This window comes from Chaetodon trifascialis, chromosome 23 (genome assembly GCF_039877785.1).
Source record: "Chaetodon trifascialis isolate fChaTrf1 chromosome 23, fChaTrf1.hap1, whole genome shotgun sequence".
Lineage (NCBI taxonomy): Eukaryota > Metazoa > Chordata > Actinopteri > Chaetodontiformes > Chaetodontidae > Chaetodon > Chaetodon trifascialis.
The window spans coordinates 9148823-9437180 of record NC_092078.1 but is presented as its reverse complement, the minus strand read 5'-3'; the positions used below and the strand labels follow the sequence as shown (position 1 = coordinate 9437180).

The 288358-nt window shown below is 41.5% G+C and overlaps 7 protein-coding genes across 12 annotated transcripts; 3 read left to right on the top strand and 4 right to left on the bottom strand.

Moving 5' to 3' along the window:
* The first annotated feature begins 23313 nt into the window (after positions 1-23313).
* On the top strand, positions 23314-56634 carry elavl2 (ELAV like neuron-specific RNA binding protein 2). Of its 3 annotated transcripts, none has more exons than XM_070992728.1 (8): positions 23314-23816; positions 38232-38322; positions 39841-40084; positions 45303-45406; positions 48588-48741; positions 51187-51412; positions 52033-52071; positions 54011-56634. In XM_070992728.1, exons 2-8 carry the CDS (start codon positions 38251-38253, stop codon positions 54339-54341), a joined length of 1170 nt encoding a protein of 389 aa, XP_070848829.1. In that variant the 5' UTR covers positions 23314-23816; positions 38232-38250; the 3' UTR covers positions 54342-56634. The 3 variants fall into 3 exon arrangements, with proteins under 3 accessions (XP_070848829.1, XP_070848830.1, XP_070848831.1); XM_070992729.1 differs by having other exon boundaries at positions 23374-23816; positions 39844-40084; XM_070992730.1 differs by lacking the exon at positions 38232-38322 and having other exon boundaries at positions 23466-23816.
* A 30852-nt stretch (positions 56635-87486) lies between these two features.
* LOC139351063 (glucosidase 2 subunit beta-like) lies at positions 87487-206210 on the bottom strand. Its single transcript, XM_070992721.1, has 15 exons — positions 205997-206210; positions 205485-205601; positions 204214-204309; positions 201975-202032; positions 200889-201006; positions 196188-196317; positions 189080-189146; positions 184791-184869; positions 169656-169742; positions 158274-158343; positions 127958-128027; positions 126167-126256; positions 109010-109081; positions 94359-94458; positions 87487-89764 (listed from the first exon to the last, which is right to left on the bottom strand). Exons 1-15 carry the CDS (start codon positions 206076-206078, stop codon positions 89627-89629), a joined length of 1374 nt encoding a protein of 457 aa, XP_070848822.1. The 5' UTR covers positions 206079-206210; the 3' UTR covers positions 87487-89626.
* A 945-nt stretch (positions 206211-207155) lies between these two features.
* On the bottom strand, positions 207156-270384 carry LOC139351065 (doublesex- and mab-3-related transcription factor A1-like). 2 transcript variants are annotated; one of them, XM_070992723.1, is made up of 3 exons: positions 270381-270384; positions 208221-208746; positions 207156-208010 (listed from the first exon to the last, which is right to left on the bottom strand). In XM_070992723.1, exons 2-3 carry the CDS (start codon positions 208696-208698, stop codon positions 207232-207234), a joined length of 1257 nt encoding a protein of 418 aa, XP_070848824.1. In that variant the 5' UTR covers positions 208699-208746; positions 270381-270384; the 3' UTR covers positions 207156-207231. The 2 variants fall into 2 exon arrangements, with proteins under 2 accessions (XP_070848824.1, XP_070848823.1); XM_070992722.1 differs by lacking the exon at positions 270381-270384 and having other exon boundaries at positions 208221-208754.
* On the top strand, positions 231754-237774 carry LOC139351211 (fatty acid-binding protein, intestinal-like). 2 transcript variants are annotated; one of them, XM_070992994.1, is made up of 5 exons: positions 231754-232030; positions 232266-232438; positions 232792-232899; positions 233004-233067; positions 237726-237774. In XM_070992994.1, the coding sequence occupies exons 1-4, from the start codon at positions 231964-231966 to the stop codon at positions 233049-233051; spliced, it is 396 nt and encodes a 131-aa protein (XP_070849095.1). In that variant the 5' UTR covers positions 231754-231963; the 3' UTR covers positions 233052-233067; positions 237726-237774. The 2 variants fall into 2 exon arrangements, with proteins under 2 accessions (XP_070849095.1, XP_070849094.1); XM_070992993.1 differs by lacking the exon at positions 237726-237774 and having other exon boundaries at positions 233004-233178.
* On the top strand, positions 236501-237828 carry LOC139351210 (fatty acid-binding protein, intestinal-like). Its single transcript, XM_070992991.1, has 4 exons — positions 236501-236602; positions 236950-237122; positions 237454-237561; positions 237668-237828. Exons 1-4 carry the CDS (start codon positions 236536-236538, stop codon positions 237716-237718), a joined length of 399 nt encoding a protein of 132 aa, XP_070849092.1. The 5' UTR covers positions 236501-236535; the 3' UTR covers positions 237719-237828.
* On the bottom strand, positions 242860-276132 carry LOC139351066 (RNA-binding protein with multiple splicing-like). 2 transcript variants are annotated; one of them, XM_070992724.1, is made up of 9 exons: positions 275668-276132; positions 263457-263534; positions 262772-262810; positions 260112-260174; positions 257157-257307; positions 254993-255120; positions 252457-252526; positions 245600-245719; positions 242860-245039 (listed from the first exon to the last, which is right to left on the bottom strand). In XM_070992724.1, exons 1-7 carry the CDS (start codon positions 275728-275730, stop codon positions 252464-252466), a joined length of 585 nt encoding a protein of 194 aa, XP_070848825.1. In that variant the 5' UTR covers positions 275731-276132; the 3' UTR covers positions 242860-245039; positions 245600-245719; positions 252457-252463. The 2 variants fall into 2 exon arrangements, with proteins under 2 accessions (XP_070848825.1, XP_070848826.1); XM_070992725.1 differs by having other exon boundaries at positions 244589-245039; positions 252463-252526; positions 275668-276117.
* An 8471-nt stretch (positions 276133-284603) lies between these two features.
* LOC139351399 (dynactin subunit 6-like) lies at positions 284604-286788 on the bottom strand. Its single transcript, XM_070993275.1, has 7 exons — positions 286670-286788; positions 286352-286416; positions 286132-286237; positions 285973-286061; positions 285602-285649; positions 285171-285313; positions 284604-285054 (listed from the first exon to the last, which is right to left on the bottom strand). Exons 1-7 carry the CDS (start codon positions 286702-286704, stop codon positions 284956-284958), a joined length of 585 nt encoding a protein of 194 aa, XP_070849376.1. The 5' UTR covers positions 286705-286788; the 3' UTR covers positions 284604-284955.
* Positions 286789-288358: the final 1570 nt, after the last annotated feature.

Here is a 288358-nt window from a genome sequence, read left to right as displayed (position 1 = left end):
TGAAACTGTCACAGTTTGCTTGGGTTTACGCGATGTAACTGTTTGATTAGGCATAGCAAAAGGTTAAAATAAGTATGTGACTGTTATGTAAGTACTTTACACAACTTAAAATGGGTCAACATTGACTTAAGCTTCCACACAGGACACAAACAGCGGCCTCTTGTGTGAGCTTCTTGTGTTTGCACCAAGCACCAACCTCCGGGGCTGCAAAATGAAGCCAACATGGAAGTGCCAAAAACTGCATTTCCTCAAATGGCCACTTGATGCTGGCAGCTAAAAGCAAGTCAGTCCTGACAAACGCTCATTTTAAAACAGCCTGAGTCACTGTCACAGAGCTTCATAATGGTTCTCTGAACAATAAACGTAAATTTGGGTCGTGATAACCTGCCTGCGCAGTTGACCTGTGCAGCCATTTTCCTGGCGAGGACAGGTTGGCTTTGAAGGTCACATGGTACGCTTGTCCTTTCTTTTCACTCTCTTGCATTGCACCTGCAAAAGGTCACATGAAGCCTTCCAAGATTGTAATTAACAGGTTGTTTTTTTTTTTCATTATATTAAAAAGCAGTGTGTTTGGAGAAAGCAGCCGTGAGTTGACTCAGTTTTTCAGAAGCATTAGAGGTGGATATAGTGGTGCTGGTGGAGTCACTTCCCTCCTAATGTCTAAAGTGTCAAACCAGAAAACAACATTTCACTGCCAATTAAACAACAATTACTGGACATGGCGCACTTTGATGGCTGACTTGGAATTGTTCACAACACTGCTAATGTGCCTCCCTCCTTCTCCCACACACACAGGCCACACTGGTCTCCAAGCAGAACCTTGAAAATAGACCAAAACTCAGCTCAAACATCACAAAAAGCAATAAGAAGAGGCAAACAAATGGGGATTGGGCATTTCTCTTGTCCTCCTCTGCAGACAAACTGAAAACTAAATAACACCCTGAGGATTTGAAATTCTCTGTCTCCTTCACATTTTATTTTTGTGACCCGCTTTGTACAAAGAGCAACCCCGCCATCTGTTGTGTGTAAATGCAGTAAATATGTGAAATTGCGGGTCAAGAAAGGACAAATAGGGGAAGTTAGCGGCTCATGTCGAGCTGAATCAAAGCTCCCATCAGTGTCCCACAATCCCCCAGTTTTGTTCCAGTTGACCATAACCAGCAGCAGGTATTTATCATGCCATGACAGGAGGTCAGAGGCAAGTCGCACAACTATTGTGAGTCTCCTCTATGTGGACTGTCAAAACTTCTGGATTCAGGCCATAGTTGTTTCTTCACTGCTTTTTTGATTAATGCACCCTGTCAGACTAAAACAGAGAGCTGAGTGGAAATTGCTTTGAAGTTGGACAAAACTTCTTGAACGCAACTATGAATGAAAGTCCAGGCCGATCGTACAACTGTTCTTCATTCACCAAATGTTTTCAACTTTCATCGGGGTCATTTCCTTATTTACAGTTCAGCCATCAAGCTGTGTAACCTATGAATCAGCAGAGATACAGAGTGTACAAAAGGTAACCATAATAGTTAACATAATAGAAATATAAATTATCCTAAATACAAAATATATAACAACCCATTAATGGGCGCAAAGGTTGAATCTCCATTTTCCAGCACAGAACAGCTGACACACGCCTCATTTAACCCGTGTTGATTTTGTTCTCAGTGGTAATCGAGTGTCTTCTGCAAAAAGGCTTTCAAGTCTAGTTGATTCACATCCTTGAGATGTGCAGCAAATAGATAAATCTCTGTTTGCCTCTCGCCTTCTCCTTTATTTTGTTTGGATTACCTTGTTTTGTCCAGCTTGTCCTTTTCCACGCGGGCGTATGAGCAGATAAATCACACCATTTGTGTTTCAGGAAATCTCTCCTCTCCCTTGAATTCTCTTCGCCGCCTGCAGGTGGCTGCTACGCCTCGTGGGTTTCTTGAGCTCGAGTGGTTAGCGAAGTTAGCGATTTAAAGCCAGCGACTGAAAACATTCAAGTCGATCATTCAGTCAAAGTGACATTTCTTTTCATGGCATTTTCCATTTCATTTCACATTAAAATGGGAATGGGGGCAATCTGGCCATTATTCAAATGAAAAGACGAACTGCTACATGTAATTTCATTTCATTTTTATGTGACAGGAAATTACATAATTCAAATTCAAATGCAAAAGCATAGCTCCTCTGTCGGGTAACACATTTCTGCAAATTTGAAAGTTAAAATCTAATGTCTGCTCCACGTTCAGTTTCATTAAAAGAACGGCAGGGTGAGATTTTTGGAGCATTGTTGGAATTTCGTCACACAGCCTGCAAGCTGCAAGTTAGATTGAATGCTGTCAGTTTCGTATTGGCAGTGTTGGACTTTTGTAACATTTGAAGTCCCACAATTCTTAAAAATGGATGTTTAATGGGAGAGGCAGCAGCCAACCAAGATGTTTCAATCCAAGTACGATCAGGTGCGAAGGTTTTTCTTGATATCTTGTTTCAAAACGTTGTCTCTTAATTACGCTTTTTTGTCACTGCTGTGGAAGTTCCAGTGCTTTCTAAACCCTGTGAGGCCTCTGACAAAATATCCAGTCACCGTCACTCATTTCCACCACTGGTAGCTGCCTCACTGAGTCACACTCTTACTTTCGCTCTCATCAGCATAAAGCCATATGGTGGAGAGCTGAATGTCTCCACCTATTAAAACGTGTCAGAAATAGTTCATAGCTATTACGCATGTAAAATAAAAAAGTTATCTTCTGAACCAAGTTTAACTACGCGCCGCGCGCCGCCTCGACTTTGTCAGATCTACAATGTAGCAGCATGTAGGAGCAAAGGAAAGCGTATGAATGTGTGTGTGTGTGTTTTTCCTTTATGGTTCTTGTCTGATGATGATCGTGGCTGACCCCGGGGGCGTTAAGCGTGCCGAACCTTCACTCCATTACTCCACTTCAATGCAGCCCACACATCGGAGCGCAGAATTGAATGGAGAGGGGCTCTCTAAGCACTAAACCCTCCACTGAGCTGGCTGACCTGTGGCAGATTTCTCTCATCTCCCAAGACCCTCCTGGAATACACACTGGGCCTGACTAATTACTCTTAAAAACAAGTGGTATGTGGGTGGTTTGTAATTGGCAAGTGTCAGCATCCAGTGAAAGATCACTCGTCTTGAGGGCATGTGTGTCTGAGCCTCCCATTCATGTAGTCTCTCCTCAGCCAGCTGATTTCTATGCTGCTGCGCTTCCCCACTGTTTCATTCTGCATGCTGTGAATTTGTTTAAATCCATGATTTTTGGAAAAAAAAATAATGCGGGTTCTGTGGAAAAAGGTTTTTGCAGCACGCGAGCGTGGAAAAAAAATTAATTACAATGCCAACCTGATACAATCATTTATTCAGATGATACACAGAGAGAGGAGGAAGAGGAAACGCATGGGCAGCCGTTTGAACTAGCTGCAAATTGGCCAGCCAGCGTGCCCGAGCGATGTGGAAAACAAGCTCAGCACTGAGCCGTGGTGTGATCTCAGAGTGAGTGGGTGGGATTCTATACATGACAAGTGTCACATCCACTGACAGGAGGCAGCCAGAATGGGACCACTCTGTTTCCAGTTCAGATCCAGCAGTAGCCACATAGCAGCATGTTAGGGCAAAGTGGACTTTTCTCTTTCTGTTATGCAAAAAATTCCTGCTCAGTAACTCAACAGCACAGCTCCTCTGGGAGCTTCTTTGTTTGCTCTACGTATGAGTGGAAGTTGTTGTACTTGGTATGACAAGCACTCGTATCGACGTTCACTGAAACCTGCTGCCTGAGAATGTGGGCCGCCATCCGTAGAAAATGGGAAATCCGTTTCCCCCGCCGCGCAGCCGAGGACGGCTGTTTAAGTCAGCGCTCATCGGTTCATCTTTCTCAATAAAGCCGTGCGTCCAATACCCTTTTCAGGGGAGGTGTAATTACAGCTCATTCAGGGTGATTATGCAGGGGCACAAGATGGCAGGCGAATAATAAAGGAGATTTCACTTTAGCTGTCACATGTCATCCCGCTGAATGACAAAGGAAAACAGAAAGGGGGAGAAGTAGGTTTCAAAAGACGTATATGAAATACGCCAAGTGCATCAAGAGCGACCTTAAACTTTTAAAGGCAAAGATATTGGAAATGGAATTATGAACTGTCACAGGCAAAAGTAGTAAGTCATTTCCTTTCCCCCCATGGCCATTCATGGCCTTTGCGCTGCCTCTAATATTAGAAAATATTACTGCAAGAATTATTTTCTGACATTCAAATGTTATTGCTTCCACCAGAATGTGTGTGTTGCTGCTCCTTTGTTCATTTGGATACTTGGCAAGTATGACAGATAGGAAAAGAGAGGCGTTGTTGGGAGGGGGCTTGTTGTTGTTTTTAGCCGGTCACCCCACGCTGTCCTACTGGCCCAACTCTGTGCAGCTTCTTGGACAGACCATAAATGCATCAATAATTGAGTGTCTCACTAAAAAGGCTGGGGTGTGGGGGCATTAAAAATTTTATGGCTTGTCATTATGTGCCCCCCCTCCCCAATACCACAACTCACCTCCCACTTTTTCCCCCTCAGCGGTGTCTCTCTTCCTCTCCAGCAGGAAGCGCCGTGATATGGAGACGGCTCTCAGGGGCCGAGTATTCCCACCACGCCTCAGCCAATGCCCTCAGCTTCACAGGAAGTATCAGCCGCTGAAGAGCCACGAGGAAGCAGTGCGCCCGAAACAGTCTGACTTTAGAATATTTTGATTAGACGCTGGAGATCAATATCTTTGCAGGAGTTTAATTTGCTGTTGGTTTGTATTGGTAAAATGCATCAGCCTGAGAAGTTACATGAATGTGAACATGTAAATAGGTTCTCATCTCATTTCAACTGCCTGTTGTAAAAAATAATGCAGCGTTACTTCACTTGGATGTTTGAGCTTCATTGTGCAGTTTGACACTAAAAGGTTGTTTGCAGATGACATCACATCGCTCTTTTGTTGTCACGTGAACTGCAGATGGAGGGTCAGAAGTGATTTTCTGCATAGGAAGCACTATAACACACACTGAAAATGCAGATGTTTTGCATGGTTTACTGTTGCTCATATCGATCAAACGGAGGAATATTGAGTACCAAATGAACAACATTTGGCGTCGTTCACATCCGGCCTTGAGACAATCTCCTTCCATAGTTGCAGCACTTGATGTTTGAAGGTGAAAAATGCAAGAAGTTGACCGAAAGGCGATCCACATCTTTAGTGGTGTCTGAATTTAACGTTACGTGACTGCAAACAAACGAGTTTGGAAGCAAGTCATGGTCCAACATGCAGCTTAAAGACACGTGTACAGTAAGAAAGGAGAATGAAGTAACAGCAGTTTGTTGAACTTTTTTAGAGTCCAAAGAAAATAATGTCATACAAATGTCTTAAAACATGTCTGGAGGGGACTATTATAAATGTGGTGCAGCCCTGCGGTACCTTTAAGGCAGTCAAAGTGATTAACTTTAAAAATCTTTATGACCGAATTCATTGCAAGGCTCTGAGGATGTTCTATTGAAATGTGAAGGTGTTCAAAGGTTTAAATTCACATTATCTTCTATGACCAAAGGTAATGAGCGACAGTGGCTCAGGATGTAGAGCAGGTCGTCCTCTAATCACAGGGTTAGAAGGTCAATCCCTCCAACTGGCTCACATGGCGAGCTGCAATGCACTTTGTTATTCAAAAGTGGGATATAAGTGTAGTCCATGTACTATTTAAAGTAGTTTGAAAAGAAAAAAAAAAACACCAAATCAGCACTACAAAGTCCTATCTAACTACAACTACTAACTAAGAAAATGGGAAAAACAGAAAAAGTATGTTATATTTATGTTTCCAAAAGCTTACTTTACCTAAAAGTCTAGAAAACTACAGAAAAATGGAGCCTGCTACTTCAATCGGTGTTCATGTAGCTGAACTAATTATGTAAATACTTGAGTGCTGGTGCATCACCAAGTCAGGCGTCAGTAATACAATGTTGTGTCTAGACACAGCATTTTGGCTTTTTCCCCTTTATTTTTTCGGGGGGTTTGGTTGGTCAGACGTTCAATAATTTATGGCTGTTTTTCTAGCTCTCCTTCTCGTATGTGCTTGGCTTCAGCTGGCAAACAAGAAGCACCAGAAGTCATGTGTTATCTTCAGGTTTTATTGTGCGAGCGAGCTGTGCCGAAACACCTTGCTGCTGAAAACACACAGCCATGACTCACTGTCATGTTGTCCACACTGCTGAATTTAGCTTGTGAAGCTGTCATAATTTGCCAATTGCACAACTGCTCCACCAATGACTTTCTCTCTTCTTTTGAGCTGTTTCGTGGCCAGCCTCTTCCCGCTGACCTGATCTTGACAGGAGGCCATTTTGTTTTTCTTGCTATGTGTCAGGCTCTTCTATTTTTTGCACTTGGCGGTGTCTCTGTGTGCACGCTGTCACACGGTGGTCCTTGCATGTTCACTGGAGCATAAAATCCTGTCGTTACAGACAGCATGACTCTGGTACAGTACCTGGTGTTTGACAGCCTCTCGCACTGTCTCTGCATTTGATGGCAGTGCTTTCATGCCAGCCGCTGGTTTTTGGTATTTCACCTCGCATACAGATTGTGACTGTGTGCCTCTTAGCAAGACCCCACCCCCACCCCCCAACCCCCCAACCCCAGGAAAACTGTCAAATGTGGAGTTCTGTAAGGTGAGACTTGCAACCTCCCACCATCCCCTGCACTGTGTGTATATGTTGGTATTGGCTCTATACATATTTGCAGGAGGATTCCTGTGTATTCATTCTCTCAACACCCACAGAGACTTTTGTTTTCTAACTGCGGGGGCGGCGCCTCCCTGAGCTCACACTGCAGTTCCACTTACCTCCAGAAAACAGCCCCTGCTAGTGAGTCAGTGGGTCAGGGGGATTCACCCAACAGCCTGTCATGCCACAGCTCCCAATTACTCGTCCTTCACCCACCCAGCGTTCCTCTCGTGAAGCTTTGTTTTACCGGCGCCATTCCCTGAAAGGCGTCTCGGCTACACCAAACCCGTCAGCGGAAGGGTTTTTAGGAGCCCACTTTGCCCTTCCTCTTCCTCTCTGGTTTCTGTCCTCCCCCTCTGCCTCATTCCCAGAATCCTCCCCACTTCCTGCACTGTCTGTGTGTCATCCTTCTGTTCTAATGAGAGGCAGGGATCAGCAAGGCAGACCCCTGGTGTTTGACAGAGCAACCTGTTGTGCCTCCACATTTCTTCCGCCATCGCTCGCTCCTCTCACTCTCTCTCTCGCTCTCCCTAAACACCAGAGCTGTCGACTCCTGGCAGTTTGATTTTAAACTGTTCCCCCGTGTCGGGAGTAGCTGCCATGACAGAGAATAAAACGAGTGAAATGTAGAGTTTGTAGTGAACAATGTGAGGATTGGCTTCCTCTCTACATGGTGTGTGGAAAGGCCAGAACATTCTTTTTTTATTCCGTCTAGGAGGGATATCTTTGTGTTTTGTTGATTTCTGTGAAAGATATAGTTCAACTTTTTGGGAAATACACTTATTTGGTTTCCTTCCAAGAGTAAGTTGAGAAGATTTGTATCAGTCTCATGTCTGTAGACTCAACCACAGAGCCAGAGCTGGGACCGGTTTAACCGAGCGTAGCGGAAAGAGTGGAAGCAGGGAGTCAGCTAGCATAGTTCAAAACACCTACTAACACCTCGAAAGCTCTTATTTACATGATGTATCTCATTTATATAACACATACATACATTGAAATGTTAGAATGACGATTTGTCATTTTAAGGGGAGCTGCATATTAGAGGTGTTTGTCGGCATAGTACGGCACGTTAAAGAAAGAATTTCCAAATATTACCTCAGCACCGGCGCTGCAGAGGAAACCACTGAGTTCTCTTCGAATCTGTGCATTGTGATATTGCCTCGTCTGAGGCACTACTTGAAGTCCATTAGTTTGGAGTGCAGGAGCACGATTATAGCTTCCTCTCTGGCCTCTTTTTGAGTTTCAGATGTTTTAATTCTCTCTTCAGCCTCTGCACTTCTTCTGTTAGATTTGATGATTTTGTCCCGAAACCCTTTCAGCTGCAGGCTGTTGTCCTTGCTCAACAGTTATGCTCACGCTGCTAACCAGGGAACCCTACTTGTCTCCATCTTCTTCGTTCTTGTACTTACTGCTTCTTCCTCCTTTAGACATTTCCAAGGCACATGTACAATACTGAGTCAACTGCAGTACTTTTTGCATGTCAGGATTGTAGAGTCCAATTTTACATTCACTTTGCTGTGAGCACATTTCTTGACGCCACCACCTCCTAGCTAGCTGGTCATTCGGTAAGTCCGGGGGCCATTTCTTGACAAACAGTAGTTTTGTTCTGTACAGCATCTCAGATCATGGCACAGGTTGCAGTAGGTAAGCACAGGTTCTGGTTCTGGACTGGCAGATGGAGCCAGCCAGGAAGACAGACACAGAAACAACATAAAGATTCTGGTAAATTTTCAAAATAAGGGTAAAATAACGCCAAATCGGGCAACCTCACTGTGACAAAAACACTTTTGGGTGCTGCCCAGCTGTCACCATGAAATAAACGCTCCAACAGGTACACAAATTATCAGTATGACACTTCTGTCATACTACATGTTGGGCTTTAGAGGCGTTGATAGGCGCCAGGCTAGCTGTTGCTAATGCTAAGGTAGGCTAAAAATGTTCAGACTCCATCTCTGTATTCTAGTTACATTGTTGAGCTTAAAAGATAACTAAGAGGCAAACTAGCTGCAAAGAAAACTCTGCTGTTGTGTAAAATGATCCTGTTGGATCCAATGCGTGTGAAATTCAGAAATGCCTAACGACGAGAGTGAGAAGTCCTAAAGTAGCATGAAACGCAAGCAAACTGCAGGATTCAACTCCCACCTCCACTGCCTCGCCGCTCATTGAGTCACACATCACGGAGATCAAGAAATCACTCCGCAGACTGTGTCACACGTGTGCTTCAATTCATCCAGGTAGAGCGGAGAAAGAAGGAAAGGAGCAAACTTTTTTTTCCTCACATGTTCAGCTGAAATGCTATTTAATGGGGTTTTAAGCCTTACCAACAGTTACCATGGCAGTCACGTGATGAGTGACAGCAAGAGCTTATGAGCAGCCGTCTGTGCGGTGCACTATTTCTGTCTGGATATTTCCAGTATTAATGTAGATCTACTTGAGGTCAGGTCAGGTTTATTACATGAATTGTGACATGTGTCCCATTATTTGGTGTACAGTATGATAAACACACGTTGTGCACTTACTGTAAGAAGATGGCAGAGGTGTAGAAAGGTTGTGCAGCTGCACAGTGTCATGTTTTACCAGCTTGCTTTCAGTAGTGCCCTTGGCAACTTTTTTTTTCCTTCCCGGCAGTGAAATATTGTCTCATAGAGTTGCCTTCTTTCAACCTAAATGCTTCTAATTTGATTCCTAAATGAACAAAATAAGAGCTGTGATATTTAATTAGACTCATGGAATTGATTTCGTATTCAAAGCGAAATGCCACTTTGTCCTTTAAGCTAATGGATTTATTTCATCCGTGCTTTTCTGTTGCTTTAGTACATGTTGTGATTTACAAACTGCAGCAAGACACAAAATGGAGAAAGCGAGAAAAGAGGGAGACAGTGAGAAAGAAAAAGACAGGCACTGACTTCTCAAGCTCTCACTGCTCAGCTCACACAACCACTGTCAAGTAGGTCAATGCGACAGGCTTGACTGATTTCTCTTCTGTAGTGTTTTTGTTCAGGCTCTCGCTGAGTAGGTGCCATGGTGGATTCACCTGTTTGATAAAGCTTACACAAATGCAGAGTGAACTGTGTGTCTGATCATGTGTGGTAAAGGCCTCCTCGGCCTTGCTCTGGCTGAAGCCATCAATCATTCATTTCCCGAAACAGAAGAATCGCCAAATCAACAAAAACTTAAACCATAATGAAGTTCATTTAAAGTTCATCAGATGCCATGGGACATGTGATGATCTTTAAGCTGGTGTGCTTTTCTTTTCTTTTTTTTCCAGGGACAAATAATCTCCATGGGGACCAGCTGAGCCATTCTTATTGATGTCGTCTTTCCTCGCAATTGTACATTTTGGAAAATGCTGAGCGTAATGGCTTGTACACTTCACTTCACGGGCCCTCTTCCTGCACACTCGGCTGCCTCAAAAAAGACCACATTTGACTCATAATAGACCTCATTAGACTTGCATTGAATAAGCTCTGAGCTGGTGTAACGTAGCCTCACTGTTAGCTTCTTTTTTCCTCGGTGTATACGTTCCATTAGAGAATTAAAGATTAATTGCCAAATTTCTCCAGTTTAAAGCATCGATTAATTACAGGGAGAATCACTGGTGGATCCAGAAGATTAATGTCGTTAGATTCGCCCCCTTTAGATAGCTATTGATTTTGATTTGCTCAAAAATGCCTGTCTTCTCTTTCCAGGAGGGCAGAGGCTGCATGGAGTGTAAGCCACGTGCCAGCCAGCTCCATATTACACTTTGTGAGGCACAGCTTAAAATATTAACGTTGTGAATTAAGATTCACTTAATTGGGCAGCGAGAGGCTTGCAAGTGACAAAAAAGGATCAAATACTGTAATACATACAAAATATTTATTCAAATCAGGCATTAGCAAGGCACAGAAAGATTAACTGAAGCGTTTGTTAGGCACTCTTCCTGGTTTTAAAATCAAGATTTCTATTTCTGTGTCCTTTTTAGCTTCAGTTTATGTTGTCTCCTGCTGCCCACGAATAACGCACAGTGTACAGTAGCAGAGGCAGAGAAGAAGACAATTGTCTTTTTGTGGTTGTCACATTTTTACTGTTCAATCTCGTTCTCAGTCACAACAAATCAGAGCGACTGAAGCATTTCGTCTGTTGGAGACAGAGGGTTCTTTATTATTTGTGCGCCACTGGGAGGTAGTCTTCCAAACACGGGATTATGCCCATTGTGATCTGCCTAAGCACACCGTATTAGCCATATTCTCATGAAATCGCATGAAAGCCACTTTGAAACGTAGGATGGCGTCTGATATGCCTGTGTCAAGGGAACAGGCGCCATATCTGGGAGCGCGTGATCTCAGATTCAATTATGGTTCCATATTAAATGAGATATCTTTGCTGTAAAAATCCCAGATTGTAGCGCTTTGAAATGGAAAGGGAGGAATTCACGAGACCTACGTATGTGTGATCTGCAAAAAAGACTTGTATCAAACGGATTTGTGATGCCAGTCTCTGTAGAATATTCATCCTTTTTTTTCTCTTCCGCTGCAAGCGCGGGTATATTTAACTTTGCATGAGAATGGAGGATAGATACGAGCATATGAGACTGTGTCGATGGAAAATTGCAAACACACAGCTGCTCCAAGTGTAAAATCAGAGCAAAAGCTTGTATTTGGAGGCCTCGGCACTGGGCTCAACATGACTGAGGTGGTTAAGACGCTCACAGATATCTTCTTTCTTGTCTGTCCTCCTTTCATTCGCTCCTTTTCTTATTGCAGTGCTTGAATATAACACTCCAATGACAACAACTGCACAGGAATACCCCGTCTTTCTTTCCAGGTTCTCACTTATTTGTAAGTTTCAAGTAGATGTCTGCAAGGCCCACCATCTCAAACCTGTTGAACTCAATCAATGGAGCTAAGATGGACCATTGGTTGCAGGTCACGTAAGCTATGTTGGGGGAATGTTTGTCTCTGTGATTGAACCGTCCCCTGGGTCTACATTAATTGAGCTCCCTGTAATCACACACAGGCCCATATGATCGGTGTCTGCAGTCCTGGAAAAGGTGGTTGAGATTATCCCCTCTCCTGGATGTTCCATTTTGAGACTGTAATCGAAATGGATTTTTGTCTTCTTCTGTCACATTCTGACAGACTCCGAAAGATCTCTGACTCAGCGAGCTCCGAGGTTTCAGGACAAGTGTTTCAGTGGCATTTATGAATGGTGGTCGGGAGCGACACCACTTTGGTCTTGACTGAAATATCTCAATGAATGCACTGTGGGGTGGATGACAGGAAATTTTGTGCAGGTGTTTGTGGTCCCCATAGGATGAATCCTAATGACTCTGGTGATCGCCTGACTTTATCTTGCGCCACCTACAAGTCAAAGTTTTCCCTTATCTAGTCACACAATACCCACACTATGTGCTAACTGATTAGCATGCTAAACACCAAACTAAAACAGTGACAAACATCACAACAGCTCAGCATCAGCGTGTTTGCATTGTCATTGTGAGCATGTTAGCTTATTAACGTTAGCCTTTAACTCTACTGTGGCTCTTAGCCTGTTTGATGGTTCCTGGGTGAAGCAGCTGGGAACACAAAGATTTGCTATTTTGGAGCAGCTTTCTGTTTTTAAATGCTGCAAGTTTGGCACCAAACATCGATCACTGCTCTATACGACTGACTGTGCATGAAGTCATATAAACATAAAGGGTATTCTCTCCAAGGTCTTGAACCAAAGTAGTTCTAAATGAGTGAGCGAGTCCTCTTTGTCCTCTATGAATGCTTTCCAATCACATCACAATAAATCCCTTTGCAATAATGAATGAGATACATGCTCAATTCATCTTCCCAGTAAAGCTGGGCTGTCTAATTTGTACAAATATTTCTTTGGGTGAAAGCAATTAACTATAGTGATGCACTAATGTGACACTGCAGAGCTGAATCGTACCTCAGACGGTGAAGCAAAATAGGATCCAACGTGTTTCTCTTTAGTTAAATTCATTAGGGCGGAGAAGCCATTATCTCAGCAAACTGCCATGGCTGAATAATTAATCATCCCATCACTTGTTTGTTTGACCCGAATGTATAACATTTATCCCTCACTCTTCGCCTTCTAATGAAATCCCTTCTTTAATTTGTGAAAAGTGTTGGCTCTTCATGTTTAGTCCTGCAAAGTCCTGGCTGACTCTTGATTTGTCTGTTATGCATAATAGATTGCTATTATGTGCCACGTTTGAAATGCAAGGTCAGCGACACCTTGAGATATAACAAGAGCCTTTTGGATTTCAAAAATATGGCCGCATAGCTCTTGTCTCAGACAAATAAGCTGCGAGTCTGGCATGTTTCTGCTTAGTCTGTCTTCACCCTGTGTCACACAATACCCAGAAATGTTGTCATGTTGATTAGCGGCTTGCTTGTTGTAAAAATAAATATTCAGTATTCATGTCAGACCTGATGTGTCAGAGCCCAGAGCCGGCTGTTTGAGGCTCCACTGTAGGATGCCAACATGAAGTGTGTCACACTGTTATTTTGCTTAAACATGAGCATCATATCCTCATCATCAGGTGAGTACTTTGTAATTTAATACCCAGGGAGAAATACATGTATTCATGAAACAGTTGTGCTGCTGTGATGTGGACCTTTCATTGGAGGAAAGAGCATTCAGATCCTCTACTTGAAGCAGCTGTGGTCAATGTTTTTATCGTAGCAATTTATCAATTACAATGTGGCATTATGAAAGACCTCAGTCATAGTTATGAACCGACAAGAATTATCACTTGAATCTGAGCAGATAAAGAGCCAGAGGTTTCCCTCAGGAGTCGAGAGAGATGGAAAACAGAAACATGACTCCAGGCTGGTCATAATGTTCCTCCATAACTGCTGCATTCACTAACAAGAACTCTTAACAGGTAGCTTGAGGTGACAAATTGTTTTCACTGCCCCCAAGTGGCCAAAAAAATAGTATTACTATTATTGAGGTTGAAATAAAAATAGCAAAACCACACTGCAAAAAAACCCTTCTAAAGTTCTAAAGAAAAGTCCTGAACTGAAGGTATATAAGGAACAACATGTGCTTAAAGTATGAAAAGTATTCAGAAGAATGACTTATATGTACATGACATCATTAGATTATTCTTATTGATGTATACATGTATAAACAACATTTGACTTGTAGTTGGTTGAAACAAAGCTGCAGTCTGTTGATTATTTTCTTGTGTTGTTTAATGTTAAATGTTTAGATGAAAAACCCTCAGAGACTTGTGAGAAGTCCATCAAAATTTAGTCCAAATTGCTTATTTTGTCCAACCAACAGTTCAAACTCCAAAATTATATAAGTATACTGTAATTTAAAGATCCCCTCCATATTTGTGAAGGCAAAAAATCACATTAAAACCCTTAAAATGGTGCGTGCTCCTTCCTTGTCATTAAAAAAAATCAGGAATAAATGAATACGCAAGCTTTTCACAAGCTGAACCTCCTTCACTGTAAAGTTCAGTCCCCATCACATTTGTGTTGACTGAATACTGGATCACGATTGGCTTCCAAACAATTTGTGATGCCACAAATCATGCCCGGAGGCCCGCCTCTTGAAACCAGATGTTCAATTAGCAGAGAGAAAATTTACAATGAATGTGAAAACAGTCCTTTCATTTAGGAAACTAATTATTACATTTATTGTAATAGTTGCCAGTATTTTCTGTTGATTTCCAGAATTCCAGTTTGACATATTGCATCATATTTTATAAGATCATTACATGTTTAGTATATGATATATATGAATATACAAATTACTTTTGTAGTGGGGTGAAAACTACAATACCTTCTTTTAAAATGTAAGTATAAAAAATGGCATGAAAAGTAAGAGGACAGGACTTGAGATATGCGCTTAATTACTCTCCACTGCTGGGTCCTTTCAGAACTACATGCCGGAATGTGTGGCTTTTGTATTAAAAGGACAAAATTCTGTTTTTTTGTTTGGTTTTGAAAAGCTGACATTTTGGAGCTGCCGTTTTACATGGCAACGACCAAAACACCACAACAATAGCAGGCAAAGGTGGAAATAGATTTTGGCTGACAATAACCACAGCTGATCATGCATGTGCCTGCACTACAATGGGGTTTTCATGTTTTTAGGCCCCCAATGAAATCAAAGTACAACACCCTCTGCGCTCTGACGTGTCCCTCATTTTCCTGGATTGATTTTTTACTGTAATTGATTAGTGGGTGAAATGATACGAGGACGGGCTGTGCAGTGTGTGGCTGGTAAACATGAGGTTTTTAAAAGCGCCGATTGTGAGTAGACCTGTGTTTTGTTAGCCGGCTGCAAATAAACAGCCTTTTAGAGGATTGTGCTTTATTGGAAAAGACAGCTTAAAGAAATGCAGAATGTGAGATGAATTAGCTTGTGAAGAACTTTGCGCTGGTCACAGTTTGACCTGTATCTTCAGTGTTGACTGCACTATGATGCTCTCGATGAAGCAGCGCAAGCCTGTGTCATCAATTAAGACACAATGTGCGAAAGCGTTACTGCCCTTATGGCGTTATAATGAGCACGCGCAACAGAAAACAAAATAAATACTGTCGACACTGAGAAGAAACTGCTGCTAATCAAAGAGCTTATTTTCCAGTCAGTGTATTTCTTGTGTAAAGACTTGTGCCAGAGGCTGAAGGCAGAGACAATTGGCTTTCAATCAGACGAGGGCTCAGAAACTCCCTCTTCTTCTCAGACGTTTGGTTTTAAAAGGGAGCCAAAGATCAAATTGCACTTAAGAGACAAAGTGTGAGCAGTCTAGAGCCTTTGTTTAATGATGCCCTTTGTTTGTTTTCTGGGAACTTCACTTTCTAATCTCCTGGACTCTGTGAAGGCTTGCCAGGGAGTGGCGCCACATAAAACCCCCTGATTTCTTATTTTATCTGTGGACAACCAAATCGATCCTTGTCTCCCCTGCACCTGCTCCCGCCTCCCCTCCCCTGCACCCCCAAAATGCTGTCCATCCCGCTGTCCAATCAGAGCAGTTAGACCAGGCTATTTCAGGGAGAGAATGAGGCATCGGGTGGTCAAGCGCTCCTCAGTGTCTCCCAGAGACAAGTGTGTGTAAAAAAAAAAAAAGAGAGAAAAGCATTGAAATTTCCCAGGATCTTGACACATCTAATTGAGATTTCATGCCCTATTTTCTCAGAGATTCGAAAAACCTGGCTCTGTTCTACCGCAAGCAGTATTTCCCCAAGGATCGAGATGAAAGAAAATGTTTTCAGGTTTTATTTGGTTTTTGTTGCTTTAAGGGCTTTTTATTTTTTTTATCACGGTAGAGCAGCTTTTCAATAAAAGTGCCCTTTTTTTTTTGCTCGCTATAGACAAAGTAACTGCGGTTGATTCGGTTTGCCTGAAAGGTAGTGAAAAAGTGAATTCCAATAAACTTTCTGTTTCTTTCATCAGAAGAATTCATTTTGACTGCTTGCATAGATTTGTCGTGATTGTTGCGGAAAAAAAGGGCAAAAATGCAATATTATTCATAGCTGCTCTTGTCCTTGTTCGTTTTCATTTATCTGGCCGTTACAGAGTGGCTTCAGCTGTTCTTTGCTGTCAATCAAAACATTTGAAAGGGGGTTTTAAAAGTGGTCAGGCTTCTTTTAGCCTTCTTGACCTTGAATATGTGATCTAAGGACATGTACTCTCCATCTAATTCTTCACCTGACTGGATGAGCAGCTGCCACACTCACTGTTATATAAAATTCTTGTAGCTTTTCCTACTACTTCTCCAAAAATCATCCTACTTTTGGCCTACATTTTGGCACAGGACCATGTGAAACACACAAAATAATTCAATTTCCATAAAGCCCATTTGTGCCATATTACATATCCCATATTAATTTGTCTAGCTGTATTATGTGCCACTGTGTCTCACTGTCATTTTTGTCTCTGTGGTCCCTGTGCTCTTGCAGTGACATCACCCAGTCTTGCATTACATAGCCCTGACAGTCTCAGCGGGAGCTCTGGCTTCCCAGCAGGACCCATATTGGATGGTCTGCAATCAATGACATCAACCTCTAATACCATGGAGAAATATACCAGAAGAGGTAGTGAGCTCAGTGCCCCCGAAGGTTTTTTTTCCCCTCCCTCTGGTTTAAAGCAGATTACATGACAGCAAGACATTAGCATCATAAGAGCAAAGACATGAAGTGATCCTGCTCTTTTTTTTAATGGACTTGAATGCTCACATAAAAATAATAATGTTACTTTAAACATTTTTGTATCCATTTTATGTTGTTAGTACATTGCAGAATACAAGTGCTTATGCTACTCAGTGCATCAGTGTTTGGTGTATGTGCTTTGACTGTCAGGACGGAGGAGGTTTATGGAGTGACTGTTGTGTTACTGGTGTTTCTTCTTGTTACGGCTGCTTCCCATTAGGGGTCACCACAGCCAATGATCTGTCACCCTCTGGCAGGCAAACCGGGCCCCACCCAAAAGCATGGAAATCTGAATGCAGTCACATTTTTTCCAATCTGAGGGGCCAGTGTCTTGCCCAAGGACTGGAGTGGCTGGTGGGGGGTCAAACCAGCAACCGTGTGATCAGAACACAACCTGAGCCACAGCCGCCCGGTTGATTGTTCTTTATTTGAAGGTACTTATTAAAATGAAAAAAATAGCCACATTTGCTTTTAAAGTCCTTCAAGGTCAAGAGGAGGCTGTTAGCGTGGCCTCGTTTCATGCTGGTGTATGTTGGCTGCACAGCATTACGTGTAATCACAGGAACAGGATTAACACTTAACACACCCCCAGAATGGTACGATGCGATACGATGTTCCTGAGATGATTTTTAGATGATTTCTAAGGTCTTGATTCATATGTATCATATTGACTTCCTGTCCTACTAGTCTAGTTTTAGGTGCATCAGTAACAGTAGGCCTAATCACACTAATGTGTTGTTTAGGGGCTTGGCAGTCCTGCGCTACACTGATCTATTCATTTGTGTGTCAACGTTGCTGTTTTCATGGCTTTATGTCACTCTTGTTGTCTGCTATGATCTGTCTGACTTGTGTGTATGTTGTGTTGTTTGTCACTGTGCATGGGTTTCAGAAAGTTACCCATCTCTCCAGTTCACTAATTCACTTCCAAAAATTCTCAGTTCAGTTCAGTCAACATTTGTGAATTTGCTCTGCGCTCCCTCACAGAGATAAGATTTGTCATTTCGCTGGAATGCAACATCAAAAGCCGCTCCCCAGACATTACACTGTGTAGTTAGATACAAGTTTAGCTGCCACACTAAAATAGAGTGTGTGTTTAAGCATTGCCAACAGGTATGTAGCAGAATTTGAGGCTCATTTGGGTACGAGAACTCAGATTTTACATCCTAGTGACTTCTGAAAATGTGGAATAAGTTGGTTCTTAGTGCGTTAAACGAAATGTGCTAAAGCCAGGAGTGCAACATGTGAGTTCTTAAAAAGGGCTGCATGGATAGAGCTGTTCCCACAAAATGGTTGTTATACAAAGACATAATTGAGCAAAGTCCCCAAAGAGAACCCCTGTCTCCTCACTTCTTTCTGATTATAGCAATCTTTGGGCTAAAAGAGCAAAAAGGCACATTCAAAGAGATCGTTTACAGCAGTGCTCCTTATTACCCTCTTTTGCAGCCTTTCAGTGGAGCTCATCTCGACATATTTTTGCCTGGTCCCAGCAGGGAGCATTAATAATCACCTCCATGCAACACTGAGACCATTGTCACACAAGAGGCTCCAGCACAGGGAACGTTAATGTCTCAAAGGAACCACTATTGACATCTTAGTCCCTTTGCTAGAATCTATTGGAGAGCTGAGAACGCCCGCGTCTGATAAAATGCTGGCCTGTCAGCCCTGCAGGTTGCCAGTAAGTGTGCAGGGAGGGTGCAGAGGTCAAGAGCACTCACCCTTGACATTTAATAGCAGGGGGTGGGACCCACCAGATCAGTCATACAGATTATCAATGAGCAGAGATGAGGGGATCCAAACGGTGAGGGGATTGAGGTCAGAATATTTTACCACTTGTACCAGGTGTCAGTACCTTTTTTTGCCTCATCAGTGTGGTGGCCTGCCAAAGAAAGCATCCATTTTTATTAATAAAATACATTTTTCACCTCGTGAGCGGGGTTTAGCGGTAGTCATTAATTTTCGTTTGCAGCAGGCTGCCATTTGGATTAATTACGTGCACTTTCTGTTAAAGAGAGCAGTGCTGGATAAATACCCTGATCTTTCAGTGAAATAAAGGTAACAGGAGCATGGTTTGACAGTGCTCCACCACAAGCAAGAGTCCAACATAAAACACTGTGGAACGAAAGTGGCTGCATGAAGGTTGAAGTTCTTACTGTGCAGAGTAAGTGGAGCTAATGTTAAATACTCACAAGTAATTCTATTTTATCAAGCATATTTGTGTGCTGATCTTACGTTTTGTTTGTGAAATTTCAATGTCAAGTATAGCTGAGATAAATGTAATGACATTAAGATTCCTTCTGAACTCAGTACAGATATAAAGTCGCACAGAAAGGAAATACTCATAACCAGAAATGTACTTAAATACAGTGCTTGAATAAATACACTTTCCATAACTGAAAGTGACTTTTTGTTCTGCGTCTTGCTTTGTTTCAGCCGTTTCTCCCAACCCCGGACCCAAGAGGCACATGTCTGGGCTATTTAGTGATTTATTGCATGAGTCACTCAGGCAGGAAAGAGCGCCCCCTACTGTGTGGAGTCAGTGCCTAATTATTGACCAGCAGCAAAAAAAAAAAAAAGCCCCCTATCCATCCTGTCCAAATGAGACCTTGGTGCTCCACATTATAGAGATGGATTAGGTTAATGACCCTGGCATTGACCTACATTCCCCTCCAAGGGGGGTGTACATATCACACATTCACACATTTGTTCATATTTGTGGCCCTAAAATATAGATGGATGCGTGATCTGCAGTCAGGTTTGGATGCCGGTGCTTTCCATTAGACCTATACTGCTTTACAATAAAGAGTCCCCGATGAACCTGTTTGCCACTTTTCAGCCCACAGCCAGTAAGCTCTGTCCAGCGACAGTGACTGTCTTTTCTTATGTCTGCGTCAATTCTTCCTTTGAGTTTAATTCTTCATTTCTCTCTCCTTTCTAAAGCATCATACAGGAAGTGAATGTCACAGTAATCTGGATTTATTCTCTCTTTTTTCAAGGTACTCCTTTAAGGCCACACCCCTGGCACGGCCCACCATGGGTGTGGTCAGGAAGCAGTCTGCCACACCAACAGGTTTCATTGTGAGTATTCAAACAGGAAGTCCAACTGATGTGAGTATTAAACTTACAAAACAAGATACGAACACCTCTGCTCATCTTGGTTAGGCAGTGTGGCGCATGCAAGCTGAAGCTTACCAAGCCACAAATGCAAGTCATACTTTATTTGAGCACTCAGTGGGTTAAATATGTCTCTTCTCCCACACTGCACTGTGCTTCTTTGTCTCCTTGGTGGAATCAAGATGGTTGCTTCCTGAATGCTCTGTGGGTGCGGTGTAGCAGGCCAGAAGCATGCTGTGAGGGCCTGACAGGAAGATGGTGCTGGACCAAAGCTACAGGAGTCTGGTAAGATTTTCTAATGATTGTTGCCTTGGTTGCCATGCAGGGAAAGTTCCTGAGTAGCATGATGTTCAGTGAGGTTTTTTTGTGTTAATTCAACCCCAAACCACAAGTATTGACGGCTAGCTTGTGATACTGTCTGTGGATTTGGCTTCACAGAAGTCAGACTTTCAGAAGAAGCCTGGCAGCACCTGAAGTGAAGGAGATGATTTGTCAGTTTGTTCAGTTGGCAAGAAAAATTAGCTTAGCAGCATCTTTATTAGGTCTTAATTTGCTGCCTCCATATTTTTCCTGTCTAGGTCTATTCCAGGAAACAAGTCACAGAGAAGTACTGGTGCCCCCACAGTTCCCTGATTTGTCCTGATGTATTGACCCTTCCTTGTGTCTGATCTTTTAAATATAATCTACCTCCCCAGTAAGTCTTCCTGACATTCTTTTGAGACACACTTTCACAAATCACCATTAAAAATAGGGGCGAAAGGTCCATGTTCTCTTTCATTTTAAGAATTCTTATGGTATGCTATCTAAATGCTAATGATCTAATTGATATTTGTGGGCATGGATAACTTCCCCAAAGCCAGAAACCAGAGCAGCAAGACTTCAACATGTGCTGTCATCAAGATGTAAAGCCTGGAAATACCTTTTAGTAGATTGATTTAGATTTTTTTTCTTTAACCTTAAAAATGTTTCATGCAAATTCATATCGCCTGAGCCAGAAAATTGAACCTATATCGAGCTAACTGAACTGATTTTTGATGGGGCTGATCTTCCAGACATTCCAGATTAGAGCAGGAGAGTCTTGTACTTTGTTTCTGATGATGTGCATTATGATGGGGAGCACATGCTCCATGTCCTACACTCATGTTAATCGTGCCCTATTTTGGCAAGTCCTGCACTTTTTCATGTTGTTAACAGGAAATGATGCACGGCACGCGCCAGCAGACATCCCTCATGCTGTGACTTCAGAGTGATTACACCAGTTTCCATTTGAAAACAGTATTTATTCATCTTTGTTTTCCATTTACCAGCTCGTAGCAAAGCGGTCAGACCACTTTCATTTTCCAGCTTTGAGTCGCATTTTAAGTCAAAGGCAAATCCAGCTGTTTTTGACTTTACTTCTAGGTATTCTGTCACCTGGACGTACTGAGCATCTTTGCAGATGAGTGCATGTTTGCATTTTTAAACACAGCCTGCTTTGTCTTTCTCTATGTGAATTTTCTAAATACACTGAGAATAATATACTGTATAGCATAGTATAGTAGCCTTTGTAAGATGTCAGACCTTGAAAGCTGAGCATACCATAGACGACATCAAGCCTTTTCTCGTTATTCATGAAAACTACAAAAGCTGGAAAATGCAGTAACTTTGTGTTAATGGACATGCTCACCCCAAAGAGTCACCGCCACTCACACATTAATATATCTTCAAATTTGCACATTGATATCTTCTGTAGATTTGTTTTTAGGCTATTTGGTGCACAACTAAGTTGTGCAGCATTCTGAGTACAGCGCTGCAAAAAGCACTGGCTGCTTTATAATGACACTTATCATAAAAGAGCAACGTGTGATGCTTTCCACGCCTCTCACTGCTCCCTGTTTGCTGTGGCTGGGCCAAAGGTTAACATGGCCTCTTCCAAAACATTCTCCAGCACACTTCCTACTTCACATGAGGCATTTACATAAGAATGTGTCGCATATTCATGTGAGGAGCTTTTCTATTTCTGCTTTCACATGCAACACGTTTCTTCAGCCTGTATCTCTGAATTGAGACTAGCAGCCCTTGAGGTTTTCCATTACTTATACATCATTGAAAATACTAATAGCATGTTACAACATGGATGATTTGATTTGCATGCAGAACTTTTCAGACCCTTCATTTGATACTAGCTGTGCTTTTAATAGCACTTTCCAAAAAGTGAAGTGTGTTTAAAAGACTAGACTTGTGTGTGCATGTGGAGGGATTGAAGGATAGCATGTCGCCATCCTGTCAATTACCTAAAGTATTGAGAAAATCATCTGAACATGCATGAAAACATGGATTTATAGGACAATATACAGGGTGTCACTGCGTGGCTGGATTTCCTCTGATACAGGTCCTATTGTGTTGAAGGCTTTCTGCAGTGAGCTTAACAGCTTACAGCCTTTTGCCGCTGCTGCTGTATCGGCTTATATGTCTGAAACAGTATTTTGCTCCTGAGAGCATCGATCTCCCTTTTCACATGTGTCCATGCGAGCCTAACTGTTGCTCCACCCTCTGAAAGTCGACAGAGAGATGCACTCGGGATAAGCCTGCGACCGCTCCTGCTGCAAAGCCCGCATCGTGCTCACGCTGATGTGACGCCGCTGCAAGGGAAGCTTAAAGAGAGCGTTTTCTGCTGTTTGTAATGTGCCGGGGGAGCCCGAATGAACGCCCACCTTTGTTTCTGGCCGATAGGTTGAGTGTTGAGGGCTGATCATTGACTGTGGAGTCTCTGAGGCAGACAGTGGGAAGCGTGTAGGCTGCTCCACGACGACTGTGCCGGAGAGCTGCGCTGTCCGTGGTGCTGAATGCGCCGCCACAAACACAGGCGCTCATTTCAGATGGTGTGAGAGCAAAGACGGTGATGCGGGGGGAAAAGCAAACAAACAATAAAAGCCCACGGGTGGTGGTTTTATTGTCTCCAGTGAAATAAACCCTCCAGTTGAGAGCAAAACAGTGATCCCTAACGGCACACACAGCTAAAATGACTCTCTTGCGTGATGGTGATCGTGTGGTGATGCGGTGTAAAACACATTTGTGGGGGGAAAAAAATAAAAAAAAATACTCTGAAGCCGCGGTGTTATTCCCGCCTGCTGCACCGTGCGTGTCTCGGCGAGGCGATGTTTGACTTCAAATGCCATATTTAGGAGAAAAAAAAAAAGATTAAAAAAAAAAAAACTCTTGATCGCTGTGAGTGATTGGGGCGACGACGAATGGCGTCTCGTGATTTGGGAGAGACGCTCGAGCCCCAGCGAGGAGCGCGCTGGAGCCAATGGCATCGAAGAGCTCCTGTGTGCATAAGCGGTGGATGGGAGCGACTCTGGGTATACTTCCGCGTCCAGTGCGTGTTCATGTGTAGGTTGAATGGATGAAACGGAGAGAGCGGAGAGGTATAGGCATGCTGTGATACGGCCCTATATATTCGCCGGCAGGACTATCTTCCTTTTAAAGGCAACCTCCTCCTCACATTGGTTTCCACTCAGTGATGTCGCGTATTTGTGTGGCGCACCTGTAAAGAGCGAGACAGGCAGAAGCCGGCTTTTTTAATTATTTGATTCCTTTTATTTCTTCTGTTCTTTTTTTCCTTTTGTTTCATGCATTTGCTGAAAGGAACTCATTTCTGTGTTTTGATTTAATAAATATTTCATTTCCTCATTTTATCTTGTTTGTGTTGGCTTTTATGTTTCCAAGTTTGAACTAAGAGAGCGGAATTCATCATTTGACAAGCTATTGGCCAGGTGTTTTCATTCAGAGATTGTTTGCCCTAAGGACGTCCATAACTTTCATTTATAGAAACGGTAAGATATTTTTACACATTTGCTCATTCACCTGAAACATTTTGAATCGATATTTTACCCTGTGTCAAGTCTTTGAGGACAGTGTGTAGAGCAGATCACGCGTTCACTGTAGTCTCAGGCTGTCTTCTTGCATGCAAACGCGATAGGAAAGTCACCGTGGTGCATTCATGTCTCCATTGACGGCTGATTTTCAACTCTGAATTGCGGTGCCTTGGCATATCATAGACTTACACCGCAGGGTAAGAAGGCTGTCTCCGCACATGTGCTCGTTTCAGAATCTTCCCAAGGTTTCAGACATGGACGGACGCGTTTATTGCTCTGGTGTGTAGAAATATAGGCCTTTGGCAGAGTGCTGAAACGTGTGATCCGCATAGTAGTCGGTTATTTTACCGCATCTAAAGTAAAAACGTTGTCGTGTTGGAAATATTAGACTCACGGCGCTGGTTTTATATGCAGAGTCTCACATTACGAGTTGAATTGATGGCTGCAGTAAACAAACCAACCTTACTTGATTTTGAATTTGAGCTGTTTCATCTATAGGAAAACTTGCATTTTTACCAAGGATGTACATTTAAAATACATGGCCAAATACAAATGTGATTTAAACTAAGTGGTGGGCTATGGTAGGGGCGACCTCTTGGATTTAAATGTAAAATAGCCCATAGGGCTGAAGACTCGGTGGAACTCTCTAAAAGCAGCGATGCCATATAGGTTAAGTGCAGCCTGTGTGTTCTGCTACTTGGAGTTGCTGGATGATATTTTGTTAAGTTCTGCCATCACAGGCATGTTTCTATGGGATTTCGGAATTTCCGTGCAGGTGTTAATTGTGACGTGGAGACAATTTTACAATTCCTGCACACACACAGAAACTGGATTTGGATCCTAAGCTTTTCATGCGAAAGGCCCCTTATCAGCATTCCCATTTAATTAGGTTTTGCCTTTTATTCTTAAACTAATGCCAAATATGTCTGTTCTGTACGCGTTTGATCTAAAAATAGACACAGCAATGCTTAAATTCCTAATTGTCGTTGGTAAATTATACCCAAATCAATAATTCTGTTGAATTGTCCAGGGACCCTGGTGGCAGCCTGACGCAGTCACTGCTTCAGTAATGTCATCTTTGTGTGTCTTTCCTTTGCGTTGATATTTTGCTCGAAAAGGCATTCAGGCTAGGTAGCATGAAGCAAAAGTAGACCTACACCTGCAGCGAATCAATTATTTAATCGTGTATTTCCGGGCTAGGGACCGAGTCTTCGCTGATTGGCCGACGGTCTGATTAGTTTACTTACGTTGGCCGTGTTCCCGCCACCGCCCCCTTTTCTACTGCGCAAAGACTGCGACCAAAAGTTTGATGTCTGCAGACTTTACATCAATAAATTCCCGCGACGCCGACTCAACACCTCAAGGTAAGACACCGCAGAGGAGTAGTGTAAAAGTATTTACTGCCAAAATTAACTGTACAGAAAATGCACCCCGAAAAAAGACATTAAACAAGGGACTGTAGCTATCAACGTCCAACAGACGCCGGCGTAGCGAGCGACTCAAGTCGGACATGTTGCTAGCAGATCTCCATAAGAAATATTTGTGTTTTAACGCGACCTAATGTTGGACAACGTTACGTAACGTCAAGCTAGCTAAAATAATGTTTGCTACAGTAGCAAGCGCCGACGCAAATCTCGGCGCTAGCCTCACGAACTGAATTTCACAAACACACATAAAACTGCTGTGTTGGTTAAAATCTTGCTTTTTGTCCGCCGTCAAATTGCGTCCGGCTACACGACCACGTCGCAAAACAAAACTAGCATCGGGTTGCAGTTTCATAAAGTTTAAATTAGACGCAAAACATAAAAAAAATAAATAAAAAATTGGCCATTGCTGAGTGGTCATTGTCTGAGATAATTGACTCAATCCTCATTTGGACTTCGCATGAACCGACATTCAATCGCAGGTTGGTGTTGCGCACAGCGCGGCGGCACAGGTGTCTCAGTTTAATCAATTAAACAAGGCTGCTCTCAGCCCTCAGCCACCCCCCCATCCCCCCTCCATCCGCTCACGTTGTAGTTCACCTAATTAGACAGGTTACCTTTAAACTGAGCTCAACCTTTTACCTTTTTAACACAGGCCGGTTGATGGAGCAGCTGTACTTTATTTGGTCCTGTTTTATAATATTTATTGGTCATTATTTCCAATACTTGTAGAAATCTCGTTGTCAGCTCCTGAATGAAAACTCCAAAATTAGCAGAATTATTTATTTAGCCGATGAATGCATTGTTTACATGCAGTGGTCCCTCTTTAAACAGAGGGTATTTTTTCCATCCACTGCATGAAATTATATTTTCCTATATGTGATCATTGACATAAGAGAGTCTTAATTTCCATCCTCGTGTGATGTTGTTACTCATAAATGGGCATTTCACAGTTTTTGGGTATTACGCAACTCCAGGTAAAGGAACAGGTTAATTGTCGTTCTTGTTCTTAAAGGCTTTAAGGATAATTATCAGACTGTAACCTGTCATATAAACAAAGGCATGTTCTTTTGTATTTTTTCGTGCTCATGCTTGTAGCGTCTGGCCTTGAATATTAAGCATGGATATGTTGGAGCCACGGGCATGTTGAGTTATAGCTGGCAGTCTGCGGTGAGTAATCTTCAGTTGGTGGGTCATGAAAAGATTACGTATCTTTTATCTGAGAGCCTGAACAGTTAATTTACCAGGAAGTTGCCAACACACAGGACATCTGTGGTCCTGTGGGTATCGCGGGACAGCCCAGCTCACTGGGTGTTTTTAAAGGTGTTTCATACACTCTTCAACATCTTGTGAGTTGACATCCCTGTCACATTGAATGTGAATTAACAGACATTTACACATTTAGTCTCATTATACCTGGGTTCTTCATTATTTATTTATTTATTTTCAAAATCCTCAATTGATTTGACGCGATGTGACAAGGGAGTAATGTGTAGGACGGATGAAATATGATTAACAGAATAGAAATGGAGTATTTGTTGATGACAAAGTAGTTGGCTGTGCCGTTATTTATCCGATCACCTGATTAAATATAGCACTTGCAGCCATAACACATTACAATTCTGTGTGTGCAGAGACGAAATATGTTAAAAATAATAATTAAAAAAAAAAAAAAATGGCTGAATCAGATTGTTGTAGTTTGGGTCTTGGTGTTTATGGTTTTAAGAGCACTATTACTAAAGAATTGATATTAATACTAAGAGCACCAGAAGATCTTAATTCAAATTTGCAGATCTCATCACAAGTTCAGCTTTAGGAAAGATGGAAGATGCCCACATGTTCCTATTTCTGTATATATATCTGCTGTTTTTAGGCATTTTTCCCTCCTCAGTGTTCATGTAACTTCCACTATTTCAGCAGCCTCTGTGCTCCTGAGAGGGACAAGAGATGAGAGCGGTTGTCTTTATGTATTATTGAGCCCCCACGTTTGCCTTTCTAAATAAAGGCTGCTGACAGAGTGACTAAAATGCAGGACAGTGAGTGAACTTCCAAAGGCCACGTCGCTGTGCTCTGCACAGCAATGTGTGCTGCTGTCAGAACTGGGTTAGCATACAGTGGGTGGCTCCAGGAAAAAAAAGGAAGCAATTTTGCCCCCTTTGTCCTTCTTAAATGTCCGTCCTATCCCCCTTTCTTCTCCTCGCGGCGTCCCCCTGCACCCCCCTTGCATTTGATCTTGTCTGGGCTGTGTGAATGGTGCACATAGCTGTTTCCAATTTGGTCCTTATTGTCTGTTGGCCACAGGGTGGCCCTCCCTCTGCATGTGTGGGTCATTGCTGGAAGCCAGCATTGCAGTGTTCTTGACCCTGTCACTGCATCACAGCCGCTTTTATAGATCACCACATCTCATGCTCTGTATAGGTGTTATGTGGTGAGTGTTGATTTGTGTACTTTAATGTTTGGCTGTGTTAGTGTGTAGGCCTATGGTGGTGAGAAGCAGAGGGAGTGTGAATATACCTCGTGTCTAAACATTGCAGATATTTCTGTTGAATGTGAAATTATTGGATTGGAGCTCATAGCAAATGTAACGTATCGACCGAGATTCAGTGTTTGAGCTTGACTACGAAATTGACAAAAATCAGAGTCACTAGTTGTTGAGGTTAATAGTCTTAAGACCTCCTGTCAAAAACAGTCAAAACAGCTGTGGCACTTAAGAGACTGGGTTGTCAGAACCTCACTGATGACCCCAGTGCTAAATGAACAGTCACTATTTTCATTTTCAGTTTTAAACTCTCTGACTTGAGGTTTTAAAAGTTGTCATCTCATCTCATCTCAAGGCTGTCAACCTTTTTTTTTCGTTAGTGTCCTGCACACCTTTTTATATGATAGCAGACAGGCTAGTGTCTGACAAAATGACTGCTATGTTACAGTAGGTTGCTCTATCCATTATTTGGTGATGCTGCTTTTAGACTTTCTTTATTAATTAGTAAATTGTCAGAATCCACACATTTGATGTTGATTATTCAGTCTTAAGTCCTAATCAGAGCACTTGTGAGTTAACATTTAATCATAACTAATAGTGTTACAGCAGACAATTAATTTCTTAAGAGACCTTTTTGATGATGTAAAATAAAATTGTGATTTTTTTTTTTTTTTTTTTTTTTAACAAGAAATGACACATTGATATTTTTACATTGGTTCTCTAAAGCATCAAGCCTGGAAGAAGAAAAAATGCCTCTGGCCAAAATTTCAGAACAAGTCAGTATTGATGAACATGTGTTGCTGTCTCTGGAGCAATGCAAACTACCCAACTGAATTTTATTTCAGGCAGACTATGAAGTGAATTTTATGCATTTTCTCCTACTAACAGTAGCTGTATTATTCCCTTCTCCATAAGTGTTGGTGAGAAATCTTACACTTCTGCTTTGGAGGCAGACTGCCAATTATAACTCAGCATTGCATCACTTTTCAGTATTATTCTGACTGGTTCTGGGATGACGGAGCTGCTGCGTAACTACCCTGCTCTCAACCCCCTCCCCACTGTCGCCTTGCACCTTCAGAACAAGCTTTATCAAATTATTAACCGTGTGTTTATGCTGATAAATATTTGCTCTTCCTTAAATGTTAATCTGCAAACAAAGCGGATCGATGCACTGAAACACTGAGCAGAGGTTTGAGAGACAGAAGTAGCATGTGATGGAAATTACCTGCCCAGCAGTTTTCCCTTGTTTGCAAAATTAAGATGGCGTCAGAGTCAAAGTAGTAAAATCTTTAAAGTTTAAAGTTTGTGCAACTGTATTAAAATCCTATTCATTTTTTATGAAGGATAAATCAGTCAATAGGTATGTTTGGATGATGCTTAGACCCCAAAGCACTGCTCCTCAGCGCTGCCATCACATTACACCTTTTTCTCATCAAGGTACAAATATCACCATATTACAGCGTCGCATTTGTCTTGGTGCACGTCAGTGTGTGGGAAGACGAGTCACATCTGTGTTTTCAGCAGGGATATTCTGAACTGTTACTTGTGGGCTTTTAGTTTTCAAGGACAGGCCGTGCATGTCAGTGTGTGCACTCTGGAGTTCTTCACTCTGCAGCTTGTCACGCATACTTGGTCAATTTAATCCTCTGAGGAGCGAGTAGCAGAGATTCGTGCCTCCTCACTTTAAGTGCTCAGTGTCACATCAGTACATGCTGATCTTACTGTTGGCTTCAGGTTCACCTTAAAGAAGTTCTGCACTTAGTCACATCTGTAAATGTTTTTTTTTTTTAGCCCACTTTCTGTGTAACAAAATCTGAAAACTTTATTGTCCTTATCGATCTAGTGTTTGTTGGAAAAGGATAGTCGTTATAGTGTTTTTGTTTTGATCCTTTAAAAGGTCTACTGTACTGTATATTGTTTTATATAATCCCTGAAATTGACAGATTGGCTGAAGAAAGCGGATACCAAAGGCCTTGTCAGCCAATGTGTAATCAAATCAAACCATTTTGTGCAATATTACTGTCTGTCTTCAAAAGTATGAATCGTGTGCTCATGCTGTAAAGGGGGGATTGAAAACCTCTGCCAATGTGCAGACTCACAGATTCATATTGTGCGTTAGTGCCAACAGAATTTAGTGTATTTAACTTTGTTGCTGCCTGCCCTTGATTTGAACCTTTCAAAGGAAATCAGGCTATTTTTTTAAAAGAAATCAATACTTTGTGAGTGCAGCAGTCATGTAATGTTTCTTAACTGGACTAGATTTCTTTATGGCCTTTGCTGACGCTGCCGTTCATTAAAACTGAAATGACAGTCTGGCTGTCCTCGAGTGGCAGCAGTGGCTGAAACAAATCATTTGGATTGATTTGATTTCGAGCTGAAGCAGCTTTGGTTTTGTTTGTAGGGTGCATTTATCATCAGGTCGCAGGGCGCCAGGAGTTTCACAAGTGAACAGAATTCGTGCTCCAACTAACATTTTTTATTTGATATTTTTTTCAATTACTCATTAGTGAGTTTTGAGATCGCAATGTGACATCTTGATTTTGCTTTATATGTCTGAGTCTCAGTCCAAATCCCAAAGATATTCCTTTTATGATCTTAAACAGAAGAGCAGCTGCAGCTGGAAAAATTTCTCTTTAAATCTATGAATTGACTAATTGGTTTAGCTCAGAGCAGGATGGAGATATGAAATGCTATCAGGTTGTGATTGATTTCATATTAGCTGATTTACAGCTGTACTTCAGTCAAGAGTTTGATCAACTGTGAAATCTTGCCTCCAAACAGCCACTCAAAGTCACTTTTCCATGTAATTAATTAGCACAGTCAGTGAGCTGCTAGAACAGAGCCAGCACCATCAGCTTCAGAGGTTGAAGGATGACACATGGCTGAAGCACAGAAGCAAAAGCTTTGTCATTACTTTGGATGTTCCTCATGCCTTTTGTGTAACATCAGTGTGACAATGTAGATGATTTTCACTGTGTTTGAATTGGTAATATCTGCATTGTCTGTATAGTAACACTGCGTGCAGAGGATTTTCTCCCCCTCGTGAGAAGGCTTTGGGATCTGAGAGCACCAATAACTAAACACACTGCACTTTAATGAGTCCTAAAAGGCAGCCTGCTCAGTGGGGTAAAATTGTGGAGGTGGATGGGTTTATCTTAGCAATGATGGGAAAACAAAAAAAGAACCTCGTGGTCTTTATCTGGGTCTGGTTTCAAGACGCTGTGCACTCAGATGCCTGCACTAAGAGGAGGCTGCTGGCTGGCTGGCTGCACACAGTGAAAGCCTTGACTGAAATTTTTGGGGAGCGGCGTTGTGCCAAGCCTTCTCTTCCAAGTGTTTATCTAATGAAATATTTCTGCCTTGTGGCACTCTCTCAAGTGGGACAATAGCCAATGTTTGTGCTTTGTACTTAGAATAAAAGGTGAAGCATATGAAATGGAGATTGAAGTAAGTCATTTTCCTCAACAACAATATGTTCTCTTGTGGCCTGCTTTTCTCTGTTACTATGCACGTGGGAGAGGCTGCTTGTGGAGCGGATAAGTGCTTAGGATTGCAATTTTTTTTTTGGCATATGAGAAACATTTGCTGAATATCCATTCGGTTTTAGAAATTTCTGCCTTTGTGCCCTTTTTGTTAACAAAACCGCAAAAAGGTAAACGCAGGGCTTCTATTGCGCTGGTTTTGTACTTTTGAGACAAATAACAGATGGAAAGAGCAGCAGGAGGGTTCAGTTGACCTGTTCAGGCCTCCTTCCTTGCATGACTGGGATGATGGCTGTGTGTTTGGTGACTGTACTTGGTTAAATAAGTGTTGCTTTAACCAGCTCAAATCAGCGAACTTTGATTTGACATGGAGGATGATTGGTATTGTTTTATTTGCCTAAATCAAATATCGTGACTAACGCCTTCAGGGAAAACCTTCGAGCGCTAACGAGAATCCTTCAGTCAGATTTCGGGTCTGTCACTAAATCTGTGTTGCACAACGCAACTTTGAACTGCAGAACCATATTTAGATATTCATGTTTGTCAGATTGCTGCTGTCTGGAGTAGAGTAAGTCTGGTTATTTACAAATATGCTGTTTATGATGCCCAGATATGATGAGTGAGCTCGTTGTGGTGTATTATGGCCTGCAGCCTTCTGGCCTTTACCTGCAGTGAGAGGAGTATATGCAGCTGTGAACAGCATGACATGCAAGTCTCTACGTTACATTACTGCTATCAGCATTCTGCAGCATGTGTGAAGCAAGTTTTCCTCATTTTCAGCAACTTAGGATTTTAATGAATCTTGATGATTAATTGAAGATTGATTTCCCGCGCAGGTCCTCAGGGTTGTGGGTTCCCATACAAGAAAACAGTAAGGGGCAATATGGATAAAGTCCTTTTACTGTCTCTTTGCATGCTGGAAAATATTTATAACACAGGTGACAATAACAGAGTGTACATAACATGATGCCCTGGGAGATTGATTTTAATAGTATGAACGTCATACATGCATAGCAAGCCCCTCACGTTAAGCTCCTTGCTAGCAGGCATAAAAACAGTGGCTAGCAATGCTATCTATATCAAAAAGAAATGGCTATTCCTATATATGCAGACAAAGTTTTGATGCTGACCATTATTCATAATTTCTTTTAATGCTTTTGAAAAGATGAGCTGCATAGTGCTTCATGGGAGATCAGACAAAACCCAAGGAAGGTAAAAAGCAATATAAAGACACAGGAAGCTGTGTTTTTATCTCTGAAGCTTGGTCTTGCTTAAGAAGATTTGAGTAATGTTTGCTAGCACACAGATATATAAGGGGACAACTTGGACAATCAGCTGTCCTTGTTGAGACTTTGAGTGTTGCCATAGTGTTTAGTCCATCTGGGGTTGTTATTTCTTTCTAATGAATGAATGAAATGTATTTGTGGTCATGGGTCATGTGGGTTGAAGCTCATCGCTGTATGGTTTCTATTTTTGCTCGGGTTATGTAGTCAGTGGGTTTTGACCTTGGTTTCGGGACATGCTAGTGAATCAAATGAGTCACGTATTTGCACTTGTGCACTGCAACGTTGGCGATGCAGTTTATCTACAGTACATTCAAAAGCCTGAAAACAGTCATAAGCATTGAGTCAGGATGCCATGGCGAGGAAACTCTCACACCGGCTAATAATGTCGTGACACCGTTGTTACTGATTACACGGGACATTTACAAGAGATATTTGTTGATGACGCTCAATATGTGTCGAGTGCTTACTTTAATCCGGATGTCTGTGTGTCGCCTCTCCGGGTGAGCTTTCACTGCAGGGCCCATTTTGGCGGCATCACTCTCGTGGTGCACTAGAGCCTCATTGACATCACCAGTTTCCCTGTTAGCATTGGCTTTAAATCCAAAACATTATCAAATAGTTGCTTTTCACATTGACACCAAATCCTCCATCACTGTCTTGCCAGTCAACTCTCCTCATGTGATGAGTGAAATCTGACTGCTGCTACTCTGTGTTGCAACGCTTTCCTCTCAGAATTGTAGCATCCATTGTCAAACTAAATGTTAACAGAATTAATATTTCAAAAATTCTCTTATTATTGTTCAAATGTGAGGCTTTATTTGTACAAAAAAAAGTCATCTCTATGTGCCAGCACTTTTGCAACAAGGAGGATTAAAATGTCCCAAAGTTTCCTGATCAACTGATTTAAACATTAACAATAAGATACAAAATGCAGGACTTTGTCTCAGTTGAAACAATTGTAGCGGCGCATTAATGAGTTATTGTCTCATCATGTCACCATGTTGGACTGTGTTTTCTCCTCTTCATCTCACCTCTCCTCTTCTCACTGACCGCAGCCTCTTTTGTTGCACCAGTAGTTTTTCTGAGCTGTGAAGTTGAAGTTTGACCTCTTGTGGTATACGTTAATATATGTGAGCTCTGGAGGAATGGTACACAAAACATACATTGGTAGTGAATGTTTTTAATCAGTTAAATTCTTTACTGCAGTTAATCAATTAAAGATAAACTGCTGATGGACGTATTTCAGCAGAAGTAAAACGAGCAAAACTCCATATATAAACACAAAAGTCTCCCCAACCTGCACGTAATGTTAGTCTAAATGTTCAGCTTCCACTGTACAAATTGATTGGACATTTTGAGTCGTCCTCATATTTTTTTCATTTGATTAGGGGAGTAAAACTGTTCCTGTAGGGTGCCACGTTTATCATTTTCATTATTGTCAGTTGTTGCCGCTCCAGTAATCATTTTCGATGTTTGCACGATGATGCAAGTTGCACCAAACTGATGTCTTAAAATTGTTTGTCGGACCATGAAACGCAAGGGCAGCAAATCTTATCGTTGTCAAGTTTAGTTATATCACTGCCCTCGACACGGAACAAGTCAGTCAGTCAGCACAGTTTCTACAAAGCAGCAAGCTGTTCAGAGATGCAGCTTTAGTGTGTTATTGTGTACTGAGGATGCTGTGCGTTAGGCCATTTTACACATGGCCTCTGATCCTGGAATGAACATATCGTCAGTGACATCGGGTGTTATGTTACTCATGTGACGACTGCTGTGAGGAGGTTCTCACTTCATGAACACAACTGACTCAACCGGAGTATCGGCCGGAGTTCACAGCAGCGGACACAACAACAAATAATGGCGAAATCAAAGAAGTTTTTTTGTTTTCGCATTCTTGATACTGGCTCGATATGGCAGCGTGTCATCCAGTAATCGACACATGCTTTCAGGTTGGATTAAGGGGGAAAAAAAAGTGCTTTAAACATATTTACTGTTGTCTAAAACTGTAACACAAGTTACCATGGCTAGATGAAGTGCCAAGTGGATGTTTTGCATCAGTCCTCCAGTCTCAAAAATATTATGAGAATGTTGTGCTCCAAGTCAGGATGGACAGAAATGAGATTTAACATATCATCAGTAAATATCTGGAATCAAAGTTTTAAGTGCCATATCTGTGAATATACTGTATTACCATTTATTTTACAATTATTGGCCCTTTGGTGAGACTGTAAAATTAAAAAGCTATTGGCAAACGAGCTGATCGACACAAAACATTCTGTTCTTTACAGTCCTGAGCGGTCTATATGCTGTGGCACACACACATTCTCCCTATTGACAAGCTTTGTTCTGTGCAGAGATGTGCACTGATGATGCTTTCAGAGCAGAAAGATCTAACTATCTGGATAAATAACACTGTTAAGTACATTGTCATTTTTAGTCAAGCTATCACAGTAGACTCTAATCACACACACTCACAGTACACCTCCAGTTTTTCACACTTGAATAAGCTGAGGTCGTAATTATTTTCCAATGCAATAGGAATCCAGAGCGCATCTACAGCTGTTTGATCTGACTGACACAGAGCTGTTTGCTGCAATTTGTCAGCTCACGTGCCTTTATGTATATCATGATACGTGGCACAGCCAATCGCCGCATTTGACGGTGACAGCTGAGCTGTGACAGTGTTGTAACACAATTAACAGACAGAGAAAAGCAGCAAATGGACCTCAAAACTCAAAAGGTGACCCGCTTCAATCACGCCAGCTACACTGACTTTATTAGTTAAGACTGAAAACACTATTAGGGCAAAATAATGTATAAATATATGAAATGACCGACGGAGGATGTGTGACAGCTCAGTCACGTTTATTGACATGTGCATATACTCCAGTTTGAAAGCACATATCAGTATATTTTAGATAGCAGAGAAATGTAGACAAAAAGCAGGGCAATCAAGACAGCATAAAAAATTCAATCTCTGCTTCTGGCTTTGTAAAATAATAAAGAAATTTAAGATTTAACGTTTCGATTCATGCATTATCCATCACGGTGATGCACTGGAAATGGCACATTGGCACGGTGGTTTGAGATGCTCTCCTCCACTAAGAAATATGGATCAGGTTTATTGGGTTATGCCCGTCCATCTGACAGTTGCAATGCTGCTTTCATCACTTGAGTAGAGAAAATCAATTTGCATTTGAGTTACAGCAAGTCGACGTTTTCACTAGGCGCAGCCAACGAGGTGAAACAAATTCATTAATAGGACACTAGAGGCTCAGTTGTCTGTGCTGTGTTTTTGGGCTGTTTTGAAGCCTGCAGCCTCAAAATCTATCACAGCAAATGTAATTTTATATCACAGTAACGGATATCACGGTATAGTAATTGTCATGCAAAATCAATTAAGAAATGGCTTAAAAAAAATATACTTCATCACATTTGATTATTTTCTGTTTGAAAATTCCATACAAACAAAAACAGCCGCCTCACATGAGACAGCACATAAAAACAACCTCAAAACAGTAAAACTAACTACAACAGAGATGCAATGGAGGCTCATTATCGCCACCAACTGCTGCTCTTACCTGAGAACGTGGTAAATCATTTGACCTCATGAGGCAGCTGGATTGCTTCATGGTGCTGCTGCCCCAAATATATAACACAGACAATACAGCTGTTTTCTCATCTAAACTACAGACAAATGTCCCCAGAATCAGGTCTGGACAGTGTCCAGAGTTTCACACATGTAGCACATTAGTCCACGTCAGACGCGTTCTCACCTACTGGAAATACTCTTGTTTGGTTTAGGCGAGGGTTGGCACCTGGGTAGAGCGTGCAGGAGGTGGAGGAGGAGGACTCATCCATAATGACTGTTTTTGTATACGGAGTGGAAAACGGTGTACAGTCATGCAGAAAAGAGTATGAAGCCGCAAAAGTCAGTCACGTCATCAACACGCCTGAACACTGTAGCAGGTTCATACGGCTTAGTTAAAAGTTAAACAACCGAGGGATCAGTGATGCAGTTTTTTTTATTTTGCTTGTCTTGTGATGAATTTTGTATATTTCTAGTTTTAAGCAGCAATTAATGAATTCTTCAGTGGTAATATAAACATAGTGCAGTGCTTGTTTTAATTGTATTTTAAGTGAGATTTTCCTCACAAATTGCTTCATTTTGCTTTGGAGAATATTGATATAATCTGATACATATTGAGCCTCTGTGGCTTTTTATTTGAACTACTTTTCTTTCATGGAAAGTTGAATGTGTCAATATGTAAGATTGTGAAGTGTTTGTAATGCCAGTGTGTGAATGGATATTACTTAAGAAATTAGACCATTTTCCAGTTGCCTATAAACAGCCTGTGGACTGGTTTCCATATAAAGGACTGTCCAGCAAACTGTCCAGAGTCAAAGCTAACATGACTGTGAAGCATGTGGACTATGATATTTTGGTTTTAGCTGCTTAATGTTAGCTAACATTAGCTAGCTTGTACTGTCTTGAGTGGACGTCATCTGTGAATTCATCCTGACTTCTATTCTTGATCCGGCTGCTAAACTGACTAGCTGCCCTGTGCAAGTTTATCAGCTAACATTACAAACCAGCAACCCCAGATCCATGCGACGTACAGCTAGTGGGCTAATCTTAGCTTATTTGCCTGCTAACCTTATTACTAGCAAAATACTATCTGGAGGGGAATTGGTAGTTGGGCTGCTTGCCAACTTAATTCACCAGCTAACGTGAACCATGATACTAACTTATGTATTATTACAAATGGCATTTGTTTTAGCCAACAATAAATGATGGAACAGTACAAAACCGAGGAACTGTTTGCGTTCTACTAGCAGAACGTGATGCAAGGCAGGGATGACAGTAGCTAACTGTAACCTAAGCTGAGCAGCTTTGGTTGTGTCTTGCTGTGGGTTGATGAAGTGATTTGCAAAGCAGCAAACTAGGCGGTATCATGGAGCCAATGGTCCAAATGAAATACAGTGACGTTATAGATTGTAACGTTATTCGATACCTGATGAAGCTTGCTTGCACCTGCTTCAGTTTACTTAACAGCCATGGTCATTCATAACAAGGGTGTTCTGAAAGTTACACATGGGACCTTTAAGTAAGCTGAAAGGCTTAGTTTTGATGGAATTGTCTGTTTGTTGGTGATCTTTGCTGCCGAAGTTGTCAGTGGTTTGTTTTCATAGTTTGAGCACGTTAAAGCTTCTGGGAAACTTGGAGATTGTTGCACTGTGGATGTTTGCAGTTCTAATGCTTTGTGTGCTAAAGACTGAATAACAAATGTCGGCTGTGTCAGCGTAACTTGAGCATCAGCTCTGCTGCTGGATGTGAGCAATCTGAGCGGACCAATTGATCTGTGCTTGTGCAGTTTCAGTGATCATCCTTTTGCAGTGCTCCCATCCATTAAGCTATTTGCCATTCCTCATGCTTATTGTCAGTGCTGTGGCCAGGTTTCTCTTGACTGAACACTCTCCACTTTTTGGTTCTGCTGTTTGCTCCTTACTCAAGATGTATTGTGACTAAGTGAAACATTGCCTTTGCTTCTCCCTGGTTTAAGCCAATCTGCATGGACAGCCAGTTCAAAAAAATATGGCCTCCTTTTCCTCCCCCCCAGTAATGACATGTGATCACATCTGACTGTTGCTTTGTTCTTTGCTGATCTAACGTGAAGTACTTTTTGTGTCCACATTTTCAGACGGCAACTCCAAACTAACATGGCAGTCAGACTGTGCGATGTGGCTTCTCTGCTTAGAAGTGGTTCGTGGGCGCCTGAGCCTTGGACTGGGGTCTGTGGCTCTTCTTTTTTGAAATCATTTGGCCAGAAGGCCTTGCTTTTCGTCTCAGTGCTCAGGCCATACCAATGACGTTAGCTCTCTGTCACATTTTGATGCTCAAATCAAATTCATCACATGTTCAATTTGGAATTCAGGCACTTTTCTGGTTTTGTTCATGAAAAGCTCCCATGTTGTCAATGCTTGACTGTATTGGTATGGTCTAACCCTGTCTGCTACTGTGATGTGTTTATCTAATTACTTTGTAGAATTACAGCTTTATGGCCTCCGTGCACAAATTAGTGTAAGTGTGACTGAATAATATGCATCGTGGTGTGATTACACTGATCTGCACATGGTGAATCTGTTAATAAAGGATGACTCTTCATACATGAACTTGTTGCTGTTTGCCTTAACTGATCACCATATCGTTTAAGGCTTGTTGTGCAATGCTAGCGTACTGATGGCTGCAGATTTGGCTGCTTACGTGCTTTGCATATGTAGTGAATGAAATGTTTCACTTTGGTCGCCACATTTAACTTTGAAAGATATGCTTAAACATGCCACTTACCAACTTTAATATTGCTTTATCAGTTGTTGAGCTTCTGACAGATTAATAGACCATCACATTGCTTTCTCAGTAAAAAGTCTATTTGCCCAGAAGCAAAAGCAGCAATCATGCATAGCAGAGAGGGAATTATTTTGCTGCCCCCACCCCCACCCCCACCCGCCCAAACACACACGCTTGCACACACACACACACACACACACACACACACACACACACACACACACACACACACACACACACACACTATTTTCAACTTTATTTTTTTCCACCTGTGGTGCTACTGTAAGATTTAACATCTCACATTGCCAGATATGAATGGTGAAGGCACAAATTTCCATTATTGAGAAGCCTACCCCAACCTGCTGAGGGGACAAAGTATCGACATTCACAGCATCACAACTTCTACCTTTTTAAACGCCCTCTAACGACCAGTCTTATGCTCTAAGTTCTACTCTGCTACACTAAATTATGCTAATTCGTGATAAAAGAACAACTGCAAAGTCTTTTGACACAGCACTGTATGCTCCCTGCAACTTGGTTGCCTTAATGATGTTTTGTTTTGAGATTCAAAAATAACCATAATAATTAAAATTACAATTAGTCATTTGACAGACGCTTTTTTCCAAAGCAGCGTTCATATGAATTCGCACACCGAAGCCGCAGCATGGCCAGTTTTGGGGTTCAGTACCTTGCCCAAGGATGCTTTGGCATGTGGACTGCTGAGGCCAGGGATTGAACTACCGATGTCCTGATCTGTGGACGACCGCTCTACCACCTGAGCCACAGCTGCCCCATTATAATAATTTAATAATAATAATACTATAATTTAAATGAAATCAGTAATCCAACAAAACAATGTTTCAGTGTGTGAAGAGTGTCCTTTTTAACTGTTTTTATTATTTATTTTTGATGTGCATGTGGTTGTGACTTGATTTTTTTTTTTTTTCTTTCTGTCTCTTTAGCAGGTGATTGCTGCCATGGAAACACAGCTGTCCAATGGGCCAACTTGCAACAACACAAGCAACGGTCCTTCAACAATTTCAAACAACTGCTCCTCGCCTGTAGAGTCAGGGAGCATAGAGGACAGTAAAACTAACTTGATAGTCAACTATCTGCCTCAGAACATGACCCAAGAGGAGCTGAAGAGTTTGTTTGGGAGCATCGGAGAAATTGAGTCCTGTAAACTAGTTCGAGACAAAATAACAGGTAACGCATCTGTTTGCATTACTATGGCTGGGTAATGGCTCGGGCCCAACAGATACTTTGTGCTCTCAATTCATTGGCTTCAAGTATGTGCGTTGATTTAGGGTAGGGAAATATTTCAACAACAATTATTAACCTTGATGTGAACCCAAATAATGTATCAGTGGGGCCCTGCTAGCAGCATTGTCCATGTCATAGCCTTGTCTGTTTCTGCATGCACAGTATGTCGTTTCCTCGTTGTATATTTGACATGGTGCATCATGAATTATGGACCTTTTTACCCCCAGTAAATGCAGAGGCCTTTGTCTTGAAAGTCAGCCAATCCTTCTGCATCTCATTTGGGAGAATAGCAGGCACTGTCTTTACATAGTAGCCAGTGTGGAAATGCCGAGCAGCAGCATAAGGACTGATTTTAATTGCTGTATGATGCTTTAATATGCAGGATAATATTAGTTTCCTCGGGGAAATTGAAATGGATCCTATGGAATACAGAGTTTTCTGCTCAGAGGGTTCTTTGCTGCTTTACTGTGGGGATTTGAAGAGACTCAAATTTAATTTCATTCTTTATATTTAAGCAGGTAGAAGACTTGCAAATCATTTCAGGTTTTATTGGGAAGAATTTGGCTCACATCAACTTTGTGACATGAGCATAGGCTGCTGGGTTCTTACCACTTGCTGTTCTTGCGGTTCTTCCTCCATCTGCTTTTTATAATGTGGCCCGATGGTCAGACACGTGAGTGTCTCTGGCCTTTGAGGATGTGTGCATACATCTGTTTGTTTTGCATTTGGTCCTGAAACATCAGCAGCCTCAGGTGAGCAAACAGATCTTTCCATTGAGGTGGAGGCCAGGGGGACTTTTTATTGAGAAGCACTGTTGAACTAACTAATAATTATAGATCATCTGTATTCTGAAAGTCCAAGGCAGTCACCTTCATTAAATTAACATGGAAGATGTGCGCTCAACCACATCTGGCTTTGAATTATTAATAATGTTTAATATTTCACACTGCTTTTGTATAGCTGACCAGTATTCACAAGTCTGTCTTCGCATGGTTGCTACTGTTCCCTACAGCTACTAACAGCTTCAGCTCTGAAAATGTTGCCAGGTGCTCCAAGTATGTTTGCCTAAATGATTTCTCTCCCTGCTATTCTATAATGTGACTCTGCTGTCTTCTTTTAGGCTCTCTGTAAAAAGTGTTTCTATTATTGGTGCATTTATAGCAAAGAAGTGCACTATATGCAGAACCCGAGCTTTCATATTTCATCTCACTGGAAACAATAGTAGCGAGAGGGAGACCGCGAGTTAAGTGTCTGAGCTCTCATTATGTATTTACTGAGTTTATACTTTTGGCATGCAGCGATGATGAAACTTGTCGAGTGTGTAGTCTTGCATGGAATAAATGCCCTCGTCTAGCCATGCATACAGGAAAGGCCTTTGATTGGTAATGTGTGAAATGGGTTGAGCAGAATTGACCAGTGATCCTCGTTTAGAACCTGTCTTGCACACGGTCTGCTTGTGTGATTGAACATAAACATGCTTGGCAGGTTGCATATTCAGAGGAGCAAGTGTGATCGTAGCACTCCCAAGTAATTTAAGTGCAAGGCTCTATAGGAGTAAGCTGAAATCAGCCTGCCCCTGCGGCGGTACTGCATGCCCCCATAAAGTGGGGCAGGAGAAACGTAGCTACACATTTAGCAAGTAACATAACTAAACCTTTTTTGACCAGGACAACAATTTGCTGCAGGCCCTCTGATGACACAAATTTTTAGAGACTAGTACTTGAAAATCAGGTTTTGATCTTTTGGGTGACCTGTAAACAAAATGGATAAAAACATTAATGAGTAAACAAAATTTTTTAGCGAAGCGTGGGTTCCCTCTCCGCTGCTGTGTGCGCGCCTGCTTGTTACTTCATAGCCACAGGTGATTTTAAAATGTGCATTAAGAGCAGAAAATAATTATGTCGATCCAACCGAAAACTTGACCTTGTGGACTTGCTCTCCTTTAATGTTGATTTAGATTTTCGGTCAGTTGTTTACATGGCTTTGAAACATTTTGAGGTTTTTTTTATGTGATAGAAATATAGATGTTCTCAGCCTCTAAAGTTGCTTTAATCACCTCAGTTTTTTTTTGTTTTTTGGACAGCATGACAAAAGTTTAATATATGTGGAAATCTAATGCATGTCTAATGAGACAATATTTTGTCTGCATACAGAGTCACTGTGGCAAATGATGTATAGCTGGAATAACTTGGCAGGCCAACTCTGGCCCACACAGCTCAGCCTCAAAAGGAGAAAAAAACACTTGGAGGAAGACCGTTTGCAATGATGGAAAATCAGTAAAAGGTCTCATTCATGCATAGCAAAGTAGAAATTTGTCGTATTATGGGCGCTAAAGCAAACCAGGTCTTATTTTTCTAACTGTGACATTTTCATTGTCCAGAGCCACATCACATTGTCTCTTTTCTAGACCAAACCTGATCTCAAATGTATTTTAATACAGATATATTTGCTACCGGGGGCCTTACAATGAGTTTTTCATTTTGAAGTCAACAATCCTTTCTAAGAGTAACCTTTAAAAGCAGCAGTATCATTGTTTGTGATCATGTGTTCCTCTCAGGGATGTGCCCGTGCTGCCTTTGATGCCGTAGTAATTGTATGTCAGTTGTTTATCTGGCTTGTCCTCCGCCTTATGCAGCTCTCCTGTTCTAGAAAATCTCAGCTGTTGAGTTGAATAAAACTGGCTGCCCGATCTCTGTTTACGTCCACGCGTTAGCATCGCAGTCATGTTCGTCTCCGATCCGAGCGTTGGAGAGCAGTACACGTGTGAAAATGTGTCATGTTGATTTCTAGCGTGCACTTTTCCCAGAATGTAATGCAGAGTATAGAATTACACAAATTTCATTTTGTTTTCCGAATGGGAGCCTTTGTTAGATTGGATTGAGGATGACAGTTGCAGCAGCATCTTTAGTGAAACGCACTGTGTGGATGGGCTCTGTTTACAGCACCATTCCAAAGACTCAGAGCATCAGTGGTGATCAGATTAGGAGTAATTAGACATGCAAAAACAAATTGCCTTTTTATTAAAGAAATACAAATTCAGCCAGATGGAAAGGGTGAGTCCTTAGCTCCACGGCTGCCAGTGATACTTGTCAAACAGGAATGCAAATTTCTTCTAAGGTAAATGTATAAACAACCCCGACATAAACAAATTCAAACTTGTGTCTGTTTGGCGAAAGCAAATCTGAGCAGGACCGTTGTTCCAAGACTTGCTGAAGGAGCTGGTAAAGTTATTGCTTTATGTGCGAGTGTCAAATTTATTATGTGCCAAGATTTCAGTTTCAGTCGTTTTTGGTCACATTTGCAAATTAAGGGTTTGGAAACCTGCTTTTAAATTCCAGGCCTGAGTCAGAAAAGGGTATCGGTCTCTGCTGTTGAGCAGCCGTTCTCGCAGGCATTTTATAAGGCGTCCATTTGATGATAGAAGTTGCAGTATGGATTGATCAGGGACCAGCTTTGCCCATCAAGAGGATCTAAGCAGCTATTGTAAGTTAAGCAGTTAAAGTGGCAATTTAAATTATTTTTAACTGATACAAGCTTGAATTGGGGTGGGAAAAGACTGACTTCAAAAAAGGCCCTTAATGTTATTCAAAGCCTCTAAGTCATTTCTCAGGAATGATGCTCTGATTTCAGCTTCAGCTCTACATAAAACCTATCCCCTCCAGACTGTGTTGCTTTTGTCTCTCCCTTGGCCCTGTGGCAATGGATTTAAGCCAGCCTACATCTGTGTACTGGTGCTACATCAGATGTTAAGTAATCACCAGAGAGATGCATGCTTCCTCTTTGCTTTAAATGTTCTCGCCTTGGCTGCTGCAGCTGCAGCAGCAGCAGCAGCAGCTTAGTCTTTGTGTCGTTTTCCTCCCACTATGGGCAGCATTAGTCTTCTACTGGAAGCTGGGTGCAGTTCTCTGTTTGAAAGTGCATCCTAGCAAATCTACTCTACTCCTTAATGACAGCTGAAAGTGAACAAGTTGTTCGTTATAGGAGCATGTTTACAGTGGATCTAGCGAATGCTACACTTTCCATAGGAAGACACTATAAGGGGCGTAGTGTGCCCACATACAGCGTGTACAGTCGAGCACAGCGAGGCAGGCCATTTACCCTGCAGGCTTAAGTAAAAGTGTCATTTCACCAGCTCATTTCAAAGGCTCAGCATGTTTCTCCTGGCTATAACAGTCCCTGAGATGCAAGGTGAAATTAAGTTTATGAACTTTACTTGATCACAGCTGAACAACCCATGAGAGCAGTGACTCATGGTGGTAAGACCGATAAAGCAAGTGTGGATACGTTCAGAGTGTTGAGATGTGCACTAAAGTGAAGTGAACACGAGTGCTGCAGGCGGTTCCTGACAGTTGGGTGTCTGTTTATTTACTTACTGATACGCCAATGTGTGTATTTTTGGAATTTATATCAAATTTGTCACAATACCACAATACCTTAGTGTTAACGGTCTACAGCGATAAGAGCTGATGTAGCTAATGTGACAATTTTTAATGAGAAAAAATATGCAAGCGTGGACCCTTTGTGGTTTCCCCCTCACTGAACACATCCATTTTCAATCCTCTCTCTGGGCATGTTTTGAGCTTAAATTTGATGTCAGGATATGAACTCCAAATCTAATCTCACCTAAAGTTTACCATAAAATTCGAGTTGCTTATGTACCGTATTAATATGCTGAAGCTGCTTGAGCTGGTGAACTTGACCAGCAGTGGAATTGCAGAGACCCAGCAGTGTGGGTGGAGGAAATTGAATTGCCTCTGTGCACATAAAGAGTGGGTGTCAATCTATTGTACATTTTAGAGATAAACTGTAGAGGGAGGGGAACACATTGAGCCTCGGCTACTGCACAGTGTCAGAGATGAGCTGGTGTGAAAGCAGAGCAATTGCCTGTCGTTTTTAATTTCAGACGTGTTCGTCAAAGAGTTGGTTTGAGAGTTTACTGTAGGTTGTAAGCCAAATGGATGTTTGTTGGAAATGGACTGCCGACCTCTGCCAAGTAGAAAATAAAGACCGACTATTAATCTGTGTATTCAAGTATTACTGACACTTTGGCATTGTTGCCGATCACCAGTGATTCATAAAGAAAGCACCTTTGTCCGATGTTTGTCTCGTTTCACTTCAGAGTGTGTGACCCTCTGTGTACGTTCTGCTCATGTGATTGCAGGTCAGAGCCTAGGCTATGGATTTGTGAATTACGTGGACCCAAAGGACGCAGAAAAAGCCATCAACACCTTAAATGGCTTGAGACTTCAGACCAAAACCATCAAGGTAAGATGTCATGTCAGGCTGCAACAATTAGTCAAGTAGTCGATCATTTTTTTCAAGCAAAAATGTCAAACGTTTGCTGGTTTTAAATATAAGGATTTGCTGCTTTTCTTGATGGTAAATGAAAAGTCTTTGTGTTTTTGACTTGACAAAAGAAGCAACTTTCATTGTAACTTTGGCCTCTGGGAAATGGTGACGTCGCAGTTTTCACATTTCATAGAATAAATGATTAATTGTGAAAATAATTTGCAGATTAATCGATAATAGAAATAATCTGCCCTAATGTCATGTCTTTTATTTTTTGTTTTTGGTTTTTTTTTTTTTGTTTGTTTTTAATCTGAAACCGCCATCGACACGTTTCTTCTCAAGCAGCTTAATCAGACTGTCGTATTCAACTCGGTGTTACTGGTTGCAAAAATCCGAGATATGCCGTTCATGTGGAGCTCTCCGGTTTGGAGTTGAAGCATAATGAGGCTGGAGAAATGTGGGGTGGAAAGGGAGCCTATTGTTAATCTGGGCACATGCAGCCTTGCCTGGGCCTCAAGTAGAGCAGAACTGTTTCTATGGTTGCATGTGCTGTAGCACTGCTGTATGCCTTTACAGGGAGGTGGCTGCCATTAGCATTCATCAGGCAATGTAGCACTCAATGTGCTGCTGGAAAAACTCATTTGCTTCATATAGTGCTGCAGGATTTGTGGATGGTGGAGCCAGATTATTAGATGTGATCTTTTTTCACAGTGGTCTTACGAGGAGCTCGCCAGATCCCTTCTCACATCGGGCAGAGGGATATTAGTGAAAATGTCTGTGAGCAAAAACACATTTTGTGAGAGAAAATTCATGTTTGAATAGCACCAAATTTGTGAGCTGTATGCTTGATTATTTCTGTATTTAACATTTGGATATTACTGACACCCATACCGCTTCATTCCCATGAATCAGACCGAGCAGCTTTTTCTCTCCACCTCTCTTCCTCAGTTCATACCTCCTGAAAGTAGAACATGGGAGCTTTTTATATATATAAATATACATATATATATATATTTTTTTTATCACACATCCAAACTCTCTAGCTGCTCTGTCAGAAGTGCAAATAAACCCCAGTGAGGTAGAGGAATATACTTTGCAAATATTAGCATCAAATGAAGTGTGAAGGTGAGACTGGGACGGAGGCGGGGATGAGGATGAGGAGGAGGAGGAGTAAGGGAGTTGCCTGGCTGTGGGCAGGGAGCTTTAGCCTTCACGTTCACTCCGTCAGCCTTCCCTTCAGGCCAGTAACGGGCCGAGGTTGAGGCGGGGTGACCAAGTGGAATTGTTATCGATCCGAGAGCACAAAAAGGAATCCTTTTTTAGAGGCTTTAGTTGAAGTGAGTTCATTTTTTCTTTCATACAATCATTGCATAAGATTGCAGAGAAAGGCCTGGAATAGGAGCATTTAACACGTGTGACACTGTAATTAAATACAGCCGTGCTGCTGCAATTGACAGTCGAGTCACAAGAAGCTGGAGCCACCAGACGGGAGGAGCAGGGATACAGCAGCCTCTTGACTCTGCACCGTCTCTTTCTTCTCTCCCTCTGTGCGATTCTCTCATTTAGTCCTCCACAAAACCATCCTCATACATCAGCTCCGAAATTTGGGCTGGAAAGGTTCCTTCTGCATGTTATCGTAGAAACGTCTACATGACTGAGAATGGGATGGTGCGAAATGAATTTATGACTACTTGGGGGTGTAATGACGTATTGATCCGCAGGACGTGGTAGATGACGCTCTGGTCCCCCTCTGTTTTCTCGCGGTCGGCCGTTTTTATGGACAAATGCTGATTTATGCTGCATATCTATCCGGCCTTGTGCTGGGGGGCTCTCCTTGGCGGGAATGGGCGTGATTAGTTTAAGAGGCAGCCACGCTGCTCTGTTGTCTATAAAATTTTCAAGAAATGATAAATTTCCTTTTAAATGAGAGCTGTCTAGACGGGCCTGATGCTGCATCCATCTCTGTCAGGTTTCCAGCAGAGTTGATGGGCTCAAAATGTGCCGGTTTAACTTTTTTCGAGACCGACTGATTTGTCACTGTCCATTTATCCAATGAGTTGCTATTAGGATGCGCTTGGGGAAGAAAAATAGGGTGACAGAAAACGAAGCACACGAATTATTGCAGTGCATCCCCCCATTGTTGTAGGACACAAATGATTATAAAAACAATCAAAATGGACAAAACCTGGAATAATAATGGGATGCATAGAGTTTTACAGTACAGGTTTAAACCAAATATACATTTTTTTTAAATACCATTTTCTGATTTTTGCCTGACGTTCATGCTCCACGTCAACCAAACAAAAGCCTCATCACTTAAAAAACACAGATTTTTGTTCAGTGCCCTCTGGCAGAGGAGTGTGGTTTCTCAGGTGTGTTCAGACTGGACAGGAAGCCCATTTTTGTTTTGCTTTATTTGAGCAAATTTAACCGCTGTGTAAGGTTTTTTTCACCTTGTGTTTATTCACCACAAACAGCCAATGACCGCAGATATTGTGCTGTAGTGGGCACTGACTGTGTGTGTGTGTGTGTGTGTGCGCGCGCGTGCGTGTGTGTGTGTGTGTGCACGCGCGCAGCAATTCTGACTGATCCTAAATTCTTACCCGGACCTCCACCATCTCCTCTTCCTCCGTTCTGTAAAGTCCTGCAGTCTCACAGCTTTGGGATGAGCAAGAACTTTTACTCAAGTTGAAACTTTTTAAGATTGAGGAGAGGTTTATCAAGTCGAGCCACCTGGAGCAAATCTGCACCTGCTAACGTTTGCATTTTACATCAGTTTGTACATCGCTGTGTGGAAAAAGTGAGAATGAGAACCACCCTTTTCAGATTCCACAGTGTCATTAGCAGTTGAAATTATGGGACAAACATTTGATCTTTTTTGCACAAGGTCGTAGATGTGATTGCATCAGCAATTAAATTCGCTGTTTGTCACATACACAGGAGGTCTGCATGACATGAGTGTGTTTAAAGTGAGCTCAGCCTGGTTAAATACGACAGTGTTTGCATTCCCTGCGCTAGAAATGGGTCACAGCATCTGCATCGCTGTTAGTTTAAACAGAAAAGGTGATCTCACTCAGCAGGTACGAGGTGTATGTGAGTATACTGCATGTGCTAAAGCTGCCGTACCCGTGGTAATGTGAGCCATCTCTGCCCGTAGGTTTCCTATGCGCGTCCAAGCTCCGCCTCCATCAGAGATGCAAATTTGTACGTCAGTGGCTTGCCAAAAACCATGACTCAGAAAGAACTGGAGCAGCTCTTCTCTCAGTATGGACGCATCATTACCTCACGCATTCTGGTGGACCAGGTGACTGGTGAGTAGAACATGGTGACTGCCCCCTCCCTCCCCTTGTTCCTTTTTTAGTGTGTCTTTTCTCCCCTCCCCTGACTCCCTAACAAAATGACACAGGTCTGAGAAATACATCAGAGGTATGAGGTCCCCAAAAATGCAATTTTCCACTAGAGGTGTTCATAAAAATGCATAGATGGATAGAATATGAAATGGGTATAAAGTAGCAGGACTCAATGCTTCATAATTTCTTTTTCTGTCCAATCTCCCCTCTGCCTGCACTCACCTTCACTTGCTTTCTCCCTCTTTCTCTCCCCATCCCCAAGGTGTACATGCAATGCCTGTTTCATGGCAAGAAATGAAATGCATTTAGAGCAGTTATATTCCCTATTTCTCAGCTGTCGTGTGGAAGCAGAACCCTTATGCAACGCTAATAAACAGAATCTTTCACCGAGACGTTCCCGCAGTGGTCCTGTCCCCGTGTGCCTCTGAAACCTGTAATATTCGGTCAGGCATGCATTATGAGAATGGTTGTCTTTACCTTTCTGACGTAAAACCGTTTGTTTGTGGAGAATTCAGATTTGCTGTAGTAATAACAGAAGAGTGATCAAACTAAGAAAACACCAAAATCCAACACAGGGTTGCTCACAAACTGACAAACACTTAATACAAAGTTCTGCGTGTCTTTTGATTCCTTTTGTAATTCAGTGGCTCTCGAGGACAAAACGCAAACAAGGATTAAATTCAGACATTGCGGAAATGCACTCCACATCAAATGCTGGAAATACCAGAATGCATGCAAAAGGCACAAACCCTCAGAGAAATGCACTTAACAAGAAACAAAGTAAAAGTCAGAATGACAAATGTGCACGCTCGAGTGACAGACTCTTTTTGACTTGGCAAAGATACTGAAGCTCGAGGCTGATTGGTGGGCAGCAGGAAGAAACAAGACCAAGAGCCAAAGACATGCACGGATGTCCCGAGAGGCATCGTGGTAACATTGTGTAGGTAGCTGATAAATCAAAGGTATAATGCTTAACTTTAAGGTCTGTTTGCTGCAATCTGTTACTTCAAGGGTTTGTGAAGTGGGATATTTTACTAAGGATGGGAATTGATAAGCAGCTTGATAATGTCGATTCCCTTATTAATTCCTGATCAACTGTTTTCTTTTCCCTCACGGTGCGGTAACCGTGGAGGGTTTGGATGTCTGGGAGCTGATGGGCGAGTCGAGCTCACGGGGGCAACCGTCTGCCTGTCGTCACATAAAATGGATGAAATAAGAGAAAATTTGTAAGCCATTGGTTTTTATTTTGGTTCTTAGTCAAAGAAAAACATGGGGGCACCGCAGTGGCTCAGCTGGTACAGCATTTAATTCTAACCTGCGGCTCCCCGCTGAGCCTCAATAAAGGCAAAATGGCCCAAAAATGGCTCAGCCTGTCCGTGCGTAGTTTGTTTTATTTACCCTCATTGTAACCGTTGGGAAGCGGGTGCCAAACACATGGCATTCCTGGAATTTAAGCCCATGTTGAGAAGGAAGACGTTTCAGCGTATTGTTGGCGTTTCCAGCCTGACTTGAAATTCATTTTACAGACATCATAACCAGCATGAAACCACACTTTGGACCGTTTCCTCCTCTCTGCCATAACTCAGCCTAGTTTCCAGCATCATCGTTTGGCGTCGTTGTGTTGCAGTGCGCAACTGTGAAAACACATGGCAGCATTGAGAAAAGGAATTGATAAGCTCAGAGGCATACGGTTTCAACGGATTGGACAGTTCTGGACCGGCTCTCAACCGGAACCTGTGCTCGATTTTCTTCCCTAGATTTTACCTGAACCAGTGAGCTACCTGTACGGAAAATTAATCTCATAGGTAGATAACAATGCTAAGTTGCTAAAGCCTTTTCAGTCATTTATCACTTCCTTACTAACAAAAACGTCTGTAAAGTTTGACTTTAAACCCCCCACCCTGTCTTGGCATGTCATGACCTTCAGTCTTACTCTTGTCCTCCCTGCTGCCCACCAGTCTACCATGATTAGAAAGCTTCGTTTTGTCACCCAAAACATGTTTTTCACCTCCACCATTTTTCTCTTGCAGCACATTTCTCGTGTGCTTTTTGATTTTTCAGTGGGTCACTAAGGATGTTTGTGCTTCTGCCTCTTTTATTTTTCTGTTATTTGTTGGTATTGATCACACTCTTTAGCTGTGAAGTTTTCTCACTTCTGGCAACACTTTGTAGCATGGCAGGTAGGTGATGTGCATTTTAAGAGGCGTCACAGTTTTTAAAAGGTTTGGGTAAAATAATCATGATTCGATGACATAATCACACCACTGTTAGGGGAAAAATTAAACAGTAAACACATTTTTCGACCCCTAAATTGACTGTTTCAGCAAGTTCACACTGCAGATCATAACTGGATGTTTTCATGGCTGTCAACAGGACTTAACTGATATGTTAATGTGCTCTCTTCAGGCGTCTCCAGAGGGGTTGGCTTCATTCGTTTTGACCGGCGAGTTGAGGCCGAGGAGGCCATCAAGGGCCTGAATTGCCAGAAGCCGCCTGGAGCCGCCGAACCCATCACAGTCAAGTTTGCGAACAACCCGAGCCAGAAGACCAGCCAGGCACTGCTGTCCCAGCTGTATCAGTCACCCAATCGAAGGTACCCAGGGCCCCTCGCACAGCAGGCACAACGCTTCAGGTAAAAGGGGCACACCAAAAAAAAAAAAAAAAATCTGATCTGAGCCGAGCCTCCTTAATCTAATATCTGAGGCTTTTTGAAATCAGCTTTTGTCTCACAGCAGTATTATAAAAATATTCTGTGTTGGAGCTCATCAATACTCTAGACAGAATAATTCATCTCCATATTCACATCTTTGCTGTGTTCCTCCTGTTGCAGATGTAGGCCTACGACACAATTGGGCAGATTTCGACAAATATGAAAATGAGATGAGCAATACTCTGGTGTAAAAACAAAACAAAAGATGGAGTTTATTTATTTTTGGCAATTGGCCTGTTTGATGCTCATAAATGTGGAAATTAGTCAATAAGTTAATTAGCTTTTGCAGTGCACTGATTAACCTCAGTGGTATGAAAAAAAACCCCAAAAAGAACTGAATGCCTCCTGTTGGCCTGTGTAGGCTGAAGACTGATTAAGGAGTTCAATCAACAGGTCAATAAGGACGTGATCGGCACCTGATCAGCTGACTTCATGTATCAGAAATATTACTCATCTCTGTCATCCTGTCAAAACGCATCGTCACCCTCATAAAAAGCCCTCTTCATCATGAAATTGACGCAATGTTGCCGTTTGTTTTTTAGGTTGGACAATCTGCTCAACATGGCCTATGGTGTCAAAAGGTAAATTGGTTTTCCTCTTTTAGATTTCCCACTCAGTTTTAATTGATCCTGAGGGAAATTCAGACCCACCATGAGGGGAGCTGGGACATTGTTTTTCTCCTCAGGTTTATTTTTTCCTGCATGAGCTCTTGGCAACATTGCGTAGGTAGTTAACACTGCATAAGGTAGCGCTGATTCAATATGAGGAAGAATGCTTTTGTGTGCATGCGTTAGTGTTCCCCTGTACAACAAATATGTACATAATCCAGTCAGTGTGAGTGAATCAGGCTGTTTGTCTTAACAGCAAGTGATGATGTAAATATTGAGCAGAGGTAGACTTGTATATGTTCCATGAAGGGAGGGCCAGAGCCACATATGCTGCTAGGAACCAGTGACGGGTGTCACTAAAGACTTCCTGCTCCACTGACCTCAGACGCTCACGTTCCCCTCAGCCGCTGGAAGCTGGATTCTCGTGGGCCGATGCTGTAAAATTGCTCTATCAGATATATTCTAAGTTGTAGTTTTTAAATCCACATGAGCGCATTTCTACCACATGCACAGGGAGAGCACGACACGGCAGAGCTGGACTGTGCTGCTGAGCAGAGACTGTAATCACTTCACATTGTCAATTACCTCAAGCGTACCTGCATACCTGCCAGCATACATGTGGATACTGTTTATCTGATCAGTGCCCACGATGATGGCCGTCTGTCCTATCAGCCTGACTCTACAGTAAACACTTAACTCCCTGATGTACACTTCCATAAATTACATGCGAGCACGCTCAGTCATTTGAGCTTTAAGCTTAAGTTTGACTGGTAATTTTGTAGTGCGTCTCTCTAGAATGAAGTTAGTGACAGTGATGCACTGAAGTGCTTTAATCTTGACATAATGTCACAACATGTCTAGATTAAAGCGGTGTCTACGCTGCTTGTCTACATAACAAAGGACAGACTTTTACAATCTCTTACTTGCTATTGCACAAAATTGCATACTTGTATTTTGAGCTCCATACTCTTACCTTGATCTATTATGGACAGCCCTGTCCTGTTTTAAACTTTGTTGCGTCAGGCGTCTTTCAAGATTCACCAGGATACCAGTTTGTCTAAGTTCAGTTTTATAAGAATGCCTTCCTCGAGCATGATTGAAGTCCAATCCCCTGAGAGCTCAAAGGCCCATCACCAGCGACAATAGACTTGTGATTTCTCTTCTGCCCCGCTCGTTGGCTGACGTCTTCGTTGCCAAATCTCTCTCCGTGTCCTTGATGCTGGGAGCACACCTGTCATGGTGGATGTTCCCTGAGAGGCCAACTGGAGCAGCTAATCTAATGTGACACCTGCTGCAATAATTCATAGGCTTTCCATGCACTTTGAATTTTGTTTCTTCAAACTGCAAAACCACATTTAGCAAAGGCAGGGGCTTTTATATGCCTTTTTATTCCAGTCTCGGCACAAACTTCACCTTTTTATTCAGTTATTTGTTCTAATTTTTACTGTGATTCGGCACTTTTTTGTTTCTGAGGAAGTCATTTGGTGTTCCTGTCCTTGTCGCCACATGACGAGCTCAAAAAGCAGCTACGCTTCCTGAGAGAAGTGTGAAAAGCTGGATCCATGATTTCTACCTAATCTGAGAGCGTGCATGCATGTTCACTGTATGTTCTGCCCTTTCTGCTGCTCACTCAGAGCGACAGCACAACTTTTCTTTAAACTTCCAAAATAATATCTTGAACGTCCGATTTCTAAAACCGAGCGTTCTGAAATGAGAGGAGGCCGTTGCGCAGTGACTGTAGAAGCAACGTAAACACTGCTCCTCTCAGCAGAAGCATGGCTGCTGCTGATCTCTGGAGAGACTTGTCAGATTCTGTTAGGCTTGTTGGCACGATCTCTTGTCTCATAAAAAGGCCCATTTTGTCCTCATTTTGGCTCTCGCTTTGAACCGTGTTACCTTTTGTCTTTTACAGCCGGTTCTCCCCCATGGCCATTGACGGGGTGACCAGCTTGGCTGGCATCAACATCCCGGGGCACGCGAGCACTGGCTGGTGTATCTTCGTCTACAACCTGGCTCCAGACGCAGACGAAAGCATCCTTTGGCAGATGTTTGGGCCATTTGGTGCTGTCACAAACGTCAAGGTTATTCGCGACTTCAACACAAACAAGTGCAAAGGATTTGGTTTTGTCACCATGACTAACTACGACGAGGCAGCTGTGGCCATTGCCAGCTTGAATGGATACCGCCTCGGGGACAGAGTGCTGCAAGTCTCGTTCAAAACCAACAAAACACACAAAGCCTAATACCCACTGAGATTGTTTCTAGAAAACTCAGCAGAAAATGGAATCAGAAAATGGAAGCGCGTCGACCGTAACTTTCTACATTAGTAAAAACGGCTTTGTAAATCAGTGTTACGAAGAAAAACAATATTTAGCGTCCAACAATGTGATTTTTCTTTCTTTTCATTGCTACGCTTTGAATCTTCTCTATATACTTTAAAACAGGAAAAAAATACTGCAGGTTTTACTGCCTGTAATGTTGAATTCTCTTGCTGTCTTTACAGATGGACCATCTAAAACATTACTATAGGTTTTGTCATTTTGTTGCACATCTGCTTTGATGTCTTGTAAGGTTATGTGTAGTGATTTTCTTTGTATTTTTCTGTGTCCTGATTTGCCTTAGGTGCGTTATGCCTTCAGTGGTTAGCGAGTACTTATTTTGAACTATATGCAGTTATGTTGATTTTGTAAGTATTCCGTTCATTGTAATATGAGTTGGTTATTGGTTGGCTGCATAATGTTGCTTATTGTAAACTTAAAGGATAAAAGACAAAAAAAAAATTCTTAAAGCAGTACCTTGCCAAAGAGCTAAGAACCTCTTTGATGTGGGTTTAAAAAGCATCTATTTTTATAAAAAGAAAAATTTGGAGAAACTTTTTACTGGACCTGGAACAAAATATTTTGACTTGGATACTTTGAGAAATATCTTCATATGACACCTTGCGAGCTTTTGAACTTTACAGGAAAGTTTGCAGTGGTTGAAATTTCTGGGGAGATTTATGATGTAAAAGATACCTTTTGAGATCTTTGTATTATCTTTAGATTATAGAATCAATGGCAGTGCTGGTTTCATTTGTAAAGTCATCTGTGGGTCCCCCTGTCATCCTGGTTGTTACGACTAGCAACTCGCTTTCTGATTTGATTTGGAAACGGACAAAAATACAAAGGTTCATCCGCAAAAACCTGCATGCAAAATTATAACGTGGAGATATCTTAAAAGGAAAATGGGGGATAAAAATCAGTTCTTCCTAAAGGATTCCCTTCAGACAGAGCTCATGGTGTTTTGTGGTGTACCTACAATATATCATTAGACTGATTTTGTCTTAATATCAACCAATGAGGGTTTTTACATACTTTGTATGGAAGATTGAGGACAAGCTGATGAAGGCAGCAGCTGAAGAAAAACTAGTCTGAAGAATAGAACGGATTACTCCTGAGCTTCGAGCTGTGTAAATAACTCCTTTTTTTATGTTGAGTATTTGGCAGACTTCTTTCGGTTCTCGTTTGGACTTCATCGGAAAGTGTGATATTCTATATATCGTTTTTTTCTTTCATGGAGTATGTAAGGTATTTTCATTTTGGATATGAACCTTTTTTATATTGAGTTTGCCTTCAGTTGAAATACTTGATTTGTTGTCCCATGGACTAGCAGTGCATCAGATTTGTTGGTTGTTTGGTCTGTAGATAGTCTTGCTTCGTAAAAAAAAAAAAAAAAAAGGTATTAAGAAACTATAGACATATGTTTTGTTTTTTATATATAAACATTATAGATATATATTTATGTGGTAAAGAATGGATATAAACCACAGTTTTGAACTATTTGATTAGTTTTTCTTTTTTTTTTTTTTTTTCATACTCATATATATACGTAATGCATATAACCTGTCTTTAAAATCGTAAAAAGGTGTATATTGCTTTATTCACTTTGGGGGAAGGTCAGTGACGCAGTTCCATTAATGATCGCAAAATTGGTTGCAAGAGTTTGTGTAACTCGACTTGAACAAACAAACGGAGGCCAGTGGAGCCTTAGATGCACTGCACCTGCATCCCGCTTGGTATTTAAACCAATTACTAGTCATGCTTCCCCTTAAATGAGCAGTGTGCTATGCATTATATAATTATCTTTGCAACTGCTTTTTCTCGTTTATCTATTCCTTCTTTGTGTTACTTGTAAAAGTTAAATTTAAGTCTAGATCAGTTGTGATACTTGCTGCTGTGGGGTCGAGGCGACGTTTTTCACGCCTGACCTGTCATTGTAGAGAATAACTTTTCTTTTTGTAACTTCTTCATGATTATTTGGTCTTGACAAATTGTGCTGATGGTCTGGCGTGAAAAAATGCTGCCTCCCGCCCCTCTTATCTCAATTCTTGGTATGAGAATGATTATTTATTTGTATAGTCTGACTTGGTTCACAGCATTTTTGGAATAGAATATCTTTTGAGTATTTAAAAAGGATGTACATGTTCTTTACTTTGTGTTTGGATACTTTGGATTTTTTCCATGTTCAGTACATCAATAAATAAGTTGAAGGGCAATACAGCTTCGTGAATGGATCCCATCATTCCCTTTTTCCTGTTTGGGCTCAATTCAACATGTAAAAAAAGTCAAATTCTGTCTTGTTTCATTTAAATAGTTCAACTTTTTGTTCTGCTCCCTTTAAAACAAAGTTGGTCAAATGCACCTTTTTAATGTTTTGACATTTTGGGAAATATTTTTTCCTTTCTGATGTAATGCTCATGGTAAATATAAAGCTCCAGCTGTTAGCTTAGCCTAGCATAGACTGGAAGCAGGTTGAAACAGCTCACCTCGCTCTGCCTAAAGGTTTTAAAAAAGGTCAGACACCTCTAAAACTCACAGGAGTTGCCTTCTTCAAAGAGATGAAACAAAACAGGTGAAGTGCTTTCATTAATGAGTTTTAGAGGTGGTTGTTTTTTCTTTTTTAGCCCTTTGGTTCAAGCCAGGCTCACTGTTTCCACTTGCTGCTTTAGATTAGCTAATGATTTGATGGCATCAGTCTTCTCATCTGTCTCATTAGACTTATTTGCTGGGTTGCTGCAAATAAGTCTAATTCACTGCCTTACTCTGTCTGTCGTTCATATTAGCAGTCTTTATTTTTTTGGTACTTTGTAAACTAACATCCTTTTGCTGTACAGTAGCTATTACAACACAGTTCTAACCATGGTTATACTGGTCGATTAATTCTTCATGATGAAGAGCTGAATCTCAGATTGTAGCTTGTGTCTGTCCCTTTCATTGCACAGCTGCACCGTAGTTTAAATACTTTTAACTTCCAATACGTGAACACTTCTAATCTGTTCTACCTCGATAGATAATTGGGCCACAGTTCAGCTGCTGGCTTGAATGTGTTGTCACAAAGAGCAGCACGAGGCTTGAAGGAAGAAGCCTGATATAGAGTATTGATTTTTCCTTTTTTTTCCCCTCTTTATATATATATATTTTTTTATCTCATGCTCCACTTGAGGTAGACAGCCTCGTTGAAGAAGAAATGGCCTGCTTTGAAGTGTGCTTCCCTGCTGCGCAGCCACCTCACACTGCCCGACTGTCATTTTAGGGGCATTGCAAGGACGCAGATGGGAGCCGCTGAAGAAACCATGCTGCCTTTTTGTAAAGAATGCTTTCAAGTATTCACTGTATGATGGGGGGAAAAAAAAAGTTCCAGGGCGCCGCTCAGTTTAATGAAAACAATATTTATGGCATGCACAATCATGTAGTCATTTTAGCACTCTGTTTGGCTAGCAGAAGATAAGGAGGCTAATCTGTGCGCTGCTTAAAAAGCTTTCAGAGTCCCGCCGATATTTACTGTTCCATTAGCCTGCATGTTAGACCAGAAGTAATCTTTCCTGACAGCAGTTTCTGCTATGAAAGGAGTCATTTGTGCAGTTTAAAAGCATTCCGCATGTCAGTGTTAAGGTTGCATGGCACTTCTCGGGTTTGTTGTGCTCTACTGGAAACAGATACTGATGCGAGGGGCTTTGGTTGAGTGACAGCTTGTTTGTTCCTTATCTGGCATGTTTGAGCTGAAACTGGTCTTATCGTGGCAGGCAAGTTGTGTGATTCTCTCGCTATATGTTGTGATTACGCACTGCGAGTAAAAATAGGATTAGCCGTCAGTGGTTAATGGCCATCACAGATGAGTTGGTGGAAGTTGATGTCACGTCCCTCTCAGTTACTTGACGTAAAGAAACTGATTTTGAGTCAGTGGGTTTCCTCCTGCGGCGCGCTGAGTCATCAGGGTTTTGACTGCTGCTTAGAAATTACTTTGACTCCTTTTTGAATGCTTTGGACAAGCAGTCATTCAGATCACAAAACGGGACGAAAATGAGCTTTTAACTTTGAAGAGGACACCATTTTATCCCGAGTGACGTCTCGGCGCCTGCTATGCAAAGGCCAAAATATTAAATTGTGTTTTGATGGAAAGTGCCAAATCCAAAGGAACCCAGACCATGAAGGGAGGAAACGTCTCATTACCTCACAGTGGCAGTGGCACCATCTGGTCCGTCTACCATCTGGTTTTTGTCAAGTGTGCTGTACCCCCACAGCCCTGTCAGGTGAACTCAAGCACCCCTTCAACCTGTTCAAATTGTGTTCATTTGAACTGACTTTAAGCTGGATGTCATTTGTCACTATTAATTACATAAAAGTGAATATTGTTACACTTTCCTGCTATCAAAATGTCAGCGTTTAGGTCGCTTTGGTCCAGTTTGCATTTGTGTTCGGCCTACTAGCACTTTGAATGGCAAAAACACACGTTTCGGCCATTTATTCAAGCAAACTGTTTCATTATCCAACTATTTCTATTACATCAAGCCATCAAAACTGTTTGTTTCGTTTAGTGAATTCAATTTTAAGTTTCTTTTTGCCACCGACCATTTATCCATTACTGTTCACTCGCTAACTATTATTACATTTTTAACTGTTTAGATGTCTCTTCGTTTGCTAACTTGTTCACACACTTTTAACTGCAGCAAAAATTTTCAGGTGTCAGGATTCGGGGGTGTCGGGGTTGTGGAGATGTATTTTTTTTCATCAAATTTCGAGTACCGTGGTTTGGAATAACTAGTCCATGTAAAATATGGTTGCTATTTTGCTGCAGCTTTTTTGCACTTTCTACATGTTGCTTGTGTTTTGGAGGCTATTAAAAACCTTTATTCCGTGTGACCTTGATGTACAGTAGCTGTAAAGCGATGCAGCTTTGCCCTGCAGCTCCCAAATGGCCAGCGTGTGGAGGTTTCAGCTCCAGCAGTGTGCATATTTGCCTTATCCTACATTTCAGCATGTGCTAATGAAGAAAAGGGTCACTCCATTAACATGCCACCTATTTGCTGCTGTCACCACCCCATTGCACTTCTAAAACCTATGCTACATAGCAGGATAGGAGATAAATAAAATATGTTGTTCATTTTGTCCAGACCTGCTGACACCAGCAGGCTCACATAAACATATTTGCATATATGGTCTGACTGCTGATGTGATTTATGTTACGGCCCACCAGGTTTTCTATTACACTCATTTAAAATGTGCACCGGTAGTTGGATTGAATCCTGTTTAGATTCCACAGTGAGACTGAAGCACAAAGGCCTTTTTCATCTCACAGTTTTCTCCTATTGTGTAAGTTGGGAGCTTGTTTTCTTGCTCAGGTAAATGGGATAAATAGGTTTGTTAATGACAGAGCACAAAAGCGACAAAATCTGCACAAGTCGGAACACCAGCAGTCTGCATTGCGAAAAGGGCTGAAAAGGAAGCTTTATGAAAATATCTGGACTGAGATCCTGGAGGTCAAACATGAGGCAATGAGAAATTAAAAAAACTAACAATTAAAACATTCAATTAATAACAGATAGAATGGTCTTAGTTGGCTACACTGTTCCCTATTAAGCAGTTTTCCTTACCTGTCCTCCAAATCCAATTTTCTTTGTCCGTCTTTGTCAAGCTCTGCTGTGTGTCCGCTCTGGCAGGCTGACAGCTGTGATTCAACGCAGCGACAAATATATCTGAATGGGAGTTCACCAGAGTCCTTTTGAAACAATGAAACATGGCGAGATGCATCATCTCCTCTGTGTCACAAAACTCAGCCCCAGTATCTACATTTTAGTCCTTTCCAAGCCAGAAGTGGGTCGGACTGAATCGACAGAATGGAGGATTAAATGTATTTATGAACCAGCCAAGTTCAACTCTGCATGTCCCAAACATGTCAAGACAGAATCAAGCTTCATAGAGCCTTTAGAGACTCATCAGTTATTGTTTTTGGCTAAAGTCACAGCAGACATAATTAGCAATTATTATTTGAACTTAGCATTTTCAAATGTGGAAGTCTTATTTTTGCATGTGCAAAATCTGCTAAGCAAGGAGTTTTTTTGTGTCCTCGACATTACGAGCAAATCTCTCTACTTGACCCTCCAGGTTAAAATGCATTTGTGTCATTCATCTGGCTTTCCTCTGATAGACAGTGCGCTCCATGCTCACTGAGTATTTGTCCTCTGCAGAACATTGTCTTTCATCCACCGATGAAACGCTCTTGAGCATTTTTAATGAAAAGGCCTTTAAGCTGATTGGGGTGGAGTGGATGAATAGTGGTCCTTTATGTGACTTGTATATGATCCCTTTAATGGCCCGGCGTCACGGGTAATTCACAGGTAGATTCACAAGTGCCTTCTCTTTGTGTGAGGTTCTTCCATTAAGCATGGCCTGAAATATTCTTTTTAACGAGCGGTTACAAAGGGTTAGACGCGTCGCACCTGTCTGTTTAAGAGGATAAGTGGTGATCAGTGGTGCTTGTTGATTGCGCACAAATTCAAATGATTCAATTGCAAAGTCGAAAACAGGGAAATGGAGTTAAAGTAGCGTTTTTGTCCAGCTTGAAATTAATTAAATGTTGGAAGTTCAAAGAAAATAAGACCCCTTTTTTTATGCACCACATGCAGAAATGTCCCTCTGTCCCTGCTGCCGCTGACAGAACCGCCATGTGGCTTACATAGTGTACTACACAATGTTGAATGCTTCTCTTTTGCATCATATTTCCATTTTTCAGACATCAAAGACGTTCGGCTCGGCGGAGGACCTTGTTCTGCTGTCTTCCTATTTCTTGCAGTGCACGGTCAAACATGTTCAGTGATTGGATTTAAGTTCTTACATCACAAATGGTTGGCGCTTGGCTTCCTCCAGCCCTGTCAGATCAGCACTGACTTCCATCAACAAGCATCATCTATCTTCTCTAACGACTCTTAACAGGGCTCCATGTTATTCTCCCTATGAGGCCTTGGCACCTCCATTCCATAATGAGGCAGTGAAGAAAAGGGGTGCAGATTAGAATAACAGCCTTAACTAATCCATAACAGGCCGATGAGGCGCCACGTTTGGGGGAACCGTGTCATTTCTCATTTTGCAGTGCCGTGGCAAAATCTCTCCTCTCTCTCTCTACCCCCACGCAAAACAAGCCCCAAGAATAGCGGCGGTGGCAAGCCGCCGGCACAAGGACGGCAATCAACAAAACATCGCTTCTTCTTCCCCTGTCTCCTTTTTCCTCAGATCCCGCCAATAGTCTGAGGAGAACACAGAGGAAATCCATGCCTCCGACTGTTGACTTTGGAAATCAAAGATGAGTTTCAGCTTAGAGGAAACTACCGAGGACTCGAGCCCCCATCCCAGGAACACAGGCTGTTCTGCCTGTGATTGCTATCGACAAGTTTTGTTCTTTAGTGATGCTTTCTTGAACCGGCAAGGCTTTCCAGCCAATAGTTTATTTCTCCAGGCTGAAAGTGTTCACCAGGGTCCCCTGCTGGTCAGAAGGATTTCCAGCAGGTGGGTTTACTGTACATTCAGAGAGTGGTGCAATAACATGCTGATAAAAACACTTGTTATTCACCCAGATGTAGTTCATCTTTGTGGTTAATGTTGTGATCTGTAGCTCAGGCCAACAAAATGTGTTCACTGCTCAGAAAAAAAAAAAAAAATAAAAAGTTTAAACCCCCAACCATCCTGCAGTTAATAAAATATTGAAATCAAGATCAGATAGAGAATTATGTGCAATATATTTCAGTTCAAACATCATTTACATTTGGAAAGACTCACTAAGCAGCACAAGCCCTCTTTTACGAGCGCATCCAATTTGCAAGTCAAAAACAAGACACACATGAAAAGAAGCCGCACAGTGATAGAATCTGGGGGTTTTGGAGGGAAACGTGATGCACGGTCACAGATGACGTCAACCCATGAGTGGAAGACAGATGACTTGCACCTTATGACGAAGGATTTCTAAGTTTAGTTTCACCTTCACTTGGTCAGATAATACTTTGACGTAGGTGAGCTTGAATGCGTGAGTCAAGCTATTCAACACACGTTTAATGAAGAAACTAAACCTCTTGATTAGTTTCGTCTGCATTTAAAACAAGATCTAGCTTTAAAATGCTCTTTGGAGATGAGTAAAAGCAAGTTGCAGATGTTGTACCACGGTATTCATGTATAGCGAACAGGAAAGGACCCAAAATAGATCCTTGACTAACTCCTTTGTGCTGACACTGTAAGCTACAGTCTATTAGACGTCAATCGTGTCAGAGAAGGTATGAATCCAGCAAGGCTGAGCCAGTAGGAGGATTCAAAGCTCACTTTACCACAACCATTAACAGCTTGTGCTTGGAGGAAAAATGGAGTCGTGTTTAAGAAACGTTTCGCCGTCCATATCCATAAAACAACAGCAAACATTTTAGTGATGTTTCTCCTCTCCGTATTGTGATGTTGAAGAAACATATTGTATTAAACTCTGGTAAAATCCCCGTCTCAGGTGAGGAGAAGCACGCTCCTGTTGTGCAGCAGCTGTAGCTGGATTCAGCATGAGTGTGAACTCCTCTCATCGCAACAGCTCAGTCTGAGGAGCTGCTGCATTTCTGGCCATTTTCTATCACTTTCACAGCAACTGCGGCGCAATGATACAGTGATAATGGTGGGCAATGCAAAGCACCTTCTGCTGCATGAAACCGTCAGGTTTACTACTGTAATTTCATTTCCCCTTTGATTGCAGCTGTGTTCAGTGTTTTCTTCAGCATAAACGGCAGAACAATTTCGCCATAAAGCAGACATATTAGAATATACAAGCCTCTAATGACCTTCCATTTCTTTCACTCATGCATCGTATTGTGTGTAAATCCGGGCCTGAAAGAAAGAGACCAAAAGCCTGCATGAGGGCAGAAAGGCTTTTTGGACATTCTTGACAGATTGCAACACCCCACTGTGCATGTTGATATATGCATGAGGCCTTGATGAAAGCTCAGCATGAGTACGTTTGTCCTAGAAAGCAGTTCCTGCGTGTTGCACATCTGGATGCATTTTGCATGTTTATGATGTGTCCATACATTTATGCACTGTGAGTTTAGCATTGCTGTTTACATGCCTGCTAGACGGAGAGTGAAGTAGCTGCTGGATGCTTCGCCAGCCTCTCTTCTCCTGTAATAGGGCCTGATTTAAGGTTGACCAGAGCACACCAGGAATAGTGCCTCGTCCCTCATTTCCTCTGCAGCCAGTGGAGATTAGATCTCTTCACAATATTTACCAAGGGAATAATGATGTTTGATTTGACTCTCTTCTGGGTGTGTCTCTGCAAGGGCTATTTTCATCCACTGCTGCCACTGAGAGAGAAAACAGGCAGAAGCTATGTCCACAGGAGGAAAAAAGCCTCAGATCATTGTTTATGGATGATGCTTGGTCGGTGTATTTCTGTGCCTGGCCTTCAGAATGAAGAGCTGCTGTGTTGCACTGTTGGTAGCGTGACTCACTCTCAGTTTCTTAAGCTTATTGCATTCCTCTTAGATGCTTCTGACCAACTCAGCTTGGATTCAGTGTGAGCATGCTGCATTTGAGATGCTCAAGATTGAAAGGAAAAGTATTTCCAATAGAACAGTCAGCACGAACCCAGACATGTAAAAGGCCCTTCTCCTCTCCTATAGCTCTCCTTCAGTTCATTTAACCAGAACACAGACTGGAAGACACCAGCCTCCTTTGTGGTTGTTTTATATTTCTGTTTGGTCATTCTATGTCTCTTTCTGGTCATTCTTTTTTTGTGTAACTGTATTCATTTTTCATCTTTTTGAAGTCATTTTGCATCTCTTGTGCATGTCTTTGTCATTGTTTTGTCTCTTTGTTTTCATTGCGCATCTTTTTGTTTCTTTTTAGTCTTTTGGTCCCTTTGTAGTCATTGAGCATCTTTATGTAGTTGTTTTTTCTCTTTGTAGTCGTTGTGCCTCTCTTTTGTAATAGTTTTTCTTGTCTTTGTAGTCATTTTGCATCTCTTGTTGTGTCTTTGAAGCTATTCTGGGTCTCTCTGTAGTTGTTGTTTCTCTTTGTAGTCATTGTGTATCTCTTTGTAGTCATTGTGTATCTCTTTGTAGTTGTTTTGTGTCCCTTTGTAGTCATTTTGTCTCTTTGTAGCTATTGTGGGTCTCTTTGTAGTTCTTTTGACTCTTTGTAGTCACTGTGTATCTCTTTGTAGTTGTTTTGTGTCCCTTTGTAGTCGCCTTGTCTCTGATGGCAAGTAAAACATAATCAGTTTTGGTTTCTGCATGAAATATTTTTGATTGATTTATTTGATTGATGTGGGTGGATTTATTGCAATGGTTGTGAATTGGATTTTAAAGTTTTATTTTGAAAGAAGGATTCGTTTTTGTGTTTTAGTGCAGAAAGAAGTAAAAACTGACATATCACCACTGGTCATGCATACTGAGGTAAAAATGGCTTATAGGGAATAAAGACAAACAAACAAACAAATAGGGACTTCTTCAGGAAGCACCATTTTGTTCCGAACAAACACTTTCTTAAAATGTCCATTCTGATTGGAATTTATCACATGTAGCAGCTTTTCAAAGTAAAAGTAGTGCTTGGAAATCCTCTGGGATTGTGGATTGGATTTAACCACCTTTAGTTTCCTCAGCAGCTCAGCTGGAATGCTACAGAAATGCACTGTAGTATTTACCTCATTACAGTCTACACTCCCTCTGAGGAACAGAGTCATTTGCATGGCTGCTTGTCAAACCATGTTAATATTGACAAAGATTTGCACCCATTTTAATCATGCCACGTAAAAGGTATACAAAGTTGTTTATGACTGCTCCACCGCTGAGCAATAGGCACATTGGGTACTGCAGTGCACATTAAAAAAGATTGCACTTTGTTCCGAGCAGCAATTGCAAATCACAGACGTCAGAGAGGTAGAGGAAAAATAGATGACTGCGATGGCAGTTTGAGTCTAATGCAAATGCATTTACATATTAAACCACACAGCAGCGTGCGGAGCGAGGCTCTGTTTGAATTGCACGCTCCAGCCTGCCTTCCCTCAGTGTAAGGAGTAGCAGGGGCCTCGCCGCTGTGACTGCAGTACCGTAAATTTGAAGTTGTTTACGGATGCTGCCATCTTGGAGCGCTCCAGGAGGGAGACTTGGAGCGGGGCCATTTACCGGCAGCTTGATGAGAGTGCAGTGAGGCGAGTTAATTAATACAACATTCCTGGGCCCACAGGCTAGGCTGCAAAGCTAACCCAGGAGGGAGGAAGAGATAGAGAGGAAGACAGAGAAAAGGACAGAAGAAAGGACAAATCGTGCGTGGGAATCATAGAGAGGATGAAATGGTGAAGAGTAAGGCTACAGTACCTGCTGGGACTGGCAGCAAAACACAATGTAATCACACAAGATGCAGCTGAATTAGCCGTCTTGATCAAATCCTACTTGTGGGATCAGAATACATGAAATTTCAGTCTTTCAACGTGATCAGAATAATAATAATTAAATCATTAGGCCATCATATAGTTATAAATTGCTTTGAATGGGCAACCTACACATTGGAGCCTGACCAATCATAGCTTGCTGTCCTGCGTGACTTGTGTGACTTCAGCAGGGAAACCTGACAGCACCACACGCAACGTTTTTGCCTGATCTGATTACGGTTTTATGAATGAACATGAACTTTGGACCATTGTCGCTCAGCTGAGGGGCATCTCAGATTACATTGTGTGGTCTGATCTGGGCACAAGTGTGTGATTTAAAGCCACTGACATGTGGTTTGGATTCAGTGTTTAGCTCCCTTTGGTTGACACACACCTCTCTGTGTTTTCTGCAAGAAAATAAAAGAGAAGAGGCTTCAACAGTGAACTGAATTCAGAAAGTGCAGCTACAGTGTTTTGGATATTGATGTTTTACACTTTATTAAAAATGCATTTGATTCAATAGCAGTAGCTTTCTCCTACTGGAATAACTGGATACCACCGCTGAAGGTAGAGACTGACAGCAGACGTGCGCTCCTGTGAGAGAGGATTTTTAAAAACTAAAGCGTATCCAGGTCCATCCCACTCCAACATAAACTTGAAACAAATGGATCTATTGGCCTCCATGACCTCCTAAACAAAGTGGAAAAGAGCAACTTTGTTTGCAACCGATTTTTGGTAAAGATGTTTTCAGCCATGGCACCACGGTTGCCGCTTCCCCTTAACTTTGCCTCAGTGAGAAAACTCTTGTCTGTTGAGCTCCATCAAACAAGAGAAAAACTTGCCTGGAGATAGAGGAGTCCGTAGGGAGGTCTTCGCCTCCCCCTCTTCCCTCTTTCTCTCTCCTTCCGTATCCATTTATTTTAGCTGGCAAAAAACAACTTTGGGACTGAGGTTGTCAAACAACACTTCCCAGCTGAGGTGTGCAGTCTATTGGAGGAAAAAAGCAAATAAGAACCTGCAAAGTCAGCTTTCTAAGAGTATTCTTTATTGTAGTATATAACAATGTACTGCATGTAGACTGTGGAATGAATACATGTCTTAAAGAATAGCTCAGACCGACCAGTACTCTCCTGTGCTAAACAATGATATCGTTTTTTGTTTTTTTTAATAATAAGCACCCTCATTCATTGACTAAGTTTATCACGTTTGCGAATCAGCCAAATGACGGCAGCAAAATACTGTAAATAGCACGCCTGCCAGCAGACACAAAAGAGATAGGGGCTATAAATACCCTGAATAAATCCTCCTAATCAGGAAGCGGGAGAGGCATGAGTTGTGTTGATATAGGAAACTGGTGGCTGAATCCCATTTTAAATGCTTTCGCCAGCTTTTCCTTTTGGTTAATGTTTAGAATTCACTTGATAATTACCATATTAAAATGCATGTAGGAGTCTGTGCAGTTGTGGTGGGAAAAGATAAGGCTGTGCAAGTAGGGAGGGAAAAAAAAGTCCACCGGAGGCCTATCAGTCAGTTTTGAATTGCTTTATAATTACTGAGATGCACAGACATACTGTAATTTCCTTCTAAAAATAATGCAAAGTTTCATTTCCCTCCCTTCCCTTAATACTGTTGCATGGGGAGGGGGAGTCTCCCCCACTCTCTCTCTCCTGAATGCATTAACTTAACCTCTTCCTGTATTAGTCGATGTGGTGCCATGTTAAGCACAGCGTAGCCTAGTTTCTGCACAGCGTGAACGCTGCTCCCTGTTTTGGGATTGGAGAAGAATCCAAATTCTGACACATTGGGGTTGTATTCATGAATATGACATACTGTCTAGCTAAAGTTCTTTTAACTTGTTGGAGTTTTATTTGCATAGATTTCTCATAAGTTTTAATCTTTTGTGTATGCCGACACAAAATTTAATCATTTATTCTGTGCACAGACAGAGTTTGGATCTGTCTGTATCTTTTGGCCTTAATTATACTGAACCTGGAGACTGCGGACAGTTTAGCAGGCTTTATGATGGAGGTTTGGCTGTTGAAGTTACAGGGATTTTTTTTAGGCCATGGGATGTTTTTGTTCTGAAGTTAAAGTTAAGGTGAGTCTGCCCTATTTTTAACAAGTTATCGTTTTTATCAAGTGGAACAAGGGGACACTAAAACTAAAACTAAAACTGAGCTCACAGGGATCATTATAATCAGGTCATTAATGTATTTGGTAGTTTGTGGCCTTTTTACGAATTATTTTGCAACACAAAATACCATGATTTTTGTTTTTCCTCGTGCTAGAATTGAGTTTCCTTTTGGCTGTTTTCAATAATGTGTGTTTTAAAGGAGCATTCCACCACTTTTACCCATGGGAAGAACCACACAGAGCACTCTGTGGGACTGCATCATTTTATTATTTAAATTTTTGTAGCTTTTCTTACTAACTGATATAGAAAATTGGTTAGCTGAAAAGCATGTATTAGGAAAGAATTTTTTTTTTCTTTTTTCAGAATTTTTGTTTTTGTTTGTTGTTAATACTAATTGATATAGAAAGTTGGTTAGCTTAAAAAACAAGCATGTATTACTAAAGGATTTTTATTTTTTTTTAGTTTTTAAGTTTTTATGACTAACTGACATAGAAAGTTGATTAGCCTAGAAAAACAAGCATGTATGACGAAAGCATTTTTTGTAGCATTTTTTTGTTTTTCTTCTTTCTTAACAAACTGATAAGACAGCTGGTTAGCTTAAAAAAAAACGACCATGTATTACTAAAGGATTTTTTTTAGCTTTTCCGTTTTAGTTTTTATTTCAAACTGATATAGAAAGTTGGTTAGCTGAAAAAAACAAGCATTTTTTTTTAAGTATTTTTTTTGTTTGTTTTTATTACCAACTGATAGACAAAGTTGGTTATCTTAAAAAGCAACCATGTATTATGTAAGCATTTTTTTTTTTAGTCTTGATAACTAAATGATATAGAAAGTTGATTAACTTAAAAAACAAGCATGTATTACTAAAGGATTTTTTTTTTTTAATTTAGGGTTTTTTTTTATTTTTTATTACTAACTGATGTAGAAAGTTGGTTACCTTAAAAAAAACAAGCATGTATTAGTAAAGGAAATTTTTTTTTTTTATTATTAACTGATATAGAAAGTTGGTTAGCTGAACAAAAACAAGCATGTGTTAGTCAGGGATTTTATTTTGTTTTTATTACTCACTGATATAGAAAGTTGGTTAGCTTAAAAAAGTAGCCATTAGTCAAGGATTTTTTTTTAGTTTTATTACAAATTGATGTAGAAAGTTGGTTAGCATAAAAAACAAGCATGTATGAGTAGATGAGATATATATATATATATATATATATATATATATATATATATATAGCTTTTTTTTGTTTTAATTACTAACTGATATACAAAGTTGGTTAGCTTAAAAAACAGACATGAATTACTAAAGGATATTTTTTTTTCACATTTTTTTCTTTTTGTTTTTAATATTAATTGATATAGAAAGTTATTCAGTGTAAAAACAAACATGTATTACTACAGTATTTTTTTTGGTTGTAGCATTTTTTTTTTTTAGCTTTTATTACTAACTGATCTAGAAAGTTGGTTAGCTTAACAAACAAGCATGTATCACTAAAGGATTTTTTAGCTTTTTTTGGATGGGGGGGTTAATACAAACTGATATATAAAGTTGGTTAGCTTAAAAAAACAAGCATGTATTACTACAGGATTTTTTTTTTTTAATTTAGGTTCTTTTTTTAAATTTTTATTACTAACTAATTTATTACTAAATACTTACTAAAAAAAGATTTTTTTTAGTTTTTTTTTTAGTTTTTAATTCTACTTGATATAGAAAGTTGGTTAGCTTAAAAAAGCAAGCATGTATTACTACATGATATTTTTTTATTTAGCTTTTTTTGTTTTAATTACTAACTGATATACAAAGTTGGTTAGCTTAAAAATGTATTACGAAAGGATTTTTTTCTTTTGTTTTTAATTATAATTGATCTGTAAAATTAATGTATAAACAAACATGTATTACTACAGTAATTTTTTGGGTTTTAGCATTTTTCTGTTAAATTTTTATTACTAACTGATCTAAAAAAGCTGGTTAGCTTAACAAACAAGCATGTGTTAGGGATTTTATTTTGTTTTAATTACTCACTGATATAGAAAGTTGGTTAGCTTAAAAAAGCAGCCATTAGTCAAAGATTTTTTTGTTTTGTTTTATTACAAATTGATGTAGAAAGTTGGTTAGCGTAAAAAACAAGCATGTATTAGTACATGATCATTTTTTTTACTACTAACTGATATAGAAAGGCAATAAGTTAAAAACAATAGGCTTGTATTAGTAAAAGATTTTTTTTTTAGTTTTTTTTTTAGCTTTTAATACTACTTGATATTGAAAGTTGGTTAGCTTAAAAGACAAGCATGCATTACTAAAGGATTTTTTAAAGCATTTTTTCTCTTTTGTTTTTATTACTAACCTATATAGAGAGATGGTTATCTTAAAAAAATAGACATTAGATTAGATCAGATTACATTCAGCTTTATTGTCATCATCACAGAGCAACACAGAGACAACAAAATGCAGTTTAGCATCTAACCAGAAGTGCAAATAGTAATAATATCCAAATATATAAATCCATGTAAGTATTGCAAGTGGCATGAAGTATGAACAGCATTTGCAGGTAGTGCAAGTAATTTCTATGAAACCATAAAAACATGTGCAACACGGTATATAAACAGGTGATATGTGCAACAGATAGTAAATGGCAGTGCAATAAACAAAGAAAAAGTATCAATGAACAGATGAGGTATACACTGTATATAAAATATAATGCTGGTGGACAGAGTTCAGCAGGGTAACAGCTCTGAGGAAGCTGTTCTTGTGCCTGCTGATGTGGGAACAGAGGCCCCTGAACCTCCTACCAGATGGTAGGGGGGGCAAATAGTCCATGGTTGGGGCAGCTGTCACTGCTGATGCTGCGTACCCTTAGACAGCGCTTGCGCTGGAGATCCTCGATGACAGTTAGCTGGCCACTGGTGATGTACTGGGCAGTTTTCAACACCTGTTGCATGGCCTTTCACTCGGAGGCTGTGCAGCTGCTGTACAATACTAAGATGCAGTTGGTCAGGATGCTCTGAATGGTGCAGACTTGACTAGGATGTAGGATGTAGTATTACTAACTGAAAGAGAAAGTTGGTTAGCTTAAAAACAAAACAAAATAATTAAATCAAAATTAATATTATGTCTTAAGCATGTATTACTAAAGGATTTTTTTTAGTTTCTGTTCCTAATTGATATCAAGAGTTAGCTTAAAGCAAGCATGTATTAGTAAAGGATTTTTTTAGCATATTTTTTTTCATCGTTATTGTTAATTGATATAGAAAGTTGGTTAGCTTAAAAAATAAGCATGTATTACTAAAGGATTTTTTTTTTTTTTAGTTTTTATTACTAACTGATGTAGAAAGTTGGTTACCTTGAAAAACACAAGCATATATTAGTAAAGGAAATTTTTGGTTTTTATTATTAACTGATATGGAAAGTTGGTTAGCTGAACAAAAACAAGCGTGTGTTAGGGATTTTATTTTGTTTTTATTACTCACTGATATAGAGAGTTGGTTAGCTTAAAAAAGCAGCCATTAGTCAAGGATTTTTTTTAGTTTTATTAAAAATTGATGTAGAAAGTTGGTTAGCGTAAAAAACAAGCATGTATGAGTACACTATATATATATATATATATATATATATATATATATATATATATATATATATATATATATATATATATATATATATATATATATATAATTTTTTTTTTAGCTTTTTTTTGTTTTAATTACTAACTGGTATACAAAGTTGGTTAGCTTAAAAAAACAGACGTATTACTAAAGGATTTATTTGTAGCATTTTTTTTTCTTTTTGTTTTTAATATTAATTGATATAGAAAGTCATTTAGTGTAAAAACAAACATGTATTACTACAGTAATTTTTTGGTTGTAGCATTTTTTATTTTTTTATTTTTTATTATTAACTGATATAGAAAGTTGGTTAGCTTAACAAACAAGCATGTATTACTACAGGATTTTTTAGCTTTTTTTGGGGGGGGGTTAATAGGAACTGATATATAAAGTTGATTAGCTTAAAAAAAATAAGTATGTATTACTACAGGATTTTTTTTTTTTTTTATTACTAACCGATATAGAAAGGTGGTTAGCTTAAAAAATAGGCTTGTATTAGTAAAGGATTTTTTTTTTTTAGTTTTTAATTCTACTTGATATAGAAAGTTGGTTAGCTTAAAAGACAAGTGTGTATTACGACAGGATTTTTTTTAGCTTTTTTTTTAGTTTTTACTTCTAATTGGTATAGAAAGTTGGTTAGCGTAAAAAAACAAGCATGTATTAGTACATGATATATATATTTTTAGCTTTTTTTGTTTTAATTACTAACAGATATACAAAGTTGGTTAGCTTAAAAAAACAGACACGTATTACTAAAGGATTTTTTTTAGCATTTTTTTTCTTGTCTTTTTAATACTAATTGATATAGAAAGTCTGTTAGTGTAAAAACAAACATGCATTACTACAGTAATTTTTTTTTGGTTTTTGCATTTTTTTTGTTTTTATTACTAACTGATCTAAAAAGTTGGTTAGCTCAACAAGCAAGCATTTATTAGTAAAGGATTTTTTTGTTTTTATTATTAACTGACATAGAAAGTTGGTTAGCTTGACAAAAGCAAGCATGTGTTAGTCAGGGATTTTATTTTGTTCTTATTACTCACTGATATAGAAAGTTGGTTAACTTAAAAAAGCAGCCATTAGTCAAGGATTTTTTTTAGTTTTATTACAAACTGATGTAGAAAGTTGGTTAGCGAAAAAAACAAGCATATATTAGTACAGGATTTTTTTTTTTTTATTACTAACTGATATAGAAAGGCGGTTAGCTTAAGAAAACAAGCATGCATTACTAGAGGATGTTTTTTAGTTTTAATTACTAACTGATATAGAAAGTTGGTTATCTTAAAAAAACAAGCATGTATTACTTAAGGATTTTTTAAAGCATTTTTTCTTTTTTTCTTTTTTATTACTAACCGATATAGAGAGACGGTTATCTTAAAAAAAACAAACAAACATTAGATTAGATGAGATCAGATTAGCTTCAGCTTTATTGTCATTGTCACGGTGCAACACAGAGACAACAAAATGCAGTTTAGCATCTAACCAGAAATGCAAATAGTAATAATATCCAAATATATAAATCCATGCAAGTATTGCAAGTGGCATGAAGTATAAACAGTATTTGCAGGTAGTGCAAGTAATTTCTATGAAACCATAAAAACATGTGCAACACGGTATGTAAACAGGTGATATGTGCAACAGATAGTAAATGGCAGTGCAGTAAACAAAGAAAAAGTATCAATGAACAGATGAGGTATACACTGTATATAAAATATAATGCTGGTGGACAGAGTTCAGCAGGGTAACAGCTCTGAGGAAGCTGTTCTTGTGCCTGCTGATGTGGGAACAGAGGCCCCTGAACCTCCTACCAGATGGTAGGGGGGGCAAATAGTCCATGGTTGGGGCAGCTGTCACTGCTGATGCTGCGTGCCCTTAGACAGCGCTTGCGCCGGAGATCCTCGATGACAGTTAGCTGGCCACTGGTGATGTACTGGGCAGTTTTCAACACCTGTTGCATGGCCTTTCACTCGGAGGCTGTGCAGCTGCTGTACAATACTAAGATGCAGTTGGTCAGGATGCTCTGAATGGTGCAGACTTGACTAGGATGTAGGGTTACTAACTGAAAGAGAAAGTTGGTTAGCTTAAAAACAAAACAAAATAATTAAATCAAAATTAATATTATGTCTTAAGCATGTATTACTAAAGGATTTTTTTTAGTTTCTATTCCTAATTGATATCAAGAGTTAGCTTAAAGCAAGCATGTATTAGTAAAGGATTTTTTTAGCATATTTTTTTTCATCGTTATTGTTAACTGATATAGAAAGTTGGTTAGCTTAAAAAATAAGCACGTATTACTAAAGGATTTTTTTTTTTTTAGTTTTTATTACTAACTGATGTAGAAAGTTGGTTACCTTGAAAAACACAAGCATATATTAGTAAAGGAAATTTTTGGTTTTTATTATTAACTGATATGGAAAGTTGGTTAGCTGAACAAAAACAAGCGTGTGTTAGGGATTTTATTTTGTTTTTATTACTCACTGATATAGAAAGTTGGTTAGCTTAAAAAAGCAGCCATTAGTCAAGGATTTTTTTTAGTTTTATTAAAAATTGATGTAGAAAGTTGGTTAGCGTAAAAAACAAGCATGTATGAGTACACGATATATACATATATATATATATATATATATATATATATACACACATACATACATATATATATATATACACACACACACACACACACACACACACACACACATATATATATATATATACAAAAAAAAGCTAAAATATATATATATATATATATATATATATATATATATATATATATATATATATATATATATATATATTTTAGCTTTTTTTTGTTTTAATTACTAACTGTATACAAAGTTGGTTAGCTTAAAAAAAACAGACATGTATTACTAAAGGATTTATTTGTAGCATTTTTTTTTCTTTTTGTTTTTAATATTAATTGATATAGAAAGTCATTTAGTGTAAAAACAAACATGTATTACTACAGTAATTTTTTGGTTGTAGCATTTTTTATTTTTTTATTTTTTATTATTAACTGATATAGAAAGTTGGTTAGCTTAACAAACAAGCATGTATTACTACAGGATTTTTTAGCTTTTTTTTGGGGGGGGGGGTTAATAGGAACAGATATATAAAGTTGATTAGCTTAAAAAAAACAAGCATGTATTACTACAGGATTTTTTTTTTTATTACTAACCGATATAGAAAGGTGGTTAGCTTAAAAAATAGGCTTGTATTAGTAAAGGATTTTTTTTTTTAGTTTTTAATTCTACTTGATATAGAAAGTTGGTTAGCTTAAAAGACAAGTGTGTATTACGACAGGATTTTTTTTAGCTTTTTTTTTAGTTTTTACTTCTAATTGGTATAGAAAGTTGGTTAGCGTAAAAAAACAAGCATGTATTAGTACATGATATATATATATTTTTAGCTTTTTTTGTTTTAATTACTAACAGATATACAAAGTTGGTTAGCTTAAAAAAACAGACACGTATTACTAAAGGATTTTTTTTAGCATTTTTTTCTTGTCTTTTTAATACTAATTGATATAGAAAGTCTGTTAGTGTAAAAACAAACATGCATTACTACAGTAATTGCATTTTTTTAGTTTTTATTACTAACTGATCTAAAAAGTTGGTTAGCTCAACAAGCAAGCATTTATTAGTAAAGGATTTTTTTTGTTTTTATTATTAACTGACATAGAAAGTTGGTTAGCTTGACAAAAGCAAGCATGTGTTAGTCAGGGATTTTATTTTGTTCTTATTACTCACTGATATAGAAAGTTGGTTAGCTTAAAAAAGTAGCCATTAGTCAAGGATTTTTTTTAGTTTTATTACAAATTGATGTAGAAAGTTGGTTAGCGTAAAAAAAACAAGCATGTATTAGTACAGGATATATATATATTTTTATTATTAACTGATATAGAAAGGTGGTTAGTTTAAAACAATAGGCTTGTATAAGTAAAGGATTTTTTTTAGTATTTTTTTTTGTTTTTAATACTACTTGATATTGAAAGTTGGTTAGCTTAAAAGACAAGCATGCATTACTAGAGGTTGTTTTTTAGTTTTAATTACTAACTGACATAGAAAGTTGGTTCGCTGAACAAACAAGCATGTATTGCAAAAGGATTTTTTAGCTTTTTTTGGGGGGGCGGGGGTTAATACAAACTGATATATAAAGTTGGTTAGCTTAAAAAAACAAGCATGTATTACTACAGGATTTTTTTTATTACTATCTGATATAGAAAGGTGATTAGCTTAAAAAAACAGACATGTATTACTACAGGATTTTTTTTTTTGCATTTTTTTTTTTAGCTTTTATTACTAACTGATGTAGAAAGTTGTTTAGCTTAAAAACAAGCGTTATTAGGAAAGGATTTTTTTTTATTACTAACTGACATAGGAAGGGTTAGCTTAAAAAATAGGCATGTAATAGTAAAGAATTTTTTTTGTTTTTATTATTAACTGATAGAGAAAGTTGGTTAGCTTAACAAAAACAAGCATGTGTTAGTAAGGGATTTTATTTTATTTTTATTACTCACTGATATGGAAAGTTGGTCATCTTAAAAAAGCAGGCATTAGTCAAGGAGTTTTTTTAGTTTTGTTACAAATTGAAGTAGAAAGTTGGTTAGCGTAAAAAAAACAAGCATGTATCAGTACAGGGGGGTTTTTTGCAATTTTTTTTTTTTTTAGTTTTTAATACTAATCAATAGCTTAAAACAGGTTAGCTTAAAAACAAAACAAAAACAAGCAACAGGATGTTGAAGTTTCCATTACTAACTGATGTAGAAAGTAGGTTACCTTAAAAAAACAAGCATGTACTAGTAAAGGATTTTTTTTGTTTTTATTATTAACTGACAGAGAAAGTTGCTTAGCTTAACAAAAACAAGCATGTATTAGTAAGGGATTTTAGTTTGTTTTTATTACTAACTGATATAGAAAGTCAGTTAGCTTAAAATACAAGCATATATTAGTACAAGATTTTTTATTTTTTATTTTTTAGCTTATATTTGGTTTGTATTACTAACTGATGTAGAAAATTGGTTAGCTTAAAAAACCAAACATGTATTAGTAAAAGATTTTTTGCTTGTTTTAATTTCTGATATAGAAAGTTGGTTAGCTTAAAAAACAAGCATATATTACTAAAGGATTTTTTTTTAGCATTTTTTTCCTTTTGTTTTTAATACTCATTGATATAGAAAGTATAGAAAGTCATTCAGTGTAAAACAAACATGTATTACTACAGTAATTTTTTGGGGTTTTAGCATTTTTTTTTTAGCTTTTATTACTAACTGATATAGAAAGTTGGTTATCTTAACAAACAAGCATGTGTCACTTAAAGAATTTTTAGCTTTTGGGGGGGGGGGGTTAATACAAACTTATATATAAAGTTGGTTAGCTTAAAAAAACAAGCATGTATTACTACAGGATTTCTTTTATTACTAACTGATATAGAAAGGTGATTAGCTTAAAAAAACAGACATGTATTACTACAGGATTTTTTTGTTTGCATTTTTTTAGCTTTTATTACTAACTGATATAGAAAGGTGGTTAGCTTAAAAAATAGGGTTGTATTAGTAAAGAATTTTTTTTTAGTTTTTAATTCTACTTGATATAGAAATTTGGTTAGCTTAAAAGACAAGTGTGTATTACGACAGGATTTTTTTTAGCTTTTTTTTTAGTTTTTACTTCTAATTGGTATAGAAAGTTGGATAGCGTAAAAAAACAAGCATGTATTAGTACATGATATATATATATTTTTAGCTTTTTTTGTTTTAATTATTAACTGATATACAAAGTTGGTTAGCTTAAAAAAACAGACACGTATTACTAAAGGATTTTTTTTTAGCATTTTTTTCTTGTCTTTTTAATACTAATTGATATAGAAAGTCTGTTAGTGTAAAAACAAACATGCATTACTACAGTATTTTTTTTTTGTTTTTATTACTAACTGATCTAAAAGGTTGGTTAGCGTAAAAAACAAGCATGTATTAGTACATGATATTTTTTTAAAAACAAGCATTTACTAATAAAGGATTTTTTTTGTTTTTATTATTAACTGACATAGAAAGTTGGTTAGCTTAACAAACAAGCATGTGTTAGGGATTTTATTTTGTTTTAATTACTCACTGATATAGAAAGTTGGTTAGCTTAAAAAAGCAGCCATTAGTCAAGGATTTTTTTGTTTTGTTTTATTACAAATTGATGTAGAAAGTTGGTTAGCGTAAAAAACAAGCATGTATTAGTACATGATATTTTTTTATTTAGCTTTTTTTGTTTTAATTACTAACTGATATACAAAGTTGGTTAGCTTAAGAAAAACAGACATGTATTACGAAAGGATTTTTTTCGGATTTTTTTCTTTTGTTTTTAATTCTAATTGATATAGAAAGTCTGTTAGTGTAAAAACAAACATGCATTACTACAGTATTTTTTTGGTTTTAGCATTTTTTTTATTATTATTAACTGACATAGAAAGTTGGTTAGCTTGACAAAAGCAAGCATGTGTTAGTAAGGGATTTTATTTTGTTTTGATTACTCACTGATACAGGAAGTTGGTTAGCTTTAAAAAACAGCCATTAGTCAAGGATTTTTTTTTTTTAGTTAAATTACAAACTGATGTAGAAAGTTGGTTAGCGTAAAAAAACAAGCATATATTAGTACAGGATTTTTTTTTTTTTATTACTGACTGATATAGAAAGGCGGTTAGCTTAAGAAAACAAGTATGCATTACTAGAGGATGTTTTTTAGTTTTAATTACTAACTGATATAGAAAGTTGGTTATCTTAAAAAAACAAGCATGTATTACTAATGGATTTTTTAAAGCATTTTTTTCTTTTTTTGTTTTTATTACTAACCGATATAGAGAGACTTTTATCTTAAAAAAACAAACATTAGATTAGATGAGATCAGATTAGATTCAGCTTTATTGTCATTGTCACGGTGCAACACAGAGACAACAAAATGCAGTTTAGCATCTAACCAGAAATGCAAATCGTAATAATATCCAAATATATAAATCCATGCAAGTATTGCAAGTGGCATGAAGTATTAACAGTATTTGCAGGTAGTGCAAGTAATTTCTATGAAACCATGAAAACATGTGCAACACGGTATGTAAACAGGTGATATGTGCAACAGATAGTAAATGGCAGTGCAGTAAACAAAGAAAAAGTATCAATGAACAGATGAGGTATACACTGTATATAAAATATAATGCTGGTGGACAGAGTTCAGCAGGGTAACAGCTCTGAGAAAGCTGTTCTTGTGCCTGCTGATGTGGGAACAGAGGCCCCTGAACCTCCTACCAGATGGTAGGGGGGTCAAATAGTCCATGGTTGGGGCAGCTGTCACTGCTGATGCTGCGTGCCCTTAGACAGCGCTTGCGCCGGAGATCCTCGATGACAGTTAGCTGGCCACTGGTGATGTACTGATGTACTGGGCAGTTTTCAACACCTGTTGCATGGCCTTTCACTCGGAGGCTGTGCAGCTGCTGTACAATACTAAGATGCAGTTGGTCAGGATGCTCTGAATGGTGCAGACTTGACTAGGATGTAGGATGTAGGATTACTAACTGAAAGAGAAAGTTGGTTAGCTTCAATTCAATTCAATTCAATTTTATTTGTATAGCGCCAAATCACAACAGAAGTTGTCTCAAGACACTTTCCATATAGAGCTGGTACAGACCAAGCTCTTTTATCTACAAAGAAACCAATTCCCCCATGAGCAAGCACTTGACGACAGTGGCGAGGAAAAACTTCCTTTTAACAGGCAGAAACCTCGGGCAGAACCAGACTCTGGGTGGGCGGCCATCTGCCTCGAACGGTTGGGTGAGAGAGGAAGAGCAAGAGAGGGAGAGTGAGACAGACAGACAGACAGACAGACAGAAATGCAGTCAGAGAGAGAGAGAGAGAGAGAGAGAGAGAGACAGACAGAGAGACAGACATGCAATCACAGTGACAGTGGATGTAATAATTGCAGTAGCAGTTGCAGTGGATGTCAAGCAGGGCCAAGGCAGGAGACGCAGCTGCAATCCACAATCCAGATTCAGCCACTGTCCATGGGAACCTGCAAGATGACAAAGCACAGAGAGGGACAGAAGGACAGAGGAGCTCGGTGTATCTTTGGATGTCCCCCGACAGTCTAATCCTATAGCAGCATAACTAGGGGCTGGTCCAGGACAAGCCTGAGCCAGCCCTAACTATAAGTTTTATCAAAAAGGAAAGTTTTAAGCCTACTCTTAAATGTAGAGACAGACAAAACAAAATATAAACAAAATAATTAAAACAAAATTAATATTATGTATTAAGCATGTATTGCTAAAGGATTTTTGTTACTAACTGATATAAAAATTAAGCTTAAAACAAGCATGTATTAGTAAAGGAATTTTTAGCTTTTTGGGGGGGGTTAATACAAACTGATATATAAAGTTGGTTAGCTTAAAAAAACAAGCATGTATTACTACAGGATTTTTTTTTATTACTAACTGATATAGAAAGGTGATTAGCTTAAAAAAACAGACATGTATTACTACAGGATTTTTTTTGCATTTTTTTTAGCTTTTATTACTAACTGATGTAGAAAGTTGTTTAGCTTAAAAACAAGCATTATTAGGAAAGGATTTTTTTTATTACTAACTGACATAGAAAGGGTTAGCTTAAAAAATAGGCATGTAATAGTAAAGAATTTTTTTTGTTTTTATTATTAACTCATAGAATAAGTTGGTTAGCTTAACAAAAACAAGCATGTGTTAGTAAGGGATTTTATTTTATTTTTATTACTCACTGATATGGAAAGTTGGTCATCTTAAAAAAGCAGGCATTAGTCAAGGAGTTTTTTTTGTTTTGTTAAAAATTGAAGTAGAAAGTTGGTTAGCGTAAAAAAAACAAGCATGTATTAGTACAGGTTTTTTTTTTTTTTTTTTTTTAATACTAATCAATAGCTTAAAACAGGTTAGCTTAAAAACAAAACAAAAACAAGCAACAGGATGTTGTTGAAGTTTCAATTACTAACTGATGTAGAAAGTAGGTTACCTTAAAAAAACAAGCATGTACTAGTAAAGGATTTTTTTTGTTTTTATTATTAACTGACAGAGAAAGTTGCTTAGCTTAACAAAAACAAGCATGTATTAGTAAGGGATTTTAGTTTGTTTTTTATTACTAACTGATATAGAGAGTTGGTTAGCTTAAAATACAAGCATATATTAGTACAAGATTTTTATTTTTTTTTTTAGCTTATATTTAGCGTAAAAAACCAAGCATGTATTAGTACAGGATTTTTTTTTTTTTTAATTACTAACTGATATAGAAAGGTGGTTAGCATAAAAAAACAAGCATGTATTAGTAAAGGATTTTTTTTTTTTAGCATTTTTTTAGTTTTTATTACTGATATAGAAAGTTGTTTACCTTAAAAAACGAGCATGTGTTAGAAAAGGATTTTTTTTGTAGTATTTATTTATTTATTTATTCATTTATTTATTTATTATTTTTAGTTTTTATTACTAACTGATTTAAAAAGTTGGTTGCCTTAAAAAAAAGTCATGAATTATTAAAGGATTTTTTAATGTCTTTATTACTAACTGATATAGACAGTTGGTTGGCTTAAATAAATAGGCATGTATTAGTCGGTCAAGAGACCACTTTAGTCTATTAAACTGACTTTTTTTCATGGTTCCTAGCTGATTAGCCCTTCATACTTTGGTGTTACTCGATCACCAACATGTGTGCTTGGTGCTAATTAGCAAATGTTAACTTGCTAAACTAAGATAGTGAGCACAGTTACCAGCTGATGTCTATTGGAGCTAAAAATACTAACAAAGCATGTTATTTCGTCATTATGAGCATGTTAATATGCTAATATTAATACTGAGCGCAAGGTATCACTGAGCCTCTGAAGGATGGTGTTACAGGGCGGCTGGCATGGCTGGAGACCCTGTCATGTTATTCTGTCTCTTTTCAAATCTTGGCAACTACATGAAGGTGTGATACTGATGTGATTTTGACAACTATGCAGTTAATCAAAAATGTCTGATTGTCAGTAAACTGGATCTGATGAGCAAAAAGGCTGCTGTGTATGATTGGGCTTCTGTACTTAGAATCACAGTAAACTTCACAAAATTGTTCAACAGATAGCCTGTAGCCCACAAAAATAGTAGCCTAGGAAAGGACAGAAAAGGAAAGGTTGCAGGAGGGGGTGTGCGACAACCGGCAGGTTCTTCTGTGATGAAATATTGATGCAGCTGACTTTGATTCTGCAATAGGTACTTTTGATCCAGATCTGTCGTGGCAGAAGAGACACCCTCCCCCCACATTCTTCCTCAGGTGTATCGCTGGTCTTTCCGCTTTCGAAAAATGCCATCCACCCTCCACTACCTTTGATCAAATGTGTAGACTTTGAAGAAGAACTTATAGAGATCAATGCTGTGTGTATACAGGCAGGCAGATGCTGTAGGTCTATAACTCAATATGTTGCAGTGGGTGCTGGATGAGTGCCAATGACAGGGCTTTGCAGTTAGTCACTTGTTGACTTTTATTTATCACGACCGCTGCTGCTGTACAGTAATTGATGACTGAATCAAACACAGTGTGGAAACGCAACCACTGACTTCTTTCCTTTTTCACCTGAACAGCGATCATGTGTCTTTTCCCTCTCAGCATTAATCTGAAATTTAAATCCAATACTTCCAAAAGAGGGGGTAAAATAACAAGCCACATTATTTAAAGAGAGTGATTTCATTCACAAAAAGTCTAACTCGAAATCCTGAGGCTACACTGTCTGTGTGTTCACATCTCTGGTTCAGCTCTTTGCAGATTTGTAGATCACCCCAATGCATCTCTGCACGCTTTCCCACCTCTTTTATTCTCTTAAAAGAGTCAAGTGCTCTTTTCTTTTGTCTGCCTACAAACCAGTGTGTGCATATTTGTGTGTGTGTGTGTGTGGAGGGTATGATGTGTTCAGTGCAGTGCTGTGTCACCGGGTAATGGAGCAGACAGCCATCTGTCTGTCTGGCCGGCCATCCGTCCGCATCCTCCCATCCTACCAGTGTGTCTCACATGCTAATGAAAAGCTAGCAGGTACTCTGCTGCAGCCCTTAAAATGGATGACTTCCCTGCACGACGAAGGCTGCTGTGTACAATTGGCTCTCCCATCACTCTTCTTCTTCTTCCCTGCAACATGCTAACACTCACTTCTGCCCATTTTTTTCTACTTTATTTGTACAAGGGTCCACTTGTTTGATCCAAAGTTGGCATTAAATGATGAATACATGACCTAACTTAATTCTTGCCCAAAGTCCGCTTTTACTGTAACATTTTTCATTGATAATGTATTATTTCCACACAGTAAACGTCTTTGATATAGTAAAAATCGTAAACCTTCCATTAGTGTATGCATTTATACGCTACAGTTATTAGTCTACAGTCAACACAAACAATATTACACACTGTTATTGCTGATGCATTGTATACTGAATAGTTTGTTTAAGGTGTAATCCAAGCCAGACAAAAGACATTCCTGCAAAAATTACATCTCCAATTCCTAAAAAGTTGGGTCGCTGTGTAAAATGTAAATAAAGACAGAGTGTGTTTACTGTTTTCAATTGGAAAATCTAAAGTAAAATTATGATGTTCTGTTTTGTTCATGTTTCACACAGTGCAACTTTCTGTGACTTGGGGTTGTAAGCATGTAACACAACTACTACGTTAGATTTCAGCTCTTTTAGCTCAAGTTGAAGTAATATGACTTCAGAGATACGTGTTAATACAGCGAAACCTGACAACTCGTGTTTATCTTGCATCTATAAAGGCAAACACTCAAATCAATCAGCTGGCAAGACAAAAAAAAAAAAAACTGTTTTTCTGAGGATATAGTCCATTTTGATTCCTCACCATCTCAAAGGAACAACACAACATCACTGTATATTTTAATCTCCCCCTCATTCAACGTTTCAAATATGCAACAGATGCCAAAGCTGATGTCAGCATAAAAAACATGAAGCCTTCACAGGCGCCTAACTCCACCAACAGCTGGAAAAGCTGCCAATCACGCAGTGTCAAGAGCCACACTCTATCTAATACTGCATCACTGGCATCTGGAGAAAACTTTATATTGCATCACTGCCATATGGTGACCATGTGATGGTGTTTCATAAAGAACTTTTCTCACAAAGGAACAGATTCGACAATCTGCAGGGTATCAACAACTCCTCACTTTACTGAATGATCATCATGTGTTAAATTACTTGCTGTGCTTCACCCCACACAGCGTGGGTGGCAGGCACGTTGGAAGATTGCAGTTTAAATGGACAGTTGTTTGGAAATAGAAAAAAAAAAAAAAAAAGAAGAAGAAGCTCGGACTGCGAGTTTCTGTACTGGATTTTTGAACTGACTGGCCATTGATGTGCTGCTACAGATCAGAAAAGGGAAGGAGGGAGTCGCGGGAAGGATTCAGTGGAGAAACTGAGCACATACTGAGCACACACAGACACACACACCAGCACATACTTACACACCTCCATTCAGCACATTTGCACATGAAGGGGCAGGGATGGAAAGTCTTTCCAGTTGAGCGTGGGTGTATTTGTGTGTTGACTCCAAATTGCTAAAAGGGCCCAGAGGCTTTATATTGCATTAAATCTCCGACTCAGCTTTGTAGAAACTAGTTCAGTGTACCTGTTCTCTGGAGTGGGAGACAGCGAGGCCTTCGCCTGGCTGGCTGACTGACTGACTGACTGACTGACTGACTAGTGAGTGACTGACTGGTCGACTGACGCCCACCACAAACCAGCGCCGCTTTCACTCTTTTAGAGATTGTTTTTAAGCTTCCTCCTTTGAAGGGAGGCCAGTTATACCCTCAGGGCTGAGAAGGAAAAAAGGGCGCTCGCGTTGAGTCGGCGTGCGACAGTCACATCCATCTCCCTCGCGTCCACACTTACTCCAGTCTATTCAGTCACGATACTGATGCTTCACAGTCATCCTCTAGCCTACATATTCTTTGCAAACAACACCATTTAAAGGCGTTTGTTTGTGAGAATACAGTACATAAATATACAGTTTCAAGCCTACACGCACATACTGTACAAAGCTTTTGTACGATGTCTGTTCTGAAGGTATTGTAAGGTTTCTCACATGCACACGCTATTTGCTTATAACATGTTTTGCATGGGAAGGTGTTTTTTTTAGGAGTAAGTGTCTGCATTTTCATCAAGTATTGTCATCGTCTCTTACAGGTTGTCATCATTTACTTTAGCTCTTGTCAATCAGATATATTTGTCTGTCTCAGCCAAATATTGCACATTTTGTCCAAATTTCAAGTAAATCAGCAAAAGGACATGCAAATGAATACTCATCTCAATCCACAACTGTTGTGCTATTATTGAGTCATCAAAATAAGCAGTAGGTGGCGCCACTTCATCAGTCGGAAAATCATTACACCACTGCAGAAGACGCGGACGCAACAAGACGATGTAATTACAAGTGCCAGTCGAACCTCAAACCAACAAACAATAAACGAACAAACAAAAAACACATTTGAGAACAGTCGCTCTCTCCTCAAGCGAGCGTACTGTTGTTTGTATGTTGACAGAAATACAAATTGTAATATAAAAAAAAAAAGTCAATAAATCCTTATATTTTAAACAAAGGAAAATTTTCCCTGAGACCTGCAAGAACACATTCTTTAGCCACTTGGGGGCAGCAGAAACAAGCTAAGCTATCTTAAGCTGTGATGGCGAAGCTAACGAACAGTCGACACGAAGCAACAGCAGCAATAATTCTGAGTCATGTTTTGGCCGCCTGATGAATTAAAGTTCACTGCTTTAATAGGCTAGACAAGTTTAGCCTATTCAAAGCTACAGTCTGAAGTCTAGCTCACGGATCAAAGTGGCTGTGTATGGAGTCGCGTGGCACATGTGAATCACGGGAGAAAAAAAGACAAGACAAAGTGCTAACAATGCAGAAGAAGCAACAGTTAACGTGTAACATCCGTCCAGTTAATGGCTTCAGATAACAGAAAAACTCAATTTGTGTTCGTGAATTGTTAAGACCATTCAAAGCATGTGTTATAGGTAGACCTCCAGAGGACAAAACATGGGCCAGAAAGTAGCTGTTTTGGACTCCAACTCTCTCGCTCTTTAGTCGCTAATGCTAATTGCTACCTGTCTGTCTGTCGTGGAGGCTGAGCAGGTAAGATACAGCTGGTTATTCAAACCTTTTCACTGACAGCTGCTTTGAAAAATTACACTGATGAGAGCGCTGACACTGAACCAAAACAGTGAAGCTGCAGGCTATGAAACCAAAACAATGAGCTAAAACAGGCTATAACGATATGCAGAGCTGAGATGAGCTGCAGAGTACGGTAATAATTCTGTCACTGCTTCACTTTACACATTATCATTTGATCTTAAACTATAAATTATATCGGCTTTGGCGTCAAATGTAAAAATCAAATGTAAGAATAGAACAAGCAATAACTTCTTTCAAACAAAATTCTTCTTTCTGCTTTCAAACGTTACAGAGTCACTTTTAAGTGGCTCCATTTTGTCTTAATTAAGGTGTCTGAGGGTGTCGTCTGCGACAAAACTAAACAAAGTCTTAATAACGGCAAAAACAAAGTCTAATAACAGTCTGGTATTAACTCAAAATCTAGACTGTGTCAAAACACTGGAGCCCACTGTAGAGTATCATCAGCTTCAGCATCACACATTGCATTACTCAGTAAGGGAGCACGGTGACACCATATAGGAATGAAGAGGAGTGAGAGAATTAGAGATGCAGATGAACAAAGACTAATATTGACAGGAGGATGGGAAGGAAAAGGGGGGAGGAAGAGAAAGATACACAGACCGACAAATAAACAGCAGCAAAAATGACAGAGACCAGGACGAAGCTTGAGGGGAAACTGCGCCTTGAGAGGAGGAGAGAGACAAAGTGAGTGAGTAGCAAACAGCAATGGGAGGAGCAGAGGGAGAGATGTGAGGAGGGAGGGAGGGGGGAGGTATAAGCAGCGCTGCCTATCTAGTGGAGGGTAAATGTTTCTGTGTTTGTGCTCTCACGTCGGCAAGCGAGGCTCAACACTTCCCCTGTGGAGTGGATGAGTGTAAGCGTGTCGCGGTTGGAGGCTGGAAGGCCGAGCTGTGATAGCATGTGGTTACCAGGGGCCTCCCGCAGTTGGCTTCTCCCACTTACAGGAAAGGAGGCTGGCTAAGAGGAGGTGCACAGCCTGGGAAGCCAGGGAAGAGATGGGCATTTTTTTAAACTTCCCATAAATTAGAATAACAGTGATACACAGGGCATATTCAATCCAATGCAACAGATTTAATGTCAGCTTACTTTGATATTGGGCTTTTTGAAGATGAAACTGAGCTCTAAAGAGGCCAAATCATCTGTGCCCTTAAAATAATAAACTGTAAAATGGTCTCTAATGTCAAGGGGAACAATCTGAGTTCTGACAGTGTATATCAAACAAAGACAGACAAAGAGGGGCGGTGGCTAGTGGACACAACAGACATCAGCAGTACTGAGAGCTGCTGCTATTCTGCATTAAACACAATAATGTATCACCTGAGTGTGTTTGCAAAGGGGATTTGATTTGTTCAAAGACAAAGAGTGATGTTCAAAAGCAGAAACTGAACAGGCTACCTGCTATTGGTTCATCTGCTGATGTTTATAATAAATGCTTATTGTTGTTCTTTGTTTTGTTTTTCCTAATTTGCATTAAAAACAGATGGGAGAGATTTTGAAAGGAGATGATTGAGATTTCTCCCATTTCATCTCCATAAGCCAGGTCACAAGATGTTTCTGCAAAATGAACTTCAAAGTTAAGTGGAGAACGCAAAACAACGAGCTGCTGATCGTCTGCCAGAGTCCCTATAAGTAGCTACTAGATAGATGGTTTTTGGGGGTGAAATTTGCATTTTTAAAATCTTTATTTTTGTTTTGATCGTGTTTTTACTTTCACTTTCACTTTTTTTCTTTTGAAAATAAACAAATCAATAACAAAAACTGTCTGTTTTTAGGAATAAAAACCCAAATAATGAGCCTAGTTTATGGAACACAACAGAGCTTAATTGGCACCAAACTCCAGCTAATATATGACCTGTTTAGTTTCTGCTTTTCAACATTAGATACCAGATGTTCATCTTTGGGTTTTGTTATGATTTAAGGTCTTTATTTCTACATCACTGTTTTTATTTACTTTTTGTCTTGACCAGCCATTTAGTTTGCTTTGATTGTTGTAAACACAAGAACGCTCCCGACCGTCTTTAAAGAAGATTGCAGCGGCCTGTTTCAATACCACAGTTCTGTCTTGGACCACACTCAGTAATATGAGAATGGGGCCTGTGCCTGCTACTTTAACACAAGCATTAATGTCATTGAGGTGTTTGCATGTTGGAGTGTTTGCGTATATGAATGTATGTGTGCTGTAAGAGATGACAGTTTCAGCTGTTAAAAAGAGGTCTTGTGCCACCAGCGTCACGTAAATAAACCGGTTGGCAGGCTGGAAGTTGATCAACAGTTGCAATCCAAACACTTTCCTTGCCCTTCTGTGGCTGTTTCTCCCTCAGCAAATTGTTGTTTTTTTCCCCTTGTAGCCCCCATTAGGATGATAGATGAGAGGAGATGCAGAGGGGATGGTTAATCTTTCAGTGAGAGAAAGACCAGAGAGAGGAGGGAGGTAGAGAGCAGCATGCCATGCACATAAATAAACAGGATGTTGGGATTTTAGTGGGAAAATGTGTGAGAGGGAAGGAGCCACTCACAGATAGAGGATGGAGGGCTGGAAAGGGGGACAAAGAAGAGCAGGCCTGAGCGAAGAGATAGAGGGTGATTGAAACAGAACAACGTGGATAACAGATGGAATGAAAAGCAGACCAGGGTGAAGAAAGAGGAGAGAGAAACTGGGATATAACGAGAGGGAGACAGCGAGCAGCGGGATCCTGGTGGGCGAGGGGAGGGGATTCTGGAGGGCTATATTGAGCTCAGTTTCTCCACAGGAGCTGCTTAATGAGCACAGAGTTTGTAAGTAATTATTGGTTATCAACCTGATAATAGTCATTGCTCCATTTTGTGCAGCAGTTTCCACATACTTATACAATTATGGGAATTATTAACGAAGCGCCGTCTTTGCGTCATTGCTTTGCATTTCAGACATATAGTGTGGCCAGCTGGGCCATTATTTTTTGTGTTGCATAATGCAGGTTCCCGGGGAGGGGCAAGAAGAAGTAAGAAGTGCATTCTTCTAAGCAATGGGGTAAACAATGAGGAGCCAATTTAGCTTTCAAAACAAATGCCAGAGTTTCATTTAGGAGGGGAGGAAAACAGAGACTGTGGATCACAACTTTGTAGCTATAGCATGAAATAGAAGGACGGTCCTTTTATTTGTGTGTATGACTAAGCAGTTGTTTGAAACAGCAGTTACATTAGAAGCAATGTCCCTGTATTTATTCAGCTATCTACATAGTAATGTTGCTGAGTGTAAACATACCGCAGTGAAAATCTGCTCCTCTGTCAAGACTTTGTCACCCAGTGTAATACTGTGGCTCAATGAGTGTTTTTAATAGTTGAAAACAATGGAGCTCTATGCTAAGCTATAGCAGGTAAACAGGTGGGGATAGATGATCAAAACAGTTAAGTAAGGCTGAATAAGGTAGCCACAATAATGATGTAGAAGGACACAGTCCTTTTATTTGTGCTCACAAGTGAGCAGTTATTTGATACAGCAGTTACATTAGTGGCATTAGTCATTAGACCCTGCAACTGATCTAGTTTCACTTTCTTTATTCAACTATTTACATCATCATTTTGTTGGGCCTTAATTGTAGACATGTATAAGGCATATACTGCAGTGTGAATACTAAATCATTCAATAAATGCTCTAGAAAAATATCAACATGTAACAATGGGAAGCAGCACTGTAACATTCAATGGAAACTAAAGTTGTCTAGGAGCAGTGTTACTGAAATTCGGATTCTGACCTTAGCAGGACTTGCTTGGAAGTATATATGTTCTGACAACACAGATGTCAGAGGGGACCCTCAGGACCCCAGCCTGTCACCGCAGGCTAGCCAAGGGGGTGGGGGAGGAGGCTAAATTAATCTAGGCTAGGCCAGGAAGGGAAGGGGTCACAGTTCACTGTGTATGCCCCGCTGCTTTAGCACCGGCTGACAGGCCACAGGAGTCTGAAAGTCCATGATGTACTGGCATTTGCTGGGCTCCTTCACCGATCGCAAGGCTGTCTCCGTTCCGCATGTCAGTGTGACCTAGAAAAGCACAAAGAAAGGAAAGTTGAGGTGGTGCGGGGAGACGAGCCTTAGTTAGCCTGAGTCAAGAGCCATGCCAGTTTTATCTCCCGGAGGGGGCTGATTGAAGACGCTGTCCTACCTCTTGTTTTAGTGATTTTCAAACTTTTGTGAAGCAATGGGATTCACTGCAAATGATAGAATTATGCCAAAACTACAGTAGTAGTGGAGCTGGTGAATCAAGCACTATCAGGTCTCCCGGCACACAAAGAGTTTCATCACTGTCTAGCCTGCAATCTGAGTGTTACAAGACCCAAAGTGATGCTGTGACTGCGGGACACTGCGGTATCATAGGACATCACCGCCGCTGTCCCCATGTGTGAACATGACACGCGAGGATGTGATTACCACTGTCATGACTTTAATAAGCGACTTTGACGCTCTCTGCAAGAGAGTGGAAAGGGAAAATAAAAGGTATTTTACTTCTAGGGGGTTTCCATAGCAACCCCTCACATCATCCTGCACCCTGAGCAGACGATACCTCCGGCGAACAAAAGCACCTGGAGAGGGAGAGAGACGGGAACTTGACAGGTATTATTGTGCTGAAGTTTCAGGCTGGTACAAGTGGTGATTTGGTTTTGTCCCGTGCTTGGATTAAAAATAGTCTTTTGTTATGTCACTTAGTATCTTGTTGCACAGAGATATTAAGTGGGTGTGTGCCACTCGGTGAGACAAAGTGTTTTCCTGTGTGTGTGTGCATGATTATTGGAGATTCAGAGCCATTGATCAGTGCTGTGGTTACAAGCATGGAACTTCTCCAGCATGTGCATGCACTTCTGTCTCGACTCTTCCTTGTTTTAAAGAGGAACAGCTGTGTGTCTTCTGTGGCTCTGGAGGTGGAGCTTTGTCAAATCTGACAGAGATGATGTCATAGTGATGTCATCAGGGTTGTCTCAGCTTGGGCTTGGATACTCCTCATTTATGACTATGATAGTGACAAGTGAGCATCTCGTCCAAAAGAGGTGGGTGTTTAATGAAAGATACTGTTGAGTTGCATCATGGGAAATGTGCTAAGGACCAATAATCAAGATTGCTTCTGCTGCATCAATGTTTTCCATTCTCCTTTTAATCTCTCTCCTGCAAATTATGTCCATGGAGTGCCCCTTTAATACACGCAAACATATGAGCTCACTTAAATTTTCTAAATCAAACAAATTACCCTAAGCCTAACATGGTAGGTTGGCAAAATGCAAATAAAATCAAATGATACATCTATATAAACACTTCTATTAGTTCTGATATCACTGTTTTCAGTAAAAACAGTGCTGTGATCTGGGATCGTGGCCACGCCATGGGCAAAAAGAAGTATGAAGAAACTCGATCACACAGGTTGTAAACAAGCCAACAGTTTAGACATTTTATCTGTTATCCGTCAAACTGAAAGTGAGCGTGCTACAAATGTCAGTAATTATCCCCCACTGCACAGGAAAGCTGTGTGTGTGCACAAGCATGGCAACTATAGTAGGTCAAGTCTGTGCTGGATGTTTACAACAGACAGCCTGGGTGATACTTTTACTGTTGACCTTTGTTTTCCTAACTCAGGCTTTTGTTTAAAGCCTGCATGATCGCCTGAGTGTGCATGTTTTTTCTCCTATATAACTTTCTTAGCAACACTGCCCCACTCTCAGATCCTGGTGAGTACAATATCATCATAAAGTGGGACCAAGTGTGTGCACATCCAGGCAAAAATATTCAGCTGTGAGACAAAAAAAATAAATAAATATCACTGCAGGCACAAAGGCTCCACTGTTTATTTGAAGCCTGGCAGTGTGCAGACCTTTCTCCTATGCGCCTGCAGTACAGTATTGACAAATAGAAGAGATGGCCAGATCTACAAAAACCTGACCTATTATCCTTTAAACAATGGGAGAGGCTGCTTTAGATCTGAGGCCACAGTTGCGGTAGTTGTAGCTGAACTCACTGCTCACATGTAACAGTCACACTCCAGCACTTTGAATTTAATTAATAACTGAAACAGTTGAGTTCACCCTTCCCTGCAGACTCTTAAGATACACTGCACGCTGCTTGAATTTGGATTACCTCAATATCCACCACTGAAACAATACATCACTGGTCCCACTACTCGAGTATAAAGTGTGTTTCACCGCTGAAAGAGAGAGCACTACCCAAAGACGAGGTTCAGCATTTCAAATATAATGAGCGTCGACTTCTGACGAGACTTCATTTATGCCGACTGCACACGGTTAGGGGGTTGTATCAAAGGAATTCAATTTAGTCTTTTCAAAGGGGGCCCCCGGATGGCATGAGTACATACATTCGCAAACGACATTTATTGGACTCTGATTTGAAGAGGGGGCCAGGCAAAGAAAATAAGATGATTAAATGTGCTGCATTTTTAATTGAGCAAATTCTCACACAGAAATGTAAATGGGTCTCATAAAAGTAACTGAAAGAGGAGGGAATACTGGGAGACTGGAGAGAGGAGAAGAAGGAGAAAAAGCTGCAGGAGAATGCAACCGGAGCGACATTAACCATAAAAACCAATGAAGACTGACAGAGGGGGAAAAGCGAGTCAGCTTCCATCACTTGGCTTTGAACAAAACATCTTTTTGCCAGGCTGCTGAGTGGGCCATGAGGACTGTACGTCTTTTACTGATTGACTGACTAACTCCCCATTGTTGAAACACACATGCGCAGAAAGAGACATGCAGAGAGCAGACTCGGCTTCAAATTGTCCCTGATGAATGTGGAGAGAGGAGCTTCATTTGGCTGTTTTCTTTAGCTTTCCCTCTGGAAATAAGAAGTCCATGGCCTCTTTGTACCGTTAAGTTGTATTTATTTCTAAGGTTGATTGTTAAAGTCATTATGTACGGCATCTTTAGGCTATTGTAGTGGGAGGAGTGTTATCTAAAGCCTGTGGCTGAAGAATCTTCTTGGTCTTATGCAAAAAGAGGTTTCAGCATCATTTATGATCTATGAGTCATGTGTCAAAAGCATCTGAAAGCCTAACTGTGGCAAAACCGCTGTAATAGAAACGTCAGGCAGTCCTCCGTCAGTCTGCTGTGAACGTTTTCACTGTAGTCTCAATGAAAACGGCTGGCAGTGTGGTCTGTCCAGAGTAATGAGAACATTGTTTCTGGGAAGACAAGTTGCTGTAATTTTTCTTTGCTTAGAGTATTGGGGTGGCAGCAGAAATCTCAGAAGGGGATATATCAAAATGTGGCCGCACCAAACCAAACTGCGGTAAATGCTCAATAGTGGCGGAGAAAACCATGCCTTTATTTTTAATTAATCTCATGTTCCCCAGTTAATGCCAAGTCAAAACCTCCTCCGTGTTTACCCCTTGTCTTAATAAATTCAGCATAATGTCCATTTCTACAGCACTAATTCCATCAGCACAGCAAGTCATGTGAGACGTTCCACTTTGCTTTTTTTCCCGGACAACATTAAGCTGTCATGAACGGGACTCGACACTTCCTCCAGAGGTCTCACATTAAAAGTCTTGCATTATTCCCTTCATCCTGTACTGTAAGTAGTTAGTAAGAAAAAACATCAGTGTTAAGTTTTGGCGACGGTAGATGGACACTGCACGGCAAAGAAGAAACAACTGGCATTAATACGGGTATGAAAACATTATTTCTGTTGATAAACAGAACCTCGGTGCAGCAGAGTGATGAGTATAACATGGCTCAGTTGTGGAACTGATGGAAGAGCTTTTTTTTTTTTTACCTGGCCTTTCTTTGTTTCTTTGTTTTTTGATGGTCTATTATTTGATACTTATTTGTCATACCAGCTTTCATATGAGAATGTATGTTACCTGCATGGCTTGGAGAAAACTATAATAAGAAAAGAAAACAAGCCAATTGAAATTATTTTAAGTCTACTTTCATGGATAATGAACTGTGAATAAAAAAAAAACTGCAGTATTTCTGTTCTGTTCTGTAAAATCCCACACAAACACTGGTGAGTATGACTGTATACTTATATCAATACAAGAGGTTACCATGAAGGAAACAATGACTTTGCATTAAGGTGGCGATTTCTTTCCAAAATATGACAAGATACACTTATAAAACATGGACAGTTACTAATACAATAATGTCTGGTTTTTAAATAAAGGCCTCAGCCACTACTTGAGAGTACTTTTTGTGGTGTGAGTGTACACTGGATTGGTCCATGAAGGTATCTGAAACACAGTGATTTGCTCATATTTGTGCTGCCTGACAGTGTATCCACTGTGTTAGTCATAATGCCAGAAAGCATAATTGGTGTGATTCTTCTAATTCACTTTGAAAATCTAAAATGTCCACATCTGCTACAATGAATTAAAATACAAATAAGTTCAGTATCACATCTTTTATTTAGGGTGGAACTCTGATGAGCTGTGCGAACGACTTCTTTTTGTTCCCTCATCCTTTACTGTATCATCTACCCATCTGTGTATTTGACAGTCTGTCAGTGTGTACGTACAATTTGTTCATCTGTCTGTCTATTAGTTTATTCATGTCTGCCTCTTCACGCTCTCATATGCTCCCACTACTGTGTCTGTGTTTGTGTGTCTATTGTGGGTTTTGTGTGAAACACATGTACTTACTGTAGTGCTGCGTGAGCCTCCTTGCCAGCAGGGTTCTCCGTTCTCATACACCATCTGACTGTACGGGTTCTTTGGTGTTCCTGCCCACATCCCCCACTTCCTGGAATAAAAAAAGGAAAAAGATTCGATAGTTTTAGGGTCATATTTAAGTGCCTTTGGAAGCAAAGTTTCTGTCTATCAGTCAAGCCAAAGAAAAACCAGTCATTTCCTAATCTTTTGTACACATTTGGGACAAATTGAGCACAGAAACATACATATATTTTTAAACATCACTAGGTTGGCTTATTGAAAAACACTTTCTCCCAGCAAAAATAAAAAGCTGGCAAGAGGGCCAGTCTGGCAGTGCCCTCCTTTGGATCCTGGTGCTGGCGCTCTCGCGTCCCCTCTCCTCTTCAACAATGGAGGGGAAATATTAATTACCATTTTGTCAGAGTTAATTCTGTGTGCAGTAACACACAAGGGAAGGAGAAGAGGAAACCACACGACGCTAGTGAAGCCCATCTCAAATGAGGTTGTGCCTGCCCAGTGCTAGCTAATTACATTCTCACCAAACATTTGGAAAACCAAAGCAAACCAGGGTGCCAGTAGACGGTGTCCAACACAGCTCGCAGGACTGACAGATGCCATTTGATTTCGCTTCCACCAGCTAACTCCCTCTGATCTTTTGTTGAACTTGAGCAGCGTCTTTGAGGTGGCGTCAACTGCAGTCGTGCTGCTGGTATTGATTTTTGCACAACGCTGTAATCCTGTTAGAGAGGAAAGTCTTTTCTGCATTTGGTGCATGGCTGATTGAAGATTTTTACTGAAATGTGTGCTGCTCTGATCTCTCGCCCTACATAGACTAGCAACTGTTTTCTGTCAGTGATGCCAAATGCAAATAATGAAATCAATCCTTTCACTTGCAAAGAAACACACATAGAAAAAGAGACCTGATGGTCTGCAAGCCTTTTTTGCCTGTCAATGCTCTATTAATCATCCTGAATAAAACCTACAAAAAGCCATAAATTGTACTTTTTGTTCTTTTAATCTGCCTAAGTGCTTTTCTCACCAGTGCCAACCCTGTCGCAAGTGTGCAACACTTGATCAATGTGCCCACTGTACATTGACCTTTCAATGGGGGATTAAAGTAGCAAGATCTGCTCTGTTCTTTAAGCACTGCTTTTAGTATTATAGAAGATAATCTGCTATATTTCAGGACCTATTATGATGTGTTCATTGGTTCTCTAATTCATCTTAATGGTATTTTATACTTATATGTTCGTTTTTCAAACATCTATAGAAACAGAAATGAATAGGTTAATCCATCATTAATATTGCTCCTTTTTCCCAAACTACAAACAAGTAATTACAGTCTCAGACCGGACAGACTATGGGTGGTAGTAAAATGTATTCTAGGTGGTTATATTAAGTTGTGCCCAACAAGCATGGAATTTCTTTCCACATTTCTTTAACGCTGTTTTATTCTCATTTGACCTTGATGAGGGCAAACGTGGAGTCCTCTTTGATTTCAAAAAGCACTCTCAAGCTTTTACAGATACATGGCCGTCTTCAGGTCCCTGAGTGTGGCTTTTCTGCCGTCCATGATGTGCATGGCTTATTTAAGATGCCTGAACGGGTCAGTCAGAGGTGAATTGCTCACACAAGTGGAAGCCGGCTGGGCCCGAGCGTCTCGCCTTTTTCCTTCCAGCCTGTTTGATTGGGTTTTAGCACTCTCTTAGTACCATGAGGCCCTCAAATGGATTGCTGTCAGGGCCGGCGGACATGCCAAGCGGAGAAAGTGACAGTGCTGTGGCTCTCGCTGCTAGTTGACCAGCGATCCCTTGCGCATCACCTCCATGCCTCCTTGTCCACTGCACCCCTCCTGTCACCCTAAGGCACGCAAGCACCTCATTCCCTTGCCTCACCTTCGTTCACTTCCTCCCTTAATCTCCATTCTCGCTTTGTCAGCCCTGTGTGTGCCCCAGGAGGCAGCGTAGGCCCTGTCAATTAGGTTTAAGTTATCCCTGAGACGTAGCCAACACACTCCAGTCATTTGGACTCAGGAGTCACGAGATGGGATCGTATTGACAGATCATTCCCGTTAATAATACCTGCTTCCACTCGGTATTGGCAGGTCATTTTCTACAGTCATTCCACAGTTATCCCCAGACTAGTGCATGCTAGTTACTTACACATCATTGGGCCTTATTGCTTAATTTCATGGCACAAGGGTGCATAAACATTACTATATGTTAGTCTGACCCTGTGACTGACAATATAGCACATGTGCAAAATGAACCCTGCTGGCTCAATGACAAATTCATTTTCTCATCCAATTTATCACAGTTTGGCTTTAAGCTGCAGCCATGATACACACAATGCTCACTTGAACTTACAGCAGCAGGGCCAGTTTCCTTTAGTTATCTGGGTTACTGTATGTTCATGCATATCTGCTTCACCTGTTTTCTGCAGCCAAGCAGGAAATCCTGTTTGCCTGCCCAACAAAATGGTTGACACCCAACAATTATTATTCAGGTCAGAGTACAGGCTACATTTTTTAGTAATAGAACAAGAGAGACAGTAATAAAATAGCATGAATGAACATAATTAGATTAAAAATTGGCAGCAGAGAGTAAATTGCATCTTAGCTTTTGTAGAAAATCCATTTCCGACCACATACAGACAAGGGAGGGGCCGCACATGCAGACTTCCTTTTAATGATTAATGATGGGAGACACTGAACTCGTGCTCCTTTTAAGGCTTAAAACCTCGGGAATCTTATTTACTGATATCTGGGTTATGAGTCATTCTTTGTCTGGCCTCGTCTAATGCCATAAAATGCACCTTCCATCACAGATAAACCTGTAACAGCAGCATATCTAGTCAGCTAAACCTATTATCCATACATTAACTTTGCATTGTGGGTGAGATGGCGGGCCTCGGAGAAATCACACATGCCTCTAACCGCACACATTAGCGAGTCAGTCTCATTTAACTTTCCCTCTGAATCACGAAGGTGTGATTTCTATTGACACAGAGAATAGCAGATGGAGTTGTGATTTAATTAGATCCAGTACCCACAAAAACACCCTTAAAATTGCAGTTTTAGCTCCTTGATGCCTTCAGAGCTAAGTTAACTGTAAGACTACACAAAGAACTGAAGAATGGTGGAAATACTATATAATATGCTGTTAATCATCCAGTATAAGTCCAACATGCTAATTTTGGAATTCAAGAACATTAAAAAAATACTTTTTGTGACTGTTATGACAAAATTGGTCTCAAAGTATTGTTTTACAGATTTTTTTTATGATCTAATCCTCATTAGGAATAATTAGCATTAAAAAAGCTGATTAGCTCCCTTTTCTTCTTCTGATAATGGCTTGAGCTGATATAAGCTCCTCTTATTTCTTTAAAACGAAGCGGTCGCCAGTGATTCTGTTTTAAACTTCATCGCGGCATTAATCCGTATGCCTCGAGTGATAAATCCCCAAGATCCACAGCTAATCTCGCTCAACACTGAGAGGAGAGTTACCCCCTCTGATATAGCCACAAATCAACCTTTCAGAAGCAATTATCATTTAGACAACTCTACTCTGGTATTTAAACACCCCGCAGATACTGAGAGGGGGGGCGAAAATCTGGGCCAAAACTGTGTTTGTGCTTGCTTTCATGTGTGTGTTTGTGTGTGGTTTGACACCCTGGGCCTTCACCGCAGAGAAAGTGGATGAACAAAACTGCAGGGAGAAACAACACAATGGTAGCCCCGATTGGTATGTCTGTGGTTTCCTCAAGAAAACGGAATATAAATTTGCTCATTTGCCTTCAGCGCTTTTTTCGTATGTTTCTAGACATCAGAAAGCTGACGTAAAATCCACTGAAGCGTCATCATATCTGCTTCTCATGCACGGGAGCAAGCTGCCTGCATGCATTCATGTATGAAAAGTGTCTGCGTACATCTGCGCTACAAGTAAAGGAATTATATTCATATTTCCACAACAAGTGCTTTCACAAGCAAAGAGAGAGAAGAGTATCTACGATGAGGCAACAAGGGCTGGATGTTTAACTTCAATACTTTATGATGCATCGAACAAAACGCGCCCACGGTGACTGAAAACTGTCACTGACTGCTTGGTTAGGCTCTTACCATGCATGCACACTGCACTAAAAAATGCAAGCGGCTGCGTTGGTGGGAGTGTGTCATTTATCAAAATTTGCTCATTTTCTATTAGAATTTTGGTCATTTCAGCCTTCATTTTATCTCGCTTTTCAAATATGTTAATTCCTTTAGAGTCGCTTGTTCTAGCACAAGGCTTTCTTAATGCAAAATATGGCTGGCTTCTGAAGCTCAAGCGGTATAGACGCGTTCTGGATTAAATGGATTATCTTACAAGGTAGCTAGAAAACACATCAAAGGCCGCTTTATCTTGAATTAATACTATTTAGCGCTAATTGGAAACTTAAATTAAAAGCAAATGGAGAAGAAAAATGAAAAAAATGTCAATATTCCTCAGTAGGAATGAGGTATAAAAAAAGGCCATTATGTGCATTGAAACTCATGTATTGTTTGGTCGCTCCCATCAGCTTCTGTTATCAGAGGACGTCAGCATTAAGCCTGCTCCTTCAAATACACTCCATTCATTTGCAGCAACAATGATCTCATGTGCCAACTCAGCTTTAGATTACTTGTAAATACTTCTGCAACAACCAGCTCCTCATCCTGAATCCTAACCTGTGTTAAGATGGTGCAAAGTCTGTGCTTATTACCGTCACCTTCCCACTGTAGCATCCACTCATTAGCTGCCACTGCAATGAATTATACCTCACAGCTATGCTTTTCGCTGCTTTAACAAGGGGTCTGGAGCAGCAAGTTAGTCCCCTCACTATGCTGTTAATGCGCTAATCATTTACAGCATGAGACGCCGCGCTGCACTGGCAGGTAGAGAGAGCAATTTGGGAGCTGCTGGCTAATTTGGATTCAGTGAAGCAGCGGCGTTACAAAAAAAGAAAAGGCTCCACTCTCATAGCCGAGCAGTGCCAAGCATCGCTAACCTCTGCCACTCGTGTAAGGTCACCAATCAGAGAATGGCGTTTCGAGACGAGCCCAGACACTGTCATTACCGTGCCAGTCACTGATGCTCCTCTCACCCTCCTTCCACCCATTGTGCCCAGCACCTTAATAAATAATTCATACGCATAGGAACATGTGAAGGGCACATGCTCAGTCAGGGCTTTTCACTTCATTTCGTACGACTGATGCACAAAGAGGGCGCTCACACATCCCTTCTCTTCTTCATATTTCTGACTTGTGGGGCTCAGAACAGGTTTTAAATACATTATCAGACATAACAGTGTATACGGGGATGTACACTATTGAAACTACGAGCGGGAACCTGGATGTTTCTGTGTCTCGCAACCATTCTGTTGGCCAATTTTCTTATGTATAACACGCCGACCCACATGATTACTCCAGATCAGTGAGTAACATCCATGGCACATTTTGTTTTGCGTAAACAGAACACCGAGGCCGTTTTATGTGCAGCTATAAAACAAACTCAGGGTGCATATTTCATCAACACCTCCTGACAGATATGAATCAGGGCTGATGTCAAACCCAAATCAGTATTCTGTTAACAGCTCACTTGTGCCTCATTAACGACTGGGCTAGACGTTGCCATGGCTACCCAGCAGAAAGGCCATCAGGGGTTCACAGTGTCAGCTCCCCCCCCCCCCCCCCCCCCCACTCCCTCCCACTTTAACCCTCTCCTCAGACACACAAGAGTCATTACCCTTTTGCCTTGATTGCCAGATAAAGTGTGGGCTGTTCAAGGTTCAGGAACCATACAACAAACACATTAGGAGCAGAAATATATAGGCGCTACATTTCCCATAGAACTCCTGTATCTCCTCTGTGGTTGCACTGCTGTAACATGCCACGCTCCACTCGAACACTGAGCATTAAGCGGCTCCCAGGTAGAGAGGGTCCCTTTCTTCGCTAATGGCACTCGAGCGAATAACCTTGACAGCTCGAAAATGAGCGCATTAAGTAGAACACTTAAATGTATAATTATGCACTTGTTCCAGTGGAACTGTCATTACTCTGTAGGTTAAATCATTACAAAAAATTAAAGCATAAAATAAAACCGTCTTTTTTTTATATGTATATCAAAACAATAAAGGGGATGGGCACGGGAATGTTCACGAGCGAATGTATTAAAGTTTTATTCACATTTAATTAGTCGACTTCTCACTCTGTCCCTTAAGCAAATTATAGCAACTAGAGGGGGTAAAGGCAGCCAAGTGAAACACAGTGTTACCTTGAATAAAAGTCTGAATTTGAACATTTTTAGAAACATTTTGGGATAATGTCAACAAATTATGTAACATGGGTCTAAATGTTCATTGACATTTCAATGTCACATATTATGCCTTTAAATATGACATTTCATTTTATTTTTTTTAATCAAAAATGAAACCAGAATGTCAAGATAATGTATATATTGTTGTAAGAACGTGAACACTATGTTAACCTTTCATGAAAATGTCAATGATTATATGGAAATATAAAATATATATCAAAACAAAGAAAGCCTTGACATAAGAATAGTGCAGGTACGATGCTTTTTCAGTGTATTTAGGGGAAAAATAAGGTTGCAAAAGGTGCAAATTCTTTTCATTAATATGCTTTAGTATAATGAAATGGTTACTGTATGTCAGTATAGAAGTAAGAAAAAATCATCTAAATCAAATTCCTGAAAATGTAAACTACTGATAGTAGAACTTAATCATAGACATGATAAATAAAAGAAACACAAAAGTAATACGGTTGTTTGTATGGTCTGTTTTTAGCTGCCTTCGACAAACACAGTTTTGGTGTTTAGTGTACACAGACTGAGACCTCTGTGGGTTAAACAGCAACAGCTCGCAAGATGCTGTGTAAAATGTAAATAAAACTGAATGCAGTCATTTGCAAACTGTACATTCATGTGCTCACAAGGTGATGAACCTCGCTACAACCTCGCTTGTGAACGCCTGAGCCTTTCCAGGATGCCCCTTTCATACCCAATCATGATACTATCACCTGACTCTGTTTACCTGTGGAATGATCCAAACAGGTGTTTTGGGAGCATTCCACATCTTTCCCACTCTTTAGTTGCTCCTGTCCCAACTTGTTTGAATCATGCTGCTGAATAAGCATACAAATCATTGAAGCTGATGAGATTAAACATTAAATATACTGACTTTGTACTGTTTCCAGTTGAGTGTATGTCAGAAAGGATCAAGTTACAGCATCCCAACTTTTTTGAGAATCAGGGTAGTAGAATACAGACTTCAGCTCTCAATGTAGCCTTAACCACTTAGCAATTAAGACAGTGCTTCAGCTTCACCTTGCAAACAGTGGCCATTACGATGATTCAACATGTAACACACACATCACTTCTGCCTTCCTGTAACCAGCATCACACATCAAGTCAAATCAGCTTGACAATATCACATTGACTGCAGTTCGGTTGGGTTTTGTTGCTCCAGTCTCCCAGTCCTCACTACTCATCCAACACAGTTTGCTGACTCACACATCACACATCAGTTAGTGGAAGCTGAAAAATATTGTCAAATATCAACTTTGTCAAAACGCCAGAAAACATTGTGATTGTATTTTTAGCCTGTAACTGCCATCCTTAAGAGTTGCTTAAGTGTGTCATCCCAGGATTCAATCTCAGGTTGATGTTCAATTTCTTTGCGCTCATTTGTAACCTGCTTGTGTTTGAGTAGCTTTACAGTAGTAATCTTACAGCTCCCTTGTGATTGCTGTGCAATAAAAATGGCCACCTATCGAGATAATTACCTACAGTACTTCTCTCCTATTTATACATGCGCAGCCACTGCAGAAAACTGCAAGTGAACAGTAATTAATCTTAAAAGGAGAAGGGACGTGATATATTTCCCATCAGAACTTCATTCCTTTTAATACTTTTAAAAAGACGTCGGGCATTGCAGCTGCCCTCATGAGAAATGGACTCTTATTGATCAAATGAACATATTTCCATATTACCATGGCCACAGCGTAGAAGCTCTCCTTCTCGGGCCTCCCCCACCAATAAATTTGCTCAGCTGGATCACTCAAGCCCCTCAAAGGATTCTGACAGCCTGGAGGCATTCACATCGCGCACCTCTTTCTCTTCGCACCTTGGGATTTTTTTTTTTTTTTTTTTTTCGCTATTACGTTTTGGAGATCTTTTATTCAGAGAGCTATGAGAACTGCATCGCGGAAAAACAATAGGGTCACTACCCCTGGCTTTAAAGCGAGCCTGGCAGGAGGTGTGCAGAAACATTGTTAAGCTGCGTCCGGATGGAGCTCCAAAAAGGCAGATCTGTAAACAGCATGCGTATGTCTACAGTGCACTGCTACAAACAGCCAACCTATTTGTATTTTCCACGGTGGCCAGCACATCCCACTCTCTCTGGGGTTGCTCTGCGCTGTCATTTCAACTGCCTGGCTCCTTCGCAGTGGGCATACACAGTCATTCACTGTGGTTTCAATGTTGCTAGGCTACCTCACTTCTCCACTGTTTTCTGTTTGAAAATCTGCTGTTCAATAAAGCAGTTCAAGGGAGACCTGTGGGTTTGAATACTGAGCAATATGAACCTGCAGGAGTAACTGACAACACTAATAGCCTTTTTTTTTTTTTTTTGTTTCACAATACACTATTTCTTTTTTCCCTTGACTCGGTAGAACAGTATCTGCGCCTACCTCTACAGCCCATGCATCTGCTTCAGTCATAATATTCATACAACAGAACATTTATCACTTTCTCCAGTTAGATTTTCCTGTTTTAAAAGTGTACAATCTGAGTCATAACCGGAGAAAATCTTCCCTTTGTAGTCTTCCACTGTTCTTTTATGGTTTGTATATTCCTATCCGCCCAACACTGTCTAGGAGTTATTATTATTCCTGTTTTGTCTATCCTGTTTTCAGCTTTGGATGTTGGGCGTATTCCAAGCTTGGCCTGTCAAACACAATGTGTTTCCAAGGTTGAAGGGCGAATAAGCGAGGTGCTCGCTGGGGCCCTGCACAATTTCAGCCCTTTGTCTCTCTCACCGCGTGCTCTCAATGATGACGAGAGCAGAGCAGTTTGACCCCGGCACAATGGAGGGCCCAGCTCCTTGAACTTTGCAGGGCGATACGGGCCGCCCTCGTGATCCTGACTGCGTGGCCACCTGATTTCCCTGGAGTCTCAAAACAAAAACTCATTGGATGACCCCTCAACTGATCCTTTCCTCCTCCACAGCTACATTTAAATCATCCCATCCTCCTCTGTCTAGAGGAAAATATGCTTCATGTTAGCATGGCCAAACTATTACTCTTGCAGTGTTGCACCTTATTTTGTCTGGCTAAATTCTTAGCCTTCATGAGAGCATGAATAACATTTAATATTTAGCTTAATGTTCAGAATAAAGGTTTGTGGGTTCAAACTTCTTGTTATTGTCTGAGTCCTGACTGTTCCATATCATTGCATCTGGAGCTATTTCCATGTGTTTATCCTAAGCTGACTCTGAAAGGGGCCACATAAATATTTCAAATGCACTTCTGCTCTTGGTGAAAGGTTATATGGCCAGACACTGTTATGAGGCCGTACTTTAAAGAGTTGTTTTTTCTAGTTGTTGCGGTTGTTAGCAGGAAATGGTTCGAACACTAAGCTAATTAGTGGATGTTGACAATGTACTTCCTGGGGACTAGTGTTTTAAAAACTTAAATGGATCAGGCTGATAGTGAGCTGTGGTACTGCATGTATTTAAGTCATTAGAGTCATTTGAAAGAAATTAAAATGAGGTTATATACTGGGCGCTCACTGCTAACTGGAAGAAACTGCTGCCGGTGTCTTGTGTTATATCCTTGATTGTATCGCCTCAGTATGAACCTGTTCCTTGTTTGTAGTTGACTGCACACTCTCTTTGACTGCACACACTATGTTTCTGCCACCGAGAATCTGAAACTACGCTGCACTTTGTTCTGTGCTTTTGTCATCATTTTCACAACAGTGGTATAATGTCACTGCATTCAATTATGTTCCTGTGGTTTAGCATTACGGTGTGATTGTTCCACTTTAATTTTTGAAAACAAGAAAAGGTTGTCACACCTCACTTCTCTATTTTTTAACCCCATGTTGCTTTAGTTTCCTTTATATTAAAGCTTTTAATTTTTAAACCTTTGACCCATGTGTACTCTCAATTACAATTACAAAATACCTATCAGCTGTAGGTTGTCGAAGCACAAAGACCCCTGTCACACATTAATAGACTATAATGGACAGGTTGTGGGCACCATATTAAATAGCAATATACGTCTGAGTTTTTATTTCTTTAGTTTTGACTCTTTGGGAGGGCACAGACCACCACGGCCCGCTACTGCCTGCCTGCAGATAGAGCCGACAGTCCGTTCTTTTTACCTGACTGTGCAGTGTTTCATTTGTGCAGTGCACAATTCAGCCGAGGAACTCAGGTAGCAATGACTGAAAATCTGAGTAAAAGGAGTCACACAAGCTGAAAACAACTTAGCAGTGTGACAGTAAGCGTTTGATTAGATGTGAAAATTGATGTCATCTTAATGTCTGTGCATTAAGTATAGAGCTATGGCCAGGAGGTGGCTAGCTTAGGTTAGCATAAGGACTGGTCACTGCTCTGGTTATAAAATAGCGTGACACACAACTCCATATAAAACCACAAATTATTGTTTTTACATTTGGTTTTTTGCTTGGATTCAAAGAACAAGCTATAATGTGTTAAGTCTTAATGCTAAGCTAAGCTAACTGCATGGTTCTACTTCCATACTTGAGAGTGGTGCTGATGTTCTTATCTCACTCTCAGCAAGAAAGCATTTACCAAAATACCAATCTCTTCCTTTTAGTCTTCTTCAAGGCACCATACATATGTGCAAAGAGGCTAGAAGGCTGCTGTCTGAACTGTGAATGCATTAGTCATAAACTACTATACTGTGCAAGCAGGATGGAAAATGAATCATTGCCAAACACGACAAAACTACAATGGCAAAGAGCAACAGTGGTCTCAGCACTGCCCATGTTTGAAAGACACGACATGAATATTTGCTCAACAGCAGCCTCAAAAATGACCATCGAGTTCAATCGAAACCTGCGACGGACTCGAAAAACAGCAAAAAACAAACTATCACTATTAGCACACACACTTCAGTTGTGAGATTGTACCACAGAGGCTTGTGGGAAATGAATGCGACACAGTGGTGACAAAGGGTGATAAATGTTCTTCTATGTGGAATATGCACAGTGTGTGTTGTTTCCTCCTGCCAATGCTTTCATGTTATGTAAGCTCATATAAGCACAAGACGGGAGCAAACAGCACACGCCCTGTATGCTACAGCACATCGCTGATTTACATATATGTGTGTGCGTGAGTGTGTGTGTGTGTGTGTGTGTGTGTGTGTGTGTGTGTGTGTGTGTGTGTGTGTGTGTGTGTGTTTTCAGGTGGGCTGCATTTAGTAAACCCTGTTTGCTGTCCTGTCATTGTACCCACCACGTCTGCCCGGGGTGGGGGTGGGTAGAGGGGACATTATGAAGATGGACGACGCTGTCACAGTGAGATGGTGTTTGTCGCAATGCAAGCATTTTCTTCTACTCTATTATCATTATCGTGGCTGATGTTATTGTTACAATAGCCATTTCAGGAAGCGGTTGAGCTGCTGAGACCGAAAGGCACAAACCGCTAAATGGAAAACGGAGACATTGGAATTCAGGAGGTGAATATGAGTTGTATAATATCTACATTTACAGATAATTGGGAGCATACAGTATGACTGCTGTGCCTTATGAAATCTTTATGGCTATGCGTGTGGCCACAATATAAGAGCAAGCGGCTACAAAAGAAAGTGTTCCCAGGCTGATTTATTGTTCCTTAAGAACATTTGTAAAGCTAATGGTCTAACACCAACTATGCTGCAAAACCAAGCATGAAGGAAGGTTGGGACTCGGGGAACAATTTTAACTTTTATGAGCCTTGACACACTTCACAAACTGAGTGCTGGCCATGAGCGGTAATCAAAATTCAGCAGCAACAGCCTGCGTTTAATACTGCGGGAACGTAACATAACTAATCCAAATTAGTTGAAATGGTACAAGCAAGTATTAGCGATGTTGTCGCCGTTGCAGTCACAGTTCCAGAGTCACACTCGCTGACAGGCCACACATGTTAATGTTGTTTCCCCTTCTCTCCCTCACATGGTTGTCCTTTAAGATGCCGAAGCAGGTGTGATAAATGCTGCCGTTTAAATCAAAGCACTCCCCTCTCCCCCCTCACCCCCTCTGGGGAGAAGGAGGATGCCTCCATGCAGATTGATATCAGGAGGCCCAGCCATATCCTGCAAGGGCTGACTGATGGTCTGTCTGGATAAAAAATGAACTTTATTCCCAGCGTGCGAGCTATGATTCATGTAACTCCCCTCCCTCTCCTCCTCCTCCCCCAAAGCCATTCCACATATACCTTCACTACACACTCTCGAGAAACGGTGTAGTACATCATATAGTGCTGCACCACCTGCCTACACCCAGAAAATACCAAGAAGGTGTTTGTGTGCGCGTGTCATAAAACAAGTAATATCGAACTAGCATTATTTTTAAATGAATAAAAAGTTGAACATCTTTCTAGACTCTCTGTGGATCCACAATACTTTTCTGTTGTATTCAGTCACATCAGTCCTATGTAGAACATTTGAAACATAAAGATATATTTGAAATCATTCCCTTGAGGTCTGTTTGGCAGCGATTTGTTACCAACAGAGTGACCAACTCACATGAGTCGGAGACGTGTTTGACCACTGGTTCCGTTTGGTCCTTCTGCCCTTCCATACCATCATGAGTGACAGGCAGACGGAAGCGCTGGGGTCACATTACTCACAGTTAGCATTCTGTTCTTCCTCTTTCCTGCGCTAAAAACATGGTGAAGCATTGCACTTTCCGCTCCAAAAGTGAGTGGGTAGTGTGGGAGGTGGCGGTGCAAAGAGAACACAGCCCTGCTTCAGATTCCAATTAATTTGCCATCTGAAAGCAAAACTACATGTGCAGAAAGGGATAATTGCTAATAAATTATCTTTAACGTCTCACTTCCACTGCCAAAAGAAGACAAGTCGAGCCTAATGGCAGCACGTCTCAAAGGAGACAAAATGTTTTGACACTTTGTCGCAAATTTCCTGCGGTCATTTATGCCTTTAAATCGTCTGCTCGCAAAACAAGTCGTTAGCCTATGGGCCCGCTACCGCCACGACTGCACCGCAATTGAGTCTTCCTCTTTGGGGAGGAGTTGCGGCGGATCATAAAAGCTTTTTTTGCAGAGAGGTGTCAATGCCGATGGAATAGCGTTTCCATAATTGCACCCTATAAAAGTGCCGGATCACTGACGGTCAAGGCTAATGAGAGAGTGCAAAGGGACAGCGAGAGGACATGCCATAATTATCAACTCAAATCTAAAATTCAAAGAATTGAAAAAGTGTAAAACAAGAAAAACATGAGTATATGTTTTTTTTCCTTTAAAATTCAAACAAGAGAAAAAGTAAAAAAAAAAAAAAAACAAGGAAAACATTATGCAATATACGTCTTCTTTCTCTGTTTGACAGAGATGTTACAATTTTGCGAAGGTGGGAAAAGGTTCTGCGATGTGTTTATGGAAGAGAAACTGCTGCTAAATGACAACCATTGTTTCAAGTCAGCAGGTAGACAAAAAAAAAACAAACAAAAAACACATTTTCGATGAAGAAAGTTACTGTCATGCTATAGGCAGTGGTTTTGCTGATCCTTCGGAGCAATTTCACTTCCAGTCTGCACTCCTGGAGAACAAAGAATGAAAAAGGACTGAACACGTCTTGTGACATCTAAAGGTCTGTTTCTATGGGGACTGAGTGGCATCTTTCATAGCACACAGGCATTTTGATACACACCAATGTCCAGCAGTCAACACAGCCAATCCCACGGGATGCTAAAAGGCCAGAGCGTAATCCTTTAGATGAAATTGAAACCCTTCGAGGCTGAGGAAATACAACCCCAGCAGTATATGAAACTCGCCCCCTGTTTGTCATTGATCAAAAGGTATTAAAACCATAATAGAGATCTGTTAGCGATTGATTAAAGGTCGCATGAAGCCTAACAGAGATTGAATAAGAATTTTTCAAAAATCAATAGTGCAAATATTGGTCTCAGAGTAACTTCACTATAACTATAACAATGATTAAAGAGCTTTCATAGGGGTGCAGTGGTGGGATTTGTTTCAGGCCCACTCTGAAATGACAAATGCTGTCATGTGTATTTATGTAATTGGTATAAATAGGAAAAATTGAACTTTGCTGGCTTTATTCTTGATGAAAGACCAAGGACAACTAAATTGTTGGATGTTGGATTCCTCAAGCTGTTGCAAAAAAAAAAAACCCTTCACCTTTTTTGTGGCTTCTTATTAGAACGTGTTCTGCTACAGACTCCAAATGTTATAGTACACAGTGTGCTCACAGTGCTGTAATGCTCTTTGGAAATACTGTCCCTCAAACTGCAAATATTAAATTTCCTCAGTTCTGCATTTGGAATATTTCCACTGTCCCTGACATACATGGCCAGTCACTGTTTGGGATTTTGGAAGAACAAAAAAAAGGAGGTACTTACCCCAGTGAGACCTCCGTTCCTGCGGTGCTCTTTTGAGCAACTTGATTGAATGGGCAAAAGGTATAAGTATACCTGCAGAAGGGAAAAGAAAACATCATGTCCACATTGAGAAAACTGCTTCACAAGGTTAAAATGGTGGCTTTACTTTTCCTCTCAATAGTTCTTTTCTTGCTGTGCTTTGTTTCTTCCTCTTTTACCCAGGCTTTGATTGGCAAAAACTGTTGGTTTAGTTTATAACAGAATTGTTATGAATGTGTGTCAGCTGAAAAAGTACCAAGAAATGGCACTACTAGCATACCAAAGGTATTTGAGGCATTTTAAAAACAGTGTCTCCATTACACAGTGGAGCACAGTTGAATTTATTGTTCAATTATAAAATGCAACAGTACATATCTTGGTCAATATTCTTTAATGGCCAAATTTAAGGGATCCTTGTCAAAAATGCTACGTCATATTAAAGCTGCTCTACACAGTCTTTATATTATGCTCTTCAGCATCTTTCAGCCCACTGTTTTGATTTTGCGGCCTGCTACTTTATGTTTGTTTGTCTTTTTATTCATTCTCACCACTCACATTGAGGCCATTAAAGCCACAACAAAATCTATTTATTTATCTTTTTTAGCAAAAAAAAGCTTTGCTAAACCATCTTAATGAGAACTGTCCAGCACCGAGCAGCAGACAGGCAAAGTTAGCGACTAGCTGGTGAACGTAGAGGAGCATACAGCGTCTACAGAGCAAGACATTTCCCTTAATAGTTGGTGGAGACCAAACACAGAGTTAAAAGGAGAGGGAATATTGGACTTTCATCTGTTACATGGATGTCTATATAAGCAAGATTTTGCTAATGCAGTCAGAATAACATCATAAAGTGATAGCATGTCAATGTTGTGTTTCTGACATTATTAAGAAAACAAACAAATAAAACTTCCAGTATAGTCCAGCTCTATGAAAAGCACACTGCAGACAAGCAAAAGCTATAGTGAAGACATAAAAGTTAAGTAAGAAAGTGGTGTTTTACAGTGCAGAATTGTTGAAAAATGACACCGTCTAGGCTCAGTGGCAGCCTAGTGGGACACAAGATTGACAAGGAGCTACCCTGCCACCCATAGCTCTCCTGCTAAGGCAAAGAGGAGTCTGAGGGAGTAAGCAATTAGCAGAGAGTAACACTAATGCACTTGCTGTGGATAGTGCTAAAGAGTAGAGGCACAAGCACCAGCTCCAGTAACAAACTGATCAAAGACCGTGATGGTGAATCCGACAGGAGGAAAGGCAGCCGGGCTTTTTTCCTTGACATTTGAACCATTACACTGACTGTTATAAAAGAGCAGAGGATGCCCAGACAGCCACGACGAGAGAGAGAGAGAGAGAGAGAGAGAGAGAGAGAGAGAGAGAGAGAGAGAGAGAGGGTGAGAGAGTGAATGAATGAGTGAGGAAGAGCAGGGTGGAGGGGTGGAACGTAAGAAGACGTGGGCCAGGAAGTGCAGGGGGGTGGAGGATCAAACGCTGTATGAGAGAAAAGCAAGATGAAAGAAAAGAAAATGATGAACATCAGAGAAAGGGAGATAGTGGGAGAGAGGTAAGTGATTGGCTGCCGACTTCTTTTGCTCATGCGCTTGTTTTGCGGATCGCATTAAATGCTTCTCATCTCAGACTTTCATTTAGGCATTTATCCTTTCATGTCTACTGTATGTTTTGACGGGGATGCCCCTTCCCCCATCTGACAGATACAAGCGCAAGGGAAAAATATCTGAAGCATCTTATTTGACTGCAGAACAAGCAGCACAACTTACCGTACAATTAAACGTCTAACTAACTGAGCCTATGAAGAATGCATTGACCCTCCAAGAAATTCGATACCAGCAACCAAGTTCTGACTGGGATGTTTTCTTATTTATTTGTAGTCTATTAGTTTATTCTCAAACTATACATTTTTCAGCCATGCTAGCAACAATGTGGGTGGGTGACTAAAATATCTCTACTCAACTAATTTTCAAATTTTGTACAGATATTCATGGTCCCCAGATGATAATTCCTTTTGATGTTGATGAACCTCAAAGGTCACAGTTTTCACTTATCCACACAGGTATCTGAACATCCACCTGATGGGCTGGCAAAAAGATCTGTATATGTTCATGAATGAATCCTAATGACATTGATGATCCCCTGAGATCCCTCTAGTGCCATCACTAGGCTGACATTTGTGGATTTGAGAGAAATGTCCCAACAACTGTTGTCGTGAAATTTGCTTCAGACATTCATGTTCCTCTTGGGATGAATTGCAAAACATTGGTGATCTCTACAACCCTTATTGGATCAAAAATGCCAGAGAGACTAATGCCGCATTTCCACTAGCGCGGCTCGACTCGACTCTACCCGGTTGTTTTGTGTTTCCATTAGGGATAGTACCTGGTACCTGATACTATTTTTAGTACCTGCTCTGGCGAGGTTCCAAGCGAGTAGAAGCGATACTATATGTGTGACGTCAACAGCCTGTCGGCCACTGATTGGCCGGAGAGTGTCGTCACTGGTCTGCGACGTCCAACACCGGAAAAACAATTCCGCCCCCTACATTGTAACGCTGGGCAACAGCAACCGCTGACTTTATTCTTTATTCTCACTCGAGGGAAATGGCTGCTCGTAAAATATCACCGTGGTCCGTCGACAAAAAGCCACAAACCGAGCAGCAAATACAACATCTCCTCGATGTCCTCCATTGTTTGTCGGCTCTGTTTGCGCTGCGTACAAATTGACGTCATGGCAGTTTCGCGCAGCCGTGGTATAACGATCCCGCCTACGTTGAGGAGGTACTATGAAGTACTCAATTGTAATGGAAACGCAACCAAACCGAGTAGAGTAGAACCGAGTCGAGTAGAGCTGGAACTGTGTAATGGAAATAACAACACTCCAATCAACCTCAGCTGAACTTTGTGTTTGCTTTAGCAAATGTGAACAAAATGGTGAACATGGCGACATGCTGTCATGATCATTTAGCTAAAAGCACCACTGTGCTTGAGTACAGCCTCAAAGTGCTGCTAGCATGGCTGCAGACTCTGATCTTGTTCAACTCCTCAGGATACAAAAAGATCTACGAAGTGGTTAAAGGTTTCTTCACAGCTGGCCTTAACCTCATCAAGGACACTCAACACCCTCAGTCAGCTCCAACATTAGATGACAAGTTAGCAGGACACCCACGCCTGAAGGACCAGTGACCTTACATAACTGCTGCAGAGTAGTTAAAAACAGAATTTCAGTGCAATCAGTGCTTTGGTTCAAAATTTTAAGATGCATGACAATTTCTCAACCAGAACCTTCAAAAGCCAGATAAAACAATGTGATGTGTGCCAAATTGCTTCACATACTAAATAAATGAATAATAAAATAAATAAATCACAATTCCCTCTCGAAACTGGCTTTATTGTTCCTTATACATGCCACTAGATTCATTAAGTTTGTAAAGCAGGTGTTGCAGCAACAACAAACATCCTCATCTGAGCCCAGAAACAGATGGCACCTGATAGACAGAAGTAAAGTGAGCAGAGGACGGGGGGAAGGAAAAGGGGGTAACACAGTGAAAAAGCAATCAAATGAGTCCCATAAGGGAGTACCCCTGTACATCTGAACCTCTCTTCCCCCTCTCTATCACCCTCTCTCTTACCCTCAAGGCAAAGCCATCCATCCCTGCCCACTTTTGCTGACATGCCAGCACCGCACAAAAGGGAAAAAAAAAATGCTAAGCTATTTGTGTGCGGGGACACTGCAATCTGACCTTGGATGCTCGCCTCCATGTGGCAGTTTGAGAGAAAACAAAAGCAGGCAAGGCAACACAGAGAATGTGTCGCCGGGTAAAAAAAAAGTTTGGAGAGATTAGAAATGCCGAGCCCAACGTGCGGACAGAGGCGCAGGTTGATTAGCTGTCTGTCTCCAAGACAGACACTTCACATTCTGCTGTCTACGTTACATAAATGGGACACGGCAGAAAGGTCAAACAGGCACATTTATACAAACTGTCCCCAGCTATCCTTAGCAAATGAGCGCGGTGTGACACGAAGGAGGAAATGTCCGCTGAGACGGGCGGGCAGAGACAAAGGCTGACTGACAGCGATGGAAATATAAGACAAAGACAGAGGAAAGGGGAAGTCAGAAAGATAAAAAAGAAATAAAAGTGCGCAAAAGAGAGTGGGAGGGAATCAGAGTGTGCTAGTGGTGACGCCGAGCATATGAATCACTGACTGAACAGGCCGCAAATATGACAGATGATGACGTGTAGCAAGGGGGACACGGGGCGGAGGATGCAAAGGGTAAGAAAGAGAGAGGCGAGGCGATAAAACTTGGCGGGTCACTGATTCAACCGAAGATGATAATCAGAAGGCTGTGATGAGCCGCAGATCAAAGACAACAACAGCGATCCGCCCATTCGGGCCCTGAAGTCTATACTGCATCTCTAGCTGCCCCCCGTGTTCGATCTGTCACCGGCTGACAATCCAGCTCCGATCCACAGTTGGTACCACTGTGTCAATCTTTGGCAGGTGTTCTGGGGCCTGAAGGTGCACAGTTAGAGAATAAATATCTTAGATGCAACCACTTAGGCCCTCAGGCAGTATTTCATGCTTCACTGGATCGGACTGCAGGCTCAGTTCACTCAGAACTCTACTGATTTCTGGAGCAAAACTTGCTCCAAACTGAACACTTTCTAATTTAAGATAAGGAAATTAGATAAGTGGTTAGAAGCAGGCCTAGAAGTATTAGTGTTTCTTGTGAAAAGTGAGGAAACTTGATGAGAGACAATTTGTTTAAATTCTTGATGATCCTCTGAACTCTTCTCTAGCGATAGCATTCAAGAGACGTCAGCAGCTCAATAGCAATGATATTATTACACACAGCAAATTATGGCCAAAACTCCAAAAATAAATTGTTATAAGCTGCAATTATTCTTTAACAGTCCACTGTTAATTAAAGATCTGACACAGGCACCCACTAGCGCTCTATAGGAAGAAAGAGATAAGTATATTTATTCCTCAGTCCACTGAGATCTAGTCAAGAGAGAGAGGAGAGAGACAGCAATTAAGCCCATCTCCCACTAGACTGCTATGTGACGGCGTGGGTGGAGTTCACTGAGGGTGACACTGCAAACTGTGGCAACGTCAACACTAGCTAATTGGTTTACAGGTAACGCTGCGTACATTCGGCTGGCATGCGATGCAGCAGGTCAAAGGTGACTTAGCAGTATAAAGTGACGTGGTTAATGTTTAGTAGCAAACTTTAAGGAAAGCCATAGCATAGAGCAACCCGGGTCACACAGAGTCACACATTTATGAGCAGAATGTGTTTCAGCAACAGTTTCAGCATTGCATGAAAGGTTACACTCTGGGCAGCTTTACTAATTTACACAGTCATCTTCATGTTGTTGATAATACTTTAAGATCTATATTATTTACCTTTAAATTAGACATGAAAATCCTGCCCTACACTGTTTCTTTTCTGCATGCATTCATTAATATGTGAAGTGAGGCTATGTTTCAATGGTGCTCATAAAAAGGTAAAGGTACATGCTTCTCTTTCTCTTGAGCTGTAAGTAATTGTGAGAGTTAGAAATGAATTGCTTTAACACCTTTTTCCACGCAATGCGCAAGGAGTTTTACAATTAAAGGCTTGTAATTTACACAAATAAATGAAAATGTACTAGTGGCTGCAATATGAACATATTAAATCTGCCTAATCTGAATGGAAACAAGTTAAATGAATATGCTAATCATTCAGGAGGAGATTTCATCTGGCTCTGCGTGTACTGACAGGACTGTCACGACTGCTGTATGACATTGCAAAATGTTTCCAATCAAATTCACCAAAGATTATTAGAAGAAAATTTCAGGTAGTTACCAAAGGTGATGAATGCATTTGTCATAAACTAAAGATGGATGAAATTAAAGAAATAGTTTGACATTTGGGGAAATTAGCTTATTTTTTGTTTTGCTTTGATTTAGATGTGAAGATCTATATGACTCACAGCCAGTCAGCTTAGCTTAGCTTAGCACAAAGAGTGGAAGCAGGGAAACGGCTAGCTTAGCCCAGAGTCTCCATTGCTTGCGTAGTAGCCTCCTGATGGTGACAAAAGTCCAGGGAGGTAATGAGATGCTGACTGTAGCTCCATGTTTAACAAAGACATAAGAAAATCTTCTCATTAAATGAATAAGTGTATTTCCCAAAATGTTGAACTATTCCTTTAAGAGGATTTGGCAAACATTTATTCAGTGCGAACACAGAGTAACCCTACAGTGACTAGAGGCTTTTCTGACTATCAAGTTCACTCGCTGGAAATTGTAAAGGAGCAGTTGTGAAACTCATTTTCAAATCACAGTCGCAGATTAAATCTTTAGACGGAGCTGAGCAGTTTGTTCGGTGGACACACCTGACAGCAGTTTTCCTTCCCCACAACCTGAATCAATAGTGAATCACATGACCCGCTTGTAAAGGCTGCAGGGTTGTCTAGTGCCTGTCTGTCCTTTAATCAGCAGATCCAGCTTTAAGCCCCTGTGTCAACAAGTCGACACCTTGCTGAGGTGTCTTTGGTGCAGGTTACAGCTGCCAGAGCACCGGTGTTACTGGTTACAGCTGGCAACAATAGCAATTCTGTATGTGACTGTAATGCTTTTTCTAAACTAAAGCACAGAATAGTCCACACTGACAGCTATTCTGCATTGTACCCTTTACTTTAACAACCTGTGCTGCACGCTGTGTACCCTTTTTCAAATGGGCAGCTGGAAAAGCCCCAGACTAAACTCCCATAAGTGCTGATGAGTTGAGTTTTTGTTAACTGCTAAAAATGCAGAGCTAGTGATGCTACAATACATGTTATTGTGCTTGTTTGAGCCTGAGGACAAAGTTAATGTTAGCATGCAATGATTTTTCTTCTTAGTTTAGAGTGAATCAGAAAATTAGAGGAGCATCTCTGCGTGTGCTCACAATACATGTGTCTTTAGAAATACAGATGACTCATTGTTAATATATTCTATATTCCAACGTCTTTGATCCAACTATGTTAAGATGTAATGCTGCAGTACTCCATCCAACAGGAATGCAAAATACTTGGAAGAAAGTTTTGTGTAGACAGTAAGAATATAGTCCTTTGTACAAATATCATTATTACCAAGGTATGTAGTGTCTTGAATACAGATCCAGAAGGTCTTTACATGCAGTAGAGTTCTATTTAACTGCGTGAATGACTGTGAACGTACTGTGTAATGTATGATTAACAAGCATACACAGCTCCATGTATTACTGCCAGAAAATGTAAATGTTTAAATGCGCTTTTATTACACCATTATACTTACAATCACTGCAGTTAGTGTGCTTTTATTAAGTAAGAAGGGGAGGCCTATTCCTATTCTGGGAATAATTGTCTTATGCGACTACAGTGGATTTTTGTTTTTTGTTTTTTTTTCCAGGAGTGCATCTGATATAAGAGCAGCTACTGTAGAGCATGAAGGTGGGAGCGAGGCACTTTGATTTATGTCTGTGTGGTGAAAAAGTTCTGCAGTGTTTGGATCTCTCTCCTACAATAAAAGTATGAAATTGCAGCCATGATGAGCGCTTCCCTGCTAGCACTCGAGCGGTCACCTCATTAAGCCTCAAGTACAATTATGGAATCAAATTCCAATAACTGATATTAGGACGACTGTTCCATTTCCAGGACTGTCGTGATCATTGTGAGATCGAGTAATCGCAGGTTCTTTCACTTGTTGATCGAGTTGAGAGTTTGCTGCTCGCCCAACGACGCGCTGCCAGTCCATCCATCTAGAGCCAGTTTAAAAGAAGACACTCAAAGTAGGCCGTTTTTCAGTTTACCTTCATTTTCCACATGGCGAAGCACAAATTCAAGCCTGAATAAAACGCTGTACAGTGTTTTCACTACGAGTCTGATTGAAGTCCACTTTCATGACAGCTTATCATATTTCGGCCCTGAAATTCTTTATGCAGAGCTGAGAGTAAATGCATGAGATAGATATATTTTTTTTTCTTTTTTCCTTTTTTTTTTTTTATCTTGTTACGCTTCATTTCTGTGAAACAACATGAAGAGGGAAGGTGAATGCACAGCAGAGACCTCTTTCCCACATAAATTACCCAGAAAAAAAAAATAATAATGCAGAGCGAAAGAGCCTCTCTCGAAAGATGCCTCAATTTATATGCGAAAAATGGGAAACAAAACAAGCCAAACTTGAAGCCAATTTAGTTTTTAGAGCCATCACTAAGGGCAATGAGGCAAATAGCCTCTGGCAGATCATTTAAAGCTGCATCCCCCTGCCATCTCTCAAGATGTTACATTATTATTGCTGCCATTTTCTTCTCAAAATAGGTGAAGGTTGAGGCATGTGGAAAATATAACCGGCAGTAAGGGACAACAGCTGGTCTTTATCTGCCTTTAAAATGTCTGATAAAATACATTGAACTGAATTATAGAATCCTGGTGCTTTAAAAGTATTAAAATCCCATGTACATATATCTGCTAGAAGTGTCTTTATTATTAGAATTTAATGCAACTGTATGGTAAAATCAGATTGTATTGTCAAGTAATACTTTTTTCTTTACATTTCTCAACTTAAAGTAATTGGTGTTTTATACTTGTGTAATTAATCCTACATAAAAGAGATGCCTAAAGGGATTTTTCTCATGAAGTGACTGTCAATAGGAAGCATACTGTACATATACTGTATGTAACAGAATGTAAAGGATCCTACGTAGGTGTGGAGCAAGTTGGCTCAAAATAATATTTTACACTTTTCCTCCTCAAAGGTGTAAAAAAAATGGCTCTTAACACTAAGACGTGTTAGGAAATCTACTTCAACATAACTTAAGGTGATAATTAGAATTCCCACGTTAAAAGTGAAAACGAATAACTGAGCCAATAATCAGAAGCTTTGAAACTTAGAGAGTGACTGTGAAACATCTGTTCTCGCGCTGCTCCAGCTCACTCCAGCTAAAACCAGCCGAGTGCAAAACTCTGAGCGCAGCTTTCACCCCCGTCACTAGAACGAAGCTTTCATGATGAGAAAGTCGGGGTAGAACACAGCATAAAGGGGATGCCTAAATCTCACTCTCTCTTCCTTTGCCTATCCGGATACCAAAAGGAGGAGAATGTCGTTTTAGACAGTGTGATTTCAAATTGTGGCATCAGTCTGCTCACAAAGTGGAGTCCATAAAGAAGATTGCTGAATAGGAACTTGACTGACTACGCAAACCTCATTCATCACCTTCTGGATGAACTGGAACACCGAGTACCAACATCATTGCCTGGCCTTGCTAATGCTCTTGTAGCTGAATGGGAGCAAATGCCTGCAGCCAGCTTCCATAATCTTAGGGAAACCTTTCCCAACTGCTCTGTGGTTTTAGGTTGAGATGTTCAACAACCACACGTGGCTGAAATGTTTGAATATCCACATGGTTTGAACCACAGGTGTGCATATAGTTCATGGGATGGGGCTGAAGGCTCCAGAACAAGCTAACACATTGAGATTATTTTGTCAGACTACATTTGATGTTCACGTAACAACATTCTTTTAACCTTACATGTAAGTACAGCATATTGTTTGAGATTTGAAAAACTCACCATCATCCCCTCTTGTCTAGAGGTGATGACATAACACTATTATGACTGCTATTTTTAGGCTTAAATATGAATTTTCCATAACTTCATCTAATTTTCAGAGACATTAATTTCCAAATGGAACATTTCCATCTTATTTCTGTCTCTGCGTGCAGAACATCATGGCAGAAATAGCTTTCTCAGGGTGAGAAGTTAAGATGCGCTTCCTCTGGCTGGTAAATATCATTCTCAATTATAGGTGTTTTGGTGTAGTAAACTGATGAGAGTGATCCATTTCAATAATTCGCTCCAATTTACACCATACCGTCGCCACTCCTCAAAATACATATTAAATGGGTCAAACGCACTAAAAGTCTTGGCCCCATTTCCATGCAGAAAATGCTCGGGGTAACAGGTTAGTAGATCAGAACCATCAACGCTATGCTAATGGAGCCACAGACTCTTCAGTAAATACAGACCTAAATGTCTGACAGGGTGCACACGAGGGTAATCTTTTAAGAGCTATGTTTATACTATGTTTCTCCCGTATGTATTATTATAGACGATGCATTACCCAGACCAGTTTGCTGTAGGTGGACTGAGCATACAACATGTGGTGAAGGCCACTTTCCAGAAACTGAAACCTTTGACACAAGTCTCTGTCTATATGTGGGCTGCAGGTCACAGCTCGTGTCAAACATTGCAGAAGTACATGAATCACGTAAAGTCACACCATTATATGAAGCCGGCGAAAGGCAGCATTTTTTTCAAGCTAGCCGCACTATTCAGTAGTAAAGCAGAGTAGAAACTGTTCAATTTAATGCATCGTCTTGAGGAAAAACATTTGCATGTGTGGGAAAATAATTACTCTTTCACTTAAGTTCTTACAGCTACTGAATTGGATCTTATTAGATTTGATCAGATAAGATAAACCCTGTTGATCTCACCAAGAAGTTAAGGCTGTCACAGCAGGAACTGTAAATGAGACACAGCATGAAAAGGAATACAATATAAACAGTGATTAACTCAGGGATTGTATATTTTATACATTTTTGTGTTTTACTGATTATTACTATAACTCTCTCCTGGGCTCTCTTTACGATTCCATTGACTATTTTATGTCCAGGTTCAAACCAAACCGCTCGGCATTGCAACAAAAATCGAACTTGATAAGGAATACAAAATCTTTGCAGCTGTTTCCAGCCGTGTATTAAACTCATACGCTTGACATCAATGCATCTGCCGACAGTGATATCACAGTGACCTCAACTTACTTCAAATTGGTTTATTCATAAATCAACTACAAGTTTCAAAAATATTCATCGGCACTGCTTAACTCACATACAAAGCTGAAGGGTGGAGACCAGTTCAATCCTTCAAGAGCTCCTGCCGGCACAAATAGAGCAGATTTACATATTTAGATCAGCTTTCGCTCAACAATCCCATTCTTTAGCCTCAGAGTTAATTCAAAATAGTTCATCAGAATAAGATCATTAGCAAGCAGAGCTGAAGCACTCATGACACTACTCACGGTGACACGGCAAAGCTTCAGACTAACACATATTGAGTCTCCAGTGGCATCACATGATACTCTCACGATATTTCTTAATGTTATCTGCTATCAGTTTAACACTGGTAGGCTCCAAATTAAAGGAGATCTGAGATACTTTTTTGTTGGCATGAAACTCAAGAGAAAACCCTGGTTATCAGACACACACAAACAAAAATCCTGATTATGAAAACCTTTTGTCCAAGCTGACCCCGGCACACACGACCCAGCCGGGCTCCACTGTTGGTTCGTGGTTCCCTCGGTGCAGAGGAAATTAAGCATAATTGCAGCTCATGTTTTGGTGGCTGGATGTGGTGTTTTGGAGGGTTATGTGCTCTCTGAATAAAGTGCAGTCAAAATTTAACTTGAGCTGGTACAACAATGACAAAAACAAAGACAATTAATTTGGCTCAAAGTCATGTTGTTCTGAATTAGAAACAGGAAGTCCTGGCGTGCAGCGAGAAGCTGGGATAAACAAAAAAACTCTGAAAAGTTGACCCAGACTGTTTCAACACAACCAACCCACAGATACTCTGCTTGCTGCCCACTTCTCCAGCCATACAGTTGGCAGCACAACAAATACTGATGAGATGTGATGATTTTATGACCCCACCAGACACACATGCACTCACTGCCAGCCCACAGGTCTACTGGACCAACAGAAAACTCATGCTACTTCAGATGGCCACCCCTGCTGTGGAATAGGCAGAAAATCCACGTGCTTTGAGTTGCTTACAGGAAGGGACCAGCATCTTGAAAGCCAAAGGCTTTGTTGACTCACAGTCGGGTGAGGGAGGCGGTGATTCAACAGGAAGATAAACTGACTGTGCTCTTCAACATGGCGTCTAGGAGAAACTTGTCAGCAGGCCTGCAAATCCAAAAGGTTTTACTTCTAAGTAACTCAAACTGCTGCACCAATTTAACAAATCAGACCAGTGCGATGGTGCAGAAATGACGATGTGGTGGTTTTAGAGACTGCTGAGGAAATTCAAATGGCTGCTCTTGCTTCTGTACATAAAACAATTATTCATAATTAAAGAATATTTGCTTTTAAGAAGGACGTTTTATCGGCAGATGGTAAAATCTGAGGTCATTTCAGTTCTCTGCTGCAGATGAGAGCTTCCAGAACTGAGCTGATGATAAAAACTGAGTGAAATAAGTGTGGTAATATTCTATGTTCTTCTCAAGAAAGAGCAAAACCAGCAATGAAGTGATTCTGCTATTATGTGTGTGGTTAAATCCTCACATAGATTCTCTCTCTGTGCCATAGATCTCCATTGTTATCAGGTTTATTTCGAGTCCTGCTGCCATAAATACTCATGAGCACATCAAATCCATGCACTGTTTACACCGGCTGAAGTAAATTGCAATTAAAATATTTAATCTTTTTTTTTTTTTTCTTCAATTAAAGTATGCAAACAATGCGTTTTCAAAGATTCATGTCTTCAGTAGTTCAGAGCCACAAACCAGGTGGAGAAGTCAGAAAGTATCCAGAGACAAACTAACAGATTTGGGTTCATGGGATTTCCTGACGACAAGAAAAACAAACAATATCTCCAGATTTATTTTTCAACAATGTCACATTCTCCTTGACTCGACAGAATGAAGATATTAAAGCGAGCTGGTGCAATCTCTCTGCCCCCTCCGTTACTGACAGAAGACCAAATGTGACCTTTTGAAGTTAATTAATTGCATGAGCAGCTCATTAAGAGTAATGCTAAATTTCATGCTTTAATTTAACAACAGTGTCTGTGCCACATCTATCATAATTTGAGAGCTACTGGGTGTGACAAAGTGCTCATGCTCTAAGGCATGGATCTGCATAAACAGCTACTGCAGCACAACCACTTATTTTAACAACATTTCAATTATGGCTAACCAGGCCCTCGGCCTTTCTGTCCCCTCGATAAAGCCGGACAAACAAGGTTTTCATTTCATTTGTGCGCATGCATGCATTCGTCTGATGTTAGCTTGTTTGCTTTCTGGCCTGACATCAGCTTCTACCAGCAAAAGGGCTTCATGTTGAAGCATTAACACTGAAAGCTAATTTCTGCTTTTAATTATCTGTTTCCAGGAAAACTGACATGGCAGAAAGATATTACTTGTAGCAAGAAGTTTACTGAAATGTTTCCATTTCCTACCAGCACTTGGCAGACAGCAAATAACTTACTGTCTAAAGATCCCAATGGTCCTGTCAAACCCTATTTGCAACTTGATAGCATTCATGGCACAGCCCTTATGAAATCCACCGCATATATGGCTCTTCATTTCCATGTTACTCTCACGACAATGAGCAGACACATCTAGGACTCCACACCACCCTCCTTGCAATGCTTTATATCCAATTTGAAACCGCTCCCTCTAGGCTATCCTCATGGAGTCTCTTTCTTCCCTAGAATAACCCAGTGCACTGCTAAGGCCATGTGATGTTCTACAGACAGTTGGAAGTGTCACTTGTGCTGCGTTATCCTTCTCTCTTCTCTGTCAAAGCTGAACCACAGTGGCGGGCATGACTCACTGAAGTGCTGTACTTTCTAATGACACGAGAGCGGAGGCTGAGTCAATCTGACCTGACAGTCTTGCATAAATCACGGCCCTTCGATTTAAGTTGCTTTGAGGAGTGTCAACAAATCCACAGGAGGAATATTAGACTCTGCTGTAGGTAGGGGCTCCGCCTCTGAGAACTCATTACGGGGTGTCTTCCTTCATGCTGTGCCAGGCTGTGTTGACTGAATTGCCAAGCTTATTTCTGATTCACTGGCAGAAGCCTGCGTTTTAAATTCCCGACTCGTGATAAGGGCCCACCAGCACCTTAAAGACCATTTCAGGGGAAATACATGGATTTTTAATGGGTGAATTTTTGGAGGTGAGCTTCAATAGCTCCAATGTGATGTAATGTATAAAAAAAAGGTAACCCTGGGCTGGAGAGCGGTGCATGGAAGTATAGGAATAAATGCCATTAAATGATAATGCACCAAGAACAAGCTGCCTCTCTAAGCTTTTATTCATGTTGTTTATGGTCTTTAGAGAAACTGATGAGAAGGCAATGTGCCCAACTACACAGCATTTAGCTTCTAATCTTGCCGTTAATCATTCCACTTGAAAGTGTTCAACAACAAAAGGCTGTTTTTCCCCCTTTGAAATCAAAGTAATTATTTTTTTTTTTCCCCTGGACAAACAAGAGGAGGCTCCGAGCCCCAGTTTGCAGAAGTGATTCACACCATCATGAGGCAAGGCAGAAACAAGGCTGAGGAAATAACTCGACAAAGAGGCGCAGAGAAAAGGATCCTCCTTCGCAAAGACAAAAGGAGAAATCTCAGCTGACACCTTCAGATGGAAATGAAACACACTTTCAACGTTAACAAGTTTGGCCTGCAGTATATAAGTGTAAACATGACCAAATCCAGTTCCTGTGAATCTCCCACAAAGCAACCAGCTCTTTATATTCCCTTGCTCCATTAGCGTGGTTTAATACACTGAGTTGCTCCACATGTGTCACTGTCATTAAATGATCCTTAACTGGCAGCATTTGGAACCTTTTTCCTACCACACCCCACACCAGCAGTTGAAATCCATTCACTGAAATAAGCTATTAGTTATATTACAGACAGCGTTTCAGCTCGGCAAACTTTTATGGCTCCAGGCACTTTTTCTCCAATACTGGCTTCCACTCAAGAATAAAAAAAAAAAAAAAAGGACGGAGCAAATTAATCAAACGTGAGAGATCTAAACACCAGGGCGGGCGAATGTAAGATGGTTTCAACCGATGATCAAGAACCTGGAAAGAGAAGTGTGTGATTTTGTTCCATTATTGGAGAGGAACCATAGCTCTGCTAGTTTGCTACTCAAGGGTATGTGGGGTGGGGGGGGAGGGGGGGCGCTACAGAAAGCCGTTGGTTTATGTGTCTGTCAATGTCATGTCTTCTCAGGATCACAGTTCAAGGCGAACAGAAAGGATAAAGGGGGGCAGGGAGGAGAACTGGTACATCGCTGAGAGGGTGCTGGTAGGTCAAAGGACCTTCAGCTGAGTTGACGCTGGTGGATACTGTGCTCTTCAGTGAGTTGAAGGATGAAAAATAACATGGAGTGTATGACACCAAAAGGGCAGTGAAAGAAAGGTAACAGAGTACAGTAGTGGGTTTCTGTGCGAAAGACTGACGGTGTGAGAAATAGTCTAACTTGATACAGGCTGTATGAATTGGATTAAACTTACAACTATTATATTTGTAATGTTATTTCTCACAAACCTGCGATGCTCATGAGCTCCAGCTGACTTTTTAATGCTAGCATTTGAGTCATTTTTAAGTTGAAATACACATTTTGTGGCTACATATATGTGAAATGGAAATAAAGCATTGTCCTTGTATTGCAGGGTAGAGTTATTTGGCTACAGTATTATAAATATGATCAGGAAAAATCTAAGATCAGGCTTACCCTGTTTAGCTGCTTAGCTTTCATACTTAGACAAGCAAGATACAGGTTCGATTTATGCTTTGTCGTTCTTCTTTTCAAATCATATGTTTAATTTAATTTCTATATAACAATAGGAAAGACATATAGAGTCAGGACTAACCAATGTGCTCAGCAAATGCAATGCTATCTCAGATAAGAAGTTCTGCTGGGTGACAGAGCCGCTAACAGCGGCCTAAACTCTGCTAGCATCCGTGACCAGCTTCAGCTCAAAGGGGAATTACTACGCAGCTTTAAATGTAACCTCTAACCCCACAGTGTAGTTAGCAAATGACATGCTGCTAGACCTTTGAAGTAACACTTCCAACAGTTAGCCGGACATGCTAACATGTGCAGGCAAACACAATGTTTAATCCATTTCAAGACGAAAAAGAAACTATCCTCATGTGGAAAAATACAAGAATGTGATTGGTTACCCACTCTGGTGTAAATTAGCTCTCCTTCACTTGTCTCTCTAGAACCTCTGAATTTGCTGATTTAAGTCTAAAGGACGATCAGTATCATAGGAGCAAGCTCTGCATCCAAACATCATGGCATTAAACAACCTTTCAACCCATGTGCAATGTTGTTATCTAATACTGTGTACAGTAAAAAGACTAAGACATATTTTTCTGGCTTATGTATGAGCACTGCAACTTTCCTTTTTCAGACTTTGCCTCCTAAATGGCAAACTAAGCAAACAAATCACACTGGTGTATGAGGGCATGGGAAAACCACTGATTCCAAGGATGTCTGAAAAATATATTTGCAGTGCAGATCTCAGTGCAGATCTCAGATAATTTTCTTTCAAAACTGCAACCACCCACAGGCTTCTAAAGCTCCAGCTGGCAAGCAATCCTGAGGAGAACAGATTCTACCCCAGCAGGGGCCATAGGGATGCAGCGGGAGAGAGTAAAAGAAGCTCATTCTGTTGATTAAATTTAGTTGATTTAGCTGCTTGGCTTTCTCCAGGGTGACTTGGAGCTCACAAATTATCAACTTTAAATGGTGGATCTTTACTGAGATGGTTCACATTTGTTACACATAGAATTTGTTTTAGTACAGTTGCTCAAAATAAGATGGATTCCAGCCTGTGCTTAACATTTGGGTTTTGTGATGGTTCTTTGAAACTGTTTATTCTTCTATCCAGTGGCTTTCCTGGCTACCTGCAGTGCGCAGGTATTGCACAAGTAATTGCTTTCCATTAGTTTCATTACGGAGAGAAGACATAACTATTAAAAGCTCCAATAATTCATGACAAGACTGTCAAAACCATTAAAATGTTGTTGTCAGTGTGTGTTTCCATGAGAAGTTTATACAACCCTGATTCTGGACAAGCTGTGTCAAACATGAATAAAACACAATGTGATCATTTGCTAATCCTTATTGACATATATGCAACTGAAAACAGCACAAACACAATACAGTTAATGTTTGACCTCATCAGCTTGGCAAAACAGCTGTTGAAATCTATTTTTGTGAGCACATATTAGGACTTGCTTCCACACTGATGCCAGACACAAATAATATAAATAGAAATCAATACAAATCAAAAAGTAATGAAAGCTCTGTCTGCACTTACTCATATACTTTCAGCTTGTAACACTGGCTGTTCAAAAACAGAAACTCCCAGTCTGTTCCATAGTCTATGGCCAGCTTCTTCCGGAGATCACTGAGGAAACCAAAAAAAATGTATCAGGCACATTTTGGGTTTTGAGCATAAACTGATGTAAGATTTTAGCCAATTAACATTTACATCTGAAAGCAAGGCTCTCAAAAACAGACAGAACATACAGCAGTGGTACAGTATGAGCCTAAAAGCTATGCTTAAACTTAAGGCTAAAGTTATGTAATGGTTTCAATACAAACTAATACAAAATCCTTTTCATATGAGAGAAACGAGTGGTCTGGATGCAGTCTATTTGTTTGGAGTCCCTGACAAGCTGCTTTAATAACTTCTCGATGACTCCTAACTGTGCTGACAATGTAGCTTTATTTTCCTTGCCGCTTTAAGTGACTGACTTCTTGCATAGCGTGTTTATGAGGTGGCCCTTTAAAGCCCATCCCCAGTCTCCAATTATCTGAGCTGGTGAAGGCTGATTTTCTTCACTGATCACAAATAAGGGATGGCGCACAGGCACTTATTTCCATATTCATAACTTAGAATTGCTAATGGGGTTAACAAATGTTTGGGGAGGGTGATTGTTTCGCTTGAGGTTGATAAGGCAGGGTGGCAGAGGGGGATGATTCGGGGTCAAAAAAGCAATGCAGGTTACGTAACTGAGTGTGCGTGTGATCCTCTGCGGGGCAGGGGTCGTAACATTCATGCACAGAGCCAATTTTGGAGGAAATTGCCCTTTACAGCACGCTAAAGGAATAAAAGATGTGGACTAATGAGGAAGAGACTTAAATTTCATGCTAGTTCCAAAAGGTATGAAGACACAAATGCACGACCGGCATATTTATATCTGCAAACTGACATGGCTTGAAGAGAATAAGTGGGGGGGGATTCTCCATCCCACATAAATGATTGTGAGTCATTTGACCAGGAGCAATTGAAGCAAGGTGGACAATGAAAAAATAGAGCAACTGAAGTAATGCCAGCTCCTTTTTCCTGTTCCCCACATGCAGGCGTTTGTTTAGGGGGGAAAAATCTTGACCTTTTGGTAACTGCCATCTCTACGGTTGGCTCTCCTACTGTAATGAACAGTTTGCAGGCCTAAGGGCCATAGTAGTTACTTATCAGCTATTGCTGGCTGGCTCAGAGCTCTGTGAAAACATCTGAGCTAGAGTACGAGCATGCAACCAGAATTCTCATCCAAACCTGCTCGGCTTTTTTCTTCTTCTCAGCTGGACTGTATACTGTGTGATGTTAAAGAGGGAATTACAAGCGTTTGAGGCTGACAGATTTCTGCGTGGAGATATATATATATATGCAACTCATTTGTTGTGATAGGAGGTCGATTTTGTCCTTTAAAACAAAATGATTACAGCACTAATTTGTGCCTCATCTGTCTCTCACATTAAGTCTGGATAATTCATACCCGGGCGGGCGCTGTTTTGCTCAAAGTAAGTTGGAATAGGCCTACCCACTAGAGCACAGTAGGCAACCAATAGCGTTTGTTTTTCTTCATTAAAATTAGCCCTAGGTATTACACAGTGCAAATTCATTACTGTGCAGCTTCCCTCTTTAGCGCAGAAGGATGCAGTCTATTTTAAGGCCTGGTTACATACCATGCCACCCTGTTTATAATACTGTATCAATGTGAGAAGCAAATGCATCATCCACACGGAGTGCAAAATGCTGAGCATTTAGCCACAGATATGTGACAATGGAACCTCTGCCTCTGTTTCTTTGTTATTTTTCCCTTACCTTATTTCCATGTTGACTGTCTCATAGGCTTCTTCTACCTTCTTCAGATTGGTAGCCTCCCACTCTGCAGCTAGACAAAACAAAAGGTCAGACAAATTAACAATGCGGAGTTGTTGCATCTCAACAGCTGCGTGTTGCCAAACAGTGGGCTCTTAATATAGGCTGTTATATCCAGGACTGGGAGAGGAGCAAGGCTGCATATAAACAGAAAAATGTTGTTTCCAGGTGTGGAAACAGCCGAAAGGCCCGCAAGCTTATTAGTCTCTTCGCACAGACAATTGCGTTAACCGAGACTGAGAGAGAAAAGAAGTCAGAGGGAGTGTGAGGGCAGCACAGGTGGCCACAGCGATGATACGTTTGCCTCTATGTCACACTAGTATGTTGCTAGTATTACACAATGTCAGACTGGAGTGGAGAGCGAGATCTTCAAAGTCTTTTTTCTAATTGATTGTGACAGGTAGAAATAGGCTTAATGAAACTGAAGGTAAAAGTCTGTGTGCAACCCATGTGATGAACCACAATGCACAATGAAAATACTTGATGCACTTTTTAGTCCTGAAACAATTAGCCGCTGATTAACATACAATTATTTGACAGATAACATTTTAATAATTGAGCAACAACTGATTGTTGGGGCAGAGGAGTGACCTATAAACACAATTTTGACATATTATCACCTCATAAAGAGGATTTGGCCAATGTGTTAGCCAACACTTGCTTATCTACACATGTTGCAGATACTGAGCGACACTAACATTCATTTGGAGCTGTGTACCTGGCCACTTGGTGAATGTAAGGCCAATGTTTACTCTCTTTTTTAGCTCTGTTTTGGTTTACAACATCCCCTGAGGGGAATATCTGGCTCTTTGGCAGCTAAATACTCCACTGTCTTCACTAGCTGGTTGCTTGGTTTCTCTTTCTGTCATTTAGTGTTGGAGTAGGATTATTGGTGTCCACTCAGTTTTCAGGGCTTTTAAAAAAAACCAGCCTCCTGCTGCTGCTGCTGCTGCTGCTGCTGCTGCTGCTGCTGCTGCTGCTGCTGCTGCTGCTGCTGCAGGGTTGAAAAGAGTTGAGTTTTTAGGCCATGAAGAAGACGGTAACACGCTCTGTAGAGCTGAGGGGAAGTGCAGCGTTGAATGACAAATCTCTGTTTGGTTTGTAACTATGAGGAAATCCTTTCATATTAGATCATCGTCATTTCATCACTTGTCAATACAGAAACAGTATAGTCCAACTGGAAGTCCTTTATGAAATGGTGAAACATTTGCTGCTTCCAACCTGTCTAATTTATGAATTTGTCACTTTACGATTTCATATCATTTTAAGTTGAATATCTTTGGGTTTTGGGCTGTTGGTCAAACAAATTGAAGGAGCCAGGCTAGCTTCTCTTCTGATGGTCTTTTTCACTGTTTTCTGATTTTAAAGACTAAATGAAAAGTCATAAGCATAAGTGAAATAAGTAAGTGTTAAATATATAAATATACAAGACAATAGTTGTAAATTACATGAAAGGAACATAAAAATACTGTACACGGCATGTTACTTGGAGTCAGTGTGCAGCCATTACTCTTTTAACTGATGCTGATTAGACTTGCACGTTCATGTGTTGTAGGGTTGAGCAATCGGATGAATATATCGCCGAACGCCGACCGGCTGAGTCCATGGCTGGTTGGCTTTTTTGAGCAATTTTTGTCAATTTCATTTTGCAAATTTAATGGTCTGCCTCTGAAAAACGAGTGAGAGCCGCTGCTCAGTAACAGACTCTCATTCAACAACATTCATTCAACGGGCCGCTGCACACACAGCTGCATGAATATATCGGCCGTTGGGCTGATGGTGGCCAGATGGAAAATTTTCAAATATCACCCAACCCTAATGTGATGTGTAACTGTGCTTCTTAAAATCAATGCTACAGTCCGAGTTATTGGCTATCTGTTATGGATCACTTCTCAAAGGAGGCTGGCGGAACAGTAAAGCAGGTTAAACATGAACAAAGGGCCTGAATAGCCGAAGAGAGACAAGAGGGCAGAAAACTGAAGTGAAGACAGGCTGAAGGTTTTCTAGTTTAACTGTCCAGTGCTGATGGACCTGGGGATTTATTGTGGACACTGTAGTGAACAGGTTCATCTCTGTTGTTAAAGAAACTCTCACTGGGCGCCGTGGCAACGGGAAGCAAAGTGTATGCGGTAAGGACTGTGTGGGAAGCTGTCACAGCCCTGGCCTGAATACCAATTAGCATGTTCCTTGCATGTGGTCTCAGCTGGTTGCCCATAAAGATACCCCCCACACAATTCCCCCGGCACCTATTTCTTGCTGAACCTAGTACAGATGTGAGGTGTCCAAGAGGCAAGCTGTGATTTCCCTTGCTGTAATGGCTATTTTTATAGCACCAAAAGGGGAGATCTGTCCCTAACCCACCCCCGATCCCCTCAAACTCCTTCAGAAAATCACAAGAATGCTCTCTCCAGCCTGCTCGTGCATACTCTCAGATTCCCCTCTCTTGCCCTATTTCTCTCTCTCTCTCTCTCTCTCTCTCACAGACACATACACACCAATCATCAGGCTCAGCAATGACAAAAGGAGATGCGGAATCTCAAGTGGGTGACATTTGACCCCTCGCAGCAGCCCAGTTGTATATGGAGAGAGTGGTGACGGTAAGGGGGGTAGCTGAGGCGGGAGAAGAAAGACTGAAAGAGCAGCCAGGCGTACAGAAGTACCCAGAGCAGGGAACACAGGGCGAGTAAAGCCTCTCGAATGGTCTCTGCACCAGTCAGGCCGACATAACCTGAGGCCGACGTACAATACACCAAAAAGACCTCATGCCATGGTCTAATGACCGCAGGAATTAGATTATCTGTCACACGGTCAATGGATGTCATGGTATCAAATACAGCGAGTCCTCATGCTACATCGCAAATGAAACCTAATCAACGTAACAATGAGTTTATTTATTGTCATGCAAAGGAAGAAATGCCTTTCATTATACCGAAAAAATCTACTTTCTCTACATGCATGTTGAAAAATGTAGGACAAATGATTGAAGCTAAATTGACCAGTAGATGACATTTTCCACTTCGGGAAACATACTGTACTTCGCTTTTAGCACTAGCCGCTATCAAGAGGGTTTCTAAATCACAGAGGCCACGTACAAAAATAGAAAAATATGCCATCTTCTGCCGGAAATCTCCTGTGCATACATACCTTGAGCCTGAGACCGGAGATGCTCTGTTTACATGCGAACGGATCAATAGGCAAGGCAATTTCTCTGCAGCTCCAAGAAAAGAAACCTGGGACTCTGTGCAATGTGCGGCGCGGCGATGCTTAACAACACAAGGGCAATGCAGTGAGGCCACCCTTGAGTCTTACACTCACACAAGCAACAGACACCTTTAGCTAGATTGCGTAGAGTACGAGGCACATGTAGGAGTTTGCTTTGTTGTCTGTAAAGTTCTTTAAAATAAAGACAGCACGCTCATGCTTCCATGTTGGTTCCTATTCACTTCCCTTTATAACCTCTGTTATTCACCGCCATCTATCATCCCGTTTTTTCTTTTCATTTTGGCTTCAACATTCCCCCACTCTCTCAATATTTTCAGCATGAGCTCCTCAGAGTTTTCCTGTCACCCTCTACTCCTTCTCTCCAGCTCCATTTTCTCTCAGTTCCCCTCAGTTTCTCTCCTCGGCTGACGAACTTGTTCTGACTGCAGAGAGGGGAGCGGGGAGGGCTAAAATATAGGTTGTGGATTCCCATAATGAAACGTTTATGGCAGGTTGTAACGATGAACAAGAGGCCTTTCAGATACTGTCAACAGGGCTGGCGATAGCATTAATAGCCACCTGCTAGCATCAAACACAACCGCCCAAAGGTGCAAATTGCTCCTTTTTTCTCCAAAGAAGCTATGTTATCAAAAATGAATTCAACAAAAGGTAATAATGGGGGAAATAATGAATGTCATGTTATGTCTTATGTTTCTCTCTTTACCCACCCAAATCTAGCAAATGATTCTGAAGCTGCAGCACAGGCTGCTGAGAGTTGAGGAGAGGTCAATCTCGCCCCCTGCATAATCGTTGTGTTGGAGTGTCTGATTGTATTAGGGTTGAGTGAATAACAGTAGCTGGCAGAAACAGCATCATGTTTTGAACTATCAGTGCAATTCATATCCCTGTGACTGACTCAGTTTGTATTCATTCTCCCACACTCTCCTGCAACTCTTTTTTATCCACAGTGGTCTGAAGGACAAGCACAGCGCCACGACTAGGACGCACTGAAATTAAGAATGGGTCCATTCACCGCACAAAGGCTTTTATATAAAACTATAGGAGCCAACACGGAGAACGGCGAGCATCAGTGACCACATAATGTGATTTCATTATAAAAACGCAGTCAGATGTTTTCAATTGCAATGATTCGAAAAAGACTTTTTCATCATCTGGTAGACACATGAGGGTATTGTGATTCCATTGCACTATTTTTGACTGACAAGGTCAATCAGTCAGGCATCACGGGGTACACGTAACAGTAAACATCACAAATGAGGGCTGAAATAAGTGCTAAACAATTAGCCGATCGATAAAATGACAGGAAATTAACCAATGAACATTTCAAAAAGAAATGCCAAACTGTTTTCAGTCTCACAAATGTTTGGATTTGCTACTTTTCTCCATTTTATACCATTGGTAATTGAATATTTTGGCTCTTGGGACGAAACAAAACAAGAAATCTGAAGAATCGTCTTGGGATCTGGGAAACTGTGACAATTTTTCACTGGCATCTTTTAGACTAAACAATAACTGCATTGATCAAAAATAAATAAGAGAATCACTCATACATCTAATTAGTTACACAATCTAGGAGGTTTAAAGGAATAGTTTGACATTTTGGGAAACATGCTTATTTGTGTAACACCAGTGTCAAATATGAAGATACAAACAGCAGTCAGTTAGCTTAGCTTAGCTTAGCTTAGCCTAAAGACTGCAAACAGAGAGCCAGCTAGCCTGGCTGTTACTGACAGTAACATATCTGCCTAAAAACCTCTGAAGCTCACTAATTAACATACTGCATCTCATTTGTTTAATTTGTACCGAACTGAAGCATAAAAACAACACAGGGTTTTACAGGGTGCCATGTGCCGGACAATGTCTTGGCTGGGAGCTGTGACTTGCAAGGGACCCAGCAGAGTCACTGCTCCCGGGCCAAGACATAGTCTGGCACATAACTCCCTGTAACACCTCCTTGCCTTCTCACAGAGCCAACCTAGGTGTCTGCCCCAACTTCCCATCTTTATGCCAGGCTAAGCTAACCAGCTGCTGGCTGCACCTTCAGATTTAATAGACAGATAGGAGAACGATATCAATCTTTTCATTAAAATCCTGGCAAGAGAGCAAATCAGCGCATTTCTCAAAATGTCCATGACCATTCCTCTAAAAAATGTATTGTCCTGGTTTTTTATGTTCCAACTAAATGTGCTGATGCTTTGAACCCGATGAAATGCGTGACTTACTGAGACGAAGAGGTGTTAATATGCGATTACAACAGCATACTATTCACGTAATAGCGGTAAAAGGCATGTTAAACGCAGCAGTCAGACTCAATTGCTCAGATTATCATCGCGATGCGTAATCACTATTTAACATTTAAACAGAGAAGGGGGCCCCAATGAACAGAATAAACAGTCTGTGTGGAGTGAGTTCACTCTGCAACAACTGGGTGCTGTTTATGAATATGTATGATGTAACAAACGCCTAGGAGCTGACCTACTTCTGTGTCTCCTCTGCTCATGACTTGGTCCCCTTCCGGGGTAACTCTGTCATCTTGCAACATACTGTAATAGCAGGAAGGATGCGACTCTCATGTACAAATCAACATGCTCCCCTCTGATGGTTTTGCAGGCGATGATCACCGTCTGCTGAGGGAAAGTGCTCAATAGGTGGCTGTGCAGCTGTACGAACAATCAGGATCTGGCAATGACAGTTTATTCATTCATTACACGCATGCTGACGTGAGTTTTGACAAGTTTATCATTTCTGCCTGCCTAAATGTAGATGTTAGGATCAAAAACATCAATTTGTACCGCTTCTGAGGGAGTAGCGTTAAAAAAAATAAATGTGTTTGAACATGTACTCAAGCAGTCATGTGACACGCACACAAGCAGACGCAGGAAATGGAGTAAATGTGTGATGGACAAGTACGAACAGACAAAAGAAAGCTCTCGACATAACTGGGGCTGCACACTGGAGAGTATTCGTCTGCACCATCTCATAGAATATCTTTATCTGGGATCATCTTGGTACGGTGCCAAACACTGTTAGCTTCAGGAGCTGGGAAAGAAAAAATCTATTTCAGACAGCATAAGAGACAGAAAGCTGGCAGCCGCTCAAATCAGACTTCCAACATTTGATAAGTGAAAATGGGCTAATTTGGTGTATCCCTCAAATGGTTGCAATCCAATACATTCCTCCTGTGGCTATCGAAACACACGAACAAGGGTGAGGGAGCGTGAGAGGCAAATCGTTTCAACCTCTCCACGGCTTAATGGAAGAAGAGGGAAAAATGTAGCTGCTCATTCTATAGCGATGGTGCACTTTTCCACCAGGCTCCTCTCTTGACTCTCCCTTTGCTCCTTCTGTCGAACTAGCACTCAAGGTGAGCACAATTATGTCTCAAGGACGCGTCGCCCTCAGCCAGGGTCAGAGGTCTCGCCGTGCACCACGTTAACGGCAAACCCCTCCTGCTTAACATTTCACATCTAATTTGGAAAGTGCTGAACAGAGCCTTTAATTAACATCAGCCCTTGCCAAGGTTTGTAACCTGCCAGTGCACCAGTCCCTGCGCTCTCTTATACTGCGAAGCTCCGCTGCCTCACATGCCAATTCATTTGCTGAGTGCTGAGGTGCATTGTCTTGGAAAAGCTCCCTGGTCACCCTGATGTGAACTGAGCGATATGTTGAAGCAATTCCAAGCCAGTGTTTTTGAAGACAAGACGCTGGTTAAATAAGGAAGTTCAGAAGGAGAATGCTGAAGCTAACTTCACACAACTCAGACGCACAAAGCTAATTTGTGTATACTACTTAAAGCAGCGACAGCTAAGCAAGTAGCATGGCAAAAATAACAGGTGTGGTGTGCACTCCACGCCTGCTCAGAGCGCACAGGCAGCAGACGGCGCAAAGTGTGGAATTTGCGCAACTAGACTGTGGGTGACACTCCCCCCACTGCAGCGCATAGTGAGTCACCAAAACAGAACACAGAACAGGGAAAATCCTCACTGCACCTCAGGAAAATGCCACTGTGCCTGCACGAAGATAGAGCCCATAAGCTACAGCAATGACAAATCTTCTTCCTGACACACATTTAACTGGCAGGATACGAGCAGGGTATGAAAAAAAAAAGGTTTCTCCTCAGGATTCAGAATACGGATCCAGAGTGGCAGTTAGCGGCTTATAATCTGCGGCTGACATTGGCTCGGCTTGCAGTAAGTGGTTACTGGGCAGCTCAGACTGCATCGTGGCCCAAACCAGCAGCGTTAGCACTGCGGATGGCACGTGCTCTGCTCGAAACAGATGAGCTAGCACAAAGGACAGAGCAGACAAAAGCTACCGCCGTCAGCTGTAGCTCAGCGAGGACCGACTGAAATTGGACCAGTGATGATAGCACCACGGACAGCACCGGTTTGCCCCCGTCCAAGTCAGCACCATGGAGAGCGTCTGCTGAGCAGGCACCAAGGAAAAATAGACCACACAGAAAAGGCTGATAACTCACTGAGCTGCAAACTGCAACACAACAATGCCAGTATGGACAGTCAAGACAGTCCTCTAAATGCTGCTCTTTTCTCAGTTTACACCACATCTGACTGGAGGGCCTGCCTCTGGATCACAATAGGTGGTTAGCAGAAGTGACAACGGTTGTGGAGCTGAATTTCAGGGGGCACTGTGAGAACAGAGCCAACAGAGGAACTCCGTCCTGTCCCTCTCTGCACGGGGAGTGATCCCTGGAGACACCACTGCACTCTTAGCTGTGCCATACTAATGTCTCTCCAAATGGGGGTCTTTTCAGGACATGTCAGACAAATTAGAGAAGTAGAAGGCGAGAGAAAGATGCACGCATGCAAACACATGCAGGCATGCTGATACGTACACAACTGTGCAGCGAGACAACAACAAAGGAAGCCCACGAGTGTGACAGCGGTAGCTTGTAGAACAGAGTAAGGGGGAAGGGTGATATGGAGGAGGGGGAAGGGAGAGGGTGTGTGTGGATTAGTGTCAGCTGTTGTTGGACTAAACTGAACGTCACTGGCTGACTGGCTGATCTGAGCAGCGCCGCTCTTGGCACCACGAGGGCGCTGTTGAGCAGCAGCGACCTCAACCAGCTTTAATGCCCCTGAAGGAGGGGGTTGGTGGAGACAAGCCTGGTGACCTATGATCTTCCCACAGGCAACAGCTCTTTGTGAATATGTTCTCTCTCTCTCCTTCCATACACACTCACATACACACACATATGTATATATATATATATATATACAGTATGTGTGTGCGTGTGTGTTCCTGACATACATCTCCTCACTGCATCAGTCTAATCGGGGGGAAAGAGGGAGAACGACAAGTGTGAGTCAAGTCATCACGCTACGGCTGGCGATACACTCCAGGATAGCTCTCACCGGCCCTGAAGCGTAGCTCTTTATAGCAGCAAGCTGGGATCTGAGAGACACACACACACACACACACACACACACACACACACACACACACACACACACACACACACACACATTGAGAGGATGCACCTGCATTTTAACCAGAAGACACACATCCACATACGGTGGAAGCAGAATTGTGTTTTTTGCATGATTCGGTACATCAACTTTGGGCCATATTTTGGTGATTTATGGACCTTTCCGTGAAAACTGCAGGTTTGTATAATCATGCCGATTTATAAAGTGTAATTACTGTACTTTTATTCTATATTATTCCTACTGTAGCTGTGCCAGTGCAGCGCTTTTCAAATTACACAAGTGCTTTCAACTCAACTATTCTATCTTCATTCCTCAAAGGAGCTTTTCCATTTTTTTTCACACTACTTTTCAAGACAGACCCATCTGCCTCATTTACTTTTACAACCATCCTCAATCCCCACTGGGATGAGCATGTTACCTCCCTCTCTCCTGGCAGTGTCACAATTATGATCAAAAGCTGCCTGTATGTGCACGCATATGTGTATGTGTGTGTGTGCGTCAGGGACAAGTGTGGACAAAACAAATGGTGAAGCCAACACCAAACCCTCTTGTGTCAGTTAATTATTTTCAGCGCTCCAGATGCTGTCGCGGACTGAATACACAGCTTAAGACTTTGCTGAGGGCACTGCTTTGTGATGGCGCGCCGCTCCTTTAAATAATACTAGAACTAAAGGCGAGGGACGGGGCTCTGGCTACCAACACTGATACAGCAGCCGCAGCCTGATGGCAATTATTTAGACGTCCCCTTGCTAATTATAATCGAGGATGACAGGTGCCCAAAACAATTTGAGCGCAAACTGCCTGTGAGCTCCTGCGTGTGGTTGTCTCTGCTTATGGTTAGAGATAAAGATAGCCAAGCCAATGTCTCGTCAAACAAACGTCTCTTTTACTTCTTAGCTGGGCTCGGCGGCACTCGATTCTTTCTGATGAGCACGTTGTCACTGAGATGCTGCTTTGTCAGTTACCTGGAGTTAACTGTAATAGATCTGGGGGGGGGGTGATGGGGGAGGCGGTTATGGTACCAACACAAATGATCAAACAAGGCTGCGTGTCACAGTTTTCATATTTGTGTGTGTGTGTGTGGGGGGGGGGTGAACCAGAATGTTCTGGGCATGACAGCTGATTTCAAATCCATCTGCTGAAGACAGAAATTTCCTCTGTGCTCACCTTAAATCTGAGTTTAACACGTGTTCTTACGAGCAGGGCTTGTTTGGAGGCAAACATGAGTATCTGCATATTCATGGGCTCTGGCTTCACAATGAGGACGAATAAGTAGATGTCATTTTGAGAATTTGTAACTTTGTAATGGAACATTTTTGTAGACGTACTACACACAAATTATTACTTTTTTATGTCTTAAAAAACCTGGAGGGGGTTTTTAATATTTCTTTTCAGGCATATTCGAGGGAATATGAGACATGTTTTTGACTTGTGCATGTATTGATTTGTGTTCTTACTACATTTAAGTCTGGCTGTGGAAACTAAGAATTAGGGAGGATGCATGATTGTACTGTAGAGGACTAGTGGAGGGTATACTGACTATTATTTTTATTATCAATTAATCAGCAAATTATTTTCTCAATTTGCTGATTAATAGATTTGTCTATAAGTTGTTTCAAGGAGCCCAAGGTGATTGCTGGGTTTGCACAACTAACAGTCCAAAACAAAAAGAAATTAAATATATGTTCATACAAAGTCACAAAAAGAAGCAAAGCATCACATTTAAGAAGGTGGCATCAGCAGAATTTCCTAATTTTTCATTGAAAATTAATTGATTTTGAATGATTATTTGATTACCAAAATAGCCCCGGATGAGTTTTCTGTCAATCAACGAGCTGTTTCGACCCCTGTTCCATTTTAAGACACCACACAATAAAAAACTGATCACAAAAAGTTCTACTAAATCAGCTAATCGAAGACTTCTCCGCTAACAAATAATCAGGGGATTAAAAAAAGAGATCAGATTGTTAAGGCATCAATATCAACAAAGAGGAAAACTCAAAAATACAATACTCACTGATTTTATGAGTTTTAAATTCGTAAAATATAAAAAAAAAAGCTTTGAACCTTTCTGCTGGCTTTTTTCCAGCCTCGTTTTCTTTTCGGATAAGTCCTGATCAAACTCATCCAATCACATTTGCTCTCTACTCATATCCCAAAAGCCGTATTACTGCCACACACCCGGCACCATTTAACATACATAAAAGACATGCAGCCACACACACACACACACACACACACACAGCAATCCACTCTGTGAGCTGAGGGGAGACATTGAGACCTCCCATGGGACTGAGGAAAGTGGGGGGAGGAGCCAGTGGATGGTAGAGGGTATATCCAATCACTGAAATCAAGGCAGTTGACTGGTGAATAATGAATATAAATTGAATGCCCTTCGCCGGCGTCGCCGTGCGTGGCTGTGGTGAGTGGGAGAGCGAGCTGATGCACAGCTGTTGACGTGATGGGGTGATTGTGGGGTGTGTTTATACACACTTAAGATAGGGCCGCATTACTGTCTGTCTGTCATCTTGTCTGCTTCTCTCCTTTATTGCTTTGCTGCGCGTGTGTACGAGTGTGTGCATCTGTGTGCGCTTCTCTGTGTCTGTGAATGAGGCCTATTGACATCCTCCACTGTGACCCTCTGACTCCTGACAACTCCAATCAGTAGGATGAGTGGGAGGCGAAGGGAGGGGGTGTGAGTCCACAGCGAACGGCTATGATGAGTGTGTATGTGTCTATGAGTGGACTTGTATGTGTGTGTGTGTGTGTGTGTGTGTGTGTGTGTGTGAGGAAGTGAGCCAGAGAGAGCTGCACGCAAATTGTTGCAATCCACGAACAAAAGTTCATGAGAGGAGGCAAGAAAGCTTGATTTTCATGTGATGACTTGTTTTGTATTCATGCAGTGTGATGGAAATGAAGGCATGTTGGTGCAGTAATGGCAGCAGGTCTGGTTTCATTAAAAGTATAATAAAATGTCTGTTTGTATAATTAGAAGCAGAAACATTTGATTATTTTTATATAAAGACAAACCAAATCAGCCAAGCCTCCACCTGAAAAAGAGTAAATATGGGGGCTCTATTTTCAATAAAGATCGCTATTTGGCTCGGAGTGCATCATACCAACATGTCACCTCCTATTAAGCTGGCAATTATCTATTAGCACCATTGCCTGCACTGGGGTTTGTGAGAGTCACATGCCAAACAGTGTGACCTGCCATTTTCTATCAACAAGGTCCAGATTTAGATTCCACATTAGTCCCTACATGATGCCAGGCGCCGGTGTGAATGAGGGAGAGGAGAACCGTTGCACTTTGCTTAACACAAACACAATCCCAGATGGTTTTCTTCACCGCTCAAGAGGAGAGCAAACCCGACGCCATTCGCGCACACGTATGTGTGATTTTTAACACACACCCCAAAAGGAAACAAAACAAATTAAAAAAACGGTGCACTGTCATCATCCTTCAGTCGGTTGATCCACTTGGAGAATTTAGGCCCATTTCCTGTATCCTGACTAATACCCCATTCACACCTGGTATTAAAATAGAATCTGTATCCGGATGCGTTATCTGGAGAATAAAGGATCCGATCTTGCCTTTGCATTTACACTTGATATTTCTAATACAGTCTCTTCATCCTCAGTGAGATTGGATCTCTGTCCTCCAGAGCAAAGCTTGTGTGTGAGTAATTTGATGTGGTGGTAAATCAGCCCCAGACTCCGTTTAAAAAAATCACAGAGTTTGGGAGTTGTTGAATTAGGGGAAGCTTCATAAACTTTGTGAAACGCCGTCCGTGACAAGTTCTTCATTGTTTGTCCCTTCTTGCAAATTCGGCAAATGTAACACATTAACCTATTCCTTTCTTTGTATATAAAATGTTGTGTCAGTTTGTCCCTGTGTGTTGCACTACCTGTGTGTGTGTGTGGGCTATTCTGTGACTAGATAAACTGTGTGCCTTGTTAGCATCAGATCAGCTGCACAGGTGAATGTGACACAGTTACTTCTTACTGTATATTCCTCGTTTCCCACCGCATCGCTTTAATTTTTCACACAGTTCTGTTGAATGATGCATCTTTCACATTCACGGCACAGAATAGATGTATAATCAGCAATTACAGGCATGTCTCTTTCAGCCTTTTGGCTTGCTCTCTAAATGAACAACCTATATTTCATGCTAGCTGAAAACCTGTATCAGTGTTATGTTGTGTACTGATGCCAGCACGTTCTATGGATTACGTTTACACTCTGAGATCCGAACACTGTGAGTCAGACGGCCTCCAGATGTGTTCAGGCAGATCTGATCACACTCCAATCACGACGTGTTTACACCTTGCATTAGCGTGTGTTTTTCCTTATCTGGATAACATGTCCGCACACTAATTACATTTCAATAACAGGTGTAAAAGAGCTCTAAGAGGAATGTAAATAGCACTGATATTGCTAGACAGAGCCTACATTTTTTACCTGCTTGGAATAAAAGTGGTGGGGTTGATCCAAATTCAGATAGTGTAACATAAGCACTCACAGAATATTATATTAGAGCACATTATATTGCTTTCTTATGGTCCCAAGCATAACAACATTAACAGTCTACAGCCATGCAATCAGTTCTGTGAGCAGTGCTTTACCTAAATGCTAAAGTCCACATGCTAACACGCTTATTGACGCCAGCATGCTGATGTTCAGCACGTATAATGTTTACCGTATTCACTGTCTGAGTTTAGCATGTTAGCATGCTAATATTCATGAATTAGCACTTAAAGTATAGCTGAGGTGAATCCAATTGTTGACCTGATAATGGCACTATGAAAAGTTAAGGGATCATTAAAGGCATTACAATTCATACTGAGGATAATATGAATGTCTGAGGGAAATTTTATGGCAATTAAAGACATGAATGTGAACCTCATGGTGGCTCTGGGGGGGATTGATCCTCTGGGAACCATGAATGTCGGAAGAAAACGTTCAATTTATTAGATTTTTTTCCTGGATAAGTGAAAACTGACAGGATCAACCTCATGGTGTCAGGCTTCATATTCTGGGTTAATGGCTGTTTTAAATTCCATTGCAGTTCATCCAGGAGAAACAGTTTAGTCACTGGACTGACCAGCCAACATCGCCATCCCTGGAACCACAGTGCTAGGGTGGCTAACAATTATTAGAAATACCACTTGTTGGCTCTTATAAAGACCTCTGGCTTGAGTATGTAAGTTAGTATGTTCATCAGAGCTATGGGCATGCATCAAGTACATGAGGTGCTGAATGGTAGTCACCCAAAATAGATAAAATTTCAATTCACATAATTTAAAGGCCAGTCAAAGAATCCGCACAGCTTCATATTTCCTAATTTCTTTCACTGCACACAGAGAAAAAAGAACATGTTAGCATGCTTTCTGAACACACAAAGACCAGGCAAGCACACCGAGTAATGATTGAGAGGGCAAAGCACAACTGAGTGTGATTTATGCCTAATCTGTGCACTCGGTTTCATAAGGCTGTAACTGCACTTTCATTTCAGAGAGTAGTTTGTTACCCACAAGGAGCCCTGTAAAAGCCTCCGCTTCATGTGATGATATAGTAGAGGTTCGCGGGACTCGTGGTACAGCCTCGTTTTGCAGGTAGACTGTTTCGCTTTTTTTTTTTTTATATACGGGTGAAATTGAAGTGTGTTCTATTGTAGGGGTCCTTCATGAGAGCTTTAATATATGTTTCAGTTGCATGACATATCAGCCAATGATATGGCTTTCCATTGTTTACAACCAAACATGATTTTTCCTTTTTTCCTGCCAGCAGTCGCAGGCTTTGAGGCACTCTTTCATAGGCGCGTAAAAAGGGTCACATTATAAATTCCCTGGTCTATTATTACCTTTGCTGTAATGACACATCCTACACAGCCAGTGCCAAAGAGCTCCACTTGGGCCCAAGGCACTATGTTACACCTTGCTAACTGCATTGTAGTGATTGAAATCTGAAAACCGAGTGTAAGACCTCGTTTTTCTTTTGCTCTGCATGCCACACTCTCCTCTTTCTGGCTTTGCTCATTCATGCGCCTGCATGCTTTCTATCTTCTGCTCTTTTATGCTTAGGAGTTCAAGGGCCACTCTGGGGTCGTCAATGGCTTCAAGAGCCCACTAAACATAATGAATTACAGACTTAAGAATGTGATTCGCAAGTACACAATTATCTTGAAGAATGGCACTTTAAAGAAGTTGTAGTTGCACTGACCTTTAACAATATCACACTAGCAGACTGTTATAGATATAACTATGTAGTAAATCCTGGTGGTTGTAAAGGAAAGTGAAGGCAGCACTATCCTGCTACTACGCTGTTACATTGTGTGCTATTCCCCTACCTCTGCTACACCATCTAGTGAATCCTGCACTAATTTCTCATTCATATGCATGTATGTAAGACCATGTTTTGAAATATAATATCGGTATGCTGCAGTATCCCCACGGTGCAAGTGCAAGCAGCCACTGTAACATGTGAAGTAATCAAGTCTCAGCTCTGCACATGGGAGAATGTGTAGCCCCTCAGTACACACTAGTGTGGAAGACAACAGCACAAACTGCATAGATATGATTGACTTGCCTAATCCAATTACATTAAGAAACCGTTGTTCATTTAAGATGTACATTAAGCTCCAATTTGAAGAATATTTTCTGATTAGCAGACAGCAACAAACAGACTAATTGTTGTGTCTGGTGATTTGTGCTGCATAACATGATTCGTGCGCTGTCAATCAAGCCTGACTCCCGGATGGAGGGATGGGGCGCTGCTGTCAATCGCCACGACCCCAACATGCAAACCGCACGGAGGCACGTCTCCATGTATAGCCTGTGCGCATCAGTACATTGAGCCTGCTCACATTTGTTTATCCATAGTTGTATTTAAAAGCCCTGACATTTACCAAAATTGATTTCCTTCACAGCCTTGCATTTGTTTGAACATACAACGGCGACGACTCTGTAATCCCATTTTAATTAGAAAGATGTAGCGGGCACGGTAAGCTCATGCGCTCTGTTCCCCGCAGCGATGCCACACTGGCAAGGAATCAATCACCAAGGCACCGGTTGCCAGGGCAACGAACAGGGGGCTTCTGCACTACTGTCTAAGTGGTAAATGATTGCCGGTGTAACTCGTTGGCGAATGTGAGGAGTTTTTATCTCTCTCTCTGTCTGTCTCGCTCGCTCGCTCTTCTTCCGCCCCCCTCCCTCATTGCATATCCAGAGAGTTAATTAAAAGCAGCCAACATGAAATAAATCTAAATCTGAGTAGAAATGAAACATACAGTACAAATTGAATTTCTCCGTCAAGGGGTTTGAGGTTGGGCGGATAGGTGGTGGTGGTGGTGGTCGTGGAGGTGCGGGGTAACAGGAAGGCAATAGTAGTGAAAAATGAATATGCAGTGTGAGAGAGGTGTGAAAGGAAGAAAAACATACACATGCCTGAAGAGGCTGGTGAATGGAGAAATAGAGGGAGGGGCCGAGGAAGGCATCAGGTTACGCATTTCAGATTTTAATTTGGACCTTAATTTCTTGAGCTGAGCACTGTTTAAACCATAATCTACTGTTTACCACCCTGCTCAGACTGCATGTGCTGTGAATTAAACCCTTTGCAGACAGGGAACACATGACACTGCTGGTGTTGTCGAGCTGTTAGTGACGGCTTTTTGTTTAACACAAGCAGGTGCGTGTCTGTCATGCAGCTATTTTAGATTAGCAAAATGCACGTTCATGTAATTTGTAATGGTACAATGTTGACTGCCAATGTTTATAATTGGTTATTACTACAAATATACTACATGTGACTAAACTATAAGAATGTAATACAAGTACACTAAAGGATTTGGCTGGTGTTATTCTGTAACTGTCAATAAAATCCCATGAAAGACTAAAACCAACAATTAGTTGTGTCTCAATACCTCTTACTTTCCCAGCCTGTCTGTGGCACTCACCTTCCAGCCCATTGGTCCCTACTGAGGATGTAGTTTTTTAAAAAGCCTGTCACAACTACATAGTATCTTTCTTATAAAAGGCTTACTACTTTCCAAAAACAGCTGGGCACTGCAGGTTGTCGCAAACATCATTCAAACTGGAGTAAGTGGTGTATTTGTTGGGAACTATTTTCAGCCAATCACGGGGTGCCAATCAGTATAATAACATGGCACCCAGTGCAACACTGGAGTACTATGGCACGATGGAATCAGACTTTGGCTACACTATTAGTTTCTGTCTTCACTATCAGACACCTGCACCAGAAGATGCTTACATACAAGCCATAAATTGAACATTATTGGTCACATTGTTGGCCCAAATTCATCCCATTAGCTATAGTGCTTGCTACCAGCCTATGTACTTCACTCCAACAGGCAGTATGCAAGCATTCGTCCAATTTAACCTTGTTTCTGGACACCTTACGAGACCGGACCAAAACTGCAAAGTCATGCGTGTAAGCGGAATTGGCATTATTCACGAAATATCACAAGGTCACAAATTTGTGGAGACACTGTAAGCTTAAAAAAAAAAAAGGTTCATGACTCAGCTGCAAAACGAAAGGTCAGCACCAAGATTCAGAAACAGGAATTGTCCTGACTAAAGAATGGCTCCACCACAGCAAAGAGAAAGGTGACACGAGCTAAACAGGCAGTCAGCTGTGTTGAAGCAACAGGCGACCGTTCCTGAGTGAGCCCTGAAGGGGTCCTTCATAATCTTGTATCAGATGCCCTGCACAGAAACCACAAACCGTCTGTGAAGATCTAATTTTGCCCAGTGCTGAAGACATTATTGCTGAAATACTGGGCGACGAGAGTGCTGGGGAAGTTGATACAACTGCGCACAACACAGTGGCCCCGCACTGGATTTGTCACGTCAACATTTCAACTTTTGTAGGAGCTCATACATAACACAGGTTCTGCACTCCGAGTGAATAAAAGCAAAGACAGCCACTGCAGCACAACTGCTTGTTTATATTCTGTTTTACAATGGGAGGATTTCATGGAAGAAATCCACTACTGAGCACATCAACAAACTTCCAGTACACCTCTCCCAAAGCCTCTCTCTCTGTCATACACACAAATTGCAATGCAACCTCTGCAACATTTTAGACATGGAAAAATGTTTCCACATGCATCTGTACAGCCAGCTGATCCAGCCATGGTCTTCTTTTCAAGAGCACCAGATCATCCCAAGCTGACAAATGCTGGTGAACTCAGTGTAGACAAGTATTCAATGTAATGCAATGTATGACATTTATTTATTCCCTTTGGAAAGCAGCAGGATGAGCAAACAATGTATGACTATGACAAATCACACACCACTGTAGCCTGGTTCTGTCAAAAGCAAAAAATATCCCTACCTGTGATTTTAGGGGGATTTACGTGGTGTAGCTATACTATGTGTTCGGCATGCACAGGTTTTGGTTTTGGTACAATAGTACCAAATCTAGCAAACTCACTGCGATTAACTGGTGAGCTTCAGAGGTGCTGGTGTATTTTTTGGGACGCAGCCAGGCTAAGCTAGGCTACACGCCTCCTGACTCCTGTTATACTGTTACAGCAAGTGTATTCTCAAAAATGTTAAACTTTTCTTAAAAGGCTTAAACCTGCAATAACAACAAACAACAACAAAACAGGTGTTTTTGGAGCGTTCCACAATTTTCCCAGTCTTTCGCTGCTCCTGTCTCAATTTGTTTGAAGCGTGTTGCTGCATCAAATTCAGAATAAGCCTACATGTACAAAAATCAATGAAGCTGATACAGTAAAACGTTAAATATATTGCTTTGTACTCTCTTCAATCCAGTTCATGTCAAAAATGATGAGCAAATTATCACATTCTGTTTTTTGGAATCGGGGTTGTACAATCGACACTTAACTGTCAATCCTGGGATCCACTGTATGACGTCTCTTGTCATCTCTCTTTCCTATTGTCAAACCCTTCAAAAGAAAATCTAAGCACTGCCCCTGTCTAATTTGGCCCTGTGAAAACAGCAGCAGCAGTCTGCAGCACTTGAGATGTCTCGGGCCAAACTACGACTCTCCAGCAAGCTCTTTGTAAAATAGAACACACACCGCATTGGCCCGAGAATGAAATGTGTGCACTCCAGGAAACTCAGGTTGTCCATCTGGCAGCAGGCACTGCCTGTCTATCCACTGGGATCATTCCTTCCTACTCTTCTGCCTCCCACCACTGTCTCTCCAATTAAAAGTTACACATCAGCCTCAAGTCTGAGCCAGACTTCCAGATGGTTGGAATGATAGAGCAAGCTTTTCTTCTGTTGCATTGTCAGTGGAGAAATCATTTACCTGTGTGTCTATTTTCCAAAAGTGCTGTGCAGTTGGGTGGTTGGCGGATGCTTTGGGAATTGAGCCGAGTTCTTGTGCTTAGTTAAATCCCCAAACTCTGCTCTGCACTTTTAGACACAGCAGTCTGAAACTGAGCAAGGAGCTGCACATTTCAGATGTTCATACGGAGCTACGTTTTGTTCCTTGTTGGTTTAAATGAGATTGTTCACTTTTCACTTGAGAGACATCACAGGAGCTCCAATAGTTGATGTTTTCAGTAAAGTTTAAGTATAGTTACTTTTGCTTTGTTTGGAGGAAACGTCTTTAGGTTAAATCACTTTGAAAGGTTTCAGCTGTCCAGACTTATGAGGGTCATACGCTGTAGGGAGAAAGTGGGACTTCTCCTTTGAAGAGATGCTCAGACCTCTATTGAAATCTTGAAGAAAATGTCAATTACAGCTCTAGCAATAATTTAATTTGCACTCCCACCATGCTGAAAAGCAATACATGAAACTATGGAGCAAAGGAATGAAGCAAGCAAAGAACTGAGCATAAAATGCTGGCTTACATATCAAATATTTGTGTGATAAGCTGACATGAAAAATGATTTTGAGGCTCTGAGGTCTTCAAAACACAGACATCCGCCCAACTATCTAAGTTTATTTTCTACTTAGCTCCGAGGCCCTGACATACATGAAGCCGTCAGTGACCGAAGATCACAGGAAAGACGTGTCAGCCTTTATTTTACCATCGCAGCGTCTAGCGTATGTTATCCCACATGCTTAAGTGCAGTTGACAGGTAAATCCCATGGCTGTGTATTTCTGCTGCTCTCATGCTTCCTCATGAAAGTCTTTCCGTGTATGAACGACCATCAAATCTCCTGAGATCACAAGACTGCAGCTCCTGCAAAATATAGAAACCAACTTAAACAACTGAGACCATAATCTTAGCAAACATAGCACAAAGAGGAGGGTACAGTCCTGGTATGGCCTGCATCTCCTCAATGTATCCATAGCCAAGCCTGTAGACAAGCATCAGCTCCAAATGTAGCCTGCAATTAACACCAAGCCCATGTGGGAGACAACTTATGTTTTTTATGTATCACTACAAGGCTGGCAACCAACTGTCTTCATGATGTGCTATGCTTGAATTCTTCAATTCTTCAGCAAGCATGAGTTTTTGTTCCAATAAAATCTGACAGGCACATCTAATGATAAGCGTATCTGCCAATAGCCCAGTTTTTCAAAGCAACATGGGACTTTAACAGAATTTCAGTTTCTTGAACTGCCTTTCAGCCGGCTGCTGCCAGGATAGATTGCAGCAGAACTTGAAAGCCTTGGATGGTCAGGCTGAATATCACTGTGGTAACAAAATGTATATCGTACAGATTGCGGGAACACTTTATCGAACAGATCTCACACCATGTGACATGCAACGAACTTGAAAGATTGTTGTTATTGCACAGTCTGTAGGTGCCACAATGCTGTCAGGTATTGAGTCTGCAATGCTATCGCTAGCTGAGCTCAAGAGATCTAAGAAAATGAAAACAGACATCTATCATACAGCACGGTCAAATCCTCAAGAGAGCAGAGGAAATGAGGTCAATTACTAATTGAATAATGCCGATCTTTTGACCATTGCTACCATTTTAGAGTCACAAATCGATACAAACCACCACACTGACATTCACCAGGGTCACCCTTCAATGATCTCTGGCAGGAAATGTGTCTAATGCTGTCTCCTCCGTCAAGCTCATTACCTGCCAAACGTGGGCTGAAGGTGAACTGGGTGGGTGAGCCTCAAGTATGTGTCCCTAATAAGTGCTAAAGCAGCATGGTGGGCAGTGGGGGAGAATATAAGATGATAATTGAGAGCACAATGGTCACTTAGAGCATGTGCAACCTCTGTGATAAATATAGCAGGTACATCCAGAAGTCCAGCACATCAGATAACTGGCTTACATGATATACGGATACATGAGGGCTATGTTTGAAAGGGGTAATTCCACTGAGGATGTGACAATGGAAACTTTTTGGATTCCCATCTTAAATTTACTGGTTGAAATCTGATTTCCACTAGAAACAGTATCTCATGTTTATGTTTGCAGCCTGCAAGGCTGGCTTACCCACCAGGAAAAGTAAGCAGCTGCCCCAGCTCCCAGACCCCCAGGGGCCCCAAAGGCCTCAGGTTTACTGTGTGTCATTTGGCTTGTGGTAATTTGATTCATTGCATTGCATATTTGTTTGGGAATATGCACCACTAAAGCAAAATATCAGCTGAAAATTTAAGGGCCTTAAGGCAGGTGCTGCATCATTACCTAATCTCTGAAGTTGCCTCTTGTCCAAATCTGCTACAGCAGCTACTTTGGTTTGAAAAACTTTAACATCATTAATGATACAGTGCTTACATAGAGCACATCCTTACATAAGATCGTCTTTAATCACATTATTAAAACTGAAATTACTGATACACATCAAACCTGGGTCAACATGGGACACCAGTGTATGAGAATTAGTTTCCGGGCTCTAGGCAAAAAAAAAAAAGAACCTGTCATGTGTCTGCTGTGTGCAATGTATTTGAAGGCCAAGCAGGACTGGGACACTCTGTACAGAGAAGTTAGGACTATTGGGGTTAATAATGGCCCACGGGTCCCCATGAAAATGGTTCTAGCCATTGGTATCCTTGCTAAGCTAGTGCTGCAACTGGACATTGCAACTACATTTGGTATTTTGATGGTATTTAATGTTCTGTTTTGCTCTCTTGCAACACAACCTTCTGAGTTGTAGAAAACTATTCCAAATCATTTGACGAGAATTCTTATATTGCCTGGATTGAGCAATACAAACCTCTAACATCAGACTCTTGGTTTACTAAGCAGTAACAAGTCTTCAGCAGAGCTGTGCACTGTAATAAAACTGGGGATATCTTTAGGGAGGAGACAGCTATCCTTAAAAAAAAAAAAAAGAGAAATCCTCCTCACATAGTTACAGACTAAACAATAACGGCATTTCCAAACTGTAGTCAGGGTATTGTGAATAGCAGTGGTGTCAATTAAACTTTGTATTAACATTTACACTCTCTGAGCATGTTTGAGTAGATACGGGGCACCGAGCAGAAATGTTGACAGCTGGTATGAGAAAAAAACTTGTGAATACCAAATGATGTTAAAATGTCATATTAACCTCAGATACAAAGGCCCTGGGAACACATCTAGACTGAATAATTAATGCAACAATGTAACAGGCTTATTAATAAGTGACGTGTTGCACACCAGGCGCTCAGGCCGTTTTGGAGGGGGAAACATTTTGAGTGAACAGATCAAAGAGAAGGAAGCAAAGTGAGTCAACACGGGTTTGTCGCTGAGCTCGCTCGCACAACAATACTCTCATTTTACTAATTCATCAAACTGATAAACCTCTTCCAGAACAACAATTGTCCAATCATAGCTCAGCAGTCATAACTAGGTATGGCAGACCTAACAAGCATTGGATTTTCCTGACTGTAAATTTGAACAATGTTAGCTGTATATGCTTATTAGCATTAAGATTTGACCCATAGTTACAGAGACGATAATCTAAATGTAAAATTTGTTGTTTGTGTTTGTTTTAGGATTAACTGCTGATTAATGATCAGTAAGTAATAGCACGTCTGACTTGATAATAGTCAGCTCTGTTTCTTTCTTTCTTCATCTTTGCCATTGTGCTCTTTATAGAGCTGATTTGTGCAAAACAGAGTTACAAAAAAAAAAAAAAAAATCAGACAAGAAAATGTAAAAAGGGCAGTTTTACCTGCGCTCAGCAGAATAACACACTGCCAAATTGGGCTAAACACTGTTGTCAAATCATTTCATATTGTAATATGTGCAATAATATGCAATAATAAACAAACTGCTTTTAAATTGCAGATACTTGCAGTGCTTGTCTCCTAGAAAAGCACAAAGTCTTTGCTGTGCCAGCCAGCAGGTCAAAGCAAAGTCATTTATCTCTGTTGAGTTGGAAATTAACTTCTGCCTCCAAGCAATTCAACCTAGTAAGAACCCTGCTATGCTGCTGACCTCTCAGGCAACATGTGTGTGGCAAAAATAGCATGGCGGAGGGCGTATGACTCCAGCCGATTAGCATCACGTTGTTGATGTGACATACATTCCCAGGAAAAATGAGAAAATCTTCCAGCCGTTTAAGTTGCAGGACGAAGATAGGGAAGGAGGGGAACTTGGGTTATTCACAGTACAAAGGAGTGCAAGAACTCAGAAGCACTGCACATACAGAAAATCCAGGGGAATAAACCAGTAATATGGATGCTTGTGGTTTAACATAGCTAATATTGTAATGTCTTCTACAAACAATGAACCCTCCGTCACAATAAAGGGAATACCTGCACGGAAAAGGCTGCGAGGTGATATCAAGGTACTACTGAGTACATTTTCTCTCAGCAGAAACAATGTTTTTTTAAAATGCTTGAACATCTATTTGTAATAAGGGTTGTTAACGTCTCTTCCTCAGCAAGTTCAGACAATGTAAATGACAAAAATAGATATTATTGAGCATGCTTTGGGGTATATGATCCAGTGTTTACTGTACACACACAGATATGTAAAATATCTGTGTGTATTTATACATCTATATCTACTCATATGTTGCATGCCCGTACACATTATGAGAGAAAAGGCTCAGAAAAACCTAGACAGCGGTTCTGGGTAAAAATCAATAAATAAATGAGAGCGAATGAAGTATGCCTGTGGTTTCCTTCTGAGCATTAAAAAATTTACTAAATCTCTGCTCAAAAAAAGCCCTCTCAAATCAGAAAATCTTGAAAATGCACAGAGGGACTGTCCACTTTCCATTTTCCAAACTGCTCGAGAAACAAAGCATTCTGGAGGACAAAGCTGGACACGCACATCTGGAGGTCTAACAATGCAGGAATTTGAAGCCATGCCTCACATAATGAGTTTTGTGCATGATTTAGAGCTGCTCCGAGAATTAGGATGCCGGGCAAAGGCGCATTTAATATCTCAAGTTAAAATTATCATTTTAATATAACAAAAACATCATGCTTGGATGGCAAATACAATTCTAGCCCTCAAGTTTGTGGCCTTAAAATAGCTCATAATCAACTCCCATAAAGCCAAAACACACTGAAGAAAACTACAATAAAAAACAATGTTAATGTCCACCTGCTTTAGCTGCTCTTTCATTTGCTTTCTCTCTGCTACTGTTGTTGTTGTTGTTGTTGTTGCAATGACTTCCTGTGCTTGAAAGCTGCAACCAAATTCACTGCAAATGGTATATGCTTAAAAAAAGCACCAAATTGCCCATTTTAGGCAATTTTATACTGATGTACATAAGGTCCCAAAGACCCAGAACAGTGCTGTATCATATAAGCTGTTTATTATGCTTCATTCACAAGTCAAGAAAAGGTGTCATCGCTCGATGTTACAGCGAGACTGAAAAAGAAGAAAGGTTTAAAGAATATAATTACAGGGTTTTGACATCAAAAAGTCGCACAGTGTAGCTTTAAGATATCACCAAGTTGTGGTTGCTTTTGTCTGCTCATCCACACAATGACTCCAAACCCTGAAGAGATCAATTTTCCAAGCTCTGTTCTCCTTCGCGTGGCCTCAGAGATTCTGCTAGAGGGGATAATTGTTGTCTTCCATACACTCCCACTAGCTGTAGGGACTCACCTGGAAAAGTACATGCAATATAGTGCAGAGAAATCAATTCTGTACAGCGGCGCTAATTGGGCTCGCAGCAGAGAGTCAGGAAATGGCTGCAACTCACACCCGTTCCCACAACCCAGAGAAGGTGAAGAGCAAAAATTGAATGTGACATGCAAGACTGTGCGCCACGTATACAAAGAGAGTCCGGTCAGATTTATCTGCGTCTCACCTCGGCTTCAGATCAAATTCGAGTCTCTCCATTCAGCGCTGGACACACGGTGCATTACGTTTTATTCAAAGTACATGGCCGTCGTTTTAAATTTTTTAAACCGCACGTTCTGTTTTGCTACAGTATGTTGAATATCAGATCTCCTGTGGTCAGAGAAAATCTTTACTCTTCCTACTTTAGGCAAGCAGCATAGTAATACAGGAGCTTATCTACTGGTGCTGAAAACTGCTTCAAAGATACTGATTCATACATGTTAGTCCAACAATCCTTGGATTTCCCTGTAGCCCTTCATAACACGGTAAAAACTCTTATCAGCTTACAACACCTTGGCTTTTTTTGCACACCCTCCAGTGATACTACCGTACCTAAGACAAGTATCCGCAAGTTAATGCAACTTCAACGTCTTACAAAACAGTGACAAAAAAGTGAATCCCCCGTAAGCAGATAAAAGTGAATAGATTTAATAAATACTTTTCAGTAGCAGGTGTAGATGAGCGCGTGTGGACGTGATAATAAGAACAGGGCATGACTACAGCAAAGGTAATATGACGATGAAGTCATGCAGTAGGCTGAATGCTACATTTACATGCACACTATACATGTAACCACAGATTAAGGCATCAACATTGAATAATACAGAAGTGCTATATGTGTTCTCAGTGCTATTGTTTTCGATGCTGTGTTCATTACTGACTGATGTGTTTGAGCTATGTGATAATGCTATTTACCCTAAGCATGGAAAACATAAGTCTGCTGATGTGTTTGTCACTGCCTTGTAAATATACAGTAAATCTGTGACTTGTTAATTATTACTAACAGTTTCTAAGTAAGTATGCTAGCGCTGGTGCCAGTGCAATGCCTTATCTTCAGCGTCCGGAAAATCACACTTAACTACTTTGAAGGATATAAACAGGTTTCTCTACAAAACCCTTTTTTCAACTAACAAAAGAAGCCAGACCTTTCAAATGATAAATGTAGACGAAACGCAAGCAGCCGTACAAGGACTTTCCTGAATAGAATGCAGTCTAATGTGGAGAAAACCTGGATTTAAACTATCCGATCAAAGAATAAACAAACAAGATGATGAATCTGATGAGACACACCATTACATACAGGCCCCATTCCAAACGTTGGGACAACAGTTTTACGAAATGTTCCTGAGCTCATGTAGCAATATCCTTCATACAATCATGTGTTCACAAAGTGGTGAACCTCTCTCCATCCTTGCTTGAGCTGAGCTTTTCCAAGATGCGCCTTTCATACCCAATCATGATACTATCACCTGTTTACCTGTGGAATGTTCCGAACAGGTGTTTTTGGAGCGTTCCACTTATTCCACACAGAATAAGCATATATTCACAAAAATCAATGAAGCTGATGACGTCAAACATTGGCACTGCATCCCATCTTATTTGAAACCAGGGTTGTACCAACTGTTAGAGACCTTAGCATGTAGCACAATGCTATTTAATCAATGCAAATGCTCTACATAATGCTTTGTGAGCAATCTACTGTATTTACATACTGAAAAACATGTATTGTATATAACACTTTGCTCTTTACATCAACAATCCAGCCTCACCAGAATAAATTTAAAGGTTTCTGAAGCTGTGAAACAACCAAGAAATTGTCTGACACCCTTCATTTCCTGATTCTAAAGGAAAACCGCTGACTTATTTGCTGGTGGCTGCCTTAGTGCATGCACTGTAGGTTGGCTTCTATGGTTGGGATTGTTTCTCTCTCTCTCTCTTTCTTTCTGACTCTGAATCAGCAGGTCCCTTCGGTAAACAAGGCAGAGTGATTGTTGGATTTGCATATTCCTGAATAAATCATATTGCATTTCTGCGATAAGCAGTGCACAACTGTTTGGTAGCTTTTCCTCCTCCTTTTTCTTCCTCCTCTCCTTTCTACACCATTCACGCATGCTGCCACGAATTAACCCTGATCATGAGGGACCACGGCAAGTGAGAAAGTGCTGCTCAAAATTCATGTTTTCGGCGGTAGGAAAAAACCATGCCATTGGCCCCTGGTGGAGCCCAGACTGCCAACTACGTGGACGGTTAATCAGGCCTGATAATGATGCATGCCCATGTCCGCCACCAAGGACAAGGATGGCAGCCATGCTCAATGGTGGGAGATGGGGGTAGAAAGCCTGGGAGGAGAGGAGGTGGAGATTAAAGAGACTGAAGCTACAGAGAATTGAAATAGCTGAAGAGATGGAGGTGGAGAAGAGAAATGGGAAGATAAGTAGTGGAAGAGGAGAAGAGAGGAGGAGGACTCCCAGATATGAGTCTATGAAGGAGTGCAAAAGAAGTCTGATCTTCTGGATGAGGTTATTCGATGTGGGTGCAAATTAGTAATTTGTGTGTGTGTGTACATGTGCGCAGCCAGGCAAGCATATGGACATGTGTGCATATTCACATCACTGTGTCTAATGGGGCTGGGGGATGCCGTTCTTAATGTGAACACATCTACACACTGTAGCCCCTTTTTAATTACAGCCCTGGCATGCTAAAGAAGCAACCAGGAGGAAAAAAAAAATCCTCCATTAAAGCCGCATGTAGGCCTCAGCCTTCTCCCCCTCATCAGTTCAGCTGATGACTGCTTTTTCTCCCTCTCCCCCCTTATTCCCCTCACTTCCTTGGGAGAATTGGGCTGGTGGTATTTTGGCTGTGAAAAGGAAACCATCGGACGGCAGGGGCATGAATATTCCAAATGACTAATGTTGCACATGCTTATTTTTGACATATCTGGCTTCCGCAGGGAAATAAAACACTTCTAATGCAGGGGGACCATCTGTTATCTGTTGCTGGTGTTTCAGAGCAGGCGGGCTCAGTGTACGCACGCACACACACACACACACACACACACACACACGCTCGCCCGCGCACACGAAAACACACACAGACACACACGGATACGTACGCAGGCAGACAGATCGACACATTCTCACACAGCGGGAGGCGTGCATAGACAGCGAGACACATGCGCACACACATGTACTAACAGCTGAATCCGTCGGGAGCATGCACAACAGACAGGCTCTAAACTCCTATACAAATTGAACACTCCTTTTTTTTAATTCAGTGTGTTTGTCAAATGTGCTGTAAATCTCGCGCTGTAGGCTGACAGGGATTGCACGCACTTTTTATGCTAGCCATAAATACCTGGGCCTGTCTCCTCGCAGCAGCTGGAGCAGGATAATATTCTTGTGGTGTGAAGGGGGAATAAACTAGCTGCATCACCTTGAAAACAAAACACGAGGCACACAAACAGCCTTCTGCATCAGCCACACATCTACGCTAGGTGCACGCTTAGATTTGTTTGGAAGTATGGCCAAAGGAATGGCTGCATGGTAAACAAAGCTCTCTTATGCATGGATAATCTGTTTGTTGTTTTCAGACAATAGCCAGGCTTCTAGGTATGCTTGCATTCAAGCAACAGATTATTTTGGATAGCTATATTTGCTGAAGAAGTCCCTTTGGCCTTGTGTGCCCATACATTTCAACAGCACAAACTGTGTTTTAAAAAAAGATTCCAGGGGATACATATATATATATGTACACACACACACACAGACACACACAGACATATAGTATATAACATGTACATACTATATATTTTTTTATATTTAGAATTGGATTTAATTATTATTATTAACTTAATTAGAATTATATCTGATTGGCGGATGATGAACATCACTACCTTACTCTCACTTTCGTCTTTGAAAGATGCTACAACTGCATCACCTTTTACACTTAGTTGCCTTTAAAAATACACCCCATCCTAGGTTACTAATAGTGCTGTCAAAAATATTGCGTTATTAACGCGTTAACGCAAATCAATTTTAATGGCGTTATTTTTTTTTTATCACAAGATTAACGTTTTTTGTGACCTAGTGCACTAAGCTGTGGCCACTGCTAGTAACATAAGAAAAACTACAGGATCCGATTGTAAACCGGAAACAAAACAATAGGCACGCCCCACGCAAGTGTTTGGTCTTGTCTGCTCGCTAGCTGTGAAAGAGTAGGCTACCGGTTTGTGTGGATGTCAAGTGTGAAACGCCAAAATGGATGTGGACAAGATTCTGAATGGAAAGTTTAGTTTCAAAAAGTTGCTCGATGGGGCAACTGACAAGAGCAAAGTTATCTGTGTGTATTGTCGGTGTGAACTGAATTATCAACATAGCACATCCAGTCTGAAACACCACTTGACGGCCAAACACACAGCGAATGCGCCTCCTTGTCAAAACCTGGCGATGATGGATGGCTTTCGACAGAGGCATATGGATGCTATTATGTTCAAGGGAAACTTGAGAAAGGAAAGTTTAAGCCATGTAAATTCAAGGGACATTTAAAGTAGATAAAAATGTGCGATTAATTTGCGATTAATCGCAAGTTAACTATGACATTCATGAGATTAATCGCGATTAAATATTTTAATCGATTGGCAGCACTAGTTACTAATATCTTCCAAATTATTTCTGATTGGATTTTCCGACTGCTGGTTACAGATTCAGTTCATCATAATATGAAATGGAGAGATGATGTGTTGGATTTGTTTGTGACGTCAATGACAAATGATTTAAACGGCAACTTCAAAATCATTGATTTTCTGTAAAACAGCTGATCAAAGGGGAAGGAAAGAGCATCAAAATTATGCACGTCTAATCAATGGTGAAGGACTTGACTGAATGAAATCCGGCCGGCATCAGGCTGTTGTAAAATAGCTCCAAAAACATCTCTGCTTGTGTGAATGTCGAGGCAGCCGGTGGCTTTTCTATGCAAAGTAAATCACTGAACTCAAACTCACCACCAGTGCTCCATCTGTATGCTTGTCTCATATTGTTAATAATATATGAAAATGAAAAAATAATATGACTTTCATTGTTGACTTTATTTGTAGTATTTCTATTGTCCTGCAAATTCAGAAGAGGCCTTCAGCAGCATGCTCGTGATGCTCTATATTCACACCTTGCCATCTCATACCTCCCAAACAACACTATTATTTTTATGCGGCTGGACCATACCCTCCCTGAGGTGGGCCATTTTTGCCAAGCAGGCATGTGTGCTCCATCCTCGGCTTTTATTTAGAGAGAAGCACTACAAATTCTCTAAACACAGTGCAATTACACGCACGTTCCAGTTGATCCATTGTGGGCACACCTTGATAAAGTCATATGCAACCAGCATCAGGCAAAATAAACAAACAAACCTCATGTGTTCAAGGCATAAACAAACGTTGGGGCGTTATTAAAATTTGTGACACCATAAAAACATTCATTTAATCCCAGAAATGAACTCACGCACGCATTAATATCTGTACACACAGGCACGTAAAGCAACTCTATGTGGAGGGATTTTTATGTGGGGACCAAAAGAGCAGCCGGGGTAGAGAGGACAGTGAGGTTTAATAGCTTACCTCTGTCAGCTGCCTTTAAGTGATGATCGTCACCCACCAGACTGCCTGGTGCACCTTGTGTGTCTTTGATCTACAAGCACATAATGGAAGCAGAGAGGCACAGAAAACAAGGTCAAAGATCCATACACTTAGAAGACCTTGGGTATCACCTGCATTAATGTATAAAGCGACAACAAAAGTGTGTGTGTGTGCCTGTGTGTGTGTGTGTGTGTGTGTGTTTGACAGAGAAAGTGATTTTGAAAGATCATTTCAGCTCAAGTCCATGACTCTAATATGCACCTCCCAGCAGACGCTGAAGACACTGTGCGCTTGATGTTGCAAAATACAAGGTTCCTTTCTGTGCTCTCGGAGGCTCCCAGGAGCCTTTTGCAAGACAGTTTAATGATGAAAGACAACATGCCTGGATGCTAGTGTTGTGTTTTAGGTCACAGGGGAAAAACAGGCAGAGCCAAAACAATTTTAGATCTTTAATTTTCTTTTTAAGACGCCACATTCATTTAGAAAGCTCCAAGTCACAATGTGGAACCTCACCTTGTGGAAGACTTTAAGGAGATAATCGCTAAATCCTTCCGAGAGTAAATATTGCTGATTGCTAAGCTCTAGCAGTAAAATATTGATATACTGAATATCAACATATTGACGTTTATCTCTAGCTGGGAAGGTTAGAAAAATGTTATTACAGCTGTGCAGTCTTCTGCTGTTGATGCTTGTAGGCATTCTCTATTATGAAATTAAAAAGAATAAAAATGTCTCCATTCTCTGCAGAGTGTTCCCACATATGCAGCGGAGGAAATATGGGTCTGATCTGAAGACGTGTCGCATGCTGACGTTTTTCCCTTCACTGGAAAACCAGACTGTAAACTCAACTGTGCGAGTGAGAGACGTCACCAAATGCAATGTGAGTCACCACCTGCTTCAGATCGCTGTGACATCGCATGCGGTATTTGGGCTTCAGAATATTTTGACAGATTGGGCTGAAAACAAATGTGAAAATTGTCATGCCAAAAAAAAAAAAAAGAATAGAAAAGATGTCACTAAGTTACAGAGTTCAAACAATCTTTTAAAATGATAATCCAGAAATGTTGTCCCCATGAAGCTTTGTCAGCTCAGGTTAAACATCTGGAAGGGAATGTCTATTGATACCAAAATCAATCTACTGATCACAGCTCTGTGTTGTTCTAGTAATTTACCCGAAAACAATGCTGTATCAATGTATGTAACAATGAGTATCTTGACATTGACTTGGCAAACATGACAAGCTGACCAGGGCAAATACAAGACAATTAAGTGGACAGGCAAGTATCAGTATGAAAACAAAACCAAAAAAAAAATGACATAAAACAGATTCAGTGGAAAGAAGCTTCATGAAGACGACAAGGTTCAAAGTACCCACTTAGATCACATCAGGGGAAGATGGATTTGGAGATTAAGCAGTGAAAAAAATAAACATAACATTGAGTTTAGTCGATGTCCAACTCCTCTGGAGGCACGGCGATGTTTGCTTTCCTGCCCGACTTTGCAGGAAAATTTCCTCATTTAAAATCCTGTGTAAAGATTACTAAACAATCATTGTCTTCTGGACATGGACAGCAACACGTCGGAACTGAAAAGCTGAAGGATGTCCAGGTATGTTTGATGCTTTTCAGATTTTTGATGTGGAATACACAGCCCATTTTTTGGTTAACAATGGTGTACCCTCACAACAATAGTCAACGCTCACCTCGCCACAAAAGCCTCAACGAGCTACGTTTCCTGCACGTACTGTTGCACTGTGACAGGCAGAAATAATGGGAGCATCACTTCGAGCTCAGTCCTCTCAGTCCCCCTACCTATCTTTTTAATGTCCACATCATTCTCCAGTTCTTGTTTGTGTGTGAGAAGGAGACGCCGGCAGAGTGAAGCCTTCAAGCGGCCACATACGCCGCTTCAAGAAATCAGCCGGCACACGAAAACAGAGGCTTGCTCTTGAAAACTGTCTGCCTTTGAAGGATCTTTATTCTCCATTCCCCTGCTGCCGGAGATGTGTGTAACGGCTTAGACATACAATGGGCGAACCGTGGGTATTTGTCCACCGAGAGCCAGGCCCACCAAATGAAAAGAGGGGCACACATACCCAGAAAGCGCCTAATTAATTGACAAGCAGATATTTCTGAATTTATAATCATCAAACAGACTTCATTTTGTTCCCCCACCACCATCCTCGCCAACCCATCTTCCCAGGCGACTTACTTAAGAGACTTATCTTATAAATACAGCCCTAATCAAAATAAATGACTAAAAGCTCTAAGGGAGTTGAAGGCTATACACATTTACATCAGAGGAACTGATGCAATTTAAATAGCCGCCTGAGCACCGACTTAAGGTTCAAATAATCACAGAGACTCCTAACTTATGTAATACTTTCAGTGTTTTGTGCGTGCTATTGCTCAGTTTGGCAGACCTATATTCATAACAGCCAAGTAGGAGAGACATGGCCTCCTCTAAGTGTGTGTTATACTGAATTCCCTTTAGCAGCATGCTCAGTTGGTGAATGTGTCATATTTTACAGAATATTTTCATTATTTAATGTGTCACATGCTCTTTGTCCATTTGAATGCACTTGTGCAATCTGCATTTTGTGTACATCTGTGTGACTCCATGTTTGCTGCTCCACATTCCCCCCCCCTGTCGGGCTCTGGCTCGACATTTCTTGCAGGGTGTAGCACTGACAGTCAGTTGCTTACAGCCTCTGTTACAGCCGGTCAGCTATGTCTAGCTGAGGTGAGACGTAAAGATGGATGGAAGTTTGCCACGAGCCAAAGTTTTGATGGATATGTTACTGCCACAAAGCCCAATAGAACAGATTGCACTGTGAGGCCATACCTCTCAGTGTCCGACAGCTCTCTGTTAAATCAAACACAGGCTGCTACAGCAATTTAACACTCAGGTTTCAGCTGAACCAAAGTCACTGGCATCTCTGCAGAGGCAGAGTCGAACGGTAAATGTGGCAGCAGCACAATGTTTGCAGAGCTCCCAGATTCTCCTCTGCCTCGTGACACTGTTGCTAATGCAGACTGAACTCGAGTGTGACATTTGTGGAAGCCTCTGCAGAGGTTGGACGGGAGTGCAGAGTGAAGGGTTGAGATGGACCTGCTGCGTGGACCTTTTGTCGAGCTCCACACTCACTGCGCCAAAGAAGTTCTCGCACTTGTCGGTGAGACGGGCTGTTTTTCCGTGCCTTCCGAAGCAACCCCTTATGACCACGTCAAGAATGACTCACGAGCACTTTCTTACCTGCCAACTGAACTCTAAGCAACTCTACCCAAGCAACTAAAGTTACTTGGTTATGTTTCCACAAAGACAGTGTCTTGCGTGTCAAAGTCCTCCAAAGTTGAACTCTTCATGAAATCGCAGCCCAACTCCACTTCAGCTCAACAAGTGAGACTCCATTGAAATGAAGCGACTGTGGTCGAAAATACTGTTATCATAAATGCTGGTGTGACCAATCGCTAATAGCTGAAACCCACTGGAAGCCATCAAATCATGCAACACCATCTCTGCCGCTTCTTGCTCGTCTCTGTGGATGTGTTGATACTTGCGAGACACCACAGAACCAAAAATCAATGCTGAAACGTGCTTTGTTTGGGTGCTATGAACAATAATGCAGATAAAACAGCATCAGAGTACGGACCAGTATGTGAGCATTGATAACAATGCTAAATATAGTTATAGAGCACTGGGTAATATCAGTAATTCAATTATTAACCATTCCACTGTAATAACATGCCACCTCCTCTAATATAACAGACCAATCATGCACTATTTTAATAGCAAAAAAAAAAAGAAAATTTCAGTATTTTTGTGCAGTTTTTCCGTTCTGTTAAAGTTGGCCTTGTTGGAAGATCTGATGCTGGCAGCATTTAAGAGTAGATCAAGGCGGCACAGACAGTGTGTGGCGATGTAACTGTGCATATGTGCCTGAGAGACGGCGTGTGCGCTCTGTGAGAGGTAAAATAATGACAAGCGAGAACGGATGGCTGGTGACGCGGCGACGAGGAAAGCGCCTCGTATTTTGGGCCTCAGGCTGGGCAGCTGCGAGAAACTTCTTCTCTCTTATCCCCCCTTCCCCTGGCCCCCCCCTCCACTCCTCCCACTCCTCTATCCCCCCCTCTGTGGCACTGTTTAAACAGAGGACAAAGACGCCCTGAGTGGTTTTCCTTTTTCCGATCCCATACATGGCTGCTGGCGCTTTCCTCTTCTGTATCTCCAGCTCACAGCCAGAAGAGTGACGGAGTGAGTCATGGTGGTTTTAACAAGTGAATCTTTTGATTAATTTTAATGGCACTTCCTAACAAAATCTTCCTCCAGTAGGAGAAGAGTTTCCTGTCTATTATGACATGTTATTATGTTTTACTCTCACACATGAGCTGAGATTGGAGGCTGAAAACGATCACGGTAACTGCAGGTCATTCAGCTCCTTTACTGAACGAGCCAAATCTTATGTAAAACTATGTTTAGATGTAATGATACAGTCAAAAGTGATGTGATGAATACTGCATTTTTAAAAGTTTGGGGGTATTTGTTTCAGTGCGTGTGAGTGAGAGAGAGATGAGCATATTGCTGGTTGTCTTAGCAGCATACTTGACTTTGAAAACTACAGTCAGTGATGAATTCTTGGACATATGGCAGATTTATGTGCGACTAAGTTTGATGAAAACACACAAATTTATGAAAATGAGGGACACACACATACACAAACACATAGCATCTTTTATACATCACTGGCACCCTCCGCTGCATCCTGGGACACCAGTTCAGACAAGAGCGAGAGCCAATTAAAGTTCTTTAATCTAGGAAAATGACTGCATTTCTCTTTATGTATGCGCGCGTGTTGGACGGCTATCAACGGAGAGGAAAATGGCAGCTTGCGTGTCGCCGTCACACTTTCAGGTCATGCCAGTTGGCTTCCCCAACGTGTGACAGCGGTGAGATCCAGACAGAGCAGGAACAAGAAAAAGAGCAGAAGGGGAGAACATGGCAGCCGAGGACTACCACTTCTACATCAAACGAATGTTGTCACAACAGAGCAACTGAGCCGCCCCTGTTAACTGTGACACCATTCAGCTGCTCGTCACACTGAGCAAGGCAAGGTGGAAACCTACTGTAAGTCAAGCAAGCACACTGTTTATTAAATAAGAGAGCAGGAGAGAAGGGAGAGAGCGGCGGCGCGGCGGCGGCGGCGGCAAAGTGAGCATACTGTAGTGTTGTCAAATCTTCGTAAGTAGCATGGAAAGGCAGCATTTTCTCATCCCTCCATGAAATTGAATGTTGGAGAGGGAAATGAAGTGTGCCTTCCAATAACAGTAAAGGCAATCATTGAAGCTTGCACTTGAGAAATATGATATTGAGAGGCTGGCGCTGGAGTTTGGTTAGTGCTGAAAGAAACAACAAAAGTGATTATTTGGTGGTATTATTTTATGGTTGATGCAGCATATTTCTATAATGCGCCGCTGAGGGAAGGCTGAGGTCAGCAAGGCAGATGGAATCAATGTGTATCCTGAAAAGTGATTCTCTTGAAACAATAACTACCCTTCTGCAAAGATAATTTTATACTTTGCTCAGTGTAAACATCAAAGTTGGCAAAAGAGGCACAGTCAAGTTTCTGTATGATCTTAAAAGCGTGTATCAAATCATTAAGTGCTATAAATGTTGCAGTCTGTGCAAAACCAGATTTGTATCCATATGTTGGCATTTTAGCGAACAGCATCAGATGGATCGGCAGAAGTTTTGCAGTCATACGAAAATTTAAAGAAACAGCTAAATGATCAGCAGCCAGACTTCGCCTGAAAGAACTGTTGTCTGTGACAGAAGGAAAACGGGAGGGGAAAAAGGAGTAGGAGTGTCAGGAAGACAGACCGAGAAGAAAGGCTGTCTCCTAGCGGGCGCCGGCGTATGGTCCTGTCAGTCGTCATCGCGTGCCACTCTCTCTGCTCGACACGGTGAAACTGAAGCAATGTACCCCATGAAATATTTACCAAAGTTGTCTTTGCTTAAAAAGAAGGGGGGAGCAAGGGGAAGGCAAAAAATGTGCTGCGATGTGATAGATGGAGAGTCCCCCAAATGCTCTTGATGTCAGGTTTGCTTAGGCTTCTTTACAAAGGGTGGGGGGGAGGCAGAGAGAGACCAGCAGGGGGTCCATTAAATGTTCACACAAATGTACCCCTAACAGCGCGCCAGCCTCCAGAGCAAAAGCCCCTGATCTCAAAAACACTCTGCTAATTCTGCTGCACTCTCTGAATATCCAAAGCTTGCTTTGGTGGGGCCGCTGACTCTGCTGGCTCCTGCTTTTCCAAAATATTTTCACGCGTGATGACAATTCTTTACTGTCGTTGACGCTTGAGGTGAATGTAGCACACTGTCACAACGCTCGCCGTTAGTGCTGTTGCTGTGAGTAAATTACAGACCGTAAATTCATTGCTCTCAACCAGGTCGCACTTTGACATTTGAAACTCCCGAGTATTTATTGCCACTCTAACCAATGAGATCTATCTGCAAATACCAGTCTGAAGCAGCTTTGAACACTGAGTGAGGCAATCTATAATGTTTTTATGCTGATGGAGGGGTGGGAAGCCACGAATGCAAAGAAAGAATGAATGAATCAGCAGAAGAAGAAGAAGGAAGAAGAAAAAGAAACGGTAATGACAATGATGATGATGATGATGATGAAGGAGAAGAAGAAGGAAGAAGATGATGAGGATGAAGGAGAAGGAAGATGATGATGATGATGACGATGATGATGAAGGAGAAGAAAAAGATGATGATGATTATGATGATGATGATGATGAAGGAGAAGAAAAAGATGATGATGATGATGATGATGATGATGATGAAGGAGAAGAAAAAGATGATGATGATGAAGGAGAAGAAAAAGATGATGATGATGATGATGAAGGAGAAGAAAAAGATGATGATGATGATGATGATGATGGAGAAGAAAAAGATGATGATAAAGAAGAGGAAAAGAAGAGGAAGATGATGAAGATGAAGAAGACGACGACGATGATGATGATGATGATGATGATGATGGAGAAGAAGAAAATGATGATGACAATAATGATGATGAAAATAAAGAAGATGATGATAATGACGATGAAGAAGAAGATGATGATAAAGAAAAGGAAAAGAAGAGGAAGATGATAAAGATGAAGAAGACAATGATGAAGATGAAGAAGAAGAAGAAGATGATGATGATGATGATGATGATGATGATGATGATGATGATGATGATGATGACAGCAAGAGAAGGCAGGTTTAAGTCATATAGCATTAGAGAAAAGACTGAGGGACAATTAGCTCCTAATTAGGCTGCATCACAGATGAGGTGATTCATTAGTAATGTAGCATTGCTTTTGAAACAGAGAACGCTGTCATGGCCGCTGCATTTCTGACGGCCTCTGTTGCTGGGATGAAGTCTGTAATGAAAGTGCGGAATGAAAAAAACACCATTAAGGCTTCAACATGACAATGAGACCAAGTCCTTTGTATCTGTGTAAAAAGGTCACGCCAGTCGCCCGTCTTAATGTAGCACACTCCATAATACACTCACTTCCTGTTCAGGGTTTGTGATTTAGACATTTCAAGAACATGAATGGTATACGCGAACTGAACATATGGCTGGAATGGATGCGACGGAGATGCTTGATCAGGCAGTGAAGAGCTATGAAACTCAACCGCTTACAAGAGGCTGACGACCTCTTGAGAATCCAAGTGTCACGCTCATGTTTAAGTGGCACATAGCAGCTGACATGTCTCCTACAGCAAACAGACGCAAAGCTTAAGATTGCTTGATGATAAATGGTTATCACTTATCAGCGCTTTTCACAAGCTGGTTTGTAGCTGCGTTTCATGCAATGAAGAATAAATCAACTCCATCACACCAGCGGAAATCCGTTAACATAAAAAATTTATAATATCCTAAAATCCAATAAGCCTTCACTTTCCTCACAGAGATGATAAAATATCAACAGGAGAAAGAAAAAAAAAGACGTGCACAACAAACAACAGTAGAGTAAAAACTACCCTGTACTGCATCATCTACTGCACGCAAGAACCCTGCACTGAACCAACCAGCCTGTCCTCATCTAATAACACAAGATGATGTCCAAACAGCCAACCTACTTACTCTATAGCCATGGCCATTAATAAATGAAATACTTTCAGTATAGGACGGATGAAAAGACATAATGCTCTTCATTTTCAAACACCTCAAGGTTCACAGAAAATGAACATCAATGCACCTCTAGGGTCGTATCTGGACACCTCAGTCAACACTTCTAATGTTTGACATGAGAGTGGATGATCGCTAAGAGGCCAGTTTTTCAAACGTTACTTATATCCTAACCTTTATGTTTGAGCCAAGGATGATTTGTGGAAAGTAATAAAGTAATAAACAAACATATCCACTAAAAGCTGCCTCATAAGTGTTAAAAGGCCAATCAACATCCTTTGAGGCCCTTTGGACATCCATCACTTGTCCATCTTACAGACAGTATTTTTCTGTTTCCAGGTCAGTCTTGACCTGGAGGACAACCTTTTTGTTTTCTTTCTTTTGCCATGTGTTTCCTGATCTTTTAAGCAAGGTTATTTATTGAACATTAATGCAGGGACCTAGCATATGTCAAAATAAAAAATGGTTCATTTCCCAATCTGAGGTATAAAAAGAATGTTGTTTTGGTTCTATTACTGAAACATCAACATCATATTGGCAACAAAAGCACATTTTCTAAATGATAACTAGCCCAAATTGTGAAAAGGAAGATCGAGAAAGGTCATACTTTCTAAATATATTGGTACCATAGAGGTTTGAAAACCAAGGGCAACAACAGCAATGTCACATTTTGGATGATTTGCCGTTTTATTTTATAAGACTTCATTGGCTAGGTCATAAAAGAGAGCATTACAGTAATTAACCATGGTAGCAATGAACGCATCTACCTGTAATCACTCTACAATGGAAGGAGAACAAAAGAGGCAGTTTTGGTGATATTTGTAAGGGGACATCAACATTCAGACTAGTGCTGCTGCTGCTGCTGCTTCTAACAGCAATAGTGCAAACAAAACCACTCCATTTCAAGTCCATGTGCATTGCAGTGGGGTTTTCATGTAAAGACAGCGGACAGGAGTTTGCCTTATAATTTATATTCAATGATGGAGCTACACTAAGAGAAGCCAGGCGGACGGTGAAATCTAATCTGAACCCCAATGTTTTTTGTCTATGGAAATGACGAGCTTCTTATCGCCAGAGTGGGTTATTTGAGCAGATCCTCGCTGTGGCTTAGCGATGGGACTCAATCACTGCTGCCCAGCGATACGCCTCACTTTCGTCCTCTCCCTCTCTCATCTTTTTATCTGGAGGAGCGGAAATGAAAGGATGCTATCTCGCACTCGCCGCGTCCTCAGTTCAGGAGACGGGGAGAGGCACGGACATTTTCTTTTAGGCTTAGCTGTCAGATGAAAACGTGGTTTATGAACCTGCGCTCGGAAAGAAAAATGACGGCAGTTTAGGGACTCTAAATTAACACAGACTGAAGAAAGGAAGGCATTATGAGGTTATTTGTGTTGTGGCTGTCAAGATAGGATAGAAGCATAAGATAAATCTAATCACTCTCTGGTAACTAGCAGAACATCACTGCGTCAAGTCACCAGTGGCTCCATTTCCAACTCTGGAGTAATCAAGCTTTTGCACATTATTGTTAATGGAACACGATTTTTCTTCATTTTGTGCTTATCGTCTTGATTTTCTCTTTTCTCGAAATTGTTCTTGGAGGTTATTGCACACAGTCGGTGAAGACAGCGGTGCTTTATTTTCCTATGCGCATCTATCTAGCCACTGTTAGAAAGTTGTTTCTAACAGCCAATGGAAAGGTTTTGGGTAGGGATCAAAGTAAAATGGCACAAAGAGGGAAAGACTTCGATCTGCTATAGGTGCATAAAGGAAGGGATCGATGATGTATACACGCAGCATTTATGTAGTCAATTCATTTCAGTGGAATCGATGTAATCATTGGATTCACACACACTTTGGTGAACTTTAATGTGCAAATTCCCCACATTTTACCCACTGCAAGCTGTCTTGACAGTGTCCTTTGAGGGAAAGGATAGGGAGAAAACTGGAGGAAATTGTTGTATTAGCTGTGTCAAGCTGGAATTCTGCTTCTGCAAAGATGCACATAAATGTCTCAATACCAACTAGGAGGCTACAGCCGTTCAAGCGGCTCTGTGAGGTTGTGTTACACAGTGGTATTTTAAGCTGAATGTTCCACGATCCACTACATTAGTTTAATGTGTTTAATGTGCATGATAACATCAATACTTAACACTAAGTATAGCTGAGGTTGGTGGGAGTGTTATCAGTTTTGCAGGTATAAATTAATCTAATCTGATGGTGGTGCTAGACGAGGAGAAATTTCACAAGGAGAGACCATGAATTTCATGGCAATCCATCCAATAATTGTTGAGACGTTTCAGTCTGGGGCGAAGAGGTGGACCAACACTGGCATCGCTAAAACCATGCCGCGAGTGTGGCTAATCATACATTCACATTAGCACATTTATAAACAGTGATACGACAGTGAGTAGAATCAAGTAGTCACTACTCAGGATGTTTTCAAACTTGTGCTTTTTAGTCCAGTTAAATCAGTTTGCTTCGTCGTGATTGCGCTCTGGTGTGGACCAAAACAACCACACTGAGACGCTTGACAGGAGGTGGTCTCAGTCCAGTCTCGAATGGAACAGTTTGTTTCTTGTGGGAATGTGATCTGACTCAACTACCTGGTGTACTCTGCAAGTTTGAGCTAAATGGCTCCTGTAGCCAGGTATGCATTAGCATGTTGTTGTACACGGTCAATATTAGCTCCCTTGCTCTGATCAGTCGTGTGAAGGCAGCACATCTTCTTTGCACAGTGAGAAGCAGTACAGTACATCAAGACGTTTCCTCTGATTGCATTCGATATTCTGTTGGCATAGTTTTGACTGGTATATTGGCCAAATAATTCCCACAGTTATGAGCAAATGCAACTGTGCCAGTGCTCCATGTTAAACTGCATAGCCATGTTTCTCCCGCCCCAGACTCATCTGACCAACAGGCATTGGTGAACGTTCTCCCGTGGTTTGCAGTGATGCATTTGATTGGTCTCAAACAAAAGCATCCTAAACGTCACTATGGAGCCAGCACAACCTATTTCACAAGGACGAGTCAATGAATTCTTCTGTGCCAATTTCTGGTCTAACTGGGAACTAATCCAAGAAATAAAGGAATGAAGGAGTGAAGGATGAATGTAGATAGTGAGAAGAAATGGAAAAAAAAGAAAGAGAAAAGAGGAAATAAAGAACGCTGGGGCTCACCTTGACACTGTCTCCTTTTGTCAGGATGTCCCAGAGTGTGTGCTGAAACTTGGTGAGATCCATCTGATGGCTTCCTCCCAACAAAGCCTGCAAGAGGGGTAAGAGTCATTTTCAAATACTTTTTAATTAAAGTATAATTAGTCACAGTCAAATAGCATACAAACACCGTGCAAACACAGCACATGAATCAAACATGGGGGGGATGTCTAGAGCCTCTCTGCCTTCACAGGCACTCAACATAGACCATGTTGTCTTCTCTTGTAAATTCTTAATACAACCAAATACACGACCTGCGCCACAAATGCACACATCTCCTCAAAAGCATGTATACATTCTGACACACATCTTAGGATGCACACACAAGCTCGTAATCTTACATCTATTGCAGAGTGCCTGCTGGCCCCCACAGGTATGGGCTTATGAAAAGTGCATTACATGACTGATAATAAACCGCACACCATCCATCTCCCATTCAGCTCACCTCCCAATAATCCCCGCTGCCATATCTGCTTATCTATTCAAGTCACTCTCTCATTAAATCAGCTTTTACAGCCAAACGGAAGAAGTTTACTGCTTATAGAAGTCAAATACCATTAATCACGGAAAAGGCTGTAGTTATACAGATAAACTGCATGTTTTAATTCACTGGAGGACAAACACATCATTCCTCGTATCGGAATCAACTCCTGCCGAGAAAAAAAAAAGGAGGGGGAAAATTGACAAGCGAATTAATCTGCTGTCTTTTGCCTGCTGAAATGGAAGGCAGTGAGGCGGTGCGTACCAGTGGACGCCCATCAGTCACAGGGCCTTGTGCGAGGCCTGAAAGAGCCGAATGTGATGCTGCTGTGCATTGGAAGGTAAAGGATGGGGACGGAGGGGTGGAAGGTGGTGCAGCTTTCAGTGTTTATTCATCTGAAACAGTGTCCCCTGGAAGCCATTTTGGCAGCGATGTATCACAGCAGGCACTGACCTTTAGATACTATGCACAATTAAGCTAAGATAATAAACACGGCTGCGGATGTGGACATTTGGACAGGAAGGCAGGTGCTGTGAAAAGTTCTTTTGTGCTTAGGTAGCCTTTGCAAAACCAAACTGAAATGTGTTTGTTTGAAATGCATGCAAATGATGCCGTGTGCGGCGAGAGGAAATGAGCTGAATGCGAGTTTTGTTCGAGGCTGAAGTTCAGAGTTTGTTATGCAGCATTCGGTCTTTTTTAGTCTTTTGTTATGGGTGACATGCTCTTTGTATCTTGAGGTCGACCTCTGTTTATGAATAAGCAAAATTATGCTTCGATGGGACTTTTCACTTGTGAGGACTTGCTGTTTCTCTCAGCAATAAAATCATTTTAAGTTTTGAACTACTGGTCATGCAAAACAAAGACATTTGAAGGCATCGCCGCAGGTTTCACAAGTCGTGATGGGCATTTTTCACTATTTTTTGACATTTCACAGACTAAACTGAAATGAATCGATCATGAAAATCCCCCTCAGTTGCAGCCATGTTCTGCAGTTTGTCAGATTCTGTTCGGTTAAGCAGCTGCCACAGATTCAAGCATTAGACTCACGGTTGCGGAAATCCTCATGCTTCCCCCATCTGTTTTACACCCATCACAATAATCGTTTTTGCTTGCTTGGCTAACAGTTTAAGCGCATAAAGATGACTGGAGAACTAATGTGAACCTTTTCCACTCCCGCGGTGTACAACTGGAATGAGCCTCCACCCTGTCCATGTTAATTTAGTGGAATAAAAAAATCTGGCTGATGACAAGGGAACAACAGTGTTTGCAGTCCAAAATGTTGCAAGAAAGTCAAAAAGTCCTTCAAAATACTCAACCAAAATGTGATATTATATAAATTCAGCCTGCAAACTGTATCTGAACTTCAATTTCTGAGCGATTTGACTCCCGTTATGTGAAAATTCACCAACGCTTCTGACAAATAAGCTCTGTAGTTGATTTAGTCAAACGAACATGAGGGCTGATAAAACGGTATGCAAAGATATTGCCTTACAGAGAGAAAGAAGAGAGGAAAGATCAAATAACATTGTTACATACTGCGTTATGTTATTTGATAGATCCAGCTGGTCCCAGAAGCAGTTCTACAAATACCACTTATATCCACCTGGCAAGAGAATATTGGGTTTCTCGTTGGAGTTATGAAATGTATCACCTTGCAAATATGTGGAAACAGCACAAAGAAAAAGATGAGACATTTATTACCATGAACCCACACAAGTGAAAACATTACCACTCCCACGCAGTATTAAAGCACATACAGCATGTGTGCATACTGAATGTACACAGAAAGTCACATATGTAATAAAGCTGCCAGCTACTTATGTCAGTTTGCCTCATCCATGCATCTCTGTCACTCAGTTAAAGCTTTCATCCTTCGCTCAGTCAACTACCCAGCAGCAAATACAGCAGCACAGCATGCTGTTCGGATAGAAAAGTACTTGCGAGTGATCCCCTTTCAGGCCCTTTGACAGATGAGGGCGGAAACATCGACCAAAATAATAGAAGTCAGAGGCAGATTTCCCAGGGTGGCAAGAACACTGGTCATCTTAGCCGATACTGAATGGTACATACAATCCCCCGAGTGCGGAGGTCCAATTTGAAGCCCAGATGGCTTTCACTGAAACCTTTCCTGGTAATTTCAGCCACGACCGTTCTGGAAAAAAGTGAGCCTCAAAATCTCAAGTTTAATTTGGTGATCAGAGATTATTCTGGCAGACTTGCAGTGATTGTTTCACACTGCTCGCTCTGTGGAATTATGGCATTTGTCTAGACCTTCAGGCGACAAGAAATATCTTTATTTCATGTGAAAGATAAAAGTAAAGTCTCAATAAAACAAGGAAACAACACCAAGTGACTGAGGGAAGTGGTGGCAGGCTATTTGCTGACTACTGATTAAAGGTGGTAGGCGTCAGCTTTTTACAAGCTAGATGCATGTTTACAGTCTCTGCGACTTAAGCATTGACTGATTCATCCCTGACGCTGATAGGACACATAATAATCTCGTAATATCCCTGATTAGGCCACCTGGGGCAAAGTAATTAGGTGAAACTAAATCAAACTTCATAATCTAAAGCTTTTTTTGAGCTAACTTCACTTGTATCTGCAGAGGAAAAATCCTTAAGGTAAATACTGTTGCAGCTGAGCTTTCAGCTTTCTGCCCTGTCATTTCTTTGCTTATTCACACTGCTGCTGGTACATATCTAAGTGTTCTGTGTGTCAGTGGAAGTCAGCATAAAATTTGGTGTTTTTAGACTCAGATTGAACTTCAAAGAGACTCGGCTTGGACCGCTGGAATACTTTGCTTTTCAGGTAGCAGCCTTGATTTTTGGCACAGGTATGGTACACACATGCCAATGCTGAATTCTTAAAAAATGTGTTCGTTAATCAATTAGCTGATCGTCAGGAAATTAATTGAAAACTGTTTTATATTCGTCTAAAGTGAATGTCTTTGGGTTTGTGGACAAGAAATGTGAAGACCTAACCTTGAGCTCAGGGAGGCAGTGAGGCATTTTTCACCATTTTCTGTCACGGCAGACTAAACTAATTCATGGATTAATTAAAAACAGTTTGACAGTTTAATCAATGACGAAAATATGAAACGTCTAAATATTTATTTTCCGTCCAATTATCCATCCATCTATCCGTCACATTCGCACATTGTTTTATTTTAGAAACATTCAAGCGATCTCAGTAAATATATTCTATTTTTTTTTGAAGCAGATAAGTCATATGGAGTGAAAATTTTGTCCTCACAGCATATTAGCAGTACGTCAACTAGAGCTGCAACAAACAGCAGCAGTTTTGATAAAATCCAATTATCATTTAAGTACTTTCTTAAGCAAAAGTGGCAGTTTAACCGATTTCAGCTTCTGAAATGTGATTTTTTGGGGTTTTCCTGATCTTCTCTAATTGTAAACTGAATGTGTTTGGGGTTTGACTATTGGATGGATAAAATAAAACATCTGTTGCCGGAGCTGTTTGAACTGCTTGCTGACAGTTTATTTTATTTATTTTAGCCCACCTATGTACAAAATAACACCGTGCAAATTTCCAGCAAAGCTCATTTTCAGCCTTTACTGGTGCAGAAATCAGATTGCTGCTGTTAGATTCTTTAACCATGCTAATGAACTGTGCCTCTGTTCCTAAGATAAAAGCAAGAAGACAGGCAGATGGATCGATATATAGCACCGCATCAGTCTATATTTTGCTCAGTATCCGGGCCCAGGGAACATTTCATAAAGGCCATAGGGTCGGCTTATCACGGAGCTAAATGCCAATGTAATTATTAGTGTCTGGAGATAGTGGAAAGGGAAGCACATCCTGCGGCAGTACACCATATTTAATTAATGAATGTCACTCTGTAGAGGGAGTGAGGGGAGTGCGTGAGAAAAGAGAAAGAAGCAGGGAGGCAGAGTGACAACAATACTGATCCGGACTTAAGTGCACAGACGCACAACCACACCAGGTACATGTAGAAATGCACTGAATAACAAACACAGGAGGCCGAGATTAAACAAGCATGAGAACATGAGCATAATCAGGTTCTCAGTTTAAACCTTGTTATAAAACTATAGAGACACAAACACCCACAAATTATGTTCATAACCCTGCAAATAAACAGTGTGCGTCGGTGCTAGCTGCTATTTGTATCCAAATGACACAGACGCATGACACACGCTCTGTATATGAGCATGTTCTGTAGAGTATTTCTCTGTATTTTCAGTATTGACTCTTTAACCAGCTGCTACTGTTGGATGTTCGGTAAAAGCCAGACAATGTGCGCTCCGGTGCACAGAATTGCCACCTGCGAGCGTGGGTGCGTTTTGACCAGCAACACAATGATAACCAAGTCGGCGCTCAGCAACTCAGTTTAGTGACAAATCAACTACAGAACCAGTTTTCAAAAGACGAGTGACTCAGTGGAACTCAGATCATCCTCCAGACTGAAAAACAGCCGAGCAGATGTTGTTCATCAACAACACGCTGGTTTATATTTAAACATGTGTATCCGCAATGCTCAGATTGAAACAGGCCGTGCTTTACCTTTGTCGTACGCCTTCACTGTTGCTGCTTAACATGATGGAGGAGGAGGAGTTCAGTGTGTTTGCAGTCTAATACTGTATATTGAGTTAGCTTTAGCTTTTGCAGGCATCTGGTGACCGGTCATTCTAAATACTAGGGGAAAGAGGTCCATTTTATATATTGCCATTGTTTTGGCTTATAATATTTGCTGCTCCTGTTTATTCACAAGTAATGTTTTGTCTATATGTTGACATAAATTTTAATCAAAGGGGTAAACCCTGGCTCCCTGAAATCAGGTGTATATGCTACTAATTTGCAACAGCAAATAAGACGATAAGGGAGGAAATGTCATGTAACCTGGATTTATATCAGCATAATGAAGAAATGCTAATTAACAACAAAGACAAGACACAAAATGCCCATAGAGAACGGATCAGTAAAATGTGCACTGGCAACATATTTCATTTGTCTCCTTCAATGTCCACAGCAAATAAAGCGTTTTTTAACTATTTTATAGTTTAATCGACTCATGGCACTCACACACCCAAGATAAGAACAAAAACCTACGACTGCTGTTTATTTTTACAAATAAAAGTTTGCAATTAATCACTTTATTCTTTTAGTGCGTGTATGCGGGCGGGAGTTGGGGGGCTTGGCTTGTCTTGGACACAGGCAAGGGGGGCTTCAAGGAAGAAAGGTTGGGAACCACTGTATTAGGACAGCTGTAATATTTCCCACCACAATGTGATTGGAAAAATAAATTAGTGTAATGTTAACAGGATTTTCTAGGAGACATAGTTTAACTGGAGTGTAATTCCCAAGACCATTTCCAATTATGGAATTCTTTTCTTTCCTGGGTGTCGCCTTTGATGTGTGATCGACAGCTTTATTAATTAGCTAGTTAGAATGGCAAAGGGAAAACAATGAGTTGTGCGTGGAATATTACAAGCGTAGTTTGTCATTAGAATAGATTTGCGCCCATAAAAAGCAGCTATTTCTGAGTGACAACGGCAACGGAACAGCACATTTCAGCCGGGCATCGAAGTCACAATCAATGCTTTGGATCTACAGGCCCAGACTTTAGCCTGTCTGACCACTGCAGCAGGAACTCTGCTCTGCTGAGCCCTTGGTATCTGAGCACCGGTGGCATCTAACGCTTGGACCAACTTCACTGAAATAAATACAGAGACAGGAGAGGTGCACACTCATGCCACTGCTGTTCAGTAACAGAAGTCTGAGTCCTGTCGTACTTTGGTGAAGGTCAAGGGGGTCAGGTGTCCTGTCTGTTTGCTTTTCCTGCTGTCAGGGAGTATGCACACGACAGGCGGCTTGTCACACAGGATGCAAGCTTCCATGATGCCCCGCATGTTTCTTTTTTCGCTCCTTGCCCCCCTCAATCACAACCTTCTATCTTGGAGTGCTACTTGAGTCATGACTACACCTGGGACCCTCTCGCCTCGGTGCCATTTCTGTCATCGGATCAGCTGCTGACTCCAGCCCTGTATCCCCTGTCTTTTGTTCTCTGCCCACGTATTAACTCTGAACTGTCTGGAGAACAGAAAAGGAGTTGAGGCGGCTATGAAAAAAGAAAATAGATCAAGGTCCTGGAAAGCTGCAAAAAAAAAAAAAAAGAAGATGTCTCTAAATGTTTCTTATGCAACAATTTCTATCCCTCTCACACATTTCTTCTGAAGGCGACACTCCTCGGCACACAGAAGTGGGTATTCTTGTTTGGAAACAATAGCAGGCGTGCTTCTGAGGCAACTGTTAAGCTATTGCAAAGCAGATGCTTTTTTCTCTCGCCAATCAATTTAACACCTACACCTCCCCTCTCCTCCTTCATGCCGGCTTTGGCTCATCAGTTTTAAATGGCACAAGGCATTCTTGCATTGTTCTTTTGACTTACTCAGAGGACAAGAAATGTTTCTGCTGAAGTAACAGCCCTATCAAGCCTTAATCACCAATAGGTTGGGTCAGCACAGCAAAAAGAAAGAATAAAGCACAGCGAGAGAACGTATTACAAAAGACAATAACACACTGTTGCAGTATGTGAAGACTCACTGGTTTCTCTACTTTTGTAGAGGCAATTATATTTCAGAGAGTCTGTAAAAACAGGATGAAGATTTGGAAACAATTTTCTTCCCCCCTCCTCTGAATCTCGCGCTAGACAGAATTGCAAGGGAAAAAGCCATCTGTGTCTGACTCTTATCCCTGGCTTCTCCGGAGCCTGGATGAGCCTGAGCCAGCAAATGTCAGTCGGATAAAGACCAAGCCTGACAGACAGACACAGGAGTTTTGTCATTCCGTGTGTCATCCCTTTGCTAGCAAGCCCAATCTTTGCCGGTCTCAAAAGCCCCGAGATGATGGGGGAAGGAAACATTCTCAGGGTGAACGTCAGGTTGTGTAACTCCTCCAAGCGCCACAACGGCTGAAACGTTGAGGACGTGCACTATTCTGGTGCCCCTGCGGCCTTTGAGAGCTTTCATTATTGTCTTATGTGCTGTGCGGCAGGGTCACCATGGAAACACAAAAACACATCAACAGTTTCTCCACAGAGGACACGAGGTTCTTCAACAACATGTTCTTCCAGGAGCCAGTGGTCTGTCTGGGGTCAGAGGAAAGACGGCGTGACTTGATATTTAGAGATAAAACACAGGATTCTGCAATTCGTCTGCAAGCTAATGCAGCTCAGGCTCGATTATTCACATGTTTACATGTGATCAGCATGCGACAACACTTCAGGGCCGGCATTAACTTAATATTATTGTTTACTGACTTTCAGAAGAATCTTATTGTCATTACTGGTCATGTCTGTTGTTTAGTTAATTAATTAATTAATTAATTAATCTCAAGCAAATTTACTTCAAATGAACAAAATGAGCTGCTCAAGTATTAGTTTGACATGTTTCTAAAACTTTTGTTTGGTGTGTTACATGAGATTCTGAGAAACATATCAAAGATTTCAAGGCTGTGAAAATCAATTTACACCAATATTGGTCTCATATTAATGGGTCTATTTTTGGTCGACTGTGTCATGAGCTGTATGTCCAACATATTTGTGCATTATCAAGCATCATATTACAAAACTTTGACAGAAACGGCAAAATTAAAAAAACTAGCAGCCAATTTCATACGTTTTTACATTTGTTTGACGTTTTAATGGACCTAAAATGGGAGATGGAAGCAGTTCTGACGTAGCGAACGATTACCTAAGAAAAGAGGAAGAAGCTGTTCCTGCAGAGCCTCCTCATCGCTCCGCACAGATCGGATGCAACCTTCCTCACATTTACACATGAAAAATACACAACTGTCATACTTCCTTTGTGTTTCCTACGTAACATCAATGAAAGCAAACAAGCTTAAAATTTGCAATACATTTGAATGGAAACCCAGGCATAGCTCCTGATGCAGCTAGCTACAGCCAATAATCTGGGAAACTGCTTCCTGTATTTAATTTCTCTGTTTACTGGACTCAGTCAATCTTTCAAATCAAATGATTATATGTTGTGTATGATATGTGACTGATATGATTTGCTGAATTTCTCAAATCTCTGCAACAACAGTGATGAGTGCAAATGTGACTGAGACCCTGGTTGAAAAATAGTTGGGTTTTTTTACATAGTTTTCCTGTAAATTAGTTTTCCTTAACACTGTCATGAACTCAAACCTCCTTTTTGGCGCTGGCCATTAAATATAAAGCATTTACATTCTGTAATTACCACTTCATGTGTTACTTTTCATTCCCGCCCTGGATTGAAATTGCCTTCACACAAATGAGGCATTCACAGGAAACAATGCAGCATGTAATCCGGCGGTCTTTAATTTCAGCCTCATCCGCCTTACTACTTACTGTTCCCTCTCCTACAGCCGTATCAGAGCTGTACTAAGTCACGGCTAAGGAACACTCAACATTTTCTACTGCTGCAGCGTCACATTAAAACCATGCAGGGGGACATTATTAAACCGCGCTTGTTGTTACCACAAGTGACCACAGGTGTCGCCAAATCAACGAGAGCTGAAACCTTAAGGATTGTGACTTATATCATAATATATCATATATACCATCCACCCTGAGCCATACTGTAGACAGAAATGCATGTACATAAAATAAGCTGATTATCTTCTTTCTGTCATAATTTAGGAATAATCCATCTGAAATGCTCCTGACATGTTGGGGGGTATTTAGAGTTTGCTCCCACTGTTAAAACATCCTTTCTGTTCTTGTGATACAGTTTAAGATCCCTGATCAATGTGTTTACCTGGGAGGCACTCGCAGAGACTGTCCCACTGGAAACCGATGTCTATTCTCCGCGGACGTCGCTCTTTGCACAGTGTGTACTCTGTTCTTGGGAGCTGCAGTTACACGGGTGCAACATCAATAGTATTTGTCAAGTGGTTAAAGCTGATAAGAATACAAATGATTGCCTTGAGCTTGCTTCAAGGCTGGTTTGTCAGTACTGCTTGTAAGACAGAATTTTCAGCGATGGAGTCAAAGCGGTACAAACACAGCTGTGGGATTCAACTTTCTTAAGTCTGTCACTGTGTTGTATTTTTTTTTTTATACATTGCATTTTTTTCCCTGCCATTATTTTTCATATTTCGTCGGGATGCTTATAAGAACAGCAAAACTCTGTCGAGAAACAAACTGTAAATAAGAAAAAAGTGACAGATAAACAGATACAGATGGCAAAAATACAGATAAATAAGGCGCCTCGTGATGTGAGACGCCTCTGTCAGGACTTGTTGGAGCAGCATAAAGCGATGCCTCTTCGCTCTGCCCCTTCACTCTCTCGCCTCTGACCTCCTGCTGGTTCCATTACCTGTGCCACCCGCGTGACCTCGGGCACATCCAATCACGACAGTTACATAACAAAAGACGAGTGCGGAGAAGATTAGAGGCGCCGGGGAGGAGGGCAAGGCGAGAGATTGAGGAGTGTCAGGTGCGCACCCAGAAACAAATTAAAAAAAAAAAAAGTCTTTCACAGTTTCCACCCAAATCATGCATTGCACCCTCCTTCCTCCGCCTCCCCTCGCTGCGCTCCTATCTCAAAAGAACATGACACATTACAGCATTTTTTTTCTAGCAGGTCAGTTTTCTCTACCTCAGCTCTACAAACTGCATATCACTCCACCTCTGGTTTCAGCCTGTCATTTCGCATTATATAACTTGAAAGCACTCCAGCTGGGAAGCAAAAACATGACGCGTGTGATGGGAGGTGATGAATGGTACTGAGGGGGGAAAGGCGCAGACAACCCCCTTTTTCCATCAGCCCAGATAGGCCCATATACCCAGCAGGCTTTTAGCACAAGACTATAATCTTGTTGGAGTACAGAAAATGATATGCAAAACCCGTATATGGCTGCCAGTGTTTACTACCATGACTCGGCTTGCCTGCACATACCTAATTCTACCATCGAAGTTACTGAGATCATGCAGTGTAAGCCATGTATGGCTATCTTTGACTACTGTATAATCCACAAGCAACCACAGCATGGAACCGCAGGCCTGTGCATACACTACTGTAACATCATGGCCTACATCCACGCAGTCAGATCAGTAAGAGTACAGCTAAGGTCTGCAGATATCAAACTTCTAGGTTACTCACAGTGAGCATATATCGCTCCAAAGAAAGCCATTTCATAAAGTTAAATACAGAAAGTATAAAAAAAAAATCCCTGCTCTCATAGTCCCATCCAGAACTCTCCTCAGACCACACAAATTAAATCCTAGAATCACTGCAAGCTTACAAAACCTCCCCGCAAATGCATGAAAAAGGAAATTCTTGGAGGCAGATGAGGATTGTTCCTATCTGAACGGGAGGGATCTCTCCCTTTTTCTTTTTTTTTTTCAGAGAGAGAGACAGAGAGAGCGAGGCAGGAAAGCAGCACCGGAGGCCCAGCCCATGACAAAACAAAGAGATTAAATGACCTGTGAATGTGACTTTCCATTTTTCCATTAGCTCGCACTCAACTTAGAGGCCTGCTGCCCCCTCCTGGAGGCTGGCGAGACATCATCAAGCGGGATGCACTGTGACGCCTGCTGATTTGAATTCTAACCTGGCAGTCTTTTGGTTGATTAAATGTGCAACAATTACAGTTGGGGGTTATATCTGGACTCTGGGTGTAATGAGAAATTTATATGCAGCACTGCAGTGCAGGAAAAGGCCATTTTACTGTATGTAGCACAACATTGTAAAGGGTACTTGCTGATTCGATGTGTACCACGAAATCTCTCTCTTCAGTAATATCTTGCAAATTCAGGGAAGATCTTGACTCTTGCCTTCGAGAGCTGAATAGCTGAAATCTGCTGTCTTGATATAAAACAGAATGCAAATACGCCGGGGCCCCCCTCTGAAGTGAGATTTCAGTGCTGGCCAGGGCCAAATGTCAACCAGTCCAAACAGATGGTGTGAAGAGCCGGGCCGAGAGGCTGACCTTGTGGCTACTGACTTGGGGTGGGAGGGCAACACGAGACATCGGGTGTTTTTGTTTTTTTGTTTGTTTTTTCGGGTATCACCGAATGTTGTGAACATCAAGAGAGCTCGGTGTTGTTGCCAAGATAGAAAGGTGAAGTCACGTCAGGCCGGCTTGCTTTGCAGGTGCTTTCTGGATCTGTGGGATGCTGTCAGTCTGTCACAATGAAACAACGTGAAGGTTTCTACTGCTGATGGCTGTAAACATTTTATGGGAGGCATTTTTACAAGATTATTTGCATCAGCGATTAATTTGTCTTTGTCTAATACACAAAGATATTCAATTAACGATTGTACAAACCAGAGAAAAGCTACAAATACTCACATTAGGGAAGCTGAAAACACTGAAAATGCTTGTCATTTCAAATGCATTAAAGCGCCTACTTCACTGTCAGAAATGCTGGATGTTCCTGACAATTAACAATGAATCGACTAATCGTTTCAGCACTAATTACTGTATCCTATTTGCATTTATGACAAGTTAAGTTTTTGAGACAATTTTGTTAAGAGTGTCTTAAAGCGATCAGAGAAATAATTGGAAATTTCATCATGTACTTGTCCCATGACGTGTCAAACCCCATCTGCTGATAAGCATCATGTGATACGATCAAAAGCTCCAGAGCATCTACTAAATCGACATTAAAACGAGCTTTGTTAACTACTCAACAACAAACTTCAACTCTATAATGTGAGTGAAAATACAACTTCCAAGCAGTTTACCGACAAATAGAGCATTTAGGCTTCTTGTGCTGTAGCATTCAGGACTTCTTAAAGGCAGTTATAGATGCCAAAGAGTTCATTATAATGAGATCTTTAAGGTTCTGTTTTTCCCCTTTGTCCATGCACCACTACCTCCCAACTACACTGTCTTCATTTCTGCCTTGTTACCAACTAATGCCAGCTTCCTCTTCCACTGTATATAGGAACCCCTGGGGTATAGCCAATATTACTTAACAGTGAAACAAGCAAGATTTCCATACCCACAAGCAAGCTGTTACGGGGAATTCCCAACCTTTAGTGCACCTACAGCAACGCTTTTCATCTACGCACTTTAAATAAAATTTAATTCGACCGTCTTTGCTCCTTTCTTATCGCTGCCAAGGCATTTTTTGAAAAATCAGGGGATTTGTTCGTTTCCCCGTTCAAAAAGAAAACATTCTATATTCAGCCTCTCTCCGTTTCTGGTAGACTGAGTAAGGGGCTTTGAAGGAAGGCGGGTGGGTAGTAGATGGATAAGTGAAATTCACCTCTGCACAAATGCCTATTTCTTGAGAGAAGGCAATTTCCTGCAGCTCTGTTCACCGGCACACAGCTACAGTCCGAGCTTGGTCACACATCAGCGCTCCTGAGAATGCATTGTCCTACGGTTAATGCCAAAAGAGAGGACAGTCCTCTCTTTGCAAGGTTTTGCTACGAGCTGATTTGGTGCAAATGCTTCAGTTTGAGGACTGAAATGATTTCTCTTTAGGTCTCTCCACTGTCTTTAACGTTCTGAAAAAGGAGAAAACTCGACCACAATGGAGCTTTTCTGTCGACGCCGGCAAGACATTCTTCTCGGATGCCTATGATTACCTTCTAAATGCAGCTGAACTTGAATCTACATTAACGGTGTTTCTACGAGAATGGAGGGCCATAACATAATGATAGAATACTGAGGGAGCGCCACGTCAGAATATCCCTTTTCCCTCCCGAGTGGAGTGCCTCCTTTGATCATCAAATTGTCCTCCTGAAAATCCTCTCTGTTCTTGAATTATCTGGGCCGCTGAAGTGGAAACTGAATTTTCTGTAGAGGCCAAAGCTTCTTAAGAGCGAGGAAAAAGAAGGGGGAAACTAATAAAAAGGTGTGAAAATGACACAAATTGAATAAGCGTGCAAAATACATATATATATATATATATATATATATATATATATATATATATATGTATATGTGTGACAGAGGAAAAGTAATCAAGGTCTTCAGACATTACAGCTGAGCACAGATGAGGAAATAACCCACATACAAAAAAAAAGGAAACCCATGAATATTGTGTTATTGTGTCCTCTCAACAACAGCATGTATTCATCAGCCTGACAGGAATTACACATATTTAGGACATGCACGGCCTGTACAGCATCATACCTGCAGAATTAAGGTCATATTTTCATGATAGAAATACCAAAGAGGCGATAGCAAAGCAAAATCACTTATCTAAAATCCCTCCCAGTACACGGAATTAACTTCTCATATGGTAGAACTGTTGCTGCCCTTGGACCTTGATTAAGGTGCTAACACAGGGCCGCTTGTCAGTTCTAATGTAAATTGCCTGTTAAGTACTGTCAATGGCACCCTGTTTAATTTGCCCAGCTTGATCACCGTTTGTTGTGGTTGCAGTTAAGTACACATTTTCATATTCATGCATATTCATACCGATTCATCCTCCTCAGATGCAGCTGGATTCATTAGGAATGCCTCCCCGTTAGCCAGCAGAAACAACAAATGAGCGGTGATTTTTCCCATCCCTGAGCCTTTCATTTTGGTTACAGCTTGGGTGCTGCTTAGGTGTTTTTTTGTTTTTCACTAACACCACAACATCTGACGATTTCTCTAGTTAGATGTTTTACAGCAGCTAAAATTAGCAAGCTAATGCAAGATGTACTCCTGTGGAGTGGAGGGCATTTCTACTCTAAGCGTACATACAGCTAACGTCATTTTTGAAAAATCTCGGTGAGCACTTTTTCAGCGACATGACAACCTGTTTACAAGTTTAACTTATACAGCCCCGCAGTGGGAGAACCCAGGGGTTTTTTTTTTTGTTTTGTTTGGTGCGTGTGCTTGCGTGTGTGATTGCGCATACCAATTGCCATTTATAATAGAAAAAGGAACGGGGAGAAGAAAAGGAAAAATTGAGCTCTAGCCATTTTGTTTACAGCCAGCGATTTTGATATCTGCTGCCTGGTAAGAGGGAGGCTCAACAAGTTTAAAGTGAAACAGACAGCCGCATTCTCACACATTGCAGCTTGAGGGAAAATCACTGTTGGGAAACTGTGCTCGTCCTATTCAGAATTCAAATGAATGTGGAAGGGACCCTGTTGTACGAGCGGAGAAAACAGTGGACCCAGACAGACAGCCAACTCAGGCAAGAAACAAATATCACAGAGAAGGCAAGGTGGATGTAGATCTGTATCAGCCTGTTGTTTAGCAGCTCTGAAAAGTGCTAAACTACCCGACTTGACTGTGTGGCTAACAATGGATGTTTTAAAGCGTTTACATTAGATGTGCAATTGTGAGCTTGTAATTTTGATTCAATCTCACATCCACCAGGGCTGCAAACACTCATTCATGCACCAAATGTGTATTAGTCTGTAAATAGCTCCCAAGAAATGCACTATTTACTCCTGTTATGTTCGCTAACATCTACAATACTATTTTAGGAAATGACTAACCCATTGCCATGTTAGGTTGGTCTATTCATGAGATCTACTGTGTACACAAACGTATTTAGATCATATACTGTACCTAACAATACCTTGTCAAGTAGCTCAAGGTCAGACAGGACCATGGTTTCACCTGAGAGAAGGCAATAGCCCCTCACAATACCTGCCAGCATTTCACTATAACCTGTATGAATAAAAGCAACTTACCATTGCTTCGTCCTCAGAGAGAACTCGCTCTTCATCATGGATGAGTGCCACTTTAGCCTGGACTTCATCCACTGTTATACTGGAAAAAGGAAAGAAAAGATGATAGCAGTGTGAGTTGGTCTTAGTATTTTGGTACAACGACAGGGTAATTTTTCAGTCACCCCCCCCCCCCCACACACACACGCTAAAATGTATAAAATAGAAACAATACTAAGGTTCATTCCATAAATAAATAATAAAAGCCTTCACAAGCTGAATGAAAGTCCTTCTGGTTGTTGACTTCATTCATCCCCTCAAGTGTATTAACAAAATGTTGCTAGCATGTTAGCATGCCTTGCAGTTCAAAGCACATTTTGGAAGAGGCATGAGCTTTAATTCGTTATAACGACTGATGCTCTGAACATGTCGAGGCCTGTTCAGAAGGCACGTGCCGAGTGTCGGCAAAACATTTTCTCCGGACTTGCTGGGAAAACGTTTGTGATAATGAAATATTGGACTTTTGGACCCAAAGCACCACCTTATGGCTTCACAAAGCAGGACCACAGTGCACAAGGTGTTAAATGAACCAGTCGATATTTCTGTTTTCGTCTAGAGTTTCAACTGATATGAGGGTAAGTTGAAAGTAGTCATTTTTTGGGTGGGTCGGTTTGAGCCCAATCGACAATGGACTGGATTTTAACAGATCTAACTCTGAGTGGCACGTGACACAATGGGTGGCACACGACACAAAGCGACACACAGCGCAATCAAAAATCACACACACCACCTCTTATCCTAAAACACTCAGATCTTTTCTTCAGCCATTCTTCCCTGCTGGTGTCTTTCTTGCAGAGGCTCCACCTAAACTAACATTACTGAGCTGAGATAATGACTGCATGGCCGGGATCAATCCCGGGGGTCCATCAAAAGCGGAAGAGCAGGCAAACATACAAAGCGAATAGCTTGTTCCACTATAGAGGATCAATGCTCGGGGTAAGTGCTGAAGAAAAACAATGGCTCTCTCCATTGTGAGGCGGCACAGTGGCTGCAGCTCTAAAAACACGTGTGAAGAAAACTGGCTTTGGTCCCAATCACCGGGGCATTTACACACACATACGTATAGAGCACGGCATTGTAAAAGCAGCTGCACACCTACAGCGGGTCTGACTGAAAGAGACTGTAATGAACATTAGGGAACTCGATCTCACTCACACACATACACTTATAATCCTGACAGAGAGGAGGGGATAAAAAGCACAACCTGTTCGTGGGCCTTTGGGAGGCTCCATCATGGTTCATTTCCTGAAGCAGTTGGTAGACTCTATTTATAGGCCAGCATACTGGTACCAGTTAATCCTGCACTGGGCTGCCAACTGCCTGCCAGCTGGCACAGTGGGTTGCACTTGTGTGTGGTGGTTCGGGATGCAATAATGGTAAGGAGGTCCAGAAGCTACCTTAATGACCAATGTGTGAGGGAGATTTTTTTCTCCCCATAGTACAAACTGATAGGAAGAAACTTCCAGACTTAACCTTTACTAACTGCTCTAGATGCGACTGGAACGTCTGAACCCGCTAACCCACAAATCACAGGAATAATAACCTTTCCACAGTTGTTCATATTTGCATTTAAATAAAATTACGATGCTATCAGCGGCGAGTTAGCGTCTGATATATTCTTTTAATGTATTTCAGATAGGATTCAAAACATGGTAAAAAAAAAAAAATGTCAACATTTTTGTCATGAAGCAATTATTGGTGGCTAAATGGACACAAAAATGAGATTAGTTCACAGTATAAATGAGAGAACAATTATCTGTGAATCTGCATTAAAGATAATTAGCAATTCCAATCGAGTGGATTAAGAACGGGGTAGTGTTTTGCTAAGTGTCCATAGGGACCAAGCTGAGAGCTTTTTACAAGATAAAGAGTGTGCGATGAGCATGCTAATCCGGTTCAAAGTCAGCAAACTGCCTGGCAATGTGCAAGCATCAGGTGTACCGGTGACTTTGGACTTTGCATTTATCGAAATGGCGACTAAATCGAGCTCGACACTTCGGTGTCTCGGCTGCGGAGCGTTTCAGGAAAAATGGTGATGTAGCGTACATATACAGAGCCTCTGCTTCCTGCTTTATTCAAATGGGCATCAATACATGTCCCGCCTCAAGATAGCCAGCTCACTGGATCACACTGACAGACTGAAACATCGGCTGGATAGAAATAAGCGGACACTGGCAGATATTTCAGCTTAGTAATGTGTTTGTTTAAGCGCAGGCCTGTGCAGAGACACCGCTTGGGATGGAGGGGATAGAGTGGATGGATGGAGGCAGAGCTGGGGAGGCAAGGGGATTGGGAGGGGGGCAGAAGGGCTGAATAATGGTACACATCCAGGCGCGGGAATGCATAAGTGTGCACATAGCGCTGCCTGGAAAATCGCTGCACAAGCACTTCGTCCTCGACGCAGCCATATGTTTTATAGCGCTTTCAGTTTACTATGACCGGCCTCGCTTCCTTTCCAGGAGAATATGCCCAGTTAGCTTAAGCAGTATTGATTTTTCCAGGCGTGGTGTGGAAAGGTGAGGAAGGCGAGGGTGGGGACAGTGGAAAAAAAAAAAAGCATGAAGGGGACAGCTTCTTTGGATATCGTACGCTCTGTTTTTCTGCAAGCCGCCAGCAAATTTAAGTATCTCTCCTGAAAGCAAAAATGGATGCCATTCTCTTTAAAGCTGGCAGAGGTTAAACACTGCTCACGACAGCAAGTTAGTGAGCCTGGGAGGGGAAGCTGGGAGATGGGGGGGGGGCAAGTGGGTCTGTCGGGACTTGCAGATTAAACAATGCACATACAGCAATGAATTACTTTTTGAAGTTGGCTGCAGAACAAATAGGTGGAAGAGGTTTCAGGGAAGGAGATGTGTGCACTCAACTCAGACTGATGAGACTTCGCTGCATCAGAAGTTAAGGTGGAACTAATGAGCGTAGTACATATACTGTACATATTGATCTGAATTAGGTGCTCGGGAAACACCCATTCATCTTACGGCACGGGGTGATATAAGATAAAAATAAATGTGAGAGCGAAAATGTGACTCATTATTTCAAACCCAGCTTTATGGATCTGATTCATCGTTGGTTGTTTTTCTGTCACTTTGCAGCATTAGCAGGATTTCTCTCAAGGACGACAAGAATTACAAGCAAGTGAACATGACTTCTGTGAATTAGTTGCCCCGTCCGACATCATAATGTTTCCCATAACACCCCTCATCCTGACTGACAGACATTTCTGGCTTCACTCTTTACATACAGCGACCTTTGTCTTCATGTGTTGTCTATAAAACTTAATGCAACCCTGATTCCACAAGTTGGGACAGGAGCAGCTAAAGACCAGGAAAGTAGTGGAATGCTCCAAAAACACCTGGAACATTTCACAGGTAAACAGGCTCATCGGGTATCATGATCGGGTATGAAAGGGGCATCCAGGAAAGGTTCAGTCATTCACAAGCGAGGATGGAGCGAGGTTCACCACTTTGTGAACACATGATTGGATGAAGGATATTATGTAATTAGCTGGGGCCTTTAAATGAATCAGAGTTTTCCACTGAAAATGCCTTCCACCTGAAAGAACTGCATTTACCATGACTATTAGGAACAGCAGGGTGCTTGAACAGCCCTTTTTTTAGTTGTTAACTTGTATTTTGCAGCTGACCCTTACAACAAGATTTAAAAGTACAATGTCAGTCATATTGTCACCATTTGAGCACAAAATGTGCCACAGCTATATTCACTTCACTAAACCTTGCTCACTGGGCAGTTCAGAAAGAGAAGCACAGTGTTCAAGGACAGCCGATCACTTGGTAGAAAAAAGGAACATTTAAAGCCAGATTTGAAACCTTCAACCTTGTTCTTTTTTTTCCACGCTCCTCAGCCTTCATGCCCACTCTGGTACATTTTTAAAAAACTGCACAGTAGGAGGAGAAAAGCCCAAACTGGGAGCAAATATGCTTTAAGAATTTCTTTAGTATTGGATTTCATAGCAATCTAAATACTGTGACAGAAGCCTTTTCACCCTGGCAAGAGTAAAATCCTGAGGGAAAAACTGTTTCAGTGTAAAAATATCAGCAGCGGCCTTTAAAAAACAGAATCAGTGGATCCCAAAAAATCAAAACACTGTTTTTCAACTATTAATACAATATATTCCTCTTTTTTATTAAACATTTTAAGACATGCATGGCTGTCATCTTTTCTAGCATCATTAAAATTGGAAAAAATGGGAACATTTCAACTGTCAGCGATGAAATAATCAGCATGTTAGTTACCTGCCATCTTTATTGCTGTCCAGTAACTTGAAAATGCTGGTTACTGTGCTGTTCTGACGACTGAGACCTAAAAGGAGAAATCATAAATGGGTTAATTCTAAATCACCTGATGGAAGTAATATTTCTTTTTACAACATAAACACTAATCCATCTGAATGCAAACTGAGAGGCAGGGATGGAGAAAGGGACAGAGCTGGAGTTGGATTTAAAAAACGTGGGGAGCGGCGGGGGGATGGAGGTTTTTGGGCAATCAGGCAATGAGTCAGTCACGCTGCGCAGGAACATTTGGTTTCCCTGTAGGAAAAAAAAAAGCGTGTCAGAGTCCAGAATGCAATCAGGAGGCTTTGTGCTGTAACGGCTGGTATGACAGTGATTTCCCTCTTCTCCATTCATATTCACAGGCAGATGAAAAGGGGACGCAAAAACTTCCTCAACCCCCTTTCCAGCGAGCATGTGACCCCAACTGATTCATTTTGTGAATCGCATTCATTGGAGTGGGAGGGAGAGGAAGTTCTCTTATGTTCGGCACCAAGCATCTCCCACATCATCAGCAGCACGGAGAATGTAAAGGGGCAAACTGATTGGCCCCTAAGTCTGGGGAAAAGCACTTTACATAATGCTAATTGCACATCCGCTGCAATTACCTTTCCGTACTAATTACAGAAAAGCTAATTGTGAAATTAGCATTTTTTTTTTCCCAGTGTACAGTAGAGCGCCTGTGTGGAGTGTGAGCTGCAGGGGTTGTACAAAACATAAAAAACTAAACCCCGGCTCATAAATGCAGCCTTGCCAAAATGAACATTAATCTCGGAAAGATATTTTTTTGGATTTAAGCTTAAAAAAGATTCAAGATTGTGCTCGTCACCCACGACATGACTGGAAGCAGCGAATGTCTGTGGAGAAGCCAGATTCCTCACCCCCGTCGTTGCCTCAAGATTTGCTAATATTCTCCAGCACTACACACAGCATCTGTCATATTAGTGGCCTATTCTTTTGTTTGAACAGCGCTCTATTCCCCACCTAATGCTTGACATTCTCGACCCATCCTCTTGTCGCTCCGTCTCGCAAAAATGAGTGCATAAAGGAAGGAAGAGAAATGGTCTCATCCCTGCCTCTGCCGCGGAGCTGTAGCTATGAAAAACAACCATAAGGAGGATAGATGGAGAAGGGAGGAGAGGGAGGCAGAGAAAGAAAACGATGGAGTGGGGGCGATGTGGTAAAAAGGTAAGAGGAAGAGTGGGGAAGAATGTGGAAAATAAGTGAGTAGGAGGGCAAAATAAAGGAGAGAGAATGGAGGTTCAAGATGTTGGCTCTTTAGGCCGATGGCACATATAGGGGGCTATGTTTACTAATGGACACCATCACTCATCCACCCATGTTGCACTGGCGATTGCGCAGCACACTCGTAAAAAAAGAGAGGCACAAAGAGAACAGAGAAAATGGAACATATCAGCAGGAGACTGCAGATCTATGCCTAGGCTACAGACCATGGCATCCACACAGAGCTTTCTTTGTTACTGTAGACTCTGCACTCCAAGGCTAACAAAACAGACATGTTGCCTCCTTTTATACACTATTAGGCAATATTTCCAGGCAGGAATTTACTCCTTTCTGAGGAAAGAAAAAATGCTTTGAGATGGAAATGGATGAAAAGGCTGCAGGTGTTGTACTGATTTTTTACTTTTCAGATGAGATACTGTAAATATAAAGACAGCACCTTCAAATGAGGCTTTTAACTTAAAGGGTGCATGGGATGGTGAGGGTTTACAGCATCAGAATGAGACTGCATCGCTCTCAGGAAACATCGCAGCACAATAAGCACACTGCAGCGAACGAGATCAATGGCTTACTGATTTGAACGTGTTCACAAATTCATCAGCATTGTGATTACAGCTGATGAGCTTCTCAAGATTTTCCACAATGCTCGCCTTTGCTTTAAAAGCTGGACCACGGGGTGCTCGTCTGGGGGTTAAGGTGCGGACAATGAACTGCAACATCCCCAATTCAACTCTGGGTAACGACTTTGCTGACCTTTGTCTCTACCACCAGTCTAATAAAAGCTTAAAATACCACAAAAATATCTGTAAAAATATTAAGAATCAATTAAGAAGCAAAAAAGGCTGCATAATATTCACTGAGATTGATTGCCTATCTCAAGTTTCAAGGCACTGCAAGTTAATATTCATAACATATTGAAGGAAGAGAAATCAAATAATGAGAAAAACATCAAGATGAATAACAAAAATGTTCATCCACTTCTGTGTTTATCTGAATAGAAAATATACATTTCTCAGCAGCTGATGGGTCTCTATTTTACATTTGTTATTGTAAGGAGAAACGGGAGTATAAGCAGCAGGAACATGAAACGTTTGGAACTGGATCTGTTGCATCCTGGTTACCTCGGGGGAAGTTCTGCTGAAATCCTCAGAGACAATCTGACAAATACTGTCTTCACTGCATATTATATGTTTTTTAATATCCATACTGCCCTATGCGAAATCCCATCACATCATGCAGGGCTACAGGCAACTATATAATAAAGACATCCTCCAACACAGGACATACTGCAGAAAGAAAAGTATCTGTAATTGTGTAAATTTCAGTTTTACCTCATTTGCAGTAACAGGCCCAGCACACAGATCCTTGTATATCTTGAATGGGATGAACATTATTCTATAAGGAAGTGTGCCTGACAGTAACTTTAGCTAACAAGACAGCAGAGATATTAGTGCAAGTCCTACATTTATGCTTGCTAGTGAGTTCCCAAGTGCAGGTTGAATGTGCTATACCCTGAATGTGTCGGAACAGCAGAGAGAGGCAAAAGTAAAAACAGCAAAGGTCTGTATTTTTAGAGAAGAGGTAGATGTACTGCAAACCCACCTGACAAAAGTCACTCATTAAACTCAGTAGCGGAGTTAGTGCGACCTGACGGGGCTGAGGGGAGGAGGACAGGTTCAGACGAAACCAGCGGTTGTGAAAGTGGGGTCAAAGGATCATTTTTGGGGGGTGCAACTTCCTTAATAAGATGTGAAAAAAGCATATTTCTACAGTAAACCTATGACACATGGTAATAACATGTGACGCATATCTGGATATCTTATGCGGGTGAGGAAAAACGCACGGCAATGCTGGTGGAAATGAACACAGAAGGCAATCCAAATAATATGGGATCAGCCAGACCACATCTGGAGGATGTTTAATAGCACTGCAGAGGGACGGCACAGGCAAAACTGAAAACATGCTACAAAATTCCCCTCAGCTCACAAATAAGTGGCCAAACAGATGGCAAACAGGTGCGAAACCCTCTCCAGTGCCAATATAAACTAAAACACCTGAAGGTGTCTTATAATAAGGGGAAGGATAACCACACTCAACAAATGCACGAGCTCCACCCCCCTGAATTTGCTCAGATTTGATCAGATCCTAACACGGGTGGAAGCATCATCATGTCTTATTTTTCTGGAATTGGCACTTCCTTATGAAATATCTCATACCTCTGTGCCTCTAGGCCTCCTCTGATAATTAGCCAAATCACTTTATTAATATGGTAAAAACAATAATAATCTTCCCTTACAAACAATAATGATCTCCCCCAGGGTGATGTATGGCAGGGAAACAGATAAAGTAAACCCTCTTGGAATAACAAAAGCTTAAGTATCACACCTTTTTTTACCGAATGAATGCTCGTGTGGTTTCCTTATTACACATCAAAATGTTCTGGTCAGTCTAACAATGCCATCTGCTGAGAACAAGGTGCTATCTGTTGCACTACAGTGTGGCTTTATGAATTGCTAATGACACAAATGATTCAAAAGGGGATGGAAAGCCTGCATAAACACAAATTGACATGTCTGACTACGTAATAATTATCGTTTACACTGCTATGGGTCGACCACTGCTGGGCGACTCTGACATTATCAAATCATTCTGCATGACTGTATTGTTGGAAAAAACTACCAAGCAGACTTTAAAATGTGAATGTAAACAAGCAAGAGGATGGGATTATGTCAAACATGGACGTCATTTTGAGGTCAAATTGTATAATTCTCAGATTCAAATGGACAGGCCATGAATTATGTCCATACAGGACATAAATGAAGGGACTGATTTGACATCTCTGTCAGCATTTTCAGTGATTAAGTTTCGGAATTTAATGTGGAAACGTGCATGTGTTGTGATATGATTACAACGAACGAAGCTGGTTTGACTGCAGACCGTCTCACTACACTTCATTTATGCTATATGGTGTTCAGCTGCATTCATGCTCCTCTGGAAAACAGCGGGGAGGTGGTTTGCGAAAAGGTCTGCTGGAGAAATCAGGTCAACCGCTGGATTAACAATGAACTTGAGGAAAGCCCCTCAAACTGTGGGTGAACTCTGAGACAGTGTAGCTTTGCATATTTGGGCGTATCATTGAAGACAGTAACCGACATTAAATACAGAACGTCTCTATATGAGGGGATCAGATCAAATAAACATCATCAGAGAAGGAAGAGACCTCCATGTGAACCCTAGGCTTATCAAGTTGGCATTAAAAAGGATTTTTTTATAAAAAAAAAAAAAAAAAAACATGCACACATGATGCGCGTCCCTTGCGAGCGGCCGGGAACAGCAAACTCTTTGTTATTCAATGACGATTTAATCTGATTTCCAAGCATGTTTTTGGCAGAATTGTAAATACTGACCTAGCTAATGAAATGACAAGACACAGCTCAATGATGTGTTCCTATAAATCTGTGAAAACAACATGCAATATGCTTGCATTTTGTAATATGTGGCTTGTTTATGTATATTTTATCTGTCCTTATCAAAAAACCTTAAAAAAAAACATAATAACCATACACTATGTGCATTATTTGTTGCACCGTGTAACAGTAGCACATTAGCACTGCAGTTCCCAACGCTTTTTTTAAAAGCAGGCACAAACAAAAGCTTTAATTTTCTCATGCTAAATAAACTCATACTGTAAAAACAATATCCAATATCTACAAATCTCCAAGTCCTGCAATTATAGCTTCATTGGACCAAAAGCCCAGAGAAAAACTGCAATTTTCTTTGAGGGTGCAAATAACCTGGCCCTTTAAAACTTCTCAATAACTGCACATGAAGCCCTGGAGACACGTGTGAGTGACAGCAGCAGTACAGGGAAAGACTGTTAAGTTCTTCTTTGCAGGCTCAGCTGCTTGTTCTTTAGGCTTTTCATTCCTATTTTGAGACAAGCTATTGGCAGGTCATAAAGAGAGAGAAACGGTCATGAAGAAACACGCCGTCTTCATTGCGATGCTCCTATTTTTAATTGAGATGACTCCATATTTGTCCTCATGGGCCCTTTTTTGTTGGGGCATTTGTTTTAAAGGTTTAACAAATAATGTGGAAGCACTTAAGATGTACAGGTTAAGAGACGTGTTTATACAATATTAGCCAGTGCATTAGGGGTGAGAGGAGTCTTAACTGTTGCTCCTTCAGCCTGACATTCAGTTGACGGCTCATGATGGCAAAATTACACGATGTTAAAGAGTTATACTAACACGGAGGGAACTGTGGCCATTTACTTCATGATGTTTTGACTTTAGAGGAGCTCTGTGATCCAGAAAGCTTTTGAGACATGGAAACTGAACCAGATTCAAGGCATGCGAGTTGAGATCTTACCGCAAAGAATGTAAATGTAATGTCCGCACTTATGACCTGCTACTGTAGTCTAAGTGATCTTTAAGTTGTTGCCTAACCATGCAGGACATAGCATTTTAAAAAGGGTAGTAAATTCACAACTGCTTAGGTTGCTCTTCTGAAAAGTATTAAAAAAAACAAGCTCAGGGCCAGGCATTAGCCAGATCACATTTAAAATTCAATCAAATATAAACATCACAGATTGGGAAAATACTTCTTCATGATTACTTCATTTGTACAATCTCTGTATTATTGCCTACTACGTCCAGGAATTAATCAAAATATACATGAGAGCTGTAACAGCTTGCCAACCAGAATAATTACAGTACAGCCCATAAAGGAGCCGTAAAGGGTTCTACTGATGGCAGATTAATGGTATTTATTCACTAACATTCATGTATGTATCAACATGTACCGTCATAGGCTGCAGGCAGGAAAAAGGATTGATAAGTAGCCTGAAAGTGAGTGAAACATCCCTTCAACTTCAACGCACACACAAACAGAAACTGTCATTAGAACTGCAAAAGAAAAGCCTGGATGGATAACCAACAGACGCAACCACGGAAATGAAAAGTGATGGTTGTTACGCCCTGAAGATGAGCAGTAATGGAAGGAAAGGACGGGCATAAGAACACGGGAGGCCGGTGACGTCTAGCAAAGGTCAGCTCACACAGTGCGACGCGTGACGGATGCGCGCTCGCAGGAACCAGCAAAGCCTAATGACCTTTATTGCAATCAGAACTTTTGCTTGAGGGCCCGTTTGTCACCAGACAGACAATCAGTTACCAGAGAAGAACAAGAGAAATGTGACAGCAAAGTGTTGAAAAGTAGACAAAAGAAATTATTCTGATTGAAACGTGTTGTTTGATGCATTTTGTTTGGCATGCGGACACGAATTTACCTCCACCAATCTCCATCCCCCGCCTTCCCCCCGCACACACATAATGACTCTAAATCCTTACGGACTTCGGTGCAAAAGTGATTGAGCCCATTTCCTATCCAGCCCCACAACGTTCTGTACATTCACACACGCGGGTCTGAACGTCATTTAAATGCCGAGCCAGCTAGTGCTCGGAGCGATAAGCGAATTTTCCTGTGAGTCATGAGCAACTTCTCTCTGAAGGCTTGAGGAATGTAAAAGGAGAGCTGTGGGACTGCAATATGCTGTTGCTCAGCACTCCTCTCCGAGTCCATTTATTTCAATGGCACAGGCATCTGTATTTAACCCTTCCAGATGTTCCTGAAGTTCTACCATTTGTCATCCTGACCATCTGGCCCGAGGCGCGAAGGCCAATTTGCTTTTGTTCGATGTAAGGCTGAGCTGAAATAAAATGGAAGCCGCCCCGTGGTCGCCGTACAATGAACTACAAACTCGAGCAATTCTGCCGATTGAATTGAGTCAAACTGAATCACGGCAGGTTAAAGGTTCTGAGACACTTACTGTTGTCCCCTGCTCCCAGCGCCTTTAACGTTTGCTCTTTGAGTCGGTCGGCCTCGTGCTTCCTCCTTCTGTGTTCCTCTAATTTGATCTGCAGGTCCTCAGCTGCCTGCTGAAGCTCCCGGAGCTGAGCCTGAAGAGAGACAATACAGAGACAAACACAACGTCTAAGATCAGCAGAACATGGCAAACATCAAGCTGCCAGCTGATGGACACTTTCATACCACTCAGCCACAGTTAGAGTACAGTTAGTTGGTGCCATGCTTTTCTTGTTTACAGTCTGTAAACAAGAGGCACAATCAAACTTATTTCTGAGTTCTTCTTCCTGGTATCATCCCTCATTTGTGGCTCAAATCTGCACAGAAATACAATCTTAAAATCTGATTTGGGCCACTTGGTTATTGATCACTTCAACACCGTTCGAGTGCAAATAAAAACGAATATTAAATCTCAGTGTTATTTCAATATTGAGTGCTGAGGCTGTCAGTGTAGAATCAGCATATTGCAGAGCTACTATTTTCCAGTTTGGACACATGTGAACCATTCTGGAGCATTTTCAGCCATGACAGTGTTGTGGCCTGAGGGATGGCAATGCCGATCTGTCTGTTGTTTGCGAGAAATGTCTCATCATCCAGTGATTAATTTGCAATAAAATTAGGTCCAAACATTCAACTTCCCCTCAGGATAAATTGTAATCACTCTGGTGATCCTTTGAATTCCCATCGAGCACCATCATCACTTGAAAAAGTTTGGTTTACAACTGAATGCCTGCAAAACTGAACACATTTCCATCACACTCAGACTGCTAATTAGCTAATGCTAGCATGCAAACACGGTGAACATGGTTAACATTTTACCTGGAAAACAGGAGCATGTTAGCATTGCCACTGTGCGCATGTTAGCAAGGTAAAGTTAGCATTTGAAGAATATAACAGTTAAACAATAAAACTGCACAGTCTAATTCATTGAGAGAAAGTTGCACCTGGAATGCCATTAACAGAACACTAGGATTTAATTTGTCTCTGCTCTCTTTCCGTGTCTTTCTTTATGCATCAACCTCCAGACCACATCTGGCCCGTATATACACAAAAACCTGTCCAGCAGTACTCGGGCCTTCACAATGGACTATTTAAATCACTTGCATCAGGAGGAGTTGCTGTCACACCACAAATGACAGCTTTTGACAACCAAGCGTAACCCATCATCACTCTCCGTAATGGACCAATTAATATGAAAGAGTAGAAGTCCCTTTTTGTGTGTGTGTGTGTGTGTGTGTGTGTGTGTGTGTGTGTGCGTGTGCGTGTGTGTGTGTCAATACCACCTTCCGATCTCTCCTCAGAGACTCTCATACTGCGGTGATGGATTCTGCTTGGTTCGGATAGGGATGACTACCTTTCTAGGCCATGCTGCTTGCTTAGGCTCCTTCAGTTTGCTGCAGTGATTTATGGGCTCCATTTTGAGTGTATAAGAAGATATTTACTTGTGAATAACATCCATGTAAAAATGTTCCTCCAGTGTTGAAATTCTGCATAAAGCACCAGAAACTAATGCAAACTGTACTTGTGCTTCCATAAGACTTTTGCACTGAAAAATCTGAGCTCTACAAAGAAGACTTTCTGTTGAGTCACATATTAATCTGAAAAAATAAGCAATAATCCAGTCCGGATGAGTGAAAATGATACTGTTTTTCATTGGGGTTAAAAGATCAAGCAGTGCTGATTCAGTGCACTGCATTTGAGGCTTCTTCCTGCTGAGTTAACTCTTGCAAAGCTGTGCAGAAAAAGCACAATATGTTCCTCTGAAATCCTGACAAAATTCAGACAAAGCTATGCCAGGAAGAGGAAAAAATAGCTTTAAAAGGACTGAGCAGTAGCCAAACGCTGCACACCATTCCTTGCTTTAACACACACACTTACAGTGGGGCAATCAACAGAAAGATAATCACAAACTTCCTGAAGAGGATTTTATTGAATACCAATTTGTATTCAATCGACAGCAGCATCCCGACTTCTGCTGTTCTAGGGAGTGCAGTGCTGACACACTCCACTCAGCTTTCGCTGTGTAAAGGCTTTAATTTGCTTAAAAAGTTTTCCAGCATCCTGTTCCAGAATCTTCTTTAACCCTTGAACCGCAGGAGCAGCTCACTTTTGAGTCATTGTGTAAGGTTTCTGAGACAAGGCCCCTGAGGTAAGGCTGCCATATCAACAGAGACACAATGAGAGGAAGAGGATCACAATGTGTGGCTGGGCGAGGAGGGCTGGGTGACACTTCAGCCTCGATCTGCCAATCAGCCGCCACAGAAAAGAACACGGAAAAAGAAAACAGAGGAGAACAGAGAAGAAGAGCACAGGGTGCACGCTCAGAGACCATCAGCTGGCAAATGCATGACAAAAAAGTGGCCTTCGGTTCGAATCTCTGTTGTCAAATCAGTGGTTTCTTTCTAACTGCATCTCCCATTACAAGCAATACATATTTTAAACAGGACTGACATTCTTGAAATGCATTTCTTAAACCAACCAGTGCTGCAAAGTGCTCTGAAATACCTTGAGATAAAGTAATACCTCACATAACGCACAAAATAAAACAAGGGTTGAGAGCAGCCCTGAGAAACTTAGAGAACTGTGAAATGTGCTGCAGCAACATTTCTCAGCTGCCGGTGAGTCCTTCAGAATACCAAAAACAGATTTTAATGACCATAACAACATGGTGAACGATACCCTTACAGTGTTCAAGTTTCTATCACTAATGCACGAAAGAAAGGGAAATATGAAGCACATGAGCGAGACTTGACCATCAAACAGTGCAAAGAGGGCAACTTGAATTTCCTAAGTGAAGATAATGCTAACTAGTGAGACCGCTGAACCAGTAAATATGACTTACAAACATCTAAAGAGACCCTCAGCTGCCAAATTTAATTTGCACCGAACTGCAGGGCTCCGGTTTCTAATTTGGCCTAGTGCTTGTTGAACTAAATGTGCAAATGGAGAGAGGGGGGAAAGCTGTGAAGCAGTTTCTGCTTAGGTGGAAGTTCTGTAAAGGAACATGTTGATTCAAAATGGGCTTGATGACTCCGTACTTGTTTACTTGTGCCGACACAGTTACATCTAAAATCCTGAAGAGATAGAGGAAAAGGCAAAGCTTATGGCAGTAAAAGAATATGATAATAACTAGAACTGTTTGGATAGGAGACATTTTCGAATGCAATCGTGATATAGCGATGTGCTTCTTATGCTAAAATGGGGACTGGCATGAATTGATCAACTAAAGCGCAGAGATGCAAGCGAGTTAGTGGCTGGAAAGATGCTTTTCGACAGTTCTTCCAGCTAGAAGGCAGTGAACATCTCATTGTGGCAAAAATGGCAAAAACTAAGCGCACAGCGGGCTAAGGCCGGTGATGGAAACTGCACAGCAGACGCCTGTAGCAGCAGATGCCACGAACATGTATGGTCAAAACAATATCATAGAACACAAGCTGCTCATTCAGAGCAGGACACAGCACGCATAAAAGCAAATTAACCCCGACGTCCCTATCAATCAAGTGTGTTGGCTAGCGAGCCAGGTAATAACGCTACAGTTGCCGAGCAGTGGAACAAGTAGTCAGGGTGAAAAGTTAATTAAATCTATTGAGAACAACAGAAAAATATCTACACACAGTAAGTACGAGGCAGAGGCACACTGGAACGTTTGCATGATAATTTTAGGGACATTCTGCTGTAATTTGATAGCTGACAATAACAAAAGGCAAAAAAAGAGCTTCAAGACAGCAACCAAATATTCCAGAGCTGCTGCATTTCAGAGCAAAGTGAATTCACTGAATGCAGCAGCCACAAATTAGCTCACAACATACATGAGTGTGCGCTGCAGTCAGAGCACACCCATGGCTTCGCCATGTTGACTGCGATGGGCTCTGACAACAGGCCAGCGTTCATCGTGCAGGCTACGGGACACGCTCTGCATCCTGGTAAGGAATACCATGAACCAAAGTGGAGGAAAAAACATGACAAATCAAACGCTTCGACACTTTGACACGACAGTCACAAAGAGCTGCGAAAGGTTGAAGGAGGTCATTAGCGGCAACAGCGGCTGTCTCACGAGTTCTCAGCAGAGATGTGATGAGATCATTCATGGCAGATCCAGGGTCAGCTTCATTTCATTTCACTATTATGAAATAAAACATAAACATGATATGTGGGAATTCTCTGGGAATTACTGATCACACACTGAACTAAAGGCCAAATTTCCATACAAACCTGATTCATTATTACACACCTGGAATTAGATGCCTTCTGTAACACTGAAAGGATGTTTTGTTATGTAGAAATCCACGTATTTCAGAGCATGTGTCTCTGTTTCCTTTGTGTAAAGTCACTTCTGAATTATTTTTTGCTGTAGAATTCTTGATACTTTAGGTATTAACACTTCATGTAGGGTGTTTCTACTTCCAAACAACATAAGTTCACCTGTTTTCTACCAGTTTAGACATTAATTGAAAGCACATAGATGAGACACCGACCATGTAATGAACCTGGTTTATGTTTTGTGCAGGTCAGACTAAAGTAAATTTCAAGAAGCAGTGAAACACAAGTGAAAGTAACTGTTTTCTACAACATGAACAGGATAAAGCTTTTGCAGGACCTTGATGACTATCCTCTGTTACTACTTCATGCCATACAGCAGCAGCTCCCTCAGCAGAATACAGTGTACCTGTTTCTCCCTCCACAGCAGCACTCCCTCCTCAATAAGTTGCTGCTTGAGTTGCAAACCCTCGTCCAAGGTCCTCATCTGGCCCTCCACGTACGCTCTCTCTCTCTGTCCCAGATTCCTGGAGGAGAGCGAGACAGGGGATGCACAGTCCCATCATTACTGAGAAAACATCGGCCACCCCTGCTACGGTCACAGAGATGGTGCAATCCAATTTTTAAGGGCCCACAATGCAGCAGGAATCCAAATGGGAAAATAGAAGAGTAAATAAGATGGGGGCTGACGCTCCGTGGCTGAGCTAAATTGTTTCTGAAGTCTGGCAAACATAATATGAGTGTGGACCTTGTGAAAACATAATGAGATATATTCTGCTTGTATGTGGTTTTGGGGAGAATGGCAGTGAATGAAATAACAGAGGACTGTCAACAACAGAAGTGGGTTACTGTATTAGAAGTTACATTTACACAGCAGGCTACATTTCAGCATCATAGTATGGGTTTGCAATGCAGCTCAGAGAAGCTGATAAATATGATCTGGCAGGAGCCTGCGTTCTGATAAATATAAATACATCTATTTGTACCATCTATGTGGCATATGATTTCTATCCTGTGGAAACTAAATTATCTGCATCAAAAACACCTCTGGATGGGGTTACTGAGAGTACATTTTACAGTATAACGAGGTGGTGAGTCAGATCTGTCTTTATCATGGGTGAACTCTTCAAATCAATATTGTGATGCATATGCATTACAAGTGATGGTCTGAACTACATCAAGTTTGAAATCATAGTGACACCATGCCCCCTGGTGGCACACTGAATGAGTCACTCTCCAATGAGCGCAGCAAGTGAACTGTCTATCACACTCACGCTGTGATAAAAAGCTTTATGTGAAAGACAACTTGGATTTAACAAGATCTGCATTTTTACCAAATTGTCCAAAATGTACTCGTTGATACAAAACCTACAGTAAAATGGACTGCTTGGATGTTTTTCCTTTAGCTGCGCGTGGGCCTCTAATGCCACATTTTGAGTCAAAATCTGCATGTGTTATTTTATAAATATTGAATCTCAGTTTTGATTCAACTGACCAGCAAGTGTTCTGGCAGCGAGCGTGGCTGTTGTATTCGTCTGAAGCATCGCAGCAATCTGGCACGAGACACAGGAGAAACCAATCCAATGCACATACAAGAGAACAGAAGAGCATTCAACATCATCAGCAAGGAGAGGTGAGCAATACGTCTGTATTATTCATAACGTGATCGATACATGATTTGGGAACAGAAGTGAAGACAGAATGAAGTTAAAAGCAAAGCTCAATAAAAACATTTTCAGGTACTTTGGAGTAGAGTATCACTCATCATAAAAAGTGAAAATTTGACCATTATCATCTTTAATTAATCAATCAGTTCGTTAAATGTAAGAAAACTAATCAGCTCAACATTTCTGGTAATCAGTTCATGATTTCAGTCATTTTTCAAGGAGAAAACACCAAATGTTCACTTGCTCCAGTTGCTCAGATGGGAGGATTTGCTGCTGTTCTTTGTCTGAACTGAAGAGTTTAGGGTTTTCAACAAAACGAGACATTTGAGGTGTCATTTGGGCTGTGGGAAATTATAATGGCCACGTTTCTTCTGACAATTCATAGATAAAATGATTAATCAAAGCATCATATTAAAGGAACAAACAATTGGGGGAATGCACCTATTTTTTTTTTTTACTTGTCAAGAGATAGATGAGAGGATTTTTTCTCATGCCTGAACAGTACATATGAAGCTGCTGCTGACTGCCACTTAGCTTAGCTTAGCATAAAAGATGGAAACAGAGGAAAGCTGCCAGCATGGCTCTGTCCAAAGGTAACAAAATCTGCCTACTAGCACCTCTAAATCTGACTAAGATAATTAAGAGATTTAAGATATTTGTTTAACCCAAACAAAAAAAATGAAGAGTAAAAACCAGCTAAAAAACTACATAGTGCTCAACTGTAGTGTCATTTTGATATTAGCTCCAATTGCCAATACTGAACATTAACAATCATTAAATGGCATATCTACACCAGCTGTCTTACACTGACAAAATCGGCATGTAAGATGCAGATACTGTTGATCTAACCAGTTATTTCTCATCCTCTGTGAAGATCAGATCTTTGTGTCTGCATGATATCTCTCTCTCTGTTTCAGAGAGGGTCTCTTGAGATCAGCCACTTATAAGATCAGCTGCACAGTGTTTTGTAAGAGTTCAGACCTGGCTTTCGCTCAGATGTTTCACCCAAGAGAGTGGGCACAGTGTGACATTTCTCAATTATCCGGAACCACATTGGTGACCGGTGGAACAAGAGCTTTAGAGCCCAGATAGGGAAGCCAATGAAAATCTCTGAAGAACCAGTCGAAGAGGGAAAAGCGACAACGTGTTAGCTATTAAGTGGCTCCATTCAAGGCAGGGAAGGTATGAGAAGACAGGTGGGAGTAGAATAAAAGGAGGGAGGAAAGAGAGAAGGAAGCTTTGAGGAATATTCCGCTACTGCTCTTTCATTCTTCATTCCTTCATTTTTTTTACCTGAAATAGTTGCATACCGTCTAACGCTGCTGAAAGCACTGGTGACAGAAAGGAAATGTCGACGGCAGAATGTATTGATTTTATACAAAGTGGAGAGCTACAGCAGAACAAACGTGGATGAGAAAGAGGGCTGAAAAACTATCTGATTAGGCACGGAGCGTGGCAGATTTTACAAGAAAGACTGAGGAGAGGCCTTGAGGAAAGGGACAGGATGTTTTTCAAGGAAAACTATGCGAGGAGAGTGAGCGAGCGCATTTCAGCATGTGTGTGTTAGAGGGCCAGGTTTTGTTTGCTGTGTCTACTTCATCTGTTTGTTTGTTCTACAAAAGGAGTGACAGTTTGTACACCAACATGTCAGCTTTTTTGACATCATGTAAAATATGAATTCCTGCCCGTGTTTGCAAAACACACAGAAGGGAAAAAAGCAAACAGAACAACTTCCTACCCGGTAAAAAAGGGACATGAACTATTTTGATGAAAGCATCACAACCGCCCACGAAATTAATTAAGTTGCAAGATATCAGAGAGCGCATTCAGCATCAAACCTTTCCACGAGCTATTTTGAAACAAATAAGATGGCGATTCATTTTCTGCAAGAATAAATCTGTTCATCACCCTCAGCACTTGCAGCGCTGCCCTTGTTGTCCTTGAAAAATGCTGAAGAAAACATCGTTGATACGTTGCCTCACTTCAAAAGATTCTGCAAAGTTTATTAAAGTCACCTCTCGGGAGAGTACCATTACGTTCAATATAATGCGATGCAAAAAGCCTCACCACAGATGCCATCATTGACTCGCGACGATGGGATGTAGTGTGGGCGGAAACCCAGATTGGTGCAGTAGAATCGGCCACGAGGACAGGCTGAGGTGCCTATACAGGGGCAGGAGCAGAGGTCAGCACTGCATAATAAGCTCACTCTCAGAGGCAAATGAATATCATCAAAACTATTTATAACACATGCACAGGGGCTGACGCGAGTCACATATAGCACGTACCTTTTCAAACTTGCTAACATGCACTTGGACAGATTATGCTGGAGTTCTGGCTGTGATCCGCCCTTTGACTTAACAGCAAACTAGGAAGTTCTTCTGATTTTTGTGTTTTAAGTGTTAACGTACTACATATGCAAATATGATTTAAATTACCACATGCAAATTGGACACAGCTCAAACTGTATAAACCTGAGCTCTGGGAAGTTTTTACCTCTTGGTCTATATTTTCCTATTTTCCACATTATCAAAAGGCTCAAATTTGATTAAAACACTTCTTTATTCTGCCCCACTCTGTCTGTAATGAGTAGATGTTCATTAGGGTGCTTATACATAAGCAGCAGACAGTGGCAGGGGTTGGATTTACCCCAGCGGTACGGAAAAGAAGCAAAGGTAGATTATGCACTTTAGCTGCCAAGTAGATTGTTTGGTGGCTTACAAATCACATCAAGTCTTTAAGAAAGCAGCATAATCTTCTTGGATAAACACTGAACAGGCACGAGTGCACAGCACAGACAATGGACTTGTTCCACTGAGCAGAAACGTGAGTAAAATGGGTAATTTAATGACTCCTTCACTTAATGGTGCTTTTTCCTTTAATTTTCGAACAAATCCTCATTGTTCAACCTCAGGCACAGTTTTGAAGGTTTCTGACTCTCCAAGGAACAACAGATTTACATGCCAATATTCAGGCCGAGAACCTTGAATCACTGAAGAGTTGATGATGATGTTTTGTAAAGGCTTTATGTTTCCTAATCTCACGAGGGAGGGGCCACGACATGGTAGCGAAATGAAGCGTGTCTAATACATTGATTCATGGCCTAGTCTCACGAGGGCAGGCATCAAGTCTGAATGGCACACGGTCTGTTTTAAAATGTGCCAGTGTGAGTTTATTTGAGACGTAGTGCAGTCCATTAATGAGCTCCGCAATGATCCTTCAATATCAAGTTCAATGTTATTTGCAGATATTCAGTGTGCAGTAATTATTAACCGTGCACACAGGTCACACAGTGGTGAGTCACTTCGCAAACATTGGTGAAGTGGGTTCAATTTTACCTGGTTCATCAGAGCCATCTTCACAGTCGCAGTAGTCATCGTTCACCTGCTCAAAGGGGATGATTTTCGACCCATCAATGCACAGAAAGGACTTCCTCTCCCTGTAGAACCGCTTGTCTGTTACAGAATGAAAACATGACAGACTCATGCAGCCTGGTGACCTTGAAGTGTAGCTAGAAATGCAACCAAAATGAGGAGAAGACTTAGAACAACATTTTACATCTTGTAACATTTATTTCAGGGTAAAAGATCGGTGTTTAGGTCAGGAGTCTGGGAAGAAATGCTACTCAAACTATAGGTCTGATGTTACTGCTTCCACCCTGAACAAACATAAAATGTTGTGTACATTTGCTACAAACTATATGAAGAGATGACAGCCTCGTGCAGCGTGTTGTCGGTGTTGAAGCTACTGAGCTGTTAAAGACACAGCACGTTACACCATGCAGTCTTGTTTACCAATAGGATGATAGCTACGTATCCTTAAGCTAGCTACAAGGGGACAGTCAACTTACAGGACGAAGATATCCCTCTTATTTTCCGCGAGTTTACGAAACCACACCAAAAGACAGCGGCGACAATAATGTGGAAACGCATGTCAGATGGCAGAGTTGTAAACTGTTTCCCCCCGCCTCACAAAAACCCGCTCAAAGGTGTTTCAAACTCATGACATGCAGCACAACAAACATTTCAAACCGGCCATGTCCTGACTTCCTGAAACATGCGGTCTCGTGACGCCTCTGACGCTTCCTATTGGTTCTCATCCGAGCCAATGTGGTTCCGTTAACCAATCATGAGTGAGAATGGCTTTTCGAGGCGGAGAAAGAACTATACTTGTTCACACTGTTATCAGGGACTTATGGACGTTTTTCAAAATGGAAAGATTGAATGGAAAGGGAAGTCTTTTAGTGACGTGTCTTTGTCATTTTGAATAAACCCTCTCTCTCGCTGTCTCGTCTGCAAGAAGTGTCGGGTAACGTGATGTGACCAGCGTTGGCACAGCAGGCAGGCAGGCTGGTGAAGATGTCAGGGGAGGGGGCAGAAACTTCCCTGACAACCAAATACATTATAACTCGATCCTGAACGGTCACATTCTGTGACGTATACAATACATTGTAATACTACAACGCTTTGACGTTCTTAAGTTTCATTCATAAATTGTAACACTTAAATGACGACAGACATTTGCTTCATTGTAACTGTTCAATGCTTCCATTCATTCTCCTCTTGAAACGCTCCTGCCAATGTTCTGTTAAATCCACTGTATTATAACATTGTACCTCTTTAACGTTTCAACTCACGTGCCAGCACCGTGATGTTCTATATCAACGTTTTATTCTTATTAGCAGGCATCACTCCCTTTGATATAATGACAATTTGAAGATGGGTGATGGAAATTTATCTCCACAGATAGATAGATAGATAGATAGATAGATAGATAGATAGATAGATAGATAGATAGATAGATAGATAGATAGATAGATAGATAGATAGATAGATAGATAGATAGATAGATAGATATCATGAACACATAATACAAGAGCACATTTTGATGACTTTATTAATAATAAACATTCTTTACAGCTTGTAAACAATCAAGTTTTGAAAGAAAATTGTCAGAATGCAGTGTTTCTTTCTTTCAGTCAGCACTTTGAGGCACTTGAAAGGCGATTAAAGGGTAATTCTGAAGGGCTATTTACAATAAGATTAACTAAAGAATAAAATTTTTCACTTGTAGACTTTTAATTGGTCATTTTTCACTGTTAAATCGTGAGTAAAGACCTGTACTGCATAGTGAGTCCTTGCTCTGAAGATAAGAGAGATCTCGGATCATGCCCGGGAAGGAATATGAGTCCAAGGGTGGACGCAGTGGAAACACGGGCATCAGTCCAGATGGCACATATGGAGACATGAAACCTGCCATGCCACCGTTTGCAGAGGAGTAGGCCAGCCGCAGGGGGCTGACAGCGAGGCGGGGGCTGAGCCCGTACAGACTGTCTCCCCCGGCGGCCGTCGGTGGCATGTGGAGCGGGGAGAAGGCAGACTTGTTCCCCAGAGCACCGAGCGCTCCAGGCACCCCGGCAGACGGCCTGAGTGTGTTTGGGTGATTAGACAGAGACACGCTGTCAGAGTCAGTTTTACTCTCTTTGGAGCTCAGCACCAGTTCAATGGATCTGACAATATCACCTTTGCATGTTCTCACCATAGACTCCAGGGTGTCACGTTTCTGATGGGGGAATATCTTGGCCATGATGTCAGTGGGGTCCCGGTCCAGGCTCGGGAAGTCCTTGGGTTTCTCCAACTCACTGCCTGACTCCGGATCCGAGGAGGAAAGCGACCTCTGTGGACTCTCCATGTGATCAAACACCGGGGATGGACTTGCCCTGTCACCCGTGGATGAGGTGGTGTTGTCTTTGGTTGGAGACACATCCTTCGAGTCGTTTGGAGAGGGCAGCCGTGCGGTGTGGGCTGCAAACAGGGGCCGACCCACGAATCCGTTATAAAAGTTGTACTTGCTCAATTTGTCCTCTGAAGTAAAGACAAAACACAGGCCGTTTAAAATCACTTGATGAAGGCTCTGTCTAAAAGCGAATGTTTTGTATTATTTTGTGGTAACTTGAATATTACTCAAACTGCAAATAAACCTAATTTGTTTCATGCATTTAAATTATTGTAGGCTTTCTTTTTTTAACAGGGTAAAAATAATCTCCAATTTAATATTTTTTGTTTTCAACTTACCATCTTTTTGGTTCTCCGCTCCAATTACATCAAAACTGGGAGCTGTTGGAGTGCTCCCGGTAACTGCTGGCACCCCGGGGCCTACGGGTGAGCCCTGAGGGATCCCTGTCTCCCCGCCGATCCCCGAGCCGGGGTACAAGAGCCGGAGCTCCCGGGCTTCGCTCTCCTCCTGGGCCTGCTGCCTCCTTAGGGCCACTTGTGCGGCCATCACCCGCTGCCTCTCCGCGATCAGAGTGCACTTTGCGCACACGCAGTCTCTCCAGCGACAGAAGCGCTTGTGGCCTTTGAGCGCGGAGACGACACCATGGTTCCTGCACCTGGCGCACTTCGGGGTGCGGGGGTACCCCCTCTCCAGCGCGGGGTTACAAGCCCGGAGGAATAGAGGGGGAGGTCTCAGCAGGGAAGGGGGCACCGTTAAACCACCGAGCGGGCTGGCGGTGTGCCCGGCCAGGCCAAGCGGTCTGATCCTGCTGTCCATTTCCTGAGGGGGCGCAAACGCAAAGTTGAAGCAAAATGAAGCGGCCTTCTTTAGTGACTGGCGTCTCTCTACTGCCGCTTGCACCCTCAGCCGGCGCGCCTTAAGTGTCTCCTCTCCAGGTGGTTTGACATGAAATACAACACCCTCGTCACACCCCTTTCCTCTGCAGCCTCTTAATACCATATCATGTTTATTTGCATCCCGGGTGGATAGAGGTCTGATCTGATGCAACTGAGCCAATATGCAGCTGCAGTTGAAGAAAAAGTGAGAAACTGAATCAGAATCTGCGGGAAATTACATCCACATTTGCATAAAAGTTTTGGTTATGCACCAGTAGTGGAAAGGGAACCTTTTTTTTTTTAATGGGTTAACAAGAAGCTTTTTCAAAACAGAAAGGAAAACACGTTGCCTCAGGTCAACTAGCCACAATGACCCCCTTTGGTTGCCATCCTGAGCACTGAATATTCACTATTAGGATGTTTTTAACACAACAATGGCCCTAATAGCCACAAAAGCAACAGGTAATTATCTACCTGGTTATTCTGTACTGGCATTACCTTGACAAAAGACCCATCTGTCAACAAACACCCAGCAAGATTGGTGATAACTAATCGCACCTTGTCACATGTTTCATTCATTTCTCTCCATTCTACCAGGATCCAGTTACACGCCGCAGCTCACTTTGCCTTTATTACACAGAAAGAAACTTGAACATAATGTGACAAACAGTGGCAGTCACTAAGGGAGACAAATAACTACAACACTGTTGGCCCTGCATGTGCACATCAGCACACTGCCTTCCTCTACATTTGCATACAGTGGACACATAATCTGCAAAAACTAAATGCTAAAAATGGTAACTGAAATGTTAATGAGAGAGTCCTCAGCTATTAGACATCTCCTAATCATCTGTAGATGTAAGAGTGAGACAGAGAGAGGCTTCTCTTGGTCTCCCTGTAGTTCTGACTCCACTAGACTATCTCTGAATAATGGATGTGGGTTAAAGAGGCAGTGGATGGAAGCACTCAACCCCCTTGTGTTCTTTCACAGAGATAATGAATCCCTGAATGGCATCTCGGAGGAAGGTCTGCTACAGCAGAGGCCGGGAAACTTGCTTATGGTATAATACACAATGATTTGAGGCAGGCGTAGCTATTATTAGTCTCTAATATTACTACTTAGCACGCGCACAGGCTGGTAGGTGTTTCAACTTGCTGGTAAAAGAGAATTACTGTTTTTGAAAGCAAAACTTATGAGTGACAGGCAGTACTTTTCCCCCTCTTCTGCTCCATCAGTGCTTAGCTGATGAATCTTATCAGCAGCATGCCTGCCCACCTGCCCCATGACACTGCATGTATGCACATACTCAAAGAGAAAGCATATATTACGCAAAAAACACAAAATCTGTGCATGTGTGCGTACAGGCATTTGTCGTAACAAAAGCATCCCGATAATGACTCGTATATAAAGAGGATTTGAGAAGCGAGTCTGCTATTTGCAGAAAGATGTTCCACAAGTTATGGGCCTTGATAGATAGGGGTTGGTACAGAGTCACTCCAGCTGCGCAGGACATGAAGATAATCTGAAATGCATCCATCAACAATGAAATGCTAAAAACATGAATAAATGCCAGCGATGCCGATGCTGTGCAGACGCACATGCAGCTTTTATCATTGCATCCACTGTGAAGTGGAATTTGAAGTTTGGATTTGTGGCTGGCGAGTTTATCCAGGCACATTAAGCTGCTCTCACCTGGCTCTTTATACAGACCACTAAGGCAGTTTATATGGACCAGTTACCGCATTTTCTTGCAGGAAGGGTGGCTGGAGGCAGCGTGGTGTTAAAAAGCCTATGTAAATATGTGTGTCCTTATGTATTGAGCTCTTAGAAAGGTTCTGTTTCAGTCTTATTTCTAATTACCCAGAGGAGGAAAATGGCACCAAAATAGCTGTTTTGGAAAAGCCTCTTTAAATTGGATTATGGATAAAAGCTGTGGTGTTATATTTACTCATTTACTGCCTCTTCTGTTTGTCTCTGGATCATAGGATTACTACAAGGCCTTGTTTGTTTAAGGGCATTCAAACCGGATCAGTTTCACCTTGAGATAAGGTCATTTCTCAACTAGTTTGTGTCATTCGATCATAATCTAATTTACAGAACAACTAGTACAGTATACACTGCTTTTATCTTTGCATCACAGAAAATCATGCTTTCAGTTCCACCGTTTGCACAGATGATCTGTTTTAGTCAGAATATTTCAACACCACCCCAACTCAGAACGAAGGGATTAGCAGGGACAAGTGCAGTTAGAGTAGATATGGCTAGACAGTGTCTTAATTGTGTTCTTAACAGATCTACTCATGTCAGATATGGTGTTTAATCACAGCCATGTGCCTCCTAGGACAGGGCTTTATCTGTGAAGCTTCTTATCTGAAGCAAGGTGGCTGCTAATCTACTGCCAAATCTCACAAAACCTGATTATGTCTCCCACTGTCAGAGAGATGGAAAGAAGGAGGGTGGGGGTTAAGGAGGCAGAGGAAGAGAAACCCATCATTAGCCAGTAAATCATGACATCTGGATGCAAATCTTTTCTTTAATAGTCTTCCATAAAGACAAGCTGTGCATTCAAATTTCACACTGTAGTGGGTTTGTATCCTAGATGATTGTCCTGCAGCTGCAAGTTTTCTGATGCACAAACTCAGATCACATCATTGTTGCCATCTCTGAGTCACAGACGCTACAGAATCATGTGGAAACGTTTCTTAGCTTTGACACTGCTGCATTGTTTCTGAAGATGCAGCACTCAAGTTACAACAAATTTGCCTCTCTTTCAGCCTACGAAGCGTCTTAACCTTTGTGTGTTTACGTTCTCATCTCTCATTTCACACCTTTGTCACTGAAGTGCCACACAGTAGCCTCCACTCCACCGCTGACGGGCAAACGGCCACCAGCGAAGGCCATCAGGCTGGTTGGGTTGCTGCTGTGATCAACACATTCACTCGCTCTCATTTCCCTTTATGTGAATTTAAGTCTCTCTCCCCGCTGTTGGACTTTCATGTCACAGTTACTTTGTTGTGTTAAAACTTTGTGGGAAAGAGAAAAAAAACAACACAGGGTAAACTGATTTGTGTTCCATGTGACGTGTGTGGTCTCAGCGGAGTTCAACAAGCAACTTTGCTTTTAGTCGAGCTTTCAAGATCATTTCCTCTGTTTTTATTTTCGTGCCAGGGGATGCTGACTGTTGCTGTGCTGTTGGACTTGGTGTCTCTGTTTACAACGCCTGGAGCAGAAGTTACGCCTTTGCCAGCATCCTACGGAAATATTCTCACACATCTTTCTCTGGAGATCAGATTACTAGCTTGCTTTGAGATGCAAAAATTCACATTGAAACATGTAAGTGCAGACTTTTCTTCCAAAGTATAGAATCGTTGTGACGTTTGACAAAAAGGTGACACAGTCTTCAGAAACCATTGATAACACCAAAATATAAACAATAGGTGTCCCTCAGGGTTGCAGGTGACTTGTGTGGCTAATCATGCCAGCAGAGGTGACTAACACAGTCACTTAAGTACTTCTGAGATACTTGTACTTTACATGAGTATTTGTATTTAGTGCATCTTTATATGTACACCAATAAGAATTTTGTGGTAAATATTGTTCTTTTCATTCTATTACTTTTTGATCAAATGATCACCTTATACAATTGTTGCAGCTAACATATTAGCAAACAGCTGCCTATTAGCACACCCAGTACACGTGGAGTAATATTAGCTTGATTTGGAGCGGTGTTTCAGGAGACTTGTCCAATGTAAGGCCAATGCTCACTCTTCTTTTTGTTCTGCTTCAGGTGATACATTTTGTGTTGGTTTGTCTCCATGAGCATCCCCTTTCCCATTTGCATCATCATTTGACCCATTTTTAATACAAAAATAGTGATTAGAGCTACGTTAAGCAAAGCTTTTAATGAATGGCGTTTGCTTGTAATGGAATATTTTCTCACTGTGCTATTGCTAAATTTATATGAAGTTATCATAATGCTATTCTGCTCTTCTTTTTGAAATATGGGTGAATGGAAATTGAGCTAATAAACTTGTTGCACCTGTAGTTCAGACAGCGGGGTTGAGCATTTCTATTCTGTAATGATGACTGATATATGACAAGCCATACAGGAGGGGAACATCCATATTGCTCTCATACACACACCTGTGCATTTGAATGCATGGGACAACAGATTTTCCTCATATTCCTTGCCTCTACCTTGTATTCTGTGTTCTGCTATCTTCTGCCATCTTCCTCTCCCCTATTCAGTATCCCTCCATTTACTCTCTTTCCCCATCTCACACCTTTATTGGTGGTCTGAGTCTGGTGGGGATCCATCAGGGCCCCTCACTTAGCCTGGCAATGCCTCAGTGCCAGTGAACAATGGTGGGCCAAAGACAGCCAAGTTTGCTCATGAGTACAGGGTATGGATGTGTGTGTGGGCGTGGGTTGTGTGTGCACCCATGTGTACCTTTTTTAATCATGCATATTACATCTGCATCAACACGGTGCATCTATAAGGAAATGCAGGTTCGCGTTTACATACCGGCTCATTGTGTGTGTGTGTGTTTGTGTGCGCATTTAAGTGCTTTAAGTGCCAATACAAGTGTGTGTGTGTGGGTAGGCAGCATTAGTACCTTGAAAGGTTCTGGTCAGATGCCAGTGAATGCAACCTTCACTGTCTAAACAGGCTGAGCTTGAACCCAGAGAGTTCCTCGTTCTGCACTTACTCTGGCTACACTCTCCATTTGTTTCCTGTCAAAGACATTTCTTTACTTAACGATACACTTGCAAGGAGAGCTTTGCAGTTCAACAATGCATAACTTAGTGGCAGATGAGCGCAGCCCTCTGCGAAGGATTTGAAGAATCGTGTTTCTAAGTGTGCATTTTTTTTCATGAAAATGTGACACTTGACAGACATTAACAAGGAAATGGAGTGTTAATGATAGACAGGACGTGGGAAAGAACTCTCTGTTGGTACTTTGCAAATATGAATATGCACTTTACACTGAAGCTTGAGTGAATAAGCCAGAGGTGATCAGTAGGTTGGAAATATTTTGTCAATTCGGAGCTCCTCTTTCTGCATAACCTTTAAATATGCAAATTGTACTTTTGCATAGGTTGAAAAAGCTCTATTATATTGATTAGTTTAGATTAAATGCAATACTTTTGCTTGTCGAGGCTAAAAAGAAAACCCAAATGAAAGAAGATTCTCCCTCGCCTCATTCTCATATACAAATAAGCAAACAATCAGACCTCCAAAGCGTTGTTTGCAGGGTCTTGAGTGAAAGGATCTGTCGTCATCCTGTTGACAAAGGATTCTGGTTCATTTCTGTTTGCTGAAAAGATTTCCTCCTCCTGTGAGGGTCTTCAGATGTCTTTAGGATCAGATGAGGAGGCTGTAAGAATCTTCTCAGAACAGTAAATCTGATGTAAGTTCTTTAGAGAGTTAGAAAATGAAGAAGGAAGGAAGAACTTCAACTATATTAAGGTCTTTAGAAATTGTCATTTAAAATTAAAGTAACTGATTTTCTTCTGCCATTTAGAGCCAGTGGAAGCAAAACTGATATATCATCACCATATGAAGCTGTTATGGCAAGCGTGTTAGCTTATTACATATCTTGCGGTGGCAGACTAATGTCCAAATGTTCATTTGGAAACATGTTTTATGGCCACCCAAGTGCAATATTCACTCTTTCTGTAGCTCTGGTTTGGTTTCCATTCACTGCTGAGAAAAATATCTGGCTGCTCAGCTATTGAATGCTCTAAAATAGTTATGTTGTGGACCACAAAACCAAAGCAATGTGCTAAAAGATGCTAAACCATGCTGTGAAGGTGAAAGGAACTGCACAATTGTGTGACCATTTTCTATGAGTTCTTCACTCTGAGTGACCTGTTTCACATTTCAAATAGAAATCTGAGTGATCGATGATGTAAAAAATAGCAATTATAGCAGCTATAAGGGGAAATACTTCACATACAACCTTGAAATTTTGTTAACTGTTTCAGCGCTGCACCGTTGAGAACAAAACGACAAACACGGAAAGGGGGAGGTGAAGCATAAAGAAGGAGGTGAACGTGCTATCAGATGAACGCAGGGCACAGGTAGAGACATCAGTGCTGCACATCTCTGCCAGGGTGTTATGGGAAAATATTCTAGGCTTTCAGTTACAGACAATAACAGCTTAGAAATTGTTAAACATTGTCTCCGATAGTGGCTAAACAGATCAGATATGAGTCGCTGCTGAGATTAGGGGAAACATGAAACCGTCAGGGAGGCATTTGGAAGTGAGTTTGTGTGCATGAGGTTTTGTGGACTATATGTGCATTGTTCCACTATGTTTCATTGGTTTAAACTCAACGTTAATCTTGCATTTCATTATGTAATTGGTATATTAATATTCTTAGTAGCTACTATATTTCCAAGTGGCTGCAGAGCCAGAGTTGCAACAGATTTTGAAATTCCGACTGTGCATGCCTTCATGTCTTTGCCCCCAGCATACCTGTGACTCCATGTTCACATGAACTCTGCTCATTTCTCACAGAGGAAACCACTGAGACGTGATAAATCTGTTACAGTTGAACAGAAACCTCACAATACTTTCTTTATTTTATCTCATGTTGTTTATTTTTACCTCTCGTGACCCCACTGAGCATTCAGTCAGATGGAGATGCAGAGCAGCGTGTATGCTGGCTTCCACAATGTCACACTCTCTTGATTTGATTTCATAAATAAGCCACTGGAAATTGCAGTAAGATATACATGTGACAATATTTAATTTATAGTATGATAATTTACAAAAGAAACCTTTACATGTTTTAAATTTTATTATAAACATCATCCCAAGAAACCTTTTTTTTTTTTTTTTACTGTGGCCTATTTTCATTAAATATCAACATGGCATTTATGGAATAGCAAAAAAAAAAAAAGAAAGCTTCAGTCCTCAAAGCTGCAGGGAGTTGTGCTCTACTCCTGCATTAGACGTCAGAAGTTAGGCGGCAAACAAGTTCAACAAAAACAGGAGCAAAAGTGCGGAAGCCATGTGGACTCAGCATATCTGTCATTCCCAGGTGCTTCACCTCTTATTCAAGTTATGAAACATGTTTGCAGGACTGTAGGACACTACGGTCACGTCCTGAAAGGTTTTTTTCTCTGAATCTGCGGGTTTTAACTGCAAAAATAAGTGTAAGTAACCTCAAATAATACCCTATGAGTTGAGGATTTATATGAACATACAGTATGTGCACGATAATACTGCCTCATTCCAGTATTTTTGGACTCACTGGATATATTGTAAAACAGCCAAGACATCTTGCACATTTTAGTCCTATTCAAGAGTCACTATATTTAAATTTGACTACTTTTATAGCAAAATGAATAAGATTCCCTATTATCCCAACCTAAGTTGTATTCCTGGCAGCAGGGGAGGCTTTGAAGCAGCATTTAGACCTTCATCTTACAGAATAACATTTACAATAAATAGAACAGAACAGTCAAATTGCTGAACTAAGGGGAGAGGTGGCACTTTGAGGGGACTTAGACTCATGAGCTCAGAATTTCCTGGGCTACAGCCCTGCTGGTCTCTTCACACTTTCTCTGCACAGATTATATTTTAGATTTATATAATCACATTTGTTGACTGAAATGTCAAAAGAAAGTGGCAGTTATTTTTGTATTTGCTGGGCTTTCATGCTTTCATTCTCTATAATAATAAATGCTAATAATTACGGCCGAACCGACAACTGCTTCATACATATAACTTCAAACATTACTTATGAGAATGATACAGAGCTCTCTTTATATTTAATGAGACATTACTTTGTGATATTTTGCACTATATGGCATGACTGTGCAAAAGGTTTTCAAGTAAGATTCGCTTCCTTCACATTCAGTAGTGTTGGCACCAAACCATAGCAACATGCATCTACATGGACTGACACCTGGATATGGTTCAAAGCCGCTGGGGAGCCACAGCCAGTCAGGTACAGAGACAGAGGAGCAGATAACAATGCACACTGCAGTCTATTCAGAACTATGGACTGCAAAATGCTGGCTGCATGCAGATTAAACTGAGATAAAGGAAAAACACAAAATAAAGTGCTGACCACAGGTGTGAACAAAGCACCATTTTCAAAAACATTTACAAATGGGGGACTCTACGGATCTTTGGGGAACTTTTTGAAGATCTTACTCCCTCGCATCTACAAACTCCAAGATAAATGGGATCTTTTATCAGTTTAGATGTTGTATAATTGTACAACTGGAGTACCGGCATCAATGCGGGCTTTAGATTCTAAGAACTGCAACCTTAAGTTCACAGGCTTTAGGGAATTTATCTGATCATGACGCCCTGAATTGCAAACACAGCTTATCATTGCCATCATTCACATTTTGGTTAAGATCCTCTTCATGAAGCTCCACAGAGTGTGAGAAAGTACTCCACCTTATTTGAAGTTAGAAAACTATTTTACAAACTTTAGAAAGCTTTGACAAAAGGCACTTTTATTGCATCGTAATGCCTATGAAGTCGATCCAGGATAGCTCGGTCCAGGGATGGGAAATGTCTGGCCTGCGGGCCATATGTGGCCTGCTAGACCCTTTGATCTGGCCCACAAGGCAATTCATGAATACGTAAAAAAGCAACTCAGAAATACAAAAGAGACCAGCAATTGCTTGTCTTCTGTGATGAAATAAAGTAAAGAAATAAGTTCATCACTGGATGAGATCACAGTGACAAACAAGGCTAATCTTGAGAGTCATTAAGGCTGCAAACATGCTAATCTGAATTAGTTGTGAGGACAAACGTACTTGGATAAAGTCAAGCTAATAGCTACAAGCTGAAACCTCATTCAGAAGGAGAATTGTGAAGGAGCGAGTTACCGTCTTCCTCTGCTCTGAGTTATATGAACTGTATATACATCCTGAGGATTTTCCCATTCTGAAGACATGCACTAGAGTTTGCATCTCAAAACCTGGAATTAGCATTATCACCACCTGACATCAGACGCTCTGCTTTGAAACAGTTTCAGCCATCGCATTAGAGCTTAGTGTGATACATGTGTTCAATACTTTAGTCAGGCTCTTGTGGGATGTTATAAAAAGTGAAATGGCCTTTGAAAGGAAAAAGGATCCTCACCTTGACTAACCTTTAGTCAAACTCAGCACATAGGTGTTATTTTAACCTCAGTGGGGAACAATCAAAGGTATTCATGCTTACAAAATCCAGTGACACAAATGAATAATCACTGCTGGTATGAGGTTGGTGAGAATCTTCAGCCCCTAAGAGGAAGGATTAAGTCATGAGGCATTTAACAGTCACCAGTATTTCCTTTCAAACGCATCTCTGCTATGTATAAGGGCTTTGTGTTCCAACCACAAAACAGGTTATATGTTTAAGCTGAAACATGACTCCCCTTTAGCCAGTTTGTTGTTGAATTGAAAGTGCAAGATCACTCGAGTGGCTAAAATTGTTTCACGGATTGTTAAAAGTGCGTATGTGCCAGGTCAAAGCACTTAGTAAGGAAATACCCAGCCTAGTATCAGGGCAGTTTATTAAATAGTCAAGTTAAATACAGAGATTTGTGTGCACGATTTTCAAACTAGTGAGGATCAAAGTAGTTTCACAGAGGAGACCAGGCTGTGGTGAAACCAAGAGTCAGCGTCGATTGCTTTAAGGAAGTAGTTATTTCAACCCAAACCACAAAATTTACCTAAACCTAACCAAGTACAGTTGGTCCCTTTCGTACCAGCTTTATTTTGGAAAGTCTAATGGGGTGTTACTGCTAGCATTACAGCAAAATGAGAACAAGGTGGATGAGGTGCAGGCATGCATTTCAGCTTCCAAGATTCAAAGATGAGTGTTAGGCAAAAAGGGGAACATTTGAGCTCATGTGCATGAATCCTGTAGATTAAACTTTGTGACTGTTTCAGGAACTGCTGTGAGATTGTGTACTTCCACCATCTACCCAGCCCTCCTCTCTATGACTTCACTTCATGAACAAAACCCTCACTGGAACATAAAAAAAAAAAATTCCCAGTGACCATAATCTACGTGGCAATTACATTTAAAATGTTCGACATTTGACAAGCCATACCTGTCTAATGCCCTTGCTCAACATGACATGCAGGGTCACAGCACGGTCAGGTGGTGCTGTTTGGAGGGTTTCTCATTTTAGGATCAGGGCTTAATGAGAGGACGAGAAAACAACCCGCTGGTGAGAACAAGGGGGACGGCCCGAGAGACGAGGCGTACGAGGAACGGATACAAAGGACAGCTTAGAGGACCTCTGATGTCACCAAAGCACCAGCAGAGTGGCTCATTGAAGCCAAAGTGCCTCCACTGTGTCGCCTTTGTCCGGTTCTTGTCAGGTTTGTCCCTCTCCTGTAATAATGAGCCCTTTGACAAGTGATTAACTTCATTGTGGCTTTTATTTATATTTTTTTCCACAAGTGTTTGTTTTAATGGCAGACCTAATTTCACTGGCTCTGAAGTAGCCTTTTCTATGAATACCTGAGGGTGAGCTTAAAAAAACTTAAACTCAAGGTTCACTTATTAGCTTTTATTCTGGGAATTTCAGCTACATCTCACAGTCTTCATCAGATGAAGAGTTCCCAGATTTGAGTCGAAGATGTCTTTTCTGGGTGAACATCTGCTGAAGAAGATTATGAGAAGATTACTGAAGCCAGGCAATTAGCCTTTAGCCTATTAAGCTAATAAGCTAACACATGTTTCCTCTTTTTCCAAAGGGAGGATTTGATTTTTCATCCTGAAATTTGACAACTTTGTCTTCCTTTCCTTTAAGACTTGGCTCTGATCCTCCCAGGTGGGCAGGGGGTACAGTTGTCCCCTAAGGGATGACCGCCCCCCGATGGGAGAATTGTTTTTACCCCAGCTGTGATTTGCTTGTGCTGCAACATCTAATTCCAAATACTATTTTGTCAAATCAATGCCTGGATTTTGTCTTGTTAAGGCCAGCCTGGTTTCCTACCGCAAGCAGGGTGCTTTAACCCCCCGATGAGGGCGGCAAGCTGAGGCCGCCCCTCACAACAAAACAACACACCACTCCACAGCAGCATGACACTTCCTCGACCAGCAAATGAGATGAAAGCTTAACCATGAAAATAGTGGTTCGAAAAGCTTGTGAAGCCCCGCTACCCTGCTAGCACAGAATAAAGATGGGCTGTCCACCCGCAACAAAAGCCGAACACAACAGGGAAAAACATCAAAGTGTGATTTCATCAGGGAAAAAAACACTCATGTGTCGGAAAGCACCCACTGAGAAAAACGCAGGTGAATTGATAGATAATAGCGCATTGCGGTTAAGCGCTACAGTTTATTTGCGCTTCTAACTTTTCCACACTGTGATACCCTTTCATTAGAGCGTTAAACAGACTTCACCTCGTACAGTGTTTTTGACGCTTTATCTCAAAATTCTGGTAAATTTAAATCACATTTTGCCAGGAATTAAATTAAGACCCGCATTTTATTATTATTATTATTATTATTAGTTCATTTGAATATATGGTTGTGATTTTATATATTTTCTGATGGCTGCATTTCTGCACGCTATAAGGTATTTGTTAAACAAATGTAACAAAGGACTGAACAATATTAAATAAGACTACAAATTTCTAAATCAGCACATGATATGCAATATGCTGCACTGTATAGCTGGAAACACTATACTTTTACACACAATGTTTAATTTAACTGGTTGATGAGGCCCAGCTTGATTTGGGAATCTACAAAGCAGACTAATCAAATGTGTAGTAGAGCATAAGGTGAGTTTTTTGTTCTCTGTCCACAGGTGGAATTACCTGCCTATAATTGCCTACAATTGTTCTTTGATCGAAGCAAAACTACAAGGAACAAGCTCAAGTTAACAAGGTGTGAAGTTCTTTAAATAAGGAGCTTTTTGTGGTACTTTAAGTGAACAGTGGCCCCAAAACAGGCTGTCATTGAAAGTCAGGAGAGTAGGAACAACACTCAATTCAAGGTCAATCCAATAAACTATGTACAAAATTATTAGTGTCTCGTCACACAGATCCTTATAATACACTGAGCAACATGACTGAAAGATATGCAGCATGCACCATGATACTGAGCAATTTTGCCAAGTACTAAGACAAGGTTGAATCCATTAGGAACTCAAACGTGCCACGTTCATGATTTCATCGTGAAATTCCAGAGGTTTAGGATTAAACTGCCTCGCACAATCAGATTGTTCCATGCACATGAATGTTTATTAAATGAGCTGCAGTGAAGTGTGGGAGTCAGAACGCAGCACATTCCCCAGTTTAAGTAGTGTATAGGAGTGTCGGCAGAGGCGACAGCGTGACAACAACAATAAAACAATGCTAAGCTCAAGCAGAAATCTGCATTTACTTAAACAGTTCAATCGTGATTAGACTTCACTGCTCAAACTGCAGCCACATTTTAAATATTCTGTTATTCAATATGATATCTGAGCTCTAAACATCCCCAGTGCCCTCAATTATCTTTGGAATAAATTCTGCTGAACACTGATGAACAGTATTTGCCATCCATCTCAATATGTGCAATGTCATGATTTGGCAGTAAGTGTATAAATGTGATTTTGAGTTTGCGGGCGACACATGCTCAGGACATTCCAACCTTATGAATAATTCACAGCTGCGAGAATAATGATGGCGGGTAAAACTTTGTGTGAGTAATTGCATAAGTAGACTCATCAGCATTAGGACTGTGTCTGTGTGTAGTAAATCTCATCGTTTTTCCACATCAAAATGTGCCAAAATGATACTGCTGCACAATGAGAATAATAAGCAAATCACTCACGACCACTTTATTATTATTTTATTTTTGCTCCTGCATATCCAAGCAACAATCAACTCATGCCAGTTTGACAGCTATTGTGAGCAGATCTGGAAACGTGAGAAAAGTTGTTCCACATTTTTCATCCGTGGGCAAGTTCTAATTCGCATTCTCAGCTCCCAGCATGCCTGTATTCCTTCCACCTGACTGTGCTCTTTGGTCAACCCTCTGTGCCTAAGTGACCATATATTGGTCTGGGCATCCATTCAGGGACTCTATTTTCTAGGTGATTGACTCTGAAAAACTTGTGTCGTAATCCCCAAACGTGTCCCCTGTGTTTGAGGAAGGGTCGGCATTGTTGAGACCCTGGGAGACCTGCCTGGTTGTACGTCTGTCATGCTGGGATTAAGAGCAGTGGGAGGAGCAGGATTTTAACAGGTGGAGAGATACCTCAGGAGCAGGATGGACCAGATCTGCTAGACCTGAGCCCACCTCCTGTCAGTCTTTCAAACCAAGGACATACTATTGCCCAGATAATCAAAATATTCATTGGTTATTTAATGATTTAACATAGTTTATGTTGAAACAAGGAGGAACAATGCTAAGATTGTACGGCCACGCTAGGCTGCGCTAAATGGAAAAGGCTAACACTAGCTTGGTTATATGTTCACAGGGACAATGCTAATATGTTAATATCACCAGATAATGTTGGCCGTGTTCATCATTGTAATTTAACATATTAACATGCTAATATTTGCTAATTAACTCTGTACATAATGTAGCTGAAACTGAGGGGGGTATTTGAGGTATTCCTTTATAAAACAGCCCATACTTTCCTGTTTAATTTCATTGTATGAATGAAATACTTACTGGATCGTAACTTTTGGTATCTAGTACTTGCAAAAAAACACAACATATCTCAACATCATGGTGGTGGTAGATTAAATGTCACAGGGTCAGCAAAGTCATCAGGATTTATCCTCAGGGAACCATGAATGTCCGTGAAATATCCATGAAATAGCTGTTGAAATATGAGATAGTCTGTCCCAAAATGGTGCGTCAACAGATGCACTTGCATGGCTAAAAACAAGACATTCAAAGCCTTTTTTCCTGACTCTGTTGCTATATATCACCAACTATCTCTTAAAATCAGCACTTGCCAGTCAAAGGGAATCAGACAGCGGGATAAATTTACAGACCACAACTCACCACTACATCTGTTCTGTCAGCAAGCCTATAGCGATGGATGAATGCTACACTTTTCCCAACAAAACAGGCCAATTTGTCTCCGTCAGTCAACATCTTAGCTCATCTTTTCCATCAGTGACCGGTCTAGCTGTCAGTTCAGGCCTGCACAGTTTGCAATGGAGGATTTTGTTTATCTCTTTTCCCTTGCAGCATTCAACAAAAGATAGTAAAATGATTATTTATCATGAAATAAAGATAATGTAAGTATTTATTGATCTCCAGACGGTAAATTCAGGTGTTGCAGTAGCACAAGGTTGAGAAGGAGAACAGATAAATGGAGAATAACAAAAAAAATAAAAATAACTACAAGTGTAAAATAATAAATTTTAAGCAAAGGAATTCAAACAAAAGAGCAATTTAAAGGCAAGCAGGATGCATAAAGTACCCATGACCAGCGTTGGACTTTGTAGTGAGAGAGCTGCTGCAACAGGCTGCCTACAGCTCAGAGCCTGGAAGTATAATCTACAGCAACAAATGGAGAATATTTAATACAGCTTCTCTGTTAGTTTTAGCAACTCATCCAAATGAATTCATCTCCTTAATGAGCTCCCTTCCCCTCTTCATCTTGGAAGAAATGAGCAATGCCATGAGCAATGGCTGCAATTCCGTCATGCTTCAATGCGATTGGCTGCAGATAAGGACCACCACCCACATTAACACGCAGGTAATTATTTGGATTTCTGCGAGCAGGTGGTGATGGAAGCAGGAGAGTCTGCGATCCAACTCCAGAGTATCTCCAGATAAACATCAGGGGTTCCGAGACACACCGACACCAGCCCCTGCAATGCTCAATACCCTCATAGCTCTCCCCAATCATGCAGTCATTATGCACAGCGTGTCGTAAAAAATGTGGGATAGCTATATAGGCCAAGGGGCTGGTGGAAATACTGTACTCTGCTCTGGGTTATGACTTGTACCAGCATAGGAATAAAGTGGTTTCTGTCAAATGAGACCAACAGCATCGATGGGAGGAAAGGGCAAAATTTAAATTGTAGTAGGCAGACTAATTTCTATAGGCAGCCATAATGGATGTTAATGTTAAAAAGGGGTTCAGATGTGAAAGCACAGATGGATTAAAGTAGGAGAGAGACAGCACAGTTTTATTTTTGGATTATAATTTGTGAAACTACTTTGTTTTTACACTTAACTATTAATATAATGAGATAACATGCTAATTAGCAAGCTGGGGGTGGGTTTTGGTATGTTAGGACAGAGTTAGATCCATGTTTTCAAACCCTCAAACCAGGATGCTTCAGTGTCTTTAATGCACACACGAGCGCTTATGTATAGACCATAAGCTTTCATAGGATCAGAGGCAATCATTACACCTTTCAGCACCATGGACACCATGAATGCAGCACGGCCAGGTACTCTACAGAGGAAGGAGTAAGCCTCCTGAAGAGCTTTAGAAACCAGTGACTTTCTCTTCAGTGAGACAGCTAAACTGTCACACTGGAGCCCCAAACGTCACAGCCTATGACTCATCGGCCTGTAACAGCGTCAACAACAACACATTGATTGACACATACAGACAAATCACTGTTGATGTCGGACATGTGGTGCATTTTTTTCATTTTTATCTTACATTGCTTTGGGTAATAGTGAGTGGCACAGGACATGATAAACGTCTACGTAAGCGCAGAAAACAAGTCTAATTTTATCATTATTATTTTAATTGTGTGTGAAATCTGCAACAGTTTGTGTTTTATGGATATTTGTCGGGATTTAGGACAGCCATCTTGAAACCAGGACAATCTTGGACAAACGTGGGATATTTTAGCTGCAAGGTGCTAAAATGCTACATGGCGCGAAGATGAACCATAGAGGCGGTAATTGGGTGGTAATTCTTGCAGTGAGGCTAAAAGTATGTGCATCTTTAGTCCATGTTCAGTATGTATCACACTGGACTTTGCATTATGCACAAATTTGTACACATTTTGTTATAATGTGCATATTTTTGAGGATATTTGATTGTATATTTAATCTATAATTTTTCTGTACCTATTTTATTGAAAATATGCTGATCAGCATCTGACAAAAATACAAATACAAGGACGCAGACAAGCACTCTTACTTGTTTTCGCACACGTAAATTAAACTTTCTGACAGTTTGTGTTGAGTCCAACGGCTCAAAGAGCTGAAAAATAGCTGCTGTGACTTGTTGGCCGATGTTGTACATACGTGACGAATCCATCTCCACCTTAATCATCTCATCTCCTCTCTCTCTCGCTCTCTGGCTGTTGCTGCCTTTGTATGGAGGTTTCAAGTCATCGCAGATAAGGACCGTTTTCACACTGTTAATCAGATCGTCCTGACGATCTGCTCCCCTGCAACATGCATAACTTGGCATGGTGTTTTCCTGTGAGACATTCACCTCAGATCTAATCCCCTCAAGCTCTCCACTCCACTGGACTGATGGGAGGTGGCAGGCAGCCGTGGATGAGTTACTACGGAAAGATTATGACTGTATGATGCAACGCTGGAGGAAAGAACAGGGTCAGGGGAACTCGCAGGGAAAATGTCCAAAGAAACTTCCCGTTGTTTCACAAAGTCACATCACAACGTTGTAACCTTGTAGTCGATTTCCATTTTCCATTTCCATTTAAACTTGATTAATGCAGAGAAAGTTTGCTTGTGTTTACTTTTTTTTGCCAGCGCAGCCTGCTTCATATTCATGCATTGAAGTTAGGGAATCAGCGCTTTGCTCAAAGGCACGACTCGACTACAAGGACATGACATCACGTAAAATCAATAGACCTCCGCCGATATCATAAAACGCTCAGAATTATGCAACGATACCAGGGGATTATTGATAGAATATTGATGAAAAGTTTGACATGAGTAAAAACCACAATAATAAACAGGAGAATAGTTTTGTGCTTTGTCTTTGTGGCAATTAAAAAAAAAGCTTGAATTACCCAGGGATGTATGAAAATGGCTCCTTCAGGGCACCAGTCCTCCATCTTGCCTGCAGTCATTAATTAGATCTAATCAACACCACAGGGAAAAGTTACTGTCAAGACTAATTAGCTAAAATGGAGCTTCTGTAATGGGAAACAAATGAACAACAACAGTTAACTGTAACAGCCTGCTCCATGCTTCATGGCTCATTCAGCCTCAGCAGGAGAGATTTTTGGAGCAGCACCGTTCAGAATTATATTAGCACTTGATTACTGCTTTGAGGGAAGGTCTGAATATTCGGCTCACTTGCAGGTTTTGAATGATAAAATGATATTGAACGGGCGTGTTTGCGAAGTATTTTCAGTCACTATGCTGTAGTAAAAAGAATTTTTTGCTGAATTCTCCTCCATATGCGATACACACACACACACACACACACCTCTGCCAGGTTGCCTATTGTAAGCACCACGCAAGCTTCCCTCCAACCCCAGGCCTCAGAGGTCATGAGAAATGTTGACTTAATCCTTTCTTCGTGCCCACACTGCTTCTGAGAGTCAAGGCAGGGAGTAAAAAAAAAAAGAAGGAACCTTTGTTTCTCCCACAGCGCTGCGAACAAAAGGGGATGGGATTGGGAAAAGCGTACACACACACCACCTGCAATTAAGAGCTTAGAGTTCGTCCTCTCAGCACAAAACCCTCAGCGGCCGAGGGGAGCAGAGGAAACGTCGAGATTAGGTGGGAAGCACTACGAGGGTGTTAGAAAAACATTTGTCACAGAATATTATTTACAGGATGCTGGGGGACTGACACCTTATACCCTGTGGAAGAGTAATTGTGGAGGATTTGATAATTAGCGGCTATTGATGACAATTAAGCACTTTAACGACTTGGGTTGGAGGTTTGCACCGCGGTCACACAAATCATGAACAAGCCTCTGTTTGTTTGCCCATATGTTGGATAGAGCAATTAATATGTGGGCATCTGCTGAGGAAGAGGAGGTGTTAAGTGGTCATGAGAAGCACCAAAAAATGCTGCCAATCCATGTAGCGTACAGTCAAACGATACAGAGAGAGAAGTGTTGGCCTCGGGATGCAAACCAGAAAGTTGCCACTGCTCACACAGTGCAGTCATCTGAACTTTACTGAAAATGCCAACTTCATTAAAACAAAATTGGGTCAAATGCAGCGAGTGCAAATTAAAATCAGCAAAGGGAGACGAGATGATTGTAATTAACATCTCTTCAATCAAGATGGAGTGTGAGAATTATAGCTTGATGTTTTACATTTATTGCTCGACTCCGGGGACCTTCTCAGGTGGCACAATATGACTTGTGCCATTTAAAGGGCTGTTTATGTACAGAAATGCAGACACGTGTGTGGACCTTTAGGGAAAACTCAACAAGTTTGTGCACACTTTTTAATCAGAACAACAATAATTTCTGTAGCTAGTTCGGTGCTAACATACTCTCAGATATATGATAAAAACTGGATATATGGAAAATAACATTGCGAATACTTTAAAAATGCAACAACTGCAATATGTCCAGATGCAAATATGTTACAGACTAAGAAACCAGTGATTAGTTTGCATGCTGACCTGGATTCAGCTGCAGATTTTAAGACTTTAAAAAAGTCTTTGCATTTCAAGATTTTGCTTCTTTTTTTTTTAATTAATTTGAATGAGAATATGAACCTTAGCGTTCTCAGAATAAGAAGATCCAGATGCTAAACACAATTTCTAGATATTCTCTAATGATTAAATAACACATTGTGCAGCATTGTGCCGCCTCTGTGGAGGTTTGTGATCTCATACACAGCAGCCCAGTTTCTTTACTTGTTATTTCAGATATCCTGTAGAGAACCCCTGTTGTTAACCTGCAACCAACGTTCTGCATTTTGTACCGACACAGATGCAGCGTCCGTCTGATCTGCTGGAGCGGTTTTCTTCCCAGTTCTGAATTATAGGGATGTCATTTATAGGCACACCGCTGCCTCCATACTTAGACCCACAGATTCTCTCGGCTTCATCACTGCGGATAATTACAAAACTCACCACTGCATCTTATATGATAAGGTCAGTTGGTCTCCAACTGAGAGACGTAATAACCACTGATCTTTATTTATCTACAAAGCTCATGTTGGAAAATGGCCATATTATAGGCTCATCTCATTTCTGCTGCTCTGAGACTCTGGACTCACTCTAATAATTAGATGATGCTTCAGGCACACTGTAGCAGAAATGGAGATTGCTTTTACTGTTAGTGCATAGCTTTTCATTTTCTTGTCACATTATTTTAGTCATTTTTTTAGTGTTATTATAATGCATACATACATTTTTTGGTGATCCTCTGGCCTCTCCTCTACCACCACCATCAGACCATTATGTGGGCAATTAAACATCAAAATCTAATTCATATTCCCCAATGGATGAACTTATTTCTGCAGTCAGGTTTTTTTTTTTTTATGGTATTATTACATTTTGCAACATGGCTCGCAAATTGAGACATTTTAACAAGATGTGGTGTAACATTGTCATTTCATTCTGCGAGTACATGCACATAGGCCAGGGTTGTTTCGGGGTTCTTCCCGGGGGGTGGCACTGCATGGCGCCTGGTCCCGGATCATTTATAAACCCACACCCGAGCCATGCTGGTACCCCCGGAGCAGCCTGTGGTGGGTGGCAGCAGCAGCAGCCCCAGCAGAGGCTGTAGGATGCAGACCAAGCCAGGCGTGTAATCCCTCTCTCTGAGTTGGAACGCACCGTCGATGCAGGAAAATAAATATGGAAGGGTGAACCGCTGAATGAGGGAGATAGGGGAGAAGCTATTACCAAGCAGAGAGCCAACAATTAAGACCAGGATTTGTTTTTACAGTGTCACCATTTTGAGAATTTCGATACGGAGTGCTGTCAGTTTGCTGTAAAACATTCAAACCATGCAACTCTGCAGAAAAGACCAAGTGTAAGGTGTTTCACTGAAGTGCTGAATTTAATCATTTCTTGCTCTTGTGGCGTTCTTCCAAAGCTCTCCACCAAATGGACCTGCACAAAATCCTTCATTTGACTGCATACAACATCGCATTCACACACGCAGGATTGTAAGTCCCTACTTCATTTGAGAAGATGGATTAACAGCACTCACGTTCTGCCTTACGCTGCCACTCGCAAAGTGCTTTAGGTCACTCTTTCCTAATTTGGATCAATCATCCCATTTCCCCTCTTTGAAACAGTGTTTCTCATTCAGCATAATGTAGCGGCTATTTGTCAGCGCTGTGTCATGTGCTCGCCTCTTCACTATTAGTGCTCCCTCTCTGTCAGGGTGACTGAATGCGAGCTTTCTCCACTGTCTGAGCCTCATTTGAAATTCAAATATTGCCTCATTGCTGAGCCTCAATAATATTGACTTTCACTTACTCTCCAGAGGCACCAGGGATATATTTAGGACTGGATTGTGTTTTTTCTTAAAGTGCGTCTTGCAACGTCTGGGACTTTTCTGGACTGTGATCAAATGCTGCAGGGTATGCAAAGTCTTGTCTGGCTTGAAGGTAGTGGAAATCACTATCAAATTCCAGACAAACCTGATACAAATCTAAGATTTATGTTGTTGTTGTTGTTGTTGTAATTAGATAATAAACCCTTTCGAGACTGAGACTCAGTGTGGTTTGTGGAACTTTTCTCAATGCAAATTTAGTCCCAAAAACCCCAATTTTGGAGCATTTTTTTCTGCAGTATCAATATCATTTCCACCAGTTTGCAAAGAGAGGAAGAGGAGTGCACGCTGCAGCTGCATCAGTGGTCCACTAGATGGAGTGCTACATCACCAAAGACTGTTTCTAAATCGTGGGGGAGATACAGGAGATCATAAAAGGTTTGATTATTAATGGCAATATCAGAGCACAAAGGTGCTAAATTCAGACAGTGTGAGTGAAGATGAATACAATCCTTTTTTCATTTATCTGTCAGTTGTATAAATAAATATATGCTTGTGCCATTCATTCACAAAAAATTTTGTCAGGAGGAAGAGATTCGACTGATCAATGTGGATTTTAAGGTTAATTGGCTGAATTTAAACTGCAGGGAGATATTGGTGTATTGGAAACTTCAGTTTAGACTATTATTTTCATCCTTGATTTATCTCCCACTATGTTTTTAAATATTATTGTTTCCCAGAGCCCAAAGGGACGTCTATGAATTACTTGTATTGTCTGACCAATACTCCAATAAAAATATTCAGTGCAGACAAAAGCAGGAGCTCCTGAGAAGCTGAAACCATTTACTGTGTTTTGTTTTTGTTTGCAGATTTGCATAAAGGTCCTGAAAACCTTTTTTCTCAATCAGCTTCTCTCTGCGAGCGACAGGTTCCAACATAAACATAAGATATTCTGTCACAGCTTGATTTCAGATCTACTTCAGTTAACTAAACCAGTGGTTCCCAACCAAGCTGACAACCCCTGACCAAGTGACATATTTCATGGATATTTCATATTACATTCAATATATACCAATAATAGTACAGAACAACTGATGAACTGTGTAGTTGATCCAGATAGTGAACACGATAACTGCAGGACGTTTATGGAGAACGAGCCATTTGGATGAATTCTGAGCACATTATTTCCTGTCAGCATCAGAGATTAATTTTATTTTTAATATTCTCTGTCTATATCATGTATGTTTTTTACAATTAAGCTACACAGCAGTACATAAAGCAGTTCAAATTAGCGCCACCTTTACCCACTCAAGCGTTAAAGTGATACATATATGAGAATCCAGTAATATAACATACAGTGTGTGATATCTAAGAGTAATATCAGACCCAGAGACACAGAGAGAGAAATCTTTAAAGGCTGCACACCATCATAAACATCCGAGTGGATTTGAGAGGTCACAGTGCGGCTGTTCTGATCATTTAATATGTCTTAATCTCATACAGTGCAAAGTATACCTGATGAGCTCAGCAAAGAGTCAAAGTGCAAACTGTCTTTATTGACAGCAGTAAAAGGAGTTGTGCCATCTGTATTGCAGTGACAGTGAAAACATCACAGCTAATATTTCTACAGTATGTCTGTGTTACTGAGCATTGAGAGCTCATTGATCACATTAACTGAGCACAGGAATTAGGTTTCCCCCACAGATTTATCCTCCAACCATCTTTTATAAGCAACAATATCCGTCATGCTACGTGAGACAAACTGCACTCATTCATCTTTATCCCAAATGTATTTTTAACCAAAGGGCAGCAGTGGTGAACTATAATAACCATGCAGCTCAAACAGGACGTATGCTATCATCATCTACACTATAGGCATCTTTCTCTGTCTTTAACATATCCTATTTACATAGCATCACATCCCTGCTGTGCTAATGCTGTCATATTGAATGGAAGTGGAATCTAGTGGTGACAGTATTCAGGATTCTCTCAGTGGCCATAATCCAGCAGTCCAGCTCTGAGTTCACAGTTATTCAGCTGCTGTCTCATCTTTAGTCCTTGAAAGGTGTCAATGGTGCTATGGATGAAATTGTACCAGCTTCTGAGCTACAGATCGATCTCCGTGACAAATGGGCAAACTCTTTCCACTGGTGAAGAGCACACGGTTTGGATGAAAGCTCCAGAAAAAGCTTGCAAGCAGAGCTCAAGTTGGAATAGTTTTAAAATCACTTTATGATTAAACTACATTTTCGTGCCCCGATAAGATAACTTAAACAAAAATTAATGCAGGCTTGAGGTTCAATGATGAATGGATTGATGAATGAAATCCACTGGCTGCCTAGAGTTGTAGAAATAGTCCATCAACTGTACACCTTTTCAACAAGTGTCAAACATTTCATATATGACATGAAGGGCGCCATTTTTTCCTCTGATCTTTGTAAGCATGCCAGCTCAAGTTGTCACTGTGAAATGGTGCTTTACAACTTGTTTTCATGCCAGGGCGACAGAAATGGGCTCAGCTGAGTGACAAACAAACAGCCGGCCGTTCCTTCCTTGCAGAACAATGCAGCAGTATTTAACCCAGCTCCAGATTCACCAGGAGAAGTTCCTCTTCAATTATTTACAAATATATCCTCTGCAGCGAGTGCCTTACGTTTGACCCAGTAAGAGAACGGCCACATCAGCAGACGGATAATCAGTGAGATAAAGAAGAGCAGCGTCCATGTCAGGTCAGCGAGCGTAGGGTGGCACAGAGAAGAGAGGGCTGTATATAAATGGAGGTCAATAAGCAGTCACAGTCCCACGATTTGCTTGTGCTTCATCACCAGCTGCCTTCTGCCCAGCGAGCCTGCAGCCATGGCATTCAGTGGAGTCTGGAAGGTCGACCGCAACGTCAACTATGACAAGTTCATGGAAGCAATGGGTGAGTGTGTGAGGGCCTGTGTGTCGATCACACTGAATGCTGTATTACATTTTGACTTTGTTGTATGAGTATTACACATTGCACTGAGGTGTTGGTAACTTTATGGTATCAAATATAAAAATATCAGCAGATCTTTCAATGTACATACTTGGGAAGCAGACTCTTGAGTTGCATTTCATCACGTCACAGCAATAATACAGTGACAAGTTTTGATTTTTTCTGCTCCACAATTAAGGCGTCAACATCGTGAAACGCAAGCTGGCCGAGCATGACAACCTGAAGATCACCATCGAGCAGAACGGGGACAAGTTTCACATCATAGAGTCCAGCACCTTCCGCACCAAAGAGAATGACTTCACCCTGGGCATCCCATTCGAATACACCCTGGCTGATGGCACTGAAGTCTCAGTGAGTGCGCTGAAGTGGCTTATTAAACCAACAGCAGCTGGTACAGGTGCTGCTTCATGAGTTCAATGCAGGAGGAAATGGTTTGCTTTAGGAAAATATGGTTTATTTTTAAGACTGATGGATTCCTTGCTAATGGGGCAAGTGCAAGCCAACCAAAGCCAATGCTGCTGAAAGCAATGGAAAGCTCTACTCTACCCTGGATCTGTGCTGTGGTTGCTGAATGAGGGTCAACTGAACATTGAAAAACCCATTAAAACCAAACACATACTGTCAGTGAAACATGATATATGATATACACAAATGTAACACAACAAAGGAAGAGCTTCTATCACAAGTTTTATGTTTTCAACCAGGGTTCGTGGGAGTTGGAGGGTGAGATGCTGAAAGGTAAATTCACCAGGAAAGACAACAACAAGGTCCTGACCACCACCAGAGTTCTGGTGGGAGGAGAGCTTGTGCAGGTCAGTGCAGGTCCAGATGCATTTCAGCAATAATGTTCAATATTCATTTGTTTGGTTTCAATAAATGTCTCCATAAACCAACACACCTCTCTTTTCCCCTGCAGAGTTACAACTATGAGGGAGTGGACGCTCAGAGGATTTTCAAGAAGTAGTGACCTTCAGTCTCAAGTTCCTTTTTTATTTTTATAAGGATGACACGATATAGATTTGTAGTTTTCTTTTTTCTAACAAGACAAGGCTAAGATGATTGTATTGTTATGGGATTCTGCTTCATATACCTCAAAATGTTTATATTTTATGAAAAAAATAGCTGACCACTATGCAGCTGGGCAGGCAGGTGAACAAAATCAGGTAATCAGCTAAAACACTTAGCATGAGAGAAGCTGACAAAGGACAGAAAAGTACAGCTTTGCAGGAAAACAACTCAGGATAACATGACATATAAAGCACAAGCAAACTGAAGGAGAACATGCGTCACCATGTCAGTCTAATGTGTCTTACCTCAACACCAAGTGTATCCCAGAAGAGGCCAAAGACTCTGGTGATATCCCGCCGTGCGGTTGGTTTGGGCTTTTTCCTGCCCAGATTTTTTACATGTTTGTCTCTGAGATTTATATTCCCACTCTAATACAAAAGAGGAGGATGGAATTTTGTGTTTGTGTTCCTCCGTGCATTGAAAAATGTCATTGTGCAATAAAAAACTTCAACAGCAGCTCGTCTCTCCAGAACCAATGTCCCAGTTACTCATGATACTCCACAGAACAAGTTGTCAGCAGTCTTCAGAGGGACTCCTTCATCAGGACAACCAATCAAAACTGTTTGCTTGTTTATGGATTATACAAGGTAATGGACTACTGTTGAGTATCTATATTTTCAATATAACACCAATGGAAATTCTTCCACCGCTGTTGTATTGGGGTGGAAAACTTATATCTCAACAGCTGGGCAAAAAATACCAAAATTATCAGCATGATTAGATTTAACTTGAGATGAGTGAGATGCTGTTTTGTTAAACCTGACTACACTGTATTGTTAACCTCCTCAAAACAAGAACTGGAAGGCAGCTTAAAGCAGCAATAAAGCTCCCAAACATCATGAAACATATCTGTTTAAGCAGATGGGAAATAAGTCTCTTTGCACTGATGGTTCTTGTATATTACCTGCAACAATAAAGCAATTTTTGTGTGTCACTCCAGTCTGATATTGGTGTTATTTTTAACACATTTGAGTTCAAGATGCATTGTGTTAAAGGTGCATATAGTTTGATGAATCCGTTCTGAAAACCTTACAGTTGTGCTAAAAGTCCTCAAGGTCACTTATACTTGATTATCACGATTGAGTACAAAGCTCATATCTTGACCATAATATTTTCTGAGCATCATAAATTCAAAATCTTAATTAAGCAGAAGGATTCTGCTGAAATGTCACATGACTACAGTGTTTTAGACCCTGCTTTAAAGTCTCTCCTACACAGCATGGCTGCAGTCTGATCTCGCGATGACGGCAGGGTCTTGTGCTGTCATGCGCTGGCCTTTGGGTGCTGTCCTCATTAGTAGGCCTGAACAGCTGGGCAGAAAAGCACACAGGGGAAATGAGGTTTTCTCACATGATGGGGCTGTTGAGATGCCGTGGATAAGGACTTTGATTCAGTGTGAAAATGGGAAGAAATGATTTGTGTATGCACTGAGGCTCTCTGACCACAAGAGGGCGATCTGTGCCAACTTTTAGACACTTCAGAGCAAGTATGAACGCTGGAATCCTCATATAATGATTAACATGTACTTTTGGATTAGTCCCCAGATGTTTAGCACAAAAAATGTAATGATACTGCTTTAATGGAGAGACTTGGTTAAATCTTGGGATACCTACCTGCTCTCATCTATCCTCACTGAGCACTTTCTCCTCTTTAGTTTTACATTTGAACCAGTACTGTTTCTACTGCACTAGTATCAATCAATCGCAGCCCCCCCACTGAGCCCTGAGTGGCACCTCCTTTCATGGAGGTATAAACCCACTGCTCACAAGGCTAATCGGGCAGAGGCAGGGCTGCTTTGAACACCGGTTTTCCCCTGAACCCACCATTGGGAGCATAGTCCTCTGAGACCCCTCAGATGGTGTGGGGCTGGAGGATTGTGAGCCTGCAGATTTTAGTGCAAAAATGGGTTAGTGGGCCTCTTTTCTTGTCCTGTGGATGTGCAATCCAGAGTGACTTTTATGCTTTCCATCTTTAAATTAGCAATCCATCTAATAAGACTGTAGCTGTGACTCATATACAGTGAGTGACAGATGTGTTCTGGTCTGCACCCATTCAGCCCTTTATTGCACAGTTCACATCTTTTACCTAACTCCTCCTCATTAGTGTCTAAAACACCTTAATAGTGAGACCACTAATTAATAATAAAGAGTAACTGAGACCACAGGGACACAGCAATATGGAGCAAATGAACTAATTGTATGTTTTTAACAGAGTCATTGGTGACATTATAAAAAGTTACATCAGTGTGCGAAATCTAAGAGTAACATCAGGCCCAGAGAGACAGAGAGAGAATCTCGACAGGCTGCAACACCATCATAAACAACCGGGTGAAGGTGAGAGGCTATTCTGATGATAAAACCAGATATTAAAACAATCATTCAATATGTCTTATCTCATATAGTGTAAAGTATACCTGGTGAGCTAAGGTAAGAATCAAAGTGCAAACTGTCTTTATTGACAGCAGTAAAAGGAGTTGTGGGATGAGCAATAAACAGCAATGAGTATGCAGCTTTTTCCCTCGAGAAAGCAGCTACAGCGGCCTGTTGTCCAAGGACACAACCTGAATGACAACAGCTCTGTTTTGTTTTTACATCCTTTATTCCATTTTATTATGGTTTTATTATCATTTATTATATTTCTTGTTATCTTATCTTAGCTTAGCTGAAATTCTGGAAACAGGTGGAATTGCTGGCACGGCTCTTTTGAAATGTCACAAAAGGAAGGAAGAGTCCAGCAAATAACCCCTGTCAAATGGCTAACTGACATTTTTAAACTTGATCTTATTGTATGAGATAAACAAACACAATATAATGAGTTAGCTTTCTTGTGGATTTGATTGGATTTGGACAGAGCCAGGCTAATGTTTCTCCCTGTTTCTAGCCTTCATGCTAAGCTAGGCTATACAGTTGCTGTCTTCAGCTTCACATTTTCGTCCTTAAAAGATGTCAAATGATGCTATGGATGAAACTGTAATAGCTTCTGAGCTTGTCAGTCAACAGATCCATCTCCATGACAAATGGGCAAACTCTTTCCACTGGTGAAGACCATGTGATATGGATGAAAGCTCCAGAAAAAGCTTGTAAGCAGAGCTCAGGTTGCAATGGTATTAAAATCAACAATCACAAGAATTATTTAGGAGTGAATCCTCTGCAGCAAGTGCCTGACATTTGACACAGCATTGAAACGGCAAAATCAGCAGGCAGGTAGTTAGTGAGATAAAGAGCAGCCTCCATGCCAGGTCAGGGAGTGTAGGGTGGCAGTGCAGGGGTTGGCAGAGAGGAAGGAGGGATGTATATAAATGGATGCTAATGGGCATTTACAATCCCACATTCTGCTTATGCTTCATCACCAGCTGCCTTCTGCCCAGCGAGCCTGCAGCCATGACATTCAACGGAACCTGGAAGGTCGACCGCAACGTCAACTATGACAAGTTCATGGAAGAAATGGGTGAGTGTGCATCACGCTGAACACTGTTACAACATTTTTTTTGCACCACGTCTGGCCTTATAATCAAGTTTATGAGGGCAATGTGTGTCAGGTCCTTCCTGATAGTTTGACTTTGCTGCATGTGTACTACATACTGCAGTGAGGTGTTGGCAACGTTGAGGTGTTTATGGTACCAAACATACAAATAGTAACAGCTAAGATAAGATCTTTCTGTGGAAATACTTGGAAAGCAGACTCGTGAAAAGCAGAGCTGATATCAAGTTAACTTTCACTAAATAATCTTTATTTCATCCCATCTCAGCAACAATACAGCTGAAAGTTTTGATTTTTTCTGCTCCACAATCAAGGCGTCAATATCCTGAAACGCAAGCTGGGCGAGCACGACAACCTGAAGATCACCATCGAGCAGAACGGCAACAAGTTTCATATCAAAGAGTCCAGCAACTTCCGCAGCATAGAGATTGACTTCACCCTGGGCATCGTGTTCGACTACACCCTGGCTGATGGCACTGAACTCTCAGTGAGTGCGCTGAAGTGGCTTATTAAACCAACAGCAGCTGGTACAGGTGCTGCTTCATGAGTTCAATGCAGCAGGAAATGGTTTGCTTTAGGAAAATATGGCTTAGTTTTAAGACTGATGGATTCCTCCAACCAAACCAAGCCAAGCCAACTAAAGCCAATGCTGAAAGCAATGGAAAGCTCCAGTGAATATTAATTTACTGTGGATCTGTGCTGTAGCTGCAGGAATGATGGTCAAATGAACATGGAAAAACCCGTACTGCCATTGAAACCTGGCAAATATACACAAATGTGAGAAGAGCTTCTATCAAAAATTGTATATTTCCAACCAGGGTTCGTGGGAGGCGGACGGTGAGATGCTGAAAGGTAAATTCACCAGGAAGGACAACAACAAGAACCTGGCAGTCACTAAAGGTCTGGTGGGAGGAGAGCTTGTGCAGGTCAGTGCAAGTCCAGATGCATTTCAACAATAATGTGCACTATGTTCATTTGTTTGATTTCAATCAACGTCTCCATAACCCAACACACCTCTCTCTTTCCCTGCAGAGTTACAGCTATGAGGGAGTGGACGCTCAGAGGATTTTCAAGAAGCAATAACCTCAAGTCTCAAGTTCCTGTTTTTATATGGATGACCCAATAGAGTTTTATGGTTTTCTTTTTTCTATCAAGACAAGGCTAAGACAATTGTATTGTTATGGGATTCTGCTTCATATACCTCAAAAAAAGAAAAGAAACATAAGGAAAGAAAAATAGGTGACCACAGTATTGTAGTCGAATTATCAGTGGATAAATGTCTCTAATACAAAAACTTCAACAGCAGCTTGTCTTTCTTCAGAGGGACGACCAATCAAAACTGTTCACTTATTTCTGGATTATACAAGGTAATGCACCACTGTTGAATTTCTTAAATGTCATTTTCAATCTAACACCAATGGAAATTCTTCCACCGCTGTTGTACAGGTTGTTTGCAGGTGACCTCACGTCACTCAAATCTTTCAGTTCAGTTGAAAAATGGCTCTTCTTCACAACGTGAGGGTCACATCCAGCATATGTTCTGGTTTTCTGTTCATACCTTTCTCTCATAATTTTATCTAAAGTAGCCCATTAAGATCTTTGCTCCATCTCGTCCATCCGTCCATCTGAATTTAACGTGACTGCAAACAACCTGTTGGGGTGGAAGTCTTAGAGATGAATATCTCAAAATCTGGGCCAAAAATACCAAAAATATCAGCATGATGAGATATAATTAGATATACGTGAGATAGTGTTTCGCTAAACTTGACTTCACTGTACTGTTAACTGCTTCAAAACAACTTCATCCAGCACTCGACTTCATCATTGTGCTGGAAACCAGCTTAAAGCAGCACAAACAACATGAAACATATTTGATGCTCTCTTAAAACAAATGGGAAATAAGTCTCTTTGCACTGATGGTTCTTGTATATTACCTGCAACAATAAAGCAATTTTTGTGTGTCACTCCAGTCTGATATTAGTGTTATTTTTAGCACATTTGAGTTCACGATGCATTGTGTTAAAGGTGCATACGGTATGATGAATTTGTTCTGAAAACCTTACAGTTGTGCTAAAAGTCCTCAAGGTCACTTATACTTGATTATCACGATTGAGTACAAAGCTCATATCTTGACCATAATATTTTATGAGCATCATAAATTCAAAATCTTAATTAAGCAGAAGGATTCTGCTGAAATGTCACATGACTACAGTGTTTTAGACCCTGCTTTAAAGTCTCTCCTACACAGCATGGCTGCAGTCTGATCTCGCGATGACGGCAGGGTCTTGTGCTGTCATGCGCTGGCCTTTGGGTGCTGTCCTCATTAGTAGGCCTGAACAGCTGGGCAGAAAAGCACACAGGGGAAATGAGGTTTTCTCACATGATGGGGCTGTTGAGATGCCGTGGATAAGGACTTTCATTCAGTGTGAAAATGGGAAATAATGAAGTGTGTATGCACTGAGGCTCTCTGACCACAAGAGGGCGACCTGTGCCAACTTTTAGACTCACATAACACTTCAGAGCAAGTATGAAAGCTGGAATCCTCATATAATGATTAACATGTACTTTTGGATTAGCACCAAGAAGTTTAGATACTGCTTTAATGGAGAGACTTGGTTACATCTTGGGATACTCCTCTTTAGTTTTACATTTGAACCAGTTACTGTTTATGATGTGCTGTATGAAATCTGTTCTACAGATGGCCAGTATGGAGCTAATCCCATTAGACAAAACCATCCATCCATCCATTATCTATACCACCTATCCCTTTCGGGGTTGCGGGGGGGCTGGAGCCTATCCCAGCTACAATGGGCGAGAGGCGGGGTACACCCTGAACCGGTCGCCAGCCGATTGCAGGGCCACATTCAAAGACAGACAAACATTCACACTCACACCTACGGACAATTTAGAGTCATCAATTAACCTAATGAGCATGTTTTTGGTCTGTGGGAGGAAGCCGGAGTACCCGGAGAGAACCCACGCATGCACGGGAAGAACATGCAAACTTCACACAGAAAGGACCCGCCTGACCCGGGGATCGAACCGGCAACCTTCTTGCTGTGAGGCACCCGCACTACCTGCTGCGCCACCGTGCAGCCCTTAGACAAAACCATTAGCATCAAAAAAAAGACATTTTTTTTGCCCCCAGAGTGGCACCTTCTCTCATGGAGGTATAAACCCACTGAATCTTAATCTAATCTTAAATCTTTTTATTGAAGTTCTCCAGGATCTGAATACTCACCCCAGCACTGACAATGGGAGCAGTATCATGTGCTGTGTATGAATGCTGTAGTGTATTTTCAAAGCCACTGGGTAGCGCTGTGGAACTCTTTATTTTCTGAGAATCAGGGCCTTGCTCTTTCTATGATGTCATCCTCAGTGAAGTTATCATATGACACACACCCTATTTGTGCAAACAGACACACACCTACATAATTATTGGATCTCATCTCAAAATATTAAAATGATATCTCTGTGTACACATCTGGAATCAGAGAGTGGACTGTAGCAACATGAAATGAGTGAGGAACAGGAAAGTGGTGGGAGAGTTAGCCTTCGGTGTTTTGATTGCTGTGAGCCTGAGGGAGTGGGGGCCCACCCAAGGGAGAATGGAAGCTGTGGATGAGAGGAGGAGGAGGAAAAACAGTGAGAGGTGGACAGAGAAGAGACAGAGAGTGAGGACAGTGCAGGAAGGGAAAACACTCCTCGCCCTCCTCTTCCCCCCCGCCCCCCGCTGTGAAATCAAATTCACTGACTCACTCTGTAGTCGTCAGCTTATCTGAAAGAGTAACGATCACAAAAGACAACGGCGGCACGGTAGGGAGTGTCAGGGCTTTTGCTTGGGCAATCTTTCTAAGAAGACACGGCCCCCTTTTGGCCAATCACTGCTTAGACAATGACTGTGCAGACCTTTGCAGAGACACATGCAGGCTGCTGAATGATGAGTCACCAGTTGAAGCTTCTCAAATGCCTCCAGATCCATGTCACTGTACATGCTCAGCTGTGACGTTCAACAGCTTTGTGAATTAGAAATTGCTGTCATGACTGCAAAGCATGGTGACGCTGATGATTTCACAGCTATGCAGAGCAGATGTTCGCTAAGGTCACTTCCTCTTCTGCAACACTAAAAAGGTGGATAGTATTATATAATCTAGATGTGCAAATGTTGACAGAGCATTGGAGGTAAAATGCTTCTGAACAAGTCAAAAGCTCTTATGAAATACTCTAGAGAATCCCAGCCTGAGGACCCCCCCACAGGGGTGGCATAATATAATCTTAGGGTCACAAAGTGATTGACAGGAGAGGAGAGAATAAATGTGTTTTTTATTTCTGATGTATTTTTGGTCTCTTTGGTCTTTTTTTGGCCTTTATTAAAAAGGATAGAGCAGAGCCAACCCTAAGCCATCAGGAGACCCCAACATATTTCTTCTGTGTAAAATTATACTTTGTTTTGGCTAACCTAGCAACTAGTAAATAGCCTCAAATAGGCCTAACTATGCTCAGCAGCGTCAAATATCTCAATAACTATTGGATGGATTGCCATGAAATTTTACAGACACCCATGGTCCCCAGAGGATAAATCCTAATGACTGTGATCCCCATCACCTTGTGCCACCAGCAGTTCAATGCTTATCCAACCTCTGTTAGATGGACAGCACCTGTTTTTTATTGCTAACATTAGCATTTAGCTTAAAGTACCACTGTAATTCAATACAGCATCAAGGAATGGCTGTAGACATCTTGTTTTCTGGTTATTCTCTAGGTTGGTTAGGAGGTTTTCACCCCCTTCAGGCCTCTAAAAATGATGCAATGAAACAGGTCAAACAGGGGAAATCAACCAATGGTTGAACTGAATGAAAAATATTCTATAAATCTCTGACAATGGGTCACAAGTGGACATTGCTTCATTTTAAGGGGCTAAAAGTCAAAGGCTTTGGGAACCGGACTGTAAAATGGATCATGGACACACTGAATCCACAGACTCCTCAGGCTCTGTTTATGACAACGGTGTATGATAGCATGCCATGGTTGCATATTACAGTAAGCAGTGGTCAATGTTTTACTGCTGTGAGCCAAGCAACACAGTTTGTAGGGAGATGAAAACAAAAGACAGGCCCTGACGTCCGAGCAATGGATAAATCCAACGTGGAGACGTATGAGATTTCTATTGAACTGCTTTGACCGTTCATTGTAGAGAGACACATTTCAGCAAGGAGCTTTGGCATGCTGCAGCTGGACGAGGATGAGTGAAAGGGGACGGAAACACCTTTTTAATGGCCTTGTCAAGTGGAGTAACACTATTACAAAGTGTTGCCAGTTGGGCGTATGCATGCATGCACCTAGATGATTATGTCCCCTTGCCCCCCACGCAGGCACACACAAGCACTTTTATCCCCCTCTTTACTCCACTCTGACACCCAGCGTGTGTCCCCTCCAGGCATGGACGAGTGCGTGTCATGTGAGAGGCTGGTGCGTGCCACCTGGTGTGACTGAGCAGACAGAAGTGAGCGGAGACAGCGAGGAGAGAAACTAAATTGGCTGTGGCCTCTGTCTCAGGAGTAGCCAGCCCCTGGGTTAGGTGGGCTATTCTTATAGAGGGCAGGGAGAGGTCTCCAGCTCCCCTGGTACACAAACCACTTTATAGGATCCAACATCATGTTTTGATGGCCTCCTGGGATTGTGGGGGAGGTGTTATCCAATGACAAGTGTGAGAGAGGAAGAGGCAGTTGAGCTCTGCGCTGGTGGATTTCTTTGTGGGTAAAAAGCAACTCTGGAGTGCAGTCAAACTGAATGTGGAGGCCTAAAACTGACTAGAAGTACCATTCAGTTGATAAAATTTATCTTTTTCTTATGCTTCTAAGACAATGAGTTGGGTGAGTCCATGTTTGTCCTGGACAAGAGTTGGTCCAACTTGTGTGTATTTGTGTGTAAAGGCTAGCTGGCTTAACTAAAAACACTGATTACTAAACATGTTGAACACGGTGCATCTCTCTACCACAAATGTGCTCGGTTTGAAGTAGAAATACATAAAATTAAAGCATGTTTCATAAAGCACTACCACAATAGTATTCAGAAAGGAGAAAAAAACATAACCACGACAGCAGCGATGATGTCAATCTTTAATGGCAGATGGCCTGAATGTCTTCATTTAACATTTTCATAAAAACTTCTCATTTTGATCACCTTTTTTTTCTTTTTTCTTTTTTTTTTTTTTGGTTTTCAAACAAACAAACCTCTGCAATTCACTGAAATACAGTTTCTCCTTACAGCGGCCGAAGTACATAAATATCAACAGTACTGTATGCATTAGGGAAAAGAAAAGAAGAGCACACACATGCCATGAACATGCACAGAACACACAGGTACACACATGGTATACTGAAACAAGAGAGGAATATCTGTCATCGACAAAGGGAGGGATCATCATATTAATTTCCAGGAACTTCTGTACCGTAATGCTGGCAAAACACAAAAAGATCCATTCGTTCAAAGAGCATGTTTTTCTCTGGATTTCACAGTGAATTATGTAGGTAAAACAGTATTCATATATCAGATACAAACACAAAAAGAAGCTCTAGAAAATTACCAAATGAATATACAATTAAACTTACAATAATACTTACAATGAATTATATGATGGGCATCTTCTACGAACTTTAAAAACACACCCATAAAAACACACACGCACACACACACACACACACCTTATAAATACTTGTTCTAATAAATTTGTTGCCAGACTTGGCTTAAAAAATGTATGTAAAAGCAAAAACTGCTTCAGAAAATCAGTCATTATGTGCATATTATTATTATTCATTACAAACACTGACTACATGATTCAACCACTCCGATATGATTGTACACACCTGGGCTAAACATTACAGGGAAGATTGTTTTTCTTACAGTATTTCAGTTTTTGATTGTCACATCACTGTGAAATGTGACTTAGCCTCATCAGAAAAGTACAAGAATCACTGTTTGTTTTGTAAGAACGTGACATGAATGAGAATCCTGGCGTCAAAATGTCACAGAAATATGATCACTCGATGATATGCCCAAACAGCAAAGAAGTTATTGCAGGCCCAGAATACACAAGATTACAAAAGATTATTTTTTACACTCCAATCATTACTATGTAAATTCAAAAATTTACAAAAGCAGGTTGAATCACGTTGGCTCCCTAAAAATAGACAAAAGAGACAAATTGCTTAAAGTGAATGTCCTTTCAGATGCAGAGTGGCTCTTTGGAGTGACACCAAAAGAGACATGCAGCAAAAATAATGTCATACTTCATAAGAAATCAGATTGAGGACTACAAAGCAGTCAAAAATGGAATAATTCCACTAGCCTAGATAGCTCTCCAGTGTAAAAAAAAAAATGCCTTTGGTCTTTTGTTTCTCTATACTGTGCTGCTGTCCTCCTGCTACACAATGAAGGAGCAAATTCCTTATTATAGCTGGGCTCAGTTTGCCATGTTTTGCAGTCTCCAGGGTCAACTCTACCGTCACCACTGATGGCTTATTCCTGTCAATGCCTCTTTCAACACATCTGATTACCTCAAACTGCAATATCACGGGCTGGATCAGGTGCGTTCGTCTCACTCACCCCGACTGCCTAGCTGAACCGAAGCACATCAGACAAAAGACTAATATGTTTGCTTCATCGGGTAAAGACGCCACATAAAGACACACACGAGCAAACCTAAATCCACACAGTATGCAGAAAAGACAAGAGCAAACCGACAGGACTGCTTTGGCATAGCAGGGCCATTTACCACTTTATAATGGTACAAAACAGGAAGGGCAAAAAGTATGAAAGCTCCTCACACACTTTAGTACAACATGAACCAATCAAACAGAACCATTTCAAACATTGTCTTGATTACAAAAATACTTTTTTGTATTTCTTTAAAATATCTAAAAATGTACAGCATTGTTTTTTTTCCTTTTTTTTGCAAAGTCATGCTTCAACATGTATTTAATGATCATAATAACATTAATATGAATGATATACAGAATAGTAATAATTATAGTCATATAATAACATTACCCGGCAGCTCTTTGGCCACACTTCCAGACATCTGGCCTTGCAAAGATCTTGCATAAAACTGTGTTTGTACTTGCGTACTGTACTTGCATATACAGAACGCACAGCAAGAGACCTGCTAATGTTAGACAGGCGATGCAGTCAGCCGGTAAACAAAGGGTGTGTGCGCCTTTGTCACGCACGCCCAGTACCTTTCACGGAGGTGTCAGAGGAGGTGTAGCCAAAGCACTGCCGGTAAATCTCGAGTATGTAACAGTATAAAAAAAGAATTGGAGGGACTTTGGGGAGGGTGGGGGTGCTCGATGTGTGATGGAGGCTGGGGTCTAGTATGTCCTGAGGCCCATGAGGCTGCTGCTGCCTAAGAGAGAGAGAGAGAGAGAGGGATTGAGGTTGCCTTGGTCACGCATACACCAACCTTGTACACAAATTAAAACTCGGGGGATGGAGTGGAACTGTTGCCCGACACTAACACAAACAGAAAACCACACACACACACACACAAAGGTAGAAACGCACACACAAAACACGTTTCTTGTTTTCTTCCTCACTTTCTCTCACGTGCCTTTACGATGCCAAGACCACACACACATCTTTATCCAACAAACACCTAATACAGCGATTCTGGGTTTGTTTTCAAAACATCTTCTGGTGAGCGAAAGCTGAAATACACACAGGTGAAAGTTGACACGCTGTCGCTGCGGTTTGATGCGGCTATGTTCATTCCAGCAGACGTCTTTGGCAGTGCAGTGCCGTCTCAGAAACCCTGGGCTTTCACAGCTTTTTCCACAAATCTACACTTTCAAATCAGACACTGTGCCAGAAGGGAGAGGCGCGGCACTTTGGTGGCGAGGTGAGATTTACACCTTTTGTCCTCGCCTGTTGGGATCAATGGCCGTGAAGTCCGAGCCGGAAACTCACCGACGGTACGCTGCTCCGAGAGCTGGGGACAGGTCTGTCCTCCTGGTTTCCAATTGGACATGAGAGGCAATCAGCAACGCCCGTCACAGCCGGCCACGGCCACCATCACACATCAGGAACCTGAGGACACAAAGAGACGAGAGTTTCACTGGAGCGAACGAGTGTTGTTGGTGCTGATTCTACTTCATGGCCGCGCTGTGCTTCTGTTGTACTGGATTAGATAACATTTCTGTTAGTGCATGATTCTGAGTGTTGCGTGGTGTCATTTTCAAGGATTAAATACCTAAAAACAGACAGGAGTACACTGCCACTTTTGCCAGCTTTTGCTAAATCCTTCAAGCTCAGGAACCACACTCAGACCAGACGAGACCTTATGATTTCCAGCCTTCATTACTGTTATGGTAAAAAGCAGCTGTGTGTGGAGCTGAGCTGAGTATAGCTTACTGCACGTCTTGGGGGACACACAAGAGAGGAGAGAAGAAATGGCCAAAATCAAAGGAGTGGAAGCAGCGACGTCATGATTTTTTTTTTAAAATTCACTGGATCCTACACTGCCCATAATGCAGCTGGAGCCTTCATTAGATGCTCTCTGCCTGGTACACAAAGCTCCTCCAGTGCCACAGAAGACTTTATACAAATGCTTTCTCGGGATGTGCGACACACCCGCTGATGAGTAAACTGATGCCGATGAGTAAAATCAGCTGACTACCCAATTAAAAACACTTTTGCCATCTTTTGCTGTGAAAAGCAGGATGTCAGCTGACAATAGTCTTATACTGGCATTGAACTTCTGCCTAACAACAGTATCTCCCACGATCCCTCCCCACCTCAGCTCCGCCACCCTCCCCCGCACCACCACCAGCAGACCGAAGACAAATGTCAAACCCGCCGACCCCCCTCACCCAGCCCCAGATGTATCACCAAAAATAGACATCTCTTGGAGGTCGTGGTAAGTCGGGTTCGGGGCGGGGGGAAACTCTTTGGAACAATAAACAATTAGCAAGCCAAACATGGCCTGAACAGACAGGAAGAGAGAGACAGTCGCAGGCAAAGAAGGGGGACGGGTTGGGAACCGTTCCCCATTCTGAGAACAGGGGCACGGCTGGCCTAGCTAATGCCCTGTTGCGCGTTCAATCAAGGATGAGGGAATCGATGCGTTATCCAGCCGCTTGGCTAAGCTGATGCGACGCATACTTCCAGACCACCCTATTTGTTCTGGCTGAAACACCAAGGTTAAACATTGGGTTGATCATTGAACATGTCTGCACAGATTAGGAAAAGGTTTAGTGATTTGCGGGCTTAATGTGCTACATCCAATAACTCGGCCCAGGCACATAATGTGAGATAGGTAAACAAGCAGTGTTTGAGAATGTGGGATGCGAGTCTGCTTCTGGTGAATGCGTGCACTCTTTCCTTTTTTCTCATTTTCAGATAGCAAATGTTCCCGTGTGTCTTATCAGTGATCATTGATCTCGTGCTGCAAATGAAGAGAAGGCTTGTTCAAATTTACGCCCGGCATTTGACGGCGCTTCGCTGTAGCTCGCCGCCATCCATTCTGCTATGTTTTAAGAAAGTTGACTGACGTTTGCTTCCATTCGGGGCATCATTGACTTCCATTAATTTCTGTGTGATGTGAACATCAATTTGCAGACTCCTGAGCTGTGTAATTCAATTAATTATGAGCCATTAATGACAGCAAATTTTCGATTGCCAGGTTATGTAAAACCTCTTTAAATGGTGTGTTTTCTAATCGGTCACAATTCTATTATAAATATCAGTATTCCACTGCTAAATGATGCGCAGGTCGCTAATTTTTGTGCAGATCAGTCCGTTTTGGAGAAGCAAGTAGTCATATGGTGGAATCAATCGAAAGACGTTACGTCAGTGACTCAGTAGCTACCCAAATCAAATCAAGCTGCCATGCAATGATAATAGAAATAATGGACTCAGTTTGTAAATCAGGAGCTAAAACCTTCCTTTAAGATTTCTACCTGTGCAGCACGGCCATGAAAAAGAGCCCCGTCTGAAGCCCCTTTAATGTGGAGAAAAGCCTTTAGGCCCTGGCTGTGTTTCTCACATACCAGCAATAGCTGCTGGAGCTGGGTGGTGATGAACACAGCTGCTGACATGTATCTAGCTCCTGAGACCCGGCGCAGGGACGAGGCCACAGCGTAGCTGCACTGTATGCCCGTGTGTGTGTGTGTGTGTGTGTGTCAGTGGGGGGTGAAGGAATAAAGTCCCACTTCCTTATTAGAAGGGGCCCCAGCTGGCCCTCAGCTCTCCAGTGGGAGTTAGTCCAACATCGCACAGGAACCATTGGTTTTTGTCGGGCTATTGGCCAAAAAGCTCCTCGGGGCAGGCAGCCAGACTACACACACACATATTCTGCTCACACACTAGCATGCATGATAGGGGTACACACACACTGCACTCCCCCGCCATGTCTTGTCAGATGGAAAATCCGGATTACCTTTCCCCCCAGTTCACTAAGCATTAATGTCCACTATTAGGTTGTCTTTGGATGCAGCTCTGCGCCGGAGCATGAATGTCAACTCTCATTCAGCCTCACAGACGTTCAGATGAATGACTAGCTGAAGCTTCCCGGGCATGAAAATAACAAAAACTTACAATGTGGCTTTAAAAAGTCAACCCTGGGTAAGCTACCTGTTTCAACCCACATGAAGCTGCGGGGCTGTAAATAGAGTTTTAAGAACGGCACTTGACAGGCAGGATGCCAGGTGATTAGGACTAAAGACCTCTGAACATGACCTCACTTTCAGCTTCTCCTACACACACATTCAAGTCTCCCACGGTTACACTTCATCGTGCAAATACTCTGACCGTGAGTGGTCAGATGCCGAGACACCCGCCGCCCGACCACAAGCCTCTCAGGACCGTGGAGCTGTAAGCGTCTCTGAATTCCCATTGTGAAGCTTTACTGTCACCAGACGCCTTCAGCATGAGTAACAATTCACTGACGCTGCCTCTCTCTGAATGCACATGACCCATCAGCAGCAGACAGCTTGTACAATAGACTCCAGCTTCAGTCTGTAACCTCAGCTCAAGTTTATTCTTGTTGCCTTGCCGCTAAAAGTGTTTCACAAGCGCTATGCCTTGCAGACTGCATTGCACAAATAAGTAACACCCTCCTCGCAGCCCACATCAAGACGTCTTGGATGCTTGACTGTATCCACTGAACAGCCGAGGAGGGCCAAAAAACACAGGGTCTCGTACAGCTGAAATGTTTGTTTGCAGAGCTGCAAAATGTCAGGGACAAACAAAGCGGCGAGGCTAACTCAGCACTGACAGTTTACTGCGGGAGGTGACCAGCGTTTCTGTTTTGATAACAGATGCAAGAGTATCATTAGATTTTACTACTTAAACATACTTTGGAGATATGTTTCGCAGTGTGATCAGGCTCAGTCCATTGCGTTGCAGCCTTTTAGGCCATGCTCTTGTGCAATGTAATTTACATGAAATAACCATGTTGACGGACACAGGAAGTGAAACAGTCTGCTGTGGAGGATTCTTTTTAAATTATGGGGCCAGGGTCATCTTGCTTTTAAGGGTCAGTAAACCTAAATTACATGTGATTTTTTTGTTCCCAGAAAAAAAAAAAAACCTGATGCATCTCCTTTTATTGAGTCATGTCATCACGCGGTCTCCATGTTTTTGGAAAGTAGTGTACACTGGTGTATGTAATATTCTATTATTCATATGTCCTCATACTGTATGTTATCCCAAAGACAGTGGTTACTTCAGCGGTTTGATATCATTTATTCAGAGCAACAGGCAGCCAGAAAACACGGGCCAAAGGCAGAAAATGATGAAATTTGGTCAGAAGTGGCAGAAAAATGTGTGGATGTGTGTGTCTTCTGACTTAATATGCATTGCCAGCGTTGCCGTCTCGTGTTGCCTCCTAAAAAATGTTTCCTCACTTACCTCTGTCTAGTTTCGTTCAGGTTTTCCGATATCTCTCTCAATCTATCTCTGGTATTTCCGCCTCCACCACAATTCAGCGGAGATGAATGGAGTCAGTTTGTGGCGCTCTTTCCGTCTCTGTCCAGAAACAGTGTCCCCCGTTATTCTGGACAATCCTCAGACGTCACTGCGAGCGGTTAGGGGCTTTTTCTTAGAAAGAAGGAGTTCCAAAGAAAACCGCTCACGGTGAGGTCTGCGGTTTTCCTGAGTTACAAGGTCGCTGTTTCTGGAAGGAGATGAAGCTGCTGACAAAATTTGTTTCACCTCAGTGGTATCAGACATCAAAACCAGGACAACAAAAACACAACTGAAAAGTACAAGTGAGTAAAATAAAAACACGTTTGTGTAGTTTGGATGCGCTGAACCTTTTTGTTTGAGTGCACGCTGTGAGAGGCCTCACTGTATGACTGGGCATGTACGCTGCACACTACATAATTTGAGTGTGTTGCATATGTGTATATCTGCTGCAGCGGCCTGTAATTATCACAATATTCTAACTGGATGTCTCAGCTTCGCTTCACCCTCCACTGCGAGCCGGATGTGGGGGTGTTGTCGTTTCACTGAGAGGCTAATATCCACTGGGGCAGCCTGACCGGCCAAATGACTTCCTCCTGGTTTGATACAGGAGTAATTATTTCCTCAAAGTCCCTCCCTCCTCCTCTCCCTTCCTCTTTTACCCCCCTGACAGCGACAAAATCCCCAAAACACCGAATTACTCCCAACAGCTTTTTTATTTCACTCAGTATGTTTCGGTCTCTGGGAATAGAAAAGTGAGCCATGATGCAGGGTTACAAAGAGACAGGACAGGACTAGCACCAATCAAGAGCTTGATGAATGTTAGCCTCCATGCTACCATCACCACCCACCCACCCACTCCCCATCGACTCCCCAAGGGGTCGAGAGAACATGTTTCTTCCTGTCCCGAGACGTTGAAGGGAGGGTACTGGTGACAGTGTGACTGGCGCCAAGTGCGCACACATACACACACACACTCACACACACAGCAAACACAGATACACAGACTATCAAGGGATTTGTTGTGCTTTGTGGTTTTGTTTTCCTGCAAGCACAACAGCGTTTAGTTTGTCTGAACCAGAGAGCGAGGCACATGCGCTGTGTGGCTCACGCATGGTTATAATTCACTCACGTACTTATGAAGGCACTTATTAGAAGCTACTATGTACTGTGCACTGCTCCACTAAAACAAATTAATCTGTAATTTATTTGAAATAAAGCCCCATGCTAATCATTTTTTAATAAAGATTCATAAACACAGCCCTTCCGGCGGTACCCAGGTACCTCAGCAGGTCATGGCGCATATTCCACATTTACGACCTTTTGGAGCTTCACATCCTGCGTCAGTTTCTGCCTCATCTTCTTTATAATTCTCCACTGTGCTCTCTGTCATAATGCGGAAATGCCAAAAACGTCTTTGAAATTAAAAACTGTATTTTATCCTGCCAAGGTCTGACAAAATGACAAATATACCCTAATATCTGCAGTACAGCACCAACATTATTATAGGACAATATTCAGTGTTTATTATTGCAAAGAGTGAGAGCACAGTAATAAACTTTCCCCTCACGCACAAGTACAATAAATATCAGGCGTCCTTCCAATAGTGGAACCAATAAGTTCCCTGTGGTCCTCCACAAAAACTACTTAGTGTGCACCATCTTAATGAATAACCTTTTCTGTGTAAAAAGGTGAACAGGGAAGCAGTATTCAGATCATTTAACTTAAAGCTGCACTAGACAAGATTTTTATATTGACAAAGGATGAAATGATTATGTACACTGTGAAAGAAGTTGCTTGTAGTGATGAACCCACAGAGAATTATCACCCGACCCTGCAGTTTCATTAGCTCCACAGAGCATTTTAGCCTCTTCCAGTTGATTATTTTGGTTTTCTAGCCTGCAAATTTATTGTTTATCGCTGTTTCCAATCATTGCAAATGACTGTTATCAGTTTTGATGAGCCCACTGTATGCTACTTTTCAGAAATACGATGCCTGCAAAGTGTCAAATAGCAGAAAGGCACAAAGTTAGCAACGAGCTAACTATTAGCAGCTAAACAGCAAGATATTTCATTCAAGAGTCAGCCGAGACTAAAACAGAGCTAAAGGGAGCATGAATGTTGGTCAGTTTGCCTGAAGCTCATGTTCGTACAACATACAACATAGAATATAATCAAGTACACGCATCTCAAAACAGCACTTGACTGAATACACTGAGTGACTTTCACCACTGGCTGTGATAACATTACCTATCAAAGCAGCTGATATTAGCATTTTAGTCATATTTGCTGAGATCTACCCGCTCTGTTTTATTAAAACGTTGGCATCGGAGCTCGTTGTATATTCTGTTTGACGCGCTGCCTTTGAAGCCTGAGATCAAGCATCACATCAATGGGAGTCGACCTTCCGTACCCTGCGACCTGAGTGGGGAAAATAATGCCGTTCCCCTTTAAATCGCATCTTTCATCTCTTATGATGATGTACAAGCAGTGGCTGCTGTTTCATTGACCCACTGGGTTTTACACTCCCACATTTACTTCTAAAAGGCTAATTTGTTTTGCATTAGTGTGTTGTATGTCTGGCAGTTAGCTGGATGGACGTTTTTCCATGTGAGGTTTGAGGGCGAGAAGGGGGCGTTCACCTGACGTAACACCCTGTGATATTCCTGACATGTGTTTGGGAGTATCGCCGTGCCCGTTTAAACAAAGTGTCATAACATTTACTTAAGTATTTTCACCATAAGGTTTAACGTACACTTGTGTCATTGCAGGACAGTGTGTGTGTGTGTGTGTGTGTGTGTGTGTGTGTGTGTGTGTGTGTGTGTGTGTGTGTGTGTGTGTGTGTGTGTGTTGTTACTCACACATACTTCAGCAGAACTGCCTGGACTTCCATCCCTGAGGAGTTCCATCTGCAGGTGGGAGCCAGCGAATCTAAACATACACAACCATACATACGTCAACATACTTGCACATGTACGTTCATACAAATGCCCCTTCTGCATACCATTTATATTTAGAGAATCAGATCAGAATCAGAATCAGAAAAAACTTTACTGCCAAGTACGATTTATACCTACTTTAAAGCTGGAGTGCAGGATTTTTTCATATAAATGAATATCTGAGTACTTTGGGTGTCATTTAACGGAACAGTTTCACATCATGAAAAATGATTTGCTGTCGTGCTGGGAGTTGAAATAAGATGGAAAATGATACGTCTCATATCTGTTAGCAAGCGGCGGTTAGCTTAGCTTAGCAATAAGCTAAGCTAAGCACTTCTGAAAATCACTAATTAAAATTATGTACTTCATCTGTTAAATCCTTGCAAATAAATAAATCAAATTTTAAAAAAGGCGAAAACAAGCTAAGCTAACGGCTGATGGCTGTAGCTGCATAATTATCAAACACCTTATATATTTCTACATAACACAGTCATCCTCCTGTATTTAAATGAAATTCACATAATGCAATACAAAAGAAAGGGGTATTGTTTTTCTGAGATCAATTACCTTGAAAACAGCCAGAAATTAACATTCACTAGCAATCCAATAACATTACTGTAGTGTAACTAGAAGAGAGCAGCTGATTAGCCAGACAGCCAGAAAGCCGAGCTCATGTTAGCATATACTGAAAATGTAGTCTTGCGTGTGTGTGACATATTTTTATGTCTCACCTCAGCATCTACTCTAGGTCAGAAGGGACAGTGAGATGCAAACATAAGCCCCAACCCCCTCCTGAAATCACAAAGGCAGATTCTGTGTGTGTGTGTGTGTGTGTGTGTGTGTGTGTGTGTGTGTGTGTGTGTGTGTGTGTGTGTGTGTGTGTGTGTGTGTCAGTGTATGCTCACATATCTGACGTGTATGGAAAAATGCCAGCTCGGCAGATTCATCTTGCACTCATTTCAAATTCTGACATCATCTGAGCTTCAGTTTTAGCGTCTTTGCTACGGGCCTTTATATTTAACAACCTCAGTATCTGCATTATACATGGAAATATGCTCTACACACCAGAGATAAAAGACAATTTGAGCTTGAAATACAGCAAAGTACTCCGTGCAAGCCTCAAAACCAATCAACAAACAAAAAATTCAGAAACAGCATGTCTAATACGGATGATCTTATTAGGGTCAGCCAGCACCAAATGGGCTCCATGAGAAGAATTTCAAGAGATCAATAATGAACTCTTATGTGAACGGTGTGAACCCACAGTGGAGCTGCGCAGATTAGAAGACCTCAATAAACTGGATCACGGTTGGTTGAGAAGTAGGGATTTAATTAATGGAGGAGGTGATGGTCAAATGATGATGCAAACCTTTCAAACCACTCAGGCTTGCAGCCCTATGGATGATGCCACTAATTAAGATAAATAAAGTAACATGATGTGAGTTGTTAATGGTTCAAACTGCAAACTGTTCTCAGTGATGTTAGACAGATTTCCACATTTTCAACCTTTTCTTGATGTTGAATTCTTAATTTTCTAAAAATATGTTGAAGTCAATTGGTTGCGTTCACTCAGGCTTCTTAAAGTTCAGATTATGTTTAAGGATTAAAAGACTGAAGCAGGAACTCTGTATGCTTAAATAAATAGATCAGTTTTGGGGAAAATTTTAAATGTGCCATTTTGAAATGAGGGAATAGCTCCTCACTCAGCCACCATTACTATTTTCTTACTTAGTGCACTTAAAAGTCAGTCAAACCCTTTCTTGTGTCTCTGCTTGCACTATGAGGGTATGGTGAGCTGTGAGATTAGTTTAGTTTAGTTCGATTCCTGGAAGTTAATGGGATCAGGTAGCAGTTCCTCTCAAGAGGAGGGTAAAACAGCATTACACGTCTGCAAAAATGGACTACACCCTGTAAATTAAATATTTATAAAGTCACTAATTTCACTATCAATAAACAAATTCGATATATCAAATTCCTGATCCACATCCTGCTTTTATGGAGCTCTTTTAAAGTAGATGATCATGACCGATCAGTTTTTCAGAAGTGGCAGTTACAAGCTATGATTGCTGATATTTTGTGTGTAATTGTTGAAACTGGTTAACGAATATAAAGTTAAAAAAAAAAAAAAAAAAAAGACCTCGAGCATGAGAAAATGTATTCAGGGGCTTTTTTAAAGAGCTGCTTCCTGATCCCATACACTTCGGACTGGCTTTGCCTAACTGTATGAAAAATAGGAAACTACAAACTACCCCCTTGATTTCAAAACAACTGGATGAGATTTAGTCATCAGATCTGTAAATCTGCAGATGACTGGGTGGTGTGTGCTGTGGGATGGAGCGGAAAGTGATTTCAGGGCTGACGGCAGCAGCCGTTTGTGCGGTGGGCTCGGGAAGAGGTGACAGGGGCAGTGGTCGAGCTGGTGCTGGGGGAGGAGGAGGGGATGGGTTTTGCAGGTTACCTGAGCGTGGAGCGAGGAGGGGTAGGTGAAAGCGGGTGGGAGGGCCGGCGACAGCTCCGCCGGGTACAGCGGGTATGACGCCCACACGTCTGGGCTGCTGGGATATAGAGCAGGCACTGTGAGCTCATCTGTGGAAAGAAGAAGAGGAGGAGTGGAGTGAGGAGGGTGGCCAGTGGATAGGTGAGTGGCTAGAGAGACAGGGTGGAGGTGGAGGTCGTATAGGTGGTCGTGGAGGTGCACTGCAGGTGAGTAGGAGTTATCTGACGTAGCTTCCTCTCATTTCATTCCTTTAGACCAACTGTTCACTAAACCCATTCCTCCAACAGCGACTAGCAGCATTAGCATTTCAAGCTAACGTAAGCTACAATCGTTAGCATGTCCATCTGCTAGTTTATTACCTACAGTAGTAACAGAGCCTTACTCCCAATGCCAAGAAGCACATAATTAACTAACTGCATTAATGTGTGGGTTACAAGATACGTTAAAGGAACAAAAAAGCCCTGTTTCCGACGACCACATCCACTGTGCAGCATTGCCCCACTGTGACGACCTCACATCTGCCAAACGTGTTGCTTAATCCACATCCTAAAAGCCTTTCCTGTTGTTGTAAGTGAAAACATACACTTTCAAACACAAACAAGTAGCCTGAGTAAGCTAACTAGCCAAACAGGATTATGTTAAAACAAAACACTCTGACATTACATTATCTTATTTTCATAGCTAAAACACAAACATAAAATTAAACTAAATTTATTCGTAAATTTATTACATTTATTTAAACTAAATGTCCTCTAAATGGCACACAAACTGATCAGGATGCTGACTTTTTGACATTTATCATGAGACTAACATTAGCTTGATTAGCTAGTTAGCCGAAGCTGTGACAGCTGTCATTCCAGCCGGCAAAATTGATGGACATTGGCTACAAAGGCCAAATTTTTGTCGAAAATAGTATATCAAGTGGCAAATCTGTCCCCATTATCTTTATTAACTGCATATTATGCCCCATGTGAGACTGGCAAGCTTAACAGGCGTAGCAGCACTCACAGAGGGGGCAGTGTTGAGCAAACAGTCAAATATCCCCCCTGAAATGGGTACAGCAGACTTAATTAGGGATGAACTGAGAGGAAACCACCTCAGATATGATGATTTACTCACTGAGTGGAGTATAAAGTGACAAAAAGGCAAAAATAACAAAAAGAGCACGGTGCATGAGTGAAGAGATAGGTGACAGTGCAGAGTGGTACAGAGTAAGTGTACAGAGACAGAACCACCAGATAGCCCCACAGCTTTAAGGAGCGTTTTCCCTTTGCTCTCTGTGTCTCCCGCTAAATGTTTATCACAGCATGATCAGAAAAATGGCTGATTTAAACATCTCTTATCAGGAAATGACAGCAATTTCTCTCCTGGTGATTACGTCATGGTTTCATTCACTGATCGTTTCCTTCCATTTTCCACCGGGGCCCCAAGTACCACACCCTTTTTCTGGCAAAAAAAAAAATAAAAAAAAACATCCAAGATAAGAGCAGTTTGGTCATTTGGGAGGAATGTATGACCACAGCTGGCCTATGTTCAACTATCAATGGCTGATTCTCGCAGAATCCTTAACTCCTTAGAAAAATGTTTAACCAAATGGATAAAAAAGAGCACGGAGCTGAACTAGCAGATTCCACACACACACGACACTCAAAGGTCTTGAGTCCAAATAATGAGCGCAATGGCTAATGGTGAACACGTACTGTTTATGAATCATTAATCTAACAGGGGGCCTGACATTTGGGGGGAGAACTATAATGAAGTTAACCCATGATGGCAGAAGTGCAAAGAATCTGATTTCAAAGACACACTTTTTCTGGTAACTGATTAATGAGAGAAATGACATTAGCCGCTTTCCACGGGGTGACAGTGTTTCAATGAGGAGCAAACACAACACCATTAACAGAAAAATCTACTTTTCAGCGACAAGCAGCCAAGTCAGTGTCCATTTTTCATGCATAGTCACAGCTGAAGCACAAACACTCCTCCGCTAATGACAACAAATCCTAAAGGGAAACAGCTGTCCAGTAACCTCAAACAAGAGTAACTAATGGCCACAGGAAGTCGCAGCACAGACGAAAACTAAGACGAGCTCAGGGACGGACAGGCGATTGGTCGAGGTACTCACATGGGTCTCTGCCAATGAACTGTGGCCCGGGGCTCTGCTGGGAGGGAGGGGGGTTGGGGGTTCCAACCAGCTTGTTCTTGGCCATCTTGGTGTTGGCCTTGGCGAACTCCAGCCGCAGGGTCTGGGGGATCTCCGGATCAAACCGGACCCCCTGAGATCAAACAGAAAAATATGTCAGCAAAAAGTTTGTTTCCTTGAAAGCTTTTATGCAACTGTAATATTTGGACTAATTGATCAAGCTCAAGTTTGGCTTGCTCATTGTATTGATGGTTTGGTATCACTGATTATTGTTAACTTGACAAAAGGATGGAAGGTAAATATCAGATATTTTGGATGTAAAATGGAATCAAAATCTTGGTGGTATTGTAAAGGTGGGTGTCATCGTAATGATTTCAGCCTCCTGACTCCTATCAACTTTGTGTGGTCGATGTTTCTCAATACTACGATACCCACAATCCTCGGCTGAAGTGGCTAGGAAGAGGAAACCAGTCAAAGGCATGAGTCAGAGTTGTGGGAAACCACTAAAAGGTATTACTTCCTAGCCAAAATATGACGTGCGGCCAGGTTGTGTGGGGTTCTTGGAGGTCTTTGTTTCCCTGGACGGTTGCTCAAAGTCAGCACCTTGGGAGGCGTCTTCGTGTGCAAGATTAGGGTTCACCACATGATGACTCTTAATGATGTCACACATTAGAGCAGCGATACTTTGCTTTCACAACCGTGCCTGAAACAACCTGACAAAAGGAGTTTGTTCTCAGAGGAGGTGGTGATGCTATAAACTGACTTGACTGGCTGTCTTGCGCCTTGAAGTGGTGATGACGCAGACTAATTTAGACCACTGAGGAGTTAGTTATCATGCATCCACTTCCACATTCTCAGCTGTGTGTATTGTTTAAATGTCCAATGGGACCTGGCTGAGATCTGGAATTGTCACTTCGTATAGTTTTCATCTTTCAGCGTTTTCTGATTTAATTTACTGCCAGATTCTTGGCGGTGAGAGTTCATTTTCAGGTGCTTAGACTTCGAAGCCTGCGGTAAACGGCTCACCGTGGATTCGAGTGTTATGCTGGTTCAACTCAAGTGATGACGAGCAACACCCGCAACTGAAAATCAGAACCTGATGACACAAACCTGGCGAGCACATGATGTCATTTACACCACAGGCAGAGATGCCACGAGGCCGTCGCGCTGCTCCCTGTGAACTCTGTGAATCAAATTCGCCATTCACCATGACATACTGCAAGCATCACCACTTAAAGGGAGCCAAAAATTCTGGCGAATTCTTCAGATGCCGATGTTAAAAGCTTTCTGCTACGCCAGTGCTCATGACAGGCCGAGTGAAAGGCTGTTTTATCCCTCTCACAGTTTGATCTACATCAAAAACCGGCACATGTGCAGCGGTCCGAATCATTTTCTTCTCAATTACTTTCGCCTGAGGAAAAATAAGGAATGTGACATCAACAAAGGTCTTCCTCATCCAAAAACAAAGCAGCTATTTGTTTGCCTGCCGTGGAAGCAACGAGGCCGGGAAGAATCTCACCGGCAACTATGAGCGGCCTCTAATTAACCTCACTCGATTGTGTGCGAAAAAGACGCAGGAAAACACGGAAGGTCGAATCAGCGGAGGGGAAAAGCAGTCAAGAGTAAAGTTCTCCGCAGCAAAAGAGCGAGAAGCCGCGATGGATGGTTTTCTCGGCTCGTCCCTGCAGGCTCAGGCAAAGCTGAGCTGAAACAAGCGAGGGATGACTCTTCTCATGAAGGGTAGGGAATTAACTAGGATTGCCTTGGCTCAGTGCACTCGCAGCTTCTGCCAGCCGAGGCTGCAGAGGTATAATAAGGTACATGGATATAATGAGGCCTGAGCACATCTCAGTTTGAACTGTGCTGAATCTCTAACTTGGAGTGTGTTTTTTAGCGCCTTAGCACATCCTTCGCACTTGTGCATGCGTTGTTTTGGTGATGATTGTAATTGCTCAATGGCGCGAGAATCAGGTTCTTTCAGAAGACACATCCGCTCACAGTTTGGAAGAAAGTATAAGACGACGACGACGACGGGAAACAAATCCCCTCCTTCCCTCAGTTTTCTCTGCCTTTCCCATATTTCAATATGCAGATAGATGTTTGCAAAATCTGGCTTATCTCCATATGACCCCCGGGACGCCGCTTTACCCCGAAAAAACAAGCACTGTTCAACTCTCAGCTCAACTGAGTGATTCTACGGCAACAGTCTGACTATTGTTGGCTCATAATAAGATGATAATTTTTATCCTTTCTTCAACTCTCTGCTCTGCCTTTGATGCACACCAATATCTCAACATCTGAAAGTTGACAGACTCTGCTCGCGTTGTCACGGTCCCACTTTAGGAGCATGATAAAACTGAGCCTTTTCTGTGACAAAGGGATCAACAAACACTTAAGAAGTAATAAAAAGGGGTGGTGTATATCGAGAGAGGTTAAAAAAAACAATGGGAAACTAAAGCTGTGTGAGAGCTGGCGTTCATTACCATCCATCTATACTTTGTTTCAAGAGAGTAGAATGAAACCCTGAGAGGATGGGCTCCGTTTCATATTTGAGTCTGCCTCATCAAGGCTTTCTACTGAGCTACGTTCTGAAATAAGTGAGATTAAAATTAAACCCTAGATCAATATCTTCTATTTATATGTAGAAGGAGAGCTAATTTTCCTCCTGACCTTGCAGGATCCACGGCAAAGCTTTAAGAAAAGGGCTTATTTACTCAAGAAGCAACATTGAGACGTATGGTATTTAGAGCAGCCCTGATATGTTTGTCTTCACCACTTTCCCTGGCTTTTTCTGTCTGCGATAGAAAATGTAGGAATGTCTGGATTTCACTGATATCAGATGCACAGAAGGCAGAGAGATGCGATTCCAAGTCATCACAAGATATACAAGTGCCGAGCTGGTGCTTGAGAGGAGCGCGAAGAGGGCATGACACTTACGTTCAAGGCATTCTTAGCAGCCTCCGCCTCTGATCGACTGTCAAAGCTGACAAACCCCACTGGCTGGGGAGACAAGAAGACAGAACAAAAGAAAGAAACATGGTTTAAGGCAGAATACTGAGTCGGCATTTCTGTCTGAGTGACATAGACATGTTGTTCTTTTTTTTTTATTACTTTTTTTTGTTTTTTTCGTGCCCAACCCCCTCCTGAACCCCCCTCCTCTCTCTCTTGCCCTGTTTATAAAACAGTGGCGACGGAGAGAGAACGAGGGAGAGCGAGAAACGGAGGCTGGACGCTTACATTGTACAAGGAGAGTTCATCATCCAGCTCTCCTATGCCCAAATACGGGCAATGTGAGAGCGAGAAAGTGCATGTGAGAGTGAGTGTGAGAGAGCCAGAGAGGTGAAAGCTGAGAACTGAAAAAGGAGAGGAGATAGAGAAGACAAATGGGGTGGAGGGTCTCAAGAATGAGAGGTTTGGAGGTTAAAGGTGAGGATCAAAATGAAAGAAAGTGAAGCGAGAGGTAGTTTTTAAGACCTCCTCAAACAGGCCTGTCAGTGGAAAACCATGCAATAAATTCCTGCTCACATCTATTTCACCGGCGCTCGTTTTATATTCCGGAGACGTCACTCTAGAGCCTGTGCCCGCAACGGTAAAGGTGAGGGGAAAGCAAAAAAAGAAAGCACTGGGATGCAGGTTTGGTTGTCAGATTTCTAACTGCTGTTGCAGATATGAACAAAGAATACAAATTTCTGCAGCGTGTACGTGTGTGTGTGTGTGTGTGTGTGTGTGTGTGTGTGTGTGTGTGGACGGGGACGTTGGGAGGAGGCGGGTGGGGGTGAGGAGAAAGCGAAATCTCTAAACATGTTGCTCCCATGGGGTCGCACTGCTGCGTGTGATCTGGAAAAGCAGTGTAGGGTTATGGGAATTTTGAACAAGTAGAGAAAGACGGGGAGGAGGAGGAGGAGGAGGAGGAGGAGGAGAAAAAAAAAGAAAGAGGGACTATGTGAAGACGTCAGAAGGAGGAAGCGTAGCAGGAATATAAATAGAAAAGGTCTGAGATCTGGCTCTTGCTATATATGGAGATGGCTGTGTGTTCTCGGACCGGGAGGGAGATCGATTGATTTACATCGCCATTGTCATTAGTGGAGAGGAGGGTCGCTCAAAACAAAGGCGAGCCTGAGGAATGCTGCGCAGCACTTTGCCAGACCTGAACATAAACATCACTTGACGTTTGTCCCGAGGAAGATGGCAATTATGAAAGCATGAGGCGAGGTGGGGAGGTACAAAGGGAGGCCAAAGTGCACAGAGTGGCTGAGTGTTTCACTTACTCATTAAACAGGCCCAACAAAAAGAGCAAAACCTGCACAAACCACATGTTCTTCATGATGAAATCTGGAATCCAGCAGGTTTGGAGGAGGCCAGTGTAGTCAATTACTCGATTATTTGATCAACATTAATCAGCACGTAATTTAACAGTGAATGAAAGGCTGATCTGACTAAAAGCACCGCACATCACAGCTTTAAACCTGTGACCTCATTAATGTCACAGCAGCAGGGTGAGAGCTCAAAACCAACAGGAGGTCAGCAAAACAACATTTTTATGGCATGTTGGGTTACTCTTCAGGCCAGTTTTTAAGCAAGCTCCATTTTCAGCTTCTCCAATGTGAGGATTTGCTGCTTTTTCTGTTTTCTGTCATTGTAAACTCAATATTATGGGATTTGGATTTCAATACGAGACATCTGATGACGTCATCTTGGCCATTGGGAGCTTGTGACGGGCGTTTCACTATTTTCTGGCACGGGCCACACAATGAGCCGACAAATCGAGAAAAGAATTGTTCCTTAGACAACACAAGGTTAGAAAAACAATAAAACAATAAACAATGAACTAACGGTATCAGAATCCTAACAACCCTTACTGATAACAAAGCTAGCTTCGAATAGTTGCTAATTGCCTTTTTGACAGCAAGCACAATGAAACAAAAAAAAAGGGAAAATCCCAAACGATTCAACGGGATTTTATTTGTTCTGAAGAAATTTCACCACCTGAAAAAAAAAGCTGCTTTCCTTTGTTCTTAGTTTTAGAGGTATTAGACTCAGCACATTCGATCTAAATCGCCCTAAACCCTTCTAATGAGCGTGTCATGTCTTTATGGGAAACAGTGTAATGTGGTAAAAAGTACACTGACATGAAGCTAAATTGCTTAACTCTGGATGTGGACACCTGCCAGCTGAGCTCATTTTCAGTCCCGCGCCCCTCGAGGCAAAACTCAACCGTCAGTACTGCTCTTGTCAAAACGTTCGCTTTGACACCTCAAAATTCTCCTTCCCATCCCCGCACATCCCACCGGAGATGACTGTCTGTGACTACAAGCATACTATCCGACTGCCAAAGGCAAGTTGGTGCAACACAGTTTCCCTCCCCTCCCCCCCAATAATTTTTTTTTTTTTTCCAATTCCAGGTACTTCCTGACAAAAGGGTGTTAATCCTTCATAGTCAACAAGCTGAAAACCCCAAGAGGGAAAAATAGGAGAGAGCAAAGAAGTTAAAGGTGTTGATGAGCAAGAGCTTGGGTAATGCAGACAGCGACAGCATGGTGAGAGACTGACTGATGCCTTCATTCGTTAGACTCTTTGCAGTGTGTGTGGTAGCATACCTGTTTAGAAGTGAGCTTTATCAAGGAGCCTTCATAGCCCTGAAACAAAGACAGGAAGTCAGAACCATCAAGTGAGTCTGTTAACGTTGACAAAAGCTGTGATTTGATGTAAAAAACAACATGTTTTAGGGGTAAAGTGTTACATCTTTGTACTGAAGGGCCACAACTGACTAAGCTCTATTGTTTCATGAAATGGGATTTACTGCCTTCACTGCTCATGATATAAACATGCACATATCATGAGCATTATCTAAGGGTGAGATTAGATGCTTAGCAGTTGTCCCACGTTGTTGTTGTTCACTTTGCTGCGCCATTAAAGTGCATCGTTCTGGGGCGATGGTTCAGAGAGCTTGCTTCATCTGCATGTATTCACCTGAACTAAACTCCAGGACTGTTTGTGCTGGTGACAAAGTGAAGTTTCTGAGGTGAAGCAAATAGCTTTGTTTTTGTATCGCAGGCACCGAGCCATTTTTCCATGAGACACACACACACGCGCACACACACAAGCTTGCCGTGGATCAAGATGTGATTGAACCTCGGATTTAGGATCACAGACACTTGAACCTCGCGGGAGAGTTTCCATTGCCGTTTATTTCATCACCATTAATGGAGGTCCCATTGACTGCTGGAAAGAAAAGCTGCTAAGAATAGCTGCAGCCCATCCATTTAAAACATACAAACATACCTTAAATGGTCTGAACAGGAGATAGAGCTCCCGCGGCTTAATATCCAGTGGTAGCCCACTGACAAATAGCGTTCGGACCTGAGGAAGACAAGAAAGAGATCATGTATTTTTCATTAACCTCCCCTGGTTATAAATAGCTACCTTGCATACCTGACAGTAACAGATGAGGTTATGAGGAAAAGGACACTGAGCATGAGTTAAATAGTTCCCTGGGCTGGCTTGACACTAAAAGATAGACTTTTCAAACACTGATAGGGATGTCTTTCAGCTCAGCAAACACACTCACACACACCTATTCTACAGTACATGCATTGTGCTCTCCCGTGTAATCTACAGCCGGCTGTGTTTTATGGCAATCCTCCCTCGCAGCTCTAGCCTCTGTTTTACATTTGAACTTTTCAACTTGCAACTTGAGCTGGCATTGCTGGGGAATTACGATGTATATGTTAGCAGAGAGAGACTGAAGGAAAATTTAATTGTTGCGGTCCGCACGGAGTCACAGAAGGTGAAAAACCACAGGGGTGGGGGGGGGGTGGGGGGGTAACATGAGAGTGACTTGCTTTCAGGCAAAGTAGTTGTTGTTATTATGCTGATAGAGAGGAAAACAAACGCTGTGTGATCGCTCTCGGTGTAGGACACTGCCGGTGAAGTTTAGGCTTAAGTTAGGCTTTAGCGCCTGTATTTTTAGTGAGCAAATCTCACTTTCCTGCTCAATCTGAAGCCAACATTTTAAACTACATGTTGCCTACAAACTCTGGGCTGAGAAAAGGGACAAACTATTGAACTATTGCTCAGAAACTATGGGAGAAATGTGTACTTTACTGTGCGCTGAAATGTGTCGAGTGCCGTTGGGCAACATATCTTTAAGGTCTGCCACTCAAATGTCAATCAGAGCTGTCTAATTAGAACAGAAGAGGTGCTAATGCAGATTTTTTAGAGAGAAAACAAAGTGAATACATGAGGTGCATTCAGCGTGAAGCTGCAGCCTGTTAGCTTAGTTTAGCAAAAGACTGGAAACGGGGAAACAACTAGGCTCCATCACAGGTTGAGCCATTTTTGCACGCCAACAGTGTCACGTCTGAATCATCAGCACCGGGCTGCCATGTCTAAGAAGGCTTGAGTGAATGGCAGCAGTTCTTTCAACATACGCAGACACATTAGCACCAACTGCAAGATTTAGTAAACACAGACGCAGCAGCGCTACAAGACGCAGGCGCTGAGACGTCCTGTCACAGCTCATGAATGCAGGTCTGGTTACATTTTGGAGGCGATGAAACAGGGAAATTCTGTTTGTTCCATGTAATTGTGTCTGTCCTTAATAAAGGGTCAGCACGGGAAATAGCTGTTAACGCAGGTATTTCTTACAATAAACAACAACATGTGTCGTCAACTAAAACAAAAGCTTTATTTTTTTTGCATTTAACCTCTCTTGAGCTTCAGGAAACAATGAGAAAAATCCAATAAAGCAGTACTAAGATAACTGGGGCAGATATGAAGTGATAGGTAAATTGAAGTTTTTGTCTGAAAATGCTATTATCTAGACTGGCACTAATCACACCTCATACCTGGAATTATCACCTAATTGAAGTTGGCTTGCTACAAGAAAATAATTGCTTTAGTGCACGAGAGATATCAAAATCAAACAATAGACTGCATGTATTAAACCCGACTTCAAACTGCGTCGTACACGCCCACGTCAATGTGAGTAATTTAATTATTCATTCAATATTCTTCCGTTCCATTTAAGGCTGAATTTAGAATACAGCTACAGCTATAGGTATGCAATTACACAGAGTCAATTCAAAGCTCCAGATTCATCAGATAGTACACTCACAACTCGGGGGACAAAAGAACTGCTGAACTAACACTACACCTCATTCCCACATGTAACCTGATACGCACCACGGATGCCAAAAGGCAGAGCAACACACAAACAAAGGAGCTTAGCAACTGGGGGAGCAATAGCTGGAGAGCGCCAAACCGGCCATCCAGCCAACAAATCTCACCTCGCCGACTTTCTCACCTTTGCTCTTATCTTATCTTATCTGAGCCGGGCTGAACCCTGCGGGGCCGTCACTGGGATCTGTCTCTGGCAGTTCTGTTTAAATAAACTGCTTTAGAGGGCGTCCTTATGTGGAGTTACATGGGAACAAAGAGTCAGAACAGGATGGTATCAATCAGACACGAGCAAGGGCAGTCACTGACAGCTGTTGAGGCTGATAAAACTAATGGTGTGGTGGTTAAGAGTGCAGTAAAAATGGTGCTGCAACTAAAAATCCAAAAAGGTGTTTTAGGAGTATGCAAGCAAGTTCAACAGGCTGGCATCAAATTTCTATCAGGGACTGGTTTTGCTTTCTTTGCCGTTTCTGGGAACATCTTGTTAAAGCTGCACATGACCACAAAACATGCCAAGAAAACGTCAGTCAAAAGATGTAATGTTGGACGCTGCACTACACGCTCTGTCCAGGTGATGGTTTCACTTTTAAGTCTCGGTTTCACTTAATGCGAATCACAAATGAATCACTGTCACGTAGGATTACACTAATAATACGCTGTATTTTGACATGCTGATCATGCACAATGCAGCATTTTAAACAGGAGCTCGTAAAGGCTTAGTCATCCAACCCTCCTTTGCCAAGTTATCAAAGATCCCATCTTTGATTCTGCTCCCATCTTCAGCCATGAGGGTAACAGACACTTGAGAGCTGGTTGTGCCTCACAAGTTAAGACAAACACACACGAGTCCTCTCCACACTCAGAACAATGGGACATTCTTGGCCGTGTCGAACCTCATTCCTGAGACTTCCTGACGTCAGCTGTTGTGATATATGATCGGTTCGTCGTGTGTCCGGTGCTGACTGCACATGCAGGACACGGGATGATTCACAGGCAAATGTGTCAACAGCTCTCTCTCCTGCAGACATCTGCTGTTGATTACAGTATCAGTCTTTATTTATGTTGCTTTTGAGACGAGCACGAAAAGGCGGAGAGGGCTGTAAACGCGCTGCCACCAGGTAAAGCGAGGCATCAAAGTTTCACGATGTAGTAAACTAAACTGAAGGTCAAGTCAGGGTTAGGCAGATTCGTAAAAAAGCTAAGATAAACCCTCTGCCACTGTTTTATTGGGTTATAGACGCATTATTTTATTGCTTCTTCCTGAGTCACATACCTACATTTCCACAGTGCCCTGGTATAGGCCTTTGAATCATTGACCATTTATGGCGTGCTCACACACCAACAAGCAGGCAGGCTTCGATCAAAAACAGCAGTCCCTACCTATCACAAGCCAGCTGAGTACTTCACAGCCGGCTACCAGTGCAGTTTCCTGGCAACGCCTTAGCGGAGCACAGCAGAGTGTGGAGCCCCGGGCCAAAAACATCAGATCTTATTAAGGCCACTTCTGCAGCAAGTCCCAGGGGATCACTGTACCTCTAATCAGAGATCCTTGACTCCACAGGCCCCGTATGAGGTCATCACCTTATTGATACTCTATCATTGCACCTTGAGGGTTTGCTGGTGCCACCCCCGAGGCTGGGGGAGGAGGGGTGAGGGGTCTGCGCTCGCAATGACATTCAACATCTTAACTAAGGTATGGACAACTATCTAATGTTTCCATCTGCTGTGATAACATTGTACTCACAGAAGCCATTTCTGAGATTCTGATCGATCCAATAAAAATGCCATCATCCAACAGTCCAAGGTGCTTAAATGTTGGGTTTACTGTTGTGCATGACTGAGAAAAGTACCAAATATTTACATTGGAGAAGCTAAAGTCAGATAATGGAGAAAATGGAGGATTAATTGATTATCAAAACATCTGCTGATTAATTGTAATAACTATAATGAATGCTGTGAACAAGCCAGCGGTTTAGTCAGATTATCCAAACCCCCGAAACTGAAAGTGAGCACAATAACCCAATGATGCTGCTTTTCCCCTTCCTCCAAATAAGTCTGACTGTTCATCACTTCACTGTGCAAGTACAACACCAGCAATAAATGATGGCCAAAATAAGATCCAAGTTGAAATAAAGCAAAATGGTCCTTTATATGAGCCAGATGAAGGGGAGAAATTACAAAGGACGATAAATTTAGCCCTGAGCTAAAACATCTGGCGCTAAAAATACCAGCAACAAAACGCTGTTTTTTCAGGCTTCACTAATGAAATGTCACGTAAAGGGAAATGTTTAGTTTGGCCCTGAGACCAAGAGACCAACCTCTCCCCAAACATCCTTCCCACTATCAAATGTCATGAAGCTTTAAAGCCAAACTTGACAGCACAACTGCTTGATCGCTGCAACAATAACTGTCCGGAGCACCATTCAAAAGCTGCATTAAAGCAGTCTGAGTTTTCTCCGGCACTGAACGCAATTTGTCAGCCATTGTGAAAAGCTGCTTGATTTGTCTAATTAAATGACCTAGCAACTTATTCATGTGTCATTTCTATTCAGCTTGCGTTGTAGACTTAGAAAATGTGTTACACCTATTGCCTGAAATGCCTCATTATACACTGTGTGACTTTCTCAGATATTTGCTCTGACTTTAATTGAGTGCTTTTTTGACCGTCCATTCTGGCTGAAATGAGGGACGCGACCTTGGTGCGATGTGAGATGATTGCCGTGTGTTTCTTCCCCCCTCCCTATGTGTGTGTGTCAGACGGCCAAGTTAATAGATGGAAGCCCTTCGAGCCAGATGTGGCAGGACACGGCTCTAACCTTGAAGCCCTGAAACAGAAGGTACAGTAGCCTATTGTAGCATGTGTGTATGCAGCAAAGCGGCCATTACCTACTTATGCAATCAAAAAAAAGCTCAGAAATTATTAATTGCACACACACACCAGTTGCTTTCGAATGCAGTCTTGGTTTGCTGTGACCGAGCTAAAATCAAAGTCTACCCATAAGCCCGTGTGAGCTCGGGGCAAGTTGAGTTGTCTTGCATCAGTTGAGCGCTGCGTTATTAAAAACAGTCTAACTGACAGACTCCCACACTCCTTTGCTGTCTGAGTTGTCACTGCTCTATGTTGGCATCGCTCTCCATCATCCTCACAAGATTTTTCCCTTCATCTTTTCCCCGTCGGAGAATGTGAAGAGTGAGAGACCGCAGGCCCTGGGAGGTGTCAAACGACCGTAAATGGATGACTCCATTTGTCTGTTAATCGCCAGAGTTCTACGGGTCAAGTTTCACAGCCGGGGTCAGGGGTCACAGGTGAGGCCCAGGTTAGTGCGCGGGTCAGGGGTCACCGGCGAGGTTGAGCACACTCCAAGAGTCACGGCTGAGCTCTGAGAGGAGAGTTGCTCCGTTTCCTCTCGCTCTCCCACGAGTGCGTTCGCCCAACAATTACAGCTCCGCGAGGGCCTGTAAATGTTCCAACAGGTTAACCTTTAAAAGACGTTTAAAATAAATGGCAGGTAAGTGCCCACTTCACCGCGTTTTTCCTCCTCTGGCTCATTTCTTCCTCTCTCCATAACAGTTCCCCTTGTTTTAGCTCGCACGTGGAAAAGAATGCTCTCGTGTCTTAATGACGCATATGCGCTCCTTCTTGCTTAGCAGCCATTTTCGAATTCAACAAAAAGGCCCGAAGGTGTCATTTGGACGACATGTGCGGGAGAGAAGAGCGACTCATTCGCAGATTGTCAGCCGCACATCAGTTCGACTCCGTGGCTGTCATCTTAGCGCTCATCATAATCTTTCATGCTAGTTTGCTCTCTTCTTCCTCTCTCTTATCTGATGAATCCCGATGAATGGACTTAACATTCCAAAGCGCTCATTAACGCGAACTAATCGGCCAAGTCCTCCTCTGCCTTTCCTGGACTCCCTTTGTTGCCGCCTGCCCAAGTGGACACCTTAAACTGTTTGGTTTTGAGGTTGGGTGGGCAGAGGGTTAAAGTGTCCAGTGCAAGTGGAGACAAAAACAACAGCGGATACTCAGTCATCCTCTGCGTCTCCATGAAGAAATGTAAGCCCACGGCTAAAACGCTGCGATAGTGCAGCTGTTCCTCTGTGTTTATCAGTGCCAGCACTTAAAGATCCCGTATTTCGGGCTGCAAATGATGATTCATGTTTTTGTTGAAGTTGCTTAAGCCTAAGATGATATCTGAAAAATGTTTTATTAAACAATCAAAGCTCCGAACCCCAAATGTTGTCCATTTGTAGTCATGTAAAAGAGACAAAATCTGCAAATATATGGTAAAATGATAAATCATTATCTGTCAATCAACTGGGTTTCAGCACTAAATATGGTTCAGCACCTGTTTTCACTTTAAAGCCCAACTATGTAACTCCTGAAAGGGTGACGATGGCAGCCAGCCTCAGTGCACACCAGGAGCCTTAAATGGTCTGGTATGACCACTAGCTTACGGTGGCTACTGTTGGCAAATGTTTGCTAACTTTTGATCTAGTCACGCTTCTGTTTTTTAGCACTTTATCCCACATTGTGTTAACTGTGGCCATCCCTCCACAGAAGTTACATAACCCTGCTTTAAAGGTTAATTACTTGTATGCATTTTAGCTTGAAGAATGACTGAAATTATTAGTTGAATATCGAAAACAGCTGTGGATCAATTTTCTGTGAATCGACTCTGCTCTGAGATAATCACGTTATATCTTCACTTTCCTGTGAAGTGGACTGACAACAGAGATAGCTAATCTCCTTTTCCGGGAGAACATAGCCTATAATGGACAACATAACAAGAAATTAGCCCCAGTTAGGGCATTTAGAGGGGCTAATCCATCGATGCTGCCCACAGATCTTGCTACTTTGGTCCCAAGCTTTTCAAGCTAATCTTGAGCGGTTTGGCCTTGGATGGCTAACTCTCGCTGGCCAGCCTGTAGGCACACAGCTGGATAGTCGGACACAGAAGTTTCTCCTTGTTAGCGTTCTGCTTGGCTCGCTCCTCTCTCCTTAGGGCTCCTCTCACGACCATAAACGGGCCTTCTGTCCAGAGATCTCAGGGTCATGCTTTCAACGTATGGCGCGATAAGGGATAAGGCGATTGTCTGCTGGGACTAAAATTGGCAAGAGAGTGAGGGAGCAGGATGAAAAAGAAGGGAGTGGTAGGAAAGAGGAGAAGAAGAGTGGCAAATTATAAACAGTACCAGGGAGGAGGGAGGGAGAGAAGGAGGGAGGGGAGGAGGGAGGAAACGGCCAGAGAACAAGATAAAGAGAGGGAAGAAAAAGGGTGGGACGGACGAAAGGAAAAGGGGAAGGAAACATAGAGGAAGGGAGATAAAAGTGTGGGGAGGCAGCCGGAGAGAAGGGGGAGGATGGATGGATGGATGGATGGATGGATGGATGGATGGATGGATGGATGGATGGATGGATGGATGGATGGTTAAGAGAAAAGATATTAGAAGAATTATTGACGTTAAAAAAAAGGAGTGTGAAGGAGAAGAGATACTGTAAGGGATAATTATAGCGCATGAGTAAGCAATATTAAGTGGAGGTGACGGAGCGAGCGCATGAATACAGTATGACAAAGCAAGACAAGATGGCTGACGCTGTGTTGGCACAGGCTGACACTTCCTTCACTTGTGTAGTGTGTCATTAATTACAAACCAACTTCAAAGTTGACAACTAAGGCCTTTTAAGGAAAGCGGCACCATATAAGAGACTCCGCTCCTCGCTCGTGGCCAGTTTTAATAGTTTATATATAGCTGTAGAAATATATCGGGTGTATCTATTGCCATTCTTTGTCTGATTTTTTCCCTTTTCTTCTCACATCAGTCTCGCGTTTGCCAGCCGTTCCTGACGCTAAGCCTTGTTGTTGTCTTTTCAAATACCTCTTGTCGCACAGCTGACAAATGGCTAAGATAAGATGACAATTCCTGCCGTGCTTTTATAAATAAACTCCTATCAGACGGCAGATAGAGCAGGGTTTTACTGTTTGCGTGAGCCTCTATGGAGGCTTTGTATTGTTGTATATTTCATGGTTTTTACAGTCTTAATATCTGTGTGTATTGTCTTCAGCATCCCCTGAGATTCTTTGCATGTTTTCCCTTTTGCCCTATCATGGCCAGTTTACCCTCCAAGCTCCCCTCTGATAGCGTTTCATGTCACAGAGCGTTAATATATCCGCGTGCCCTTTTCATAGATACATGCACAAGTACGGACCACTGTGGCCACACCACTGCGCTACGGGCCGACGTGGCCTCCCTCCGCTTCGCCGTGCTTCTCCAGCAGCACAGCTCCCCACCTACATCTCCTCATGGAAAAGGTCACGCTGGCCACATGACCTGCTATTTGAAGAGGACCTGGTGGATACCCAAAGCAGGCCAAGCACAATCCAATTACACCCCAGGGAGATACGCCACATTTGCTGAACTCTGCTTGAGTGATATTCTGTTTCTTTCTGGTCGCTTGTGAAGATCAACTTGCATGTTTTCAGTGAGCCGGGAACTAGAATCAACAGATGTTTTATGAGGTTCAAACTCCGGGTGCGCTCCACTGTTAGACCCAGTTTTACGATGAAGATGATTATGAGTATGATTCCAAGTACATAGTTTCATCCTGCAGAGGAAACAATAACAGGGTACTCTGTGCTCAGCCATTTGTCAAATATCAGGTGCAGTTTGACGGCAGACCTCCAAGGTTGAGGAGGCTGGGCAGGTCTCGGCTTAAATAAACACGAGTTAGCCGGAGGGATATTGACAGCAGGGAGGTTAAAGGTCAAGCTTAGTCGGGTCACTTGGTTAGCTATGATGCATTCCATGTCCTCACAACCTGTACTGCCTGTCCTCACCTTACTGTCTCCACCATCAATCCCTCTCTACACAAAAGTAATCTGAAAGAAATGACTGGTTGTTTTCAATACCAGTCAAAGCATCTGCTGTTTGTCCTGTCAATTAAATTAACTGTTTGGCCTTTAAAATGTGAGGAAATATGGAAAAATTGGCCAATTTTGTCAAGACATTTAATTTATGATGATACAACTATCAACTATAAAATCCTGATATGTGGTAATCAAATATTGGCCCTCTTTGCTTGTTAGATGACTGATTAACTGATGATTCAAATTTGGGCAGCAACTAATGAATATTGTCATTATCAATTATTCTGCTGCTTATGTGCTTGATGACTTGTTTCATCGTCATTACTGCCTAAAGCCCAGAGTGACGTTCTCACAGTTTGTTTTTTCCAGCCACTGATCCATAAACCAAAGATTTTCAGATGCAGATGAAATTCTGTTGGTCGATTAATCAATGAACCATTTGCCTCTAAAACATGCAATTCTTCTTCAGTTCACCTTCTAAAATCTACTCTGAAGACCCCTCCAGGTCCCGTGTCCATACAAGGCGTGGAAACCACAGCTGGTCGAAACAGATCTTTGACATTCACCGTGTAAGAGGCGGCGTGTCAGCTCGACTACATCAGTGGCCGTTGAGTGCCACAGGATGTGAAAGCATCCAGAACACCTGATAATAACGCTTATCAAACCAGCTCATGAGATTAGCCTCTGCTGCGGGCTGAAACCTGCATACCTCGTCTGCAACCGCACCATGTTTGGTGAGCGCCGGTCCACAGAAGATAAACACTAAGCATCGTCAAGCGGCTGCGTACAGCGATGATGCCGTGTGAGGTTGAGCAATGAAGCAGGCACGAGAAGCCAAGCTCACCACGGTGCTTTACTGGTGCAAATCACTGATCCACTGAGTCGCACACTACAGTGTGCAAGAGGAGGGGGAATGCCACGGTCGTTCAGCATGTGAGAGTCATACCAGCGAGGCTGTTAAACTTTGGCTGTCATAAGGTCATAGTTTATGGTGGCTTTAGTGCTATTCAGCGCAAAGCTGTTTGGCATTTCGCATTTTGTGATCTTTGTGAATGTTTGAGCACAGCAGACCAGGATTGAAAAAAAGTGTTTAAAGACTTAAATAGAAGCTGAAAATGTCAAATTAGTCACTTGATCATCAATAACTCAGTTTGTGTTATACTTAAATTCATCTCTACTAGAGACTAAGCTCTAATTATTTGTATTAAATGTGGGAAAACTGTAAGTTAAGTCATTCCTCATCTCATGTGTTTTTGTGCACACCTGCCTGCAACAGTGTGGGTGTTTGGTTGCACCTTTCCTCATCTGCACACTTTGTACGTGCGTGTGAATGTGTGTGTGTGCGTGTGTGTGTGTGTGTCAGTCTCCCCTGCTCCCCTGCATACATCACACATCATTACAGAAAAAGATAAAGTGGTGCTGTCCAGCCTTACGTTAATTCACCCGAGTAAATTTAAGTCTGGATGGCTTCCAAACATTCCCACAACCATTAGATTCCTCTGGTCATTACTCTCTCTGTCTCTCCGTCTGCCTTCTACACAACGCAAGAGACAACGCTCGTCTGGTCCTCCTGCTCGTGGGCGTCACACAATTTCAAACTTATTTTTGTGGGCTGCGAGTCCAGAAATGGATTTATCAAGCAAAGTAGATCTGCAGCTAATGATTATTCATGACTGATATACTGCTCATCACAGTTTGCTGGAGCCCATGCTGAGGCCTTATTTTGTCCGACAACCCATCCGTGAGGCAAAAAATGTTCCATTTAGAATCAAGAAAAGCAGCAAATCTGCACATTTGAGGAACCAGAATCGTCAAATGTTTGACTTCTCTGCCTGAAAAATGATGGATGACGTGATTAAATGATCAAATTAGATGAGATTTTTAGATCTTATTCATTGTTTTAGCTCTAAAACAAAACTCTAATTTGCTCTGATGAAGCCTGGAGATAATCAAGTCATTTTCTTCTAATGTTTTGTCCCCTTTGGTAAAAATGAAAAGAAACCGATCCACAGTAAACTGTCAACTGTTAATGACAAAAATCATTAGCTGCAGCCCTGGAGTCATTTACTGGTGCATATAGGGGATCTGAAATGCTAATACTGCAGTATTGTGAGCACACAAGGTCAGAAGGTGAATGACGCTTGAAAGCAAAACTCATTTTTCCAGTTCTTTGCTCTTTACCTCATCAGTGTGGCGCTACAGGAAGTGCCTGCATCCACTGCAACCTCAGCCGTGGACCAAATATGGTGATACAACAGGCTGAGTATGTTTGGCTATTCAGCTCCAAAGTGACGAACAGCACACCGAGCCTTAATCAAATTGCTCCAAGAGAAATATCTGATATAATCTCATATACCTTTCTTACATCACTTGGCCGCGGATGCGCGGGGCTCTGAAATAACAAGCCTTGTCGTTTGAATGGAGACACTCGCGAGCCAAAGAAAACAACCCCACGCAAAGCGCGCCAACTTATTTACCAAGACGGAGACATTATGGATCCAGATTGTGCAACGTTTACAGAGGAGAGGAGGAAGAAACTGGGCTGTTATCCAGCGTGTTTTACAAGGAAATACATTTCTTAGCAGAAACTAAACACATTACCTCACAGTCTTTTGGGCAAACATCATTGTGCTGTGTTAAGATATAATTAAGTTTAATAGAGATGCTGCTGTTGCTTAACTGTAATGCAGCGGGTCTGCCTTACAAAGAGCTGTTGCCTACATGTTGCAGCAGCAGTTGTTTGACAGCTAATTCACCCCCCGGCTCAGAACTCCCTTTAACGCTGCTTTTCAGTGCTGTGTGAAGTCTGGTTTTACGGTACAGTAAGCCAGAACTAACATCACTTCAGTCAGGTGAGGTATCATTACCCACAATGCAATCCTGGCTCCAGAGTTAACCAGGAACTGCTAATTAGTGATCCATCAATTATAAGTCCTGCCTTTTCCTCACTTTTTCCCTCATGAGGACTCAGTGTTAGTTTTACCCTGCTATAAAGTGTTAAAAACGAAAACGGACATTAGGTTTGACATGGTGGATGTCGGTTATGAAAATGAAGAAGAGGAGATAACACAGGCTTAAAAAAAAAAGTAGGTGACAGGTGCACAAATTAGAGTAAGAATGAAATGCTGCCTTCAGGAAAACCGGATATTAAACGTTTCATAATATGGTCGAGCAAGATTTGCAACTTTTAAAGGATGAGACAGGCTAGAAAATGGCACGGGAGGGGGTCGTTTACATGTTAAACAGCTTATAGGAAGAGAATAAGACTACTACAGAGGACAAAGTGGCTAATTGTTTTTAAAAGGCGCTGATAGCACTACCGTTTTAGCATGAATCGCTTCATTTAGATGTCGTTACGGGTCACGAGCCGACCTGTTAAAATTAAAAAAAACAAAAACAAAACAGCAGCAGTGAGACCAGGTGCGTGCTCGCGTGCGGACACGTACCTCTTCTTCGTGGTTGGTGAATTCGCTCTGCTCGTTTTCTTTCTCGATTTTGTTGTTATTCATTCTGAGTCGGACTCTTTTGTCGCGTTCACTTGGACTGTCTTCTTCTTCTTCTTCTTCTTCGTCTTCTTTTGTCTTTCGTTTCTGTTTCGCTCCGTTCTTCTTCTTCTCCAGGACTCGTTTTTTATTAGGGGAGGGGGGGGGGAGAAAAGCACCCACCGACAGACCAACAGTCCGCGCGCGGCCGCTGTCCCACTGACCCGAGCTCTCCGCTACTTTGGCGACATCAATGAGAAGTACGGGTGGTTCTATTTGGGAGGAAAGGAGAGAGGGAGGTCGGCTGTGAGCGGTGCTGTCTGTGGCAGATAGTCCTCAGCATTCCCTGGAAAGCTCCTCCGGAGGCTCTTGTTGCTGTTCCCCAAATGAAATACAGTAAAGTGCTCGGCGGACTGCGCCTCAGGCAAACTTCTCTCCTCATCTCCGCGTGAGGGAGGGAGGGAGGGACGGAGGGAGGGGTTTAGGGTGGGGTAAAGGGTGGATGCACCGTCTGCTGGGCTTCAGCAAGTTTCATCAAGTGCGGTGGGAACGACAGTGGAAAATCAGCGCCGATCACCCATCGCTGTTTGGACCAGCTGGATGTTATTTTAGTCGCTGTAGCATTCCTGTAATATTATTGCAGTGTGGTGTCCGCGGTGGCTGACATGTTTGTTAGTGTTTTAATCTCCTGCGCTGTTACTTGGCTGCTTTAATGGTCAAGTCCAATAAAAGTCCCTAACCCCCAAATTGATTTTTCTATATTATAAATTCAACGAATCAGTCATAAATGGTGTCTTAAACTGTAGAATCTGACACAAATAGTAGAATTTCTGCACACATTTAGCTCCAAATTTATTAGTTCTGGTCATTTATGAGGCACATGATGTGGAAAACAACGCATTTCGAGGAAATCTATCAGATGCACATCAGAGGACAACACTTGGTTTGATGTTGGATATGTATATCAAGTCTAAATCAGCCAGTCAAGAACCCCCATGTGTCTAACTTAACCTGACCTCAGGCTGCTGAAGCTTCCCAGTACATGATCTCAGTGTCTGTGCCATCTATGAGCCAGCTGTTAGTTCATAGTGATCTCACATATATTTTGTTCTGTTTGCTCTAATCTTATTTATATTAATGTTTGCTAATATCCACTACATCTGTGCAAATATCTTGTGCAATATTACATATGTTTCCACAAAACATTGTATTTTATTATCCTTAATACCTTACCATATGCAACTCCAAAAATTTCCATTGGCAATATTTTTTTATACTCTTTTCATGTATAATAGTTTATTTGATTTTATATCCCTTTTTTTGTCTATTTTGTCCTTCTATTTCTTTTCATTTCTGCCTGTAACATCTTAATTTGCCTTTCATGGGATCAGTAAGGTTTTATCTTATGTTGCTACATGTTTTTGCACACTTTTACTCAGATGTACCTAAAACAGGTTGCAGCATCTCAAATTAATTTATTATTTTTTGCATTTTATAACGCCACTGTCTGCCTGTCCAGGGACTGCAGATGGAAAGCAGCGACTGTCTTACAAAGCGTCTCTTCCCTTTGCTTGGGCTTCTGGTTTTTCTGCATGGTTAGGCGCAGCAGAAATGTACAGTATGTCCAATATATTGTGAGATTTCAGGAATGATGAATCTGTGTCATATTTACAATGCATTCATCTGAGCCTTGTAAGATGTGGCTGGTAAATGTGTCAAATTGTAGAAGAAATATTAGAACAATTGATTAGCAACATGGCTCATATTAAAGAAGGTTTTATAATTAGGATTTTCTGATTGTTGTACTTTCCTGGGAGCGTATGAGACATGGCTTTGCTCTTTAAAGTAATCTGTTGCTCCCTTTCACTTCACTGCATGAAGAGACACTGATTCTTCTGTATCCTAACCTGTTGAACCTTTAACCAAGCCACGTTACATACCATCAGTTTCCGTCATAAATCTGGCATCACAAGACAACATGTAACCTGCACACTCAGGACTAATTTCCTCCTCTAACGGCCTGAACTGTGTGAAATGCAGCACTCAGCACAATCCACCACATGTAAAGATGCACAGAGCAGTAGACGCAGACAATTATCAACCTGACTGTTCAATACATTTCACGTGGCTCTTGGTTTATCATTTCAAGGCCCCTGAGTAATTTTGTGGTTTCAAATATTTCTCCTCACACATCATCCACGTTCTGTTTCAGTCTAGATTTACAATGACGAGGCAGGGTGCGCATGTGGAGAGCTGCTGCTGGAGACAACCCCTGTAAACTGCTCAAGATTTGATCACAAGGTGCACTGATCCACTGCCAGCTCACTCAAGACCGTTTGATTTATGACCTTTGAGTGGGGAAACTGCCAGACCCCAGAGCTATGGAAGTGAAGTCTCAACAACAGAGGAGATGAGCAAACACTGAAAAGTTTACTGGCACGCCTATTATTGTCTACAGCGCAGGCTGCAAAACAGCCTTAAAAGCAGCGATCAGGTGACAAGGCAGCCTTGAACGCCCCCCCCCCAACCATTTCAAAACATTTATTTTGAGCAACTGCCTCACTTTGTATCTCACGTTGAAAAGTTCAAGAGCTGACAGTAGCTCGGCGCTGGAGACTTTGACTATATGTTGCGTGACATTTATTGCACAGGACAGACGCTGCATTTTATGACAGCCAGTGCAGAAAACAGAGCGAGTCGTTTTTTGCTGAACTTGCACCTCAAAAGCAACAAAAGAAGGAAAAACAGTCATCGTGGATCGGTCTTAGAGATTTCTGCTCTTTCCCCTCCCAGATCATGTCTATATCAATTACACTGCATCTGAAGCATGCACAATGAAGAAGGGAAATGGCAGCTTCTTTTATGCTGATGAGAAGCAGTTTGGGATGGGGAGAGAGGGAGGAGGGTCCTGGAGTCTTCGAAGCAGATAAAAATGGAAATGTTCCCCGTGCTGCTCAACACCCCTGTATCAAAGCTTCCTGCTGGAGTCTGGGGAGCAAGGAGGGGGAGGAGAGGTGGGAAGGAGGAGGAGAGGAGAGGAGTCGGGGAGGGGCGAGAGAGGGGGAGATGTCCCAGCTGTGTTTGACAGGTCTCAGGGCTGAGCTGTGTGGTCTGATGCTAGCAGAGGGAGGATGCCCCCCCCCTTTCCCACACACACACAAAAACACACACATGGGCGGGTGGGGAGGGGGTGAAGAGCAGCTAGGAGACAGTCTGGTCACGGTGTCCTGGGTAACATGTCAGCAAGCTTTGACATGGTCCAGCCTTACATGAAGACATCTTTGTGTTATCAGGAGACTGCTGGTTTAAGAAAACGCAGCATTGCTGGCTGGACTGAGGACCGTGTTATTTTAGTTTGAGCTGACAGGGAGACAAAAGAAAGAGGGTGCATGTTAATGTCATGTGAAAGACAGGAATAGTTTGGGAAACACATCTCTTTGCTTTCTCGCTGAGAGCTAAGTGAGAAGATTTGAAATAATCTCATGTCTGTGTGTTAAATATGAAGCTACAGCCAGTTAGCTTAGCTTAGCAAAAATAAAAGATAGCCTGGCTCTGTATGGAGGTAGAAGAGAAATCTGCCAATCAGCACCTCTGAAGCTCATAAATTAGCACATTATATAACCGTATTGGCCCAAATATAAGGTGGTTAGATGACCACACCAAAGTCTTTTTAGTCTCGTCCTGCTGGGAAACTGTCTCAGACGTTCGGTCAGTCCAGAATCGTCCCCATTCCTCGGGCCTTTTCTCTCATGAAAATAAGACATGAAATAATGGGAGTAAAGTGCACCATAAATCACACGTGTTCAGCTTGTCTATTAGTTTCACATTCACACTCCCCCGTCAGACTCCTGGAAGCCCTCAGAATAATTTTCCCTGGCGTTTCTGAGACAGTTTCAACTCATTTTCACTAGCTGGGAATTTATTTCCTCCAACACACATTAAACAGGTCATCACACGAGGTCGGAGGTCACTCTCGGCTAACGAAACACTCTGAGTGCTGACTAACAGAAAAACATATTGAAGAACTCTTGCTAGCTCACTTTAGCAACATTTAGGCATTAACAACCCATAATGCAACACTCTCTTGAAGCTGAGGTGGATTTGGACAAACCATGCCAATCTTCTCACCTCAGCAAAAAAGTAAATAAGTAAATTTCCCAAAAATATCAAACCATTGCTTTAAGAACCAGAGATCTTTTGTTGATAACAAACATGTCAACTTTACTGCAAGTACCTCTGCTGTGACAGAGGCAGGGTTAAAGATTGAGACACAAATCAGATTATCCAATATTGTCTTCCGGATCACTGACTCATAGCTAAAAGGCCAGCGTGATATGAGCACCAAAACAAGAATCTATCATGACACAATGCCGATGTATTGACCGGCGGAGGATCCCAGAGGGAGGGCCCCTGCGGTTCTTGCAATCCGCTCAGTCACATGACTCAAAGATGATGTGCTGTCTCTTCCTCCTTTAACTCTTTCTTTGCATTCCTGCAACCCAAAGCAAACTCACCGTCACCGTTCTCCACCCTTACTAACTTCCTCCAAAACAAAAAAGAACAAAAAGGGAAGCGAGGAGGAACAGTGGTTCTATCCAGAGGTCATGCGTAAAAACAAGCTGGCCTGCCTGTAGACATGGCAGCAGCTCTGGCTTTGGCAGAGCAACACACTTCAGCCTTATGAGCGATGTGGGGTAAGTGGCTCTCATTGGGCTCAGCGCCAGGTCATTCCATTCCTTTGGCTTACTGATACGCTGTGTTCCTCCATTATGCTCAGTGCCCTTTGATCTTCCTCTAAGATCACCAATGAGCAATGTGGTCGGATTGACCTGCTCTAATTGGCCATGAGAGGTTCGGTGCTTTCTCTTAGTTTACTCAGTCTTTTTCAGTGGCTTCTTCACAGCCAAAGCTCTGTTCACTCACACTCTGTGAGACATAAAAGACACATTAAATGACAAAACAGGCACTTTTTGTGCACATGTAATGTTCACCATCTTTAGAGTGTTAGCTTGCTAATATTTGCTAATTAGCACTGAACACAAAGTGCAGCTAAGGCTAATGGGAATGTCAGTAGTTTTGCAGGTAAATCAAAAATGTGATCTTTGCCCTGGTGATGGATCAGTTCAGCAGTTTTTGAGACAACCCACAAATGTCAACCTCCTGGTGGCGCTAGAGTCTGCAAAGTCTGTGCAATTTACCATCTGGGAATCGTGAATGTCAGTACAACATCCCCTCTGGATTCCACAGCAGATTTATCACTAACACATTTTGCCCGAGTTGAGTGTCTTTACTACATTATGTTAAGCTCTGCTAAGTGTCAATCACCAAACACCCACAGGAAGAAATGGCCGGGATATAATCCCTCGAGGACGTGTCGCCTTACAAATGTTAGCATCTTTTTGTTTTGGGCGTCTTTGTTTGCTGGAAAAGCGGAAAAGCCAAAGTGAAAACAAGTCAGGTTAATATGTCAAGAAGGCCAAAAAGTCCCAACTGATGAGGCTGTGGGAAAAAATGTGAGAGTAAAATCCTCTTTATCATGAGTTGCTGAGGTTCTGAATCATATCTCCTCTGTTGGACTGGCTCATAGAAAGAGAATGCAAGAGCTCTTGTGATTAATTTGGTTGCATTACTGAGTAGTGAGGTAGAACGTGGGTTTATCCTCAAGGGCGTGCCAGGGTCGGCAGGTGCAGCCGTGTGTTAAATCTGACAAGCCACAAGAAGGAAACCCGCTCTGAACAAAAACAAGAGCTCGACTCGTAAACACACCTTCCTGTCTTCTGCTGTATGGACAGAGCTGTAGTCGTGTTGAGGTAATGAAACACAAGAAAGAGGGACAACTGTGTGTCTTTAGGCTATAAGCTTTCATGGTTCAGGGGGCAGAGGAAGGGTTCAGTCGAGAGCGGAGACCATGCTAAGCATGTCTCCAAGGCTTGAATTCCCAAATGTTGACACAAGTCTATGTAATGGACAATAATGTACCCTTTGAATGATGCTGAGTGGTCCTAAAATGACTTAAAGCAGGTCAAAGGGAAGTGCGTAAAGTTATATCTTCAGTGGAACCAATAAAAGGTTAAACTAAAACCAGGCTCCTGAGGTCTTTCCCACCGCCTTTAATCTTTATTGAACAATGTGTGTGTAAAAAAAAAAGTTCATTTGCTTTCTGGAGCCTGCTTTGAGCCGCAGACCTCAGCATATTGACCTTTACTTACGGGGAATTTAAATCTTCTTTTGTCAGCTTTAATCTTATTTGTATCTTTTCTCTTGTAATTGTCTTGCCAGGTTTTTAATGAAGTCACCGGTTGACGTTAACCTGTTATCACTTTTTATGATGTGTTGTTTTGCAGTAAAAGAAGAAAGAAAAAAGATCACTACAAATGATGTCTCTGTACGTACTGTATGCACATACAGACATACTGTATGTGTGTTGCATTCGTTTTCTTTCTCTGTTAAACTGTATATGATTTTACTACAGTTACCACATAAGGTCATAAAATCAGAATCAGTTCATTGCTAAGTAAGTTTTCAGGAATTTGGCGTGGTGGTTTGTTGTATAACAAACAAACAAAGCGAGTAGAGAATGATCAAGAAATATAAAAAGTAAGTACTGCAAGGCAACAAGGATGAAAAGAAAACAATAGAAAAAATGGAACATGAAAAAATATTCTTAAAAACAATATATGCAATGTGGTTGTTTTGCTGTACAGTTTTGGTGCGGGAATATGCAAAGTATTCACCAGGGAATGTGCAAAAGTTCACAGCATGCAGTACAAGAATACTTGAAATGTGTAAGATAGTAATCCAAAAAAAGATGTGTGTGCTCGCAATGCTACATGCTGCTGTTTAGCAGGTATACAGTTTACCATGATGGTGGGAAGTTCATTAGTTTTTCACATATTTGGTGAGAGAAGAAAAGTTATGAGATCCCCAAAGTTTCCGCAGTAAATCCTCAGGGGGGCTTGAATCTGTCTTCCAAATTTCACAACGTCCATCCAACCATTTTTAAGACATTTCACTTCAAACCGCAAATGTCAACATCACGGTGGCATTTGTGGAGAAGTCAGGGGATCACCAAAGTCATTAAGATGCATCCTCTGGAGGATATGTGCGCCACTTTTCACAGCATTCCATCCAACAGCTGTTGGGATATTTCAGTCTGGACCGAAGTGGCGGACCAGCCGACCGGCATTACGATCCACAGAGCCACGCCGCTAGCATGGCTAAAAAGGCATGACATCGAGTGTTTCAGGGTCCCTGTTGTGATTAAATTAATTATTTGAGTGAGATTGCAATGGAAATCACTGCGGCCTATAGGTCACATTTCACTTTCCGAAGGTGGAGTGGACCTGGATGCAAAGGTCAGCTGTCAGAAAGCCTTTATCCTCTCAAACCAACTGGTGGCCTGTTTGACCATGACTGACTGCACTGGACTACACAGAGACATGAACTGCATGTGCTGCTGAAACAGACCAAAACAGTGTTTCGCTCACATTTTTACAGCCGCCTCCTCAGTATACTACAAACTAAAGTCCCATGCTTCCTTCTTTGTTTATGATAAGATATTATTCACTCTTCAGACAATGCTGCATATTGCAGCAAAGGCCAAATATTGAACTGAGATAATCACATACCACTACGTCTGCTTTAACAAACGAGTGGAAGCTGGATAATTCAGTTTCACAACAGTACAGTAAGGGAGGGGTATAAATAACTGCTTCCAAATATAGATCAACATTTGAACTTCCTCTCAAATTCCTGCTATGAGTCGCTATCATCGTAGCCGTTTTGCCTCTGTAAAAACCCATCGCACCACCACACATGCACCCCCCCGCGTGAGGTCCTTGTCACTGTGCGCATCCGTGCAACTGTGCCCAGCATCTGTCTTCCTTGTCATATCACAGTAAACTGACGCTTTGGCAACACCCCAAAATAAAAATGATGGTCATGGGGGGGAGAAAAGAAGAAGTGAGAACGGAAAGGAGCCTAGACGTGGCCCCGGCTGCACTCCACCGCTGAAATAATTAGCCCCAGGTTGATGTGGACTCCTTGTGGGACTCCACCGTGACATGTTCAAATGAGTATTGGCAGTGTGCGACACCAGCTGCGGGCCTCCTACAGGGAGCTGCTGTACTGTGCAGCGCCCTGCCCACTGAGCACCACGCAGGGTCTTTAAAACTGCGAGCAGCAGCCTTGAGCTTGTTTTACAGCAACAAGAGTTTAAAGGCAACGACTGTTAAACGTGACATCTGAACTTTTTGTGCCAGGTGTTTCAGGCAGTGAAGTGCTACTGCCTCTCTGCCACACGCACACATCTATCCACACCCAAATCTGTGAGGCTGCGGCACAGATGGGACCACCACCCAAGGGGTTTGGACATGTGGGGGGGGGGGGGGGGGGCACCAGGGATCATACAAGCCCATGCTGCAGCAGAAATGTTGCAGCCACACCCGTGTCAATTATAATAAACCAGGCATTGTGCAGAACTCCCACTGTACCCAGGGCACCAATTTGGCAACCCCTGGTGGGAGGGCGCGGGACTGGCAACCCACTGAATCCAAGATGGGGACTACCACACCCAAAGTTATCTTTCTAGGCATCGCTTTTGCTCAGTAGTTGCATTTTTTAAACAGTAAATCAGCTTAAAGTCACACTCATCAGTGCACATGTCATTTGTAGTGACTATTTTTAGCTCATAAACTTAAATTTATGACTATTCTTAAGACAAAAACATTGATATTTTTAGTTGCATTATTATTAAACACTATTTTAATTGGATACTTTGCATCACCTGATGTAACAAAGCCCTCACCAGAGATAGTACAGGGGGTATATGAACAGTTGCTCAATAGCTCCTCCTAGTGGTAAAAAAGAAAAAGGAAATATAAAATCAACTCTTGGAAGAATAGAAGCTTAAATGGAATCTTTATTGGAATATTTTTGGATCTGTACTGCAACAATTATAAATATATATGCGAGTATAGTTGATGGACATAAAAGTGACACAGGAAATGTACAATTACAGGTCCAAAATATATCATAAATAGTCTTAATATTGACTTGAAAGCAAAAGCGTAAAACCAGAAACTGTTGCGTGTTTAAGAATGATGAGCATGCGATGGTCATTTTCAGTGCCGGAGGTATTCTGCTGGACGTTAGGGAATAACACTAAAGTGTGAGACAGTGCAGGTCGAGGGGAATGTGTCTGTGGTGCCCGACTGTGCAGATGCTTTGGGGTCGCAGGATCCAGCTCCATCTTTAGTTTCTCACGGGTGTGCTGTTTCCTTTGGTCGTCTTCTTCAGGTGGTGATAGTTGGGCAGAATCTTCATGAGGAAGTCAAGCTGCAGAGTCTGAGGCTACAAAATGTATATGTATTAAAAAAAATACCATCCCTGGTTGGAGAAATGTGCACACAAACCAACAAAAACGCTGTGACTCATAGGCAAAGACGAGCATCTGCGGGGAGACTGACCTGTGGCTTCTCACTCTGCACACGCCTGATGCAGTTTGAACCGTACACCACCGTGTTCTCCGGCACGACCTCACACGTGTTGACCTGGCAGCACGCGCCGATGATGCAGCCACTGGTCAGGATCACGTTTCTGCCGAGATCAGCTGGGATTAAAATGACAAAAAAAAGAAGCATGTATTTCTTAGAAAAATGCACCACAGAATTTTTACATTAATGTGATGATATGCCTTCATTAATCAGGTAGTAAAGTAACCAAGAGAAACTATTCCTGAGTGGTTATTTTATAAATAAACAGCCTCTCAATTTGATCCACGATATCATGATACATATCAATACTAAGAAATAAAATGGAATATATCACAACATCAAAATAAGATGTGATCCACGTTCACACTCCCAAAAGGACGACAGTCAATGATTGCAGTACTTACCTTTAGACTCAATCACATTGTTGTCTCCAATTTTCAAAGCTTGCGAGACTGTGGCAGAATCATTAAGGATTTAAACCTCTTAATTAGCATTTTAAAGCTGTTAAAAGTCCCTGCAAACTATAACTGACTAATATATTGGTAGATATTACATGTTTCCAAACATACAACGCTTATGGATCAGATATGTACAGAATGGGACATTTTACAGCTGAAATAAACCTGTGAGTGCTCTCTGGTGGGCAAACTATATACTGTCAGCAGTGCCTCCGCACATCTTTTACTTCCGACATATTTGCAATCAGCTGATATCTGCCAGTTTGTTGAGCTGGACAGCAGTCACGTGCCCATTTACTGTTATATGCAAAGGATACCGCATCCAACCTCGAACACGTTATTGGTCCCAATTGTCATGGTTTTGGGCTCAACTCCCTCTGTGTCTGGCATGATATTCTCTGGATAACTACAGAAAAACACACAGATGAGTGTAATGTAATGATCAACAAGGCAAATTGAGATGTAGCAGACTGTACCTGTTAATAATAAGAGCCTGCTCCTCTATCAGGTTGCCCTCTCCGATGATAATTGGCCCTGCTTCTGCTATGATCCGCGCTTTGGGGTGGACAACTGTTCTCGCACCTGTAGAAATGAAAAAAGAAAAAAAGAAAAAAAAAGAAAATGGAGGTCACAACAGCTGGATAACACAAACAATATATATAACAAATGGCGCTTATAATGAAATCAAATTCTCACCGATGGTCACATCTCCTCTTATTTCACTCTCAACACACACAACAGCCCCGGCTGCTATTTTAGCACTGCAAAAACACACAGGTTTTATTTTCACGGTGACCATAGAAGCTACAGCACATGCAGAATAAGCAGGATGTTTCAATGGCAGCAAGTATCTCGATAATTAGTGTCCAGGCGACCTATAATGGGCTGTGGGTGTCGCCGTCGGTGATTTTGCAGGATTATTAAACGATGACATTTTAATTCATAAAAGCTAAAATTGTTGAAAAAACATCTCGTGATATGACACGTGAACGCTGTTCAAATGCAGCCATCTACCTTTTCTGTGCCATGATTTGCTTGGCGTCTGACATCCTTGCGACGGAGGAGAAATGTATCGATAATTGATTATCAACCCTAGTTCAGAGTCGGATCTCAGAGGTTGATTGCCTCTGTCTGAGAGTCAGCCCGAGAGCTTTGCTGCCCTCTGCTGTATTTCTAAGGATACTGCAGCGAATATGTCGATATACTGACGATAAAATGAACCCGTCCGCACTTTTTGGTTTATTTTTATCTTGATATATGTACTTAATCGTCGTGAGCTACGAATAAGATTACATTTAATCTAGCTAATATATATATCTATGCATCCAATAATAATTTTTTCAAACTGTATTCTTTTGCTAAAAAAAGGTCTTCTATTAATATTTACCTGCCACAAATTAACCTAATTATCTTAAAAAACGACCAAATAAAGCTTTCAATATACACAGTGAATAGTGTTGTTGTTTATTTAGTGTCCTAGAAATCTAAGAATGTTGTCTTTTCAAGTGATGTAATGTAACTAAGCAGTTACTCAAGTCCTGTACTTATGTACAAATTTGAGGTATTTGTAATTTGAGTATTTTCTTTTCAAGCCGCTTTACATTTATACTCTAGGGGAAATATTGTACTTTGTACTGCACTATGTTTATGACAGCTTAAGTCACTCGTTACTTCACAAAGTAAGATTTTTGCACACAAAACTTTCTGTATAAAGCTTATGAAATGTAGTTTTGTTATAAATAAAGCCCCTAAGTAAATGTAAACAATTTGCTTTTATATCAGTGCATGAGTAATAACCATCTACTTCAAGCACAAAGTAACGTTTTCAATGCAGGACTTTAATTTGTAATCGAGTATTTTTACAGTGTGTCAGTTGCATATCAAGTAAAGTAAAGGATCTGAACACTTCTTCCACCACTGGTCTTTTCGCAAATTAATGGCTGGGTAAACAAATAAAAGCAGACCTATAATTCACCCTCTCTCCAGCACCAAATGACAGGCCTACATGCGTCTTCGTCGCTCTTGTTGCAGTGTCACCATTTCTCCTGCAGGGTGCAGCAACCACCAATGAACACGAACACATGGAGCCGTAGAATAAACCAGTGACATTTACTGCTGAAGGAAAATCAGACCTCTTTACTATACCACGAGCAGGTAAATATCTCGTGGTGGTAGCTTAATATTTACTAATAAAATGGTTTTATTTTCTTTTAATGACCGTCAAGTGAATCTGTAGAAGGCATCCAAATGCTTTGTTAGGAAGAGTCAGTCAGAGGGGTTTCCTCTCATGTTTCTGGTCGCATAATCTCGTTTTAAAGAGTTATTTTTGATCAAGTATTCCCTTCTAAACGGGATTTGAAACGTCAAGTCAAGCAAGGTTCACGCTGATAAAACGGGAAATTTAACACTACCCTGTTTTCATAATAAAATGCACGGTTTGTGATGCATGACTACAACAACGACGACAATCCCAGTAGCCTTTGAATACGTATAATCTTTTTCAAGTTGCCATTTTGGGTATAATCTTATATTAGGTTTATTTATTCATTCTGTTTAAATGGCTCAACAAATTCAACTGAGATTTAAAAAACACAAGGCTCATCCCAGGATACTTAATATTTCGTGTTGAAGGTGATAAACCATACAGCTCTCTTTACATTGGATATTAAGTTAAAGGCTCAGTTTCTAAATTATGGTACATTC

What these genes read in the sequence shown, in the direction of transcription:
- elavl2 (XM_070992728.1), top strand. Translation starts at nt 38,251, where the DNA reads ATGGCAGTCAGACTGTGCGATGTGGCTTCTCTGCTTAGAAGTGGTTCG. An exon ending in CGCCTGAGCCTTGGACTGGG is followed by an intron (nt 38,323 to 39,840) that starts GTCTGTGGCTCT and finishes CTGTCTCTTTAG; the next exon opens with CAGGTGATTGCTGCCATGGA. An exon ending in ATGGCCTATGGTGTCAAAAG is followed by an intron (nt 52,072 to 54,010) that starts GTAAATTGGTTT and finishes TGTCTTTTACAG; the next exon opens with CCGGTTCTCCCCCATGGCCA.
- LOC139351065 (XM_070992723.1), bottom strand. Translation starts at nt 208,698, where the DNA reads ATGGACAGCAGGATCAGACCGCTTGGCCTGGCCGGGCACACCGCCAGC. An exon ending in AGCGGAGAACCAAAAAGATG is followed by an intron (nt 208,011 to 208,220) that starts GTAAGTTGAAAA and finishes TCTTTACTTCAG; the next exon opens with AGGACAAATTGAGCAAGTAC.
- LOC139351399 (XM_070993275.1), bottom strand. Translation starts at nt 286,704, where the DNA reads ATGTCAGACGCCAAGCAAATCATGGCACAGAAAAG. An exon ending in CGTGTTCGAGGTTGGATGCG is followed by an intron (nt 285,650 to 285,972) that starts GTATCCTTTGCA and finishes ATTCTGCCACAG; the next exon opens with TCTCGCAAGCTTTGAAAATT. An exon ending in CAATGTGATTGAGTCTAAAG is followed by an intron (nt 285,314 to 285,601) that starts GTAAGTACTGCA and finishes TTTTAATCCCAG; the next exon opens with CTGATCTCGGCAGAAACGTG.
- LOC139351066 (XM_070992724.1), bottom strand. Translation starts at nt 275,730, where the DNA reads ATGAATAACAACAAAATCGAGAAAGAAAACGAGCAGAGCGAATTCACC. An exon ending in GTTCATTGGCAGAGACCCAT is followed by an intron (nt 255,121 to 257,156) that starts GTGAGTACCTCG and finishes TTCTTTCCACAG; the next exon opens with ATGAGCTCACAGTGCCTGCT. An exon ending in CCTCCTCGCTCCACGCTCAG is followed by an intron (nt 252,527 to 254,992) that starts GTAACCTGCAAA and finishes GTGTATGTTTAG; the next exon opens with ATTCGCTGGCTCCCACCTGC.
- LOC139351211 (XM_070992994.1), top strand. Translation starts at nt 231,964, where the DNA reads ATGGCATTCAGTGGAGTCTGGAAGGTCGACCGCAACGTCAACTATGAC. An exon ending in CAAGTTCATGGAAGCAATGG is followed by an intron (nt 232,031 to 232,265) that starts GTGAGTGTGTGA and finishes TCCACAATTAAG; the next exon opens with GCGTCAACATCGTGAAACGC. An exon ending in CTGATGGCACTGAAGTCTCA is followed by an intron (nt 232,439 to 232,791) that starts GTGAGTGCGCTG and finishes GTTTTCAACCAG; the next exon opens with GGTTCGTGGGAGTTGGAGGG.
- LOC139351063 (XM_070992721.1), bottom strand. Translation starts at nt 206,078, where the DNA reads ATGCGTTTCCACATTATTGTCGCCGCTGTCTTTTGGTGTGGTTTCGTA. An exon ending in CGCTGCCAGAACACTTGCTG is followed by an intron (nt 201,007 to 201,974) that starts GTCAGTTGAATC and finishes GCTCTCCTCCAG; the next exon opens with GAATCTGGGACAGAGAGAGA. An exon ending in TACAAGCTGAAAGTATATGA is followed by an intron (nt 109,082 to 126,166) that starts GTAAGTGCAGAC and finishes TCCCTTCTGCAG; the next exon opens with GTATACTTATACCTTTTGCC.
- LOC139351210 (XM_070992991.1), top strand. Translation starts at nt 236,536, where the DNA reads ATGACATTCAACGGAACCTGGAAGGTCGACCGCAACGTCAACTATGAC. An exon ending in CTGATGGCACTGAACTCTCA is followed by an intron (nt 237,123 to 237,453) that starts GTGAGTGCGCTG and finishes ATTTCCAACCAG; the next exon opens with GGTTCGTGGGAGGCGGACGG. An exon ending in TGGGAGGAGAGCTTGTGCAG is followed by an intron (nt 237,562 to 237,667) that starts GTCAGTGCAAGT and finishes CTTTCCCTGCAG; the next exon opens with AGTTACAGCTATGAGGGAGT.